Source organism: Drosophila pseudoobscura, chromosome X (genome assembly GCF_009870125.1).
Source record: "Drosophila pseudoobscura strain MV-25-SWS-2005 chromosome X, UCI_Dpse_MV25, whole genome shotgun sequence".
Classification (NCBI taxonomy): Eukaryota; Metazoa; Arthropoda; class Insecta; order Diptera; family Drosophilidae; genus Drosophila; species Drosophila pseudoobscura.
In genome coordinates this window covers 59651739-59922060 of record NC_046683.1, presented here as the reverse complement: position 1 = coordinate 59922060, position 270322 = coordinate 59651739, and the positions used below count along the sequence as shown (strand labels likewise).

At 46.0% G+C, this 270322-nt stretch overlaps 39 protein-coding genes and 3 non-coding genes across 74 annotated transcripts in view; 21 read left to right on the top strand and 21 right to left on the bottom strand.

Annotated features, from left to right (window-relative positions):
- S6k (Ribosomal protein S6 kinase) overlaps positions 1 to 2034 on the bottom strand; it is a 12854-nt gene extending 10820 nt beyond the window's left edge. Inside the window, exon 1 of the mRNA XM_001352675.4 lies at positions 1385 to 2034. Within this exon, the coding sequence (XP_001352711.1) occupies positions 1385 to 1483 (99 nt within the window). The 5' untranslated portion in view covers positions 1484 to 2034. The remainder of the gene's footprint in view (positions 1 to 1384) is intronic.
- Positions 2035 to 2168: 134 nt separating this feature from the next.
- LOC6900087 (regulator of chromosome condensation-like) lies at positions 2169 to 3715 on the bottom strand. Its single transcript, XM_033385585.1, has 2 exons — positions 2999 to 3715; positions 2169 to 2938 (listed from the first exon to the last, which is right to left on the bottom strand). The coding sequence occupies exons 1-2, from the start codon at positions 3636 to 3638 to the stop codon at positions 2328 to 2330; spliced, it is 1251 nt and encodes a 416-aa protein (XP_033241476.1). The 5' UTR covers positions 3639 to 3715; the 3' UTR covers positions 2169 to 2327.
- A 20-nt stretch (positions 3716 to 3735) lies between these two features.
- On the top strand, positions 3736 to 5057 carry kri (uracil phosphoribosyltransferase krishah). 3 transcript variants are annotated; one of them, XR_004470795.1, is made up of 3 exons: positions 3736 to 4078; positions 4134 to 4764; positions 4905 to 5057. XR_004470795.1 is itself a non-coding variant. In XM_033385586.1 (3 exons), the coding sequence occupies exons 1-3, from the start codon at positions 3846 to 3848 to the stop codon at positions 4913 to 4915; spliced, it is 777 nt and encodes a 258-aa protein (XP_033241477.1). In that variant the 5' UTR covers positions 3736 to 3845; the 3' UTR covers positions 4916 to 5057. The 3 variants fall into 3 exon arrangements, 1 of the variants encoding a protein (XP_033241477.1); XR_001453307.2 differs by having other exon boundaries at positions 4134 to 4769; XM_033385586.1 differs by having other exon boundaries at positions 4134 to 4666.
- On the bottom strand, positions 4957 to 5946 carry mad2 (mitotic arrest deficient 2). The gene is made up of 3 exons (XM_001352673.4): positions 5761 to 5946; positions 5528 to 5674; positions 4957 to 5468 (listed from the first exon to the last, which is right to left on the bottom strand). The coding sequence occupies exons 1-3, from the start codon at positions 5831 to 5833 to the stop codon at positions 5065 to 5067; spliced, it is 624 nt and encodes a 207-aa protein (XP_001352709.1). The 5' UTR covers positions 5834 to 5946; the 3' UTR covers positions 4957 to 5064.
- A 389-nt stretch (positions 5947 to 6335) lies between these two features.
- On the bottom strand, positions 6336 to 40993 carry vn (membrane-bound neuregulin protein vein). 7 transcript variants are annotated; one of them, XM_033382352.1, is made up of 6 exons: positions 37193 to 38579; positions 11488 to 11662; positions 11280 to 11407; positions 10901 to 11015; positions 9824 to 9877; positions 6336 to 6478 (listed from the first exon to the last, which is right to left on the bottom strand). In XM_033382352.1, exons 1-6 carry the CDS (start codon positions 38577 to 38579, stop codon positions 6430 to 6432), a joined length of 1908 nt encoding a protein of 635 aa, XP_033238243.1. In that variant the 3' UTR covers positions 6336 to 6429. The 7 variants fall into 7 exon arrangements, with proteins under 7 accessions (XP_033238243.1, XP_033238245.1, XP_033238246.1 ...); XM_033382354.1 differs by having other exon boundaries at positions 9828 to 9877; XM_001352672.4 differs by lacking the exon at positions 6336 to 6478 and adding an exon at positions 7383 to 7985.
- A 37312-nt stretch (positions 40994 to 78305) lies between these two features.
- Positions 78306 to 80240, top strand: LOC4812183 (transcription factor btd). Its single transcript, XM_033382360.1, has one exon. The coding sequence runs from the start codon at positions 78441 to 78443 to the stop codon at positions 79938 to 79940; it is 1500 nt and encodes a 499-aa protein (XP_033238251.1). The 5' UTR covers positions 78306 to 78440; the 3' UTR covers positions 79941 to 80240.
- A 52-nt stretch (positions 80241 to 80292) lies between these two features.
- Positions 80293 to 97685, bottom strand: PolE2 (DNA polymerase epsilon subunit 2). 2 transcript variants are annotated; one of them, XM_033382359.1, is made up of 3 exons: positions 96928 to 97685; positions 96002 to 96875; positions 80293 to 80340 (listed from the first exon to the last, which is right to left on the bottom strand). In XM_033382359.1, exons 1-2 carry the CDS (start codon positions 97631 to 97633, stop codon positions 96004 to 96006), a joined length of 1578 nt encoding a protein of 525 aa, XP_033238250.1. In that variant the 5' UTR covers positions 97634 to 97685; the 3' UTR covers positions 80293 to 80340; positions 96002 to 96003. The 2 variants fall into 2 exon arrangements, with proteins under 2 accessions (XP_033238250.1, XP_033238249.1); XM_033382358.1 differs by lacking the exon at positions 80293 to 80340 and having other exon boundaries at positions 95960 to 96875.
- A 437-nt stretch (positions 97686 to 98122) lies between these two features.
- Positions 98123 to 99963, top strand: LOC4812574 (carcinine transporter). Its single transcript, XM_033382357.1, has 3 exons — positions 98123 to 98843; positions 98897 to 99089; positions 99141 to 99963. The coding sequence occupies exons 1-3, from the start codon at positions 98165 to 98167 to the stop codon at positions 99919 to 99921; spliced, it is 1653 nt and encodes a 550-aa protein (XP_033238248.1). The 5' UTR covers positions 98123 to 98164; the 3' UTR covers positions 99922 to 99963.
- Positions 99964 to 100647: 684 nt separating this feature from the next.
- On the top strand, positions 100648 to 102037 carry LOC4811951 (ribosome biogenesis regulatory protein homolog). The gene is made up of 4 exons (XM_001352667.4): positions 100648 to 100879; positions 100945 to 101197; positions 101254 to 101744; positions 101803 to 102037. The coding sequence occupies exons 1-4, from the start codon at positions 100731 to 100733 to the stop codon at positions 101942 to 101944; spliced, it is 1035 nt and encodes a 344-aa protein (XP_001352703.2). The 5' UTR covers positions 100648 to 100730; the 3' UTR covers positions 101945 to 102037.
- LOC4812200 (glutaminyl-peptide cyclotransferase-like) lies at positions 101942 to 103419 on the bottom strand. Its single transcript, XM_001352666.3, has 4 exons — positions 103166 to 103419; positions 102697 to 103098; positions 102277 to 102640; positions 101942 to 102220 (listed from the first exon to the last, which is right to left on the bottom strand). Exons 1-4 carry the CDS (start codon positions 103301 to 103303, stop codon positions 102039 to 102041), a joined length of 1086 nt encoding a protein of 361 aa, XP_001352702.3. The 5' UTR covers positions 103304 to 103419; the 3' UTR covers positions 101942 to 102038.
- Positions 103420 to 103616: 197 nt separating this feature from the next.
- On the bottom strand, positions 103617 to 104867 carry LOC4812199 (glutaminyl-peptide cyclotransferase-like protein). Its single transcript, XM_001352665.4, has 4 exons — positions 104362 to 104867; positions 104191 to 104301; positions 103919 to 104129; positions 103617 to 103861 (listed from the first exon to the last, which is right to left on the bottom strand). Exons 1-4 carry the CDS (start codon positions 104824 to 104826, stop codon positions 103683 to 103685), a joined length of 966 nt encoding a protein of 321 aa, XP_001352701.3. The 5' UTR covers positions 104827 to 104867; the 3' UTR covers positions 103617 to 103682.
- A 198-nt stretch (positions 104868 to 105065) lies between these two features.
- On the bottom strand, positions 105066 to 107377 carry LOC4811971 (organic cation transporter protein). The gene is made up of 3 exons (XM_001352664.4): positions 107247 to 107377; positions 106380 to 107188; positions 105066 to 106323 (listed from the first exon to the last, which is right to left on the bottom strand). The coding sequence occupies exons 1-3, from the start codon at positions 107336 to 107338 to the stop codon at positions 105143 to 105145; spliced, it is 2082 nt and encodes a 693-aa protein (XP_001352700.3). The 5' UTR covers positions 107339 to 107377; the 3' UTR covers positions 105066 to 105142.
- Positions 107378 to 107898: 521 nt separating this feature from the next.
- LOC4811938 (uncharacterized) lies at positions 107899 to 110528 on the top strand. The gene is made up of 7 exons (XM_001352663.4): positions 107899 to 108473; positions 109136 to 109259; positions 109345 to 109430; positions 109498 to 109656; positions 109722 to 109805; positions 109902 to 110121; positions 110227 to 110528. Exons 1-7 carry the CDS (start codon positions 108399 to 108401, stop codon positions 110370 to 110372), a joined length of 894 nt encoding a protein of 297 aa, XP_001352699.2. The 5' UTR covers positions 107899 to 108398; the 3' UTR covers positions 110373 to 110528.
- Positions 110529 to 120330: 9802 nt separating this feature from the next.
- On the bottom strand, positions 120331 to 123987 carry PXo (P[[i]]-sensitive XPR1 orthologue). Its single transcript, XM_001352662.4, has 6 exons — positions 123779 to 123987; positions 121670 to 122858; positions 121400 to 121594; positions 121002 to 121171; positions 120636 to 120878; positions 120331 to 120581 (listed from the first exon to the last, which is right to left on the bottom strand). The coding sequence occupies exons 1-6, from the start codon at positions 123845 to 123847 to the stop codon at positions 120432 to 120434; spliced, it is 2016 nt and encodes a 671-aa protein (XP_001352698.1). The 5' UTR covers positions 123848 to 123987; the 3' UTR covers positions 120331 to 120431.
- An 833-nt stretch (positions 123988 to 124820) lies between these two features.
- On the top strand, positions 124821 to 126384 carry LOC4812270 (motile sperm domain-containing protein 2). 2 transcript variants are annotated; one of them, XM_015188288.2, is made up of 4 exons: positions 124821 to 124985; positions 125067 to 125529; positions 125589 to 126074; positions 126142 to 126384. In XM_015188288.2, the coding sequence occupies exons 2-4, from the start codon at positions 125442 to 125444 to the stop codon at positions 126291 to 126293; spliced, it is 726 nt and encodes a 241-aa protein (XP_015043774.2). In that variant the 5' UTR covers positions 124821 to 124985; positions 125067 to 125441; the 3' UTR covers positions 126294 to 126384. The 2 variants fall into 2 exon arrangements, with proteins under 2 accessions (XP_015043774.2, XP_001352696.3); XM_001352660.4 differs by having other exon boundaries at positions 124821 to 124995.
- Positions 126385 to 126743: 359 nt separating this feature from the next.
- LOC6900084 (motile sperm domain-containing protein 2) lies at positions 126744 to 132145 on the top strand. The gene is given in 7 exon segments (XM_002135406.3): positions 126744 to 127122; positions 127771 to 128256; positions 128321 to 128550; positions 130575 to 130647; positions 130847 to 130950; positions 131011 to 131334; positions 131394 to 132145. Coding segments are annotated over 7 exon segments (1956 nt in total). The 5' UTR covers positions 126744 to 127031; the 3' UTR covers positions 132042 to 132145.
- Positions 132146 to 132279: 134 nt separating this feature from the next.
- Rcc1 (Regulator of chromosome condensation 1) lies at positions 132280 to 134561 on the bottom strand. The gene is made up of 3 exons (XM_001352658.3): positions 134359 to 134561; positions 133565 to 134295; positions 132280 to 133497 (listed from the first exon to the last, which is right to left on the bottom strand). Exons 2-3 carry the CDS (start codon positions 134226 to 134228, stop codon positions 132569 to 132571), a joined length of 1593 nt encoding a protein of 530 aa, XP_001352694.1. The 5' UTR covers positions 134229 to 134295; positions 134359 to 134561; the 3' UTR covers positions 132280 to 132568.
- Positions 134562 to 134827: 266 nt separating this feature from the next.
- CTCF lies at positions 134828 to 137845 on the top strand. The gene is made up of 4 exons (XM_001352657.4): positions 134828 to 134998; positions 135183 to 135559; positions 135618 to 137539; positions 137616 to 137845. The coding sequence occupies exons 2-4, from the start codon at positions 135184 to 135186 to the stop codon at positions 137718 to 137720; spliced, it is 2403 nt and encodes an 800-aa protein (XP_001352693.2). The 5' UTR covers positions 134828 to 134998; position 135183; the 3' UTR covers positions 137721 to 137845.
- Positions 137846 to 138699: 854 nt separating this feature from the next.
- On the bottom strand, positions 138700 to 143715 carry qm (geranylgeranyl pyrophosphate synthase quemao). 2 transcript variants are annotated; one of them, XM_001352656.4, is made up of 7 exons: positions 143374 to 143713; positions 143001 to 143155; positions 140845 to 140989; positions 140522 to 140782; positions 140359 to 140461; positions 140170 to 140297; positions 138700 to 140079 (listed from the first exon to the last, which is right to left on the bottom strand). In XM_001352656.4, exons 1-7 carry the CDS (start codon positions 143437 to 143439, stop codon positions 139918 to 139920), a joined length of 1020 nt encoding a protein of 339 aa, XP_001352692.1. In that variant the 5' UTR covers positions 143440 to 143713; the 3' UTR covers positions 138700 to 139917. The 2 variants fall into 2 exon arrangements, with proteins under 2 accessions (XP_001352692.1, XP_015043773.1); XM_015188287.2 differs by having other exon boundaries at positions 139918 to 140079; positions 140845 to 140953; positions 143374 to 143715.
- Positions 143716 to 143773: 58 nt separating this feature from the next.
- Positions 143774 to 144540, top strand: Srp19 (signal recognition particle 19). Its single transcript, XM_001352655.4, has 2 exons — positions 143774 to 143953; positions 144019 to 144540. The coding sequence occupies exons 1-2, from the start codon at positions 143889 to 143891 to the stop codon at positions 144461 to 144463; spliced, it is 510 nt and encodes a 169-aa protein (XP_001352691.2). The 5' UTR covers positions 143774 to 143888; the 3' UTR covers positions 144464 to 144540.
- A 285-nt stretch (positions 144541 to 144825) lies between these two features.
- LOC4811950 (uncharacterized) lies at positions 144826 to 146197 on the top strand. The gene has a single exon (XM_001352654.4). It carries the CDS (start codon positions 144857 to 144859, stop codon positions 146111 to 146113), a length of 1257 nt encoding a protein of 418 aa, XP_001352690.2. The 5' UTR covers positions 144826 to 144856; the 3' UTR covers positions 146114 to 146197.
- A 104-nt stretch (positions 146198 to 146301) lies between these two features.
- Cln7 (CLN7/MFS domain-containing 8) lies at positions 146302 to 149886 on the top strand. 8 transcript variants are annotated; one of them, XM_015188286.2, is made up of 6 exons: positions 146302 to 146916; positions 147829 to 148082; positions 148144 to 148650; positions 148717 to 148868; positions 148923 to 149519; positions 149593 to 149886. In XM_015188286.2, the coding sequence occupies exons 2-6, from the start codon at positions 147891 to 147893 to the stop codon at positions 149729 to 149731; spliced, it is 1587 nt and encodes a 528-aa protein (XP_015043772.2). In that variant the 5' UTR covers positions 146302 to 146916; positions 147829 to 147890; the 3' UTR covers positions 149732 to 149886. The 8 variants fall into 8 exon arrangements, with proteins under 8 accessions (XP_015043772.2, XP_015043768.2, XP_015043767.2 ...); XM_015188282.2 differs by having other exon boundaries at positions 146302 to 146497; positions 149593 to 149884; XM_015188281.2 differs by having other exon boundaries at positions 146614 to 146802; positions 149593 to 149884.
- lark (RNA-binding protein lark) lies at positions 149875 to 152154 on the bottom strand. Its single transcript, XM_001352653.4, has 4 exons — positions 152013 to 152154; positions 150852 to 151709; positions 150524 to 150762; positions 149875 to 150448 (listed from the first exon to the last, which is right to left on the bottom strand). The coding sequence occupies exons 2-4, from the start codon at positions 151551 to 151553 to the stop codon at positions 150331 to 150333; spliced, it is 1059 nt and encodes a 352-aa protein (XP_001352689.1). The 5' UTR covers positions 151554 to 151709; positions 152013 to 152154; the 3' UTR covers positions 149875 to 150330.
- Positions 152155 to 152577: 423 nt separating this feature from the next.
- On the top strand, positions 152578 to 155545 carry eco (Establishment of cohesion). Its single transcript, XM_001352652.4, has 2 exons — positions 152578 to 155129; positions 155187 to 155545. The coding sequence occupies exons 1-2, from the start codon at positions 152722 to 152724 to the stop codon at positions 155389 to 155391; spliced, it is 2613 nt and encodes an 870-aa protein (XP_001352688.3). The 5' UTR covers positions 152578 to 152721; the 3' UTR covers positions 155392 to 155545.
- Positions 155546 to 155639: 94 nt separating this feature from the next.
- On the top strand, positions 155640 to 156689 carry wrm1 (wurmchen 1). The gene is made up of 3 exons (XM_001352651.4): positions 155640 to 155794; positions 155993 to 156428; positions 156488 to 156689. The coding sequence occupies exons 2-3, from the start codon at positions 156135 to 156137 to the stop codon at positions 156659 to 156661; spliced, it is 468 nt and encodes a 155-aa protein (XP_001352687.1). The 5' UTR covers positions 155640 to 155794; positions 155993 to 156134; the 3' UTR covers positions 156662 to 156689.
- wrm2 (wurmchen 2) lies at positions 156645 to 157296 on the top strand. Its single transcript, XM_015188279.2, has one exon. The coding sequence runs from the start codon at positions 156679 to 156681 to the stop codon at positions 156850 to 156852; it is 174 nt and encodes a 57-aa protein (XP_015043765.1). The 5' UTR covers positions 156645 to 156678; the 3' UTR covers positions 156853 to 157296.
- mus312 (mutagen-sensitive 312) lies at positions 157282 to 162186 on the bottom strand. Of its 3 annotated transcripts, none has more exons than XM_001352650.4 (5): positions 162048 to 162186; positions 161412 to 161959; positions 160440 to 161351; positions 159577 to 159621; positions 157282 to 159509 (listed from the first exon to the last, which is right to left on the bottom strand). In XM_001352650.4, the coding sequence occupies exons 1-5, from the start codon at positions 162107 to 162109 to the stop codon at positions 157585 to 157587; spliced, it is 3492 nt and encodes a 1163-aa protein (XP_001352686.4). In that variant the 5' UTR covers positions 162110 to 162186; the 3' UTR covers positions 157282 to 157584. The 3 variants fall into 3 exon arrangements, with proteins under 3 accessions (XP_001352686.4, XP_033240561.1, XP_015043764.2); XM_015188278.2 differs by having other exon boundaries at positions 159377 to 159509; positions 159577 to 159616; XM_033384670.1 differs by lacking the exons at positions 161412 to 161959; positions 162048 to 162186 and having other exon boundaries at positions 159577 to 159616; positions 160440 to 160577.
- On the bottom strand, positions 162099 to 162648 carry LOC6900082 (uncharacterized). Its single transcript, XM_002135404.3, has 2 exons — positions 162340 to 162648; positions 162099 to 162280 (listed from the first exon to the last, which is right to left on the bottom strand). The coding sequence occupies exons 1-2, from the start codon at positions 162462 to 162464 to the stop codon at positions 162112 to 162114; spliced, it is 294 nt and encodes a 97-aa protein (XP_002135440.1). The 5' UTR covers positions 162465 to 162648; the 3' UTR covers positions 162099 to 162111.
- Positions 162649 to 162756: 108 nt separating this feature from the next.
- Positions 162757 to 165239, top strand: mrva (minerva). The gene has a single exon (XM_001352649.4). The coding sequence runs from the start codon at positions 163306 to 163308 to the stop codon at positions 164746 to 164748; it is 1443 nt and encodes a 480-aa protein (XP_001352685.1). The 5' UTR covers positions 162757 to 163305; the 3' UTR covers positions 164749 to 165239.
- Rint1 (RAD50 interactor 1) lies at positions 165113 to 167872 on the bottom strand. Its single transcript, XM_001352648.4, has 5 exons — positions 167630 to 167872; positions 166746 to 167573; positions 166459 to 166684; positions 165604 to 166396; positions 165113 to 165543 (listed from the first exon to the last, which is right to left on the bottom strand). Exons 1-5 carry the CDS (start codon positions 167768 to 167770, stop codon positions 165330 to 165332), a joined length of 2202 nt encoding a protein of 733 aa, XP_001352684.3. The 5' UTR covers positions 167771 to 167872; the 3' UTR covers positions 165113 to 165329.
- A 58-nt stretch (positions 167873 to 167930) lies between these two features.
- Positions 167931 to 170264, top strand: RhoGEF4 (Rho guanine nucleotide exchange factor 4). Its single transcript, XM_001352647.4, has 4 exons — positions 167931 to 168198; positions 168264 to 168821; positions 168878 to 169434; positions 169497 to 170264. The coding sequence occupies exons 1-4, from the start codon at positions 168066 to 168068 to the stop codon at positions 170202 to 170204; spliced, it is 1956 nt and encodes a 651-aa protein (XP_001352683.1). The 5' UTR covers positions 167931 to 168065; the 3' UTR covers positions 170205 to 170264.
- Positions 170202 to 171357, bottom strand: LOC4812287 (uncharacterized protein F13E9.13, mitochondrial). Its single transcript, XM_001352646.4, has 3 exons — positions 171123 to 171357; positions 170983 to 171065; positions 170202 to 170929 (listed from the first exon to the last, which is right to left on the bottom strand). Exons 1-3 carry the CDS (start codon positions 171196 to 171198, stop codon positions 170261 to 170263), a joined length of 828 nt encoding a protein of 275 aa, XP_001352682.2. The 5' UTR covers positions 171199 to 171357; the 3' UTR covers positions 170202 to 170260.
- Positions 171358 to 171446: 89 nt separating this feature from the next.
- unc-13-4A (BAI1 associated protein 3) lies at positions 171447 to 225563 on the top strand. 6 transcript variants are annotated; one of them, XM_033384668.1, is made up of 13 exons: positions 171447 to 171718; positions 180129 to 180283; positions 196833 to 197065; positions 206755 to 207574; positions 209195 to 209426; positions 212501 to 212741; positions 214968 to 215136; positions 216859 to 217165; positions 218147 to 218659; positions 218724 to 219197; positions 220345 to 221734; positions 221797 to 222043; positions 222105 to 225563. In XM_033384668.1, exons 4-13 carry the CDS (start codon positions 207109 to 207111, stop codon positions 222194 to 222196), a joined length of 4131 nt encoding a protein of 1376 aa, XP_033240559.1. In that variant the 5' UTR covers positions 171447 to 171718; positions 180129 to 180283; positions 196833 to 197065; positions 206755 to 207108; the 3' UTR covers positions 222197 to 225563. The 6 variants fall into 6 exon arrangements, with proteins under 6 accessions (XP_033240559.1, XP_033240557.1, XP_033240560.1 ...); XM_033384666.1 differs by having other exon boundaries at positions 179908 to 180283; XM_015188277.2 differs by lacking the exon at positions 171447 to 171718 and adding an exon at positions 178963 to 179138.
- A 1824-nt stretch (positions 225564 to 227387) lies between these two features.
- LOC4811940 (uncharacterized) lies at positions 227388 to 240639 on the top strand. 4 transcript variants are annotated; one of them, XM_033382376.1, is made up of 5 exons: positions 227388 to 227581; positions 228339 to 228502; positions 238985 to 239124; positions 239207 to 239629; positions 239689 to 240639. In XM_033382376.1, exons 3-5 carry the CDS (start codon positions 239102 to 239104, stop codon positions 240206 to 240208), a joined length of 966 nt encoding a protein of 321 aa, XP_033238267.1. In that variant the 5' UTR covers positions 227388 to 227581; positions 228339 to 228502; positions 238985 to 239101; the 3' UTR covers positions 240209 to 240639. The 4 variants fall into 4 exon arrangements, with proteins under 4 accessions (XP_033238267.1, XP_015043762.1, XP_033238268.1 ...); XM_015188276.2 differs by having other exon boundaries at positions 228334 to 228502; XM_001352644.4 differs by having other exon boundaries at positions 227409 to 227502; positions 228334 to 228502.
- A 729-nt stretch (positions 240640 to 241368) lies between these two features.
- Positions 241369 to 243175, top strand: nSMase (neutral sphingomyelinase). Its single transcript, XM_001352643.4, has 2 exons — positions 241369 to 241571; positions 241649 to 243175. Exons 1-2 carry the CDS (start codon positions 241531 to 241533, stop codon positions 242967 to 242969), a joined length of 1362 nt encoding a protein of 453 aa, XP_001352679.2. The 5' UTR covers positions 241369 to 241530; the 3' UTR covers positions 242970 to 243175.
- A 761-nt stretch (positions 243176 to 243936) lies between these two features.
- On the bottom strand, positions 243937 to 245889 carry RpL28 (ribosomal protein L28). Its single transcript, XM_001352642.4, has 4 exons — positions 245806 to 245889; positions 244715 to 244814; positions 244293 to 244535; positions 243937 to 244104 (listed from the first exon to the last, which is right to left on the bottom strand). The coding sequence occupies exons 2-4, from the start codon at positions 244805 to 244807 to the stop codon at positions 244006 to 244008; spliced, it is 435 nt and encodes a 144-aa protein (XP_001352678.1). The 5' UTR covers positions 244808 to 244814; positions 245806 to 245889; the 3' UTR covers positions 243937 to 244005.
- Positions 244881 to 244958, bottom strand: LOC6900079 (small nucleolar RNA CD11). Its single transcript, XR_053252.2, has one exon. It is a non-coding gene; the product is annotated as a small nucleolar RNA CD11 (small nucleolar RNA).
- Positions 245096 to 245170, bottom strand: LOC6900078 (small nucleolar RNA CD11). The gene has a single exon (XR_053251.2). It is a non-coding gene; the product is annotated as a small nucleolar RNA CD11 (small nucleolar RNA).
- LOC6900077 (small nucleolar RNA CD11) lies at positions 245313 to 245387 on the bottom strand. The gene has a single exon (XR_053250.2). It is a non-coding gene; the product is annotated as a small nucleolar RNA CD11 (small nucleolar RNA).
- A 778-nt stretch (positions 245890 to 246667) lies between the features above and the next one.
- Positions 246668 to 247657, top strand: eIF1 (eukaryotic translation initiation factor eIF1). The gene is made up of 3 exons (XM_002135403.3): positions 246668 to 246830; positions 247078 to 247235; positions 247309 to 247657. The coding sequence occupies exons 1-3, from the start codon at positions 246803 to 246805 to the stop codon at positions 247453 to 247455; spliced, it is 333 nt and encodes a 110-aa protein (XP_002135439.1). The 5' UTR covers positions 246668 to 246802; the 3' UTR covers positions 247456 to 247657.
- Positions 247658 to 247979: 322 nt separating this feature from the next.
- Larp4B (La-related protein 4B) lies at positions 247980 to 260960 on the top strand. Of its 5 annotated transcripts, none has more exons than XM_015188275.2 (10): positions 249750 to 249861; positions 250222 to 251083; positions 251158 to 251407; positions 251488 to 251865; positions 251985 to 252585; positions 252646 to 253199; positions 253273 to 253926; positions 254032 to 255283; positions 255349 to 255700; positions 255762 to 260960. In XM_015188275.2, exons 1-9 carry the CDS (start codon positions 249786 to 249788, stop codon positions 255522 to 255524), a joined length of 4803 nt encoding a protein of 1600 aa, XP_015043761.2. In that variant the 5' UTR covers positions 249750 to 249785; the 3' UTR covers positions 255525 to 255700; positions 255762 to 260960. The 5 variants fall into 5 exon arrangements, with proteins under 5 accessions (XP_015043758.2, XP_001352677.4, XP_015043761.2 ...); XM_015188273.2 differs by having other exon boundaries at positions 254029 to 255283; XM_015188272.2 differs by lacking the exon at positions 249750 to 249861 and adding an exon at positions 247980 to 248338 and having other exon boundaries at positions 253273 to 255283.
- A 389-nt stretch (positions 260961 to 261349) lies between these two features.
- LOC4812517 (probable protein phosphatase 2C T23F11.1) lies at positions 261350 to 264108 on the bottom strand. The gene is made up of 4 exons (XM_001352640.4): positions 263816 to 264108; positions 262845 to 263217; positions 262437 to 262767; positions 261350 to 262349 (listed from the first exon to the last, which is right to left on the bottom strand). Exons 2-4 carry the CDS (start codon positions 263127 to 263129, stop codon positions 261838 to 261840), a joined length of 1128 nt encoding a protein of 375 aa, XP_001352676.2. The 5' UTR covers positions 263130 to 263217; positions 263816 to 264108; the 3' UTR covers positions 261350 to 261837.
- Between the last annotated feature and the right edge of the window lie 6214 nt (positions 264109 to 270322).

The window sequence follows — 270322 nt, the reverse complement described above, 5'->3', positions numbered from 1 at the left end:
AATCTGCCGGCAATGCTGCTGCTGCTTCTGCTGCTGTGACGGCGGCTGCTGTTGCTGCTCCAACTGGGGAAGGCCACAGTTAGGGGCGGACTGGCGCTGGGGAGGGCAGCACGAGGAAAGCCAATAGCAGAAGGAGAAGCAGGAGCAGGGAAAGAGGCGTTGCCTGGCTCTCGTCATGCTTAAAATGTGTGTAGAATATGTATAATATTTTTGACTAAAGTTCAATTGAATGGTGGGTAGGGGAGGCGTCGCCAGCCAGTCAGCCAGCCAGCATGCAGCAACACATTAAAAACTGGTTCACCTCGTCAGCGCTGACGGTGAATTCCAATTAACGAATCCGTCATAATTTATAGTGTTCACACAAATTCGATAGATGGACGATATCTGTGGCAGGGGCCGAGAAGCCTGCCCCTTTTGGAGTAGAGTGTGGTGTGTGTGCGCTTGCGTAAATTACTTTTGACAGCACATCGTACAGGAAGGAGGGAGTATGATAAGAATCAGCAGTGATATGGTGGGGCGGGGGATCTACAAAGCTACAAACGTACAAAGGTAAGGCATTGCTCTGAATGCACTTCTGTACCTCCCTCATAGTTTACTGCACGCGCCAGCCCCATCATCGTTCGGCGTTTCTTGCTCACTTTTCGATTACACCTTATCGGCAAGCTAAGGTTTTTCTCATTTTCTAATTTTATATTACCCGCTGATAAGGAATTTCGTTGTCTAAGTGGAAGTTAGCCCCTCTCTGTGTCTGCCTCGCTCTCTGTGGCTCTATTTTTCTCACTCACAGTATTCCTGTGCTGTTTAAAGATTGAAAAAGAGAGGGAACTTCTCAAGTTGCGGCGGGGTAATTAGAACTGATTATTTTGAAGGACATTGGCTTTAGTATGGGCGGGGGCTTGCTTCGATTGCTCAATACCACGATCATAATGCTGTTTCATAAGGAGGGAATGGGTTTGGATTGGATTGGATTGGATGGCGGCATGGCATGGCGGCAAGGCGTGACACGGGTGTCTGGCCTGGGGGAATGTTCGTATATAATGAATGTGCATTATAATACATGCTGAATAATCTTGCTACTGCTACTTCTTCTGGCGCTGGAAGCAATGATGACGCCACATGCAAAGTGATGTGGACTTTTGCGCAGCAGATAAGCCAAATTCCTCAAAATGATGATGGTACTGGCAACTGGCACCGCTTTGTGGTGGAAATTGGAAGTGGAGACAGAGATGAGGCACAGACAGAGGCGTTTTCAGAGACAAAGCGAAAAGGTAAACAAAGAGGAAAATTCCTCCCCCATACAATGGTGTAAGGAAATTGCCTGAATGGCGGCTGCTGGTGAAATTTTTTCTGCGTAGTTTGATTATTTTCTGCGATTCGCCCTTACATCGTCCAGCTCGATCCTGTCGTCGTCGGAGTCGTGCGCCTTGTCGTCCTCGTGGAGCTCCAGGTCGAACAGCTCACTGGGATCGCTCACGTCCGCCATTTGTGTGCTGTTGGTGGCCGCTGCCGTGGTGTCGCTTAACTTAATGCTTCGTCACACAATAATTTGGCTCTGCCTTTGTGGCTTTTGCTTGGATAATTTGTTGCTGTTGCTGCTGCTGCTGCTACGGTTTCGGGTTCTTTGGGTGTACGGAATACGGAAAGAGCCCTAACTGGCAGACAGTGCTGCACGATTTTATTTTAGTTTCGGTTTGTTGGAACAAGCGGAGGGGCAGTTTTCGTGGCCCCGAAGGTTATTGTTTATTAGTTAATAGCAATACAAATACAAATATATACACACAGACGCACACGCTCACTAACACCGACGCACGCACCACGCACTTGTGCCACAAACGCACACACTGCGAGAACTTCCAACGCGCGCCTTTGCAATCTGCCTTGCAATTTATCAAATACGTAATTATTTGCAACTGCCTCTGGTCGCAATGTTTAATAATCAGCAATTAAAATGCACTTTTTCTTTGTTTGCGAGCGAACACGAGGTATAGGGTATATCGATAGCACTATCGATGCGTAGAAGCTTATCGCTTGTGGCTCACTATCGATGAATATATTTTCCCTATATCGATGGATGCCACTCTGCTTATTGTGGGGACTCATGAAATTGATTATGATTCAATCAAATCTGGAAATCAGGCCAACTTTTAGTCAAACAAACAACATATTGGTGTGCTGTCAAATTGTATCTATTTCTATGGTTTAGTCAGGTTTTTAAGTAGATATGTTTAGGTTTGGGTTCCTGCTTAGCAGACTTCAGTCTTTGCTTAGAGTATCTTCGGTTGAAATATGAGTCCTAGTTCCAGCCTTTGCTGGTGGTAAATATTAGTTTAGTCCCTCGGATCGGCCTCGACCAAAAACAGACTGTGCTTTTCTCCGCCGGATGCGAGCAGTATCTTCTTGTTTTGCATATGCTTGCTGCTGACTAGAACTGGCTCCAGTTCATCATCGCCATCGTTGACGCCCAGCTGGTTATTGGAGCCCATGCCCCAGGAATATAGCTTGCCGTAATCATCAATGGCATAGGAACAGAACTTTCCACAGCCCACATAGACAATGTTGTCGGACAGCTTCTTAACGCGCGTCAATATGGGCACCACGTCCTTGACATCGCCCAGACCCAAGCATCCATGCTCTGGCGAACCAACGGCAAAGCATTTCCGATTATTCAGTAGCAGCAGTGTGTGCTCACATCCACCAGCAATCTGCTTTATATTTTTTAGTTTAGTCGGCACCGGATAATTATAGTGGTCCGGCTCCGACACTGTTTCGTGGGCTAGCTGATTGCTATCGTTCAAACCCACGGCCCAGATAGTTCCCGTCTGCGATGTGCGTTCGCGTATGAACGTACCATGATCAGTTGCCCATATAGCCTCGAACGGCTTGGCGTGTTTGATAAATATCTGGTCCGGCCGAAGAAAATCCTGCTTGCCTCGGCGACCTGGTAAATGAACAAAATAGGTTATATATTTGAAAAGATTTTATTTGGGCAAAAACTAACCATCTCCGGGCAATGAACGCTCTGAAATGCGTCCGAGCTGGCCGTACTCGGCGCACCCCAGTGTATAGACCTTTCCGCTGGTGGTCAATATAACCAAGTGATCGGAGCCCGAGGCAATGCTACAGCAGACAGTTCCCGGCAAGAGATTAGTTGGTGTGCTCGTGTTGTCATCATTGTTTAGGCCCATGCTACCATGCGAGTGGAAGAACGATCCCCACGCATAGACGCTGCCGTCTTCCAGTAGGCAAGCCGAGTGCGAATCTCCCGCTGAAATGCACAGTGCTTTGCCCGGCAAATCAACCAAAGCGGGCAACGACTCGCTGCCGTCCGCACTGGTATCTCGCCCCAAGGCGCCCTCGTCGTTGCAGCCAAAGGAGTAGATATCGCCACTCTGCGTCAGCACCAGGCTATGCATGCCACCAGCGCAAATATCCACAGGATTCGGTATTCTATTCACTAGTGATAAGCGGTTCAGCTGCAAGACTAGCGAGCCCAGGCCCAGCTGCCCGGTGTAGCCCATGCCACATACCAGCACTCTGCCCACAGTCGCTCGCCTTTTGGGTAGCTCCAGGTTGCGCCTTTTAGCCCTAGTCGACATGGTGTCTGTCTCGCTGGCATATTTTTTAGTTATTTTCAACATATTAAATAAACATTAAAATTAGACGCGGGATTTCGATAATGGTTTAAATATATATCGATGTCACCGTACCGACACGACTCAAATATCGCATCAATCGCGGCCACTGAATACTTGCTTTTTGGTCACGGGCACGCGCTTGAACAACAAAGAAGACTATACAAGTTTTAATTAGTTGTAACCAACTTATTTTAATTAGCAAAGCAAATTATGTGCACTGGGTCGCCCAGCAGCAATGACTCCCAGTCGGAGGAGGCCAATGCCACTACCGAGCAGCAGCAACAGCCGGAGCAAGAGGCAACGGAACAGCCTATTAGAACGCCCACGCATGCAATTGTGGCGGCTGCCAAGGCAGAGGAGATCCTGGCCGAGTACGGCAGCAATCTAAAGCTACTGGAGTGCAACTCCCAAGTGTCCGAGCTGCTCACCATCATCCGAGACAAGTAGGTGGCGGTGGAAGTTGGCGCGAAACATTGTTATCTCATGCTTTTCTTGAAGGAACACCACCCGCAGCGATTTCAAGTTCTATGCCGACCGGCTGATTCGGTTGGTGATTGAAGAGTCCCTCAACCAGCTTCCCTACACGGACTGCGACGTGGAGACTCCCACAGGTGCCATTTACGAGGGACTCAAATATCGATCCGGCAACTGCGGCGTCTCCATAATTCGGTCTGGCGAGGCCATGGAGCAGGGCCTTAGGGATTGCTGTCGGTCGATAAGGATAGGCAAGATCCTGGTCGAATCGGATGCGAATACACACGAGGCCAGGGTGGTCTATGCCCGGTTTCCCGATGACATTGGCAGTAGGCAGGTCCTACTGATGTATCCGATTATGTCCACCGGCAACACTGTGCTCCAGGCTGTGAACGTTCTGCGCGAGCATGGAGTACCCGAAAAGTGCATCATACTGTCGAATCTGTTCTGCACACCTGTGGCCGCCCGCACTGTGGTCAATGCGTTCCCCCAGCTGAAGATCCTCACCTCAGAGCTGCATCCCGTGGCGCCCAATCACTTCGGACAGAAATACTTTGGTACAGACTAGATGATAGGTCAGAGGAGAAGTCACATCAGAGCGACGCGCAAGCGAGCAACCACAACAGACTTGACAACTAAGCGCTGCTTAGGATAGGTAGTGTGAGTTCGCAACTCCCTGTACCACACCCACTCACCTAGATACAGCACAGATCCGATCCTGCCTAGACTAACTCTTCCTCTCATACACCAATCTGTCTCCGTAGTAACACCTCCCCCTTTCTGTCTGTGTTTTAGATGGCATTTGAATCGACAGCTGCGTCGGCGACAGCGAGCACATTACCCAAACTTCTTTCACAACTGGCTTTTAATGCAACTCTCAAAATCGTAAATCAGTTAACTTAACTGTGTAAATATATAGCGGGAGCATAAATAAATATATAAAACAGTGACGGAGCTAGGTGCTCATCTTGTAGTTCACTACGGTCTCCACCTTATGGAGGCCCGTCGAGAAGGAGCGCAGCTGAACTGCCTGGGCATTCTGGATGACAATGGCTCCCGTCTCGTCCCATTTGGCGGGAAGCTCGGTGTTGTCCAGCGTGTGGATCATGACATCGAAGGTGCAGATGCAGTCCAGCAGCGGCAAGTAGCTGACTGTGGCCGAAATCTGGCGCATCACGTCGCGAATCTCGTTCTGAATGCGGGTCTGATCCTTGCTGGACGTTCTTTGTGAGGGATCGGCGGCCTGGTTATCCCCGTTCTCGGCCTGCATTTTGAAATCCCAACACTCCAGAACCTCCTTACTATGAGCATTCGTGATAACCATTGATATTTTGTTGATCATGTTCTTGGAGAGCCACTCTGAAATGTCAGCACACCGAAATTAGCATGCACTTCCAAGGCTTTAGGTCTCCGCTCACCTTCGGTCTGGCTGAGGACGTTCTGGAGGAACGTTGTAATCTTTGGGTCCTTGGACATTAGAATGGTCAAGCCATATTGTTGGGTGCTGTCGAAGTTTTCCGCCGGGTAAATGCCGCGTTGGAACAGAATTGAATGGATTCCATACTCTATTCGGTAATAAATAAAGGAGACGCCATAAAGCGCGGGCTGTTGCTGCTTCTCTTTTTGTTGGTGTTGTGTTCTCTATACTTACTTAAATACTCCACGATTATCTGTGCGGATCCCTTCAACGTAATGCAGTTTTTGGTTGCTTGGGCAGACGACATCTTCAAAACAATCAAAATAAATCTTTTTAAGAAAAATGAAATTAAAAAATGCCGCGAGACTTCATTTATCCTCAGAAAGATACCAAAATATGTGGTCTGCCTTTATATACCATCTTTGCTTTTCCAGTATGTATCGTTGCCATTCCAGTATTAATCGACTATCTATTTAGCTGATCTGAGTTCTCATCGGCAAAACGACTGCTGAAATATGTTCCATCGATTGAAATGCAGGCATAGTTGCCATAAGAATATCATTCCGGATTCGGTCGATGGAAAATTTGGCTAATCTGAGGACTAGGCCTAGGACTAGGATTAGAACAGGGTATCGATACTTTTGGGCGATAGATTACATATCAATAAATATTTTGGTGTGATTAGTTCGCACGTGTTATCGGAACGAAGTATATGAAACCGGAGCACTTGTGGAACTAGTTCGCCATTTAATTTTGAAATTAACAGCGAACGTATCTAATTCATGTAATAATTAAGAACACCAAAAACATGTGTTGCAACCAATTCAAAATTTTATTAGCCGTTTTCTTGTAAACTAAAACTAAGCATGAGATCCATTTATTTACGCAAATTGTGCAAATTGCTTATTTTCCGGCTAGACTCCTCATGTCCATCGAGTGTTGAAGTTGTCGCCTGTCGAGAGACCAAACGAAAACAATGTTTTAGACAAGGAAAAATTAGCCCAATAAAAATTTGTAATCCAAAACCGGGCTCGGTTCGACAGAGCTTTGGTTGCTGCCCATTTTCAGTTGTTGGGGTACATGAACCGGAAAAGCGGATGGGAGGAAATAAAATAACCAAGATCAAAATAATATTGTATTTTCCTATAAATCAAGTGGATAAAAAACAAAGAGAATAAGCCGCAGGCAGATGAAGAAGAAAGGGAAATCAAAACCAAATCAAAAAGCAATCCATTTTGTAAATGTGAATTATTTGCAAATTTTTAATGAAATTTTTTTCTTACGCATTGTTTTGTTGTTTTTGTTTTGTTTGTTTTTTTTTTGTTGGTTTTTCTGTTTGTTGTTTGTTTAATATTTTCTTTTAAATTAAAATTAAACTTTACATGGTATTTTTGGTATAAATCTTTCAATAATTAAATATAAAAAAATTTTCCACTTACAAATAAAATTAAAAATAATCTCGTTTACGCCTAGCCAAAAAAACTGATGTCAACATACACATTGAGAAAAAAAAATCTTAACTAAATTTGCAATTATACATCGTACGTGTTTTTCCATTTCAGTGTTCAAATTTTATGCAAAATCAGAAACGAGGACAAATAAAATAGTATTTCGAAATTAAGTAGCTTTAAAGTGTGTGTGTGTGTTTGTGTGTGGGTGTGTGTAAGGGTGTAATGTGTGTGAGCTTACAGATACAAATTTTATAATTTAAGTGTAATTAAATACAATAATAAATTATGGTTAAAGAAGGGCTGGTGGCATTAACTTAGTTGAAATGTACACAAAACTTAACGTTAGTTAAAAACGAGAGATATTTACAGGATTTATTACAAAGTTCTCGGCTACGTCAACCTTTGATCTCTTTCTATAATGTCTATGATACAACAACAAAAGCGCAACAGTGTCAGTGACAGTCGGTTCAAGGTCAAAGTCGGTTAAGCTTTACGCTTTCCGCTTCTCCAATTTCAAATATCAATTCTTGATCGTTTCTTCGCAATTAAATATTTTATAATAAATTCAGATTCCGATTTAATATTAGTTTCAGCTTTTCATATTCAAAATATATTCAAACAGAATCAATAGAAAAAGTCAGTCTGGATCTGTATCTCTTGACTGTGGAAATGAAGGGACACTCAGGGTTCTAAAAGGTGCCTAAGTACGAGTACGAGTATTTTGATGTGTTTACAATTTTTTGTAGTTGCAAATTGTGTGAATGGTATTGGGATTCGGATCTCGGGCTTAATCTGACGGTGCAACAAATTATCAAATTTTTCTATATAATAAAAAAAATTACAATTGTCGACGTTCTTGGATTGCGGGATTGTTTTTCGGTTTTTCGTTTTTTCGTTTATCTTTTTTTCGTTTATAAAAATCATAAAAATAATAAAACAAAACTCTATGCATTAATAGTCGTTATTTAAGGTATGTATTGTATTTGGCCGTAGATTGCAACAAAATATCTGTGAAGAGATTAAATTATAAATAAAAATTAAAAATTAATCTTCCATCTTTGCTTTACGTTTCGTTTTACGATTTACGTTTAACTATTAGCTGGCTAAAACCATATCCACAAAAAGGAAAAAAAAGAAATACAAAAGGGGGCAACTACAAGCATCAAATGCGCTCTCGAAAGAAAGAATTCCATGCAGAGGGAGAGATTTCGAAGAGAAAGCATCCGATTCGGAATATACATACATATGTATTTGGAAAGAGGCTCAAGTTCTCTCTGGTGTGGTGGAACTATTTGAAGGAGACGAGCACATACTAAGGAATAATAGTAAACAAAGTTACCCAATCGGAAATGCAAGAGATTAGTCAAAAGAAAAATTACAAATGAATAAAAAAAACAATCACCAAATAAAAGTTAACAAGGAGCATAATGAAGTTGTTTGGTTTTTTGGTTTTTGTTTGATTCGGTGTTTCGGTTTGTCAAAATCTACAGCCAAAGTGTTAATATGATTTCTAATAACGAGTACATAAGAACTAAAATTAATCGCAAATCATTAAATATTGTTGTATTGTTTGTTATTCATGAGGGTTACATCGCTGAAGAGAGAGTTTTCATTCATTTGTGGATCTTTTGCCAACTACAAAAAAATTTGATCGAAAACAAAACAAAATTCTGTTCCCGTTTTCCGTAGCGATTCATTTTGTTTGTTTCAGTACATTGCTTTTTGTGGGTGAGTGTGTTGCCATTTGTTGCAAATGTTCTATGTGGTATATGTTTTGTTGTGGTGTGTTGTGTTGTGTTTTGTGTTTGTGTATCTAACTTAAGAGAGCCTCTGTTTATTCATCGTTATTCATTGTTATTCATCCTTGATATTCATATTGTTTGTATGAGTGTGTTTGTGTGAGTATTGAATAAGATTCGACAAGTTTCTGTATTTCGCGTTGCGGACATCCTCCTACTGTCCGTTCATCTGTCCGTCCGTCTGTTCGCTTGTCCGTCCGTCTGTCAGAGTGTTGCTTCATAATTTTGTTTTGTTTTTGCTGTTTTTAACATTTAATCGATTGTGTGTTTGTTGGTGTGTGTGTGATGAGTGAGTTTGAAATTATATTAAATTTCTATTTAAAAAACTATTTAAAATAAACCTTCTATAGCACCCTTTGTTTTTATTCGTATTTATTTGATTTTCATCTCGTTTTTTGTTTTGTTGTTTCGTTTTGTTTTGTTTTTTATGTTAAAAAAAAAGATTATATGAACAACTTTGTTAGTTATTTATTGTTTCGTTTTTAAGACTTTACTTTGTTGCTTTTTGGAATGTGTTCTCTAATAAAACTTTTAGTTTGACTGATAGCAGGGCGGGCAGCAGGGGGAGGTGTGGAGTGTGGTTTCGGGTATAATGGTTCTATGATTCGGATCCGATTTCGCATACTATATTTGTACTTTCTGTGTGAGTGTTTAGGTGTTTGAGTGTCGCTCTATCAACTATATTTGGTTTATTTCACATTCTATTTTTCTTAAATGGTTTTCTTTTGAAAGGATAATGGATGAGGAATAATGGTGAAAAGTGCTGTGGGGGAATTTCGTTGGTTTCGCTTCTATACAACTGCAGATTATGTTTAGTTAATAATTATTTTGGTATGGGCACTGAGTTCGGTTCGGTTTGATTTGATTTTTCATTTGATTTGAGTTGTGTTTTTGTTTTTTTGTGTTTAGTTTCAGTTTCAGTTTCTGTTTCAGTTTCGATTGGTCGCTTGACTCGATCTAAAACAATCGATGCTATAGAAGTGCCTATTTTAGCAGTAATAACCTCCATGATAATTGTCGCAAAATTCGGGATTACTATTGCTGTACCTACTGTCGGGCCTACTGTTCTCGCAACGTTCGCCGAAGTATCCGTTCGGGCAACTGAAAGACACGCAAAAAAGAAAGTTGAGAGATGAATATTAGTATAAATTGTATTTCACATTCGCTTTTCGCACTTTCAGTGTGCATATATGTACATATACGTATTTGGTGGGGGGAGAGGGAAATGGTAAATGGTAAATGGGAAAAAAACCAAGGGAAAATGGCCATGAACTGCGTTGCAACATTCGGCAGACCACTTAAATATAAACAAAAGAACAAACAAATTAAGTGTATAAAACGATTTTTAGCAAAAAGAAAATTAAAAAAGGGTAAAGAGCACTCTGGCAGTTTATGGCTCGGAAATGAAAATTAATTTTCCCCACTCGTACTCCACAAAAAAAAAATATATACATACATATATATTTTATTCCAAGTGAAATGCGCTTTTTTGGAATGCCACTGGAATGGATGGGATTCAATTGAATCGAATCGAACCGAGTAGGTTTTCTTGTACACACACACACACAGACGGATAAAACGAGGCGCTGAAAGATATTATTCACATTGCACACACTCACGCAGACACTCATCCGCACTCACACTCACACTCATACACCCATGTTTGCATTTTGGGTTTTGTCTGGAGATCTCTTTCCCAGCACCAGCGCCTGATCCTCAACAAATTTGTTGCCTTTTAATTGCTCTCCCGTCTTGTCTGTTGTAATGCGATGCCAAAATATTACAAGATACAATATATATATATATATAGACAACAGGGAGTAAGGGGAGTTTAGGAGGAGGAAGGGGAAAGGGATAGGGATAGGGATAGGGATGAGGATGGGGATGGGAGAGCTGCCTTTATCAGCTGACACATGAGCGAGTGTTTATCGGGTCCCAAACAAAAAACCACTTGAGTTAGGGATCACACACAGACAAGTCTCAGGATAGTACATACATACATACATACATACATAGATAGTGCAGCAGATAGGATGATGGGAGACCCAAACCGAAAAGAACCAGCCCCAAGCGGAGTTGCAGCCGAAGATACTACAAGACTCGAATAGATCTACTTGTACTCACTTGCAATAGAACTCGTTCAGATCCGGGATCAGCATGCAGGTGCCGCCGTGGAAGCAGAAGTCAGGAAAGTGACAGGGGGTGCCCGAGCTGCGTGTCTGGTCCGGCCGAGAGGCAACTGAAACGATTCGAAACAGAATTAGTATTATTAATAAAATGATTTACACGGAATGTATGCTGTGCATGCTGATGTCTTGCTGATGTCTTGCTGGGGGTGTGTGAAGTGTCTTGGTCGCCTTCAAATGTGCCCATAAATTAGAAATGAATTGGAGCATTCCGAATTTGTAGAACAACCAACCAAAGTGTCGCAACATCCACTTGGAAGTCCACCCACACGGGACAACAGCTACAGCAACAGCCACAGCCACACTCAAACACTCACCTGGATAGGCATTGATCATGATGCGGCGCTTGATGATCGCCTTGCTGACTTTGTTCTTGGCACGGCACTCGTACTTGCCAGCATCGGAGGAACTATTGAAGGAGCGCACAATCAGCTCGGAACGTCTTCTGCAAGATTGTTAAATATTCAACGTTTCGTATAAATGAAAGTGAATCAGAATCAGAAGACGTAGTATTTGGATGCTTACTTGTGATGCTTGAATTGGTAAACGTTGCGCTTGCGATTGATGGACTTGTCATCCTTGAACCAGGTGACCTTCGGCGGTGGCTGGCCGGACACCTTGCAAACGATCCGCAGCTCCCGGCCATTGTCGATGGTCGTGCTCGGCACCGAGGTGATCGACGTGATCGATGCGTTCTGTGCTGTAAGGAACACCAACAAAAACATTAGGCTATGCATTTCCATTGCGATTTTATTTGAGCTTAGAGTTCATTTCATTCGTTAGTTAAATACGGGTAATTCGGGTCCGTCTTGGGTGTGGAATTTTCCTTTTCACCTTTGTTTATGGGCTGTACGAGTATATATGTACGAGTATGCATGTATTGTATATTCTCAGACTGCCCATAAACAAAATAGCAAACTAGAAATTATTGAGATTCTTAAAGAATTTCCTCTTTATTTTTTTATGATCGTCGCGTATGTTGATTCTTAGGTTGCTTGGAGATCGTTAAAAAAAATTCTAATTTGTCTGGGACTTTTAGACAGGAAAGATTCATGGACTGGAAAATTGGTCAAGCTGTGATGATGGTGCGAAAAGAGGAAGCTATAATATGATTCAAAGAAATGCGATTGGAATGTTGGATATACAATATACAATGTATGTATATACAGTCGAACTTCTCTATTACGAACTCCCATGCAACGAATTTATTTCCAGAACATTGCAATGCTATATTCTGCACAAATGAATTCTATACTACGAACTGTAGGAGCGCCTATTATGACTGATTTATTGTTAGAAAATGTATTGCTATTGAATATTCTGGAATACAGTCCTCTATCTCTCTCAGGCCTTAGTCAACTGATTCAGCTCTGACCATTACCACTTTCCATCACGTGCCCCATAATCTTGCAGTTTATCAATAGAACTAGTCCCACATTCCGCTGATATATGAGTTAGCCAATTGCACACTGACTCATTCCTTCGAATTGGCAATGAAACTTGCCTCTGCCTCTGCCTCTGTCTCGAGTGGCTATGTGCCACTCCCCCGCACTGTCAAGTGCCTAAATTAGCCGCCATATCACGTGTCCCATGAGCCGGGGAGGGTGCCGTGCCGGACAGTTGAGGGGCGTAGTGAGTGTCCAAGTACTCGTCACATGCTAATCGAGATCTGCGTGCGCTGTCCCAGTGATTCAGTGATTCATCCCCTGATGATCATGATCATTCATCGATTGGTCGATCTATTTCGGGGGTTCTGTTATGTTCTGCTCTGAGGTGGGTGGCACTGGCACTGCGCTCTGTGGTCTGGGGTCTGGGGTGGGTGTGTGCCAGGGAAATGCATTTCTACTGTATGTCATTATGCAATGCACACAAGTGTATGCCGGTGTATCTATCAGATACAGATACCGATACACAGCGTTCCAAGCAGTCTGCTAAAATTTGCGCTGATTTAAGGCCGAACGAATGGTAATTTATGCGACGAGGATCGCGTGGCCAGACAGAGGTCTGGGACTTTTAGATATATATGTATGTATACTCGTATACTCGTATATGATGGATATATAGATAGATGTTTATATAGATAGGTGTATTTATTCTATCAAAACGCTCGAGTATATGTACATTCAAAGATAAATTATTGTTTATAATTTATGTTGGGGCTCAGCGTCGGGCCATAAAGCAGCATTTTAATTGTGCGCGCCACTTTCTCACGCTCCCAAATTGTCTGTTGTCCCTCTGTCCCTCTGTCTCTCTGTCCCTCTGTCACTGTGTGTGTGGCAGAGACCCGAAACGTCGACTCACAAGGCGATTAAGAATTGAAGGCAGCACCACACACACACAGATACCACACATACCCAGCTACACAGATACAGAAACAGAGCACACGCAAAACAAGTTGACAATTGTCATGACCAACAACCCTACTCCCTGTCCTCTCCCTGCGGCTCGCGCTTTGATTTGCCCCCAAATCCCCGCCAGAATAATAAGATGAACATTTTATTTGCCTTCTCCGTGTGTTCGGACAAAAATTGGCATATCATATTGGCCCTCTCCAGCCAATACCCCCCATACCAGACTCCCCAACCTACTCTCCACCTCCATTACTCTTATTATGACTTAATTATGCGCTTAAAAAATATTGTATTGTATATACGAGCGTCTCCTCGGGCCATTGGTCTTTTGGGAATTGGAATTGGCATTGCCATTGGAATTTGTTCAAGCATGGGCTTCATCGATTCCGATGGACAGATTTGGAAGCTTAGCTTTGATTCCTTATTCAAAAAGGATGTACGATAAATTGAGGTCCAATATAATGACGGAATATGGCGGATAATGATAGAATGTGATTCGTAGTGTAGTCTGAAACGTTTTTCCTTGGTTCTTTTGATTCATAATTCACAAAGAACAGCCATTAAAACGCTAGGATGGGAATATTATAGGTGCTATCGATGGATTAATTTTCTTGCTGCTTTGAACTCTTTAAATTCCAGTCAAAAAAGGATGAACATTTCATAGTTTTGAGCTGAAATTCGATACACTCCAGTCCAGGGCTCATTGGCCTCTCCGCCAATGGTATTTTCTTGCGCCACGAGTGCGTCAACAACAACTTTGGCCAGTGCCTACGTCAAAGCCGGCTGCTGCTGTCGCGCCGCGCTTCCGGAAAAGTCTGGCACAACAGCAGCAACAACGAGAGGAAGCACTGCCAAAAGCAAAGCAAACGTAGGAAAACTGTCGTCAGTTGCCGTTGCCTGCTCCCCAAATTTAGCACACACCCAGAGAAGGAGAGGAGACACTAGGCGGCAGACAGAGACGGAGACGGCGACGGAGACAAGAAGCGACAAGGCGCATTAAAATAACTTTTCATATTTCAAATAATATTTCTTCTTGTATTTTTTTTTTTGCATTTCATTTCAGTTGTGCCCCGCGACGCGCTTTTCTTCTCGAGCGTGACGCGGCCGCCAATGATTCATGCAAATCCATCAACGAGTCCCCGAAGAAAATGGTGAAAAGCGGGGTTGTGGAAGGAAAGAAGGAGGGGGGCTCGGAGACACCACGGAGACAGGCAGCATCAGTAGCATGTGGTTATCGCATTGCCGTTGAGGAGGCAACGTTGCACTGCGGGATCGGGGATCGGAATCGGGTGAATCGGGGGGATCGGGTTATTAAATCCGTTTGCATTGAATTAATCAGCAAAATTGCGTGCGACACGCCGACTGGCGCCATCTGTCAGGCCAAATTGCCTGCGAACTCATCGCCGCCATTCATTTTCATATTCATACTCATACCACTCACTCCACCCATTCCATTCCATTCCATGCCATTCATTTACATAGTCATTATGGCGCTTCGATCATTGTTCGCTCGTTGGGCTTTTGGGTTTATCCCCAAATGCACTTTTGCTTATTATCTTTTCTCGGAAAATATATAATTTTCCCAATACTCGGATGCGCGAGTGGTGGAATAAGAGACAATTTATTTTGGCAGCTTCGCTGGTGACCCACATTCGGCTCAGAAGATGCCGCTGCTGTTGCTGCTGCTTCTGCTGCTTCTGCTGCCTCTGCTGCTGTCAGCGGAAGTTTTTCCAAAAAAATAAAATTCATATAAATTTTCCCTCACTCAGTTTTCCCCGCTCCCTTCCACTCTTTGGTTATTTATGATTTCGAATTCGTTTGAATGTTATTTATTTGATTATTTTTGATTCATTTTCATTGGCCCGCGACATTGTGTCATTGCTGGATTCTCTCGAATAAAGTCCAGTGCCGTGATTTATCGGTTCAAAACAAATACGAGTACCACTCGTACATTCAAGTACGAATATATATCATACACACTATCTTGACTGTCTGTATATAATCGTACTCGTAATTGCAGCACGCGCCCCCCTCTGCAGAGCAAATGGGGAGTTGGGGCGTAGAAGCACTTCAATTCACTTCACTTAATGGTCTGATAGTATAATATTTGCATGATTACACCTCCGAAGAGATAAGGGCCCCGTATACGTACGTATACCCACCCGTAAGTAGGTGGAGCGTCAATACTGTGGATGGAAGCATTGCGCATACGTCGTGTTGGCCTAGGCAATGGCAAACAATTGCTCACCGCTGACGATTGTCGCCATAAAAACTGCAATGCAATGGCCTTTTCAGACGGATAACCGAACCAATTCGACAACAGGTTGTTCACGGGTATTCGTATCCGTATATTTATTCTTTTTGTTGAGATATAAAATGGATTTTTTACAGCAGTGCTGAAGTGAGTAACCTGCAGATCTGCTATGGAATCCTTTCAATTGTTCTATCTACGAATGCCACTAACAATTATCTGAGCTATGAATTGCTATATATGCCCACAAAAATTTTAAGTGACAATATTTCCTGTTGAAGATTGTTCTATATTCCGCATACCTTGAGCAACGATAGCGAGATACTTTTTAAAAGCCTTTTGATGGCATTCCAAAAGGAAATACGATACACCAGAAGCTAAAGAAATTATGAAAAGAAAAGAAGCTATCTAAAAGCCAGACAGAACACCAATCTCCGAGTAAGATATCACCTCTTTCCCTTTACCCGCCGTATCTTTCGATTCGTTTCCAATCAAGCTGGCAGCAAACAGTCAAATGATGTTGTTCAAATCCATAAACACACATCCATAGACACGGCCGGAAAGTCAGGGAGGAAAACACACATTTTCGCGAGCTCTCAGTTCTGGGGACCAGGCAGATGGATAGATGGTTGGATGGATGGCTGGCACGTGTGGCCAAAATGCTGGCAGAACTAATAAAACTAGAAAATAGCAAAACGACAAACGACAAAAAACAACGACAACACTGGCAACGTTGTCGCCATTTGGCTTCCGTCGATTTTGTCCATGTTTGTTTGCGATTCTCTTCGTTTTTTGTGCCTCTTGTCGTCTTGTTTATTTGCACATTGCGTATACGCAATGTGATTTCCTTTGAAGCGGTGCCTTTCCACGCTCCACGTTTTTTGTCGCTGGCGCTGACAACTCAAGCAAATAGAGAGACAGCAACAATAATCGTTTTCGTGGGCCATGTAAAAGGGGGGAAAGTCCCAAGAAAAACAGCACAACATCACAGAATGTAGGCAGTATCTGAATCTGCCGAGATCCAGTATCCACTGTTCAGTATCCAGTATTCAGTATTCACTCTGAGGCGGGTGTTCATGAAGAACCGCAAGTTTACGAGTAATCTGTTCCGAGATAAGCGATAAGCGAAGCATTCTGCCACAGACAGACCCCTAGAGCACCCTAGAGCACAGTCAGCCGCAGCCCCAGCCCCAGCCGCAGCCCCAGCCCCCCATTACCTGATCTGAACTTCCCCTTTGATATGTATTTTTACCCACTGTGGCTTCTGTCTGTCTTTCGGTCTGTCGGTCGGTCTGTCTGTCTGTCCGTCTGTCTGTAGCGTTTAATTAAGTCAAGTGAGCGAAGATCGCTGGCCTGGCCCCCAATGCAACATCAGTAGCAGCAGCAGCAGCGGCATCAATTGGATCTCGCCTCTGCCTCTAAATGCCAACAAATTTTGCCTCAGGCCTCAGCCTTAGCATCGGATCGGTTCTGGTTCTGTTTCTGTTCTGTTCTGTTCTGTCTACCTCTTTTATAGCGCTCGCATTTGTTTTGTTTATTTGGCTTTTGCTTTCTTTGTTTGCCGCTGCTCTATTTTTCTTTGCTTTCGGATAGTCGCGGTGGTTCATCCCCGAGCTGGCGAATCTGTGCGACCAGCTGTTCCGCCAAACAAGATCTCCAACCTCCCATCCCATCCCATACCATCCCATACCATCCCATTCTATCCCAAAACCAACATAATGAGCATAACAGCACGCTCTGTATGTGCAGATATCCGTACTCCATGCATGAGTATCATCTTCACCCTGTTATCAGTCGGACATACTTTCTCACGTTCCTCTGACTAATGCCGCTGTTGCAGGTGGCTTATCAATCTGCTAGCTGATAGAGCTATAGTAGGGGTTGTTACTGCTAATGCTTTTAGTGCTACTGCCCATGCTTCTACTGATGCTACTGCTGCTGCGGTTTTTGATAACACAAAGCCAAATGATAGATGGCCAGGGGCCAAGGAGAGCTTAAACTTTACTGCAGGGGGTGTGATAAAAGTCTGCGGGATATAATTTATGGGGGAAACCACTTTCTTTACTTCCCATACTACGCGTACATGATGATGATTTTCTATGGAAAAATGACTTCCAAAAATGATGCTAAAATTAGAATAATTTTTGCACATTTCTTGTATGTACAGACGTTTCATTTCTTAAGGAATTGCCACGATTTAAACCTTTTTCTGTAAAATGATTATATGATCAATAACGAATTGCATTATATCAGTTTTCTGTTCTTATCTAACATTTTTGCAGCTACTGCTACTACTACTCGTATAGAAGATAGTCATAATCTATCAATCGGAACAGCCTTAACCTCTTCCGAAACGTAACCTCCACACAAAAATGTCTCTTTAATCTCAATCTTATCTCTGCAGCCACTTCCAGCGCAGTGCATCACCCCCTGCTGTGACATCATCGTCCAATTGATTTACAATCTGTTGTCGTTTCTGATAAATTCTTCGTCGTCTTCAAAAACAACGTCACAAACTTTCCATAGGATGCACGTGACGATGACGATGATGGGAGGATGGGGCTGAAGATGAGGCTGAGGCTGACGTTGAGGGTGGGTATGCGACAACAGAGTGGGTGACAGATGACGTAGCCATGGAGCTGATAGTTGCTGATATTACAGTTGCTCTCAGTGCCACAGAGCTACTGATGCTACTGTTTCTACTGCTTTTCCTGCCACACAGGCTAATACGCTACTGCTTGTTATTGTTCTACGTGTGACTGTTTGGGACCACCTCTTGGCATGTTTTTCACGAAACTGTCAAAATGTTATGCAAATATTTGTCGGGGGGATTTTTATGTAAATTTGTACATATTTCAAAGCGCTCTCACCAAATACCTCTCTCTCTCTCTCTTTCTTTCTCTTTCTCTCTCTCTTCATCTCTCTGCACCTTTCATCTCGGTTTTGTGTTATTTTGTTGTTCTCCTTTTGTTGGGGGCGTGTGAATCCAAACAATGCGGCAGTGATAAAGCTGATAAGCCATGAAGTATGGGAGCGGAGAGCAGTATCGGTAGAGCGGTATTTGGAAGAAAAAACTGCTGGTGTTTGTCCGGAGGTTTCATAGGAATAGATCTCAGGGTTGGTGGATGATGCAAATACTCTCGATACGAGTGAATCACAACCAATTGTGATCATAAATTAGAAGGAGTAACAGATTAACAGCGTTTATTAGATTAGAGAGATTAGAGACTAAGGAGTATAGAGGCCTAAAGAATGTGCAATCCTGAATTGAAGAATTCTAACAAAGTCCCCACAAATATCTACTCAATTGCAATCATACAAATACAGGGTGTCCGTCCCTGGACTCAGATAAAACGTCACAAGTATGCACTCTCTCAGAAAGGGAAAGATAGGAAAAGAAAAAGGGGAAGAGAGCAAGAGCGAGAGAGAGAGAAGCATGTAAAGGCCGCCTTGGGTTTTCTTTCTGTTGCCCCTTGGCGACAGCGTGTGAAATGCATTCAAGTGGGTGGCAACGTCTAGATTTCCCTCAAGGCCAAGATAGGCCCTCTTTCTCCCTCTCTCTGCTTCGCATCTTCGCTGTTATCTGTTATCTCTGTCTGGCTGTTATTCTTTCTGTTCTTATTATTTTTACGACTTTTGTTTGATTAATGCAAATCGAAAATTGCAACCGGCTAAAAGTTCGCTTCGAAATTGTTTTTCCCTGGCTGCTGCTCATCAGGAGGCTCCCTTGGAGATGGCTCTGGGGATGGGGATGGCGCACAAAGCGCCTGATTGCTGATAGCCATCAGAGCAGGCCAGACCCCAGAGCCAGAGACAGAGACAGAGCCAGACCCGGCCAAGACAGAACCAAGCGGAGAGACATGGCCGACAACAACGAAGACATCGACGACGACGACTGCTGCTGCTGCAATTGTTTGGCAATGACAAAGCGCACCTCCCAGCCAGGCCCAGACAACAGACATCCCAGACAGACATGCAGGGAGTCAGGGATCAGAGAAGCAGCGGCGGTGGCAGCGGTGGCGGCGCGAAAGGCAAACAAACCATAATTAAGTTGCACTCGGAGCTGGGGCACAGATGGAGCTTTAGATGGGGCTGGAGATGGAGATGGAGTTCGGGGGCGGCTTAGTCGTTCACTAAGTCAGTGAGTCAGGATGAGGTCCGCAAAACGTGGCCGATGATCTTAATTCTTTTTAAATCGATCAATTTCCACTGACGACATTATTCTCTCGAGCCCCATGCTGCAGATCGTGGCCTCTGCCTCAGCCTCAGTCTGGGATTGGGATTTTGAGTCAGTTGGCACTCTGTGGCTTACTATGTGGGTGAGGTGAGCCTTGGCCAACAAGTGGAATGACTAAGCGGTCTCTGTCTCTCTCTGGGTCTGTCTCTCCATCTTGGCCAGGCTATCGCGATGGAGACGCGCCCAGGAGGCTCTAAAAATAGCACAGCAAATGCAGTGGGATAGAGCCCACGTTTTGTAATGGCTAACTTTATTATAGGCCATCATCATCAGCATCATTATCACTATCATTCGGAGTAATAACGGACCTGGCCTAATCTAGAGCAAAATCTTGACCAAAGACCAAAACCAAAACCAAACTTAACCCAATTTCGTAGCAAAATGCCGCAAAAGGAAAATGAGCACATTACAACAAACAGCAATTGAGAGGCAGTGGGAGAGCAAAAGAGACAGAGATAGAGACAGAGACAGAGACAGAGACAGAAAAGACATAGTTAGAGGGAGGGAGAGAGACAGCAAGAGAGATGGAGATGGAGCTGGAGAAAAGTTGTTAGCGTTAGCGTCTGTTTGTGCGAGACGAGGCCCATCCTCATGATGGAGCTTATCTTGGACACGTACTGGGATTTGAGCCTGACTGACATTTGTCAGCGTTGTGAATCCTTTTGCTGCTACTGCTGTTGTTGCTGCTGCTGCTGCCACACGAAAGCCGACAACTTCAAAGTTTTTTCCCTCCATCTGCAAGCACTGCCACTGCTTCTTGGAGTCTCGGAGTCCAACTTCTTTTGGGCTTTTATCAGCGTGAGAAAATCTGCACAACAAAAGAACCATTTCTGTGTGTGTGTGTGTGGAAAGAGAGAGTGGTGCTGTGGTGGCTGGTGGTGCAGCTGCAGCTGCTGGTGCTGCTGCTGCTGTGACCTTCAGCGATCAGGCTTAACGGCTCACACCCACTATTGGCCGGTATGCTGACTTGCCGCTAGATGGGGGCAGCTGTCTGTGTGTCCCGGGAGCACCTGGCAGTTAAATTTGGTGCATGTTCGCTGATTGAACACAAATGATACGGAAGTCGGTCGCCAAGTCTCTGTGTGTGTGAAATTCTCACGCTTTTGGCCACTTGGATTACCCGCCAGATTACATGAAAAGCGCCTACACACAGATACACGAAACGAGCGCATAAATCAGCTGGAGCAGGAAAAAAAAGCGGCAGCCAGCACCAGAGCTGGCCCGAGTTGGTGGCAGCTTTTGAAGTTGTACGCACGCCAAAAGCGGCTTAAATGTCCAAAAGTGGCCAACAACAACAGCAACAACAGCAACAAAAACAACAACAACAACAGCAACCACAACTTCACAGAGTGGAAAATGTGAAAATGTCCAGAGAAAAGGCAAAAGCAACCAAAACTGAACTTCTGCTACTTATGTGGTTGTTGGTGGGAACTTCTCTTTCTGCCAAAGTCGCCACTGGTTGCAGTACTGCAGTGTTGCAGTTATACTCGTAGTGGCACTATTCCACACGAAAAAAAAGTGGAAAGAAAATATAGTAAAGCAAAACCGAAATTAATCATACGCACCATTGAACCCCAACGAGTGCGACGAGTGCGATGACGTAACTGTATGTGTGTGTGTGTGTGTGTTGGCCATGATTCGCTGCCTCTTCCAACTAAATATCCAACACAACACTCATCATTATCCGCCACATCAGCCACCGTCACCGCCATCGCCATCGCCACCGCCAGCGCCACTGCCACGCCCACACTTCTTGGAAACGGCAGGCAACAACATTCGCAGGCAATCTGTGCAAAAATGTATACATATACATATACATATACATATATAACAGAAGATTCAGATGGCCATGGCTATATATCTGCATCTGTATGCGTCTGTGTGTCCTAAAAAATTGCACTGCCGGAAAATACATTTCACATTCTGTCTGCTGCTGCATTTTCCATTTTCTTGTATTTACTTATTGGGCTCTTAATAAATCCATCTCTCTGCTACGCTTTCTGTTTACAGATCTGTACCAATCCAATCCGATCCTATCTGGTCTGTTTTTGGCCATCGAAATATTTATGGCCTGTTCTGTTTTCCGAAACACTCCCCACACAATTTCACCAAATATTAAAAATGAAATAACAAAAGTACCAATAAATACCATTCGATTGCTGATTTGTGAGCCTTTTGATTCGAAGAACTCGTATACAAATTAGGGGGATTCCCAAACTATTAAACTTAGACATAGATTTCCTTTGATTTCTTCTCTACATTTTGATGGCTTTTTCCATCAACAGTTCTGATGAGATCTTAGCAATCGCTGTCGTTCTTCAATAGCCTAACGATGTGCTGAAAATGTATTCCCTTAACAGAATAAAACCATTCCAAATTGATTCAAATTTACAGCCATGTAGAGTAGATAGCATCAGATACGATCCGATCTGATCAGCGGCAAAACGGTTGGTTACGCCTCAACAGACGCAAGACCAAAAGGTTTCCACACCCACCCCAAAAACAACCGAAAACATCCAATTTGGAATCCACATTGTTGCACAACAACTATCCATCCACTAACTAAGAGTGGAAGCACAACGATACAACGATTGTTTAAACAATTGCTGGCTGGCTGAAGCCCCGAGTCCGTCAATCATTTGAGTGTGTAAATTTTGTTGTTGCGAAAAGAAATCGCCTGCCATCGATGGGAAGATATCAGAAATCAGAGATCAGAGATCCAGAATGTTTGCCGCCATTGGAGCGCCCCTCGGGTCATAAAAAGCTAAATAAATAAATAAAGTGCCAAACTATTACAACATTTGTGATGTTTATTAATACGAAATTAAGTAGCTGCCGTTAACAGGCGGCGGCAGCCAACAGCCAACAGCCAGTAGGCAGCATGGCAGCATGGCAGGGTGGGAAGACAGGCGGGAGGGCATACAAGAACAAGAGAACAAGAGGTGTTCCCGCCAAGGTGTTGGATGGGTGGGCCCGATCCCACATGGACGGACGTTGGCCCACAAAACAACGCTTTCATCTTTTTGTAATTAGGCGGGCGCTGAGACTGATAGATAGATGGTGAGATAGATAGACGGATAGATTGAATAGATACTGATGCAGATACCGATACAGATACAGATTGGGTCGAGCGCTAGACAGATGAAAAGTAAAACAGCAACCGGGAAAAATGTTTACACAGAGATACAACTACATATCTGAGTGCATTCATAGATGTGCGGGAATGGTTATAAATCCGATATTTTGGTGAATATATTTCTATATACATACATGTTTTGAAAGCATATTCAGGCTTCGTATTAATGCGATATCTGAACCAAATTCAAACGCCAGACGTTGCGGCCACCAGCTGGCGATACACACGCACAGCGCAGATATTGTACCTTCAATACAATTCCTATATTTTGTTGTTGTTGTTTTAGTTTTTTATTTTGGATCTTTTGTGATCTGGACGATCTGGCCCCTGAGGCAGCCGGCGGGGGCGTTTATAATTAATTGTAATTGTCGTTGAAAGATTAATTTGGTTGCGCTTCAATGGCGCTTCATTGTCGGCCCAACCATTGTGCGGGTGGGGAAATCAATTTTATATAGTTTTCGATTCTCATTCTCTGTAGTTTTTGTTGTTGTTCGACAGCACACCCTCACATATATTTCTATATATACTTTTAGATACAGATACAGCTACAGACAGACATAAATGTATATTTTATGCTGCGAAAAGTGCAATCAAGTGGTTAGAGTTTTTGGTGGTGCCCCCGACGAGGGGGTAGCCACCACAACAATCTTCAAAGGGGCGACGACGGCATGCTGCTGCCGCTTCTGCTGCCTGCCTGCTGCCGTCTCCGTCGGCCCATTGAAATGGAGCATAAAAATGGTGGCTATAAATAAGAAAAGACCCTGCTGCTGCCGATGCCGCTGCCGCTGCTGTGCCGTGGGTGAGGAGCAAGCAGCAGGGGAAAGAGGAGTGAAGTGGAGTGGTGTGGAGAGGAGAGGAGAGCAGAAGAGATGGGAGGAGCGGCTGCATTTTCAAATCAAAAATTGTTGCTGCCCGAAACATTTCCGCAGATCAAAGTCACAGCTTGACAAAATTCTGTGGAAAAAAAGCCAGCTGGTTGCCAAGTCGCTGCTGCTAATTGCTTTCATATCAGTTTGCGACCCCACCGCCCAGCCTACACTTCCCACCATCCCCTAGAAAAAGAAAGATCTTTGATAACGACACCCCAAGGTGCTCTTTCGGATCGTTGTTTGTTTTCAACACCTGTAATGGCAGCAGGCCCCCGGGTCCAGGCATCATCTTCTGATGCTCTGTGATAATGATCATTGGCCAAAAGCTAAATCACTGATTGATATGACCAACAGAACTGGCCCAAGAGTAGGGAAAGCCCAGTGGAGATTGCCCTTTGATTTCATTTGATTTTTCCTTCCATAGTTTTCATTGTTTGGGTTGTTTTGGTTTTTTCGCAATCGAGGCCGACAGGGCGCCAGCCCCAATAGCCCTTTGATCTCTACTCTCTTCTCTCGCTCTCTCTCTCTCTCTATGCTTTCCAATAGTTATCCCTCTCTTTTGTGTTACTGTCTCCCTCTCCTGCTCTGTTTTTCTTGGCGAACAAACATGGCGCCACGCAGGGCTCTGCTCTTGTGGCTGTTGCAGCTCTAATTAGGCACACTTTTGTGTCTGCCCCATCAGGGTAGGGCAGGGAAGGTTGTCTTTTTCTCCCCTCCGACTTGTCACAGACGTTGTCGTCGCGCCGTCGACGGTTGTTGTTTAAAAATAAATTGCACATAAATTTATGAAACATGAAAGATTTCAAATAAATATTTCGTCATCTCTCTTTCTCCTCCATGGCATGCCTTCTGGCATTTCATTATTTTTTTCTGTAGTGATTTTCAATGAAAGATCGCTGGAAAACCCCTATAAAAACTTCATTAAAATGCCAGAAAAGCCGAAAATTTAACAAAATATTTAGATGAATCGGTGCTCTGATCGGGAAGAAAAACAGAAACAGATACAAAAACAGATGCAGCAGCAGGAGGCAATTGCAATAAACAATAAAAACTATAACTAATTGCCAATGACATATAAACAAACGTTGGCCACATTTTACGCTGTGTGGCGGCAGCTGCAGCCAGAAGCCAGCAGCCAGCAGCTTCTGCGGCAGAGGCAGCAACAAGTTGCCGCTACCAAGTGCAGCAAAAGTTGCCCACGACTCTCGGCCAGGCCGACCAATCATCATCATTAGCCACGGCCATTTTTGGGTAAATAGTGCAACCCTCTTTGCATAATAATGTGGATCGGTGAGCGCATTTGGTGAAAAGCGCGAAACATGCAACATTTTTTTGTCTAAATAAAGATGCGATGCGTCTGGCAACATCGCTTGCTAGCGGTTGCCACCGCCACAACAACAGCAACACCAACAGCAATAACAGAAGCTGCAGCCAGCTGCAACAAGAGCAACCCGGTAGTTGGTCGATGGTCGATGGACGATCTTCTTCCATAGCTCCCTCCTCTCCTCATTTGCCATCTGGGTAATCGCTGCTCGAAAGTGCTTCAGCCACTTCACATCGAGTTATCATCCGGGCAGCAGCGAGTGGCGCTCTCCACAAGTTGTGATACTAAAAAATAGTTCTAGACTTCAGGCTAGAGTCTTTTACTGCATGGTTGTAGTTTTAGCGACAAAAGCTTATCGCTACTCGCTAAGGAGAAGTGAGAGTGAGTTCCACCTTGAGTTCTAATACTCGTACTCTTTACTCGCTGAATTTTTACTCGCTGTATTGGATCTATCGACATCCATCGATCTGTTACCTTATTTTCTATTTCTATGACTCATGGCGTGATTCGGCCCAATTTCAAGATTCATCGATACCAACGGGGAACAACTATTTTCTCCAATCTGTCTGATACGAGACCAGTCACCATTATTCGTTGAATTTTTATCAAAAATTTGGTACTGTGTCGCAACATCCGATATACATACGTCATGGGCGTAAAGTTCGCACATTTCTCGGAAATTTATCTTTAAGTAATACTCGAAGATAAGCATGGCGTATCTTTCGATCTACCCAGTGAACCCAGCCGCAGAACCCAGAACCCAGAACCCAGTACACAGCACCGAGCAGCAGCACCCACACATCGAACTGCTCTCACTTTTGGTGCTATCTGATATATATTTCTCTTGCTTTTTGGCCCTGATGCTCATTTGCAGTCACGTCAGGCGTCAGTCGTCAGTCGTCAGACGGTAGCAACCCGACCAATGGCCCCCAGAAACCACATTTTGGTGTGATTTTGTTTCTTTAACCAACACAAAAAATGAGCAACAGAAACAGAGACAAGTAAAATAAAAAGAGAAGCTAAAAAAACTGTCATAGGCTGGCTAGCAGATTTACGAGTATAATGGGGCGCTCGACAACAAGTAAATGACTCGACTGCCGACGCGGCCGCTTCAAAGTTTTCGCCCAGTGCGCGGTGGCATCATTAAAATGTAAAGAGTTGTGCGCACAATTTTTGGTTTGAAAATTTATTTCATACGCAGCGTGGGAATTGCCCGTCAATTGTTAAGCAGGCGCCAACAGGCGAGCAGGCAGGCAGGCAGGCAGGCAGGCAGGCACACAACAATGTTGCTCCCATTGCTGGTGCGCGCGGGGCTGTGGTGCTGTTTCCTTTGCGCATTATAAACGCATTAACTAATGTGGAAATAAATAAACAAAAAAAGACTCAAATTGTTAGGAAAATAATGGCCAGGGCAGGCCATCGATCGAAGGGGGAAGAAGCTTGAGAGAACAGGAACGGAGAGTACGGATGGAAATACTACACGCTACTCGCTGAAACACCTTTGAGCGAGTGCTAAGTCGTTGTAATCGTTTGAGGAGAAGCTTCAATGAAGGAAAAAGCGAAATCGTCTATCGTTTTCCAACTATTTCATTCTTGACTTCACCCCCTTCGAGGTTCACCTTAAGTAGCCCCTTATAGTTTTCATTTTTCATCGATGAAATGAGTTTGTATGCCCCTCAGGCTCGTCACCATCCGAGTGCATTGCTCATACGCACCATTTCCCTATCTGCTGTCGCTGGAGCTGTAGCTGTCGTTGCCGGGTGAGAGCGTGTCGAGATTACTTTATGGTCTATGGAACCATCAAAATTTCTATGCCATTCGGCTTAATTGCGAAACCCAAAAGCGTGAAACAGTTATCAACTTCCGTTAACTGTTTGTTGCCGCAATATTTTACCAACCGACTTGATACGGGGTGCACTCAGATGCGGATGTGGGCACGTGTCCACTTGACTGTAACTAAATTGGCTGGCAGTTAGGGCCAATAAATTCCTAATCAGCAAAGACTGTTTATCAGGATTCCAAGCTACAAGCTGCATACATAGATGATCATCAACAGCAACATCCACAGAGCACTAAGGCAAGAGGCTTGAGGGCAAATGCATGCAAATTGAATTGATGTTGCTGCTGTGGCTGCTGCATGCCAGAAATTATAGCACAAATAGCTGAGAGACCAGGCCCCGAGAGTCCCACACAGTCCCAGAGTCCTCGAGTCCGAGACTGAGGCTGAGGCTGAAACAGGTGCCCAAGTGCTGCCAGTTTGCCAGTCAGTTGGCAACACGTGCCCCAGGGCGATGCTTCGGCTAAATAATTACGTAATAAGTGGTTGGCAGGAGGCAACCACGGACAGCAGAGCCAAAGAGGAGCCCGAGCCCGAGCCCGTAAGCCGACAATTGCCTGGTCTGTCAGATCCAACTATGCCAAGAATTTCATACGAAAGAAAGAGAGAGAGAGCGAGAGACCGAGAGACCGAGCTAGTGCCCGAGTAGAACAGCATATAGCCAGGTGAAAATGCAGCAAGATGAAGTCCGACAGATGAGCTGGCAACATGCTGCAGCCTGAATGCTGCAGTATTCTCTGTCTTGGCCGTATAATCTAATGATTGAAAGCGAGTTGTTAGATTGAAGAGACTGAATAAACTAACATAGTAATCGGTTAATGGCGGAGATGGCTCTTTTATGGCTTCTGGATGACCAACACCTCTTGCTCTGTAGATTGAAAGATAGTCTTGTGGTGGATAATTGGTGGCAAAGAGGCATAGACTCTTCTGTTGCTTCTACTTTTGGCAACATGCTGCTGATGCTGCTGCTGCTGCTTCTGATATTGCAACTGTAACTGCAACAAAACCATGAACACACAATCAATAATCGAATCGATAAAGATCGTTAAACGAAATGTTTTTATTTGTGGCCCCCAATGGCAGCGACAGCGACTGCCACGACAATTGCAAGTTGCAACCGATGCAGCAGCAGAGCAGCCGTGCCACATATGAGTTATGGCAATGTCGTACTCGTCCACCAGCTGCGCGGCTGCTGCACTGCTGCTCTGCTCTGCGACGTTCGCACGCCACACATGCGCAACATGGCCAATGGCTCACCTGACTGCCACCCTCCTCTTGCCACTGCTATGCCGCTGCCCCTACCACTGCCCCTTGTGGTGCGTCTGTGTGGCGCGTTGTGCGGTAAATACGCTTTATGGGCTCCCGACAACGACTGCGCTCTGGCTCTATGCTAATTACGTCATGGGGACGACGCTTCGTACCTAATTTTGCATTGTGGGAACCGAAAACTGGAAATCCAAGACACCCAACCACCTTTCGTCCACCTCTCCTGTGCTGCCCCTCTGCCCGCCCCTCTCTAGCCGTTTGTCTTGCATTTTCCAACTGCGGCAATAAAAAAAAAATGGGCTCTGCTGTTGCTGTTGCTGCTGCTGCTGTTGCTGCTGCTGCTGTTGCTATTTAAGCAAATGTGTCGCAGCCAAAGCCAAAGTCGCCGTAGTTGTTGTCATACACTTGAAGAGGGTATTATTACTGTGAGAAGATGTTTGGCATGGATAATCGAATTGATAAGGCCATGTCTTTGGCCCAGAGCCTTCGTGCACACAGTATTTAGGCCGTAATTCTAAACGGAATCAATTTAGTGTACAGCTTCTGTTCCCAGAGATATAGTTACAGCCAGAGGACCTAGTAGTGGAGAGAGTGTTTTGTCGAATCATCTAACAGCATTCTGGCAGCTAAAGGAATCTATTATCAAGCATAGAACTTGTTAGGGTATGTACAACTTCGTAGCTGGTCGTTTTCTTCACGTTGTTGCTGCTGCTGCTGCATGGCGTCGCTGCCAATATCGACGACTTGGTTGTCGCATATAATGACTTTTTCGACTTGAAACTTCTTGTGGCTTTTGCGTTTTTTATGCTTTATGCGCTCGCTTTGGTCTCGTCGGTCTCTGGTCAAGCATGTGGCGATGCTGCTGCTGCTGCTGTTGCTGTTGCTGTTGCTGCTGGTGGCCAATGGCTAGTTTCTAGTTGCCTTCTTTGTTGCAGGAGGAGGCACAAACAAACAGCAGCGGCAGTGGCTGCTGTGTGTGGCATGCCATGGACTACCTGCAACTTGTTGCTGGTGGCAAGTTGAAATCATTTGGTGGGGATGGTGTGTGAAACTATTTCCAAAGCAGTGTGGGCACAGGAGGAACCCCAGATAATGGAGGAAGCCAAATGTTTAATTTGCTTATCAAATGCTATCCAACCCACCGCCCGCCCCCTCCTCCTCCCCCTCTCCGCAGGCGTAAGCTGCTGCCACACTCAATCTGCCACTTCAATAAACAACAACAACAACAACAAAACGTTTCAATTATGACGCATTATGTCAGGCATTCGCTGCCGTTTCGTTTCCATTTTCCATAAAATATACTCATAAATGTCGTTAAGTGCTTTGCCAAATACTGGACGAACAAAAAAATGCGAATTAAATGCGCAAAAAAATTACTTTTAGACACATTTAAATACCATTTAAATAGCTTTTGGGGCACAAGGTGAAGCTGAGGCTGAAGTTGGTGGCCAACCAGTGGCAGTGGCCACTACTACGTGGTGGCTGTCGCTGCCACTGCCGCTGCCACTGCCGCTGTTCGGAGCTTGCCACAGCACAAATTTGTTGCCAGCGGCGACGAATAAAATGCCGCACAAAAATGCTGCTAAAAATGCAACTCCAACTTGTCTGAGCGGGGCCGTATCTGTATCTGTGACTCTGTGTGTGTGCGTACGTGTGTGTGTGTGTGTGTGTGTGTGTGTATCTTTATCTGTGCTTGTGGCAAACAAAGCTTGGGAACCAAAAAGGCCAACACGCGCTTAACGTGGCCATTGGGCAGGCGCGCGCGTTGACCAGCGGCAATTTCGATATAAAAATTTTGTTATAGCACACGGTCACCTTGCCGGCCGGCAGCAGCCTGAGAGAAAGAAGAGGATGGGGCACAGTGGCCGAAGCTGGGGGCAGTGGCACTGGCAGTAGTAGTGGCAGTGGCAGGGGCAGATATTGGCCATGATTGGATGCAATTTGGTGGCCCGCTTCTTCCGCTAATAATACATATTTTTTTCATATATCATTTTGCAAGGCAAGCGCAAATGCTGGAAATGCCCTGAGAGCAGTAGGGAACGAATTATGACGAATTCGTCATAAGGACAATGTCAGGACGAGGTCAGAGGCAGCACAGGAGGCGCATGGGAATTTCCGGCCAAACATGTGGCCAGTTACCTGTCCGCTTGGGCCTTTGGAACCTGACTCTTTAGGGCGGTCGCAGATTAGTCCAGGAAACGAGAGATTTTCCCACGCAGGTATCCGACGACAGGCGACAGGCGACAGATTTGCTTCCCAGATTTCTCCAAGCACTTTGGTGGGGAATTATTGAATCAACACTCGCCAGATTAAGCCATTCACTGGACCAGACAAATGCCAAAGAGCCAAAGAGCCAAACAGCTTCTTCATTGCAGCCTCTGGCAGCCGGATCGAGGGCGATTATGATCGGGAAATTGGCTAAATCGTCAGCTAAAAAGAAAATATTGCCCCACAGCAGCGGGAGCTCAGAGCCAGAGGCCAGAGGAGAAGCCAGAACGTATACGAGTAGTGCGAGCAGTACGAGTATGTGGCATGCCACCAGTCGATATCAAAGGCAAATTTTTCAACTTGGCAGGGCGCAGGCAGGGGCAGCCACAGTGCAGTGGCAAGAGGCAAAACACCCAGACAGACGCAAGACAGACCAACGATCCAAAGATCCGACGAAGACGATGGCTTGCAATTTGATGCAGGGTGCTGGATTGCAGGAAGGGGGTGACAGACAGTTTAATATACTGAGGAGGAGCCTCCGCCTTGATACCCGAGACTGAGACTAAGACTGAGACGTAGACCAAGAACCAAGAACCAAGACCAAGAGGCAGGCAACACCAAGCAAAAGGCGAAGATCGAGGAGGTGTTGCTGCCACTGAAGTAGATAGATGAGCAGACGCTCCGCTGGCATGTGGAATTATTAATGTTTGATGTAATTAATGCGTAATTAAGATAGCCAGCAAGAGGCTCCTCCAAGCTGCAAGTTCTGGGCAGGACCAGGTGACCAGGGGGGAGGAGAGCGCTCTGCTCTCTGTGCAGAGACTGCCGCAAATATTGAAGACTCGAAGCCTAGCCTAGCCTAGTTTCATTCCTGAAATACCCCGAAACTAGAGAAACGATTTTTGGCCAACCAAACCATCTCCCGCCCACCGATCGAGTTCAAAGCCGTGGAGCCGCCAACGCAAATTGAATTGACTTTTGGGAACTGCGCCGAAAATTGGAATACGAGTAAGTATATAGTATGAGTGCTGGCTGGCTTTCTTGGTTGCTGGGAAGCTCGTGCTTCCATCCATCCATCCATCCATCCATCTATCCATCTATCCGTCCAATCATTAGCTGTGAAAATGTTCCATGGGAAACTAATAATGAGTCCAAGCAGACTACGAGCCGAAATCACTTTTCAAATATCAATCAATATCTATCTCTGTTTCGGTTGGTCGGTCGGCTGGTTGGTCCGTTGGGGGTTATCCATTAATCTTGGCCGCGTGCGCAACTGTTGAAGCCTTCTTTTTGTTTTTGTGGAGCAGAAGGTGGCCCCGAGGGCAGTGCGATTATGCAGGCAGAAATTAACAGCCAGGCGAAACAATTAGTCCGTCCAAAGAGATCTCTTATCATTTATCTTTCTCAGGCCATGTATTTATACACATATTCCACTTCTTCTTTTGGTGTTTTAGTATTTTGGAATGTGCCGCAAGTGCCGCGAAAATTAACGCAAATGCTGAATGGCTAATTGAGGTGGTGTTTGAAGTGTTTGAAGTGGCGGCTTTTCCAAATGGGGTATGTTAGCTTGGTCAATAGATAAGTCGTAAATGAAGAGCCATTTGTGGCCATCTTTTCATCCACCTCCCAAGTAGTTTATCCTTGCCCTATAAATAACCATTCAATCAGAGCCCATTGATTGATTTCGCAAAAGGGTATACAATGTTCGACTTGCTCCAAATACCCTTCAAATAATGACCAGCTTGAGGAAGCGCCACCTGTGGGGCCTACGTCTTCCCTTTGATATCGCGCCGACACAGATCTAGTAGATCCACATAGACCCATAGATCCACAGATCTCGATTGATGCCCCATGAATGCCAGGCGTTTTATCCATTTCGGCTATATAGTCGCCTCGTATTTATGGCAATCAGATTATGTCACATCCGCTTTGCAACAGAGGGGCTCCATTGATCGGCTGGGCTGCTGCTCCATCCGGCCAAGATTGCTCCATTAGCGCCACGATGGATGCAACCAATGGATGCAAATTGCAGCTACAGGCCCAGGGCTAACAAGCATAAGATTTTCTTTATATTTTCAATTGACTTTTTTCAGAGGATGGTTCTGTTCTGTTCTGCTCTGGTTTTTTTTTGTTTTTTGTTTTTTTTTTTGGCAAGTCTATGGCGGCCAAGATGTCTTCCTACTCTCGAATGGCTTTCAGCTGCGTGATGTTGCTGCTGTCGGCGCGGCCAGAAATAGCATAAAACTCATAAACGAGGCAGCCGACGAGTCGCGAGGCGACTCTGGTCGCGGCAAGACATGGCAGGGCAAGGCAAGGAAACATGGCATGCCATTTGAAAATTTCATTTCGTTATAATTTTCTATTTCCCGCATGCCAAACGGCCCGCCAGGCAGCCCCCAGTCCGCAGACCACAGTCCCAGCAAAATCCCAGAGGGGCCCCTACCCGAAGACTGCGACTGGGACTGGGACTGGGGACTGGGACTGGGACTGGGGCTACCCTTTACACTTACGAGTACTATACCTAAATGAACCAAGGTTCGTCGTCTAGCGCCGCCATTCATACTTAATTACCAAAAAACCAAAAACCAACAAACAAAAGCTAACGAAAAGCTGTCTCTGTCGTCGTTGGATCTTCTCTGGCGTGACGCTAAATGAGCCCCATACCCCCTACCCATGATTTCCTCAAAAAGCGAGAGGAAAATGTATTAAAATCTTATGACCAGGTAGACCAGACACCCCCAAAATGACAAAAAAAAACACCAACGAAAGAAAAGATGAGGAGAAATGATGAATTGTGGGTGCCGTTGAGTAAGTTTGTCGCTTCTACTCGTAGGCGTTGACCTAAATATACGAACAGTGCAGAGCATTTTCCGCTCTGGCAAAGCATTTTCTTTATTTTCATTTTGTAATCGCTTGCTAAACATAAGAGCAGTATTCAGAAGCAACAAGTGCAACCAGAGAGCCAGAGCCAGAGCTGAGAGCATGAGAGGCAACTGACAATTGAAACAAGAGTCGCCAGTTATCCATCCAAGTTCTGCTGCGGGAAATGGAGACCCGCTGTCAAGGTTCTCTGGGGGTTTTCTCTCAGGTGTTGCTTTTCTCAATGAAATCTTTTAAAGATTATTATTTTGCTTTGGCAATGTGACAAGACGCAAACCGCAAAACAAAATTAATATTCAATGCTTAGTGCAGCATAAGAGGGGAAAGCATTATATAATAAATATACTCGCATACTCGTTGTGTAGAGCAGCTATCCCTGACAAATACTTTTATAAATATGTATCATATAACATGAAAGAAAGATTGCTCTAAAACTGTATAGCTATTTGGCATAGAAACACAATCAAAAATATCTGAGCTTCATTGGATCATTGGATCGGAAATGCTCTGCCATGGGAAACATCTGGAAAGGGTATAAGAATCTATATCTGTGAATAATGCTCGTACACCTTCCGCGTGTGGGTACGAGTATGAGTATATTTGATTTGTGCCAGTTTGTCTCCGCTTTTGGTCAAACAAACAAACAAACAAACAAATAAATATCCGAGAAGATGGGCTGCCGATTCTGCTTTGACGCGGACTTCTGCCAGATCAAATCATGTTTTATGAGCAGCTAATTTACTTAACACCTCGACAACAACAACACCGGCGGCAGCGGCAGCAGCCGCAATCAGCAGTCCGAAAAAAGGGGAAAAAAACTATAATAGCCCGAAAACCAAAAACAAAAATACCTGCGATTTTTATTTATTTTTCACATGGCCTTTTCATTGTTTTTGGGTTTTTTTTTTGTTATATTTCCAAGTCAGTTTTATTGAAGCGGAGTGGTGTGGAGTTATATTTGGTAAGAACTGACGTTCATGGCGTGGGTGTAAATTAGGCATAAAATGCGACCAGTTAATTCATGATACTACCGATTCAGTCAGGTTCGAAGGCATTTTAATTGGTTTTAAGCAGAGCTCCCGAGAGCAGAAAGCAGAGCTGCGCGTCGTCACACGGGGCGTATGGATAATACTCGTAAATCGCCCCCGAATAGCCCCCGAATCTTCCCCTCACCTATGGATAACACCTATGGATTTCAGGTTGCAAAAACCCAAAAACTGAGTCAGTTTTTGATTGATCTATTCGATGCTTTTGATCTCTTTTGGTGGCTCTGATTGGGGGCTAAGAATTTAACGACCTGGCTGACGATCTTCAGGCTTTATGGCCCCATATGTAAAACACTTTGGTACACCAAAGAAATTGGCATATTTGCCGGATCCAAAGTGAAAGGAGTAGATCTCTACAGAAGCGTTTTGAGTGGGTGTGGATTGATTAGTATGCATTTCGATGAGTAATCGCTTTTTATAGAGACCCGACCCCTACGTTTTCGAAACCCGCTTAACCCGCAGTTCAAGATGCAAATCCCCGAAACATTCGCTGCGTTTGCAACAAAAGCAACGCCAAATCAAAGTCAAAGCAAAATAAATCAATCGATACAAAAAGTAAATATCCTGTTATTCCTCTGCTGCTCTTATTCTTTCCCACTCATTCGCACTCCTCATCCCATTCCCATTCCCATTCATTGATGAAGCAGCAGCCAGGCAGCAGGCAGTCGATGCCAAATGATGGGCAGATAGGAGGAATCCAAGGGAGTGGCGCAGGAGGGGCAGGCAGAAGGAAGCAGAAACAGAAGCAATGCAAAGAGTAAATAAACACAAGATAATAAACCCCAAAAGACAAAGAGTGTGAGAGGGAGACAGGGATCCAGGGAGCGCGAGGGAACAGCTGATTGCAGCTGATTTCAGATCTCCTCTGATCACCAAAGGGTTGCTTCTGGAATATATGTACGAACAGAAGAAGAGAAGGCAATGTGCATTGAGATAAGGTGAGGCATTGCTAGGCGGTGCTCCTGCGATAGTAGCATTCTTCGAACAGACGCAGGGCGGTGGACAGTGGACACTTCTCACCTTATTTAAATGCACCTTTCCGAATTCCAGCTCTCATCTACGCACGCAGTGCGGAGTATGGTGGAGAGGGCAAACAAAGCCCAGGCTTGGCCACACACCCGCTCTCTTACTCACATCCTCTCTCTCGGTGTGCGGTGTGCGGGAACCATGACGGAAGAAGCATAAGCTGAAACAGCCGCAGCAAGAGGAAAAAGGAAAAAGAAGCAGCAGTGTGGGCGAGAGACGGGAGAGGGAGAGGAAAAATGAATTAAAAATCTAATTGCGCCCGCAATGAAACAAGGACAGAGACAGACTGATCAGAGAGAGAGAGAGAGAGAGAGAGAGTGAGTGAGTGAGTGAGTGAAAAAGAGAGAGAGAGACAAATGTAAATAAATAAAAAGAAAAGCAAAGCAAAGGCGAAGGCGAAGCATAACGGGGGAGGAGGCAGGCGGTCGGTTGATCGCACTTAGCCGCCTTTCCAGACGCAAACTTCATGAACCGCAACGTAAGAATAATTACAACAACAACTGGATGATAAAGACGAAGAAGAAGAAGGGGTAGGCGATGGCGAAGGGGAAGTGGAAGGGGAAGGGGAAAAGGAAGGGGAAGAAGCAGAAACAGAACTTAGGGTTGGGTCTCTTAGGACGGTCTCGTCTCCCAACCGCAAAGGTCGACTGCAGAGACTACAACAAAAAGACTTAGCAGAAGAACAGCAATGACGATGACGATGTGAAGTTGGATCTCTGTAAAGAGAAGAGATAGAGATGGAGAGACTGCGGAGACCAGAAATGAGTTTTCAATATCAGCAGAGAAAGGACAGCCAAGCCGAAGATTTGGATACCCTTTAAAGAACCTTCAGAAAAGTCTTCATGGCAGCGACATATGCATACATATATACATTCACACATATGAATGATCTAGTAAATCTCCTTGGAGATAATATGTACGTATCTCTATATGATATTGAAGTTATATTTTCATCTAAGTCTATTTAGCGCTCCAGTGCAGCAGGAGCAGGACTTACTACGAGTACATAACATTGTAGGATTTAAGGTCTTAAGGCCGCAATCGTAACACTCACTTTAAGGGTATTATAAATTCTAAATGTGAACATTTTTGTTGCCGCTGCCCAGCAACCAAATTGAGGGAAGGCACAAAAGAATCCCAGAAGAAGACCAAGACGAGGCCTAGACTTGCACTTGGAGCACAACGGCTGCAACGGCAGCAGAAGCTTCAACAAAAAGTTGCATCGGGCAGGCGCATGCGCAACGCTATCCATGTTCATGTAGGTGTGTGTGTGTGTGTATGTGTGTTGCATAAAATTATTTCGGTCTGGTGAATATTAGCAGAGCGTGAAGTTGGCAAATAAGAAATTCAGCAAAAAAAGCAGCTAAATTTCATTAAACAACAACAACAGAAGCGCGGAGAAAGAGGCAGCTGCATCAGCGGGTGTAAAAGCGACAGAGTGAAAGAAAGGAAATGAGAGGAAACCAAAAGAAAGGTGTCCAGCGATAAGAGAATGAGGAGGAATGAGGACAAGGAGGGACAGAGTCCAAGAAGAGCAGATCATTCGGAGGGTTTTTTTTTTGAAAATGTTGGAAATTGTAACGAGTTCAACTTAGTAATCTAATGTGTGTGGGGGTTCAACGATCCAAAAAAAATCTCCAATGATGATTATGTGGGAGATATGAACAAATATATTTACTTCCTAATATCCCACTTCTCTGGGGAAAATATCTCTATTCTATGAAACCTTTCAAGAGTACCCTACAATATGCACGTATGGGTGTATATCTTAGACCAGTTTAAAATCGAAATCAACTCACCATAATTTTCACTCACAGCCATTTTGACCGATTCCATCACCGAGTGGGTGACCCGCACGGGCTGGCCTAGGATGGTAAAGTTTCCCGGATTCGTTTGCTGGACAAACATCATGTAGGATATATCGGAGGACTGCTGCAGATCGTTCCCGGAACGGAGTACACCCCGCGGCAGCAGTCGCTCCCTGTAGATGTCGCACTCGCCGCTGGCGTTGCGCAGGGCGAACTGCAGCCGGACCAGCTGGGGCAGCTGCAGATCCCGCTGCTGCTTGTACACCTTGAGCACCTTCATGGTGGCCGAGAAGTTAACCCGCCGGTCGGCCGACATGGAAATGAAGACGCCCTGGAAGACGGTGGGCGCCGAGTAGGCCAGTTGGGCGGGATCCCGGGCCGAGCAGTAGCGTCCGGCCCGCTGTCGTCCCCTGTGCTTCCGGGGATGCTTCCTCCGCTGCTGCTGGGGCGGCTGGTGTTGGCGCAGTCTCTGCTCCTGCCGTTGATGCTGACGCTGGCGGCGATGATCCCGCTTGTCCTGCTGCAGCTGCTGACGATGGCCAGAGCGATGTGGCCGCTGGTTGCCGTCGCGTCGATTGCGCGCCGCCTGCTCCGGGCTGTCCTCATCCGGAATCTGGCTGTCTGGCACTTCGTAGGACTCGATGAGATAGCTTTGCGTGGCTCGCCTACTGTAATTGCTTACAGGTCGCGGTAAGCTAGGTTGTTGCAACTTTGGCTGCTGTTGTTGCTGTTGCAACTGAGTGGTTGGTATATGGCGACGCATTTTACTGTTCGCCGCCTCGCTGGGCCTGCCATTGTTTAATAAATTATATATTTGACTATTTATTAAAGTATTTGGAACTTTTTGCATTGACTGCTGCATTGACACGGCGGCAGCAGCATGTGGCACTTGCTGCTGTTGCATCTGTGGCTTCTGTTGCTCTTGCTGTTGCAGTTGCTGTACAGCTGCATTGCTGCCGGCGTCGAATACTGTTGCTGGCTTTAACTTAAGATTGATACGGCTACTAAGACTATTGCTGGTGCGGCTGAGCAGCCTACTTAAGATATTGTTGTCGATGTTGCTGCTACTGAGGCTGCCACTGCCACTGGTACTGCCAGTACTCTTGGCGCTTTCACTGCTGCTCCCGCTGCCATTATCCAAAGTCAGTGGTATATAGTAGCTGCTTTCTTCTGCACTGCCTTCCCATAATCTTTGTGGTTGTTGCTGCTGTTGCTGCTGTTGCTGTGGTTGTTGTTGCAACTGTTGGTGTGTGGCTGCCACTGCGGCTGCTGCTGTCGTCGGCAGCAGCATGTTGCTGACGTAGATAATTAGCAATATCAATGGCATTAGTGGCTTTTTTGTTTTTAGACTCCATTTGCGCAAATGTTGCGCATACATGGCGTCCTCCAAAATTGTTGTTGCTATTGCCCTGATTTTATGTACAAAATCTGAAAGGATCTTCCTCTTCTGGCTACAAGCTCAGCTCTAACCGTTGCAGTTGCTTCTGGAGTGGCTCCTTCTAGGGGGTTCCTGCTGGTCTGATAATATCCTTCTCAATTCGTGTTTAAACGTGACAAATGTTGCTGCTGCTGCTACTGCTGCTGCTGCGTCCTCGTTGTGCCTTGTCGTATTTCCGTTTATCCTGCAAATACTTTCGATAGTTTCGTAGCATTTTGAGCGACAGCAGGGGCAAAAGAGACACAGATTGCTCGGGAGAGAGATGCAATTGGGGGTAAGAATGTTTTTTTCGACTGCTTCTGATTTTCACTATTTGTAGCATTAATTTGTTAACACTTTTCTGTATGCCACAGATATTGTTGTTGTTGCTGTTGCTGTCGCTGGTGACTCATTTTGTTTGCCCGTCGCGTTTTTCTTTTTATCTTTGCCAAAACTATCTGTGTTGGATAAATTTGTTTGAATGTGTTTGAATAAAAAAATTTTGTTTAGAATTCTTGTTGTTGTTCAGCTACACGTTTCACTTGAGCGCTTTGGAGTCGACGCACGGCCACGCCCCGCTGCTCGCCCCCCAATTGAACGAGAGACAGGGAGAGAGAGAAAGAGCGAGAGAGGTAAGGTCGCGTGGCGTTGGATTTTTCCTTCACTCTTCTACAAGCGGTTTTCCTTCACGAGAATTTTCACGCGCGCGAGATTGAGAGATCGGCTCGTCTCGGCCTCGTCTTCGTCTTCGTCGCCGAGTTGTAAGTGTAATCCTCGCCGCCGCACGATATACGATAGATAATGTTTGTCTAGCCGTATACGCGATCTTCGCCCGATGTCTATATAGCCCGTAGCCGTAGTCGTAGTCGTAGTCTTAGTCTTAGTCTGATTCACTGGCGACGAGTGTTTTCTGGCACACACACGGCCGCAGAAGACATCGTCTCTGACGACGTCTATGATGATGATGATGTACCAGAGATATAGCCAGACACAGATACTAGTGCTAGTGAGGCAGACACACACTCACACTCACTGGCGCAACACACACGTTTTCTAATTTTAGCCAAAAGTAATTATAAAAGAAAAAACAGAGCAGAGTGCGCCGCGTTCAGCTTATACGCATATATATCTTCTTCTTTGGCTAGATATATATACATATATATTTATGTATCTGCAGCTGTATCTGTAGATGCGATGGGTGTATCTGTGTGCGTACTACCCGATTATATAGAAAAGTCGTCGCAACAGTCGGCTCTATATATGCAACACGCACTCACACACTCGCGCACGCGCACACCAGAATCGATCGTTTTTGTTTTATATATATTTTGTATATACTATATATATATCTGTATATATCAAGTGTAGACTGATGTTGTTGGTTGTATGCAGCCCGGTCGGGTGGCACAAACGAAGACCGTGAGACGGGGCGGGAGGGGAAACCGACAACTGACAACCGTTGTCTATGATGATGCTTCTCCGGCTGTTGTTGCTTGTATTGTTGTTGTCGTTGCTGTTTTTTGTGCAAAGTTCTTTACGGTTTACGGACACTTCGAATCGCACTCACTGTTGATATGATATTCCGTTCACGGAATCGAAAGTCAGGGGATCGATAGGTCCTTTTATGGAACAATTACCCCAACTGATGAAATTCGAGATTCGGACAATTTTTCACCACACAAAAAAATCAAATCACTTCTTTAAAAAAAAATTCAAATCAAAAACGAAAACTCAACCTGCAGTTTTTAATTTTGTTGATCAATATATAATCAATATAATGTTCAATATTTCCCTCTCGGGGGCTCTGCAATATCTTTTCGTATAGCCGATACGCGCGCGACCGAGTGCTAGCGGTTTTGAATTATATCGTTCTTAGGTGATTTTCTTTTCGTCGAAATTATCAAAAATTTTATCAACGGACTTTGAATTCAGAGAAAAATTCGACATAGCTCTGTTGTTTCCTTGTCCGCGACCGAGTTCAATTTGTGAGATACATTGCCATTCAGTCTGCTGCTATTTTTTCTCCACTACTTTTTTCAGGTTTGATGGTTTGATGGTGATTGCGTTTCTTGAGTTCGAGTTCGACGCTGATTGCGTTTTGTATGGGAATTCAAAACGCCGGTCGAACCGAACGCTCAAACCATACGCGTTCGTGAGCAAGAGCGAACAGAATGTGTCCGAAACATGTTTCACGTTCACGAGTTTCAGGGCGGCACGGCCCGGTTCAAATACGCCCGCTCTCAAATGTTGCTTGACTAGAAATTATGCTGCCCGCAAAGTAATAAATGGCCAGCAAAGTAGAACGCTTGCACCCCGAGAGAAGTTGCTGAAGTTGGCGCAAATGTTGCTGGTGCTTAGAAATGTTGGCGGCATGAGCCTCAGACTCATTTCGGCGTTGAGTTTGAGCATTTCTCGAAAAAATGTCTGTTATGGAAGTTTCTATACCCTAGTGCATATTCTTTAAACTTAAATTGAAATATTTTTAAGACAGCGTCACCGAGTGGAAGCAAATGTCATCTAAAATCGATGTGTTTGTGGGATAAATATTAAAATAAAAGTTGCTACTGTAATTTCATTTTTTCCTTTTGGCTATAATAAATTATGATCTGATCCAGATCTAGATACGGCCATTCTCTCTACGGAAACAAACCTAATCCAGTGTGATATCGCAGGAGCCTGCACGCAAAATTTGGTTGTTCCAGCTCTTATAGTCTCTGAGAACTAGGCGTTAAACGAGACACACAGACAGACGGACAGACAGAGCTTTATTTATCAGCATTAATAGAATCAAGAACATGTATACTTTATTGGATCGAATCTATAAAAAAATATATCTTTCAGATAAAGAAAATTTGTATTATAATCATATAATTTGAGCGCATTTTGTTGTTTATATTTCTTTAATTGATAAGTAATCAGAAATACAAGCAATTAACTGCTGTTGAAATAACATGTCCCCATATCATTTTCCTTCTGTTGGCCAACACTCTATCCCTAACTTTGATCTCGGGCGGTGCTTTATAGGTAACATCCGGCGGTAAATAACATATCGAACAAAACATAGTGAAATGGATAGATAAGAAAACAGCAATATTATTGGGGAAGAATGATTTGTTACTGCTTTCGTGATATAACTATGGTTGTCGTAGTCTGGTCACTTCTGATAGGCCAGTTTCTGTAATAACGGTGTATATACAGAAGTACAAGGGCTGTAAGTCTATGAATCATTTCGACTACTTGGAACCATGCAGAATAGAGCATATCAGCAATATCGCGAGATATTGGGTATCAAGAATGATGAATCATTTTGATTAAGCTATGAATCGCACGGAACACAATGGACCCAATTGAACATTGCTTTTATCAGTAAGATTATGATCTAAATGATTGCTGCGTATCCATCAGAAATATATATAGATTTTGTATAAATATATGTACATGAATGTATATATGGATATATGGTAAACTACAAATGATGTACATATGTAGATCGCTTGACTGTTTCTGCTACGTATCACATAAATCAGCATAAACTTAATTGAATTTGCCTTTCATGTGTTGCATTTCCATTCTTTGAATGCATTTATCTAGCTTCTGTTGATCTTCCTCCCTCCGATTATAATACTTTGGGGTGGTATTCTTCTCGGGCACTTTGCTTTTTTCCCATGATTATTTGCTTTATTGTCAAATGTCAACCCCACAACTGAAGAAACAACAACGACCAGAGGAGACCCTGCCCGACCCCGAGAACGGTGGCAGCTCCTCCCGCTCCCCTCAGCGGTTTCGAGTTAGGAGTCGTGTAAACTTAACGTTTTTACCAGCTGCTATTGATGTTGTTGTTGTCAAACAAAGCTTCCACTTGTTCTACGCAGAAGCAGGCATAACAATAAAAGAAGCTGACGATAAAATGGGCAAATGGGAAGAGGGTTCCAGAGGGGACCAGGGAAGTGGATGTGACAAGTGCGACAATTGTAAGAAAACCCAGAAGCAATGAGCCCTATTTTTATACCCGATACTCAAAATGAGTATAGAGGTATATTAGATTTGTGGTGAACTTGGATGTGTGTAACGTCGAGAAGGAAGCGTTTCCGACCCCATAAAATATATACATATGTATATTCATGATCAGCATCAATAGCCGAGTCGATTGAGCAATGCCTGTCTGTCCGTCCCTATGAGAGCCTAGTGCTCAGAGGGTATACGCCTTATATCCAGACTTCTGTGATAAGTCACTGTTACATGTGTTTTTAAAAACATCAGCCCACACAAAGGAAGAAAATAATATTGACGATACCAGAAAATGAAAAGCGCACAATCAAAGAAAATGACCTGATCTACCAGATTGCCGAATCTGGATCAGATCGGATCACTTTTATAGCCAAAAGGAACAAATACATTTTCAGTGGCTACGCAGCGCCCGACGACACGTTCAGGCGTTTTCTTTGTCGCTCAATGTAGCCATACTGACTATGTATCGGGTATAAATGTAGAGTTGCGGTCGCAGCAGCAACTCACAGCGTTCCCCCTCGCTTTACTCTGCTTTTGTTCGGAGTCTGGGTACACAGTCCGCACCATACGATATATGACTGCGAAGGGTACTCGAGCCACGACGAATACTGTTTGCAACTTTCAAAGAGATACAAATAGCAGAACCTCAGCGAATTGGTCGACAGCAGTGGGCCAAGTTTTATCAGCCATTAGTTCGTTCACGTCGCCACTCGAGCTCGAACTCAACTTGAAACAGGTAGATCTCATCTGCACATAATCGTACAATATTTGAAAAGCTGCAAAAAGATCTCCAAAACAATCGGTGGGCATTGTGCAGAGGTCGTGGCAAACGGAAGTGTAGGAACTAAAACGTTAGACATCCAGGCGTGGATGTGGATATACTGTGGCAAAGTTTTCCCAGTAGTACTCCCGTTCAGAACCGACGACAGACAACAGCTGCCAGACGCAGCGTCATTGTATCATCAACAAACACGAAGAAACCCACAAGAATAACAAACATGAAAACATGAAATGTACGAGAATGTTGTATTTTCCAAATGTAATTTTCAAAATGTGCGCAGGCACAACCAATTTCTATTTGTTGTTGTTTGGGGGGGAGGAGGAGGCATAGGTTTTTCGCAGGGGTTGCCGGCAGAGGCAAAGAAAACAAAAGCTGATGAAAAATAATGAAAATGAAATTCCCACTCCACCAAAAATAAACATAGCCCTTGGATAATTATCTATTATAATTTGTCTCCAATTACTTCTAATTACTTCTAAACAAAGACTTATAAAAACAAATTGCAATCATCAAAAATCTGATTGATAAGGATCTACTATTTGAAGTGCAAAGTCAAAGTGACATCTTAGAACCCAGATTGTGGTAAAATCATTGATAAGAATTGCCCCTGCCGAAAACTATTCTTGTCAGGGGCATGGTATGAGCTTACAAGGTGAGAAACGAACATATCAGACAGATCAAAACAACGTAGTAGAAAGAGTTTTACGAATGGGGTATTATGAATAACGAAAAAAATACCCTGATTTGTTTTTCCCAATAATGTCTAGTTTTATTTAGATTTCGGTTTCTTCTATAGGATTGTACGACTGTACGACGATTGTACGGCCTAAGTGAAATTAAACATACTTAAACCATAACGCAGATAAGGCAGATAAGGCCGAAGTGACCGGGTCTGCAGTCTTAGCCAATCCTTGTGGTATGGTTGTTATAATTAAAGTAAATGAATAAAGAATTAAATTTGTTTGCTGCGGCACTTGTTGTGGCTGTTTGCAGTAGCAGGCAGGCTATGGGTAACCAAAGACAAAGCCCGTTATGGGGCTCTGGCACCCTCTGACACTCTACTGAAGCCCTTCCCATCCCCGATCCAGTTCCCTTCCTCACTTTCTTAGCTGAAACGCCGCTAAATTGTGTTAAAAACTTGCCAGCCAAAGTACAGAACGCAGAAACCTCAAGATCTGAGATCTCAGAGAGTAGATAAACCACGGAGACGGCAGAGACGGCAGAGACGGAGACAGACACAGAGCCGAACGGAACGGAAAGGAAAGAAACCAAGTGAACTTGGTGCAATCTTCCGCATTATGAGTAGCACACAGGTACAGATACAGATACAGATACAAACACAGCAACACGCAGATAGATGGAGAGAAGGCAAGGAAATGGAAATGAAAATGCACTTGGCTTACATCAGATCTCTTCGGAGGGACAGAGGCGGCAGGTTGTTAGTGGCAGAGTCAGCGGCGACATGTGGTGGCCAGCTCTGGACGCTGAAACTGTGGCTCTGTGACTGGGCTCTAATTTCAATTGGGTTTCGTGGTTGTGTGGAAATTATTCAACAGCGTTAAGTACGCTATCTCTCGGGTCTGGGCCCTGGCCACGGCCTGCCCTGTCTAGGGGTTTAGGGCTCAGCTTGCCAAGACTTGCAACTGGAACTGGAACTGGCACTGGCACTGGGCACTGGGCACTGGGGGGGCACCCACGCGTGACGTGACTCTTTGGTTTGGCTCTTCTATACCTGAGCCGCTTCCGTAAAAAAAGTTACCGCCAGTTCCCATTCCCGTTCCCCTTTCCCTGTTTCCCTGTTTCCCATACCTTTACGTTACCTTTTAGCCGTGAGCCCCGGCACCGCCCCCCTCCCCCTCCCCCCCCATCCATCTTCTCTGCGGTTGATTCTCTTCAAGTGCATTGAAGCAAGTTGAAGGCTATTTTTCAACTTCAAATGTTTGCTAAATGACTTTTGATGATTTGTGGTTGAACCCTGACTCTGACTCGCATTCGGACTGAAGTTGAGGCATGAGCATGAGCGAAATAAATTAATGATTATATTTATTTAATTTCACTTCTCTGTTTTGAGTGTTGACTTGGTGTCTAATTAGACCATCGATTAATGCCATGACACAGATGATAGGCTAATCTATAAGCCAGCATATACGAGTACGTCTGGCATTTCCGCTGCGGCGGCCTTTTCAAGTGCGGATCCAAGTAGCTCACACACTACATATGACGATGTCAAGCACCTTAAACTAAGCAAATATTGAATGTTTGACTTATACATGATACATCTAAGACGTGTGCCAATCGCCCAGCACCAGCCCCAGCCCCCAATCCGAGGAAACTTTCTGCCAGTGAGTCATGAGTTTGTGGCATAAACGGGACTGCTTTGATCAGTGTCGCTTTTCTGGGTGTTAGGGGGAGAGGACAATGAACGGTTGTGATGCAAAATTTACTTTGGTCTCCCCATTAGCTGGGGAAAGGGACAGCTCGGTGACAGCTCATCGGACCTGACCTGATGATAATCTGATAATAAAACGTCTGACGTTTGACATTTTTGGCAAACACTCTTTTTGTTTGGCAAACGCAAGCAGAGACCAAATACAACGACCGGAGGTAGAGACAGCCATAGAGACAAAGATACCGAACCGACACGTGCATTGCAGATAATCAACGTCGTGTCTGGTCCTAAAAATATTCTCCATGTAATTAGCCCCGCCAAGCTACAATATAAGTTCTGGTTCGGCATTTGGATGCCCTTCCCAGAGGTTCTAAAACAGTAGAAGAATTCCTGAAAGGAGAATAACATTAAGTCTTCTTTAAGCTAAAGTTCGATGGGAATTATGGCATAGAAATTATGCAAACTATCCATACAAAATTATCGAAAATTATGCCTCATTAGTTCTATATTTTCCTGTTTAAGAAATGTTTTATAAAGATACTATAGCATACTACTTTTTGTGGTATTTTATTTAGTATTGAGTATTTTGAATTGATTTCTTAAAAAGTTTCTGCTATTTTTAGATAAAGTCAAAGTGGGTTGTATCTGTTTAAATAGAGCATTCGCCATTCGTTGCAGCATTCCACATGCAAGCATCTCCCTTCCTTGTCTCATTTCCAGTTGCCACTCCAGACACAAGCAGCAATGTGGCAAAAATAACCAAAAACGTCTCGAGCCACACGAGTCACAATGAGGCGATGGATGGGCTATAAATAAAAGAGTCGCAGACTCCTGAACTCCCAGGCATTCATAGAACTCCATGTCCTCCTCCCTAGTCCCAGACTCATATCCATCTTCGACTCTAACTCTATGTCGAGCACAGAGGCCCATGACTCACCCAGTGAGATCCTCGACTAATATTTCAATTAGGCGAACGCTTAACGACAAAAAAGAAGCCTGGCAGAGAAGACTTCGGACTGAGTCCAAGCTGATGACATGCCCAAAGTTAATAAAAAGCGGCAGAAATGTGTGCCGGGGTTCGGGCTAAATAAATTCCATGGGACCCTAGGTGGTCGAATATTTTAACACTACCGGGCACAGGCTGCCACCGCCACCGCCACAGCCGCCGCCGCCGCCGCCGCCGCCGCTTCTGCTGGCACTTCTGCTGCCACTGCTGCCTGCCACCGCTGCCTGAGCAGTGGGATTGGGATCGGTGGCAAATCTGTGGCTGGCGCTGGCGTCTGCCTTTTAATGTAGAAAACTAGTCGAGGCGCATAATTTACGACAGCGCCTGGCCAGGACTACACGACCGATGGGGGCCAAGGGGCAGCCAGAGAGCAAGGGTAAGAGATCCAGAGTTCCAGGGCGGACAACGGCGTTGACTTGACTTATCAATTTCACGGGAATCCAATCGATTTTTATATGAGAGCGAGCAGATAAACCGCAAAAATCAAGCAATAAAATCGCTCTGCAACAACAAGACAACAAAAAAAAAGAGCAGCAACAAGCAGCAACAGTGCCACGGAGTGGGGCCGGAAGGGGGAGACCTGTGGCTGTGGCTGTGGCTAAAGCTGAGACTCTGAGGCTCAGACCTGAGGCTGAGAGAGGCAAAAGGAAAATACCAAAACGGCAATAAATGGTGTTGATATCCCGCGAAGCGTGTGAAGACGCTAACGATGCCGCCAAAACTTGTTAACCACAAAAATTATTGCATGAGATGAAATAAATTAAGGTGGCGGCATCGGCTGCACCATCACCATCAGCATCAGCAGCGGTGGCAGAGGCAGAGGCAGAGGCAGAGTCAGCAGCATCGCCAAACTATCCACGTTGCTTCCTATTCCTCGCATCCTTGCGGCGACGACGGCGACGACGACGACGACGACGACGACGACTCTTCGGCGACGGCCTCTCCAGCCAGGCGTTCAGGCCGCCAGTGGCGACGTCTCCCCTGCCTTCTGCGACTGCCACTGCCACCAGCTCCATTTCCATCGTCTGCTGCCTTTTGTTGTTGCCTCTGCTGCTGCCCCGGCGGCTGCCCCGGCTGTTGCTGTTGCAAGAGTGTGTGTATGTGTACTTTTGGTGAAATGAAATGACAGACGCGGCGCAAGATGCAAATTTACCTATGGAATGTCGATCAGACAACACAGGACGTCGGAGTACGCTACAGGGAATTACTCTTCTTCCATGCAACACATAAAAAATATCTTCAGTTTACGGAGATCCGATGTGTTCCTCTTCTTTACTTTCACTTCTTCAACTTCCGGACGTTGGTTACCCTTCTGGGATTGTGAAACCACAATGAAGATCTTGAAAGATGAAAGATGAATGGAATACTCTGCCATTCACAAATGGTCTGCCAGATAGATTACGAGAAACTTTTCTACTTTATCTAGTCCAAGTCATATTCAAACTATTTCTTAAGGAAAAGTGAAGGAAATCAACATATTATTCAAATAGAATTACGAGTATCAACGTATCTAAGAAGCAAATCTCTCCGATAAATGTATTTCTCGATCCGTCCTTAGACCTACTATAAGGAATGTACCGCACTCTTTTGGTTCATGCAACCCATAACTTTTAGTTATTGTTGCACACCCCATGGCCAATGAGTTCAGTTCTGGCCAGCAGCACTCTCTCTCTCTCTCTCTGTCACTCTGTCCCCGTGGCACCACCCCACTCCCCCACTCCCCCACAAGAGCAACAACCATCACAAGTCCCAGTCGGATCCTCTCACAGTCGGCCCCATCTCCATCTCCCGCCTTAGTCCGAGCCGCGAGTCTCCTGGTTGGAGCCTGCGCCCCGCACCGCACGGTTTGGGCTCTGGTGGAGAGCTCTACGGCGCTGCCGTTTTAGCAACATTGCAATCATCTGAAAATTCCATTCCAATCAAATTAAAAACTGGCGTCTACCTTTTTATCATTTTCTTATCAGATCTCAAGATCTGCCGCAGCGATGCCTTCTGCTGTGCGCCTTTTATGCGAATACCTTGTGGATGTGGCATGGGGCAGTGGCAGCGGCAGCGGCAGGGGCAGAGTCTGTGGATGGGGCTATGGCTGTGGCAGAGTCAATGTGTGGTTGTAGCACTGGACTGGTGGTTGGGGATGTGTGGATGGGTCTGTTGTGGTCTCTGGTCTTCTGGTCTCTGGGCCCGGGGCCTGGACTCGGGGACTCTCTGACTCTGACTCTGTTTCTGGCTGATTTGTTGTATTTTTTCGTTTATTTTTTTCGCTTCTTTTTTTTTTATATAATAAGCAGATCTTTGTCCCAAAGAAACCGTGGCCATAATATATCAATATAAACGCGCACTCACACACAACCATAGCATGGTGGAGTGAGGAGGACGGGGAGGCAAGGAGCTGGGGGGCAGAGGCATCCATGAGCGCCTGGGAAGCAAAGCACATTCATGCCCTGGCGACTGGACGTTGACTTCGTTACTGGCCCAAAGAGTTCGTGGAGTGCGGTGTTGTGGCAGGGGGCACGGGGCAGGGGGCAGGGGGCAGGGGCCAGAGGCAAGAGGCAGGCAAATGCGACCGAAAGACGACGACGAAATCCATTAGTTTTGCACCTTCGCAACATGTTGCAGCGACGCTGTCGCGTCGCCAAAGTGTTCGTCTGTTTTTTTTCATCTTATTTTTGTTTTTTTTTTGGTAATTTTTGTCTTCTTTTTTGGCCATTGCTGGCACCGCAAATTGGTAAAAATTAACACGCTGCTTTGCTCTTGACCAAAACAGGCACACAAAACCCCCCGTTCCATTCCATTTTGCTTTTAGGCGTCTGTCGCCAAAATTCCTCTCATGAAGCTGCCCCCAAAGCACTGCCTCTGCCTTCTGTTGCATTCCCCTGCCTGGCAGCCACGGCATCATACTTCAATTTAATAAATTAATTGGCTTTGTGTCGGCTTCAACTTCAGCATTTGATCGGGGGGACTCCACTTGGGAGCGGGATGGGAGCAGTAGTCTGGGAACAGATCCGATCCGATCCGATCCTCCGGTTCTCGTCTGTAAGTCTTCTCCTGATTTCGTTAATTCGCAGTGCCCCGAAAGCCGCCCATGAAAAGATAGAAATCAACCGCAGTTTACAGAGAGAGAGATCCTCTTACCAGTCCACTCCTTTCGTTCCACTCGTTTTGGCCCTCTTTAGAGCCCATCCGTAGCCCCTTCCACACACGCAGCATTCCAGGCGTTCAGTGGCACTCGAAATGCGTTTATCTGGTGCTGGGGACTGCGTTTTTATTATCTTAGGTGTTAATGATTTCATTTTTGGCCACCCAATTGAGGCTGTCCGAGATGCCAGTGAGTGCCTCTGCACCTTTGCCTTTGCCTTCGCCTTGGGCTTGGTATTGGGCTTGGGATTGGGATTGGGCCTGGGACCCGTCTGGGTCTGGCTCGGCTGAGGCTGCTTCTGCTGCTGCTGCTGCTGCCTGGGTATCCTCTGTCTCGGCTTATCGCTTTAATCTCTTCTGACAGTGATTATTGCTGTTTGCGGATTGTGCAATTGATGTGCGAACTTCGACACCAAGTCGGGGATCTGTGGGCTCTTGGCTGGGAAACAGTGGAAACTCAGAGAGGAGTGCTGGTGCTGTGCGCTCTAAAAAAATCTCTCGACTGTCAGCGCACCCAATCGGGGCAAACCTTTGCCGTCTCTATTTACAGCGGCGGCGGCGGCGGCCATGCAGCAGATGCAAGGACTCAAGGGCGGCTCGCTTTTAGCACCCAAATATGATGTCATGGCCTCAGTTGCAGCCTCATCTTCATTCTCCCACCCTATGGTCGTCCTATGGTGGAGAGCTCCTCCTGCAGCTGTAAGTCGAAACCCCAAAAAGGGCAATTTTTGAAATCATACGCCAAACATGGCGCGACATAACTGGTGAGCCTTGGGGAGCAGGGCAGCCTGGAAGCAGCTTGTGGAGCAGCCTGGGAGCCACAGTTGGAACAGGAGCTGAGCATTGTTCTTTGCACTGTCGCTTTCGCACTTCACAAAGGGATAGAGTTCAATTTTTGTGTCTGTGTCCGTCTGAATTCGAAACAAAAGACTTAAGCAACGAACTTGGCCATTTTTTTTTGTTGTGTTCTCCATGCTGCTACTGCTGCTACTGCTGCTCCTGCTGCCGCTGCTCCTCGCCTTGGCCAAAAGCTCTCGAAAAGCAGCGAGAGTATTTTGGACCAAAAAGGTGTCGCTGATTGTCTTTTAAAAGAGTTTCTGGTCTGCGGCGCCGCCGTCGCCTGGGCGTTGACAGTTGTTGTGATTGTTTTGTTGTTTGTGCCGCTGCCGCTGCTGACTGCTGACTGCTGATGCCACAGCATTGTTGCTTTGCTGGCCTGTGGAATGTGGCCGAATCGGCTGCTGGCCGGCCTCCCTTTTGCCGGTGCATTCAATCGAAATCAATTGTTTTTGGCAGTCACACCGCAAAAAGCCAAAGCAAAAATTGCAAAGTAGCCAACAGCCGCATTCCCACACTGCCAGCACTCCAGCTCCAAGCAGCAACAAAAAAAAAGCATCAAAAAACACAAAACAAAAAAAAACGAAGGTGAAAATCTGATGCAACAGAGAGGCAGGAGCCTGGGCATCCCACAGAAGCAGTGGGCATGATCTGGAGGCTGTGTAAGGTTGCGCCTGCCATAATCAGCTCCATCGTCATCTTCATCCACAATCTTAAGCACATCCCTTTGACCATGCCCCCCATTCACATTCTCAAAGCTGGCGCTAAGACCTCAAGCGATAATCGCACATCAATTCGTTTTATAATGATGACGAGCCCCAAAGAAGAAGCGACTCGGAGAGGAGCAGAGAACCATCCCATCCCATCCCAGACCAGGCCAGACCAGGCCAGGCCAGACCATCGCTGTTTCGATGCTGGTGGCAAGTTTATCTAATGCTTGCGATCTCCATGCCCCATGCTCCATGCCCAGCGCCAAAGTGTGAGCCAATTGGTTGGCTGCCTCTGCCTCAGTTTGCTGCCAGAAGATCCCCTTTGTGGTCAGACCTTGAACGTCTAAGAATCTCTCTCACCTCCGCTCATACCCTGCCAATGGCCTTTGTATCTTTGTTAGGATACAAGGTGCATGGCAGCATTGTTAAGTTGGTCTATAAACGTTCCTGCTAATTGCTGGCTTTGGGGGTTCTAATTTCACTGTATGAGAACTCTGAAAGACAACACAGGACTTTTCTAAGTTTTCTGGAAAAAACTGTTGTTAATCCTTGAAATTACTGTGTAAGCATAGCAAGACTTACAGAGATCCCCAACCATTTTTCTACTTTCTGTATAAGAGGTTAAACTTTTTCTAGATTAAAACTTCTTTTATATCGCTCCAAGTCACCAAAAGTATTTTCTTTAATCCTCCCTTGATCTATCCACAGATTATAAATATAATAATCTTATAAAGAGCATATCTACTTCGTTCTTTTCACTGTTTGCTGTTGTTGCTTCATTATAAGTTAGCCGGGCGGCAGGCGGGCAGACAGACCGGCAACCGGCAACCGGCCAGCAGCATCAGCAGCAGAAGCATCATCCTCTGCCTCGGATGAAACTCTCGGCTTCCACAGTGGCAGCCTTCTTCTGAGGCAATAGAAATCATTAGCAGCAAACGGCGGCGCTATCTAATCTGCGGTTTCGGGGCGACTCTCCTCCATTCCGTGGGCTGAGTGCCTGCCTGACTGCCTTGGCTACCTCTTGATTTCTGTTGATTTAAAGCGCTGATTACTAATTTTATTAATTTTTCAACGATCGCCAGAGAACATTTGCTGTGGGCTATCGATGTGGTCGTCTCAGTCTCAGTCTCAGTCTCAGTCGCTGTTGTGGCTCTGGCTGTGGCTGTGGATGCTGTTGTGTGGCTGCGGCTGTGGCCCTGGCCAAGGGAAGGAGGCCTTAGGTGCTGTTGTCGCTTTTGATTTAGTTGATGTCTTTATGAAACATTTGAAATACGACACTTTTTATATTGGTTTTGTATTGGAGAGGACAGAGAGAGAGAGCGAGAGAGAGAGAGAAGGAAGGCAGTGCAGTGGAGTCTCAAAGAGATTCTGAAATTAAAAGTGATTTCATTTAACGGTAAGCTGAGGCGCAGTAGAGGCAGAGGCGCCTTTTGAAGTGGCATCGAATGAACGTGTCCCAGAATATGGCATTCCAAAGGAGTAAGAGTACAAGGAGGGGCAGCAGGAGGGGCATCTGTCTTAACCCCTTGATGGCCAGCAGCAGCAGCAGCAGAAGCGGCGCAGAACGGCGTTAATCAGATCGCTTACAGAAATGACACGCACCCATTTAGCGGACAGCTGAACCGAATCCTGTTTCCTATTTCCTATTTCCTACAAGTGGTAGAGTATCGTACTAATAGATCAAGCCTTGTTCCTGCTCCTGCTCCTGCTCCTTCTCCCTCCACATCCACACTAAATATATGAATCAATGTCATTTCGAAGCGTGTGCTGGACAATGGAGCAGCTTGCTTACTGACTGGACGCCCTGCCAGGATATCTGGCTAGGTCTTAGGCTACCGAAAGACAAATTGAATTCCTGGAATAAGAGCGAGCGAGATGAGAGCACACACGGAGAAAGGGAAGCTGAAACGCCGAATGAATGAATGAAAAACGACATGAAAATGGTATTGGTATTGGTTCTCTGTTTCAGGAGTGAGAATGCAATGAAAGGAAGCCAAACCTGAGATGAGATCGTGTACGCAATATCAGCGGATAATTGAGCCTAATAGGATTTTAAGTGCACACACACACACACACGCACACACAACGACACACACACACAGATGACTGCCTGCCAGACGATCTATGGGCGCATTGTGTGGCTCTGGCTCCCACTGTGCCTGGGCCTCAGGGGAAGCTGTGCGCAGAGCAGGATAACATAACGGCTGCCGGCTGAAGCGTACAGTGGAAATCCGTTCCGCTCATTAAACGCACCGCCTAGAGTCCAGGCTTCGGGCGAGGTCCGGTTTCCAGGTCTCCAGGTTTCCACAGGTTCGTCGGAGTTCCTCCAGGGTTTCGACATGAGTCAGCTGACTCTCTGTTTTTGTTTGTGTTTGCTCTCGGAGGTAAATTGTGCGTGTTGCGGCATAAAACTACTCATATCAGAGAGAAGAGAGGTAGAGGCTTACAGATAAACAGGAAGAATGACCTGCTGCTTAGACACAAAGAGGATCGAGGCCTGAACCCTGAAAGAAGTTGCGCCAGCGGCAAAGGTAGAGGCAGAGGCAGAGGCAGAGGCATCGGCGGCGGCTTATGACGCTTCCACACAGGCCAGAGGCCAGACAATTAGCGACACAATGAGATTGAGATGCAGGAGGAGACAGAGTCGGGAGTCGGAGTCGCCTTCCGGCAACGGAAGCAGACAGACGGAGGCACCACACACAGCCACTGGGGTCCATCCAGCAGTCCATCAGCTAGATAAAGTTGTCAGCTGATCGGGGACTTGAAGCGGCAGATGAAATGTCTATGTATGTACGAAGGGGCGTGGCGTGGAGTGGACTCCCCAATGATGCGGCACTTATGCTATATTTAATATTAATTGAGCAAAAGTCTAGGGTCCCAGGAATCCATGAGTCAGTCGTGTGCAATCAGAGAGAGAGAGAGAAAGGGAGAGAAAGAGAGAGAGAGAGGGACCGAGGTTGGGGGCTAAAGAAAGACAAACCCCGAAAGCTTCACCAAAAGCTTAAACAATGGAGGATCCCAACAAGATTTATATAGGGAGCTCGAGGATATATGGGTAGAGAGCGTTGAAGAAATTTCAGAAATGCTCAGACATTCAATCAACGCTGGGACATGATGAACTGCCTCCAGAACCAAAACGAAACCATAACGAAACCGAAAGAAACCGCAAACCCGAACAAAGGAAATTCCAAGGCGAATTTATGCAGATGATTTATGTACGAGTATTTGGTCCGAATTAGACACAAAGGGAACGAAAGATCAGCCAGGGATTAGGGATTAAGGGGATTTATATTGATTAGATCAAGGGTTGCCCGTACACTGACTCAGAGCTGTACGCTTATGCTATGGAGAATCATTAAATTGGAAGTGTTTTGGGGCACAAGTCCCTGTAGAAGTAGTTGCATATATGTACGAGTCGGTGGGATCAACAGCTCAATTAGGTGTTGTATAGGGCCGCAATCTCTGTGGCAGGCTCATAAAATTTAATGACAACGCTTAATTATAAAATCAATAAGAGAATGCCGCACACGCCGGATGGGCAACCGAGACAGAGAGAAGGATCCTCATAAGTTTGTCAATTTATACGGGGGATGCTGTGCGAACACACAGATACAGATGCAGATACAGATACAGATACAGAAACAGAAACAGGGTCCAGAACAGAAATCACGTTAAGCGCAATAAAAAGCGCGAAACATTTTAACGCATCTCAGCGATAAAGTATCTGAAAACATTGCCCAGACAATGTCCAGAACAGCCCATTCCCAGGCGCTAAGCCTCAACGCGAATTATCTTATGTTCTTCTCACATCTCTTCATCTGTATCTGTGCGTCTGTGTATCTTCTGTATGTGTTTCTGTATATGTATCTGTTGAGGGCCCACCCTGAAAAGATGATTTGATGAAATGTCTCAATTAACCCATCATCAGGCTCATCTGTGAAGGGGCGAAGGTAGGTCTGGGCTCGGGGGTCTGGGGTCTGGTCTGTCTGTAAGTTTCCCCTACTCCGAAATGCAATTGCGTGTGAAATATTCGAGTGGCAATTGGGTTTCGGGTTCCGGGTTCCGAGTTACGGGGTTTCTTCGGTGCATTGCAACCCCTCTATTGGAAAAATATTGTGCCAATTCATTATGCGTGTGCTGTCCAAATATTATTGAATTGAATCGAAGAGAGCGAGCCGAGCCGGGCCGTACCAAACCTAACCCTTGGGGTTCTAAAGAGGTTTTTGGGCTGGGTAATTTTCCCAAAAAATTTCCATACATAAATCGTAATTAAATTAAATTAAGACGCACAAAGAGCAGGAATCAAACAAAGGATCAAACCATAATAAATAATGACAACTCGCTAAGCAAATAGAAGCAAAAAACCCAGGCAAGGAGAGCAGAAGGAGAAGCAGGAGCAGGAGCACACACAAAGCCAGGCAGCAGCAGGAACAAGGAATACACAGGACAAGGAATACAAGGAGCAGCTGCCACTACGATTCCCCTGTACAATGGACGGGAAGATGCGAAGACTCACAGAGTCCAAGGCACACTTCCCGAGTGACCTTTTTTTTTTCTTCTCTTTGGTTATTTGGTTTTTGGCAGGAGCCAAACAGCCAAGCAGCCAAACAGCCACACAGCCGCTGCTTCTCCATGCTCCAAAAAAAAAACCCACACACACAAGCACAGGGAGAGCGGACGCCACATGCGCCACGTGCTAAGTCGTTGATCCTGGCCGAAGGAACGAGAACAGCTGCCATCCTGCAAGCAAACACAAAAGCAGCCAAACGTCTGGGGATGTAGCTGGGCTAGGACCTGCAATGCGAAGCCAAGCGACGCGACGCGACGGATCGAAGTCTCGGGGTCGTGCTCAATGGTAGCACCTGCTCCTGCTTCTGCTCCTGCTTCTGCTGCTGCTCCTGCTGCTGCTTCTGTATCCCTAAAAGTACGAGTATCTGTGTGTGTGTATCCCTCCCTGCTTGCACGTGTGTGTGTGTGTGTGGGGCGTGCTAAGTGAGGTGCTGGAATGGTAGTTGCTTGAGCGAAGGTTCTCAATCAGAATGTCACCGTTCGTTCGGTTGGCAACAAATGAGCAACAAGGTGCCGAGCGCCCTCTCCCTCTCTTTCTCGGCCAAGTCCTCTAATTAATGAAGGTAGCCGCTTTATCAGTCCAAGACCACACACGTACACACGGATACAGAGACAGACAGACAGACAGAGAGACAGATAGACAGGTTGGTAAATATATACTCGTACTCTTAGTTTCGGCAAACGATTGTCGGGGGGACCATGAGTCATGTGGCTAACCCCTGGTTAAATGCTTTGACCACGTGGCTTGGACTCTGGACTCCGGGTCGCTAAGCTCTTCGGGGCATTTGCAGCTGCCCGCTGCTTAAACAAATGTGAGGCATACCCTGCATACACCTGCCCATTAGCCAACGGATGGGTCTTCCACAGTCTTCACAGTCTTCGCAGTCCTCACAGTCGCCCCAGCGATCTTCTGCGCGAAAACTTGTTGTTTATTCGCATTCAAAAAGCCGCTTTATAATTTGAAAGAGCTTCCACTCCTCCCTTGGATCCCGCTACGAGTAACTGCATTTAACAGTTGCATTTAACAGCTGGCCTTCGGTCGAAGGATTGACATGCAATGGGCTTGAAGACTAATTTGGAAATACCAGTGCCTCGATTAAGTTTCCTCCTAAGATAAATGTACGAGTACGATTAAAGCTGTTCTTCTATCCGGTTTTATACATCCAAAATTCTCCTTGTTTCCCCCCCATATACTCGTTTTCTTTAGATGACTTCCCCCCCGCGTCCTCGCCAAAGTTTAGGCAATTCCCTGCATCTTTCACTTTCTCACCTCTCGAATTTCTTAACGAAATTGTTCCTAATAGAAATGTCAAAATGAAATCTGTCCTAGAAACGTCTGGGGGCAGGTTGTCGTCGTCTTTCTATTTGCCTAGCCAAGTAAGTGGGGTTAAGACGACGTCTGAGACTGTGGGGAACCGTGGCCAATGCCAATAAACAATAATTCCCATGACTGCCACTAAAGCGAGACGTACTCCGCGACTTCCCAGACACTGCGTCGACTCCAACAAAGAACCGACGACGACGACGACGACGTCGACGACGGCGAGGATGATGATGACGAGGACGGTGGCGGTCGACTAGACACACAGCAGCAACATCATTGGAGGCACCACCACCAACAGGCATCACTAGCCACCAACAGTCCCACCAACAGCCACAAGCTAGTCAAGCAACAACAGGTGAGAGATGTTTGCTGTTTGCTGCTGCCCCACCAAAGCTGGTTTTGTTGTTGTTGTTGTTGTAACTTTACTTTACTTCACTTTACGATCATCATCATGATCAGCGTGCAACTGCAACAACATTTGCTCCACACTTTCGCAGGCTTTGGATCCTACTACTCTCTAGCCTTGGGAGTGTGGTGTGGTGTGGTGTGGGTCTCTGAGCTTGATCTTGTCATTAAACGTGGCTCGCCATCATGTGGCCTGGCCTGGCCGGTGGCTGATTGGTCTCTCTCTCTCTCTCGCTCCCTCTCTCTCTCTATGCCACAGGTTGCATGCACCGCCTGCAATTGCCACCTGTATAGCGCAAAGCAGTTGCTTTATTGAAATTGCAGCTGTCGGCTACTAGTTTTTGTTGTTTTGTTTTGTTTCCCAAATCAAATAGTTCACAATTTGCTATCGCCACTCAAGCCCTGGAGAATTCCTGCCATTCCCATCTCCTGCAGACCATCTGATCATAGTAAATAACTTGTTATGGTCAAATATTTATACGTGTCTCTCGCTCCAGCTTCCCTGACTAACTGACTGACTATCAGACTGCAGGACTGCCAGGCTGCCAGACTGACTGACTGACTGCTGGTGCTGTGTGTCGGTGCTTAGTCAAGTTGACAGGCCTGTAAGCTGCCGGGCACTCGCTAAATATCTGTCTGCGGTATTTGTTGATAAGCATGCCAGCAGCAGCAGAGACTGGGACCTGGAACTAGGGAAGACCAGACGCAGACGCAGACGCAGACACAGACAGAGCCCGCGAGAGCAATATGGAACTGGTCTGCGGTATCTGGCAGATGCAGTTCGTCGACTGGTGGCTGGTTATTATGCTCTAGACTGCACGGCGTCCCCGTCCCCCATTAAAACTCTGCTTTCTGTTCGTTCTCTCTGGCATGCTTCAGCTGTTCAGCTGTTCAACTGCTCGACTGTTCAACTGTTCAGCGGAGCTGAAATATGTCGCCTGAAAGATCATTGTCCATTCTCACTTAATCTGACAGATTGTTTGGGCACTAGTTTTTTGCCTTGTGAAAATTATTTGAATTAGTCGAATGCCAATCAAATTACCAAACAATTCGGTGGCTTTTGGTATGTGGAAAGTGTCGCCAGCAGCCATTTATTGAAAATAATCAAGAACTACTATTCTCTTAAGTGTTCCACCATGTATAACCATTTTATATGTATCGTATGTATCTTCAATTTGAAGATTCCCCAACGAAAAACCCGAACCCGAACCAGAGCCCAAGCCCGAGCCCGAGCCCGAACCTCAACCTGAAGCTGAATCTGAACCCAATTGCCCACACACGCCGCTTACTATTCAACCTCCTGTCTCAATGTCCATTCCAATATCCCCCTGCATCAAAGATCCCCCCACTTCGAGCAGGCAACGTTTCGAGCTGGGCTCCTTGTCCTGTCCCCCAGCTACTACCAAGATCACATAACAATCTCCAACGTCACGTTAAAGATTTCACTTGAAGCTCGCGAAAAATCACCTGATGACTAAATTAAAGTGGCGCTGGTATGCTCTCCGGTTGGGCCTCCAACTTAGCCTTGCCTCAGTGCCTCCTTGCCTCCACAGCCGCCTTGCCACTGCCGCCTTGCCACTGCCGCCTTGCCACACCGCTTTCCTTCAGCTTCCCATCCTTCCCTTCCTGCTGCCGTTGTCAGCTTGTGAACTAATTTCGTAAATTTTTCGAGCTGCTCTCATTCCATGCACAATGTTTTTTTCGTGTTCTTGCCGCTCGCTGTGGCTGAGGCTGCGGCCGTGGCTGTGGCTGTGGCTCTGGCTGATGCTGGGCTTTCAACCGGCTTTTTGGGCAGACGACTCACAGATACACTCTCACACAAACACACACACACTCAGACACACACTGGTGAATTTTTAATGAATTCCAATGAGAGCGGCGGCGGCTTCAGCATCAGCATCAGCATCCAGCGGCTGTTGGCCAAAATCGCGGTGTGCGGTCGCCTTCTCATGGGTTTTGCGCGCGTTGCAGACCCAATTGCAGCTCCCCAGGCTCCCCAAGCACCCAGCCTCCAGCCTCCAGCCTCCAACAGCTCCCTCCACCCCCTTGCACCCCAAAAAAGGGGCAGGCGGGCGGTCACTTCACTTAACTTGCTACGACTGCGATTTGGTTAGTTAGTTGGACAACGAAACGTTGCGCCGTTGCGACGATGCGACGTTGCAGACGACGCTGACTAAGAAAGTTCGCTTGCATTTTGTGCGCCTTGTTAAGAATTTCATTAAAAATGAAGACCTGAGACCCAGAAGAATGTATCTTCTGCGGCTGTTGCGGGGTTTGGCTTTTGGCTTGGAGTGGGGAGTGGGGAGGGGGGAGGGGGGTTTCGGGTGCATGTGTGCATGTGTGTGTGCCACAGCAGGCTGAGACCAAAAAATGTAGTTGTTGTCGCTTTTTGTTTGGTTTGCCACCGTGTAGTAGGTAGTGCGCGCCGGCGTTGCGCCTCCTCCTGATGATGCCACGGCCACTGCGCACTGAGCTTGCATATCTGCAAGACAATCAACAGCCAGAACAACTCACCCAGTGGCCAGTGGCCAGTGGCCAGTGTCCAGTGGCCAGTGGCAGTGGCGCTCCGTGGCCAAAGAAAAGAGAGACGACTCTGGCAGTGCCACCAGCGCAGGCGCAGCCTCCACTCTTCACTCCAGGCCAGTGCCAGTGCCAGTGCCCCAAACGAATCTTTGCTTTTTGGGTGCAACGAAACATTTTTAATTGGTTTTGTTTCATTTTGCGCCGCCACCGCCGCCGCCACCGCCGCTGCCACCGCCAATGGACGGATCCCCGCCACAGTGGCTAGCATTTAGCTTGGGGTCCATTGTCTCCACAGACAACAGACAACGGACAACAGACGAGCAGCAGCAGAAATTGACGAACTGCCTTAAATAAGCAACTCAAGGTTGGCTGCCAGTTTTCCCTAAAGACTCCACACAAAGACGTAGACGTACGAGTAGAAGACGGAGACGAGACGGAGACGTAGACGGAGACGGAGACGAGTCCCCGTCAGTCGATCGGTGGCCACATCAAGTCAACAAAAGATTGAAAACTCAATATAGCACCGACGAATGGGGCCGCCGCCAGTCCAGGCCGGGCCAGGATGGTATGGGAATGGCAATGAAGGAGGAGACCACTGGCAGACCAGACACGCAAAACATTCGCCAGTTCAAATCCCAAAATTGGCAATTTATCCTTTATGAACTTACAAAATAGCCGCCGTTTATACCAAAACAAGTTAATTCGTCCGAGAGTCAGTCGTCGTAGCTTCAGCTTCGACTTGCAACTTGGAGCTGCTGCCGGTGGTGGTGGGATCTGGTAGATGGTAGCTGGGATCTCTCTCTCTCTGCCAGTTGCAGGAACAGACCATGTCTGTGGCGACGACTGAAGCTACTGCTACTACTATTGCTGCTGCTGCTGCTGCTGACGATGACGATGACGAAGGGCCGCCAACAAAACAATGAAGACAACACAGACGGACGAATGGCAAAAACAGGAGGGGCAAGGGGGATAGGGTATAGGTATAGGAATATATATAGAGAAACCCACAAGCAGCAGTTCGCAGGCGGCGATGGCGGCGGCGCATTAAAGGCCCCAAACCGAAAATGCAACGCTCTATGGATTCGATCGGCTGCTGGAGGAGCCCTCAGATGCTCATGGCTTTAAATAGATGTGTGCCCAAGTTTAGACAATAAAGCCATAATTGTGCATAAGTGCGGTACACGGTACGACGTGAGCAAAAAGGATAAGCACCATTCGGGGGAGTACAACCCAAGGGACCAGGGAAGGTGCTCTCCAGCTCCAGCTCCAGCTCCAGGCCATCGCCAAATTTGTGTAGGTTCCCACAGTCCACAAAAAAGGCAAAGGAAATTTGTTGCAGTTTTCTTGGTGAAAACTAATGGGAAATCAAATGGATTGGATTGGGATTTTGGGTGGATATTTATGACTTTTTTTCGACGGGATAGGGCCTAGACACATCCTTTATTCCAAAAAGATTACAAATAAAGACAGTAAATTTTGGCAAAAACTGAGCTCTTTCCTTCTCCCAAAAGTAGGCTATGGCATATTTGACGCTTTCTGGGCGAAAACACTAATTGGAATCGCCCCTGCCGGGAGGCCTTCCCTTCCCTTCCTTAATTAAAGACATTTTTCGAGAGCTTGAATGCTCTCAGTCGCTGCCTGCTTTATATTACTCTCCATTTCATGTTAAGCCTCTGCTTATCAGATCCATCATATTTTAGGGCGTCAAAAATCTGCTCCAACTTTATAGACGTACGGCCTGGCTGAACTATCGGGCCAGTCCGATCTTTATTTGCCATTATGCTCGACTGCACTCGGCACCGCCTGTCATTTGCCCCCGAATGTGTCTCTCCTGGTGCCACATACATGACTGTGTGCTGTCTATAGTGGGCCTGGGGCTGGGGCTGGGGCTGTGGCGGTGGCGGTGGTGCTGTGTGCTCCCATGGAGACTCCCTGGCTAATTGCACACAAATCTGTTAAGGCAATTGGCCGGGCCGGGCTGGGCCACTGATGATCAGTGCGGGGCCGGGGCCGGGGCCAATCAGCAGACAGACGGGGCAGCCGCAGCCGCAGCAGCAGCAGCAGCCCATGCCTCGACAGGTGCCACACGAAAGCGCCAAAAAGGCAGGCCAGACACAAGACGAGAAGAGATCCGATCCAAACCAAACCAATCCGACCAGACACAGACACAACATGAAACAATCCGAGAGCTTCAGTCGCGGTTCCAACTATGATAATGTATATTTTATGAGTTAATTTCAAGTGCTGGTGCTGCTGCTGCTGCTGCTGCTGCTGCATCGCGTGTTGCACTTACAGTAAGGCCTTGCAGTAAGCTGCAACAACTGGTGGCACTGCTGCAGCCGTGGCCCTTCTAGTAGCTGGGCTCCCAAAACATCGCCATGCGCTCATCACGCTTCACAAATTCGCAGCTTGAGCAGACGCTCATAATTCTCCCAGTTCCCAGTCACAGTCCCTCAGTAGTCCCTCAGTCCCTGTTGCAGAGTCCCAGTCCTAACAAGCGTTAGCCTTAGTTTCCCCAGTCCCCAGTCTCCAGTCCCCCATCCTCTGCCTCGCACTCATCCTCTTCGGCAGCTTTGTTGCGGTCTGTTTTTGGTGTGTCTGGCCATTTCGCTTCGCTTTCGGCCTGGCTCGCTGTGACTCCAACTGAGAATTTGAATGTGAATGCGAATGCGAATGGAGCTGGGCTCCAGCTCCAGCTACAGCTACAGCTACAACTCTGAACTGAAACTCCAGCGATTCCGATTGCGACTCCTCCAATTCGCACTTTGGTTAAATTAGTTGCGGTCTGGGAAGTTTGGCCACCATAATTTCCCGTGGCGTTTGCGAACCCGACAACAACTCCACTCCACTCCACTCCACTTAACAAGCCGACAGACGCCGCCGCCGCCGCCGCCGCTGCTGCTGCTGCTGCTGCTGCCAAGCAGCACTGCCGCCAAGTGTGTGACCAAGAGCGCTGATTGAAGCCGCCTGCATCAACGCCATCTCCATCGCCATCTCAGATCTTCATCGCTGCTGCCTCTGCCTCTTGCTCTGCCTCTGCCTCTGCTGCTGCTGCTGCTTTTGTTGTTGCTGTAGCCATGGTGTTGCCGCCTTTTGCTCACGTTTCCAGCCAGGCCAACAGGCGGTGCACGGGGCACGGAGCACGGGGCAGGGAGCACGGGGTAAGAGCCAGAAACAGAGTCAGAGGATGGCCCCGAAAATTGCAGCAGCAGCTAAAGGATTAACCTCAAATTTCTGCTGGCGGTGTTTGGCTTTCAACGCTTAATTGGTTGTGAAATCATCATTATCACATGGCCGACGACGACGACGACGTTGCGTTGCGCTGAGCTGGTGATGGCGTTGGCGTTGAGAGCTGCTCTTGTTGTTGCCACACCACACCACACCACACCACTCCAACATCTCATCTTCATTTTCATCTTCATCTTGAGCCCCATCTCGAGCCCGCTCTCGATCTGATGATTGTTTATTAAGCAGCGCCAACTGCGTGTCCTGCCATCTGTCCGAGTGATCAGATCAGATCTCTCGTACTCCACATCCACATCGACGGCCAGATCGAGATCCAGGCCTCGTCTGGCCATATAATTTGCGCATGATTCATTTATGATTGAGAGCTGACTTCGACTTGTTTATACAAAACCCGTCAGCGATCAGCAGCGATCAGCAGATGGGATGGGGATAGGATGGGGATACTATGGGGATAGTATGGGGATGGGTTGGGATGGGATGCCTGTCTATCCGAACACGAAACGAAACGAAACGAAACGATTGCAGCGAACGATCGTCTGTCTGGCAAATTATAGGCCAAGACCACCAAAGCGTTAACTGAAATATTTAGCGAGTTTGTTTCTTTGATTTCCAGGAAGCCTCTTGCGGCCCAGTCAAATGAGTGCCGGCTGCTCTTTAATTAAGCTCTTTGGTACCGCCAGAGCGCCGTCAGCAGGAAGTGCACTTCATCGTATTGTATGCCCCATGCCCCAAGCCCCATGCCACATGCTCCAAGCCGCATGCCCATCCGAAAACACAACTGGAATACCGAGCAAAATCAGCCAAGCGTTGACATGTGTTCACCTCTGGCCCCCATCCCTATCCCCCAACCCCATCACCACCCCCATCCCCATCCCTATCCCTATCCCCATTCTCAGACACATTCCCCAGTACCATTCCGATTCCGATTCCCATTCTCATTCCCAGTACCATCCTGCCTCCCCCACACACTCATACACACACTGCCCACTACGTCTGTGGCTGTGGCTGTAGCTGTGGCTGTGGCATGCCACATTGCAAATGTAATAAAAGACACAACAGGAGGGTTGCCAAAAATGGTACGCTCCGAATTTTTACCCAAACAGCTACAGCAACAGCAACATCTTCGACGACAGCGGCTGCCCAACATTAATCATAAATTACCAGGTCGTTGAGAGAGCGTTGGCTGGCTCGGTAAGAGCCAGACACGGTCCCAGAGGGAGGAGGGAGGAGGGAGTAGGGAGGAGCAGGGACGGGGACACCGAGTCAGAGACGCCCCAACGTGTGGCGAGGTGTTCGCTGTGCGCGTTTATAAATTTTGCCAAGCGCCAGGCCAGGCCAGGGCAGGCCAGAGACCAAAAACCACAGCCAAAGCAGGGCCAGTGCGAGAGCAGGGCAAAAGAAATGATCATCTTCATCATTGCCGACCCGACCGCCACGTACTAAAAAATGTGAGATATGGCGGCAGCAGGCCAAGGTTATAATTGGCCCAAAGCGGGCGCTGCAAACAAACGAGAGGAGCCGGCTCGTAAACCAAGACCCAAGAGCGAGAGGAGGCGGCAACCGACAAGCCATCCAGAAGAGTAGCCAGCCCAAAGGAGCTGCTAGACGATGCCGATCCGCCGATCCGGCGATCCGACGATCCGGCTTGTGGGCAGCAGCCACCAGCCAGCAGCCCCACAGAGATGCGCACGTGCTTAACCTCTGACTTTGTTTCGGCTTCTCTTCTCTGACCATCATCAGCAGATCAGAACCATCAAGGGGCAGAGCCACAGTCAGGGCAGCGGCAAAAGCAGCGGCAGCTTCTTTCTTCAAGTAGCCCCGACGATTAGCCGCGGATCGTTGTTTACTGGGAACTGTGAGAGAGGTTGTGAGAGGTTGTTTACGGCCCGCCCAGGCACGCCCATTTGATGGGAGTGTAAAGAGGATGTCTGCCATCAGATGGGAACTACATACATACATAAGATGTTTTCAGTGTCCATTATATCCTTAGAGGTTATGGACAAAGACAAAGTGCAAATAGACAAGATGCTGGGAAATTGTGGCTTGTAAAGCCCATAGGAAAATTGAGAAGCTTATGCCCCAACCAAAGTAGTTCCTTAATCCCGATGTATAAAATGATCTCTTTTATCCACTTGACTAGGCAGGGACCCCTCCATCCACATGCCAAGCCACAAATCAATTTCATTGTAGCCATGCATTTCTGATGAACCAACTTGCATATGAAACCATATTTAAACTACTTTGAGGCCGACGTGTCGCTGCAGATTTTCCATGTCAGTGAACTCCCAAGCAATTTTCAGAGAGTACGAGCAAGGCAACCACCACCCACACAATGCTGAGAGGACAATTCTGTGGCATCCATCCTTGGCCGGGAGACAATGACATCTATTTGGCCAGCCGTTGACAGGCATTTGTAATGTCCAGCAGCAGCAGAAGCAGCAGCAGTCTCATGACGCAGTGACCAGCAATGGCCAAAAGCCAACCAGCAACCGGCAAAGGATATAGTGGACATTCGGAGGACATTCGGTGCCGCCTCGCTGGCTGAGAGCCAACCATATTTACTGCATTTTGAGGACAGCTCGTAAAAAGAAGTGCGCTCTGCACGCTGGACGGGACAATGCGTAATGTTACCGCTTTAATTGCGCCACAAAACTGCACTGGAAATTCAATTTCAAAGCAAATTGCTGCCACTCCACTCCGGTTCGATCTGATGCGAGTGGAAGAGTGAGACAATTTCAATCTGTTCGTTTCATAAATACGCAAATTTGTCCATTGAAGCGGATGCAAATATTTTGCCAAGACATTTCCATTTACCCCATCCATTCGACAGTGCACTGGGAGCACTGGGAGCACTGGGCGCCGCCCTCCTCCACCGCCCTCCTCCACCGCCCTCCAGCAACATAAAAATGCCAAAGCGCAGAGAAAAATCACTGAAATGGCATCTGCAGGCAGGATACAACGGCAGCATCATCATTATCCTCGTCAGGAGGATAACTATCCAGCGTCTGTGCTTTTGCCGTCGACTTACAGGAATTGTGGCGCCAAAAACCACTAAAAATAAAGTTTGCATTTTGTCTATTTGTTTCCTGTCGCCTTCTCCCATTCTCCGACCCCAGCCCCAATCACAATACGAAGCGGAGACACTGGCCCTTTCCCCCAAGCAGCATAAACACAGAAATTTCCCATAAAGACAGGTTGACAACCAGTCGAGGAGTACAAATTGGAACAATTTTATAAAGAAAATGATGTTTAGCTGCTGAGCTTTTTCAGTAGTGTAACCTGCGATATATTTAGGAAAAGTCGATGATTGTTCAGTTTAGTATATGCGAAATTTATTGTGGCTTATAGCGAAAGGTTTAGACGAGAGCGAGAGCGATAGGTCACGACAAGTCAGTTGGGTCGGATCGATTGAAGACGGCATAATGCCGTGCGTGACAATATATAGGGATTTACTTTACTGCTCCACCACTGGCCTTTATCTATCGATTAATGGCTAATATTGGGCTGCCTAACCCAACAAACGTTCGTTTTTGTTTCAAAAGATATTCGTAAAGAATGTAAAAAGCTGAAAGCGGAGCTGAACTGAAGAAACTTTTAAAATTTAGAGCAGAGCTGTTTTAAGCCAGCATCAGTTTTGCTGGATACGCACACTGTCGGCTGACCTGAAAGATGACCTGATAGCTATTTCTATCTGTTTCTATTAAACTATATATGTATATGTTATATTTTATGACTTTACCAATCATTTGTGGGCGGATCTGACATCTCTATCTATCCAAACAAGTTGTGCCAAGAACAACTTCTTTGTATTTTAAGATAATAAGCCCAAAAATTCGGACCCCTATTTCGTATAGCTATTTCAATGAATGAATTTCATCTCTTCCTTCTCTCTCATTCTCATTTTTTTTAAATTTTTTCTCTCAGAAATACTTTCTAGGTCGTGCTTTTCGTGCTTTCACTTTTCAGCCAATGAAAACATTGCTGAAAATTTGGTTAAGCTTTTCAACAAACTTTCAAACAAAACAACTTTTAGAGTTTCACAGCAATCAGAGCTTTACATGCTGCTGGAGTGTACCCAAAAGTATGCCATGAGAATTTGTAAAGTTAAATGTGGCAAGGATAGAGAATTTGTTGCAAATTTCGTAAATGCAAGGATGTCGCGAGGACAGAAGATGTTGCGCAACCATTTAGCAAGCGCAAACATCATCTAGACAAGTTAGAAACCAGTTTTCAACGTAGCACCACATGCACAAACCTCATCTAGTCAAGTTATACACCATTTTTTGATAATGTAACCTAACTTAACGTAACTTAGCGAAGTAGCAATTGATACAATTTTCCTAGCCACATCGGACAGCTTAAGCCGGACCGATCCTCTGAGGACCGCTTCCACATCCAGCACAAACAACCGCAACTGGAGGAGGATCAAAAGGAACAGTGTCTGCCGAGTATTACCCAGGAAGAACATATTTATTTCGGAAATTTCGTAAATGAGAGGATGCTGCAAGGACACAAGATGTTGCGCAACTATTTAGCAGGCACACACATCATCTAGACAAGTTAGAAACCAGTTTTTAACGTAACACCACATACACAAACCTCATCTAGTCAAGTCATAAACCAATTTTTGATAATGTAACGTAACTTAACGCACCGGAAATCAATTTAAAAGACGTACAAATTATGTAGCATTTGATTCATTTTTTCTAGCCACATAATCTGTCCCTGCGCGCGACTTTTTGTGGTACAACACCGCATCCTGGCCACCGACTGCTTAATCCGACTGCTTAATCCTGAGGACCGCTTCCACATCCAGCACAAACGACCGCAACTGGAGGAGGATCAATCAGAGCAGTGTCTGCCGAACATTACCCAGGAGAACATATTTATCCTTCATTGAAACGATAATATATGTATGTACTTATATTTATCCCCTCTCCAGACATTGGTCTGCCTTTTTTCGTGGTTCTCGGAGAACAGATTTTCTCGAAATCCCTTAAGACACACATAGTCGGGGCAAGTTTTTGGCCACCTTGGAAACTTGGAAATGAAATCCTTCACGGATGCAATTTAGAATTAATTATGCCAGTCGCTTGCCACTTGGCCGGGGATTTGTGAAGGAGAGCAGAGTGTGGCGAGTGGAGAGAACTGCCAACGCAGCCGCAACTTCGAGCAGCTTGTGCTGAGGTTACAAATTCTCATATGTCGCCACACAGGACACAGGACACACAGAGGCGGGCGGACAAGCAGGCAGTCAGGCGGGCTGACAGTAAGACAGAGAGACAGAAAACTCAGGCTGGGGATTGGCAACAGTTGACACAAGAGCATTTAACGCTTCAGCACGTTTTCAATTCAATTTTCACAGCCAACAACTGGGCACTGAACGGGGGAAGGGGCCAGGGGGAAGGGGAAGGGGCAGGCGCTGGGGCTAAAAGGGGCGCCGTGGTCGAGCGCCAAGGATGCCGAGGCGTTGAGGCGTGCAAAAACTTAAGCAAACGCACAGAGCATGACAAACGAGGCTAAGGACAATGCCAAAAGGATAATGATAATGAACACAAACGGTAAGCGAATTATGCGGCAAGTCGGGGCGGGGCGGGGCGGTGGCAGCGGGAGTGGCACTTGGGCGGAAAGGAAAGCTCTGCTTAATGAAGATGTCCGTGGTGTCAGTCGTCGTCCTGCAATAAATCAACAAATTACGCGTGCCAAAACTAGGAAAGGGCTGCATCTGAATGGCTATTGTATCTCTTAGATACGCAAAGATACTGCCACTACGACTCGGCCATATTTATGGGCAAAAACAATAAGCGAACCGCTTAAAAATGCATAAATCAAATCGGAAACGCAGCGAAGGGAACTGAAACAAAAGCAAAGCGAAAGCGAAAGCGAGAGGCAACTGTCACAATGATAATCGCCAACAACTGTTGAAACTGTCTTCGAGGTCCTGTGACAAATGTTGTCGACTCGACTCGACTCGAGCAAGGGAGGGCTGTAACTCCCCCCCAACAAAATCACAGTCCGAAAAGCACATTTTACTTATTAGTAAGAAAACACCCATAGAACGCAATGGAAAAGAACTGAACAGAACAGAACAGAACGAAGCGATCCATTGCTGCGTGTCAACTTGACAATAATCATAAAAGCAAATGCAAAACCCAAAAGCCAAAGGCCCTCACAGGACATTCCCCCGATTGTCAACCCCTTAATCCACTTGTTTCCTTGGCTCATAATCCTCTGCCTCTCTCCCTTTGAGTGATGCCTATTATCATAATCCTATTGGTGGTTGGTTTACGTTTACTGCTCCCCTAACTAACCCAACAACATACGACACAATGGCCTGACCATTTGTACGAATACGAATATCTTTCGATATGTTTTTGAATATTTGGTTATGGGCTCAAGGCACTCGGAATCGCAATCGCATTGGGCACTATTGTCTTGGCAATTAATCGTCACGAAAGCAAATATGAATGGAGAAAGTCATAATATTAATAGCTAAGAAGCTTTAATCTAGAAGGGATAGTAATACAAGTAGCTAGCCTTGGAACTTTGTCTTTGAATGGTCTGGATGTGGAAAATGGCCTACAAGAATCTAAAAGTTATGACTATGGAAACCTTAGTTAGTTGGTCAGAGATCTATAGCTCCATGGCGTATTCTAGGCGGTCTTCGATGCTTCCACACGTGACCAGATCGAGTGGAATGCTGAACAATCCTCCTGGCATTATATGTGTCATATGCGCTCATAGTTATTCATTAAATCAAGACCCAAGACAGCCCCCTCCTTTCCTTCATTTGGCACCCCTAAAGAAGTGGCCCTTAGTTCATTAAAATATGCGCATATGCAATAAGTAAACCACTAAGCAGACACCACAGACACAGAAAAACCAGAACCAACCAGAACCAAATCAACCACTTAACACCCAATTGAAAAGTGTGACCCAGTTTTAAAATTCATTTCGAAAAGATTTGCACAGCGTTTAATGTAATTGGCAAAGTCCATTTGGCCATATGAGAGGAGTTCCTTTCAATGCCAGATTCAATACAGATCCTTGGCACATATGGGAGAATCCTTGGGTAATGGATGCCATAATTCCGCGCTAATGTTGCAAAAATCTGCAAAGCTGGAACAACAACGGAATGAACAGTGACAACAATGGGAACTAAGCTCATAAATTACCATGACAATGGTATTATGCCTCTAATCCACCCCCGAAAAAGTTATTGAACTCCAAAGCCACGAGCGTAAATCTTTGCCTGGCTGTCATAAATTTGGCTGTTTTTCGTTTTTCGCATTCGGTTTTGGTTTTTGGATACGGAATTAAATAGAATAGAATATTATTTATATGCCATGAAGCAATCGGTTTAAATGAAATTGCAATTTTAATTCAATTAGCAAGAGGAGCCATGCAGAATGGTGTGCGAGTATTTTCCCTTATTCTTTATCGAAATCATTTCTCGTTTAAGTGAAGCTCCCTCCCAGAGCAAATGTAGAGTAAATTTATTCCGCATGATTAATTCAAGATTCGATTGGCAGTAGGGCGGCAGGAGCAGGAGGTAGGAGGGTGGCAGGAGCCCCAAATGGTGAACAAAGTAAAATATTTGTTCAAGGTGTTTGAACTTGAATCGGAGGCAAACGAAATCAACGAAGGAAGTCATTACATATGATAATGCAGACGAATTGGCAGCCGCAGAACTAATGTTATGAAAATTCGATGAGCACTCAAAGCCCCAGAAAAATTATCGACTGTTTGAAGGATAAAGCGGAGGAGGGCAAACACTTCTGTGTGACTTCAAGGGGGGCTCGAATTTAGAGGATTCACATGAAAGAGGCTGGAAAAAGTTCCATAGAATAAAAAATATTCAAAGAGAAATAACTAAATTACTATCTAAGTACACAATTTAAGCTTATCCCAAATTATAGCTCATACAAGAGATATCCCCAAGGGTAGATCGATCGCAGACCCATCTGCACCCTCCCTTGATTTCTATCAAATGAATGGCCTTCCAACTCCTATTAAAAAATAAATGCAAATCGCAGATCACAGATCGCAGATGCATCTAAAATGAAGTCAATTTGGAGAGTTGCAACAACCGCAACTGATCGATGCATGGATGGTTGGTTTGAGATGGTATGTGCCCAAAGGGCAGCATATGCTGATGCCACATTAGATCGACGACTCACTTGTCAGTCTGTCAGGGGATGGCACCAGACAGCCGACAGCCAGGCGATGCTTATCAAACAGCCCGTGGACCAGTTCCAATCAGAGAGTCAAAGAGCGGAAGGCACCCACGGGAACATTGAAACTAGAAACTGAGAACTGGAGAGTCGCAGTCCCAGTGTGTCTCATCGGCAACTGGGGAAACCCGCGGCGTCGCGCATTTTCCAACGCATATGTCAGCATTTTTTCCAAATTGGAATCGAAAAATGCTGCACTAACAGCATTTTGTGGTTTTCAGCATAATTAAAGGCAGACTGCCAGAGCACCAGCACCAGCTACAGCACCAGCAGCATCAGCATCACAAGAGAACCCTATGTGTACCGCCCCGGACAGATCGTAAATGTCGAAAAACGTAAGGTGCAGAGAGTGTGTGGAATTGTGAGTGCTGATTCCGGAATACGGAGAGTATCCGGCGGGGTTGCAATCGACAGAGAATTGAGGATTCATGAGTGTGGAGTGGAGTGGAGTGCAGCGGCGCGAGCCGTTCGGCGAGTTAACAAAGCCATCAATGGACCATAAACTAAACACTTTTTAAACGCTGACGAGGGCTGGGACTGCCAAGGACCTTCGCGGGTCCTTGTTACAGCGAGTATTGTCGAAATTGCACAGATGTTTGCGCTGTGTGTGTGTGTTTTGGGTTTCTCAAAGAGCGAGCATAGCATACTTTATTAAAGGGTAGTTTTCATCATTTCCTGACGCCGCACAGTTGGACTCCTGGCAATTGGAACTGTGCTAGTGCATTCCACTCTGATTAGATCTGATTTCGCAAGCCGATTCCGATTCAGATTCAGATTCCGCCCCTGACATATAGACAGACATACAGAAAGGCAAACAGACGAGACAATGGAACAGGTTCCAGGACCGAGGGCAGGGTCACAATTTATGGCACCAGAAAACGTATTGAGCAACTTTAAATGCGGGTCAGTTGGGAGTGCCAATGGATGGGGCAGGCAGGGTGGTGGCAACTGGTGGTAATGACGGTGTCGTCTGGTGGTGACTTGGCGGTCGCTTCATTTGTGCAGCTTCGCTGAGCATACGCTGCACATCCGCCAGCCTGGACGGAGTAGAATCCGCCAAATGTTGCATGTTTTTCCTATAAATATGTTTAACAAGAAGGGTATTGGCTGACGGCTGTATGCGAAGGAGGTATACCCTTTTTGGAAAGAGTTGCACAATTAGGGAAACGATATTGGTCGATCTTGTGGCGTGACCTTATGGGGTAGGGAATTTTGATTAGATTCCTTTGTGATCGGAATATAACTCTCTACCAAATCTCTTCTAACCTACTTTATCCTCAAAGTTTAAGCACCCAAAGTGGATGTTCCTGTTCCTGTTCCCGTTTCCTGGTTCCTGCCACCGCTTCAGGCTCAAGCTGAAGGGCTCTTGACATTATGCTTATCCAGAAACAGGAGACCAACACTTGGCAACTGTTGCGAGTTGTGTTATTGTTTTCCGATGGTTCTACGAATGTGTGTGTTCTTGGGGAAAATATTGCCATGACAGCAGCAGCAACAGCAGCAGCAGCCACATAAATATTTATGCCGCATTCGATTGAAAGCTTCTCAAGCGTGAGCATTTTAGATAAAGTCTGCCCCAAAGACACCCACCCCTACCCCCACCGCCACCCACACCCACACAGCAGCACACCACCCACTGGGACAGGTGCAATTGCGGTTCTTCGGCTCGTTGGCATTTTGCATATGACAGCAGAAAAAGTTTACTGATTGCGAGCGAGTGCGTCTCGTGCCGTGCTGATTGGATGGACGCACAGAACGCAGCAATTGAATCGAGACATCGTCATCGTGCGATTTTCTAACCAAAACAAGAGCTCTAATCCGACTATGTCTAACCCGGGGCAACCACAAGAGGCACGCCAACAACATCGGTGGCAGGGCCAGAGTACTGTATTTTAAGGCCCGCGGGCCTTGTTAGAGCAGGCGGCGACCCTCGTTCGCGCATTTTTAATCCGTTTAAATGAATGACAGTCTAATTGGAGGATTTGCAGCGAGGCTGAAGGACAGGCCGGGGCCAGACGGCTCCTTAATAGTGACAAAGTCCTTGCCATATGCTTTGAAAAAACCACATGTTATTCACGGTATTTAAACAAACAGCAACAGCAACAGGGGCGGGCGAACCAGGCCACCAGGCCACCAAGCCACCCCCTGGCTCTGACTCTCCCAATGCTACAGTTTTCCAATCCTCCCAGTCGTCCTCCAACCCTCATACAATTAGGTTCTCTACCCTGTACCGTCTCCGTCTCTGGCTCACATGAAATCCAATTCCAATTTTTATTTAATGCGCGAAAAGCACTTGATTGGATCCAGAGCAAGAACTCAGACCCAAGTTTTAGTTCGTTACATACTCCAGGGACAATCCACTCCTCCACCCCTCCCCTCCCTCTCCACACCGATGGGGTGGCAAGTGCAGGATGCAGTCCGTGTATCGGCTGTGTAAACTTCCACTGCCACAGGAGAAGTAGAGGTAGACTCCCAGAGAGTGCCAGGCAGCAAGAATCTGTTTCGTCCTGGTATCCCACAAACCACCAAGATTACGGGAGACAGGCAGCGCATTAACATCAAGGAGCGGAAAAGGTGTCTGCTGTCTCCGGAATGAACGGTCCTGCGACAACGCAAAAGTTGGGCCAATTACCATTTACATTTCGCTATCTTCTTCGGGTAATTAAAACCCACCGAAGATGCCAGGAGTCGGCATAAGGAGCACGTAGCTACTTCTAAGCTTTAGTCGCTAGATGGTAATCTTAGTTTTTAATTTGCTTTCCCCGCTTCGCTCAGACACTCATTCCCCCTTCTATTATCCCTTCTATTGTCTATTCTGTGTCTCTCTGTCGGCTTGACTTAATCACACTAAGGCAATTTCACGCCTTTTTGCGCTTTGTCTCTGACGAGGGGAATCACTTTGTCACTTGGCAGTTTGATGTATCGACAGGGGCCAAGCCAAACAGCCAACCCACCAACCCACCAATCCACCAACCCCCCAACCAATCCATCCATCCCCTTCCCTTACATGCCCTCACTCGAGTGACATGCCAAAATGGTATAGTACTAGCCTCAGAGATCTTCAGGGGTAGATTAGCAATTGGGTTTTTGTAAAGATTTTGTGCATCGATTTGTATATCGGAGATTTTCGTTAATTTTCACAGAAAATATTTACTCCTGGTGTGCGGCCGAATGTGTTTGGGATTTTTACTTGACTTCAAATTGCAGTCACGTGTCGCATATGTGGATATTCCTTGGTGGATAATCAATAAAGAGAAGTGGAAATCTAATGGATTGAGGAAATTGCTCTCGAAACAGTTTGATAATTCGATGATAATCTTAAATAGCAGAAGGAAATTATGTTTGTTAAAGAATAGATAGATTGTATCTGTAACTAAACATCTTTTGATCTAATTTTTAGGTCTATTGCAGAGATACATATGTATTTCAAAAAAGGACTGCAATTTTGTTTAGATTTATACAATTTTCGACTGTAGAAAGTATGTTTCGAAATGATGTTGATTCTGGAACTGCTCTCCTTCTGAAATACCCCCATGATTATTTATCGTTCATTAATCACATCAGCTTATGGCTTCAGCTTGAACTGTTCGCTGCTGCAATTAATTAAATATAAACTAAACAATATTTTTAATGAAATGGCAATGGCCGAAGGCAATCATGTGTTTAATATTCATTTCGTCGACAGCCAACATGGCGGCCAGGCAGATTTTCTGGCTCCAAATTGCATCCCATGGAGAGAGAGAGAGAGGCAGAGAGGAATACATGGCAATAAATTTTAATTAAAAATGCAACTCATATGGAAAGTGGAACAATTAGCACCTGAAAATATGCAAACATTAAATTGCTGCTACTGTGGCAGACACAACAGCAACAGCTACAGCCACAGCCACGCTGTGGCACAGCACAAAGTGCAACAAAAGAAGCGACATTTAAATAAATTGTACGTATGTGTCTGGGGCGGTCTGTGTAAACCTGCTCCACGACTGACCATAACAGACACATATTTTGTCCCGGCACTGGCCACATCCTCATATCCTGTCTGCCCGGACACTAGGGTACTGCCATGCAACAAAGCCAAAAGAAATCGGAAGGAGTCTGTCCACATCTCGACTATAAGATACCCAATAATTGGTAGAAATCCGTTCTATAAACATACCACTAAAAAAGTAAAAATTCAATGACCAAGAGAATTGCGTTTTAACTCTAATTTTCATTAATTTCCATAATTTTTCAGGGGTTTTCCAAGTATTGGTGTGGCAAAGTGTTCCATTCATACAGATAAATAGTCGAACGGAGGCGAAGAAATCGGATGCTGATCAATAATATATGCCCAAAACATTCTTCTTCTCATTACAAGAGGTACGAAAAGTTCGAGGGAACAGAACGATATGAAAAACGAGCGGAAAACATTCAAAAATTTGTTACTTTTGCTGTCCAGCCATCGTTTCGTATACATACTCGTATTTACTGGACAGTTGGGGGTTTTTCTATATAACTGACAAATAAATATTTTAGCTGCTGCCCCCGAAATCTTGCCGCGCTCAACAGTCGGCCCAGTACTATGGGAATGGAAGAGTAGGGGAACGTAGCGGACGGATCCTATCCACTGTCTGTCTGTATGTGTGGGGCAGCAATATGTAGAAGCTACGCGCAGCATATACTCAAAATCCAAACCGGGAGCAACAAATACTCGTGCAACAACAGAAAACATGGCCACATATTCACACAATCTCAATCTCGCTGGCGCTGCTAAAAAATCGACAAAAACAACCTGTTCGGAAACACTTGCAACAAGGAAATCACAACGGCTATCATGCCGCACAGAGGACGACAGACAGAGACGGCAGCAGGCAGAGTGAGAGGGCATGTCGAGCCAGAGCTATCACGGGGGTGGACAAGCGAGACAGAGAGAGAGAACACCAAGCGCCGCCTCCTTTTTCGAACTTTGCACAGCACACAGCAGCGGCACAGTGGGACGAAAGCCGGCCGAAAGGAGAGTGCAAATTGGGAGATGATTGTGCTATAAGTTATCTGTAGAGATACAAATATCGAAATAGCTATTCTCATAGGTATACTCTTTGCTTTACAGTCCGCTATTCATTTGGTTCAAGGTAGAGTTTTGTTCCTAAGGTGTGCTCCTTCCTCTGGCGTTCTTCTATGTAAGTATGTTTATGGGAACCATTTTCCGTTTAATTGCCTCTTCTTGGGTGTATTTTTGCGTGTTTTTCTGCTTCTAGTATGCTGCTCGTTTTTCTTCTTTTTGTGTTTTAGGTTATGTCGACGGCTTGCCCTCATCTTCTTTTTGCTTCTTTTATCTGTGTTCCTCCGTCTTCATGTTGTGTGCTTCTTCCTTCTTTGCACAAATGCAATAGAGTTTTATTGGTTGTTTTTAAAACCATGTAGATTAGGTATTGTATCATAGGCACAGCGCTTGCACTGGGGACAAATAGATAAAGGCTGTGTCGGATTGAAACCGACTTTTCAAACTCGACCACAAATAATACTTTTTATAGACGCTGAATTACTCTGTTGGTCTGGCGTTTCTAATAGCTGCAATCGTAGAAGATAGGGTGAATTTGTAAATGTGTCCCATTATTGTATCAATGACTCCAGCGGCGTTTGGCTCCAGAAAGATTTGTAAAAGCTTTGTGGCAGCCGGAAGAGAGGCTGGCCAGGCCAGGGCTGCAAAAATTTGACATAATAATGATATCGATATTCGCATAGAGAGTAGACACCACGGCAGGTTTACTATCGATATCGGAATAGACGAAGAATTGGCGTTTTCAGAATATATAAAGCAATGTCTTTAAGGTCTCATGGGCTCAAACAAATTTCGGTGATAGCTGATAGGCAGGAAAGTGCAACAATAGTCGAATATTCCAAATAGACGCACCTGCGTTCAAAAGGACTCAACTTTTTGCCACCGGATTGCTGGCAATATATTTTATTTGATTTTTTAAGGTGGCATTGTGTGGGTCTTTTTTGTTGTTTATATTTCTCATAAATAAAATCAAATGGATAGAAAAATAGGTAATTATTCAGTGAATCAAGTACTTTACTACAATTCCTTCCTACCTTTGCACCACTGTGCCATGCACCATATACAATTTAGGTAAAATGAGAAACTTTTTCGAACAAGCCTGCCCTGCCGCGGACGGCAGCCAACCAGGAGGCGCCGCGCCTTGTGCCTCACACAATAAAACCACAGAATATGTTTGCCTACTGCCAGAGCAGATGGAACCGGAGACAGAGAGAAGTAGAGAGAGCGACAGAAAGGGATGGATGGCCACGAGAGAGAGGTAGGATGAGAGTGAGAGTGGGAGTGAGAGAGAGAAAGAGAGGCCGTGACATAAGGGTGTCCGTGCTCTCCGGCAGAGGCAGAATCTGAACAGACTCCGTGCAGAATCTGGACAGATGGGCCGAGTGCCGCGAGAGTGCGGAGAACTCTCCCAATCTGAATGGGACAATATGAGAATACGAGAATTCCAACTGGACTGACTCGGGTGGTGGCAAGTTGCAAGTGGCAAGTGGCGGGTACTTAAGGAGGAACAGATTGCGAGCAGGCAGCAGTCGAAGCTGGAATTTCGAATCGAACGGAACAGAACAAAGTCCAGACCCAGTGAGAAGCGAGAATCGAGTTGAAAGCCAAGTGAAGATGAATTTGCTCATGGATAGCCTGCCGTCGCATGCGAATCCTGGCTCGCGTCGCTCCACGCCGCCCCAGCACACGGAGCTGAGGATCTCCACATCCTCGCCACACCACAACCAGCAGCAGAACCATGCACAGCATCAGCAGCAGCAACAGCAGCACCAACACCAGCACCCACACCAACACCAGCTCCAACAGACACCCAATCTCAACAACAACAACAACAATGAGACACCCACATCGCCACCCGGTGGAAAGACCACGCTGAAGCGCGCCTTTGATGTGGCATTTCTGATGATGCCCGACGAGCGCATCAAGCAAAAGCAGGCCGAGAAACAGGCACGTCTCCAGGAGGCACTGCAGCAACACCACCATCACCACCAACAGCTGCAGCTGCAGCAGCATCAGCAGCAGATGAACCACTATCCCACGGATCTGTCACCGCGTGGCGCCTCCTCGCAGCCACCATCGCCGGCGGCCATGGAGTACATCAGCCTGCTGGAGGCGCGTCAACGCTATCCCCAGCTGAGCATCCGCTCGCCGCGAGTGTACGATGATCCCACTCTGGTCATACCGCTAGTGGATTCCCCGGAGGCCACGGCCACGGCCTCGCCACCACCGCCAATGCGTAGCGCCTTTACGAAGGTGGCCTCCTCGTCGCTGTCCACTTCCTCGTCGCCTTCGACCACATCGCGTCTGGAGTCGCCCGTGGATGTGGGAGCCCCTCCATTGAGCCCGGATCAACTGAGCTGCCATTCGATGAGTCCGCCGTTGGTCACGCCACCGCCGCGCACCAACAGCGGTGGCAGTGTGGGAAGTGTGGGTCCACCACATGTGGCCAATCCCTTGCCACCCAATCCGATTGTGTACCACAACTTTCGGCCAGAGTACCAGTTCAACGGAGCCTTCCAGGCGGTGAATCCCATGCAGGCGCTGCAGGCACAGCATCGGCTGAAGCAGCACCTGCTCTACACGCGTCCCCCGGGACCAGGTGGCCATCCCAATGGTGGAGGAGGACCGGGGACACCCTCATCGCCACCGTCGGGCCCGCCAGCGGAGTTTCTGCATGGCGCATATCCGGGATTCGGGCCGCCTCCGCATCCGTTTGCCGTGTCCCAGCCCCTGCAGAATCCTGCAGCAGCTGCGATTCTCTCCACGCTAATCCCACCCACACTGGCCTCCACCTTCACCCTGACCGCACAGAACGTGTGCGCCAAGTGCAACATTAGCTTCCGGATGACCAGCGACCTGGTCTACCACATGCGCTCCCACCACAAGAGCGAGGTGGCCTGCGATCCCAATCGCCGCAAGCGTGAGGAGAAGCTGCGGTGCCCCGTCTGCCAGGAGACGTTCCGCGAGCGGCACCATCTCACCAGGCACATGACGGCCCATCAGGACAAGGCCAGTGACCATCAGCCGCAGCTGGAGGAGTCCAGCGACAATGAGATCATCAATGTGGTTGGCGGCACACCGCCCGGACGGAGAATGGGAGGTGTACCCAAATGATCGAAGCATTTCTTCGGATACTTTTAAGACTCAACCCCCAGCCGTCATCGTTTTTGTGCCCGTAATGCCCCTTCTCTATTGTGATATTAATTTTACTTTTTTTTTTTAGCCCTAAATGTAGTGCAATTTTTTTTAAATAGCCTCTCTCTATGTCTATGAATAATCAGTCTTTGCGGAACCGAAACGTTCTCTGGTTCAATCATTGTAAAATATTTGAAATAAGTTGCCGATCTGCTAATCTTAGCATACAATGTGTGGCTGAATGTTTCAATAAAAATCTAAATGTTATGCAAATCTTAATTCAATTGTTTTGTGCTTAATGAAATTTACTTACAGTTTCCGAATACAAAAATCGAATGCCAATTACATCCTTCCGAATAATTCGTTGAAGGTTTCACGTCTGAAATTATAAATTCAGTCAGTTTTTTGCCAACGATTCCAGTCTTTCTTTTATCAAATACTCGTATGGAGAATAATTGCATTTGTAATACTCATAATTTTATTTTCTCCATTCGATTTTGGACACATATAAAAAGAGTACCATTTGGATTGGATCCTCCAGTTGTTTATTGTTTATTTTTAATTATTATTATTGTATTATTTATATAGTTTTGATATCTCAATACTGATTTTAAGAGTTATATAGGAGTATAATAAAAGGATTTTATTTTCTTATTATTCAGCAAATTTTTCTGTTTTTAATATTTGAGGGATCTAGGTGGTGAGGGCTTTGAGGGTGCAGTACTTCTCTAGTTGCTCAATTTAAAGGATTATTTAAACCTATCCTTGATGCCCAATTTTAGGGATGTGGAGATCTCTTTCGAGTTTTGAGGTCCACACAAACCAAGGAGCAGCTGTCATCGCTTTTAAAGTTTTTGCTTGCATAATTCGTATTTTGTTAAGACAAGTTTTTGCTATACATCCCCAGGCCTGAATGGCGCATGTTTATATGGGAATTATCATAGCCTTTTGGAAACTTACTTTTTGAGCCTATATTTATATTTATCGACAGTGGCTCTGATGTGTGGTCCGCAAGTCAGGCTTCTATCGAAATGGACTCCTATGGACTCCTAGCAGTGACTACTCTTGCGCGGTATAAGGATAATAATTCCATTGAAGGTTTGTTTTGGTGGATGTTTATTTCTTAAAGTAAATTGTACTTTGATTGTCGTTTGTGATATTCCATTTGTTGGCCCAGTATTCTGCCGTTTCGAGACCACCGTTTCTCAGCAACGGCTTTGTAGCAAGTGGCTGATGAGAGGATGCAAGCCATGTCGCATGTGAATAGAGTATACAGAATTCTACCAAGAGCGCTGTCTCGTCTTTGTTTGTAACGATAAATGTTCTTTGACTCAGAAACGATTGTACGATTATATACTGTGGGTGGGTAAGAGGATCTTCGGTTTATATAAAAGGCCGGCATGCCAGACTTTATGAAACGCTTGTTTTGATATCGTGAAACACAACATTCTATTTTTTCGAATATCTAAGCAAATACTGTAAGTTAGCTTATGGGTATGTATGACTCTGGCCTGGCCTTAAAATTTTCAAAATCAAGGCACACATCCATTCTGATGAGCAGTGACATAGACGATTCTTTGTTGAAGTTCTTTGCAACATTTCCTTTCGAATTCATGTTGTTTCGAATGCTGGACTCCTCGGACTCTTAGTGCTCCGAATTTGTAGAGATTTTAAGCCCAAAAATCAGATAATGCTGAATTTTTAGAAGGCAAAGCTTTTCCTATTTGTGATTATCCTTTTCACTTTCACCACTCAATATAGTTAATTGATTGATTAGTTCTGTATACCTTTTGAAAAATCACATGACTGTTGATTCTGTATACCCTAAGAGTATCTTTCTAACCCGCCACATTATTCTGTAGAGTAGAGCAAAAAACATAGGTTCCCAGGCTTAGAAAAACCACTAAAGTCGGCGGCGGGCACATGCAGGGCCGAGGGCATACGCCATATGTGAGTAGAGGAGAGAATATGTTCGACTTGTTAGCGCAGTGAAGCTGAAGTCGCGGGCTCGCTGGGATTGGGATGCGTCGGCCGCATGCAGCAATTAGATGCGGCCACAAAAACTACGACTCTACTACGACGCCGACGCTAATGAGCTGACTGAGACGAGATTGTTCTGGGAACTGAAATGGGAACAAGATGGAGGCCTTGTAAAACAGAATCCGGGGTTGTCCTGGCCAGGCGCCGTACAGTGGGGACTTCGTGCATTTCCGACGAGCAGTGTAGCGATGGTGGTAAGGAAGCGCTGGATGCTGCCTCTGGTAACCCATCATCAAGTGCTCGTGCAGTTTTTGGCAAAAATGAATTTCGAATTTCAATATTTCCACACTCATGCGGCAGAGGCAGGGGGGAGACAACCCTTGTTGGGTTCTTGCCACAGTTCCCATGAGCCACGAATATGTGTAGCATGGCAAATTCCTACAAAGCGCAACGAATTCCTTGGGTGGTGGCGGTGGCGGCGGCAGCGTCTCTGGCTCTGTCTGTGCCCCGCCGCTGCACTCAAATGAGCCACAGCGAATCGCGTTGATTTAGCGTGGCCAAATCCTGTTAGCCCCGTGCCACAGAGCCACAGAGCCACACAGCCACGCAGCCACACAGCCAGACGATTCTCTCAGGACGTCTTCCTGCCTTATCAACTGATGTATCAATTGATGGCATCGCTAAACGGCAAACGTTCTGCTCCGATCCGCTCTGCTCATTGTTCCCATGATGGGATTAGCATTTTATGGCTTTGTGTTCGCTGCTTGCCACTTGATAAAGACATTTTTTTGTTTCCTTGTTTCCCAGGCGGCAGAGAACCATATCTGGGGAATATAATCTGTGGAAATTGGGGGGGAGCCACTGAGGTGGGAAGGTCTAGAGGTGACAAGAAAACTGCTTGGGGGAGTCCTTAAGTCAGATTTAAGAGATTTTGAATATTGTATGAACTTATTTATTGGGAAGTTCTGCCCAAGGAGTTCTTGTTTATGGTTAACTATTTTCTACCCTTGAATGCAAATTGGAGTAAATTCGAATGTAAAAGTTTATTAAAAAAATTATGGAGGGGATCAGAAAGCATAGCTTTTAATCGAGCAAGAGATCCCCAAGATCTTTCTTGAACTCCACTCTTTTGAAAAGTATTACACGAAGTAAAACTTTAGGCAATTCCCTTGTAGGATATGAGTGCTTGGTACAGGAATCAGTAGATGAAAAAGGAATGGAGGGATGGGTTTAAGAAGGAACAGAGTAGTTAAGTTGAAAATCAATATCCCAGTAGTACTAGCAAAAGTGCCGTTGAGGAATAAGGTTGAAGGAAATTGGGATGAATTACGTTTAGAGTTAACAAGCCTAAAAAATTGCTTAGGACCACGTTTGAAGTTTAGCTTACATGTAGAACAGTAGTTGTTAATAAACAAAATTTAGTTCCGGTAATTGAATACGGACCTTTTGAACTGCTTTTACAATTTTACAATTAATTTTCCGTAATTTATTGAGCGTGGAGTCACCCAAAACGGGCCACTTAAATTTATCAAAGGGGAAGCTAAATGGACGTAAGTCCATCCATACTAAAGACTGGATTTTGGCAATGAGAAAATGCAAGATTTAAGGCGATAAAATCAGCGTTCTTGAATGAAAAGCTGGCCGAGGGCTTTATGATAGTTTTGATGGCTTTTGACCATAGTACTCGATGTATCGCTACCCCAGCCTACACATACTATTGCAAATTGGATTCACCTAACCCAAAAAGCCAGTCAAATAATCGACGAAATAATGTTGCAAAGACGGAAACATCAGGTTAGAGTCAGCAGACGAAGACAAAGAAATATGCGGTAGATCGCCTAAGACAATAATTCCATCCGAATCATTTAATTGAGATGAAACAGCCTTAAGATGTGCAACGTGAAGTATTTAAGTGGAAAAGCAATATTTAAGCCGGTTTATTGAGCACAGGCGAAGTCCAAAAACTATTATTTCAATGATGTCTTGCGCTTCAAAGTATATCTCACTTCCATATTTCCACTTTACTCAGCTGCCGTTGATTTATTTTATGCATTTCCCCAATGAGCAATTCCAACTTCCTTTTAAAACAATTACAACTTCCGCCGTACACCCACAGGCCCCAGCGGAGACCCCGGCGCTCACATGAAACTCAGTTTGCCGTAAAGCAAACACATCGTCAAAATCACATTTCCTCATTTACAAGAGGCGGCTCGGAAAAGTACTAGGACTGAGGCACGACCTCGGAAAGGAGAGGCAGGCGGCAGACAGACCGAAAGACCGACAGACAGACAGCCACTCACTCAAAACGACGCCCAAGGCAACCGCAACTCTGGCGAAGGCAACTCCACATAATAAGCCTCATCATCATGGTGGGTGCTACATAATAGCAGCCATAATCACATTTCATATTTATCACATTTCTACGCCCACCGAATGGAGCCGGAGCAGAAGCAGGGCTCCCACCGCGCAGCGACCTGCGCCGCTTTGTTTGCCTTTCCTCCTTTTGCCTAACCTCGCAATTTGACCGTAAATAAATTGCCTGCTCATTTGGTAAGCGGTGGGCCTCCCCCTCAAACCTCATCAGCATCCAATGCAAAGAGAGAGAGAGCGAATACCCGGATGGGTAACCAGCTCGACATCGTGTTCAAATACGTTTAAAACACAATGCAAATACCGTTATAATAGCGCAGGCAACAACAAGACGGCAGGAAATGAGAGCCATGGAAGTGGAAGCATTAAATACCCTTGCATATCTATTCTTTCTAAAGAAGTTGGAACTAGAATGAGTAAAGTTTTAAGGGTTTATCCGACGGAACAAAGAATTCTTCGTAAGAGATCTACAGAAACTATGATTACGATGATAATATGGCTTATGAAATATGATAATTATATGTTATGGAAATAGAACACTCTATTAATGCTGATCAAGAATATATGTACATCTAAAGATCGAACCACTTCCAACTTCCGAATCGCTAATAGTCCATGCCAAATCCAGTTACCCTTTTAGAGGGTATAAAAATCAGACAGCTGGAGTAAGCCCGGGCCCGGGCCCAGGGCCTTGGCTCCGCCTCCCAGCTTCCATCTCCACCCTCATCTCCACGCTCAACCCCGTAATGGATCCCCCGTGCGTATGAGTGATTTCTGCTCATCTGCGCTTAAAAGTATGCAAATATTTCGGTGGGGAGCAGCCATTGGGAGGCGTGTCAGGAGCTGACTTTTATGACATTGTTGGTTGTTTGCGGGTGCCCGGCCAAAGTGTTTTTTAACTGCAGGCAATTTAATTTCCACTTGCTCCCAGGCGTTTTTAATTTCAACTGCCACTGCAATCGACGCCTCGTTGGGTTGTACGATTAGCTTTGAGCTGTGTGGGGGAGACGGTATTAAGTCCCTGGCCACAGACTCCCTGAATGTGAGAGAGAGAATCACTATAAGAGCCCCAGAAAAACTGACAGCCAAGCCGCTTAAACTTTGAACTTTGTCATTTCAATTTTCGCCAAACGGATGCGCTTTGTTTCAGGCCACAGTCATTGTAGAAGGAGGAGACACCAGCTGAGGTTGAGGATGAGAATGAGGCCGAAGCAGAGACTGAAGCTGGAACTGAAGCTGGAACTGGAACTGGAGCCGAGGACATCCATGAGCCGACCGGAAACATTGAGCCTGACAATGCGACTTTCATTTGCCGAAAACTGCGGAGGAGCTCCACTCCTGGCACGGCCTGCCATTGTTTTGCGGTTGCGTTTGCCGTTGGCTCTCTGTCAGATCCAAGTCCAGGATGAGGACGAGGACGAGAACGAGGCTGGGAGGCCCGGCCACCAGTCCAGGAAGTTTTTCATGCGCCATGACACTTTTTGTGCGATGCGGTAGCCATTTTGTACCGTGCCAGGATACCTTTGTGCCGTACACTAGAGCCAGAGATGGAGGATGCGGAGGAGAAGCAGGCCAGGCAGCCCCATTGAATTTTTCCGAATATTTTTGGATGCATGGAAGCTGTTTGCCATGCCCAGAAGACAGGCGGCGGCTTACCAAAGCCACGCAGAGAGACAGACACATCTACAGGGACCAGGAACAGAACCAAAACCAGAAGCAGAAGCAGAAGCAGAGCAACATCCTTGCACATCCATGGCCACGTCCTGGCCGTAATTTATGATATGCGCTTCCCTTTTCCAGCAGTCGCTCGCTCGCTCGCTCGCTGGCAGTTGGCAGTTTTTAGTTTCGCAGTTCTCGGGCCCAAAACTCTGCGGCTGTTTTCTGCTGTCATAACTTTGGGTAGCATAATTAATATCGTAGTTGTAAGCCAGCGACGGGTCTGACTTTTTAGTTGGACCGATGCACAACTTTTATGGCGGCTCCCCGTCCTGCTGCCGCGTTGTTTGCTCAATTAACTTAGCAGGTAGTTAATTTTCCGAAAGCCGCAAGGCAACAGCAGGAGATCCCAGAAGTGGCGTGTTGTGGGTGCTAATTGATTTATGTGGAAATGTGGCTGCGGTCTCCCGTTTAAGCTGACTTTAAGTGATGGACTCTCGCCCTCTCACCCTCTCACCCACTCAGCCTCTCGCCCTCTCAATCTCGGGGTTTGCGCCTTCTTTTTCTTGGTGTTTATTGAAGCATGAAGTACATTTGAAACGCCGCCAGGATCAAGTGAGTGGAAGTAAGCAATAAGTTTGAAATGCACTTGTCTGTTTCAGTAAAGAATTGTATACGTTGCTTGTCAGGGACTCTAGGGTGGATATGGAACCCTTGGGTTAGTAATAAGGAATGATCTGCGTTATTTCCATATATTATAAAGATCTGATCGTTTACCAACTTTTCCTTGTTGTCTGTACCATCAAACAGTCTTTAATTTCATTGAAAATCCGAATTAGCTAGTGATTTCCACCCTCTATGAATATATGTTCCTTCACTCTCTTTTTTTTAGATTCCCAATAACTTTATGGTATGATCTTTCTCTAGTCTGCATCTAAGTTTCCATTCATTCAATAGATTCTTTTCCATTTGAAAAACCTAGCTCCATAAATATTCAGCGAAAGCCAAAAACCATTTAATTAAGTTAACTTTTATGGCTCGTAAATCAGAGCGAAACAACGTGGAAAAAACACGAATCGCGAATGTTCCATATTCATGTGTGGATGTGTGGAGCTCCATTCATATTCCGTGAAAGGTGCCGCTGGACGGGCAAAAACAAAAATTCTCGCCAAATAAAATAAATGGCATGCCCAAACGCACGACGCTGACCATGTTGTTCTCTCGTCCCCGCCCCCCCGTGGCTGCTTTCTCCTAATGTACGATTTTAATTTGGAATATTCCATTCCATGGGGCAGTCGTCGCAGAATGGTTCGTGGGCAGGGTCTGCATATGGGTGTACACATTATGAAATTATGAGCATTAATATGAAGAATGGCCACTTATCTAAATTACACCATGTGTGAGGATAGCAGGGGACAGGAGCTGGAGTTGGAGATGGAGATGGTACTGGAAGTGGAACTGGAACTGGGGCCTGGGTGGTGGCTTGTCATCGAACAAGTGACACACTACCCCAGGGATAAACGTTCACGTCTGAACTCTGGCCGGGTTAAGCACTCCACCAGGCAGCAGGCACCAGGCAGCAGGCAGCAGGCCATATATCATGGCGAATATGCTGAGTATATGGAAATCCCTGCCGCCAAGTGATAAATGAAGCACAAAACGGCAAAAATGGCAGCAATACAGCGACAACCACACATATGCCAGGTGGTAGAGAGACCAGGAGAGTAAGCAGGAGGAGAAACCTCATAAGACAGTTACATCCTTGGCACAGTCTCTACCAAAAAAAAAACACAAAAAAAAAACCGCTGGAACCCCACAAATATGTCATTTGACATGCTAAATATTTTACCAGCGACTTTGATCTAAAAAAGGTGTGCGGTAAAAAACTGTTGACTCGCGCAAAAAAACAACATCATAAACCATGTGGGGATATCATCTTTGGTTTGGTTTTGGGGTTTAGTGTGGAGAGGGAGAGCATCTATCCATTGATACATAAATAAATGTACAGGCCGCGCGTTGTACCACAACTTCGCTTTGGGAACTATGAAAAGGACCTTAAGGATCATTCACAAGATTTAAATTACGCTCAAAAGACATAGAGTGAGAAAATTCCACACCCAAAAGAGGGATAGAGATGCAAAATAGCTTTTCTTTTTTCTTTCATTGATAGCTGGGTTTTTTTAGGAATCCATCAAGAAAAATTCTTTGTAGAAGATATCTTTAAAAATGTTCGCATTATTTTAATCGATTTCAACGAATCTCAAAACTTTTCAAAACAAATTAAAGATGGCAAACTGATTCATTCATCAGCTGCACTCTCTTGCCATATCTGAAGACCTCCCACAATTGGCCAACTATTAATGTGCTCCCAAGGAGAATTTACGATGAAAACATTTTCAGATACAGCCAAAAGGAGAAGCGAAAAAGAAAAAGTTTCCTTTTTAATAGTTAAAAGTTGCAAATTTGAATGTTTTGAAGCGGGCGGCGATAAGAAACAGGTTCGCCAATAAATATTGACACCATTTTGTGTTTATGGAACTGGAATTGCAGAAAGACATAGAGATAGACAGCGGGAGAGAGAGAGGGAGAGAAGGTCGGGCCAGATAACGTTGGCTATAATGTATAATGTCGCGGCACAGACAAAACACAAATTGAAACTGAAAAGTTTTCTGCTTCTTTCGCTTCGACAGAGAAAGAGAGACAGAGAGAGAGAGAAAGAGTGTGGAATGCGTATCGTAAAAAATAAAATTATGCAAATTTTTATTATTTGATTATGCAAATGTTCGCGCTTGACGACCCTTGGCATAAGGACGACAATATCCCCCCCTTCGTGCTCTCTAACTCTCCCCTCCGCTGCCCTCGTTCGCGGTTTGCGGGACTTCCTTCCGCTAGGAGCGGAAAAAATCCCGACTGTTAGTTGGGTTCCCTCTTTTCAAGTAAATTTGAATTTTTTGTTGGCCACTTCCCTCCACGCGGAGGGAGCCCCTCCATGCGGGTAGCCGGGGCCAGTATGCTGGGGCGCCTCTGTGGAGCATTGTCATATGTGGTTGGAAATTTTGAATCTGTTTGCAACCCCTTCGAGCGTATCCGTTTCCTTCTGTCGCGTGCGTTCCCCCTTCCCCTCCCCCACCCTATCCCGGTCTCCATCTCCAGCCCCCCCTCCCCACCCCTCACTTGTCGTATGCGTATTTATATTTTCCCTTTCCCTTGTTATGCTTTACACTCATTGTTGTCTCGCTCTTTGCCGCCTCACTCTCCTCTCTTTCGCGCGCGATTTGAATCTTTTAAGTGAAATATTGTTGAAATCATTTATGCTCCAGTGGGCGAGGACTTCTGGGTGCCAGTGTGCGTACACGTACACCTCGTATTCCCTAATTGATAAACGCCACTAATTCCACGGAGAAGTCACGCAAAATGTGTTTAAATCTTAGCGGAAGAAACCCCGCCAAAAAACAGATAAAACTTGAACATAAAGTTTTATGAGTCCTGGTCTGGTAATCAGGTTGAATAATTACCGAAACGTGCCAGAGAAAGAGTGCAAGAAGAAGTCTAAAGAGAAGGTTTTTGGTTGAAGAAAAGTCTTGCGAGCTTGAACAAGTTTTTTGTGGTTAAATAAATATTGAGCAAAATCAAAGATGGTACTCTGGCACTCAAATATGCTCAATTTAAACCATAAAATTGACAGAGCTTGTACAATTTTGATTAAATATTAAATATACAGAAGTTTTATAAAGGTTTAAACCTAAGTAAAACAATTTTCAACACTATGAAAGGTGCTAATGAAACTGGTAATGAAACAGGAACCATACAATTTTCTAGATTTTGTTGGCGTAGGAAGCTCTTGAAGGTAGATTGGGCTTTAACCATCGGATCTTTCGGCAGAGAACAGAGGGATATTTCCAGAGAGAGAGTGGAATGTTTCAAAATGTTAGCATAATTTCCATTTATTACATTTTCCAACATAGAACAGTTTTCCAATCCACAAACAATGTAGAAAATTTGTAATCTGGCAGCCAAACAACTGCCAGGCGTGGACCTCACTTATGGCCAAACAAATGAGAGTCAACTTGAGGAGGAAATCCATCAATCATCTGGACAACCAAACATAAATCATGCTAAGAGTCAAAATCAAAGTCCAAGTCGGGCTAAAAGGCAGAGGAAAGTGGTTCGGAGGAAAGTGTCGCCCGCAGGCAACTATTGATGGGCAGGCGAAGGCCCATCAGGATGATGAGCCATTGCCGGGATTGAGCAACAATCGTTCAGCTTAAGCGTTACTTCCGCCATGCCCCAACGCCAAGCGGCCGGTCCCCCCACCCAGATCTATTATAATAAACCAGCAAATACTTACAACCCGATAGGGGACCAAGGAGAACTCCAGCTCTTTGTGTGCGGCAGTCAGCGGCAGTCTGCTTATTTACGCCGCATTGTATGTAGAAACTTACATATGGGTGAGCCTCCAGGCCAGCTCCGGCTCCAGTGGAGAGGGAGAGGCAGGTAGGAGAAAGGGGCGTCCATACGGCGGGGCACACATCACACATGTTGTTGCGAGTACACACGTATGTTGCCTGCAAGCGATAGCGTCGGGACGTCGCCATTTTTTTGGCAGCCATCTCTCCCTCTCTGCGTCCGTTCTCGTTGTCTTTCCCTCTCTTTGGCGTCCTTTCGCTCTCTCTCTCTCTCTGTCTCTCTGTCTGTCTGTCTCTTTTGTGGCACACAATCTTGGCCAGCAATCGCAGGCGGCACATATGTGCAATCATGTGCAGACCACCCATGCTCCAAGCTCTCCACGCTCTCGATACTGTTGCCCCCAATCAATTTCCTGTCTCGCTTCAACTACATTGTGGCGACTCCATTTTGGCGTTTGCCATTGGCGCTCGGCGTGGAAACGCCTCCTGGACAGGACGGCGCATGCCCAATGTTTTCGAGAGTCGAGAGTCGAGGTCGAAGTCGAATTTCGAAAGAGCACACATCCTGGCAGAATCGCAGCCGTACATGGCGTACATGCCGCACGACACATGCCGCATCTGCTTAGTGTCAAATGGGAGCGGTGCGAGCGGATGGCGGATGCTGGATGCTTTTCCAATCAAAACTCTAGATAAGATAGGACTGCAGCCTGTCCGGGGGCACGGCTGCACTTGTCCAGGAAGCTGTCCTGTCCATAAATCCCAACAAGAAATCATGAGAGCGTTAAATTGAAACTTTGGATTTTACGCAGCTTAAGTTTTTTAGCAATTATTATAGACAGAGGAACGGTGAGAGATATGCCAAGAGTGGAAAATAATATAGTATGGAGCAAAAAACAGGCGTTAACACTTGTCATTCGGCCGACAGGAATATGTCACCTGTGCCCGGCCGCACATCCTACCCCCGATTCCTATAAGCAAATTCAATCAACACTCTGGTTTCACCCTCATCTATAAATCTCAGTCCAACAAACAAAAAAAAAACAATCTCACATAAATTCCTATTTATGGCCCGACCATTTGAACCTTTTTGTGTGCCCCTGCCCCGTGCCCCCTGCCCCGTGCTCCGGCTGAACGCACACACAATCAAAAGTCGATTAGCATTCGGAACAGACCAGAGATCCGTGCAGAGGCCAGCGGACAGGCCAGTAGGCAGTCCCAGTCCCAATCCCAGACCCCGTTTTGCAGGACAAGCTACAAATAGGCAAACGCAGGTAATCGCATTTCATATTGCAGCTTCTGCCGCCGAAACGAAACCAATTTCCCAAACCCACCACCCTTCTCGTTCTGGAAAATCTGCTGAAAACACAATGAAAATATTTTTGCCATGTCTAAAGATGGCACTGGGATGGGGGCAGGATGTGGCAGGCGACTCTATCTCTTTCTCTGTGACAAGTACAAGCCACTTGTGCGTTGATGATAATTTTCGAACCATTTTTTGGGTGGGTGGGTGGCGACTGGGTTCTGGGGTCTGGGGCCTGGGGCCTGGCAGAGATATCCCCGAAATCGGCTTATGTCGCCTGTGGTGTGTGCCATTGTGCTGACAAGGCTGGAGGAGCTTTTGTCTTTCGGCCCAATGGACAGACCAGGAGAAGTGGAGTGTGGAGTAGTGTCCTGCCCATTCAGGTGATTTATGCAGAGTTTTAATTTCAAAAGCAATCAATTTCAAAGATCTAACCAAAAATAGTTATTAGAACATTTTCTTAGTATTATTTCAACAATTTAAGATGGGGAAAATGTTCCAAAATGATTAAATATTGGTGCTAAACATATCTTAGGTCTGAACCACAGCTTCTCCATCGCGTTCCTCCCCAGCAATAATTAAATATTTAGTAATAGTCCAAGCATCATTAGGATCATTAGAGGGAAAGCTTAAAAAACACAAAATTCAATTATGTCAAACATCCAGGACTTATCTAGATGCATTATCCTGGGCTAATGAGCGGCTCTTAGTCGGGCGGGGTATTCTTATCTGGAGAGCCGCGAACAAAAGAAGCCACAGACGTAAATGAAATCAATTAAAATTTATCACATGCCAGTTGGTTCCATTAAGACGATACACAAAAGACGCACCGCGATGGTCCCCAAGGTGCAATTCGTTAGCCATTTCGAGGACAATGGCGGTCAGGATGCGGCTGGAGCTGTAATTTGTCCTGGCGTGTTGTCGCGCAGTGTTGCGGCTCAGTTGTTATCGGCTCAAGGAAGACAATAAAACGGCGCCGCGTTTGTCGCTTTAAATAATAAAAACATTTGATTTGCCAACTTTGGCACGTGGCAGGACCTCACCAGGAGTCAGGACTCAGACTGGAACTGGTACAGAGACTGGCACAGGGACAGGGACTGGGACTGGCTGAGAATGCGCAAGCAAATCGCAGATAAAGCCAACGCGTAAATTAATGGGCGGCACGTGTCGAGGCTGCTCGTGTGGAGAGGATTGGATTGGTTTGGCTTGGCTTGGAATTCAATCGGATGACTCTGCCTCTGCCTCTGTCCACTGGCTGACTGGCTGACTGGGTGGTCGGGTGACGGCATGTGTGGGAGCAGCTTATGGCCAGCAAATTATCGACTCTATACTGGTGTGATGATGGCAAGTGATGAGATGACCCCCAGAGTGTTTGCTCTGCGGCTGATAATTGAGGCGTAAATGTTGGCACACGTCCGGGGCAGCGTCCGCAGCACGTCCGGGGCTTAAGTTGATACATTGTTGCCACACTGCCACCGCCAAGTGGAGTATATGAAGCGGTTTTACAATGCCCCAACTCCCTTTGACATTCACTGTTTTAGTACGACAACAATGTGGGATGATAACCCTATCAAATTTTGATAGGGAAATACGACCATCAGCTAGCTATGCGGGTTGCAGCTCATTGTGCAGTTCATAAAAAGTTAATAAACCCTTGGAAATATCCGTGGTTGCACAACAAAAGAGTTGGCCCCTTAAACAAAAGCGAGCTTTTGATTTTCCAGTTGATGTTGTGGTTTCAAAGTGCCCGGCAAAACCTTTGACCATATGCGCTGAAAATGATCCAGAGGGAGGGTACTTCCGATGATATAGCAAGAATACCCTTAAGATTGGACTTAATCCTTATGCATGTAAACGAAATCTGCATAAATATAATAAATTTGAAATCGGTCACACGAGAGCTAACTTTTTATATTCGTAGCCCAATAGTGAAGAACCAAGAAAATAAAATGAAAAATGCTTTTATTCTTCTAAAAAATATTCTCCGGGACCATAAAAAACCCATTCTGAAACGTTTTAAACTATTTTCGCAGTATTTTTTGCACTCAGAAGGAAGTATCTCTAAAACAAGGTTTCATCAGCCTTTTTTGGAGTCGAAAATCTGCTGTTTTCTTATAGTTGGAAACATTAAAGGGGGACCCCCGGATTTAATATTTTGGGTGGTCAAACAATCAACGTTTGAGAGCTCGGCTTGTCATAGAAAAGTACAATCCGTATTTGGGGGCTGGTTGTCCTCAATTCTCCAAATGGTTTTGTACCACTTAGAATTTTTTTTTCCACTTTTCTTCATCAAAAAGTTGCGACAGGACCGATTGTTGTTGACTATATTTACAAAAAAAAAAGATGACCATTTGGTTTGAACAATTTTTGCGGCATTTGATTCTCTTTTAAACTCTCATAGCAAAAGTTTCTGTTTTGTTTCGGACTTAAATTCATATCAGCATGATTTATAATTTCTTCCATTTATTCGTTCATGTAATGTTGAATTTATATTGGTCCCTCTAATGATGCCTCTATCTCATGATCATATGATGATATTCCAATAGCAAATCCCACACAGCATCCATTTTTTCCGGTACATCAAACCTTTTTGACGTATAATACTGACTTCGTTTTACCGGTATGTTTTAAAATATAGTTTTAAAATATAGAAGAAATAGCAATATATTTATATTCTTTCGTTGAAAACCTCAAGAAATATCATCATAATCTGTATAGAAAGGGTATAAACAGGCAACGATTAAAACCACCCCAGTGAAAATCGTATACCTCAAAGAAAGTCACACCACCAAAGGCAAAGGGATTACTGGACGTATTTCCAGGGGGACGCCTGGCATATGGCCACTTGGCAGCGTTGAAAAATCAACGAAGGATATGCTAACAACACCATATAGGATGGGTTAACAATTGTCAAATAACCACAGGACATGCACATGAATGCTCCTCCTGTGTGATTTGTGATTGCATGTGTGGAAGAAAGGACACCCAAAGGTGGGATGGATAAGTTGGCCAGTTGCTTTGATCCTTGATTGGACCTAGGCCCACTCGAGAGCCCATCTGGACCAGCGTCTAACTGACTGACAGACGGAGTGATTGATGAGCTTCGAAGCACACAGCCCAGCCGTGGAGACAGATTTGAGAGTTCTGCATCAGCGAATGCTTTAATCGAGTTACGGGGAGGACCGACTTGAGCTTCAAATTAAATGGTGTCAATGTCAATGGTGTCCTACCATAAAAAATGATGACCAGAACAGATAAAATGGCTTTTATGTTATTGCTCCACTCCACAGGCCACGGGCCAAACTGCAGACAGAGACCGCAAAACAATATTTAAATTTCAAAAGTTGCGAAGTGTACGAGTTAAATGAAGCAGAAGCAAGATTGTTGTCACAGGGCAAAAAAACATTTTTGGAAGTCGGTTCGATGGAGGGGTGGATCGAAAACAAAGACAGAAAAATAAATGGTTAAGGCTGGAGTGTGATTCTTTGTCGGCACAATATACAATATATTCTTACATGTATGTATTTTTAGCACTCCTAACAGACCACGCCCATTAAATTAGATTGACACTCATGGCGGACACATTTTTGGAAATTGATCCCAAGAACCTGCCGGCCAGCATACAACTATCCCAGTTATCGTCATAAATCATACATCAATAGGATGGGACCAGGGAAAAAAAACCCTCACAGGCGCACGCCTCCCCATCTGTGACAGCAGCGCCAGCTAATGATGTCTTAAAAAACGATTCGGGAACTGGTCATGTGACACCAAATGAGGGGGCCAATCGATGTCCTCAGGTCAAACGCATTATCAAAATTGCCGTTTCAGCTGCCGAGGACGAGGACCAGTAGCAGCCGTAGAGAAGGATGTGAATGTCTGGGAAATTGAATTTCTACGACCCTAAGTGGTTCGCACCAGAAAACCTCCGCAACAGAGTAACAATATTTTTCCAAATCGGCTTTAAGTCATGAAAAATAATAGACAACCCAACCCCGAGCCCTGCTCGACGAGGCCGAGTAGTAAAAAGCAGATTGCGAGGCGCGTCAGCCAGGCCAGGAGACGATTGTGGAACACATGCTGTGCGCATATGATGACTGACTGACGACGACGACGATGGTGATGATGATGACGGCTTTGCCGCTTATCAACAAGGGAACACGCATGGGTGGTAGCAAAAAACGCGAGGAGCAGGCTGGCCAAGCAACATGTGAGGATTATAATATATGCTATAGAAGTAATTGGTCCAAAAATGGGCACCACCACCAAAAATGAGGTTTTAAGAGTAGTACAGGTATTTGTATATATTTAACAGAAACTAAACTTACGTCTACTCTACATCGTCCGGTATCTCCGAGTCCTCAATCGTTCGCGTTGCGGGTATATACACTTTGAAGGCAAACTTGGACTTGACGAAGGAGCCGGTATTGAGCACAGTGCAACCATGCTGGGTGCTACTAAAGCTCTGACAAGAATCACCCATGACTATCAGATCAGGCAGCGGATAGAGCCATAGGGCCGGATCATAATCCCAATGCACGGGCATGGCAATGGGATGTATGGGCACCAGGTGTCCCTGACACACAATCGTTCTTGAAAAGTGCTGCTCAATTTGGGATGTGTCTTCGGGAAAGTGCAGCGTATTGCGGCAGAACTTTGCCATAAGATCCAGCCGGCAGACTACGATCTGTTGCGTACAATACTGAAGCCGGCAGGGATTTGTTGCCAACTGAGTGCGTGGCCAGGCCTTGAGCAGGCCTGCTGCCAGGCATTCTGGTATCGGAGCTCGCGGCAGAATGTTTGGGGCCGTCGGATCCTCGGTGGAGGGAACGAGAATCAAATCTGTTTGCTTTTTCAGTTGCTCACAGCCGGCTGCCAGACCGCCCAATGCATCCAAATGCTGACGCAGCTCGTGATGGTTGCGGGTGCTGGCAGTGAACGGTCCCATGAGGACAATGGCCTGGGGCGGACAGGAATCGTAGCCGACAAAGAGCTGTCGCAGCTTTTCTACGACCACAGGAAGATCCAGACGCACATCAGACAGAAATACGATTGTGGTTTCTGTATTGGTGCGTTCCAGCTCTTGCAGACGCGGAGAGTACTTCAGGAGCTTGGTGGACTCGCCGCCCCATGTGTTAGCTGTACCGAAGAAGGCACGGCTGCTAGTAGCTGGCTCAGCAGGAGGAAAACCCAGGCCATCAACTGAAAAAAGGATGCGGTTACTCATTTGATTGAAAGCAGCATATTGGCATACCTTTCAAGACGCCATTGGAATAGTTGCCCTCAGCCAGCACAAAGCAGCCTTCGCAGAAGAAGCCGGCGTGGAAGCGAGCTCCACTCAAATCCAGCTGGATAGAGCCAGTGGGATCTTCTACGTAGAACTTGCCCTCCTTCAGCTGGGTCAGCAGTCCCAATACCACAGCCTCCCTTATTGTGGAGGTGGCCAGCAAATTTTCTGCGAACTGCAATTTAAACTTTTTAGCCTGGGCGTTCGCGCCAACGCCGTCCTGGATGACCGCCGGAGCAAACAAATCGTGACGCAGTGTCTTTTGCAGCAGCATGGCATAGCGCTGCTGCATATAGTCGGACTTCATACGGGGAGCGCTCAACAACTGCCGCGGCGTCAGATCCGGCTCGAATTTCTTGATGCGCGTGTTGTAGCGGTACCGGGGCACTGTGAAAGCATCAATCAGAGCAAATACCGTCTCGCCCTCGTCCAGTCCTACACGGTTCAACTCATTGATGGCCTTTTCCAGAGCCGCCCGTTCCACATGCGGCGTCGCTAACTTCTGTCCCTGCAGGTTCTCTGTGATGACAGTCAGCCATTTGTCCCGCTCATCCGCATCGAAGGGCAGAAGTTGCTCGGCCAGATAAGTGCTATTCTCCGACCGAATCAGAAAACCACATAGCTTGAAGTTATTTGTAATTCTTTTTCGAAGAGGAATTAATTCCGCGTCCATTTCGATGATGGAAATTGCGCGCAAATTAGTGATGGTACAGCAGTACTGCTACTTTAGCGTGTTTTAGGTTAGATCTAGCATTTTAAAGTGACTGCTTACAATATTGACAAAGAAGCTGTGTAGCACATTTTTTTATATGCAATCAGCTTGTTTATGCTGGTAATGTTCTCCTCTGGATTTTATCGGTGCATAAAAAGTGACGGAACTATGCTAAGTTGTAGAAACATACAAAAAAAAACATTTTTCGGTATATTGCAAATTTACATATCACTTCAAAACCAAACAATACTGTTGTATATCATAAGGGGAGGATGGGATAGGAAGTCGACGATGTTCTTAATTTATCGGTAATTTAAATATAAACTCTAAGCTACAGAATTTTGTTAATGCTTTTGTGGGTATTCTAATTTTTAGCCTCTCTAATTTCGGTCTTAGCCATTTTTGTTTTGTTCGCTTGTTTAGCTTTCAGCACTGGTCTGTCTGTAGGCTCGAAATATCAGTGTTGCTTTTTCAATACAATCAAAATTATCGATGCCAAGTCAGCGCCTTAAGCAAATCGTCTTCAAAATGTCTGACAAATGCATGGACTTCAATGAGTTCTTACCATACATCGGGGAATTTGGAGCTTATCAGAAACGCCTTCTTCTGTACATGATGCCATTTGCCTTTATGTTCGCTCTCATTTACTTGGCGCAAATTTTCATATTACTTGTGCCCCATGACCATTGGTGCCGCATAGAAGAGCTAGAGTCTTTTCCAAAAGCAAAGCAAATCGAACTTGGAATCCCAAAAGACAAGCACGGTGTTTTTGACAGGTGTTCAATGTACGATGTCGATTATAAGCTTGCGTCCACTGAAACAACTCCAAATGAAAGTTGGCCTCAGATAAATTGCCGAGACGGTTGGATGTATGACAAGGGTCAGGTTCCATACGAGACCATTTCCACGCAGTACCATTGGGTTTGCCAAAAGGATAACCTAGCTACATTTTCGATCGCTGCCAGCTTTGTGGGGTCAATGTTGGGCTGTCTGACCCTCGGATACGTTGCAGATCATTGGGGCCGCATTCCCGCTTTGTTTATTGCCAATGTATGTGCCTTAGTAGGCGGTCTTCTGAGTGCTGTCTGCACGAACTTTTACACCTTTGCCGCGGCCAGTGTCCTGCAGGGTTGGTCATACGATACTTGCTTCACTGCCTTTTATATACTATGTGGGTTCACTTTTAAGTTTTGGCAGTATAGTTCTACTGATATTTCACCCTAGTGATGGAGACTGTGGGCCCACAATATCGTTCGCTGACCGCCAACCTTTCGCTGGCCACTTTCTATACTATAGGGGCATGTGGACTCCCCTGGATAGCCTATGCCTGCAACAATTGGAGGACATTCGCTGTGGTCACCTCAGTGCCCATAATTATATTGATCGTGATATGTCTGATAATTCCCGAATCACCTAGGTATGTTTTTCCTCTGAATTTTCATGCATTTCTGAATCATCCTTTACTCAGGTGGCTCCTATCCGTGGGGAAAGTTAAGAGGGGGTTTAAAATTATAAGAAAAGTGGCCAAGATCAATGGGAAAACAGTTCCCGACGATGTAATGGTCGCCTTTCAGCAGTGCAGCGAAAAAGCCTACCTCGAGGAACAATCCGCTAAAAAGTACACTCTTCTGGATATTTTTAAAAGCTGCCGAATGTGTCGAATTTTACTGATACTGATCGTAAATTGGATGATTATAGCACTGGTGTACGATGCTCATGTGAGGGTTATCACCAATGTGGGAACGGATATATTCATCACTTTCTCGCTAGCAAACCTGACCGAGCTACCGGGAGGATTAGTTCCACTGGTCCTAATGGATCGCACGGGGCGGAAGATCATGCTATTTACGGTCTTAATGCTCTGCGCACTCGGAAGCTTGTTGGCTGGTCTGTTCAGCAGGAAATGGGATATTGCTATAGCGGCTATTTTTGGTCGACTAATGGTTACGATTGCATATAATGTGGGGGAGCAGTGGGCGGCGGAGATACTTCCGACTGTCGTGCGGGGTCAAGGACTGTCCCTCGTGCATGTTATGGGAGCCGCTGGAGCAGTATGTTCTCCATTCGTGGTTTACTCGGATGACTATTCCGCATCGCTGCCCATGAAAATACTAGCAGGGCTGGCGGTGGTTGCAGCTGTTTTGGTCTTATTTTTGCCAGAAACTACCAACGTTGCCCTGCCGCAGACTATAGAAGAAGCGGAGACTCGTTGGGCACAGAAATTTTGGTTTCAGAAAAGGAAATTATAGTTCCCATGCAAATACACTTTTTAAATAAAAATATTTGGCGCGCAATAACTCCCTTTTTGTAACCAACCAGCCATTTACGATATTTTAAATACTTTCGGTATTTTTTGACATCGAATATTTTTCTAAGAACGAATTGTGTGTGGTTTTGATGTGGTTTTGGGATGTAATACAGAAACTTCGTTTGCGACATATTCGGTGTATGAACTGACACATTTACATATATACTGTATGGTTTGCGCTCGTATCCAGAATATACCATCTTTTCTTTTCCAGTATGTATCGTGGCCTTTCCAGTATTAATCGGCTAGAGGTTTCTATCGTTTTCAAATGAATATCATCCCGGTTTCAGTCGATGCATAGAAACCTCCATAAACTGTTTTTGTTTTTTTAATTAGCAAATCTTGATTCATTAATCAGATAAGATTATGTGTTCAGGGCTGAGGGTTCTAGCAAGCTGCTAATATTCAACCGAATATCAATATCTAAGATTATGATGTCCTCTCAGGGAAACCGAAAAATTAACCCATTGTTGACCAGTGGGCAAAAATGAAACCTGAAGAATTTTAGCGCAATTCCGGTGAGAGATAACATGTTAATTAAATTTTAAAGTAAGTAGTAATGATGGATCTACAAGGAGAACTTACGAACAGTATTATTTTCCGCGGTTTAGCTCAAAGTGTTCACCTATTTAAATAAAGGGGGGCTCAATGGGCTAAGTTCGTTTTTTTCATCGGAATACTTCGATAAAGTTGTATCGACAAATAAATGAACGCACGTGTATAAAAAGAATTGCTGTTGTTCTCTTCAAAATGGATGTTGTCAAGGAAGTTTTAGCCAAACACCAAAAGGAATTGGAAAAATACAAGCCAATTACTGTAGATAAGCACCTGGAATGCCGCCTGGATGTGGGAACACTACTGATTACAGATCCCAATGACTTTGATGACCGGGAACTCAGGTAAGAATGTGCTTCTTTGTTTTTCATAAATCAATTGTAGTACATGTAATATTCACTGCTCACAGGGACAACAGAGAGGAGTACTTGACTGCCCTCACCCGAGACAACACCCAGCTGCTGCTCAATGCCATTTGGGAGTTGCCCACAGAGCGTGTGGATGAAAGCATTGTAGCCAAGCTGCCGGAACCAACAACAGTCCTGCCGCGTCTCCGTAAAGTACCTGGCCCGCGTCCGCTTACCAAATGGGAGCAGTTTGCCAAGGAGAAGGGCATCACCAAGAAGAAGAGGGACAAGAAAACCTACGATGATACACTGGATGTAAGTTACTTCAACAACCCCATCGGGGACACATGCTAATTTTTGCTCATTCACAGAAATGGGTGCCCACATACGGCTTCAAGCATGCCGAAGCTGAGAAGAGCAAGGACTGGGTACTGGAGGTGCCGCAAAATGCTGATCCCAACACAGACATGTTCCAGAAGAAGATCGATTTGCGCAACGAAAAGGTGGCCAAGAACGAAATCCAGCGAATGAAGAATATTGTGAGGGCCAGGAAGGTCGATATGCCGCGCAGTGGTTATCTGGGACCAGAGGCAGCCTCATCCAGTCAGCTGCTTACAGCGGTTACCGTAGCCAAATCTTCTACGGCTTCCGTCGGCAAATTCCAAAACAAGCTTCCCAAGGAGAAGGAGGCACGTGGTCTGGGCGTAAAGGAACTGATACCGGGTGGCAAGCGCAAGGCATCTCATATCACAAACAACGAAAGGGAGGCCAATTTGGATCTCATCAAGAGTGTGCTGCACAAAAAGCCCAAGCTGAACGTGGACAAGGCGATATCGATGCAGAAGGAAGAAGATCGCTTGGCGTAAGTTGTTGCCTCGATTATGACAAACCTTAAGTAACCTTAACCACTCTTTCAACAGGCGCGAAGCTGAGGGCGCACCTGCCAGAAAGGCCAAGCCAAAGGGCAAAGGCAGTCGCAAGGCAGTGGGCAAGAAGCCGAAGGGCAACCACGGCCAGCGTGCACCCGGCAAAAAGGCCCAGGCTGGGCGCAAACGTCGCTGAAGGATAATCAAAGGCCTCAGGACATTTTTAATAACAGAAAACAGCATAATACACTTATGAATAATAAATGATAGACAATAAGACATACCATAATCTATGTTCGATAAAAACGCAAGTTGATGGGGGCTGTGTGTCTAACCAAATATTCGTACACAAAGTTGCGGAAAACGCGATTGAAATTCCGTATGGATGGCCAATGGAGATTGGCAGCGTTATCTCGAGGTGTATGCCAAGTGTCTGGGAAAGGAGTGGCCACCAAATGCAGTATGGGCACATCTGCAGGAAAATACATATCAGAATTATATGATTATCTACAAAAAAAGCCAACTTACTCTCCTCCAAAAACGGACGATGATCATCATCAACAAAGCCCCCGGAAAGACGATTTAAAAACATGTTATTATTGCCCTCCAGGCGACCAGCAGCGCGCAGGGACTTCTCAATCTGCACTAGACTGGAGTGCAGACCATGGGTGTTCTCATAGAAGCTTGAGAACTTGGGATTACGTGCACCAATTAGGTCTAGCAGCACAAGCACTTCAATACGATCGATATTACGCGACGCCAGCTGTGCTTGGCCACCAGCTTGTACTCCGCTGGGTGTACGGGCCAATTTAGAAGCCAGATGCTTGGATCCATAGACTGAGTCAGCGTTTGTCCATTCCTTGAAAGCCTCCTCACCATCAAAGAAGATGAGCTGCAGAGAAAAACCTCCCATTAGTAAATGTGTGCGGCTTTCACTTCCAAACTTACCATAAGCCCAACATCGCTACGATTGCGAAACTCTTTTGTTAGATAACTGCTCAGGGTCTTGGCTGTGTTCAGCAAAATAGCACAGGGCACAGCCGAGTCTGTGGCGCCCACAAATCCGGGATCATTGGGGAAGTACTTGCTGTCGTAGTGGCAAGCCAGGGCCAAGAAGTTCTGAGCCCGTGGATTGATGGTGCCCACGACATTGCCGAACGTTAGCTCGCCTAACACTGGCACACGCTGCTTGAACTCATCGACTTCCGTTTGGAAGCCAAGGCCATTGAGTGACTGCACCAGGTAGTCACGCACCTGTTGATGCCCACGGCTACCAACGACGCGTGGCACCAAAATCGAGTCGAGAGTTCGGTTGGAGTGCGCCTCATCGTCGCTCCACGGCGATGCAATCTGGAATTCAAAATTGGTAATTACCAACCAACTGTGATTTCCCAAATGAGTCACAATGCTCTCTTACATTTCCGCCCGCTTGGGCCTGGGCTCGAGCTTGCTGCTGCTGCTGCTGTGCGTGTGCGGAGTCCGTGGAGAGCAGGCAGAGGCAGAACAAGCCCCAGATCAAAGGCAGCGACTTGGGAACGAGCTCCATCTTCCACATCTGTAAGCTTTGGAGGTCGGAAATCTACAGCTTTGGAGGTTGGCGCTTGTTGGCGCTTTGGAGGTTGGCGTCGCAGTGACTTGGACCGACGCCAGAAAAACAATCTTTACCGCTTTATGATTTTGCTGTGGCTTTTCGATTATGTTTTTGTCTCTTTGGCGGGCAAACTATAACGAAAGCTTGGGGCCTTGGTTGATGAGAGAGAATGAATGGTGGGAGAGAAGAGGAGCTTTTGAGCTGGGCAGCTTTTAGCTAGTACGCGAACCCACTCCGCCATATGACCTTGATTAACGTTAAATAGAGATCAATAAAATTGTTTGAATTAATCAGATCAATTTAGATGCGGTTTATTACTATACAGAAGCCAAACACTCAACACTTAACTATCCAGACGGTACGTGGTATCATCATCATGATTCTCCAAGTATTCGTGCACAAATTGGCGAATTATTGAGTTCATATTGAGAACAGTTGGCCAGTGCAAATGCGCCGCATTGTCCGCGGCAGTATGCCATACTTGGGGGTATCTGTAGGGAGCCAGATGAATCACTGGGACACCTGGCCAGACACAGGAAGATTCTATGCATTCGATAATCAATTAATAGACCAAGTTACCTTCATCGAGAAATGGATAGTGATCGTCGGGCAGATCAGTGTCGTGGTCCTTTAATTTTTGGAATAACAAATGGCACGGGGCCAGCTGTCTCGATCCCCGCAAATCCAGTTCAATCTCCGCCAGGCGATTGTGAAGCATATAAGTGTTATCGTAGTGACTCATGTATGCCTGGGCAGGAGCACCAATGAAGTTCAAGGCAATAGCCAATTCCTAAGGGGAATAGGAAGATCTTCTCGTTTACCTCCTGTCGATTCCGGTTTAAACAACTTACAATGCTCTCCAAAGGCAGAGTCTCCATTCGGACAAATCGCTTTGATCCTCGCAGGGCACTAGAATCTTTGCGATCTGTCGGCATTGGCTCATGGCCATCAAAAAATACCAGCTTTAAGGAACATTAATCTTCAAAATACCAAATAAGATATCATGGAGTCACTAAACATACCGCCAAACCAATATCTAATCGCTTGCGCAGCTCCTCCCTCAAATAGGGGCCCAGAGTCTTGGCCATGTTTAGGAGAATCGCACAAGATACGGCCCCATCGGTGGCTCCCAAGTAACCCTCTACATCGGTCAAGTTCACCGTATCGTAGTGACAGCAGAGCAGCAGGAAATTCGGTGCCTCCGGGTTGATAGTGCCCATCACGTTGGTAAAGGCCACGCCATCGACAAACTCGTCTCGGTCCGTGTGGAATCCCAGATCCAGTAGCTCCTGCAACAGAAAATCGCGCACCTGCGAGTGTCCCAAGCTGCCGGGCCAGCGCGGCTTTAGTAGTCTTGCCAGCGTGGCATTCAAGTGATTCTCATCGTTAATGAACCGGGCCAAAGGCTTCACACCTGCCCAATGCAGCAGCAGGAAATTGACGAGTAAATAGAACAGGCACACACCCGTCACAATCCAAGCTAGCATCGAAGCGAGGGTCTGCTACGTATGAGCCACAATCGCAACTGACTGTGCCTCAACGAATGCCTGGGTAGGGGCGAACATTTCACAATACTTTAACTTGGAACCGATGCATTGGTCATGCCAGACGAGTTGCGTTTATTTAACTGAAGAAATGCAAAATACGAATTCGAATCAGAATCAGAATTTGAATTTCCAACCCAGAGCAACACAGATTCATTGAACAATAAACGGACAAGAAATAACCAATAGATGTTTTTATTCAATTGCGATTACCCCAAGAACCCTAAGTATTCTTCCAGGGCATCCCAACGTTCGGACTTCAGTTTTTAGCATGTTCAAATGTGTACGTTTGGATCGTTTTCTCTGTGTCTAGCGTGTCTTGGCTGGAAATATGTGTCTTTCGCGGGGCTATCCTCGCCACTCGATGCATTTTGGTGGAACGGAACTCATCACGCGAAATCGTCCGCAGGCTGGAGCCCTGATGCCATAGGCGTTGGGGTCTTTTGACCCGCTTCGAGCCTGGACCACAGCAGGGCCCATGCCAGATACGCTGCTCCCTTCCGAACTCGGCGCCGTCGCTGAGCGTCTGGGGGAGATCATGGTTGAGGGTCTCAGGTAGAAAGAGTGCGAGGATTCCGCCCAGCAGTCCAAGGACGCCCAGAATGATCAGCATGAGGGAGGAGGAAACTTGGGAGAGAAAGACGACCGGTGGCGACATTAGCATAGACACATAGCCCATCGTATGAATAAAGGACACGCCCTGTGCTCGCACCACCGTCGGCAGCACCTCGGCCGCCCACTGGAGTCCGATGTTGTAGCAGATGTTGGCGAAGAAGCGTCCAGCCAACGCTGCTCCCAGCATATGCTTCGGTTTGCTCATACAGGCAGCTACGAGGCTGAAGATTCCGCTCAAGAACGTAAAGACAAAGGCGCACCAACGACGTCCGAAGCGATCCAGAGTGAGGATCACCAGAATGTTACCCGGCAACTCGGTGGCGCAAGCAATGGTGAAGAAAACAAAGACATTGTGACTGTCCAGGACACTGGCAGCCCGCACATGTCCGTCGTAGACCAGCGATATGGCCATCCAAATCAAGATCATAAGGACCATATAGCGAGCCATGCGCCCCTTCTTGAAGATCGAGCAAATGGTGAAACTTCGGCCCTGCAACTCTTCCTTGTAGAACTGCTGGCAACTGAACTTGAAGTGCTCAAAGACGACGGGAGGCACCGACTTGTTATTCCTACGTGCCACCCGCTTCAACAGGTCCACGGCATTGTCGATCTGACCGACCGACACCAGCCACCGCGCTGATTCGGGCAATAGCCAGAAGGAGAGCAGCGACAGGCAAATAGGAATGGCACACATGGCCGAAAATACTCGCCAATATGAGAAGCCCAGGGCCAGCCAGGGCATCAGCATGGTGAAGGGTGCGTAGAAGATGGCCAGGGACATGTTGGCCACAAAGGTGCGATACTTCGGACCCACATACTCGAGGACTGGTAATTGAACGGAGGTTAGAATGCACCTAAGAATTGCTGTGAACTCTGCTTACCGAGTATGTAGATCATGGTGAAACAAGTATCGTAGGAGGCACCCACGAGTAATCGCGTAGCAGCAAAGCCCGCAAAGTTTGTGGTAATCGAGGTGAAGAGACTTCCGATCAGGGCGAGGAAACAGCTGCTAACCAAAGCCGATAGGCGGCCACACAGATCGGCAAAGCGTCCGTAGCCCAGACCACCCAGAATCGATCCCAAAAAGAAGATCATCTGGGCAATGGTGGCATAGTATTGGCTATCGCAGACCCACCCAAACTCCATGGTGGCTGTGCGGAAGGGCATTTCCACCGTATCGAAGACATAGCCATTTTTGCAGGGAATCGTTGGCCATGTCGAATTCAGAAATATGCTGCGGTTGAACGCGAAGTGGATGGCCGTGTAGTTGGCATCGTACATCAAACAGTGGCTGAAGGAGCCATCCTCCTCCCGGGGTATTGAGAGCTCCTTGCGTTCTGCCTCGTCCGTTACAACCGACAGCTCAGGCACAAGACAGTAAAAATTATGCGGTGCCAGCGTCATGAATATCTGACCCAAATACACAAAGGCAGCTATGAAGGTGAAGGGTATCATGAACAGGAAAAGAAGCTTCTGAAACAGTCCAAACTCCCCAATCATCGGCAGCAGATCGTCGAAGTCAAGGAATTGTCCGAGATCCACATATATTGAGCTTCGTGCCGATAAGATACCCGACCTTGAACCACTAGAATGAGAACTAAGATTCCCACTGATATTTTCGTTATATTTCACTCGAAGTTCTTCCAACGTTCCACCAGCCTGTAGGCCTTTATCCGCAGTGCTTCTTGATCTATTTGAATGCGATTTGTATGGATTGGGACTTATTTCTAAATGATGTTATGGCTTACGGCGAACTTTTAATGGATGCTTCGCTCCTATTTGATTTTTTGCCATCTTTATTGTCTTTGTCCTTATTCGGGTGATTATTATTATTTTTCATATTTGGGTGAGACTATTTCTCTAAAATGACAAATAGAGCTCGACTCTTTGATTATTAATGAGGAACCTTTGACCTTAAAGCAACGGATTAGTCTCTTAATAGTTTGATGTTACGCTACCCCCTACCCCCTGAATATCCTTTAATCGGGATGACTTTGAACCATTACAGGCCACTGCATCGACTCCCTATCCTTATCATTTCCACAAGTGGAGCACACAAACCCGCCGACTCACCGGCGCCAGCACAAGACCTGCGGCTGACTCATCGCAGATTCATCGGACCTCCTGCAGAGCACTCTTGATGATAATTAAACGCGTTCACAAATCCATTCGAGAGCTAATTCTTGGCAGTAATTAGTGGTATTGGCAATGCCAGCACAGTTTCGAAGCGACCTGAAGGCAACTTCGGTGGCCACTTCGGTGGGCCACAGCCAAAGCCACAGACGACCGTAATGTGCGACCGTAACCGCCTGTTGCTGTTCGTTTCGGTGGCAGCGCATGCGTCTGCCCCTGACACTACCTACTCACCTATCGTTTTGGAGCTTTCATTCATAAAAGCGATGGGATTTTTCGAAATCGGAGCCACAATTCTTGGCCCCACAAGGAGGCACGTCTCAGTCCTGACGCGACTTTCGATGGCAACGGTTCGCTGCGGAGCAATTCGTCCTGAGGTCCAACACTTCTGGCCGCATAAATATGCCCGGTCGTGCCACATAAATCAGTGTCATAAATCTGTTTGTCTTGTGAATGGAATTATGTGTCAGTGTCCAACGATAAGCGAGGCAGCGGCTATGCCAGGCCACAAAATATCTTAGACAGATTTATCTGCCGAGGGGGTGAACCAAAAAACAAACCAAGAAAAACCAAAAATAAATAAAGAAGCCGAAAAGAAAAACAACTCTACTAAGAAAAATTATCCGTTTGGCGGGAAACAGACAAAGTGCCCCCTCAAGCGAAAGTGTGGAAAGTCGCAGTGAAAGTGGCGGCTGCCGTTCTCCCCCTGGTCCTCTTGAAATGTTGTTATCCCGGAGAAAGTGAAGTGAGAGACACAGCACTCAAAGATGGCCATCTTGGAGTCTTGTTGCTTCTGGAAGAATGTGCGGATGGGCAGCTTTGCCTGTGCCATCTATACATTGGTAGGTGCACACATGTGTACATATTTCTGAATAATTTCCAATATTCAAATGAGAATGATTCAAATAAAAACATACCAGTGCTTCATAAATTCCAAAGAATTTAGAAGAATCTTTTTGGGAGTTCGAAAAACATTTAAGGATTTAAGCCCATAGCCCATAGCTTAAGGAAAATTTGTCTTAGATTATAATATTAATATATTCAAGAAGAACCCGTAAGCTATTCTTGTAAACAATTTAGCAAAGTCTAAAAATTCCAGTAGGGAAGCTTCATGTCTACTTAGGGAAAAACTCCAAGTTTGAAGAGTTCTTGTAGTACAATTTCATTATAACTGTACACGTACCATAATTATCAGAAAAAACTATATATTTTTCTGTAGTAAATCGTTTAGCAATCAATTCAAACAACTTTAAAAATGATTGAATGAATGGAATGGTATGTATCATAAGGGCTTAGCTTTAATCCAAAAATCCTTGACATTTTTTCTTACCTCTTAATCGAAAACCGCCAGTACGTGTGTTACGCAAATTCCTTAAGCAAATATATTATTATAACACCCATTCAAGTCAAGTTTCATGCAACGCGAGCAATTACAACAGTCAATTGTCACTTAAAGGGGATTCGTTACACCAAAGTTGATGCCTCCTTTTTATATACAATACAGATTTACTTTGGCTTCTCGACGTTAATGTTCCTGTTCTACCTGCGCGAGGAACAGGAGTTCCTGTTGGGCCAACGTTCAGAGCCCGCGGGCGAGAGTATGCTGGAGAAGGGGGATGTGACTGTAGGTGAGGTTACACTCCCGGAACCCCTCCCCCACGACCAGACAATCGAGAGCGGTTAAATTACGTGTGATTTATGCTCTTTTTTCAGTGACTGTGATATTCAACGTTTTCTTTCTGTTTTGCTCCGTGCTGATGGTGCTATCCTCGGGACTGATGATAGTAGGTCTCCGTCGGGTGAGTGGAAATGTGAACTTACATATGTATCGCCGCCCGAGGCATCACCTTTATTGGCCGATTGCAGAACAAGCGTCAATTGCTGATACCCTGGATCTGCTTCATGCTGGCCGACCTGCTCATCGAGTGCTCCCACCTGGTACACCTGACCCTCTCCCGGCGCGTCATATTCGATCCAATTGTGGGCTTTATCTTCACCATAGACTTCTTCATCCTGTGCCTCAATGTAAGCCGACCCATCGCGGACTCTAGCTCTTACTAACACTCGGTAGATATTTATCCCCCCTTCAGCTCTACTGTCTGCTGTGCGTCATCTCCCAGTATCAGGCCTATCGGGACCAACGATCGGAGCAGCAGGAGAACCCCACCACATCGGTAAGTGTTATGTGAATGTGTTGTACGGCCCCCAAGTATGCTAAGCTCGACTCCATCCATCCAATCGCAACGTTCCCTTCCGCATGCATACACAAGCCTGTTGTGGTATTCACAGCAGCAGAAAAACTGAGCAAAACCCAGCAACAGCACCAACAGCAACAGCTGCAGCATCAGGCCCAGCTCCTGGGGGACGGATCCGGAAATGGTAAGCGCCAGTCGCGCCGTATGCTGGGTGCCGCAAGTCCCCTGATAACATCCCAGCGATTGACGAACTTCTCCACCATCACCGAGGAGGAGGAGCAGCAGTCCCGAGCAGGTAACCGACTTATGGTCGATTTGTGGTCTACCCACGGGTATTTTCAATTATCTAAGCATGTAAAAATACTCTCTCTTGTGCACCTTTAAACACCCCAATCCACAGGCCACAGCAATGGTCACCTTTCGGACCAGCCAGGCTCCAGTGTGGCGGAACCGGAGCTGGATATGGACTCGGGGAATGGAGAGCTGCAGGTGACAAAGCAAATAATTACTTTGGATTCGGTGGAGATGGCAGAAATCCAATACTGAGTTTGGATTATGCAAGGAACCAGCATTTCCCATCCCCCCCCACCCAATCTAGATTTTAGCCAACAATTCCCGGAGGAATTTTATTCAGAAATGAGATATTTTTACAAATGTTTGAGAGAGATGTGATGCGAGAATAAAAAGGACAATTCCAAAGAAATAGAATACGCATTGCATTCATATTCATTCCTCTTTGACAGTTCTGACGCATGGATTTCATTTGGCACTTCCTGCCGAGGCGGCTCCTCCAGTCTCATTCTTGGAAAATGATTCCAAAAGAGAGCTGCTTCCCAAAGTAAATCCAATGAAGCAGAGATTCAGGAAGATAAAGGGAACAACAAACCCCTTTGTAATTATTTCTTTGCATAGAATTTCGCACTATAGTGGGATATTCTTTTAGCGAATGCCATGGAAATGTAGGCTGTGCTCAAAGTAGGGCCCTGCACTGTGCACCACTGCATCCAAAGGAAGCCCCTGGAGTTGGAGAAATTACAATAATTATTCAAATGCTCAAGCTTCACCCATCCAGACAGCCGTAGGTCAAAGGGATGCTGAAAAAACAAAACCTAAAAAAACACACACAGACTTTCAAGACTTAATTAACTCTCGGTAAATGCTGACTGAAGCAGAGACCCTAAAAGGAGTCAAATATGGACACTGTCCTAACTGGTTTTAGTTGGCCGCTGATTATACATGAATTATAATTTAAAGCCTTAATTAAAAACCTTTCCACTGGCAAATAAATGTCAGAAAAAATAACAGAAATGACAACTGTTGGCCGTAAGTTCATCAGGAGACGAGCAGAGGTAGCAGCAGCGAGATTAAAAGCCACTTAATCACTCCACCAAAGTGGCACTCTTAATTAAACCCCCAGGTGGTGTAGTGTGGCTGGGCAGGGCCGACTAACAAGGGATGAATGCTTTAGGATTGAGTGGGGCCCATGGCCACAGAACTGTCATTGACAACATCAGCAGAAGCAGCAACAGCAACGGCAACGGCACCGGCAACTGCAACAGCAGGTACTACAAAGTGTGGACCAGCTGCAGTGGCACAATCGCACAATCCACAAAACAGCTATCTAGCTTCTCTCGGCTGGCAAATGGCACTGGTCTGGCAGCCCCCCAGCCAGGATGGTATGATGCAATGATGCCAGGATGCGAACACTGAACACAGCAGGGTCAAAGGTGGACACTCACATGAACAAAGTGAAAGTGGAACGATGTCGAAGCCAGACTGAGAGCCGGAGCCAGAGCCAGAGCTGTTATTACTTTTGTCCAGAGTCGCATTTTGAGTTCAAATATTGACACAGTCTCCAGGCAGAATCCAGCGGCAACAACAGTTACTACAGTGACTTCAGCAGCTGAGGAATTTGCTACAAAGTCAGATATATATCTGGCTTAATGGATTCCTAAGTGGCGGCATGCACTGCAAAGTGTGCTAGACAAATATCAAATTTCCAGAGAAGCCAGCAAATTCCTGGACAAACACTGATGATTAACAGCCGAGAGCGGCAGTGTGCTTTGAGCTGTGAGCTGGCAAATCCTACGTTTGATGTTTTTCTCTTTTTCAATAAATTTCTGGCCAAAAGCTGTGCAACCTGCAGCAACAGCTGCAGGAATTTTCCAAATTGTCAGTTTTCCGCCTGGCCAACGCTCGTGGCCTTTGAATGGCGAATGAACATTTCTGGCCCAGCATGAGAGCGGTCGGAGGCCATTTAATTAGAACGATCCATCCGCCATATGCACACACGGGACATGACATGGCATGTTTTACCAGATTACAGAAAATCTGTTAATTAAATCGAACGATGGAAATATCTGTGTGCTAGTTATGGAGGAGTGCACTCTATGCCAAATAAAATTGTAATAGCTACACAATTCCAAGTAGATGTTGAGTGTTTTGCGCTCTCTTGGAAGTGCCCCTCTCGACTGTTGCATTCTGGGAAAATTCTAATGGGGCGACATAGTCGTACTTTCAGTTTTACCAGCAATCAACAGTTGGCTCCCAGCCACTTGGCTGTTTAAAGTTGTTGTTCTCTGGCAATTAGGAGGAGTCACACAACTCTCGCACCACCACAAGAATACACACAGATATACACACAATTGACAATAAGCAGCTCACTTGGGCGTACATACATATATGTACATCCACACATATAGCAAGGGACCACGTTCTCTCTATCTAATTGCTAAGATGGCGGCTACTACTCGTACTGCGCTTGGCTCCTGCGTCCTGTCTGTTGGCAGGATAATGAGTTTTCCATTAGCGCTTGAGTGCGGCAATGGCAATATTTGCCAAGCGTCTTGACTGCTTAAGTGAAAATTTAATTAAAGCATAAGTGAAATGGAATTCCCAAAACCTAAGCCCCCTCGGCGAACGTGATTGGCGTGCAATCGAAGTTATCCCTGGTTTCCAGCCAAATACATATTTGATGAGACGAGACCGAAGCATGCAAAGTTTGACAACTCCATGTCACAGCACCAGCAGCTACAATGGCAACAAAGGATGTCCAACTTTTCTTTATAGCCATTCATTCGGAAGAACTTTTCCTAAAGGAAATGGAAAACTTATGGGAAAACCACATGTGAGATGGCCCAAGTGATGGCCATATTTGCTTTGGTAGTTTCCTAGCCTTGAATTAAATGTTTAAATTTTTTTCCCCCACACACAGCCACAATATTGACAACTTTAAGACAAGTTAAGGCATAAAAGCTGACAGGACTTTCCTCGCCTCACTGCCTGAATGCCAGCCTGTCTGCCACAGATCCGATCCCCCTGCACTCTGTCTGATTTATAGCATATGACAAGCCCCGAGGAGGGTAATATATGCGTGTGTTTATTTTAAAGAGGCAGAACGACATTTCGGGAAACTTGATGTTTGACGAGAGCCAAAAGGCAGTTTGTCACTCGCTTTATTACGTATACGCCGTGTGGATTGTGGCCTTTACCCGATATAAACTTTTCATTAGAGTGGAAATTTTATGGAGATTTATGCGAGCGTGTCGTGCCTGTACGGAGATAAGCTTTCAATTAGAAAATTAGCATATCAAATGCAGCTAATTCACACATCAAGAGCAGGAGGCCATAAAAGATGTAGCCATTTCAATGAATATTTAATGCTTCAAGTAATCTGTTGGGCACATTAGTATTGTGGTCTGTTCATGAACTACTGACTTCATAGCTTCATAGAGACAATTCCTATGAGACAAATTACAGATACCAGCATTAAATGGTCATAACAGTATTTGGGGCTCACAAATTCCACAGAGCGTTAAATATAAACAGCTTCTGGGGACATCTGCGAGCACAAAGCGGCTTTAAAGGGACTCGGAGTACACACAGCCCTAGCTAGAAGCCCAAATAATTAGGACATAAGTCGGAGAGGCATCCACATTAACGTTTGGCAGTTTGTCAGCAATAAATCCTGCACGTAAATTATGCGGAACAAGGCCCTGGCATCAATCTTGCTACCATCCAGAACACTGGTAGCAGCTTTGATGACACCTCCACCTCCCTGCCGTAATGTACAGAAATTAGACACATGTTTCACATGCGAACGAGGCCTATATACAGTGGATGCTGGAGGCTGGATGCTTCCTGGAAATCGTAAGCCAATTTTAATTGAGCCTCTTTGTTTTGTCACTTTGCTTCAAAGGAATGGAAAACCGCGTGCACTCAAAAACAAGAGGGAAAACCCCTGACCTTTTTCCGGCATCAGGAAAAGGGTTGCAGGCTGTTCCGACACAAGGCGCAATTCGCTCGCTGTTGAGGAGCAGTAAACAAGTTCTGTTCTCCATATAGAACCTCATGAAACACCAACATTTGTCATGTTTTGTGTGCCGCCCTCCCTTCCGACAGGCAGGTTCCATTTTCCTTCGCCGTTTTTTGGTTTAAGTAAAAAAGAACTCTTTACCTTTGGTATTATTCTTGAAGGAGAACCCGAAAGTAATTTATTTGCTTTCCCTTTAACCTGCTCCTGGATCCTTTGTCGGCCGTGTTATTTTCCTTTCTTTTCTTCTTTTATGAGATTTTTAATTTGAAACTCGTCTGCACTGCCAACGGAATATGGAAAGGCAAATAAAAATTATGGGATTGCTTGCAGATGGACTGTGTGTGTACTGTGTAAGACATACTTGTTAGCGAAAGAATAACATATAAAAGTGGGGAGTACCAAGGGGAACAGAGTAATAAGCACTCGAAGGGTTATGTTTCGTACCATCTGTGTGCGTATATTTGACTTTGAGAAATGAAAACGTTCCAATTGCCAATCTCCCAATATACCCCCAATTTTGGAGGCCATGCGACAGACCGCGACTGAAATAGTTGTCAGGACAACGATTCGTGTGTAAATAAATCCCCAAAGAACTGCCCAGTGTGCAAAGCGATTAATATTTCAGCGATGAATCCAGAAAACTGGAATCGAAGGGCGAGCAAATGCGAAATGGAACAGTCAAAAGGTGGACCATAAAATTCAATTCAATTAGCGAAGCATTTAAAGCCTCTCATTTAACCAGGGCTAATCAACTTAATTAGCGGTAGGTAAAGGATTAAATGGCTGGGAACTCTGTTCCGCCCAAACTTTCAATTGTTGTTTCCAACAAAGTAAAATTACGGGAAAGTCTAAATGTATTTAGCTGGAAAATTCGCTCAGGCTAAAGTTTTCCTCCCTCATTAACGGCTCAATGGGTGCAGTGGGAAAAAAATAAAAAAAAAAGTAAGAAGCCCCTCCCTACCCGCTATTTTCGTGCAAATTTAATTGCGGCCATAACATCGTGCTCTATCCGATACCACAAACTGAAACTGGTAAGTGGCAGTCCGTCCTTCACATGGGTTCGTACTCGTTGTTGATCTTTCATTGGAAAGGCCCCAATGTCACTTTAGTTATGTGTTTATTTTCTTTTATTTGCATTTGAATTTCGCTGTCAAAACTTTGGCATGACAGCGAGCGAGTGTCACTTGACATTCAGTAAGGAGGGCAGGGAAAGGGACATTACAAGGCAGCGCTTTTCCCTTCTTGAATGTCTTACGGGAAAGTGGATCTGTCCCTTGGGGTGGGCGGAAGGGAATCTTGTTTTAAAGGAAACTTAAAATTAATGATAAATCGACTAAAATGTCTGGAGAGTTAACAGGCTTGACATTTGGTGTACATAAAAATAAGCTCTAGAAAGAGACTCGCTGTTATTTATGTGTATGTGGGTCTCTCTTGTTCTGTGAGTCCCCCCAAGCGAATAATCGCTATTGGAACTAATAAATAATAAATAGTAATTATTATTAATGAGTCAATCAAATCAAATAAATGTAAAATTTTGATGATGGGTGTACCCGGGAAGTAGAGTTTCATGAGCGTAATAGATACATTGAAAAAGAGGAATTCCCGCATGCTGTTCTCACAGAAGCACGGGCCAAGAAAAGGATATCAGCCAACAGGATGGCACGCAAAGGATGAAATAGCAAATAAACTTCCATGCGGAAATCATTAGACAGTTTCTAGCGAGCCAACATCGATGCAGAATCTTGTCGCTAAGGGAACGCAATTCGGTCTAGGGTTAGTTGATCTTCGACAAGTTACCGGACAAACTGTGTACAAATGAATATCTGAAAATGCAATGCACAAAACGAGAGTGCCTTGTTTAAGGCAGCTGTGGACCCTGGGATGCCAAAGGTCCTCATGATGCTAAAGGTTCTGAACAGACGTGTCTGTGATGTAAAATCCCAAATGGAATAGTAATCACATCCCGGGTATCCACAAGTTCTTTGCGATGTTCTCAGTGTTACTTTTGAATAAATATAAAATTACCAAATAATTGTATTGTATTAGCTTGGATTAATATACTTCGAATTGGATTATAGGAAACGCATAAGTTTAACTGTTATTTATGTAACCTCTTTAAACAATTTTAATAATTAGTAGCCTATTTTGTTGGGAATTAATGCCTCAAAAGGTTCAAAAAGAGACTCTAAAGTTGTCTAGCTTTTCTCTCTCTCAGAACATCTGTGTATGCAATTCGGGACTTGGTAACTGAAGAACACATTTTATATTTGAATGGGTTTTACGTGTCCGTTGGGTGACATTTGCGGATGCCATTCACTGGCTTCCGCTTCCATTAGTTTCAATCAACTTTCATAAGCAAACAAGAGAGACCAATAAACTGATGTAGGAGTATTTATATGTATGAACCCTATGCGTATGCGTTTGCGTGTGGATATATATTGGCATTAGCATGCATGATAAATAATAAACATATTATAAATAGCTTTTTCCTTCTGCAAACGCTCCGGCCATCAATCAATGGCCAAACCACGTAAGGCCCTCCTCCTCTGGGTTGACTTCCGCCTCATATTACTCAGCACATCCCACACGGATCAGCCAGAATGGCATCGTCGAAATAAGATTTATGCTCTCCGTTTATTTGGGTTATCCATATATTTGCTCACCACATTAAAGCTGATTCTTTAAAGACGGGAAACTTTCGCCCAGTTTCTGGGGACTTCCTTTTGTTTTTGTCTGGCCAGCCTGTCAGAATGGTTATCATGGTTAATTAAAAGTCGTGGGACATTCGATTAGCATATTGAATGGCAATCCAAGGCATCAGCCTTCCCTCCAGCCTGTCACGATATTCATTGTCAGAGGCTTTAAATTAATTAATTAACTTTCGATGTAAACATTTTTCAATCAATGTCGTAGCCTTTGGGCACATGATGAGTGCGGTGGTCGTATGGTATACGATGATGGTATGTTTTCTGTGCTTAATTTAATATTTATGATATGGACAGATAAGGTATACTCCACCTGGCCACCTTTCATGCAATCTGAATCTGAATTGGCGCCGTAGCTGTCGTCTTAATGAGGCTTCCCTCTGAGATGTGAATGTAAAGGTCTCAGCACGCTCAAAGAATCAATGGCAAGCCATTATTACCCGGAAGATAAATAAAAGCATCAGCAGCCTTTGATTAGCCCAACAACGAGTCATTCTATGAGAAATTCAAATTGGTAGAGCAGTCACTCCAACTAAGTGTCGATAATTGCGTGGTCGGGTCTGCTCCCTATGGTAATCACAGACTTGCATTCAGTCTATAAACATGTGTTAATCCCAGGACCACTTTGCTGTGCAGTGCACACCCCACTCCACCCACTCGAACGTGAGCGCCAATGCAATTCCAATCTACTGCGGAATGTTTGTCCATTCATCAGCCGGGTGGTAGGCGGAGCGGAGATGTGTCTGCAGGATGTAGTGGAAATAAACATGGGAATTTAAACAAAATAAACACGCTGAACATGTCGTATACGTAATGAGTTTTGTTCAGTTCTGTTCAGTTCAGTTCAGTTTTCTTTCCTTTTCAACGACATTCAACACGAAGCAAAGCAAATCAATTGCAATCAGCACCAGAAGCCGGAGCAGAAGCAATACCAACAATGGATTAGGATGCAGCAACAGCAGCAAAAGCAGCACCAGCAAAAGTTGAAAAAAGGATGAGGATGCAAAAGTGTCAACACGAAATTGCGTATACACAATGTGGGAAAGCAGTTTAAGACATTTTTGTGGGTGTGAAAAACCTCCGCTCAGACATGTCAAATCAAACAAAACCCCCTTTGACAGCAGCGAAGGCGGAACGGAACCCAACAAAAAATCTGAGAGGATGAAAGGTGGTGTCAGAGCCACGCTGACATGAGGGTGTAAATGCCGTTCACGTATACAGCTTTAAGCACATACGAAAACATGAACAACTTCTGTTTTTTCCAGGAATATCGGCACACGCGACCAACCTTTCAAATGCGAGGAAACTCCTACGGAAAATACTCGTACATGGCCAGGCAGATGCCAAGGCTTTTATCAAATGGGTCCATCTAGAGGTCTTTAAGAATTAAATGCCGCTAAGTAATGGCACATCCCTTGGGCAAAAAAAAAACTCTCCCGCCCGAAAAAGGGTTTCCTTATCTATGGACAGAGTTCGGGGAAAACAAGCACTCGTCCATGAGAGATTGCCATCAAGAGAGTGGCTAAGAGGAAAGTCCCCGTTCACATTCCCATTCCAAATGGCGCCTAATGGCCCACGCTTTGCAGCTTTTGGAATTGCCAGGCAACAAAATTACAACAAATTTTTTGAAAAAGGAACTGTATGATAAAGTGTTTCATAAATGTTCAAATTTATCCGTGATACATATAATCCGCTTTCAAAATGAAACCGGCAGCAGGAGGCCAATCGGAAAGGATGCCGAAAACGGAAATAAAATGTTAATCTGATGAATTTCTGCCTTTGCAAATTGATAAACCAAAAAAAAATATGTATTTAACCTTAATCTGTGTGCCCAAAGGATTCTGGAGGAATTCCGGTGGATGGCAATCAATAAAAGTGCTAACCCAAACAGAAGTTTCATTCGCAAATCCTCCCCACACACGTCCGTCTATTCCATTCCATTGCCATTCATGAGCTGACATTTGCCAGGAAATTTAGACACTTGTCAACTGTCGTGTATCTGAATAACCCATCAGGATGAGTAAAAGTGCTAAACTTAAAACAATCAAACGCAATGCAAGCCAAATAACTGTCGAAAGCAAAAAATACTCGTATATACCATGAAAATTGACAATCCAATCCACAAACAGTGAAAGTCTCCTGAAAAACTTTCTGACTGGCGGGAGGGGAATATGAAAAAGTTTCTGGCAACAAGTTATATATAACGAAGTTTTCCATTTTTCGTATTTTTTATTATTAAATTGTAGTCGTATTAAATGAAACAATCATTTATAACAGCCATTTGGCCATGACAAACCGCAAAAAAGTGGTGTACAGATTGAGAATCGGTTGCGGTTAACTCGAATACTATATACTGTACGGAATACAGTGTTAACGGGCTTAAGGATTGTTAATTGGATGCAATTTAATTGGATGCAGAAATACTTACAGTGGAAATACTTACAGTTCACTGTCTCGCTGCATTCGAGACCATCCGAGAGAGCTGTAGGAAATGTGATGAACCCGGGGCTATCGAAACTCTGGAACATCTCATCTGAACTGCCCGGCTCTCTCACGGGTGAGGTTAAGATACCTGGGCGCCCCAGTGCTGACATCATTAAGAGGACGCCAAGGAAGAGTAGTTTCCTTGTTAAAAACACATCGATTTTCGAGGACTTTCAAACCTCATAAGCACTCCCGCGACGATTCATACCGGATAACTAAGGACCATACTGGCCTATGGTCCCCCTGAGAGCCCCCCTAATCTGACACTGTCACACAAAAGAGATATGTGTAGAGAGAATGCGGTAACGTAATCGGTAGGGAACCAAATGCCCATCCAAGTTCTATTAAATAATTATTACGAATTGAAGCACAAACGCATCAATCAATCACCCTATTTCGTATTCCACAGCTGCGAAAGGAACGAACCTTTTTGTTATTCCCCTTGGGTCCCTGCTGGCGAAATACATCAAATATGTTGAGAGCCGTAAATTTACTTTAAAGAGAACGAACTCTGTGAAATATAGTCTCTCAGCGAAAACAGCTGTGGATGTAACTAAAAAGAGACCAAAAGACACTTACATATCCATCCATGGTTATTCGTATCAATGATTTAGAACGGTACCCATCAAAAACATATCGTAACAGCATTAGACACATTGTCATGTGGGCAATAATCACATACATTGTACATATGCCAGCTAGCAGTTTCATGAACTTGCCATGGTAACCAGAACAACCAAGTGGAATAAATTGCCAAGCAAATGTATTTTTGGGGCACACACGCAACAAGGCGACAGCAAACTAAATCTAATTGTTACCCAAACATTGTCACGTAAATGTAGAGCCTTGTCCAGACAAGGCCCCACAATCAGCATCGGCCACACATCCCTCCATCTAGCAAATGCAATGACTACGAGATACTTGTATTAAGTTTTAGTGGCTACGCAGGCACTAGCACCGGCACCCCCAATCAATAGCCATTCAAGTAGAAATTTAGGAATTGTCCGGGAATTTCCATGTGGAAAATGCAACTGCAGAGCTTTATTAGCTGTAACCGAATATTTGTGCACATAGAGATGTTATTGTAATTGGGACACGGCACTAGGAGCAGAGGTCTTCGATTGATTCGCCTTGGAGTAGTAGGCGTTGTTCTTGCTTGTTCTTTTTGGTGCCGCTCTTGCCGCCTGTGGCTTTGCCACGCCTCCGGTTGAGCACACCGTCTGTTTCGTCCATCATTCGAAGGATTGTTGTCTGAAAACCAGGTTATTAGTGTATTTATATCCACAAATCCCTCCCTCTCTTCACCTGATCTGAACAATCCAGCGGGGCAACAGATATATCTCGCACGGCCCTGAACTTGCCCACATTGTTGAGGTGTTCGTTCTCCAGCCGAAAATAGTTCCAAATGAAGCGACGGAAAACCTCCAGGGGACTGAGAATGGTCATCATTACATCACCCTCAATGTAGCCAGCCTCGATGAGGCTCATGGACAGGGTCCAGCTGAAGCGCAATATTAAATCCTCAATTATGCCAAAGTAGTAGAACCACTGTGGGGGGGAGTGAGGGATAATAAATGCATTGAATTATTTTCTTACATGCCATTTGGCCAAATATTTATCGTGGCCATTATTTGTTCCCCATCCACTGGGGATACCAGACACTAGACTCACCGTCGATGAATAAACGATTTCCTCACGCAAGAATCGATTGTCGCCCGCCTTGGAGTCGAATAGACCCCAGTCCATTTTGATGTCCCATGTGTAGGCATAGCAGGATGAGAAAATTGCTGCCGTAATCCAGCAATAGAACCATGGATTCTCCTTCGATAGGGGATAGGTATCTGCAAGTCGGTGACAGACGGAGGGTGAGAGAGAGAGATGCTACGTGCTCGAAGGCCAAATAAAATCTTCATGAATTTGAGGTTGACCACGAAGATAGCATTAATTGGCACCTCCTAAACAACACGCATAAAGTGTGCCTGTGCGTGTGGTCCTGGATGAGTTCCTAATGAACTCGGGGCTCGTATGTATATACATATGTACCGTCCTCGTATAATGAATCCACTTACCCGTTGTCGTATGATATTTGTGGGCGAAAATTACCACAAAGAATGATGTGGCGTACTTCGCTGCGTTGACCAGATGCGGAAACGACTCTTTCGTGTCGCGATACCGACGTATGCACTGGGCGAAGCGGAAATAGGCGGGCAGGATGGCCACAATGGGATGGAGCAGGGAGACGTATTGCACGCAGTGGCTGCCATCTTATGGGAGGAATGAGAAAAAAATCAAAGTTAATTGATAATAAGGACATCGTGCAGCTCCATTTATCCACTCACCCTTCCCCGCTTTTTGCCATGTGGGACTGCGACCGAAGAAGCATATCAAGAAGGGTATATCCAGAAAGGCCGGAACCATGCTGTTCAACTGATCGGCTAGCCAAAAGTCGGCGAAATTCACAAAGCAAAAGGGGGCCATGATCACGCGTATGAGTACCCGTAACGCCCAGTACCGAGCCTCGTGATGGAACGTCCTCGTCGGATTCAGTAGAAAGGCAACCATCAGAATGTAGAGTATCAAGGGAGCCGCATACTGTGGAATGCCCAGGGGATCGCAGAAGATGTAGCTGAGCACACAACAGGCCCATATCACGCCGAATACCGAAGCCACCTCCATGATGTTTTGTTCGGACAGGTGATTGCGCGGATCCAGCTCAAATATCAGCACATGATTCACTCCCGAAGACCGCCACCCATAGACATTTACGCCCCAGAGGAAGAGGCACTCGATGATTAGGAATGGAGCTCGGAACATTCGAAGACCAACACGCCAGTTCTCGCCAAAGCCGTAGAACATGGCTGCAATCACAACCGTTATGAAGAGCACCACAAAGGCGCCGGAGAAGAGGCCCACCTTGAAGGTGGTCCATGGGCTCTGCTGTTCTCCCAGGGGTGGAACTCGCAGTCGCTTCATCGCCCGCTGTCGGTCTCCGCCTTCGATGTCCTGGGTGACGGCCTGCTCCGTCTCCTGGATGAGCCGATCGATGTCTTTGTTCGTATAGAAATGCGCTGCCTCCACATGATCGGTGCGCCACCGTGCCCCATAATCCACGCTAAGCAATTTGTCGTGCTTCTTGAGAATCTTGCGGAAACCCGTGAAATTGAGATTCTGATAGTTCTGGAGCAGTATCAAGCCCAGATAGAACTCGCTAAATGCCAACTTGAGATCCTGTAACTTGCGTGCCGGCACATTCTTCTTGCCCAGCGGCGTGCGTCGCTTCCAGGCCGGCAGCTTCTTCGGATGGCCCATTTCAAGGGCCTCGGTCAGTTCGCTACGCAGATTGCCATATTTGCGTGTAGCCTCGGCCATCTTCTCCGAGTAGAATGTGTTGATCTTGGCCAGCTCCCGGTCGCAGTAGTGGAAGAACTCCTCATCGAATTTGGCAAAGTACCTCGTGACCATCTCACGCTCCACCAGCTCTGCGGATGGCGATTGCTCGATGGCGGCATACAGCATGGCCTTCATTTCCTAGTAACACGAAGGGGAGTATACTAATGATAGAGATCGCGATTGCTCGAACTTGTCATCAGTGATGGGAAAAGCAGGGAGATAAAGAGAGGAACCACGAGCGCTAGCTGTGGTTAGTTTGTCTTCTTTCGACCTAATATTTAATCTGTTTCCATTTTTCATGCTTTTACATTTTTTTACATCTGTTTACAGACGTTCTCTCTCGCTCCACTTAGCCAGAGCGCTCACATTGCACGAGAAAGAGCGAGAGAGAGAATGTGTTTCTTCATTCTGGATATAATAAAGATCCGATCGGATTTAGATTCGGCGATCTGGTAGATATGGTGGAAACAAACTGGATTCAGTGTGATATCTCTAGCTCTCATAGAGCTCTCTTAAGACCAGTCGTCAAACAAGACGAGCATACAGAAAAACCTATATCGACTTGGCTATTGATGCTGATCTAGGATATATATACTCTATGGGGTCGGAATTGTTTCCGTTTGGTTGTTACACACATCCAACCACGAAACCAATATAGCTCTATACTCTTTGATTACCACGTATAAAAAGCAACACATCCAGTGGAACATCCGTCTATCGTATAACTTTTCTCACTCACTGTCCCTATTCAACAACTTTTGCTCTCTTTCATCTACTCTTTTGCCACATTTTCTTTCGCCGTGTTCTCCGCCCTGTTCCCCCTGCTTTTCCCGAGGAAACAATTTTGTTTACGTCCAAGGCAAGCACAACAGAAGACATCTGTCAAAAAGCTCTACGATTTGAAAGTTGTACGCCTGCGCCAAGTTTGCCGCGCGCCAAAAGCTGTCACTGACAGCTGCAGTGACAGCCAGGAAAGCACACCACTCACTCGCCCCACAGATACAGATTTTTCCGCACTTGGCCACTTTTGGACCTGATGAGAAATTTGCGCCTTTTACCTCATAGCTAATATATTGCTTACGCCACTCGGGCGTTATGTGGGCCGTCAAGTGCTCGGCAAACTTCATCTTGGGATGATGGTCTCAGTAAATGCTGCACTGCATCCGCATCGGTCAGAACGGGGAACGCGAACGAGAGCGAGGACGTTGGCTCTCCAAACGCACGTTTTCACGTAAACATCACAACTGGGGCAAAAGTTCTTGGATGTTGGTCCAAAGGCATCGCTAGGGGGACCAAGGCGGGAAAGCTCTTTTTCGATATGTAAATGACTTTTCTCTTTGTTATTGCCTGCTCATTCCGTTTTCAATGTCAACAATCACAAAAGCTTATTCAAAATATTGACTTCAAAAATGGCTTAAATTATCTAAACCGATGTGCAGAATGCAATGCGGTTTTGGTTTCAATATAAGTGACATATTTTTTATTTAATTTTAATTCAAATTCGTTCGATTCCTTCGATTTTCAGTTGAATACTATAATTTCCCAAGTAATTAGCAACGGCTATTAAAATGTACATAAATAAGTAGATGCGATAATTGCGAATATAATATTGTACTAGGAAAACCTTCGGACTGGCCAAGCGTTCAGTAATACTCAGATTAATGTGAAATTTTTCTATAGCTGATAGTTATAATTAGACCCCTACTTTTTATGGTCTTACTCTTTTGTAATCGGGTTCCCATGCAGCTATTGCAATCAGCAATGCGATTGCTGAAATTATTCTGAACAGAAACTTGTTTATGATCATATAATACTCGTATAAATGGTGTGTTTATCTGCTTACCTTTAATCTCTTTTAATCATCTAATGATTTTAAATACTGTTAATAAATCTTATATGATTAAAGTACTCCTCTGATAGAGGTATTAAATAAAATAAAAATAAAATAATAACATTTTAGAACAATAGAACAATACTGATCTTAGGGGTTCCAACATTAGCAGTGGGTTCAGTAAATAGCTTCAAAACTGAGGGACTCAATGTAGCTCTGAAAGGGTACAACAAAATGATCGTAGTAGACTAAGCTTGTCATATCGACTCGAAGCAAACCACAAAGATTTGCCACAAACTAGATCAATAGCTCTACAAAATTATTTTAAGTTAGAAGTCGTACAATATACGTCTAAACGACTCACCACAGCAGTAGCGGTAATAAAAACCGATTCCCGATTCATAAGGAATGCCAGAGGCCCCAAGAGAGAGGCGGTAGGGTGGGGTATGTGTTTTTTCAGCTTGCTCTGCTTATCGCAATTGACGGGGGTTTCTTTGCTCTGCCCCCCCGCACAGACCAGTATCGTACGCTCTCACTATCTCTCTTTCGCTGCGGGTTGTGTGCTGTATTTTATATTGATTGAAGAACAGGCCCGCGCTCGTTGCCCCCCACCCGCATCGAGTCATTTACATGATCACATTGGAACAAGCGGACCAGAGTGCACAGTCGTGAACGCTCTGTGGCCGTCAGTCGCTGATTAGCCCGCACACTGGAAAGATCACTCTGCACTGAAGTACTACGAGTCCGAAAAGTCGAAGTCACACCGGTGCAACACTTCTAGCACTAGCGGAAGCGATAAGGAAGCAAATCAGTTGGGTAAACTGTATGATATAAATCGAAGGAAAGTGTCGACGATCATTCATTCAGCTGGTAGAACCCCAGGAAGCACAATGACCAAAGGAGTACTTCCAACAGCCGAGCAGGTTAATGAGGTTAAGACACGGTTTCTCCAGAAACTAGAGTCGGAGCCGCCAGCAGGTGAGCGAAAATCCAGCAACGAATTTCCAGTCACCCAATCCTAAACGTTTCCCCTTCAGATGCCTTTCTTCCTGAGGATCTGAAGCGCATCACCGACAACGACTTGTGGATAACAAAGCTGCTGGAGGCCTTTGACCTCGATGTGGAGAAGACCCTTGCCCGACTTTGGGAAAACTTGGCTTGGCGCCAGAGCTACGGGGTATATAACATTAACGAGAGCAATGTAAACCAGGAATATTTGCACGACGGCTCGATCTATGCACACAACAAGGACAAGGAGGGCAAGCCACTGCTCATTCTCAGCCTGAAGAAGCACTCGAAGAGCAAGAGCCTGGACGATCTCCTGCGCCTTGTCGTATTTTGGATTGAGCGCATTCACCGCGAGAACGACCTCGAAAAGATAACCATCTTCATGGACATGACTGGCTCTGGGCTGGGCAACATGGACTTGGACTTTATCAAGAGCATCATTAATATGTTTGAGGCCAACTATCCTTACGTGCCCAACTATATCCTCGTGCACGAACTGCCCTTCCTGCTAAATGGTAAGTTGTAGGATTCTTTTTGTCAGATATGACTTGAAATAATGCCAATATTTGGCTTCCTTCTCAGCTGCCTTCAAACTTGTCAAGACCTTTCTGCCTGCCAAAGCCCTGGAGATCCTGCGCGTCACCACCAAGAAGGATATCACCGAGTATGTGGACAAGGACAACTGCCTGAAGCTGTGGGGCGGCAATGACGATTACGAGTACAAATTCGAGTAGAAACAACCTCACATTTAATCCCAAACTCACATAAACCTCAAACTGTATAAGAGAGTGTAAATAATACGATATTTATTGCCTGAGATACTAATTACTGATTACCGATGGTTTCCCTATTCCAACACCCATCAAAGTACAGAGCTTTCGAAATGATAAAAAAAAAGCTGAGCGAAGCTTTGACTCGAAGCTAATTGAAATGCAGCTGAGCATTCGCTCGCCCACGATCACGTTCTATTGCAGAGGCACGGGCTGGAGCTGGGACAGAGGCAGAGGCAGAGGCTTGCTACTACTGCCCTTTTGGGAAGCCTCCCATCCCATCGGGTGTATTGTGGTGGTGCTCCACATTCGCCTCGCACGCCAGTTGACTCCCAACGACTCCCAACGACTGGCGATCGTTGATAGCCCTGTCGACACCGTTAGCCAGTAACCTGCACGCGCTCGGGGAACTCACTTGCACATAGCTCTCGCACAGGCCTGGTCGGTGATTTGTCGCTTACAATATAAGCACCAAAGTTGTTGGTGCCTGTTAACAACTTATTGGTTGGCAGGCTGAAATCTAATCACACATTTCAGTGGGCAGTGAAAGTGGATTACGATTACTGATTAGACAGAAACGCGATTATAGTAGAGCACAAAATAGAATCAGTGTTTGCTGGAAGTAGAGTTCAATGTTCAGTCTGTCGCCAGTCGTGGTTGGTTTCGAGTGCGGATTTTAACCGATTTTTACTCGTTTGCATCATGGGCGTTAAAGTCAAGGAAGTGACCCCGGCGCAGATTGAGGAACTGCGCGAAAAGTTCAACAGCAAATATGCCACAACACCGCCAGCAGGTGAGATAATACTAAAGTACCAGCCAGATACAAAGTGCAACGTACATACATAAGTATCTGGGACTAATGGATTTGATGTGCTTGTGCCTATATTGTAAACTCTGTTTCATATACAAATGTATAAATACATACATATATGTACATATGTGACAGGTTTTTCGACATACATATATGAACGTATAATAACTAGAATTATTGCAGTTTCGGTGAATCTTTTGTTTATAATCGTATCCCGCAGCGCAAACGAGTCGGTTGGATCATATTTTACCGGAAATTTTTGCCTAACTGAATAAATATACATAGAGATCTGACTGCAATCCACTGAAAGCTGCGTTTGTTTGAACTTGAACTTGAAAATCTAGCTATGGCTACCTAAATAGTTAAATATATAGTGGAATGGGGCTTATGTACATATATAAGCTATTTTCCTCGGGTCAACTAGCCCTGTAATTTGAGGTTCTCAGGCGATACCAAAGAAACCTGAGATCACAACGAGATCAGAACATTAACTAAGCTTATCACTCCCTATAAACAGAGATATTTTGTCAATATTTGCTTACATTATCTCTCTGTATTCGGAGATAAGAATTGTAGAATCGTAAAAATTATTTAATATAAACAGAAATATGCTTGTAATACGCTTCCCAGCTCCTTTCCATCCGGTTGACATTGATCGCATACGCAATGATCATGTCTGGCTGCAGCGATTCCTGGAAATGTATGATTTGGATATGGAGGCGTCCATGAACAAGCTATGGGAAACCTGCACATGGCGAGAGTCGTACGGGGCAAATGATCTGGACGAAAGTAAATTGAACCAAGAATATCTGAAGGAGGGCTCCGTGTTTATCCACAGCAGCGATGTGGATGGAAAGCCGTTGTTGGTTTTCCGCGTCAGGTTGCACAGTAAATCCAAGAGTCTGGACGAACTAATTCGCATTGTGATCTACTGGGTGGAGAGGACCCAGCGGGAGAACCACATGACACAGTTGACCATATTCTTCGACATGGCGGGCACGGGCCTGGCCACCCTGGATCTAGACTTTGTGAAGCGCATTGTGGAGACCTTTAAGATGTACTACCCCAATGCCCTTAACTATATATTGGTGTTTGAGCTGGCCTGGGTGCTGAACGGTAAGTAATCAACTTTGAACTTTCACCTAGACACTAAACAATACTTTCTGCTTCACCACCTTAGCTGCCTTTAAGGTTATCAAGGCCTTGCTGCCGCCCAAAGCGGTTGAGATTCTGAAAATGATATCGAAAAAGGACATCGGCCAGTACATTTCCAAGGACAACTGCCTGGCCAGCTGGGGTGGCAGTGACAACTATGAGTTCAGCTTTGTGGCCGAAACGAAGCAGGTGGTGGCATCAAAGCCGGTCGCCCGCTCCGACGACGACCAGCTCGGCCTGGGTGGGGACAAGAAGGTGAGTGAACCACGTGACACACAGAGACATCAAGCACAACAAAATCTCGAACAGTGTCCGGCTATTGGGAGTGTTCCATTTGGATTTAGCCGGAAAATGTTGGGGTCTTCTAATTGCTTTTCTGACCTGCCGGGTCCGGCACGCTAGCGACCTTTAGCTTTCTCCATAATTGATTTACATTCTCGGTGTGTACTATTGTATTGATTTAGGGTGCGCTGCTTGCGTGTCCTGCGTGTGTTGACGCTGCCTGTCCGAAAGGAACGCTCTTCCCCAGTAACCGGACACTGGGATAAAAATATCGATAGAAGCCTATTGTTGAGACTTTTGCTTTAGGAATAGCTCGCAAATATTCCCCCAGTGTATTGTTTGGTTGGAGGCACACATTAATGGCGCTATTAATAGTCATTTATTATACATATGTATGTATTGTTTAACTTTCGCTTTCTGGATAGGGTCGGCGGTCAGCGGAGCGCCAAACGTAAACCATTGACCCTTAAAAAGTAGAACACTCATATATGGAAATATGTTAAATAGGTTATTCCCATAGGGAGAATTACACCATTCCCATACGCAATACACCAAACGTTCTACATCCACAAACACACGCACTTTTGCTATCCCCATTTATTGCTTGCACCCCACTCATTTGTAATTGCACTTTCATTCGCTTTCAGTTTCAATTCATTTTCCGAGAGACCGAAGCAACAGCTGGAAGAAGCTGATCGCACAACGGAGAGGAGAAGGAGGAACAACCACCAGCTGTGCTTTGTCCAAAAGCTCCCGTGTCAGCTTTCTTTCGTGCTTTTTCATTTGTGTTTCGCGGCGACAGCGTCGTCACCATCTAGTCTTTTTTTTATTCCAACGCAACCTCATTTTAACGTTACGCTCTTCAATTGTTTCAAATCTGTGTCTTCTTGTGCATCTGCGGTGTTTAATGTTTAATTTTAATTAACAAATAAGAAAAGAGGAAGAGCAGAAATCAAGAGGCGGAAGCTGCATTGCTATACACTATACACCCAATTGATATTCATTCTTAAGCCAACATGCCCAGGGTAGGTACAGAGCGTCTGCATTGGTATGTGTTTGGTACGGTGAACTCGCGCTAAATTATTTGGGCATCATTGTTTGGTGCGGTGTTTAAAATAAAACCTGTATTATCATATGCATCTCAACGGATTTAGTACCATGAGTGAAAGAATTTCAATAAAAGGCTTCAATTTCTCATTCTATGGCGTGTTTACTGTCTGGTCTGTGAGTGATCATGTGTTGTTTACGTGTAATGCAAAGCCATAGTGAATCGAATTGTAATTCAACACCCATTTCGCCTTCGATATTGTGATATGGAGATCTCCTGTTTATACAGTTTAAACAAAAGAACGTATTGTTTAAAAATCCATCCCGTTGATTTTTTCAATCGGAGGCTCCAGAACTGGTTTGAATTGAACTACAAACTAGCTCCGAAATAGGCACAAATGTGCTAACGCTTTGCATAAATTCCCTAACGCGCTGCAACCGCTAGAGCTGGCCAAGTTGTCGATGGATCTGTAGAAACAAATCGGTTACTAAATACATACCATAAATGCATATTTAATCAAATATCTCAATCTGTCTGGATATAAATTAAGCGTAAGTGATGACAAAGAACAACATACGTGAGTGGAAGTGTCCAGAGCAGGGGAAATTCCTCTGCGTACATTGATAGACCATATAAAGATGTCATTATTGTCGCACCCTGGCTGTCAGTATCCGTATCCTCCGGCATTGCTAGTTTTAGAATGCCAAATAAACCGATTTACGAGATGGCCTCCACAATACAAGTGGAACCTTCGTTGATGCGAACTCAAGGGTTCTTTTAAGGGGGGAAAGACGAGTGAGGGCTCTTGGAAAAAGTGCCATTGCCAAGCACGTTCGACACGAAAAGCCTACCGACCAGTGGGTGGAATAAGTAGGCAAAAAGAATGAGAGGGGGCGACAACGACCATTTCCATCAGCATCCATTCTAACTTGTTCTCTGTAATCGACAGGTACACTTTGCCAAAATCGCTCCCATGGTGCTGAAGGAGTCCAACATCGGGGACATGCACACCCCAACAGAGGGTAAGGATATGAATCAATCTTTTGGGAAAATTATCAAATCGAAAATCAACCTGAACTGCTTATTGTGTCATTGTAGCATTTGAGTTCTCCTCATTTCAGTTGAATCTTTCGAGCTGTTTCAAAATTTGTTTTATTACTAGAAACATTTTAGATTACAAAGTTTTAAATTACACACATTTATATATTATTCCATAAGCAGGCATGTTGCAGCTAGAGCAGAAGGAATTTGTCAACTTCAGTCAGAAAAATGCGGAGGCCACGGTGAACTTCAAGTGCATCTCCCAGAAGCCAGTGACCTATAAGGTGAGTTGTTCGCGTCCCAAGCCCCGAAGCGTCGATTTAATCTATTTCGCCCATATTCAGATACAAACCACATCGCCAGAAAAGTTCCGAGTGCGTCCACGATGCGGCATCATATCGCCCAACGAGAAGGCCGAAATAAGCATCTGGCTAAAGTCGGAATACAAACTGAGCGAAGATAGCAAAGACAAATTCCTGGTGATGGCCATGATAGTCCCTGGAACGTGCGGTGGAGCAGATGTGGCAGAGCTGTGGCGGAACAAATGCACAGGTGGCCCGGAAATAGAACAGCATCGTCTGGTCTGTCGCTTTGAGAATTCATCATCCAAATGCGCAGGCAAGGCGAGCACAGCAACTTTGGACTGTGCAAAGGGTGGAAAACCGGACGTAAGAAACACAGCTAATGGCCAGTTAAGATTGTGTGGTAACCCGTTTACTTATTGCAGTTACAGGACCAGGTCAAGGCACTGTCTCGGCGCGTTAAGGTTGGAAATTTCGTCCAGTATTTAACGTTGCTTCTGGTACTGTTGCTGTACGCTGCTGTCGGGTTTTTGTTTTTTGAACATTACTATCCAGTTGGTCCCGGCAGCTGCGGCAAGCAATCTGGCGCTTTTTGCCCCAATAAGCGCAAATAATATTTACTGCTCCCTTGTAATCTGACCAAGCAGGATGGGAAGAAGGTGGCTGATGCCACTACCAAGCACAAAAGCAATAATAACCACGACTGCTATCAACTAGAAAACTACGCATGTGCTTTTGATTTGATGGACCTGGGACTGGACTACAGCGAAGCCGATTACGTCGACTGTTTAGAGGCCCTTATCCACGCACAGCTGCAATTGAAGCGCAGCTGCAATGGAGGACATCAACTGAGTGGCGGTGTAGCTGGCGGCGGCCATCTGCTTGGTCTTATTGCATTCGCACGCAAATTTATGCGCTTCATCCTCTCGTTATCCCTGCTATGCGGCATACTGTTCGTCAGCTTCTACCTGGGCAGCACCTACGACGAAAATCAGGCCGAAACCACATCCCTAGCTACGTTTGACTCAGGAGCCGCCGCCGAGGGCAATCACCGACAGCCGTGTTATTTTTAGTCAAGCCAAAATCACCATTAATATATCGACAATGTACTATATGCTTACGCGTACAAAATTCCAGTTATATGATATTCAAACATGAGTAAAAATGGTTAAGCCTAGTTTGCCTCTTAAATTTCATAGCTCCCAAATTACCATCAGCAATCTCGATCCCCGCTTGAGCCAAGAATTTATAGTTTTTAGGATGTCTTGTGTAAATTATAAACCTGAAAACCTTAAGGAGTAAAACAGTTAATTAGTAAGTAAATCAAATTTAAACTTGTTTCATTTTCTAACATGTTTCCATTTAAATACAAAATTTACTAAAGTTTTGTCTTACGATTATCCAACTTAACTCCTGGTTCGACCCGTAAGATGCTTACAATACCATCTCGGAGAAGTTATCATAAAGTTGAACATCAAATTCTCCAGGATGGTATCGTATGTATCTTACGAATCGAACCATTTCTTAAGTAGGATAAGCGTAAGACAACTTAATGCGGTCAAAAAACAATTGGGGGTAGTCAACTTTTATACAACTATTCTTAAGATTTAATCTTTTTGGATCCTCCTCGCTTGGCAGCGGCCTTCTTCGGCGGAGTTTTGGAGTTTCCCTTTCCTCCTTTGGCGGTTTCCTTAGTTGAAGTTGGAGGAGGAGAAGCAGACTTTTCCTTCTTGCTGCTCATGGCTGCTGCAGGCACAATTTCCTTTTCATTCTTCGCATCAGGAGCTCCGCGCTTGGAAGTGGCTTTCTTCGGTGGAGTTTTGGAGTGTCCCTTTTGACCTTTAATAGTTTCCACCGTTGTAATTGGAGAAGGAAGGGGAATATTGTCCGTCTTGCTGCTTGTGGCTGCTGCTGGTATATTTTTTTCCTTTAGTTCCTTCGCATCAGCCTCACCCAAAAACAGACCATGCTGGCCACCGCCCGATGCAAGCAGCATCTTTCGGTTTTGGGTATTCTTGCCACTGACAAGTACTGGCTCTAGTTCATCATCGCCATCGCCTACACCCAGCTGGTAGTTGGTGCCCATGCCCCACGAATATAGCTTGCCATCTGCAGTAATGGCATATGAAGAGATTTCGCCACATCCAACATGCACAATATTGTCAGACAGATTATTAGCGGGCGTTAATTGGTCCACCACATCCTGCTTGCTGCCCAGGCCCAGGCGTCCATACTCTGGACGACCAACGACATAGCATCGTTGATCATTCTTCAGAAACAGTGTATGGTGTATACCACCAGAAATCTGCTTGATGTCTTTAAGAGCAGTTTTAATCGGATGTAAAATCAGATCCTCATCTTGTTCGTAAGCCAGCTGCTTGAAGTTGTTCAAGCCGACGGCCCAAATAACTTCTGTTTGGGATTCCCGAAGGAACGTACAGTAGTTTGTAGCCCATATGGCCTCGAATGGCTTGGTTCGATTCACGATTAGCTGGTCCGGTCGCAGCAAATCGCGCTTGCCGCGGCGACCTGGTGGAATGTAAACGAAATAGTTTTTTTATTTCAGAAGACACATGTGTTGAAAAAATAAACTCACCCTCTCCGCCCACTGAACGCCCTGAAATGCGTCCCAGCTGGCCCTGCTCAGCGCATCCGACCGTGTACACTTTTCCCCTGGTGGTTAATATAACCAAGTGATCGGAGCCCGAGGCAATGCTGCTGCAAACAGTTCCCGCCAAAAGATTGGCGGGTACGCGCTTGTTCCCATCAATGGTCAAGCCCATGTTTCCGTGCGAATCGCGGAACGATCCCCAAGCATAGACGCTGCCGTCTTCTAATATGCAAGCAGAGTGCGAATCTCCCACCGAGATGCGCACTGCTTTGCCGGGCAAATGGACCAAAGCGGGCACCGACTCGCTGCCGTCCTCGCTGGTATCTCGCCCCAAGGCGCCCTCGTCGTTGCAGCCAAAGGAGTAGATATCGCCATTCTCCGTCAGCACGAGGCTATGCATGCCACCAGCGCAAACATCCACAGGATTTGGGATGTTCTCAACCACTGCAAGGCGCTTCCGCTCCTGGATATCCTCACCCAAGCCAAGCTGTCCGAAGTCGCCCGTGCCGCAAACCAGCACGGTGCCCACAGTCTGGCGTCGCTTGGGTATATCCAGGCTGAAAGCAATGCGCGCCCTTTTGGCCAAGGTGGGCTGTGCTTCTGCCTCGCCGGCATTGTTGTTGTTCGTTACGGCCTTGCGTCGCGACATTTTTGTTTGTATGATGTTTCAAAAATCGAGCTTCAAAATTTCACAAATTTAGTCACAAAAACTAACACTGAAAGTGTACAAACAAATATAAGGTTATGGACGCTACCTCCTACCAAGGCGATGAACTCACAATGTAAATTACGCCTGCTCTGTTAGGGACACGTTTTCTTGCAGATTCCTGTGGTCGGTACAACGTTGTCGCTACGATGGTTTTAATGCGAGTGAAAACCAAATAGCGAAAAAACGTAGATCAAGATTTATTTTGCCGAAAAATGCGCGGGAACCGGCAGCTGCTTGCGATCAGTGTGACCGCAGACTTATCGATAAAATATACCGTCCGACCCTCAGAAACATACCAAAATATACCGCCTCAATTTTAAAATATACTGTAAATACTGATAAAGTAGTACCGTATTTTCCTGAAGTCACCATATAAATGAGGGCAACACGTTCGGCGCTAGTTTTAATCGGTAAAAATGGCCGATGCGGCCGAAAAAAATAAATAAAACTGTAAGGTTACACTGAAGACGACATTTTTTTTTAATGCCTTAAAATTTAAATTTTTCACGCCCACCATTAACATAAGTGACGGAGCCCTGGTTAAACTGTCGTATCAACCCTGATGTATGATGCGACATGTCCGCCATCTTTTATTGAAAATGCGCAGCTGCTTACTCTGACGGAAATTGCTAGCACCACAAAGAAACGCATAAATTGAAAAAAAAAAAACCGTGTTTAGTATCTTTGCAAAGTGATATTTACTAAATACAGTAAGTGCCAATATACAATCAGTAAAGAGCGAATCGTAGTGTCGATGCTGTAGAAAGTTTGGGGGAAATCAATAGGCGCCGCCGCTTGGGGGCGGCCGCTCAAAGGCCGCTGTGGGTCGCCACCATGCATCCCTCCAAAAATGTTTACAAATAGAAATTTTTTGGTTTTATCGTTTTTTATTAGGATGTCGAAATCGTCGAATAAAAAGTCTGAGGATCTGCAGTCGTTCCTGAACAATTTCCACAAGGAAATAGAAGACGGCAACGACGACAAAGTTGTGCATAAGATTTTAAAATCAATCAGAGCAGAGGACGGAGTTGCCGAGGACGATGATGATTATATTGTTGAAGTCTCTGAGGAAGAACAGGCAGAAAACGATGACGACTACAATCCAAGTGAAGAGGAGGACGATGAGGATAAATACTTCATTGACGATGACGGAAACTGCTATGTCAAAACAACGCCCAAAAAGCAGAAAGAGCTGCAGGAGAAACTCAAGAACTCAGCTACAAAGCCTGACAAGACCACCCGCTCAGGAGCTAGTAAGCCGTCCAACAAAGGTGAATACCAGACCAGCCAAACATAATGCACACATAACTAATGAAATTTTTCGTCCAGTCATCAATTTACGTCCTGCCCAATCTTCCCCGAAAATGGTCACAAGATCCGCAGCAGAGCCAAGACCAATCAGTGTTCGAGCAACGAGTGCAGTAGCAGCAGCTGCTATTCCAAAGCTACCAGCAAAGACATTTGCTAACACTGCCAGGGGCAGGCCCAAAAAGTCACAAAAGGTTCCCTCACCGAAGCTCGAGCCGAAGTCCGAGCTTAAGTCCGAGCCCCTCGACATCGAGCGGGAGATCGAGGAACTGGTGGCTGACGAAGATGTTGAAGCTGCCGTAGCCGATATTACCGGAAATTCAGAGTACACCATTGATAATGCTGCCGTCGAAGCCCTGGACAATGTGGCTGACGGCGAGGTCTATGAGTTCGATGACAACCCACCAGAAGAGTCCAAGCAGGAGCTGAAGATCACATCCAGGCAGTTCTTACTGAAGCCTGTGCCAACTGTGGAGAAAAAAACAGCCAAGGTGAATCAATTCAACTGCTCCCAGTGCGCCTACACGACCAACAAGAAGTTTCTCATCACGCGCCACAACAAAACACACGAGACTGACTTTTCCTACAAGTGCTCCATATGCGATAGAGGATTCAAGTCGAATGTGGGATTGGTGAACCATGTGAACACCCATTTGGGGAATAAGCCGCACAAATGCAAGCACTGCGAGAGCGCCTTTGTCACCAGTGGCGAGCTGATAAGACACACCAGATACAAGCACACCAAGGAAAAGCCGCACAAATGCACGGAGTGCAGCTACGCCTCTGTGGAGCTGACCAAGCTAAGACGCCACATGACCTGTCATACAGGTGAGCGGCCGTACCAGTGTCCCCACTGCACTTATGCCTCGCAGGACATGTTCAAGCTGAAGCGTCATCTCGTTGTCCACACGGGGGAGAAGAGGTATCAGTGCGATATTTGCAAGTCCCGGTTCACGCAGTCCAATTCCCTGAAGGCGCACAAACTCATCCACAGCGTCGTGGATAAGCCCGTGTTCCAGTGCAGCCACTGCCCTACCACCTGTGGCCGCAAGGCGGACTTGCGCCTTCACGTCATGCATATGCATACGGCAGATAAACCGATACCCTGCAAGCGCTGTGGCCAAAATCTACCAGATCGCTACCAGTATAAGTTGCACATAAAGACCCACGAGGGCGAGAGATGCTATCGTTGCAAGCTATGCGAGTACGCCTCTGTTTCCCAGCGGCATTTGGACTCTCACATGCTCGTCCACTTGGATGCGAAGCCCTTCAAGTGTGAAGTATGCCCGCAGGCCTTCCGTCAGCGCCAGCTGCTGCGTCGCCACATGAATCTGGTGCACAACGAGGAATACACGCGGCCCGAGCCGCGCGAGAAGATGCACAGCTGCCCGGAGTGTCCGCGGATTTTTACCCACAAGGGAAATTTGATACGGCACATGGAGATCCATGACGAGACGAAGAATGCTCGCGAGGAGCGGCTCAAATTGAAAATGGGTCGCAATATTCGTCTGCAGCCTGATGGCAGCATCGTGACCCTGGTAAACGAAAGTGACTTTGACAGAGGACTCATTGACATGGATGACGACGACGAGGAGAACTTTGAACTGGCCGACGTGGAGCCGGACAACTACGAGGATGAAATTCTAGAGGCCATGGGCACCCCTACAGCGAAATCAAAAAAAAGTCCGGTCATTATCAACACACAACCCAGAAAGAGCTCCATCAATCAGCCCGTTATCATTAACCGCCGCCTCAGGGCCAAAGGCGGTACCAAGACATTCCACATTAAGGAAGAGCCAAACACCTCAGAGTTCACGGTTGAACTGCAGGGTGATGATGGCCAGGTCATGGTCGTAGAACTGGTTAATGGCGACGAGGAGGTGGTAGTCAAACGCGAGCCCAAAGGCTCTAAGATCAATGCTGCCAACTGCTTTGGCTTTGAGGTGTGTATCTAATAACTCTAAGCACAATCCAAAGCCCAATGGACTAAGTGTTTCCCAAAATTTTTTTTTATTTTAGGACGATGACGCCGAATACGCGGATTACGGAGAGCAAGACTCCGAAATGGATGGAACTTCACAGGAGTTTCTACAGCTAATGGATATGATCGAGCAAGATGCTTAGTCTTTTACAGGATACATGTAAATGATTATGAATTTAGCATAGTATGTAATACAAGGTTTACCGAAATACGTACACACGTAGAGCACTTTGTATGTACATTATGGAATAAATTACTTGTTTTCTTTAAAAATATGTATATGTAATGAAATCAGTTATCACCAAAAGTTTTCGTCTCTAGCATTTTGGGTGCAGGCAATTCGGGCAGACCCCTTGCAGACGTTTTGAATGGACCTAACACTTAAACTGACTCGTCGAGAACTCCGTCTTGCACGTCTGCATATGTACATATGTACATACATATCTCGAACCTTTGCCGTTTACACAGAGTGTTGTTTAAGATTACAACTATTTTTATATCCGGTACTCGAAGAGTTTAGAAATATATTAGTGTTGTGGTGGTTGTGTGTAACAGCTAGAAGGAAGAGTTTCCGACCCCATAAAGTCCTTGATCAGTATCAATAGCCGAGTTCCACGCCTAGTTCTCAGAGACTATAAGAGCTGTAGCCACCAAATTTTGTGTGCCGACTCACCTGATATCACACTGAATCAAGTTTGCTTTCACACGCCCGCCTCCGCCCCCACAAAGAGCGGATATCAGTGCCACATATTTTAAAAAACACGAGAAATCCAAAAACGCAGAATAGAGAATGACTTTATCTACTAGATCGCCGAATCTGAATCAGATCGGATCATTATTAGAATGAAGAAAGCCGTTTAGAGTGGTGACGCTACTCATTTTCTCTCTCACTCTTACTCGTGCAGTGTGCGCGCTCTGACGAATTGGAGCGTCTGGTGTTGGTGTATTATTAGAATATATGTAGCTCTTAAGACAACAGTAAACTGAAAAGTAATTGCTGTGCCAACACCTCAGTCCGGCACTGTACATACTGACTGAGTATTGGGTAAAAAAGAAGAGCCGCAGCCCATGCCGCGGCTCACAACGTTGCCGCTTGTTTTAGATGACAACTTGGCATAAATATTTATTTAAATACATACAATATATATATTTCAATGTTCTCAATAGTGGTATATGGGCAAAATGTTAGGTGCGCCTGCATTTGTATCGAGCTGCAGCATCTCTGGGCGTGCACTGTGTAACGCTGTAAATTCTCGGCTATTTAATTATCGTTTCCTACCATAAAATGTTTGCATTGCATATTTTTTTCCTTCTTTCTTTTTATCTTTCTCTCTTCAGCAATTCGGTTTCTTCACTGGCTTTCTTTTTTTCTCTTGCCGTTTCAAGTGTATAACTACAATAAAAATATATATATATAGATATATATATATGTAGTATATAATATGTGTATGTATATACTTTAGGTGGTGCAATGTGCAAAAATCTGCTGTGCAGTGCATCATTATCATTTATCATTATTTCAATACATAGTTTTGTTTTGTTTGCTTTTTTTTAGGTTGCTTTGTTGCTGTTTGTTGCATAAAACGTTAACAATTTGTTTGTTGTTAATAATACATATGTATACGATTGTATAACAATTAAAATGGAACAACGTCGATAAAGGAAGTGCGTGCACATTGAGTGAGTAGATTCGAAAAATGACATTAAGAAATCGAAAGTTGCTTTCAGTATCGGAAACACGAATACGAATACACTTAGAAATACAACAGCTTAAATATTGCATATCCTATAATTAAGTTAATGCTTTTTGAGATTTACTTGGCCCTGGCATTGGCCTGGCAAAAAGGAAAGAAAATGGAAACTAATTGAGGCACAGACTAAGCCCCCTCCCGTAACTAATATTAAATCGAGAACGTAAGCGTATAAAAAAGGAACTAAACTAAGCGAAAACGTAAACATAAACAAATTCATGGAAAGCTGTTCTATGGCTCATATGCTAGCTCTTTCATAAGCTTGGCTTATATCATTTAACTTTTGGCTTAACAATTTTCTTTTTGTAAGGCTGCTCTTGGTTTTCCCTTCCCTTCCTTTCCTTTCCTTCAATTTCTCTTCTCTGCCTTACATTTAGTTTAAGTTAGTAAACGTTGGCTTTTTGTGAGCGTTCTAGGAGGCAAAAGTAGAACATAAATCTCAGAATATTTTCAGTTTTTGCAGAAAACGCATTAGGGGCGCACTGAGGCAGGCGCTGGCCCTGGCCCTCGGCTCGGTTCTTGGGTTAGCAGCAAAAGAGGCTCCGCCATTCGCAATTCACGATTGCTCCCTCTTTTGCCTCTTTGGCTGTTAATTGCAGTTAAGTGTGTTCTGGTTGGGGCTGTTGCGGGCTGTCACGTTGTTGTGATTGATCTGATTCGATTGCGTGATGCTGACACTGTCGCTGGTCTTCCACGAGAGCAGCTTATTGAGCAGCCGGTCCATGTACGGATTGCTACCCAGACGCATCACCTGTCAGAGAACAGAAAGAGAGAAGAAAGCACAGAAAGCACATCCATTAGCTATTAATAATGCAATCAATTTAGTTCAAGGACAAACTACCTCTGCCCGCGCCTCCGCATCAAGCGTCTCGAGAACCTTGCGTGTGTACTGAAAACTTCCCAGCTTTTCCAGCAAACTGATGCAGTACTTCTTGACCTCAATGTCGTGCGTGCGCTGGCGTAATATGTCTGCGGATACGAAACGTAACTTGATGAGTGGCAAGCCTTGGGTCAAGTCTGTGGGACTTACGTAGAACCTGTTTGTCCTGCTTTTGCGAACGCACCGCATGGATCACTGGGAAACCGAACTTGCCCTCCGTCAGATCCTCAGCGAAGCTCTTGTTCTCCGTGTACTGTAGGGCAGAGAATGGTCAGTGCTTGAGTGTCAGTGATTAGGTACTAGCAGCACTAACCTCTTTCAAACTCAAATTACAGTAGTCATCACGAATTTGAAAGTACAGTCCCAGAATTGCAGTCAGCTTCGAGTAATCCTCCTTGTTGGCACTAAACAGCTGCATGAGGCGAATTGCCAGCATGAACAGGCCGCCAGTCTTGCGTACAGTCATCAGTTTGTAATCCGATTCGGAGGGGCATGTGAAGCTATCCCGCCAGTAGATCTCCATTCCCTGGCCTCGATGCAGCTCCAGCAGTTGTTCCGTATACACTTTGGTTGCCTTCAAAGATGTGGGATTGATTAATTGAATTCCATTCGAATCGTGGATATCAGAGGACATACCTCTGGATGTCCCAGCAGCTGCACCTTCTCCAGCGCCAGAAACAGGGCATAGTTAGCCGCATTTATGGTGCTAGCCACGCCATAGATTGAATGGGCCACGGGCACACCTCTGCGAAGGATCGAATTGTCTTCAATATCATCAATGCTGTAAGTTAGTAGCAAGAACACATATTGAAGAGCAGGTCAGTGAATCAATCGATCATCTATGGTAGTGTATTATATTCATACCAGCAATCATACTACAACTAAACTGAGAGAATGAGAATATTTACTTAAAGCGTGAGTCACGCTTCCATCTCCAGGCATCCACAACATGCTAAAACATATTTATGCACACGTGTGTACGTACTACGTACATATGTACGTGTTGTATGCCTCTCATAATAATAGATGTGTAAATTTAAGCCCCGCTTTAAGGCCAACATCATCGCTTCAATAACTACGTTGCCCGCCAGGCAAAACCGAAGGCAAAGGCAAAGGCAAACTGGGCAGCCCAACATTTGCGTAATTAAAAAATGTTTGCGCTCCGCCAAAGCTGGCAGAACCATTGAAAGGGAATTGGATGGCATGGAGGCGTGGGCGTTGGAGCGACAACGCACAAAGGGCGGCAGCGCAGGAGGCGTCGAGAGTGGAGGAGAGTGGGGCCGGGCCTCGAGGAGCCTCTGGATAGTGATGAGAAAAATGATGGTGAATGGTGGGCGTGCTGCGTTGCAAGAGTTGTCACAATGCCTGTCGGCTGTCGGCTGGCTGGCTGGCTTGCTGGCTTGCTGGCTGACTAAATGACAATGGGCATAAGTGCATGAATGAGGCGCCTGACTGACGGACAGGACGGGACGGGTTGAGGTGCCATCGTAGGAGGTGGGAAAGTGGCTGGCTGCCTCGTGGCTGTTACTTGCAACTGACATAGTTGTAAAACTAAGTTTTTGCCGATATGAAAATGCATTAGGAACAGAATAGAACATGGCGAAGACAAGGCACTTGGGACGACAGGACACGAGAGGAGACAAAATGGGAATGGAAAGAATGTCAAGGAACAATGAGGAGATTTTAAGCAGAATTAAGGCCATTTCAAAGAATTTGAATTTGAATAACAGGCGACAGGTGGCCCAGGGACGAGTGGCATGACAGTCTTAGTTTGCCTGATTGAACAGAGACCGAGAGGGAGAGATAGAGAGGGAGATGAAAAGCCATGAAGGAAACTTAGAGCTGATTAGCTGCTGCTTGATGATAGTGACAATTCGCAAGGGACGCACTAAGCTCCACTGCTGCTGGCATCTTACAGACAAAGGCCTTAATTGAAAAGCGGCAGACACACTTCAATTGGGACAGTTCAGAGTTTAATTGTTGCCGGGAGCTGCAAGGCAGGCAGCATCCTCTTCCCTCTTCCCATTCCCCATTCCACCCACCGGGGGGAATGGAATGGATAGAAATCGAAATAATTTATGCAATTCCAGTTCGGGCAATGAAATGCCAAGAAATTCAATTGAAAAAGTATTGTAAACAGCCGATTCTGCGGGCTCATGATGAAATTTTGGAATTGATTTGAGGCTAACACGTACGCACACACAGCCGAGCAGAGCAGAACATTATCCAATATAGTACCCAACAAACAAGGCCGCCAGTTGGATTCGTCGAAAGGGTGTGAGTCATCGGCAAATAGAACCAGAACTGCCCTCCCAATGGTCATACGCTAAACGGATAAAGTCTGCTGATAGACTGTGTGCTCGAACGATGATAAGAAGACTCCAATGAGCTCCATATGGGAGATACGTTTTGGGGCAGTGCAGCACTTCTCATTTTCCCCAAAATAATAAAAAAAACTTCACACCCCAAATGGCCGTTCAGCTGAAATCTATATAAACGAAACCAAATAAACAAAAAAAAGTCTATACAAAATGCTGTGCAAGTGTGAAGTGAGATTAAACAGAGATACCATGGGTATGGGTATGGGTATAGGTATGGGGTTGGGGTCAAAAGTGTGGCATGGGGGAAGGTAAACAAAAGCTACGGGCAGAGAGAGCCACAAATGCAAAAGCAAAGGTCAAATTTAAAATTAAAACATGCTACACATGATTAGTTTTGAATGCAATATCGACAGGTTTTCCATACCATACAGGCACATACTACATAGATGCATATACAATATATATACTCACAGCAAACTGGAATTATGCAGCATTTGTACAATGTCGCCAATCTGCGCCAACTTTTCGGCCGGTATGAGCAACCAGTGATTGAAGGCCAAGGCCAGCTCGGAGCGAAATTGTTTGCCAGGAATCTGTTGTATGTATGTGAAGGGCTGCAGCAGAATCTGGGATAAGCGATGGGATACACGTGGGTGCGTGGGCGACATGTAAATAAACCGTAAAGAAGTGGGAAGAAAAGAAGTGAACCGAGAAGTAGATTAGTTTGGGGTTTTTGGGGTGTCGGGGCGCAGGCCCAGACCCAGACACAGGCCCAGGCGCTGGCGTCAATCTTTAAAATGCCAAAGTTCAGGCTCTTGAATGATTAAACGGAAGGGATAAGTACCTCATCCTGCTCTTTTTGCGTTGATTTATCTTTGGTTTTCTGCAATATACTGTTCAGTTCTTCCATTGTTGGGCCGCGAGTCTTGCCTTTGCTTTGTGTTGTGTTGTGTTGTTTTGTTGCTGTGGCGTGTGGGGCGGCGATGTTTACAACGAAGCACCGCGATACGCGTGACTAGAATGGTTTCGTACGCCGCTCTTTTACCTAAGCGAGAAAAACGTTTCGAAGAGGCAACAAGGGCAACGCCGCGCACTGCTTTAGGACCAGAAAAAGACTGTTATTGAAGTTATTCTGCGACCAGCCATTTGTATTGTTGTGAAACGGCGACTAGTAGAGCCAGAAAATCATCGATGGAACTATCGATTCATCGGATTCTGCTTCGCAACAATATCGATGGTATCGTCTCACTTCTCCCATCTCTATTTCGGGCAAGGTGCCTGCGTGGAAAAACTTTCTAGGCTGATTTTGAGTAACAATCTTTTAAAATTACTGATATTTACAAAGAAATCAACGTGACAATGGCAGAACCACTTCCCATGCGCATCAATTGGAATCCTGATTTGAAACACAATCAAATGGAGCGGTAAGTTAAATGGAACAACAAGCCAAAGTCCCAATCACATGCTCTCTTTATTATTGTTTCCACAGCTGGATATGCATTTACCCCGCCTATATCAATAGCAAGAAGACTCGCCAGGAAGGTCGTCGGCTGCCCAAGGAGAACTGCGTCGAGAATCCACACTACCACGAGATGCGAGATGTTCTGTCGGTGACCAACATGCACTTTCTGGTGGAGACACTTAAATATCCCCGCGAAATCAGCAAGGAGGCGCAATTCCGCGGTCGGATTCGCGTCCAACTCCGCAATGCCGATGGCACGTTGTGCAGCAAAGACTTTCCCTCGCGAGAATCTATCATGCAGTACATTGCCGGTAAAATACCCCAGCTGAAGACGCGCCAGAACAAGTCGGCGGATTCTTTCCATCAGCCCCAACTGCAGTCAAGCGGCTCTGGAGCTAGCGGCGGCGGGAGTGGTGGTGGTGGTGGCGGTGGCGGTGGCGGCGGCAAGAAGGGCAAAGGCAAGCGCCGCTGATGATTTCAATCATGTTTTAAATGACATTTGTTTAGTTGGTTTCTTTTGTAATAAATTCTGTAAACAGAAATTTCGTACCCGTATGTTGTGTTAAGTTCAAGTGCAGGTATTTGCCCTTGGCATGCTGATCTGTCCCAAAAAGAGAAATCAGCTCACAGAACATACGATTCAAGCATAGAACAGAACCCCATTTAGAAATGTTTCAAGATCACACGATGTCAGCGAAATTCCGGCGAACTGAATAAAAAAACAAAATCGAAAATCAAGCGACAGTCACGAAGCGGAGAAACATCTAAAATTTCACCTGGTCAGCGTATAAAAACCGTCGCGCGTTGCAATCGTACATCCACAACCCAATTCGAGAGCCGCCAAGGCGGAGCCACAAACCCGACCATGACACCGGAAACGATGAAACATCGCAGCCTCTACGCCTACACCATAGCCCTAGTCTTGGTTTGGCTGGCAGTCCTTCAACTGCATCTGGCTGCTGCAGTGGCTGCAACCACGGAATCCGCGCTCTCCACTTTATCGCCGTCAGCGGCAGCATCTCGCAATGCTAATCCCCTGACGGAGGCCAAGCACGAGCTGAACTGCAAAGCCCTCTGCGAGCACTGCGGCTGTTTGGGGTTCTACTGTGGGGAAGAGTGTCTCTGTGAGTGCAACAACGAGAACTCGGACACGGAATGCATTCGCACCATGCAGGCAAACGCGAAAACATTGAACAGTCCCTTTCAGATTCTCATACAGGGCCCGAGCAGCAACCGATTCGTACGCAATGCCCAGCAGTTTGAGCAGAGACGGGATCTGGTGACCAGGAGTGCCACTGGCCTGAAGACCGCTCGTAATCGTCGAAACACCATTACCATCTATAAGCCCTCAAGGTCGGCTAGCAAGAAGACAGCCAGTCAACTGACGGTCAATGCTCTGGAAACATCCTCGAAAGTGACCAAGGAATCGGAGCTAGCAAGGCATAAGCGATCTGTAGATCACCTGGAGTGGTTCAACGATTTTGCCAGTACATTGGTGCGCCCTTCTCCTTTGGGGACACGTGGCCAGAAGCAGCGGGAGCCCAAGCCCGCGGCATTCAAACGCCAAGCCGCTCCAGTGGAGCCTGTCGCAGTTACGCGTCGGGAACCTTGGTTCTTTGAGCAGAATGGCACACCTCTCCTACGTCCTGCACCCCTGCAGAAACGACAGCAGGCGAATCGTGACAGCAAAAGGTCCTGGAAAACCAAGAAGACCACGTCCCGCCAGGCCGCATCCATGGAACAGTCGCAGAGAGAAGCAAAAAAGTTTGGGCGGGACATTAGACCGCTGCAAGATGCAATGCAAGCGGTGGAGCGTATTCCGCGCGTCCTCCAGGACACTGTGAGCCATTTGTCGTCCGACAACAACAGCGGGGATGTCTTCAGCCTGAACATCATGAACGATGATGACGTTGAGCGCAAGGAGGAGGCACCTATTCCTCGTCGCCCCAGTGGCCGCTCCATGAGCTTTTACCGCAACGACATTAGTCCAGAAGCTGTGACCCTAGCTCCTGCTAAAGGTCTCGCACCTCCCGCTCCGCTATTACCCCAACGTGGCCTCCTCTTCCCTTGGCTTCGGCAACAGCGCTTGATGCGTCTTCAGCAAGTTCGCGGAAATCAGTAGAACACATAAACAGCACGTTTTTTTATTTTCTTTGTTGTATATTTTTAAGTAAAACAATAAATTTTCAAATTGCAACCTTTTAAAGCGTTAAATCTAGTTATGTGCATTTTAAAATCGATTATATTCATCGACGTAACCTTGTTATCGTAACGCACCATGCAGGCGGAAGACACCTAAAGGTTTATAAGATTTGAAACGGGCGCATTTGAAAGCACGGATAGCCGCGATGTCGAATTGTCTTCTAAATTTAAAAAAGTAGTTGATATCACCAAAAATTATATTACCAAATATATATTAATATTCTATATCAAAATATATATTCAACTTCTCTACCTTTGATCGTTTCTTTTGCGTTGCGTTGCCGCAGCTCCGCCGTTGCAACAGGTAGCACTAACAAAATTGGTAAAAAAAAGGTGCATCGCAAGTGAACTGAACCCTTCCCCCATCCCCACAAAGAGTGCAAGAACAAAGGGGGCTATTTATTACATTCACTGAGAGAAGATATATGTATAGCTTCGGTTGTGAGAGCGTGAAGTGCACGAGACGAGTGTGTTTTAACGTAAAAGAGAGTAAAAACCAAAAAAGAGACAATGAAAACAATTCATTTATAAACGAGAATGTGAACGTACAATATGAGCATATTAATTTGTGTCGCTTGTACATAAGGAAATATACATAACAACAAAGAAGTAAATAGCTGTGCCCTTGCCAAATACTTATTTCTTTTGAATGTGAAATCAATTCAAAATCAAATACACAAGTGAAAGAGAGTGAGAGCGTAAGCAAATACGAATATGTAAAAGGTGATTTCAAAGACCATAGAGCCCCCGTTCAACGGTCGGTCAACTGGTTGCTTCGCTACATTTGTTTCTCCTATCCCCCAATCGGTGTCTGAGTGTGTTTGTGTTTGTGTGTGTAAAGATCCACCAAACCAGAACGCGGGTACTGTTCGCCGTTAACTGGATCCAAGTGTAGGGAGTGTAAGAAAACTCAAGAGCTTACCTATTTTTAGCTGCTTTTGAGAATACATGCATGCATCGAACAGTGTGCATTCAGCTTCATGGGAGAGCCAATCACAAAATCTGGAATTTGAATGCCGAACGAATTTTTCCGAGTGGAAGGGAATGGAATCATTAACCTCGAGCAGTTCGAGGCTACACTATCAACAAACAGAAACGCTACGAAAACCCCCATTTCTCTGGTGTGTTTCCCTATGGTGTGATCCGCTGGTGACGAGGCGAAATTGATGAAAAGTTTGAATGCCCAATTCGATAAATAAAATCATGTAATAAAACGACCGGGTTCCCTTCTAGCGTTATCTGCGGAATGATATAGCTCATACCGATAGTGGCTTTAACTAATTCACACACACACGCACGCAATAACAGTTCCATGGAACGGGGAAGAAAACAGCTGCACTGAATCAGTCTGCGATTGTCTTTATCTCTTATAATTGCTAAGATAAGTTGGGCAAACTGTTTCTGGGCAATGGGGAGGGAGGATAATCAACCAACAGAGCATGCAGATAATCCATTGAAGTGGCATGTTTTAAATTCTTTATATATTGGAAGCCCTTACAAAGAAGGTGATATTATCAGCTAGAAATAACTAGAGCTCCTACGAGTATGTACGATCAAAGGTCATTTTAGTTTACATTATAAAAAAATGAATTTTACAAAGAAAACAATAATGTTTGTAATTTTGTTTACTTACAGAATGAGACAGCCTGAGATTAGGAATTGATAGATCCACTCAAAGACCTATACCCAGGATCACCATGGATTTTTTCCGCAAAATGCGCTCCCGCATGGAAACCAAAAGACTGCCCGAGGATGTCGACGATGGACTGGAGACCCTGGAGGAGTACACGCAGCGCTGGCGCTCCGTGCGCATCATCTACTTTACAATGTTCCTGATGGCGCTGGGCTTTAGCATCATCATCACGGGGATATGGCCCTTCCTCAACAAGGTAGGTGTCTCTTCCTGAACAGCTTCCTGACCTCCGAAATCTTATGCAAATCTCTCTCCAGCTAGATCCCGATGCGGGCAAGGAGTTCATGGGTCTGATAGTCGCCGCCAATCCATTGGGACAAATGATCTTCAGTCCTATATTCGGCTGGTGGGGCAATAAGCTAGGCACCATTCGCCTCCCGCTGCTCCTTTCACTAGCCTTGTTCACTGTAGCCAGCGGCATGTACTCCTCATTGGAGCTGCGTCCCCCCGATGTCAAGTACTGGATGCTGGCCTCAAGATTTCTGATTGGAGTCAGTTCGGCAAACATAGCCCTGTGCCGATCCTACTTGTCGGCCGCCACGCGAATCAGCGAGCGCACCCATGCCGTCTCTATGGTGTCTTTGGCCCAGGTTTTGGGTTTCATCATCGGCCCGACACTCCAAGCGGCAGTCACACCGCTGGGTGCTGAGGGTCATGTCTGGCTTTGGGGCAAGATGCACTTTAACATGTACACGGGCTCCGGCTGGATCAATGTGATCATGAGTATGTGCAACTTCGTGATGTTCCTACCCGGCGTATTTGAGGTAAGTCACAAATTAATGATGGTAGCGTAGCTTTCTAATCCACAGATTTCTCTGTTCTGATTTTAGGAACACAAAATAGCCGCTCGCGAGGTAATGGTCATGCAGGGTGGCACTTCAGAGCGAGATACGTGGAAGGGCATCAAGCCGAGTTACCTGTCCGCCTGGACCCTGATTGTGGCCTTCTTTGTGCTCGTCTTCAACTTTGTGCTCCTCGAGACGTAAGTTCTTCCAAAGACTCAGAGCTAAAGTGTTTCATGTTTCATATTTACCAGTTTGGGCACGTCGTTGACGATGGATATGTTCGCCTGGTCGAACGAGCAGGCGCTCTGGAATATGGGCATCATGATGACAACTGCAGCCATAGTTTCGCTGGTGACATTCGTGATGATCGAACCGATGTGCAAGCTGTTCGCCGAACGTTACGTGCTCATCTGGGGCGGCTTCTCGCTGATGGTAATGGGCCGGGTGCTCTTCCTACCATGGGGACCCGATCCACCTAAGGTGGCTCTGGCCTTTAATGCAAGCCTCAATCTAAGCTACGAAGATCCCTTCTATCTGGGCTGCCCAGCCACACAGGAATGGTGTGCTGTGATTCCAGCCGTGACCTTGACACAGTTCATCATTGGCTTTGCCCTCACCTCCGTGGGCTATCCAATTGGCGTGACCCTCATCCAGACCATCTTCTCGAAGGTGCTTGGGCCGCGGCCCCAGGGCGTCTGGATGGGCTGGATGACTGGCTCGGGTTGCCTGTCGCGCGTCTTGGGTCCTGTCTTTGTTGGCTCCATTTACACCAGATTAGGAACTTACTGGACCTTTGGGGTTACATCGTTTATGATGCTCGTCGCAATGATTGCGCTGCAGTGTGGCAAGTGAGTTTTGCACAGATTTCCGTCTGATATTCAGTTTAAATTAATCCGTCCTCCTTCCAATCGTTATTTTCAGTCGCCTTCTCATACCGCCCACATTCGACAAGCCAGCGCCTGTGGAGCTGCAAGAATTGAGTAAACTCAATGGCACACAAATAGAAGACAACTCACCGGATGAATCGCTCATTTCCGAAAAGCACACTGAGCCCACCTAACCACAGTTCCAGCTGCCTTGCGTAGCGCGGAGTTGCCTTGAGCTGTAGAATAATGTTGCAATACTGCCTTTAGAATATCGTCCTTAAATATCCTAGGTTTACAAACGTCCCCCATTTGGTATATAGAAACCAATATATTCATATATTTTTGCATATTTTCGACTGCTATCGATTCTTTATTGGAACACACAAAACTTCACAATATTCAATAACGTTCGATCGTTTAATTGCGGCAGAGGGCAAGAGCAGTCGTTGTCTAGTTAGTGTGTGCGTGTTTGTGTGTGTGGGGCGGGGTCTCGACCAACATGCACAGGATTGAGGCGGTCCAAGCGTGTGTGGAGGAGCAAATGGGCGAAAATGCTGCGACAAATATGGTATTCTCTTGTTTAAGTTTACGATTAGTGTTAGTATAGTAAAATACGAGTACGCGGCAGCCACAAGTGTGTAAATGTGGTCGGCACCAGCACATTTAGCCGAGGATGACAACATGCTGCTGCTGGCGACCAGCTGAGCAGCCACAAGTCTGTTTCTGTTCTGAACGTGTTTGGGGATGCCAAAGCGACTGCCACTCAGCTGCTGCCGTGATAGTAAAACTCATCTCAGTAGGGCGCATAGCGGCGACCCGGTGGAGAGGGACCGCGCATACCTCGTGACGAGATCATGCGATCGTCAAAGGAATCACGACTAAAGTCCTCATAGCCATGGGGTGTGGGCGAGCTGGGGGAAAGGAAATGGCAAACGGCAGAAATTAGGAAAGGTTTATAAAAAGGCTTCAACTGTTCTGTCACCTACCCATAACGACTCATTCCATTGCTGCTGCGTGGTGGCGGTGGCGAGCGACGACTGAACATGGTGTCATATCCACGTGTGACGCTGCAAGAGCGCAGGCTGCCGCTCAACGGAGGCGGCAATGGCATGGGCTCGCGTCGTGAAATCGGTGGTGGTGGGAAGTCGCGCATACGCGATGACTGATAGCGGCGCTCGTACAGGTCGCGTGAATCCTCGAAGCGGCGGTCATAGTAATCATAATCCTGTGGGGGGAAAGATAATCAATTAGTTGCTGTGAGACGCGGGGAGAGGTGAGCATTGGATGATGTTTTGAAATGTATGCTGCATTTACCCTAAAGCCATCCATAATGCGATCACGCAGGAATGGCGGCGGAGGTGGTGGTGGCGGATAAGGATCACGACCGTACATACGATCTCTGTAGCCACCGGCACTGAGCGGCGATGGCGGTTCGCGTCCGCCTCCGGTGCTGCCATAGAGGCGCGGACACTCTTTCGACCAATGACCGGAACGGCCGCAACGATAACACTGCTCCGGATCGCCCATGCCCGGTTTGGGGCGCACACGACTAGTCGATACTTGAACCTTGAGCGGTTGGCCATCGACCACGCGACCGTTCAACTCCTTGATGGCATCCTGCACATCACCCACACAGTCCAGATGCACGAACCCATAGTTGCGCACAATGTCGCACTCGACGACGGTGCCGTATTTCTGAAACAGCTCACGCACCTCTGGTGCCCGCGTTTTATCGGTTAGATTTCCCACGAAGATTTTCGTAGTGGGCGTGTTGGGGGCGCGACGACTTTTGGCAGCCTCCACTTTGATGGCATTATCATTCAAAACGTAACCGTTCAAGTTCTGTATGGCATCGCGACCCTGCTGTTCGGTTTCCATGTGCACAAACCCATAGTTCTTGACCACATCGCACTCGACGACTGTACCGTATTTCTCGAAGAGCGCACGCAGCTCGGTAGCCTGAGTTTTTTCATCGAGATTCCCGATGAACAACTTGAACGTGCCGGCTCCGGGCATAGCGGCAACGGGTTCGGCTGCGTTGTCGTCCACGGTTCTTGCGTTTCTTGAAATTGGGGGAAAATCCGGACTTACGCGGCGGCGTTTGTTGGCGGAGCGGTTTCTTTATCGCGATTGCGACGACAGCGACGGCAGGTACGAGGAGATAACCGCGACCTCAAAGTGAAAGAAGAAAACAATGCAATTTTCATCTTGTTCGAACCAATATACTATAAGTCATTAAACAGGAACGCGTATGCCGCGAACGTCTGGCATGGATGCTACCACTTTGAATATCTCTTTCTTGAGGTAGCGAGGCGAGGCACGTCATGCACAGTGTCTCGCATTAATTGGCGTCGGCACAAGTACATACACAAAAAAAAGATGGCGACAACAGGCTCACACATTCATTTTTCACGGTTGCAGTGGGGCGCTGGGGCTGCCGCTTCAACAAATTTTCAAATGCTTTCAACGACTTACCTGTGTGTACTGTAAATTTTGCTATCAATGCACAAAAATTTATTTTAATTTTATTGAACAGAATTTCCCCAATTTTTTCCTCTTGTCAGACAGAATTAGAGACAGTGTGACTGCTGATTTATCGTTAAAATATACCGTCCTACCCTCAGAAATATACCAAAATATGCCGTTTAATTTTAAAAATATTCCATAAATATACTGACGAGTTCAAGTTCTATTATACATATCCTCGTTTTTTATATTCCGTGCAATATAACTAACTTAATAGAACCCTCAGCCCTGCCCACATAGTTTTATCCGATTAATGAATCAATTTTGTACCTGACTGACTTAAAATTCCAATGCCAAATAACATATAGCGTCATAACATATAATCAGTACTTCTGACCAAAGCTTTATAGTTTCCACTTTTTAGTGAAATTAAAAAACTCTAGATTTAAGGCTATAAGCATTTTCAAAAATTTTCAAGCATATTCGTTTTAAAATATGTTAGATTTAGTTTTGAATAGTGTTGTTGTGTTACAACAAATTTCAGTATTTTGTGCGATAATCTATTATCGATACTATTATCGGTTTCTCCACGCTATCGGTTTTTTGGAACAGTGCTTGCTAACTTCGAATGTTTGGCTTTGCGCAGCACTAGTCGGCTAAAAAAAGCGGGATTCTGAATTTTGATAAAGTTAATGCGAATTAAATTGTGTGCAAAATTATGGAGACGCCAACGGGTAGTGGATATTCCACTCGCCCCGAGCGCATGCCCACTCCCCGATTGTCTGAGCGTAAGAGGCAATTATTTCGCAGCCGCAGCACCAATCTGGACCAAATTGACGATGACGATGGCGTTGGAATCCTTGGAATATCACCACTGAAACCACATGCCAGCTCAAAGAAGCCCAGCCATCTCAAATTTGATCGGGAACCTGAGGGAAGACTATTGCGCAGCAGCACGAGCAGTTCGCCGGAGACCAACAAGGAGAACAAAAAGATACGTGGAGGAGGAGTCGTGGCTGCCACCGATCAGCTGCCGCTCTTATTTACCAAAACAATGTGCATCAATAGCAATAATAGCAGCATTAACAGCAGTCCACGCACGCCCAGAGCGAAGAAGGGTCATGTGATTATTCCAGAGTCGGATGACGATGAAAGTGATGCAGCTGGAGGAAACTCAATTCATCGAGTGGCCACAAAGCGAGTGCACACTACGGCTACGGCTACGTCAGTAGAAGCTGCTTCGTCGCAAGATTCGGATTCAGGGTCGCCGCAGTCTAAACAGAAGAAGACTAGCCTGGAGGGCAGCATTCCAACCATGGCATTCTATTCCCACAGTGGAACCCCCAGTTTACGAAAGAAGGCGAATTCCAAAAAGGGAAACTCAATGAAGCACATAGATCAGCAGCAGCGCGGTGGCAAGGCGAAAACGTCACCAACGTCTCGGCCTCGGTTGGGCATCAATAAAGGAGTGCACCACAAGATACGGAAGCCAAATCGGTACGTTCCGCACAGCCATTTGCCTCCCACTGATATAGATCACATCCTGGGCGCGCTGCGCAATGAGAAGCTCAAAAGTCTGATCACCGATAAGCGGGAAGAGCGCGCAAAGGTAGAGCTCGTGCACCAAGTCCTGCACAGTGCTCGCGATCCGATTAAAATGGCCAAGCCGTTGAGTGTTTTAGCAGCAGATGACGCCAACAACAACATGCCCGAAGGTACGTGGCAACATACCTCAGACTTCTCCGATCTGAGTGAAGACGAAGAACAACAGTCCGATCCAGCTATGGAGTTGGAACCCATTATACCGCTGATTCGCCATGAAGCGGTCACCATCCCCCCACCTGAGCCGACGGATCTGAGCAAGCGCAAGTTCTTCAAGTCGGGAAGGAGGAGCAGCACGTGCATGGAAGTCAGGATCACTGACAACATAAAAGCCAGTGTAAGTCAGGGGAGGATTTCTCTGATCCAGCACCCCGCAAAGAAGGCACGAAGAGTGCGCGTCAAATCAGCTACCTTATTCTCTGCGGAGCAGGCCACCGTAGATGCCATTCTTCGGAATTTAGACGACACAGTCGTAGACGAGATAATCGAATCGAATAAATCAAAGGCCACGACGACATCTCCCATTGAGGCGAAGGACGCTCCGTCCGCTGAGGTGGAGGACGCTTCCATGGAGGTGGAGGAGGTACCCGAAATGGTTGATTATCGCCATAAATTAATAAATACCGAAAGTGTTCACGATAATGATCCCGACTCCGATCCCTTTGCTAAATTCCGCCAGCGACTGCCTTATAACACCGATGATCCAGAGACCATGGAACAGCAGAAAATTCTTCTGGAGTTCCTGATTAGCAATAACATCTGTACGGACGAGTATTTCGAGTACTTCATTGGCGATCCCGAAAGTCACAAGGAGGAAGCCACACGGATTGTCGATCAGTTGTATATGGTGGTCCACGCTGAACAGTCGGCGCAGGAAGCTCCTATGAGGTCGGAGGCAGAAGCGGTGGTAGAGAAAGCGCCGACACCAGAGCCACAACCTCAGGAACAACCGTCTGATCCAGCAGTTATAAAGCCAAAACTCTTTCCCATATTCACACAACGTCTCCAGCCTGTTCCTCAGAAATGCACGCGACGCAAGCCAGATACCTCAATGCGATTGCAATCGGCGGCCACTGGTTCCGGTCAGTACCAAATCGACGCTGGACAGAAGGCATTCGGAGCGAGGCAATGCCAACAGTGCGGCTTGGTCTACACCGTCCACGAGCCAGAGGAGGAGAAGTTGCATCGGGAGTACCACAATTCCATACATGTTTTACGTTTTAAGGGTTGGCTCGACGAGGACATTGTGGCAGTGTATCCAGAATGGGCAAGCGATGGACGGATTATACGCATTAATCAAAATGCTCCTGCATTGCGACTCGAGAGGCTTAAGGATCTAATTGGAGTGGTAGATAAGGAACTGGGATATTCTTCGTACATTGTGCCAAAGGTGTTTTACGCATTTTTTGCCATACGGAAACAACAAATTGTGGGTTTTTGCCTGGTGCAGCCCCTTACCCAGGCACATCGGTTCATTCAGGTTGATGGAACGGACTACTTTAGCGAGGATACTTACGAGGCCAGGTGAGAATATTCTCCTTTCTCGTTTTTTATTTTCAAATGAACATCTCGCCCTTGCAGTTGTGGCGTCTCTCGCATTTGGGTTTCTCCTCTGAACCGGCGTCAAGGAATAGCCAGCAAGCTCATGAGGACTGTACAGAGTCATACAATATTGGGCCAGGAAATCTCTATGGATCGCATTGCGTTCAGCACACCAACCGATGACGGGCGGGCGTTGGCGCGACATATCACGAGAACCGATAATTTTTTGACCTACGACCAGTGATGTGATCAGGAAGGGAGAAGGGAAAATTGTACGGGCTATTGAATAGCTGGAGTTATGTTTGATTAAGGATTGCTTCGAAACCTGTTTTAGTTGTTAAGCCAGTTCGATTATTTTATATGCAGATATTGTGTGGAATTAAAGCTATTTTCGATTATGCCCATGTGTTTATATTTAATATTTTTAGCTGTCGATCGATACATCAATCGATATCACCGGAAAAACGCAGCCCTGCCAGCGATGCTATTAGTACCACCACTGTTCGATATCGATAGTACTTTTGAGCCAGGCTTTGGGCGTTGTTTTCGCTGCACATTAAAATTTATAACAAATACGTTCGAACGGATTTGAAAAACTCTGAATGAGACTAGTTCGAATCGCAGCGGCAACAAATCGTGCGCAGATGGTAAGTACAGGCGGAGGGTTCAACAAATTAGACGGTTCGGGCTGAGGCTTCCGCTATGTTTGTTCTGCTGACGCCACGCCCAATGTGACAATTGGGTAGTAGGAGAGCTGTGCTCATGTTTTGGGGTGCAAACAGCGTGTGAGCTGGTGGTTGTGTGTGCTTCGTCAGCATTTCTTATTGTCTGCTTGTTTGTTACAGACAATTAAGTGTTGTGCTGGTTGGGACCAAGAAGAAGAACATCGAGTGGCTAATCCTGCAGGCCATTGACCGCTCTTAGACGGCGGCATCACGACACAAACCACACCCATAAAACCCAAACAAGCCGAGCTCCTGTGGGACTATGTCCACAATCGAAGAGGAACGTAAGGCATACGAAAAGAACCCCTACTTCACCGGTCACATCTACGGCAATTTCTCGCCATTTTATGTGACTATTGCCATCTGCACCGTTGTACTTGGCACGATAATCATACTGAATATTATCTTGGGCTGCTGCTCCAAGCATCGCAAGTACTGGCAGGACAGACATACAGGCAACCGCTGGTTGGTGTCCATCTGGTCTGCAACACCGCACAATCAACCGCCATTGGACTTCACTGAACTGAAAGACGCTTCCTATTTCCAGCGTTTCCATGTAAGTGAATCCAATAAAACGACAACAAAGAACCCAGCTAATAATAATTCTCTGCCCAGCCCACCACCCATCAGCAAGTGTTCCCCGACGAGGTGGTTATTGGCGTTGACGAGTTAGAGCCCGTGCATTCATCGCATCATCAGCGTCCGCCACGCCCAGAAGGTCGTACTCTGCATCATCAGCGGCAGCGCGAGGAATACGTAGAGCTTCAGAAGCGTGAGAGTGACATCTAAAGTAAAAACAATCAGCCATGGCCCTATATTTCCTATACCCTGCTGTTGCCGCTCTGGCCTTGTTCATCGTCGGCGTCATTATAATTATGCTGCGCTATGGGCCACGTCTCTGTGGCCTGCGCCATCATGCGCTCCCTGACAACCATGACCTCAGGGAGAAGACATACGAGCATGAGATAAGCTATGCATAATTCGATGCGCTTTTTTTCAATATTATTACTTTTTACACATTCTGGCAATGTAATATATATATTGCTCTATATATCTCCCCCCGAAACTAACCTTAGTTACTGTAAGTCCCCTCACTAATCGTCTTTTTGCACCCCAAGGATAATTATTTTGCATGCAGTACAAATAGCTTCATTTAGTGTCCATCTGCTTGTCCATTTCTATTTATCATATCAAGACAATGTGCCTTCAATGTAGAGACTCGTGAGTAAATTATGCCGTCCAAGTGTCTTCTAGTATTGTAAGATCCCATATGTAATTAAAATTAATTCTATTTACACTTTTTGAGAAGTTTACAGATTCTGCATTTCAATTCGTTTATTTTCCTAACGCAAACTCTATACATTTGTAAACCCAATATGGTCCAGTACAGAAATCAAATAAAGCTTCAATTTACATTTCCGTAAGATATGATTTTTATTCAGATTCATTCCATAGGAATTAGTAAGCAAAATAACAGAAGTAGTAGAATGATTCATGACTCGATCGGCGTATTGCAACAAACTAAAGCCGACCGATGGGTGCAATAACAGTTGGAATATATAAATTTTACAGAACATAATTTAAACGGCATAGCGCCCAATAACAAAGTGTCAATAAATGTTATTATGGTATTTTGAGGTGGTGTAAGGAATAAGTACAATGGAATCAAATAAATTGTGTTGGAATAATGATGTAAAGGGCGGAGCTAGAATCTAAGACCTTTTGGTCGGCTTTCTTGGTTTCTTTCTTACATGTCGCTCCGCTTGTTTGGCGGGAGCAGCCAACTCATATCGAAATATGATGCAGCGACGATCAAAGAAGCACTTCAAGTCCTTGGGCTCATACCGATGACCCATTTGCTTCAAATGCAAGTAGATTTCCTGTAGATCAATGGGTTCGTACATAAGTACACTTTCATGAAGTTTGGGATTGGCACACAGAAGATTGTGCCAGGCTATGTGGAGCGGCACAATTGGCTGTGGTGTCTTCTTTGTTACATTCGTTTGCAGGACATAGAACTCAAAATCGTCGCTTAGGCTTGGCGGCACAGATTGAGAGAAGCGTAGCAGATCCTTTCCAGGAGCATTAGTGTTGAATTTGAAACCCTGTATAGGCTCAGTGGGTGTCAGACAGACGTCATTGTTGTCTGAAACTATGGGTCGAGAGCGAGGTTTCTCGGACATCACGGGAGTGGATTTGGACCGAGGCATAGGGTCCTCCTGTCTTTGAGATAACTCCCTTGGCTCCACGGGCTGCATAATGGGATGAGTTTGGTTGTAAATGAACTCAAGCATCTTCACGGCCTGCTTTCGCTTCAGCGGCTTGATTCCATAGTTATACAACTGTTGGAGGATCTCTGACTCTGCCAGTTGTGTGAAATCGGGCTTCGGAGTATTGCAAACACGAACGGTATACACATTTCCATTGACTTCCAACTGATCAGGCACTGTTGATAATACTGTTTTCGACGTAGTAAGTTCCGGCAACGTTGGCATTCCTGTTTCACCCATTAACAGACAATCAGGCACAGTTGATGATACTTTTTTGGGCGTAGTATGTTCCGGCAACGTCGTCATTCTAATTTCACCCATTAACAATCGATCCAGACCGCTTGGCATCGCATCTGTGGTCGCCTCAATAGTTGATTCCTTGCAGTTTGGAAAAACCAACTGGTCAAACTCATCGAATTCATCATCCAGCAAATCTTTGGGCTCCGTGACTTTGGCAAGCAAATCATTAAATTTATGGCTGCTCTTGCGCGACAAAGTCCTCATGGGAGCTTCTAAGAAAGATGCATCTGACCAGTTAATATCGCACTGCGATTCTCCTTTGGCGGGGCTCAACATCTGGGAGAGTGTAAAGGGCTCAGAGAGAGCGGCATCAAGGATCCCAAACTCAGCTCGTTCCCTGCTGAGAGCGCTCTTATTGGGCGAGCGAGAGTTTTGCGACTTGTTTGAGTTTGTAGGCGAAGTCATTAGGAAGGCATCCAAGTCTTCTTCAGTCTTAAAGTAAGGAACAGCTCTTTTTTTCGCAACGGGTGAAAACCCACTACTGTCTGAGCTCTCATTTTCCCAGTCTTTCCCTTTTGCCGTTTTGTTGGCCTTCCAAATCGAGTAATTGATTTCCTCATCGGAAAGCATGATCACATCATTGTCGTCGTCGCTGTTTTGGGTCAGATCGATGCTTGCATCCGACTGCATTCTGAAGGGAGAAGGAGCAGACAATGCAGGCTTCTCAGAAGACGAGTCCATCTTCCAGTTTAGTGGACTTTTGAAGCTGTGATCTGTTGACAAGCTGACACTCCTTCGAAATGAGTTTCTCGAAATATTCAGATCACTAAAGCTGCCACTGGGATTGCTATCATTTGGAGTTGTAAATGCATCCATATGGAAAGATGAATTCTCCGAATCCTTGTCTGTGGCACTTAATGCCAGTTTATCCTCTTTTGAAATGGCACGACTTTCACTCTGGGAACTTGAATCCATAGCCAGACTGCAGTTGAACTTGTCTACATGGAGACTAGATTCAAATGCTTGACTGATGCTGAAGATATCCGTGCATGGATATGCTTTTGGGTCATCGAATTCTGGCTTGGAATGTTCTTGTGTCAGATCAATAAAGATTTCATTGGCTTGATCTGAAAAATGATACGTAATTGAATTAATGATAAGATATATGATATACCATTTAAGCCAATCCCTTACCTTTACTACCCATCTGCTCCTGCGTAGAGTCGGTTCCAGTCTTTACTGAAATCAGACGAAAATTAGTTAAAAATGAGAGGGAACTTTGTTTATACCCGGTACTCAGACAGACGGTACTTTATGATTTATGTAATTTATGCAATAAATTTTATATGTCGTTTGGAATCGTTGTTCGAAAAAGGGACAAATTAATTTATTGCAAACAAAATATTTGATAAAAATCAATCGAACCGTTTAGGAGGATTTTATACATTAGATTTGATCTGTTTCCATTTTTCTTTACTTTTTTTTACATCTGTCTCTTTTTTCTCTATTCCAACACCAACATCTCGCTCCTTTCCGCCTTCACATGAACCCTGAATGAGGTAGAGTGTGTGATAGAAAGAGAGAGAGAGAATAAGTAAGCACGTGGAAGGAGTTGCAATTTAATATTTTCTTCTGGTTATAATAATGATCCTATCTGATCCAGATTTGGCGATTTGGTTTCTAAGGTAATTTTCAATGATTTTGCGTTTTCAATTTTTCTCGTATCTTCAAAATTGTAGATGCCACAGATTTTCGTCTATTGTGGAGGCGGAAGGATGGGTGGTGAAATTTAAAAAAAAAAATAACTGTTAGCAGTGTCATATCATAGGAGTTTGGATACAAAATTTGGTTGCTTTAGCTCTAATAGTATCTGAGATCTATGCGCTCATCGGCACGGACGGACAGACAGACAGACAGACACGGCTATATCAATTCGGCTATTGATGTTGATCAATAATGTATATAATTTATGGGGTCGGTACTTTCACCACAAATCTAGTATACCCCTATGCTCTTTGAGTACCAGGTATAATTACTCATTTGTCTATAAGTTTTACCTTCATCACTAGATATAGAGTAGACTTCTGAAGAAGCCGTTGGTTGATTGATGGGTGTACTCTCTAGTTCTGTTACTGGACTCTCACTTTCACTTATGGTTATATTCTTATAAACCTTCAAGCTAAAATTCTGAACTTCCTTCAGTTCGGGAGACGTCGCTGGCTCGTCATCAGAGTCGGCAAACAGATCGGGTGACGTACAGCGCGTTAATTGTGTAGGAACATTTATGTTAGACGAGGTAGTGGGCTTGAGGTCTTCTGTGCCATTTTTGGTCATCCTGGGACGCTTATCTGGGGGCTCCTTCAAGGGGCTGCTACTAGTGGAGGAGACTTCCGCTTGAATGTCACACTGTTTGGTGTCTTCTTCTTCGATCATGTTCTCCACCACCAGCTTCTCCAGTTCATCTAGTTCTTCATCCACTTGTTTCTTTAGTGCCTGCTGGTTTTCGAAATGATTTTCCAGCTCGTTGAAGACGATTTCCATTTGCTTTATCTGTTGACGGGTTTTCATGCTCGTCCGCTCTGGGGACAAGTCCCGGCCCTGTATGGCACCCCAATCCTTAAGTAAATAATGGGCAGGCGTATGACATACTTCAATCAAGCCGGACACAAAGTAGATTTCTATGTCGGTAACAGGACCTTCACTGGGCTCATGGACGATTGCAGATTTGCTGTCGGGTTTCAGTTCTCGGAGGATAGAACTAATCAGCTTATAAGACGGCATTGAGCTCTCCTCAGCACTTAGCTTTTTGGTTCGCACTTGCTGAGCCAAAAGAGTGGACACCTTGCTCTCCAGCTTCTTTTGCTGAACCTCGGGGTTACGCAGAGTGAGGGGAGTGAACTTGTTGGTCCATTTGCAGCGACGACTGCCCCTGCCGGATACGCCGGGCAGTACTGCCAAGCTCTTGTAGTCTGATGGAAGATGAATTTGGGCTTTACATTGAATACTACAACTATTCAGAGAGTACCTACCTTCTTTAGCGGCTGTCCGAAAGCCATATTTTTGTAGCTTACGTCGAATATTCTCCGTCGCTGATCCAGCATTGTCTTCAACCACATCGACAGGGACGTCATCATCGTCATTCAAGCGAAGGTGTCCATGTTTCTCAGCCTCCGATTTGGATAGCGCCAGCGCCATTTCAATATCATCTGGACTAAAGTTATCCGCCATGCAGTGCTGGGCAGCTACCTCGGCGAAGATTTGCTCATTCCGCAGGAAATTACTTATGCTGGGCTGCTGCTTGCTGCGACCGCGTCCCCGACGTGGGGCACTTGAGCTGCTGCCCTTTAGCTTAGGCGCCTTCTTGGGCTTTGGACCGGGTGGTTCAAAGACATTGCTATTACGTATTGGCCTGATTCTGCGTTCCGGAGAAGCCGCCACAGCAGCGGATGGTACTGGTAGTATAGCATCTTGAAACCGATCTTCTGTGTCATCCGCAGTATCGACTCTCTCGGGGGGCGTAGCAAAGTAGGAGGATAGTGTAGATGTATTAGAGGCTGCCTTGCTGCTACGCGTCGAGCTTGGGAAGGAAAGAAAACAATGCTTTTGGTTAGATAATTACATTTTATTGTTCAACAACTACGAAAACATGCTTAAATTACAATTACCGAAGCTTATTAGATTCTTGCTGCAAGTTCTTAAAGTTCGCTCTTCGCGTCTTTCGATCCATGATTAGCGTTCTGTCCTTAGATTCTCAGCCTCCTCGATGGCTTCTCTAATAAACTTTCCGGGACGCGGTGCACCAAACTCAAACAGTCCTTTCCTGTCAAGTTCCTGCTCCGATGGAGTCAGTAGTTTTTTACACAGCTTTTCGTTTGACAAGCGCTGCATGGGCGTTAAGCTATAGAAGAGCGGCATTAATTCCTGATTTATGAAACACCATTTCCGGGTTATATTTACCTCCAAATTCCAAAGCATACAGCTCCAGCTGCTAACAGAGCGTAGGCAAAGCGATTCCGGTAGGTATACGATGGTGTGCCGTGAGTGCGTCTGGGCTTTCGCTTGGTTGTATCGATTCGATCCATTACTACAGTAGCACAGCACAGCACAGCACAGTATTATATAATTTAAAACATTTTAATTTCGCAAGGAGGCAGGAACAAACACGGTGTTGATCGATAAGGGTTGTCAACCTATTATACAGAAAATCAAAACAGATGTTTATACTAAGAAATATATCAGCTAACCGCCAATTCTGGTTAAAAATAAGCTAAAAACTATTCAAGATCAACTATTAGCAAAATAACTCTTGTTTATAGAATTTTATTGTAGTTTAAAACTTGTCGACTTATCGTTATCGGTGAAACAGCTGTGCACTTGTGAGTGTTCTGGTCACACTGGAAAACACAAACGTAAATATATATAAATATAATTAATTAGCGGACAGTCCGCAGAGAGAAATCGAAAACAATATAGTGATTTGAGCGTCAATAAAGTGCGGGTGCACACGTCACACTCGCAAACACATTCACATTTGCATATTAAACACAATTTCAGTTGCAAGTGGACTGTGAAAAGTTGATAACCACTGAACTCACAATTACAACAACACATACGCAGTGGCATTAGACAAAGGGTAACGTACCACTACCACTACCACTAGTCCGAGTCCGAGTACAGTAAACAGCGAGAGATAACCAGTGCGAAGCAGACAAAGCAAAAGAGTTCGACCGCACTGGACAGACACAGCTCACAGCCAGCTCAGAACGTGATACAATTATTGTGCAGGAGAAGCGAAAACAACTGAAACAACGAAACAACAACTTCAACGAAATTCGATAAAAATATATATTGTATTACGCCCTATCTGCGGCCGTCGGTACTATCCATTGGCCAGTACGGGAAAAGAAAGCTAGCTGCTTAGTCATGGCGCGAGAGGATGAAGAACGCATCGTGGACAACGAGGAGGTGTCTCGGCCAGAGGAGGAGGCAGATCAACAGATCATATCATCCGATCGCCGTCAGGATAATGAACTGGCTCTGCCCTCCGACGGCTGTTGCATTCCCTCCAGCAGCAGCCATCGTTTCATGGCCCTGGTCTTCATGTGCCTTCTCGGTTTTGGCTCATACTTCTGTTACGACAATCCCGGAGCATTGCAGGACGTCTTCAAGAAGGATCTGCACTTGACCTCGACGCAGTTTACGCTCATCTATTCAATCTACTCCTGGCCCAACGTGGTCCTATGCTTCCTCGGAGGATTTCTGATCGATCGTGTGTTTGGAATACGACTCGGAACGATTATTTATATGCTGATCCTGCTTGTGGGACAAGTGATCTTTGCCAGCGGCGCCCTATTGAATGCCTTCTGGTTGATGATTTTGGGTCGCTTCATCTTCGGCATAGGAGCGGAGTCGTTGGCTGTGGCCCAGAACAGCTATGCCGTCCTCTGGTTCAAGGGCAAGGAGCTAAACATGGTCTTTGGGCTGCAGCTTTCTGTCGCCCGTTTCGGCAGCACCGTCAACTTCTGGGTGATGCAACCCATATACAACTACGTCAGCAAGTTCTACCACGATAATAGTGCTCTAGGCGTAGTCCTACTCCTGGCCACACTCACCTGTGTGATGTCGCTGATCTGCGCCCTCATCTTGGGCTTTATGGACAAGCGGGCGGAGCGGATTCTGCAACGGAACAACAACCCATCTGGGCAGGTACCCAAGCTAACCGACATCTTTACATTCAAGCCCCCATTCTGGATGGTCTCGATCATTTGCGTTGCCTACTACGTGGCAATCTTTCCATTCATTGCCCTGGGACAGAAGTTCTTCATGGACCGCTTCGGCCTGACGCCGTCCGAGGCCAACACGGTGGACTCGCTGGTGTACCTCATTGCTGCCGTATCGTCGCCGATCTTTGGCTACATCATCGACAAGGTTGGACGCAACGTATCCTGGGTATTTACGGCGACTCTGACCACCATTGGAGCCCATGCTCTGTTGACATTCACGGGAGTCTCACCATACGTGGGCATGATCATAATGGGGCTATCCTATTCCATGCTGGCTGCCAGCTTGTGGCCCCTAGTGGCCCTCATCATTCCGGAGTATCAACTTGGCACCGCCTACGGCTTTTGCCAGTCCATTCAGAATCTCGGCCTGGCCGTTATCACCATCCTGGCTGGCATCATTGTGGATCACAGCCATAACGATCATACGTGGGTGCAGCTGTTCTTCATGGGATGGCTGACCATTGCGCTAATCGCCACTGGAGTCATCTGGGCTTACAACAAGAAGCAGCAGGGAAATCTGAACATGACGCCACTGCAGCGGGCACAGTTTGTGAGCGCCCAAACGTACCAGCATTTTGAATAGGCGGTGTCAGCCAAGCGGAACCCGCAGATTGGATTATTATCGGTTACTTAGTATAGGCATAAAATTGTTCCCTGCGGGCAACGCTCTAGAGTCGAACAGAGTCGTATGAGTCGTATGAGTCGAATCGATGATCTTGTTCCACGATGTGATGAAGTGTGATGTGCGCCGCCACGAGTCGCGAATTGGTATTTACTAACTGCAATTGTTTTGTCAAACGATATGATATACAATACGCCCTGATCAGCCTTGATTTCCCTTTGCCCACATACGAGTACGATTGCATGAATCCCAATCCCAATTACGAGTATATCTCCGGGTATTTCAGGGATGATCACAGCGATTTATATGTTAATTTTATGCTATGTATTTTTAGAACAATTTATTATTACAGTTACCGCATGTTTATTGTGTCAGCGTTTTACAAATTAAACATAAAATCCATGAAAGAAAGTGCATTGCATTGCTAATAAATCGAAACCTAATACATTGTACCTAATTTTTTTGGAATTCAAAAGTTATTTGGATTTATTTTACGATTCGTTGCACATTCGTACCCTTACGATAAAAATAAACTTCATCAATTAAATTGTTTGCCTGACGCTCCATTTTTCAAAACATTTAATGTCTACCCTCCGTTCCAAGACCTCAATGCACTGCCTACTGTCCAGACGGAGCACCTGCAGTTCCCTCAGGGGCTTCATATTTTCCTCCACCGATTGATTACTGCGCAGCGTCTCCAGTAACAGCAATGCCGTACCCCGCGCTGCCGTCAACAGTTTGCAGGCATCGTGAATTCTATGGAAACGAAAGTCGGGTGTCAGGTTTGTGTTTACAGTAGCTTCGCGCATGACTCACCTCTTAAAGAGTAGCTCTGGTCGTCGCGTGTACTGGCCGAAAAGAGCGAACAGATTGCGCGTCATATCGTAATTGAATTGTGCTGCACCAGCCGGAGAGAACTTTGTGTTCATGACCATGCTTTCGAGCATGTATTCATCGAGTGTGCGGGCTATCAATCGGAGCGTCTGATTGAACAGATTGGCGGACAGTTCGCGCTCCAGATTGTGAAGCATGGTGACTAGCACCTGAAACATCTCTCCGCCACTGGACGAGAGTATAAAAGGCTCCTTGGAATTGTGTTCCGGCATAGTTGCCCAGCAGTCATGGCGATAGTTCATTGACCTGGCCTTCATTTCATGTGTTTCGCGGGTGGCTAGATTCTGCGTTAGCTGCCGCGACCAGTGCTCCAGTTCGGAAACGGCATGGTCAAATACAGAATGTATCTCCGGGGCATTGGGACCCTCCAGTGCCGAATGCAAATGCAGATAATGCACATTCTCTCCCCACTCGCGGAGCACCATGATCAGATAGTTCATGGCATTCAGCACGGGAATGCTTCCCACCTCACCGCTACTGTGCAACTGAACCAGACGCCGTCGGAAACTGTCGATCAGCTCGAGCTGCAGCTGCAGGAACTGCAATTGGTGTCCCGGTTGAATCAAGCCATAATAGCGATCTTTGATGGCTTCCAGCAGTCGCATAAACTGGTCGGCACACTTCGGTATCTTCAAATCATCCTCAAAGGTGTTCGGATCAATCAACTGGAAGGGCGACTCCGCCATCAGAATATCATCCATTCTCTCTGCACAGACTGAGAATTACAAGGGGATTGTGAGCATAAACCTAAGCGTAAACTGAGAATATCCAGCATACATCTCTCCTCCAAGGATATCCAGCGGAGCAAATACACGGGCTGAGTGATCACGGCAATGGCACTGGGAAAACTGGCCGGATAACCAAACGTCTCTCGCAGCTCCGCCTCAAAGCCCAAGGTCTCATCCAGCAGGTGGGCAAACAGTATCTCGTCCTGAGATATCTGTTCAATATCCACGGCCAGTTTTTCAATGGTCAACTGAACCAGACCCCGTATGAATTCAAGCTGAAATGGATTCATATCATAGCTAGAGTGGTATACACATAGGATTATAATGAACTTTTACCCTCAGATTGTAGTCTAGTTTTCCGGCCCTTATCGCTGCTGGCTGGAATGTCTTGCCCACAAAGAAATGAGTGTCCTTCCCCCAGTTGAGAATCTGTGTGTAGTACCATTCGGGCTTGTCTAATCGATTTGTTTGGCGTGTGCCCGTGAAGTGATACGTGAAACGCTGGCGATATGGGGCCAGCAGAAGCTGCACCACGTTGCTGATGGGTTGGCAGAGAATGCTCGGCGTGATGCTCTGCAGGGGGGCGTGCTCTTCAGCGGGAGATTTGATGAGAAACATATACTCGGCGAGCAGTTGTGCCTTCTCGGTGTCCCGCGTGGGTGAATAGTTCAATGCCTGTTGTTCCATGTAAGCCCATCGCATGCTCTTGAGCACGGTTTTAAACTCACTGGACAGACGCTTGAGAAGCAGCTTGTGCCAGTATATGGCAGTGCGTTCGGCGAAGGACTGCAGGGAGCGTGCCTGGACGGCATTCAGACGCCCCACCACGCTGTGCTCGCAGTCGTTGCTTTCGTAGAGTGTGAGGTACAGGTTTACTAGCTTGTCCTCGTCCTTGCCGTTGATGCTGCTGCTCAGATCGCCACTGATCTCCTGTATGTCCTGTACTAGGCGAAGATACTGCGAAAGGCGCTGGAGCTGACGTACTTGGTGGAGATCTACGGCCACGGCATCAAGGGAGGGTTGGCACTCCAGGAGTTTCTGCTGCAGCTTCTCCCTAAACTGGGCCAGTTTCTGCAGCTCAAAGTCAATGCTCTCGCAGACTTGTTGCTGGCACTGGAAGGCAGATTTGTAGCTGGACACATTCTGGGGGTCCTCATAGTCAAGCTGTGGGGACGGGATTCGCATTAGACCCATGTAAATGTGTAAACTATATCACTTACAGTCTTGGACAAGGCATGCAGCCGCTCCTTGTAGTGACTAACCAGCAGATTGGCCCGATGTAGACGGCTGGCATCCTTGCCGATCTCTTCATTTAGACGCGTCGCTATGCGCAACTCCATCCCACTCAGCTCTGCATGCATTTCGATGCAGCAAAAGCTCGAGCAACATTCAACTTACAACCCAAACCGAGCCACGAACCACGTATAAAAATAAATAATTGTTGTTGTTTTAGCGATGAGCAAATAGAGGTAATTTTCTTAGTTTAAAGAAATGGTCACACTTTTTCTGACACATTGAGGTCGATAACACCGTAAACCCAGGGCAGCCAGCACATTTATCGGACGCCTTGTGGACAGACGCGGGCGTTGTTTGAAAAGACAGGTGTTGTTGGCGTCGTTTTTGCTTGCATTTTCTTTGTGTAAAGTTAAGCTAAAAATGTACACACCCAAGAAGAAAATGTTTGGCCATGGCCTTGCACCCTCGCCACACACGCCGCTCAGCTTCAGCCGAGAGTTGCGGCAAGTTCTGCAAGAAAGAAACTTGCTCACAGCTAAGTCGCGCAGGAAAGGTAATTGACGAAGGCTGCAACAATTGCCAAGCGTTTTTATAGTTGTATGTGTGCATTAATTGCAGTGTGCTCAATGCTGGACAGCGCCTCCAGCAGTCCCATTGGCTCCCCCAATCCAGATGCGGGAAAGCGCATGGGCTTCCGTCTGCAGGCCATACAGGAGATCATAACATCGGAAAAGTCCTACTTGGAACAACTGGAACTGCTGATGAACTATTTCGTGCTTCCTCTAAAGGAGCAAGCTATCATCGACTGCTCCAACCATACGCTGCTCTTTGGTCAGATTGAGATGATACACAATTTGAATGGAGAATTTCTGCGAGAGCTGGAGGCGAATATGGAGAATGTGGCACATGCCTTCCTCAAGATGGCACCGTTCTTCAAGCTGTATTCGGTTTACGCCTTCGATTATCGTGGGGCTCTGTTCGTTATTCAGGATTTGATCAGCAAAAATCCCGTGTTTAGAAAGTTTTTGGAACAAACCGAGAGTCGTCCAGAGGTGCAGCGAAAGCTGAATTCTTTGATGATCGTGCCCATACAGCGTGTGCCCCGCTACAAGCTGTTGCTGGAGCAGGTCCTACTGTACACGAGCCCAGCGGATGCCGACTACAAGTTGTTGAAAGGTAAGAGATACAGAAAAACTTATGTGGACCGGTTGATAATGTAATATGCATTTCAGAGTCTGTTAAGGAGATCGATGCCACTGCCGCACACATCAATGCGTGTGTGGAGGAGCAGGAGGTTACCCAGTATCTGATCCATTTGCAGAATTCTCTGGTGAATCGCACACCAAACATTGTAAAGCCCTCACGCCGCGTGATCAAAGAGGGAATCCTTCAAAAGATCACTCATAAGGGCACGGAAATCAAACGCTACTGTGTACTTATGTCGGATATATTTATGTACTGCAAGCTCGTGAAGGATCGGGCCCCAAACACCGTGGTGGAGAACTCGCTCGAATGCTGTTGCATATTTCCGCTCAAGAAGTGCAAGGTTTTCGAAATGCTGCCGGGCAACTTCAAATTGACTTGCCAGAACGATGGCATCATCTTTGGCAGTGGCGACTTACAGCTGTGCCGTACTTGGGTGGGATTCATACGCGATGCCATTGATTTGCATGTCCAGTGCCGCAAAACGCTGCGCAAGGACTCCAGCAAGAGAACACCCATACGCAAAAAGGACATGAAGAAGTTTGGAGCTGATTATGTACTGAGTCCGAACAACAAGCGCAAATGCGTGAGTAATCTGTATTTGAATGCGTTCAGGAAGAAGCTAATTCTGCTTTATATATTTATTAGGAGTTCGAGACCGTTTTCCGCAACAATAACCGCAGCACGGACTCTGAGGATGAGACAGAGGATACTGCTTGCTTTCCACGCAAACGCAAGACGCCAAGCGCCATCCCAAGAACTACAAACTCTAGCAAAAATATCGGAAATTCTTCTTTATACAACAAAACGAAGGTCTTGGCACCGCCACCACCGCCAATGCCACCTGTTCAGTTGCGCCATCAGCCAGGGACAGTGAGAGATTCCGCCTGCAAGGAGAATCGCATTTCCAAACTGTACAAAAAGATTGCCACAGGCGATAAGGTGGCCAATGTACGTGGCATACTCAAGCGCAGCAATGTGACCGCTACCAGCACTGATCACGATCCCACCTACGGCTTTGCCAGCCGCTACTCCGACTCTAAATCGTACTTTAGAGCTCATAATGTGGACAACACCATACCCACAGTGGTCAAGCGCGAGGATCTGTTTAACGCGGAAAATTTGTTTGCCATAAATTCAGGCGATGGCGGCCCGGCTTCAGCGCAGAGGAAGCAGAGCCAAGAGGAGATGCTTTCACCGCCACAAAGAAAGCGGGTTAAGTTCGACGACACCTTGGATAAACTCTCTCCCGGTAATGAGCATAAACCTTTTGCTTTCCCAAGCAGTACTGAAACCGCCCCCAAGGCCACATCTTTGCGCGAACGCATCTATGATTTTTTTGCCAATCTGTTCTAGAATTAAATCAGGCATATTTTTTTCATCAACATCAATAAAAGCATTTACAATTCAAATCAACTCGGCTGCCGCAGTTCGCAGACTTTACGCATGAAATTTTCCACAGCCTCTTCGCTAATCTCTTCAAGCCAGCTTCCATGACGCTTAAAATGTGAGCCAACTATGACTGCATTTGCGTCCTTGTAGTACAGACCAATGTTATCCTTTGTCACACCCGAACCAATCAACAGAGGCACCTTTACGCGACCTGACAACTCCTGAAGATCTTGGGGACTGGCGGCATGTCCTGTTGCTGTGCCTGTGATGACAATGCCATCGGTGAGAAAGAACTCGGCTGCATGCGCCGTCTCTAACAGGCTGACATCCGAGGTTATGGCATGTGAGCTATGCTTCTTCTTCAGATCCGTGAAAATTAGTACATCTTCCGCATCGATAAGTTTGCGGTATCGTAGCAGATCTCCAGCACAAGCATCCGTGTATCCCTCGTCGGCCACATGGCCAAATACAAAGCCTTCGCTGCGAATAAACTGAAGCTGACTAGCTTTGGCTATAGCCAGAGCCTGCTTGTTGCCACAGGCTAGGACCTGGACACCGCAGGGAATCTCCTTGGGGATCACGTCACGCACCGCCTGTCCCAGGCGGGTCATGCAAGCGGTTATTTCCGCACCCAAGAGGCGCTCCGGCACATAGGGAATATCATGCATATTCTCGATGAGCACAGCATCCTGCAAATCATGCTCAAATTAGAATACGACTATAAGCAGACTGTTTGGCTTACCAGCTGGTGGCGCTTGTAGAGATTCGCCTCATATATGGCCTTTTCAATCGTCTCTTTCCAGTGGCCGGCATATCGAGGCGTTCCTGACATTGTAGCTCCATATTAGAGGCATTCAGTGGGCATTTGTGGCCTTTGCTCACCTGGTAGCGCGTCTACATGTATCATGCCAATAACTTTGCATTTTTGCTGGCCAAATATCTTAAGAAAACGTCGCATTATTATAAGTTAATCAGAAAATAAACAGCAACAGCGGATCGTCGGCTACCAGGGCTGGAGATGTTCTTTTTACTGGTTGAATTCATGCGATCATTAAACGTATCATCATTATTAATTAAAGAAACTCTTAATAAATATTTACGTTCTTGACGATAATCACTAATAGTTTTGAATTTCTGTTAACAACTAAATCTACTGAATCATAAACAGGCCTAAACTAGAACAACGGGTGGAACCAGTGGCTCTTTTATCGAGCACATCGAGTATCGATAGATCAAACCGATGAATCGAGCGATCGCAAACGTGTGTGTTTTCCGTGTGTTTTAAATTAAAAATAATAATCAATTTTGCGATGGGTTGGATTCTGGATTCATTTCCCTGATCACCAGTCTTGCACACGCCTAGTGGGCATTTAAAGACAAAATGGGAGACATAATATGTGCTGGCAGGACCAAATTGTTGGAGGAGGGGATGAATGCTGGTGATGGATGCCATTTTGCCAGCCTGTTGGCGATATCAGGTGAGCTGTGTTTTCCTTGAACTTTTACAAAACCAATGGCAACCAATTGGCCTGTATTTATTTGCGAATGTAGTAAAATGTAGAAAAAGTTATTGGCCCTTCAAATTAGAGAGGCATGCCTATACACTGCCTTTAAAAGCAATGACCTCACGAAATACCACTTTAAATAAATGGAAAGCAGAAACAAAAACAATTATGACACTTTGCCGAAACAATGGAGAACGTTATCACCGCACAAAGAACATAGCCATAGACACCCCCCGCCCCTGCCCATGCCCCCGCCCCCGCACACGCACCCGCACCCGCAGTCGCCCGGCAATAGCGCAAATGGGAACTGGGAATGGAAGTCCGTTTACAAAGTTGCCAAATGAAAGGCTTCCCCGCATTTAGGCCCTTCACAGCCTCAGTTGTTGCGTCCGCCACTCTATTACATTGTTTCAGGAGTGGGTACTCGCGATGTCCTTGAGTTTGATTTGGTGAGTGGGTGGTGGTCCCCGTGCCCATGTCTGATTGCCTGTGCTTAGCGGAAACGACTGTGCGCGACAGAATTTCAATTATCCCAGCGAGCGGTTCTCTACATTTCTGTTATGCTCTCTTCTGTTCTCCCTGTGCCCCACATCATTCCCTATTCCCTATTCCCTCTTCTCCGTATCCCCATTGCCCGTTCCCCATTCGCTATTTGTTTGTTTGTTTGTTTCGTTTCGTTTCGCTCCGTTTCGACATGTCTGTGCATGTAACAATTGCGCTTTGTACGGTTTACAACTTGTACACAGTACATATTGTATTGTATGTTAAAGTGATTGTTGTTCTCGATTGTCCTTGTAATGGACACTCCTGCGGGTCCATTTAATCGGGTTGGGTGCTTTGTTTGTGTGCAACACAAAAATGTCTGTATCGTGTGTGGGTGTGTGTGTGTGTGTGTGCAATCATGTTGAATTTTGCTCACCAACTGATTGGCTAACAAGATCCTGAGGCTGATGAGGATGGCCGGGCTGCAGGGCTGATAAAATCTAATTTCATTCTCAAATTCCAACTCTTTTCCCCAACAACAGCCTCAGCTTTGGCAAACATCCCAGAGCCAGGGACTGAGCCTCACCTGTTGGGCAAACAATATAAATTATTTATAATATGAGCCAAAGGTCCTTTCGCACTTGCCAGCCACAGCCCTCTTCCGGCTGCTCTTACAGGACCTTTCCTTTGGTGTCGACACATGTACACACTTTGTGCTTCTCCTTGTTGTTGCTTCTGCTCGTAGTTGCAACAAGTTGTTTCCGTGTTTGCCTTTGTGCCACGTGCCCCCTACACCCTATTCCTGATTATGCGAGAGGAACAGCCCTCATGTGTGTGTGTTGTGTTCTTTAGAAAAAGGCAAACAAAAAACATAATGTACAGGATATCCTTCACCTTCGCAGAGATCCCCAGTCAGGGCCATATTTTTCCAATTAGCCGAGACCACAGAAAAGTGCTGGCAGGGCAAAACAACTGTTGGCCAAAAGCAGAAAGTTGCACTAATTAAGCCAGCTGCAAGTTAAGAAAAATAGATAGATATACGCGAAAAGCTCTAGAAACGAAGTGAAAAACATCCTTTTGATGGGCCATCGTTTGGGTAAACAATTGAATTATTTAACAGCCAGCAAGGGGAAACTTTTTATAGCCCTCTAATTGGAAAGTTGCCGCCACTCAAGAGCGTGGCTGCATTCTTCCTTCACCTGTCACCTGCAGATTGGGCGACAGCCGCCCCAACAACAAAGCCCTGACCGCAAGAACCTGCCAGGATATTCATTTGACAGAAGACACTCGAGGTCGCTGCAAAGGAAACAACAGCATAGTCCCACTCGTACGAGACCCCCCCGCCCCCACCCCCAACAACAAAAATCAGGCTAACGAGTTTTCCATTTATCTCAGAGTAAATTACATTTTCACACCTAATTCCGCAGACCATCCCAGTATCTGGGCCTGGGATTGGGCTTGGGCTTGGGCCTGTGCCTGTGCCTGAGCCTGCGGCGGCCAACTCTTTATCACTGTCGAATCAGCGAACGAGCGTTTTATAAATTAGCATTTCAGACATTCTGGCAACAGTGGGACGTTGATTCGACATTACTCATTTCACCTCGAGACGCGTGAGAGAATTTGATAAATTTGCCATTTTATTTGGCATTTGAGCGTTTTCATTAGTTACTGTAAATGCAATTAGCCAATAAATTGAATGAATATTACCAATTTCCATGCAAGCGGCATACACAAGCCCCAGACACACACACACACACTCACACACAGCTCTTGGTGTAAGGACAAGGACATCGACATCGCCATCCGCCAACGCGCCTATGCGTGCGTGTTGCTATCTATGGTCATAATTTCTGGATGTCCGCGTCCACGCATCGATCATCATTGGCCCATGGAGTGGGTAATAGACGGGACACGCAAACCGGGTACAACAGCTCCCGCTGGCTGGCGGCAGACAACGTTACTGCAAATTGGCAAATGCGCGAAAACTACGCCAAAATATGCCAAAGCCAGACAGGCTCGAACAGGGGAAAGGGATGGAAGGGTCTTGCCTGCTGGAAACACTGAGGTTCACCCGACCTTGATGCAGCCTACTTTAAGATAACCCATGGGTCGATCGGTCTGCTTTAAAGAACGGTAGGTGGGGGGCGGTGGTTGTCTGGCTTAATTTTCGCTAGAACCTTCCAGGTGGCAAAACGTCAAGAAATTAATATTTTACAGCCCCGCAGCTGCAACCAGAGCTTTATGGCTGCTTCTCTTTTTATTTCTGTTGTTTAATGAACAGCGTGGAAGCTCATCAAGTTCGCGGCTTGTGCCGCTGCTTACCTTGCACTTTATTTAATGTTGTCTGGCAGCCTGTTTAAGAGGCACACAACACCCCAGCAATGTACTCGCACTCGTTCTAAATGATTTAGGTGACAAAACTTTGCAGACAGAGAAAAAGAAACCGCACACACACACAGCGGAGAAGAAGCGAGAAATTTAACTTTTTGGTAATGAGAAATAAATATGGAAATGCAAATGAAACTGAAACTGATACGAAAAGTTAAATTGCAAGCGCTGCTGCATGAGCAATTAGTTGGATCTGTGTGCCACGTGTGCACAATTTGGTTGCAACTGGTTTGGTGGCAAGAAATAAGTTACTCAATTCGCCAGCAGAAGACAGGACGAACGCTAGAGATAGGGATAGAGAGAGAGAGAGAGAGAGAAGGGTGTCCCACAAATAAAGCAATAATGAAAACGACGAATTTTCAAGAAAACTTTAATTAAACTAAGCCACACACCGAGACAGCAACGTTTTCGTGACCTCAGGTGTGGCACACCCTTCAAGAACGAAACAACAAAAGCAACAGCAATGGAAGTTCGATCGGGGAGCGCCAGGTGGGGTGCCCCAGACATGGCTGCGGCTGGGGTTGGCTGGCTATCGGGTCGCTTTATCTCGGCCCAGGCCAAAATTGTCGCCCCCAAATATATGCTACACTTGTGTTACTCTATTTTTTCACGTTCTCTTTTGGCCAAAAACCAAATAGAGATGGCCACGTGAGAGTGGTAGAACAACACGATGGATCAGCGGTCAAAGGAATGTCCATGGATAGTCCTTTAATTATTGCTGGAGCTTCGGCTCTGTCCCTGGCAGCCCCCATTCCGTGGAAAAGCAAGTCCAGTCCCCGAACTTTGTTTACTCTACGGTCGTGACCACAGCTGGGGCTGCCACACCACACCACACCACACCGCAGCGCTTGCCATCTCCACTTTGACTTTCGCCTCAGTGGCTTTTTTTTTGTTTTTGCTTTTTTCCTTTCGTACTGCGTGTGCCTGGGCCATCGTCATTTGGCTTTTAAGCTCCTCTACACTTTGGACAAGTTTTGCTGGGCCGGACATCGGTGGGCGATTAGATTTTGCGGCGCAACTGAAGGCATAATTAGTGAAAGTGATTTGTATCTGTGGACTTGGCCCCGACTTGGGCGGCAGCTATAAATAACTGACATTTTGAGGCGCTGCTGCTGCTGCTACTGCTGTTGCTGCCACTGCTGCGCTTTGGCATTTTGTTGTGCCATTTCATTTGCATGCAACATCATTCTGCTTCTTTCAGTCCGAGGCTTAATTCAGAGTGGAGGGGCTTAGAGTGCAGCTCCCGGACCAAGGGTCGTCTGCCTGCAGCAAAATGAAGCTGGGAAAGGCATTCGGATGAGGCTCTCAGCCGGGATCTGCTCGGGTATTTATGGCATTTGCTTGGCTATTCCGATTTTTAATTCTACGCGCATTCTATAGTTCTGTGCAAGAGGATTTCCATGAATTTAAGCTTGCATCTAAGTTTGTAAAACGAATTACACCACTTTTGTTGCTGAAAGTCCCTGTAAGAGCGGACCCTGTTCTCCTTGATTACTAATTAAATTAGCACAAGGAATTCCTTTTTGGTCTAAAATGGAATTGAAAGTTTTCTTTTGCTCTAAAATATGTAGTGCGAGTACCTTTCGAAAATCTATTTATGCTGGAAATCTATAATCCAATTGTAAGTTTATCTGCCTGAAAATTCAGCATAAATCGGAAATTTAGGTCTCACACAGACACACCTCTTCGAATGTGTGTGTGTGTGTGTGTGTGGGGCAACCAATCAAAGTTCAGAAGTTCACATCATTGACAGCGGCACAACTTTCTGGCCTCAAACTCGAATTAAGAAAAGATAGCAGGCAGCAGAGAGACGAGACGCACAAAACTTTTATCATTTTCACAGTCCAAAAAGAGGGAGAGAGCAACGAGAAATAGTTAGTTACGGAAGTACTCTCGGTACTTGGCACACACCCTCTGTACCACATGCCAGGACCCTCTCCGGTTCTGCTTGTTCACCTGCTTGAGATTGTCGCTTATTTAAGCAGCTTAATTTTCGGATGCTGTTGCCAATGGCAGCATCGGGTGGCAGGCAGAGAAAGAGCCCCATCTCCGGCCCCAGCACCTGCCCCTGCCCCAGCCCCTGCCCTTTTGTTTGTACTTTTGCCAGATGAGAGTGCAGTGGCAGTGGCAGTGGCAATGGCAATAGCAGTGCAGTCAACAATCAATCTCCGCCCGTGGTGACAGCCAACAATGCATGATGCAAAAATGTTCCCCTGTTAGCACCTACGGCTCCATGCGAGTACGGATATTTGATACGGGCGGAGACGCACACACAGTATGATCAACCCAGTCGCAGCCAATCAAGCGCAAGGTATGACTGTAAATCTGTGGGCACACAAAATGCCTTCAATCCCTGGCATGCTGTGCTCTGCCATGTCGTGCCGTGCCGTGCCGTGGCTCCTCCAGCTGCCTGCCATTGCTGAGCGCCGTGTACGTGGAGGCATGGAATTGGGTCACCAGGCGGGAGGCGGGGTTCCGTTCTGTTCCCCACACAGATTCGGCCAGAACAGGGCTGGAGGGGATGGGAGGGGAGGGGAGGGAGTAATCGCTTAGCAGCAGGATGGTGGATGGGTTGGAGCAGATGGATGCGTGGATGCGTGGGTGGAAAAGTACAGCAGGAAGGAAGCCCGCGCGCGCTAAGCACCATCGCTTGATGGAGCTCATCATAATTTTTCGGGGCGCCACGGTGGAAAACTGAAAAACAAAACAAATCGAAGCAAGCAGCAACATGTTAACTACGCACTAGAGAGAGAGAGAGAGAGAGAGAGCGAGAGCGAGAGAGAGCGAGACGAAGGAAGTCAAAGAGGCACGAAGAGCGTATGCTTGGGAGAGCAAAAGCTTTGGCCGAAAGCTTTTCGAGTTTCTGCCGCTCACTGCCTGCCGTCTAACCTTCATCTTGAACTTCAGGGCCAGACGAAGAGAGAGCATCGCAACGCAACGCATCGCATCGCATTTGGTTCTATGTTTCATGTTTCTAGGCCACAGATGGCCCCCTCCCCCCCCCGCCAGCCCTTTGTCCTGGCAACATATGCAACAGGAGGGAGTTCATTCAAGACCAACCCCCACCGCAGCTGATGCAAAGCCGTCGTAATGGAGCGGTAGAGGGAGCGGCAGCGGAGAGAGCTCGAGGGAGGGGGATAATATTTCGATGTTGTCCAAAAAAGTAATTTATGCAGAAAGGAAATTATTCATTATTATTTATGAAATTTTTGGCTTAAATTTGCTTAAAATTTCGGCTCGAAATTATTCGATGTGGAATAATATAAACTTTTCCCTAATTAGTATATAATCAATTCAAATAGATTATATGTAATATTCACTTAAAAGCAAATTACTATCATTTTCAATCTAAAGGAAACATTATTTAAAATCTTTGATTGATATTTTCAAACAAATTCCTTCTTGGAGATAACCCCAATACAATTTCAGTTTGAAATAACGGTTTAGCTCCGCCAGAGCTTTGTTCAAGAGAACATCGCTGCTGCACAGTGGGTGACACGGTCAATCTATGTACATATATCCATAAAACAATACCTTCGAAAGTAAAAAAATAACTTCTTCCTGTTTTTCCTATGTGTATTATGTAAATGGTAGAATTTTGATGGTAATTAAAAAATTAAATAAGTTTTGTATTTTTTAAATAATGCAATATATAACATATTATTTAGAATCATATTCTGGTCGGATCCAAACTTTAAAGCATACCTAAAATTTCTGAATTCTAGGAAAATGGGAAAAGTAAATGCTTTGAGGTGCACATTAAAACTAAATAAAATATATAGAACAAAACTGCAAGAAAAGTCAATGGCATTCTAGTCTTTCATGATCAGATCGAACCCAATTACCAACCGATACTAGTTTTAGCCTAGACAAGTCTTAAAGAAATACACGAAATATTTGTGGATATGTTCTACGATGTTATTTCGGGAAAAACACATGATAAACATGCAAACAACTATTTTTATTTTACCTTTAAATGTAGCCAAAACAATTTATGAACTTGTGATTACTCTGAGAGCGTACAGCTCTATAAATATATTAAAAAGATAAAATGTGTTTAATCGAATAGATTACAAGAAAATAAAGTTTTCGAAGTTTCGAAGATTGGCCGTTTCACCCACTGTGCGCTGGCCTCTCTCGAAGCTTTCCTCTCTCTCTCTCTGTGTGTGCGCTCTCACACACGCACACCATGGCAGGCTCTTATCAGAGACAAACGCCTAGCTGGAAGCGCGGCAGCCAGTGAGGACTCGCTTTTAAGGATAGCACTGGAGCACGAGCACCAGCAGGAGCAGCAGAAGCAGCAACAGTGCGATGCACAGGCACAGGCACAGCCACAGACCCGTTTATAAGGTGAAGCCCGAAATTGGAGCAGCTCAGTTCGCTGTTGGCAGGCGTCGCCGAAGGTAGTAGCCCTTATCCATCCAAGAGCAGGACGGAGCCAAAGCCAAAGCAAAAGCCAAAGCCAAAGCCAAAGAGCCAGGAGAACACAGTTCCACAGAGCCACAGCCCAGAGGAGAAGAAGGTAACGCTCAAAGAAGTTGTAAAGTGACAATTTGTCGGACAGTCAGTCGTCAGGACCTCCCATCGAGGGAGGTGTCGAAGTGAGTGCGCGACGCGAAGGGCCAACCAAGAGCCAAAATGAAATGAAATGAAATGAAACGTATAACCCAACTAAAGTCAACTAAAATACGACAAAACTAAACCAAATTGAATTGAATTAAGAATTGAAAGAGGTAGAGGTAGAGGTAGAGGTAGAGCACGGACAGTAGAAGTATCAGTGGCAGTGGCAGAACAATTAAAAGCAAATTGCATGCAGAGTCAAGAGAGAGAGATAGAGAGAGGGGGAGAGAGAGAGGGAGAGATAGAAGAGGGGACCCAGGAAACCAGCAGGATCTGGTCGTTCATGTCACGCTGCATTTGCACATAATTGCAAACTGTTGCGCGGTCTGCAGTTTCGCTTTTTATTGCCAGGCGATAAAATAAAAATCCATTTGCCAGACGATCCCCCCACATCCACATCCACATCCACTTCTACCATTCTACTATTCTCCTATTCCCATTCCCCATTCCCCCAACTGTTGCACATAGAGGACCATTCATTACACATAGAATACTGCCACAGGACACGGAACAGAGAGCACGAAGCACACTGTACACTGTACACAGGACAGTACAGCACAGTGCACTCTGCACAGCACACACAGAGAACATAACCATTTCTTTTACGATCTCAGCCTTGGTCATGCCCCATTAAATATGCTCTGAATGTTTTTTGTTTTTTTTTTTTCAAGTTGAAAAACCACCGCCGTTTCAGAGAACGGAAAACGGAAAAGTGCACAACCCAAAATTATGCTAAAATAAATATAACGAGTACGGAAAATAAAAAAACAAAAACCAAAAAAAAAAAAAACGAATCCACACATAAAGGCAGCAGAAGCAACAACAAAAGAAAATCACAAAAGCGAAGAGAAAACTTCACGAGGAATTCACGAATTTGCATTCGAATTTTTAGTTTTTGGACCTGAAGACCCGAGGACCTGAGGAGAACTTTGGAACCGGACCAGCACAGGACCAAGCCGTGTGCCAATTTATGCGGCCATAAAAGTTAAAGGGGAAATCATCCAAAGCAGGGGCGGAGGAGAATCACTTAACCAGCTGCAGAGACAGGTGAGTGGTGAGTCCTTGAACAGATCCGGTTCGGTACCATGCTTCTTCTCGTCCTCGGATGTAATCTCGATAAATTATCGACAATCTGCCAACGGCATTCAACTGTATCATCCCTGTTATCCGCCACACTCGCACACGTACACGGACACGTACAGGGACACGTACCCGTACTCTTACAATTAACGCGAATCAAAGTATTTATTGCTCTTTAATTATGGAATGCCAGTCATTGTTATTTATTTAAAGTGAGTGCTCTAGAGGCGTGTGGCTCGCCTGCAATGAATAATTTATTGTGATTATTATTAACACTCGGGTGCCCTTCAGCTGCGATGGATACTAGAACACGTTTCCATTGAAAAGAATATAACAATATTCTGTACCCGTACTCGAACTCGTATTCGTATTCGTACTCGTATTCATACTCGTATTCATACTCGTACTCGCATTTGTACTCGTACTCGTATGTTTTATTAAGATTATAGAGTCATGAAATATTCGTGAATCAATATTTTTTTAGCATTTGCGAGGATAAATCCCCAACAGAAGTCGAAATCTCTGAGGCGTATTTTCTTTAATCACGGCAAACAAATATTGAGGGGGAAGAGCGACAGGGAGGTGGAGCTGGCCGCCTGATGTGGCCCTGGGCGACTTTAATGACCGCAGTCTTATCAAGGCAAACTATTATATTATCCCCATATAATATGTATTAAATGGTACACATATCGGTACATACAAACATATGTACATGCAATTCGTTGTATCTGTATCTGTGAAACACGCAGCTGCTGTTTTTGCGGATTTTATGGTTGTAGGGGGCTCTCGGGGAAATATAATAACAAATATGTATAGCCATGTACAATCAGTCGTACATAAAGTTATATATCATACTGGTATGGCGTAAACAACAATAGCTTCGGTGGCAGCAACAGGCAGGGCCGCCAGCGACGCTGCCACTGGCAGAGGCACGGTGATGGGGGGATGGGGCCATCCAGAGTTAATTAAAGCTCAACTTCAATTTGGTTCTGTTCCACTGTTGTTCTCTAATTAAATTTATGCAAAATCTGTATCCTCCGCCCCCCAAAAACCGCAGATGATACCCACACCCCATACCCCATACGTATGTACCATACATACATACATTCGCATTGCACTTCTATCGGGGGAATGCAAATTTTGAAATCAAATTAACCAAAGTAATTCCTGGCACACCTGGCGGGACGACGAGTGCCCCACTTTGTCCCACGCCATCTGCTGTGCCATGGCTCCTCCATTACATAGACAAAACAAACAATTTGGATTCCAAAAGAAAAGCGGAATAACTGAAGGAGAACCCCATACCGTAGCGATACTCTTAGAAAAATATAGCACAAAATGGTATACAAGCAAATTGTCTGGCAAATAGAGCAGGAAGAGCCCCTGCTTATTGGTTAGGGTATACGAAGGGTATACCTTAACAAAGCCCCGAATCGGTGAATGTGCGGGACACACAATGGGGCTCGGGGCTCGGGGCCACGGGCTTTCATGTCAACTTTGTTAATTAAATGAAGCACTTAACATCGAGACATATTTTGGTGCCAGAAGAACCTAACAACCAACAACCCAGCCACCCAGCCACCCAGCCACCTGCCCCACATTCTCCCCCCCCCCCCCCCCTTTCCGCCCTGCACGGTAGAAAGGGGGTTACGCTCTTCGGTGCCTGAATGCCTTTCCGTTTTCTTTGTTAAAGCTGTATATTTGTTGACTACATAATTTGCTGTGTGCCAGTTCCATTTTAATGACTGTCCAGTTCTCAAATGCTCCGGCAACTTCTTATCATAATTTCCATTTTGCTTCCGTTTCTCCGTTTGCCACTTGTGTTGCTTTATTGCTCGTCCTGGCAACGCCCCCCGCCCCCTGGACGGGAAGCACTCTCCCAAAACAGTGTCCATCGCCGCCCCATTGAATTCGGGGACAACATCAAAGACATTCGTGGACATTTCATTAGGAACTGCTTCGCTTGCCCTTTGCCTTCTGCCTTTTGCCTTCTGCCTTTTGCCTCTTGCTGCCTCTTGCTGCTGCTATTTTGCATAAAGGTTGCAGGACAAACCAGTTCGTCCTGCCCCGGCCCATCTCTCCCGACTGTCAGCTCAAATTTGAAACAGTAATAGAAAAATAATTGGAAGAAAAATGTTTATTGCTGTTGACAGGGCCAGAAGCATAACTTTTTCCGGCTTATAATTATTGTTTTCATTATTTTTAGTTTATAGTTTGGTCGAGGAACTAATGCTTTCCCCCTACCCCCACCCACCACCCACCACCCCCGGTTGTTTTTGACATATGCCATGATGTCTTTTTTTTGTTTGTTTCAAGAATTTTATTGTGGTTTCTGTGGTCTGTCTGTCGTGGGTCGGAGATGGAAAGGGAAAAAAACATGGCTTTTACATCACGAACAATAACAAATTTGGTTTTGCGGTGGTCAGAACTTTGTTGCATAAATATTTTTGTATAAATGGAAAGACTAATTTGTATTTGCGGGAAACAATTTAACAAAAGTTATGGTATTTTAGATTATTAAAGATTTTTAAAGATTTTTGTTTTACGAGCGAGCAGGGCAAAATCCAATCGTGTTCAATTGTCGATTGTCTTTTCGATTTGCTATACCTCTCAGCGAGTAGCTCATAAATGATGCCAAATGGAATCAATTTCCATGGATTATGCATTCATGTTGTATGAATAGCATGCATAATGCCCACGCTCATCTGGCTTTGTTGTAATGAAGCGCACACGCCTTGGGAGAATCCGACACGATACGTATACGTATAACGTATACGTATTGTTGTACTAGCAGACTCCTTGTCAAGGTTGCCATGCCAATGGGCTTACGTATTCGATTCATATTGCTCTAATATGCGACAATAAGTATCTTTCATTCATGTACAATATACCACCCCCCAAAACACCATCCCCCGAACCACCACCCCCCACCCCCCACCATTTGTGCCACGCTGCGCTGACCTATGTCGCCGCCTGCTGTGTGCCCAAATATTTGTGTTGTGTCGCCGTCAAATCAGAATTCGATATGTGCGACAGCCAAAAGGCGGAATAAAGAGAATTCCTGAATCGGAACTCGAAGCATCGAACTAGAAATACCCTTGAGGAGGGCCACATCCTTTGAGGAATTATGAAGGGTGCGACTGTACTACATCAGAAATGGGCAATTAGCCTTATCAAGGCGCTGAAGTTTCCCGCATTCCAGCAAAACAAAACACAGCAAGAAATGTCGGCCAAAGATGTGTCCACAATGTCGTTAAGAGTCGAGAGAGAGAGTCGTAAGACAGGGGGAGAATAAATAAAACCAGACGAAAACGAAACCTAAAGTGTATGCCATTAGGCAGACGGAATGCCAAAAGCAAAACGGAAAAATGTCGGATCGGATTGGGGCATGGGAATGGGAATGGGAATGGGCATGGTTTCGGGGGCCACAGGGCTAGGCATAGGGGGAAGCAAAAAGCAATTTCAAATATTTTCGTTACCTGCTTGTAGGAAATTTTTACGTTTTTCTGATTACGGCAAAGCTTTCGTTACCTTTTTTTTATTGTATTGCGTATTGTTGTTGTTGCGTAATTGTGCGCAAGAAAACAAAAAAAAGAAAGAAAAACGAAAAGGGAGGCGGCAAAAGGGGTAGCAGCAGGGGGAGGAGCACTTTAAGGACTCTCCCAGACATTTGAAATGCAAAGAAGCAGTGCATATTTTCATCCGCTAAGCAGTACGTAGAAGTTAAGCCAAAACATGGCATACTTTACCAGGGAGTAGGGTACAGGGAGCAGGGACCAGGGACCAGGGACACGCTGCTCGGTGCCAGCGAAACCTTCTCTACGGCGGAATCGGATTTCGCCCGGCAACGCAAGACGTTTGTTCATGAACTATGGAAAAGGAATTCCACGGAAAACTAAATTGCAAGAGTCAAGAGCAGGAGCTGCCTGCCAAGGAGCATCTCAGGTTAATTCAATTCAATTGGAATGAATCTTTGTGCGACTGTACCTTGGGGCAATATTTTCATAGAGTTGTATCCCCCAAAGCCATAAAGCACCTAAAACTTTAGATGCAAGTTGTGGAATCCCTATGCATAGATGCCTCGGCTCGCACTCTTTCCACTCATGCGTAACGGCAAAGCTATATATTACCATAGATGTACATAGTCATAGATGTATGTATGTAGTCGTCCCGCTCTGGCCAAGAGCTTTTCAGTCTATAAATAGCTGCAGCCCTCAGCCACAGCTTCAGCCACAGCTTCAGCTCTAGGCTCAGCTGCGAGCTCCACCCCCGGCTTCGCCTCCGCCTCCAGCAGCTCCAACTGTTGCGCAGAGTTCGGGGATAACTAAAAATAGCCACCAGCTGGTGTGCTCTGGTCTGGTCTGGTCTGGTCGGTGTCATAAAATCCTCCGAGTGGCATAAAATCCAATAAATGCTGCTGCAGACAAAACCAAATTACCGAACACGGACTCGGACACGGACACGGACACGGACGCGTTCTGTGTCTTGCAGCAATGTTTTTGTTTGCTCGCACTCTCCGATGGATACACATTTGTGTGAGAGCTGCTTGGATGTTTATCAGCTTGTCGCATGATTGATTTATATGCCCCGTGGATTATTAATGGTCGGGCCAAGTCAATTGAAACGCGAGACCCGACAACTCCAAGCATTTGTGAGCTCTGCTCCTCATTCATTATTGATACCGCGAGGCAGCGTCCTGTGCTGCATGAAAGTGACACAAGGCAACACCGAGTGGAAGGCAAGTGGCAAAACAATGAGGAAAACTGTTGGTAGACCCGTCTCTCAGTTTTAATTGTGACTCTTCTGGGAGCAACAGCAGGACCAACGCCTGGTTAACTTTTGTTTGCTCAAGCGAGAGCTGGGAAATGCGAAGCGGGAAAACGGGAAAGCGGGAAAGCGTGGAAACGGCAGCGGCAGAGGCAGCGGCGGAGGCATCGGCATCGGCTGCAAGCAACGGAAGCCAGAACAAAGTGAAAATTTCCTTTTGTTTTCCCTTTGAAAGCATCGCCTCCCAAAAAGCAGGCAAAAAAACTTTCTCCTTCGAGGCGGCAGAGGGGGCACACACATGTGACAATTCCTTGGAGACAGGACCTAAGTAAACCTGGTGCTTGGTGCCTGGTGCTTGGTGCCTGGGTCCTCGTGGGCGCAGCTGACTGTTTTATGGCTCAATCATAATTTTTCACACTGTTAATGTGCAAATGAGAGCCCAGACATGGCAGGGTGGCGTGGCGCGGCGTGGTGTGGGGCAGAGCAACCTACTTAAAAGACAGCAAACACACTCTGTTCTCTCTCTCTCTCTCTGGAGAAGTGTGTGTGTGTGTGTGGAAAAGTTTTTCAAGTGTTAAATGAGATAACGTAAACATTGTGATGCCACAGCCACTGCCAGAGCCACTGCCAAAGCCAGGACAATGCCACACGGAGTCAACCATCTCTTAGCAACACGTTGGCAGGACTGACAGTTCCACTGCGTGAAACGTTATGCACAGATCCTGGGCCGCCCCTCGCCGCCCCCTGACGCCCACTCGCGCCCAGTCATAATAATTATTAAAAAATGTCCCACGGCCTCTCGTGAAAGTCCTTTTGGGGAAAGAGTGTACATTCTTATGCAGACAAGTTGACTTTTCGGTGGCTGTACTCGTAATTTATTGCTGAACTGACATTTTGATTGCGCTTTTGTCTCTCGAGTGCGCTGGCAAGGATCTGCAAATATTTGTGCGCTTCCTTTGACATTTGCAGGCGCAACACTTTACCGTGCCGAGAGACGCCTCCTCCAACTTAATTGAGTTTCAACAAGTGGCAAATGGGCATCCGTTCAGGGGCAGGGGCAGGGGCAGGACGAAAAGTGTGCACAGTACAGGAATGTACAGAGATTGGGGCTACCGATGGCAACATGCCATCTAGTGGTCTGTGGGCTAATGAATTGCCAGCCCTCGAGTCGCTTAATGAAGTGTCCTTAAGATGCAAAAATCCCATGGATACTCTTGGTCCTGGGTCCCCCCCCCCCCATGCCTGTGCATTCAAAGATGTGCTCTAGTCCAGGACATATATCAGATCCTCCTGTGAAATGGCAAATGTCAATTTAAATTTATCGAATATGCAAGGAAACCAGACAGCGACAGATGCAGATAAAGAGTGAGATGGTGATAGAGAGAGAGGGAGAGGGAGAGAGAGGCAGACACATAATGAAATGGGCGTCGAAACGAAAATTGAAAACGATGCCAGCCTGATGAGCAAGATGATGATGAGAACGATGACGTTGTTGGCCCAGAACAAGGCACGATGGCTGGCTGGCTGGCTGGCTGGCTGGCTGGCTGCCTGGCTGGCTTATTAGTTTAAATTGTAAAAAGGAAGTGTTGCGGCACCGGATATAAGGCAAAAGACGAAAGCCAAGAAAGCCAACAAGGCGCCAAAAGGAAGGGGCATGGTACTCAAGATGCGACATGGAAAGATTCAACTTGCTCGCTGCGCCATGCCTGTCAGTGGCAGTGGCAACGGCAGCGGCAACGGCAGAGGGCGAGGACGAGGCATAAACTTTTAAGCGAATGACAAGAGCGGAAGCAGCACGACAAGAGCCCTGGTCTTGGCTCGGCAACGTTCCTCCCGCCCTCTGTTTGCCGTCTGTTGCAACTGTCGAGCATTTAGTTTACTCTTGGCGGTGTCCTTGTCATTGTCAGCCAGTCAGTCCATCAGTCAGTCAGTCAGCCAGGTCTGTCTCTCCTTCTCTGTGTGTCCGTCCGAGCCAAGTCAAGTCGCCCGAGGGGGGGGACTTGAAGCTCAATGAGGTCTTTAATTTGCTACACGAAACCCCCGGCTCATCTCTTGATTTATTCAGCATTTTCTTGCATTTTCCATGAGGCCACAATGCCGATGGTCGGGGCGCTGCTTGCTGCTTGATGCTCGATGCTTGTGTGGCCTTAAAGCCAGGCCCACACGTCGTATGGGTAATGGGTGTGGCGAGAGGAAAAACCAACAAGACAACAAAAATTAATTAAAAAATCCTTAAGCGGGTGGTATGGCAAATTGAAGGCTCTCCAAATCGCTTAATTATATTAGCAAACATTACGTTTAAAGCTTAAACGGGTGGCCAGAAGGCACTGCCAGCAGGCGGAGGCCCCGATGGAGGCACAAGGCCTGTTTTATTCGCTTTCATACCAAATACACAAAAGAAATTGTTGCTGTAACAATGACTGAAAGAGAGAGAGAGAGAGAGAGAGGGAGGGAGAGCGCCTGCCTTGCTTCCTGCGCCCAGGGCCCATTGTCTCCGCTTTTCTTCGACACAATTCGAGCGCAACAATGCGACGTTTTAGGCATTTATGGTGTTCCAAACTTGTCCCGATGATTTAGATGTTGTGTGTGTGGGTGCTCCCACACCCCCTCTCTCTGGGCCCAGCCTCCTGGCAATGGTAATTGAAGTTGTCATTGCCTGGGAATCGTACAAGCCTCTGCCATTGGGCCAAAGCATCAATCATATTTATGCAGTTACACGCAACCACGCACCAAAACAGGACCACACCAAACTAAACCAGAAGGAGGACGTGGACGAGGCCGAGGACAGGCACCTGTCTCACCCGAGAGAGATGCGTGATTTATGCGTTGTACTCCATGGACAGTGTCTTGGTCCTTCTCCACCAATGAAGCGCCACACGAGCAAGAGAGTGGGGGGGTGGGGAGCTGGGGAGTGGGGAAGTCTATTGCCAACTTTTTTACAAAGTAGATAACCAAATTTTGAACAACATAAAAGTTGCTTTTGTCAGTTTGGCAAACAATGCGCATAATGCATGAGTAGGGGCAAGGGGCCCCACCCACCAATTCCCATCCCTTTGCCACCTTCCTGGCCCAGAAATTTGAATGCCTCTGCCCCGTGTGCCCCTTGTGCCGTGCCCTCCTGTAGCGTGGCCAAGTAGCGTGTACATGTTGTGGCATAATGGACAGCTTACTGCCGCATTAAGCTGCTTTCAATAACGTTGGTCCGAAATACAAGTTTGATTGGAAAACTCTCAATGGCGCAGACCAGCCAGGCGATGGCTGATGGCCGACGGCCGATGGCCGATGGCTGCCGGGAGCTTGGGTTCGGCCCGGCTCGGTCCAGGGGTCAGGCGGCAGCAGCTATTGTCTGTCAACTTGTATTATCATATTTTGTATGTACAATTTTGTGTTGCTCTTTGCCGTTGCCTTTGCCTTTGCCTTTGCCCCCACCATCAGGTCGGAGTCCTGTGCAAATCAATTGCCAAAACTCTGCGACAAAGGAATGCCATTAAAAATAAGCAATCAGAAAATCTTTGGCACAAACCCGCACCGAATACGATGTACCCTATGCCACGTTTGGGGCTGCCGTTCTTTGTGGTTCCGGCCATGAACTGGTTCCCGTTCAGCCGCAGGACTGCCAACTAAACTTTGCCTCCATCAGCTTCACTTCTTTCGGGCCTGTTCTCGTTTAACATTTTTATTATATTTCCACTTAATCTGACATTGTCTCTCTTTTACAGAGCCAACAGCTCATACATATGTATGGATGTGTGGGTGTGGGTGGGTGTGTGTTTTTTTTGTTCTTTTTCGAAACTCTCCCCATATTTATATACGATGTGCCAACTTCTGGTCACGTTCGGGCAAAAGGAAAAGCGCCCGAGCAGAAACAACAACAATGCCCGCACTCTATAAAGGTTAAAAACTTTATAACTGACAAAAGCGGCGCGCCAGCGGGGCGGAGCCACACAAATGGCCAACTTTTTCATTTTTTATATACATACATATATATTTTTTTATTTTTGAGGGGCCTGTCTATCCGCCCCTCCCCCCACCCAAAAGCGGAGACAGTTTAATGGGCTTTGACAGCAGAAAAATACAAAAAAAATGTAACAGACGGAGACGGGATGGGGTCCAGAAATTCGGGTTAAATGAATTATGTATACATATGTATGTGTATTTGTTTAAATGTGTTGCATAAGGGTGGGGGGATGGTGGGGTGGCAGGGGGTTGGAAGCGGACATTTACCTCCATTTAGCATAGACTCTGGCAGATGTTCATTTAACTCATCTTCCTATCAACATCATGAATACACTTCCGCATAAGCGAGGCGCCGTGGAGATGCCTTTTAGTTATCTCCTTGCCGCACTGCCACACTGCCGCACTGCCACACTGCCACAGCTCGTGTCCTTGGCTGCCAGTCTGTTGCTTAGCGTTTTTGATAGAGCCAGCCAGCCTGTCTGTCATTCACTCTGTTTGCTCTCCTCTCTCCTCTCTGTCTCCGCTGTCTCTCCTTTTCTCTTTGTCTATCTGTCAGTGTGTCAGTCTGTCCTTCTGTTTGTCTAGGCAGCCATTTTGACTGTGTGCTGCCCATTGTTTTTGCTGTTCTGTTCGCGCGCCCTCCACTCTCTGTGTTTTGTTGCCTGCCGCCTGCTGCCTGCCGCCTGCTGCCTGCCGCCTGCTACCACATTTCTAATTGAATTGCTGGCTATGTAAACGCGTCTGACACGAACGGGCGGGCTGCCTGGAAGCCCCGGGAGCCTCCACACACCACATACACAGCCACCAGGACACCAGGACTGGCACCAGTACCGGTACCGGTACCCATAATCGAATTAGATAAGTTAATAACTTGATAAAAAGTTACAGCATGCTCCGCTCTGTTGTTGCCGCTGGAGCCATGTTTCGATGTTGATGGCTGCTGCCTTTTGTCGTCCAAACGTTTGTCATTCACTGTTTGTCAGTTGTGTCGCCGTCAATAAACGCGCGCTGTGCCCCCCCCCCCCAAAAAACTGAACTTGCCCAAACAAAATTTGAATGGAGTAAAATCAGAAATTTAAAATTTTTATCACTATTTTATCTCGGCTCGGCTGTCGATGAAGGACCAAACATAAACATAAAATGTTTGAAAAGAGAGAAACAAACTTGAGGCTCTTTTGGGAGGGCCACAGCAATAAGGCCGAAAAAGGGAGCAAAATGTAGCGAGAATTATTTCCTGAATTATTGGCCTCGTTATGGCAGGGGCGTGGCATAATTTACGAGCCACCACCAGCGCCACCAGCACCACAGCCGTTCCATGGAACACATGGTTTTGGCCTTATCGATTTTGCTGCTCAATTTATGCATGATATCTGCGACTGTGGCTAGGGCTAGGGCTATGGCTATGGCTATGCGGACATATGGCCTTAAGGAACGTGATGAGCAGACCAAAACTTGAGGCATCTTCTGGGGGCCACTTAAAGCCGTTCCTTCGGTTCGATCAGGTTGCGGATAAGGAAGCGGGCCACAAGCACCAGACTGACACAAATCAGTTCACAGCACATTGACCCACTTGGTCGAAAGGTGGCAGGGAATGGGACCGCACCCACAGGGTGTGGGGGTAAGGTGGGCGTATGCAAACCACAATAGCCGTCAAAACAAGCCACTCGGAGCCATATGGCGGCGGAGCGGAGCGGAGCCCCACGTTGACAGCTCTCCCCCCCCCCCCCCCACGAGTTGTCCAGCGGCGAGCTGCATTTTAATGAGTTTATTATGCCGAAGGAGCAAGGGCAAAGCAAACATATTTAGCCCGTTTGTGCGATAAATTAAACAGCAAGGAACCGCGCCAGTCCGTACCCCAAACTAGGTCGGCCACATAATAATAATGATGTGTGCAGAAGTGGACACTGCCTGGAGGGACTTGCGGGTGCAGTCCCCATGGTCCCCACAGTCCACACAGTCCACATAGTCGCTGTGCTCCCCAGCCAACCATCTATCCATTCGTCCATCCGTCTATCCGTCCATTCGAATCGAGACAAAGCAATAAGCTTACCTGCACAGTGCTCGGCTCTGCCCTCCAGGGCATTTTCCTGAGCTCCTTAAAGGCACGAAATCGCTTTAAGTGTGGCAGCTGTTGCTGCCTCAACTGTTTTCCCTGAAAATATTCAGCAAATCCTCCAATAAATTCATTGCAAATTCCAGGGAAAAGCAAATCGGGTAAGCACTTCATTTGGCGAATGAATGACCGTGAATTTCACTTTGCGCTTCGCGCCCACCAGACAATAGTAATATTTACGAGAACGCATTGCGTATACGACGTGTTGTTCAGAGAGGAAAACCCAAAGCGAACAAAAAGGAAAAAAAACTGGGCCAAGTTTTTAATAAACACGCAAAAGTTTTTGGCACGCACACAGTCGCTCAGTCGCCCAGTCGCAGGCCGAAGAATACTCGTATATTTATATGATTACACTGGCAAACAAGTTTTGGGGAACGACAAAGGAAGCCCGAAAGAATTCCCGCCCCAGAAGAGAATAGAGTGGCAATTTGGTGTGTGTGCTGTTAGATCGTATGTGTCTAGCACTAAAAAGTGGCCAAGACTCTCCGCCTTTGGCTTATTAAATTAGTGAGCGCACTCAACTCGAACGGGAACCGGCGGGACCAACAGCTGAAACGGATGTCTGGCATATACAAACTTTTTCAATTTCCTGCATCACGCGAAAGACAGACAGAGACAGAGAGAGAGATTCATGTGTGTGTGTGTGTGTGTGTTGTGAGTGAGCGACGTGTCATACCGCACGGTTTTTAGTGGCTGCCATTCACCTGAGCAGCATTTTGCAATGGCTTAGCTTAACGCTGCCATTGCCAATCCAAAGCAAGCCGCCATGTCCCCTCCCCTCCCCCACACCCACACCGCTTGCTGTTTCCAGGTCAACTAGTGGCTTATCCTGTCCCGCGTTTAACTGTGGCTAAGTCAGCGCGAAAGAAGGAAAGGAAAATCAACGGAAATTGTGGGGCAGCCAGGCCCTGACCATCCATATACATGGCACAGGTAGCGGGGGCGACCACGCTTACACATATTTTATCTCATTTATTTCTGGTAATTTACTTTGATTCATCGATTTTGTAATATATACGTGGTGTGGGATTGGATGGCCAAAGAGCCAGGGAAACACGAATTTATTACACTGACATCGAGGGTATTACAGCCTTTTTATGATATTCGGCTGGGGAGTGCCCCAAAGGTGAAAGAGAGAGAGACATTTTGCCCGAGTGGCAGGTGGCATCTCCACTATATACCTCAGTGGCAGCACAAAGTGGTGCCTGATCAGGTGGCACACCCAAGTGGTACAGTTGAGACGCCTTCCGACTAAAACCCAAGTTGGCAGCACCGAAATTAGATCACTTTAATCCCTGAATTCCTTCTAAATATTCTCCTTCGGGTGGCATCTCTGGTGAAAACCCAAGTGGCAACGCCAAGTGGTACAGTTGAGGCGCCTTCCGACTGAAACCCAAGTTGGCAGCGCCGAAATTCGATCGCTTTGCTGATGGATGAGTGGGCAGGGTGGCAGTCCCTTCCTTCTAAAGGGTATTTCCGTTTCGTTTTTGCGGGCTTTCCCACATCCCATTCCCTGTATCGCAAGAGTACGAGACTCCATATATATATTATATTTTTTTGGTGTATTTTATTTTGCCCTGGCCATGCATCAAAATGTTCCCTGCGCCCCCCCTTCCCGCCGTTCGGGTGTGTTTGTGTCGAAATCTGATTGAGTTATTGAGCCAAAATTTCATCGGGCTTCCATTTACGAGTAAATGCTTCTGTTGTTGTTGCTGGCTGCTCTTTTTCCAACAATTGTGCACATAACAATAATAATAATAATCGTATACTTTTATGTGGCAGATAGAAGCCTCGGACTCCGTAAAGATGTAGCACTGGATTAGGGTTTAATGCCTGCTCGGAGACCGGTCGGTTCGGGTCGGGTCGGGTCGGGTCGGGTTTGGGCCGTGAAAGGCTTTAACGCGATTTGTACATATTAATCATACGCCATGCTGCACTGAGTCGAATCAGCGCACAAATGCAGGGCACATCTGATGACGGCAGCCAGAGGTTGCAGGATAAAAACTTATGACTCTCATTTGACAGAAAATAGGTGGCAGGCAATGAAATTGAAGTGCGGCTTAATAAATTAGGCTGGCCTAAAGGGGCTGTACAGGAGATACAGGCACAGATAGACAGACAGAAGGTGCAATGGAAATGTCTGCTGCTCAAGGACATTTCACTTATTGGATGCTCGAATCAATGACCAAATAACAACGGACGCCATTAACAAAAGCAAACACACACCCCTGCACAAGTGTATCCCTACATGTGTACATCCTGGCCGTCTGTGAAGGTAGAAACAATCGATGGACGGCAAACAGAGCAGGGTGGGCGGAGGATGGAGCACAGACACTGACAGACAGGACTCACTTGGCTGGCTTGGCTGGGTGGCTCCCAAAGGGCAATTCATTGACAATTTGCTCAGGCGGACGATGGAAGTTTTTGGCACCTGATTGGGGCGATGGTTGTGGAGGGGCGTGTGCGCCCCGGACAGTGTCCTGTCCCCCAGGACTCCAGTCCACGCCTCCAAGACATGTCATCTCTCCCCCGTGATGGCATACTACATGTGTAGGAGTCGTCGCTCTTCAGCGACTGTTGGGTTTATTGTTTGCAATTTGTTTTTAGCTGCCCGAACAGAACTTTTGTTTTTATGGCTCAACCTGAGGCCACCTACAAGCCGAGGGGGCCCGGCACGCCCTTTGGCTAAAAATAAACCCAGAAGCCAGAAACCAGAAACCATCCAAGACGTGCTCTATTTATAGCCGCGAGCCGAGGCCTGGGTGCTTACCATATAGAGGCACCAACTAACGGCCACGTCGCCAGCAAACTAATGCCGATTGTGGCAGAAATCGTGGCTGTTTCGCATTGACATTTAAGCTGCCACAAATTGCTTTTCTGTTGCGCCTATACTCCTTTGTTCCTGCCCCACACACCTCACACATGTTTTCCCTTCCCCTGCCCTTCGCTTCCCTACTCTTTGCTTGCTTCAGCCGTGTTTCTATTTCTGTTTCTCTTTCGGTTTTGGGCACTCGTCTGTGTGCGGCTTATCGAACGCATTTACATAACGAAAAATGAAATTTTCAAATTATAACAAATTGAATTTCCCCTAAAAGAGGAAAAGGGAAAAAAGGGACACGGCAGGGCTGTTGTTCGTTCTAAATATTGACATATGCCAGGGTTGCCAAACGGAATGTCTTAAGGGATTTACATGAGAGATATATTGGGATTCGAAAGAATTATAGTTTGATGGGAACATCTTTAAATTGGATTCCAGTCAATATTCCATTTGTTTGATTGCAATTTTGCCGCTTTAAGAGCTTAAGATCTTTCACGCCTCCCTCCGATCGCCAGTTCATTTCCGAAGGAATCGACGTGAACCAGTGACCAGGCAGGCTGACAAATACAATTATACATCTATAGCCGAACATTATGTATCCTCTCTCCTGTGGAATAGTTGACAACGGAATTCTCTTCGAATCAGATTTTTGGTTGAATGGCTCGACAATCGCTGGCTGCTGGCTGCTGTCTGCTGGCTGCTGTGCGAACCAGTTCCAATCGGATGCACTCTGCAGTCCTTGTACTCCAATCAGTCACCCACGCTACGTGTTCCAGCGCCTCGACATGTTTCGATGTTCCGTTCTGTTGTGCCACCATGTCCTGATGCTGCTCCTGCTTCTGCATTCTGTTGTGTTGTGTCTTCTGATCGGCAAACGGCATTTCTTTGCCATACCGTTCGACAGGCTCAACTTCCAGCTCCGTGGAGCTCCTTCCGCCACTGCGGCTGCGAGTCCTGGCTGCGTGCTTTTTTCTGTATTTATGCGTTGATGTTTTACGTGCCCCAAATACCAATAGCCCCGAATACACGCCGTATGTGCGATGATTGTACGAGTAAAGTTTATATTGTGTAAATGCCGGGCAGAGGCAGACAGCATGGCACAAGGCAAAGGGGAGTGCGGGGAAGGGGGCACCCAGCCTGGCTCTTGCCAAAAAAAAAGAAAAAAATAGAACGAGAAATGCTGTATGTATGACCCTGGAAAAGGGGTAGCAGCAGCCTCCCCTCCCCGCCCACAGCAAATGAATTTATGTGGTTATTCTGTTTCTCTTCCTTTCTAAAAGGTATTCGATTTCATTCGTCAAATGCAGAGAATGAATTTAGTGTTCTGTGGCTTTGCTTTTCTCATTTCCCTTCTCCCATTTCCCTTTTCCCTTCTCCCTTCTGCCTTTTCCCTTCTCCCTTTTCCGTTTTCTGTTTTTTTGTTGTATCCTTTTTCATTGTTATTAAAGCATGGCACAATATTGACGCTACCTATTATCAAAAGCTTTTAGTGCAAAAATACAGCTGGAAATGGCATTTAGCTGGCTCCCAGGCCCGCATCCACATCCACATCCACATCCATGTCTACGTCCCTGCAGGGCGACTATGCCAACCGAAAGGAACAGTCAGCCCTTTGACAGTTGTGTCATTTGGAGCGTCGCTGCGTTGCACATTTCCATCTGTGTATTGTTGTGCCCCTCACAGCAACACTTGCTCTCCCCCGGCTTCTGGAGACCCCATTTGATGGTGGCTGGTGGCTGGTGGGTGGTGGCTGGTGGATGGTGGGTGGTGGCTGGTGGGTGGTGGCTGGTGGATGGTCAACCCAGTACTATCTGCCTTCCAGCAGTGAGCTTTTCCATTCGTTCTCCCTTTGGCGTATGCAATTGCCTAGACGGGACAGGCAGGACGACCAACAGCATCCACGACAACAACGAACGGCATTGTGCGACGTGCGTTTTGTAGTTTGTGGCATCCTGGCCATGGCTCTTACTGTGGCTTTGATTTGACTTTCAGTTTGCCAATTCGAGAATGTTTTTTGCACATGGAAGTGCACAAGCCTTAAATCCCACATTCGGACAGCAGCTCCAAAAGGATCGGCTTTATTTTTTGTTAGTTTTGAAAGGACATGAACAGATTTAAGTTGAGAATTAATTCATAAGGAAACAATCTAAGTTGGCTCAATCCAAAGCGGCCAGCTTTTGGCATTAAACCATCTCTTCGCCCGTCTCTTTTTAGAGATTTTCGAGAGGCAAGGCAATTAATGGCCTAAAAAATGTACGCCAACTGGTTCTGGCTCTGATTCTGGTTCTGGTTCGGGTTCGGGGAGTCGTGCACTTCTAATTTACTTTATTTTTTGTCGGACTTGAGTGCGTGAAATCAACTAACGGAAACGGATACTCATGCAGCCAGAGCGGAAATGTAACGGTGCCTCGAGACGGTGCCCAACCAACAAAAAAGGGACCCAAATCAACACCCACGAATCCAGGCGCAGACAGGGTCGTGTCGTGTCGGGGGGAGCGAAGGGGCGGGAGCAAACATTTCTAGCATTAAATTTATGTACATGTCATTTGGGGGGGGGGGGCGTCGTATACGTAACGTTGGCTAGAGGGCATTTCCTTCTCCTTTTTCCACCTTTTCCTCCTTTTCCTCCTTTTTTTTTTTGGTGTGCTTTTCGTGGCTATAAGGTGCTGGGCCATGCCCTGCTTGCTCTACCTGTGTTCCGGCCCGAAATTGAATGGCATTGCTTAAAAATATATATTTGTTGGCTCTGGCTGCCGCTGCCTTAAATCCACACAAATTAAGCCCTAAATTAGAAAGCCATCACTCGAAGTAATTGCCGGGCCGATTCTTATGGTTTATATCCTTGGTTTTTATCTTTGCAGTCGCAGCATTAGAGGACGTGCCGGGCATGCCGAACGGGCCCTTAGTCCTTAGCCCCGAGTCCCCAGTTTCAGGCCACAGTCTTAGCCACATCCACATCCCCATCCCCATCCGTAGTCGAAGTGGCAGCATCGGCAACATCGGCAGCAGGAGCCGGAACATGATGTAGGAGACCGAGGAGGGACAACGTTCTTGTTGATGATGCGCCATTGCCATCGACTTGTCTGCCCCTTTGGTATGTGCTTTAAAATTTCATTTTTATTCCCTTTTATTCGTTTTTTTCATTTCACCAGCCAGTGCATTGTCCCCACATGAAACTTTAATTTATGTTTGCATAATTCCGAAGGTGTCTGTGCGGCAAAATGTTCGTTAAACAGGAGGCCGTCGAGGCTGCCACACATGCCCCCAGGAATGTGTCCGTTTTGTCAAATGCTTTTTCTGTTTGAAATTCGTGTCGCCTGGGATGTGATCCAATGAGAGTAGAGTGAACCAGATCGCAGGGGAGGCCATGTGTGGGGGGAGGGGTCTGACGGTGACACCAATTATGCATAATTTTCGTGGCAGCCCCTGGCCGGAAGGAGCGAAAGCGAACAACAACTACCATAACAATATAAAACTTTATTAATCCTGCATAACGCTTTCAGTCTACGCAGATAATAAACAGGAAGGATATTTTTATTATTATTGCTGTACGCGAACGGTCAGGGAAAATGGGGGCCCGGCAATGTGCTAGAATTATTTCATCAGTGAAATTGGGGGATGCGGAAGGATAACATGTGGTAATTCGATCGATGTCATCGATGGTTTTCCCAGAGACCTCCAGCCCCTTGGTTTCCCCATCGAAACTTCGCAAAATCAATGCGAAAATTCGGCTGGGTTTTATTCCATTCCTTCCATTCCATTTCGTTGCTTCTTTGTGGCCCCTTGTATGTTGTTATTATTTGCCACGCCCACAAACAAGCCAAAACATGCACCACAGCAACGCCCAGCCCAGGCGAGAGTCGTTGCTCATCCTCGTCCTCCTGCTCGTCGCTCAGAGTCTTGTATGATAATTCTTTTCGTTTCTGTGGTGCCCCCGGACTGACCGCAGTTTTAATGCCTTTTTCATTGTCTTTTCATCGTCAACGCCGTCGCAAATGTCGGGCCTCATGTCTGGTCACGCCCTTGGTGGTCCCTCTCGGTCTGTCCACATCCTTGCCCGTGCCCAGAGCCTGTTCCCTTTGCATACCCACTCGCTGGGTCTGTGGGAGGAGGCTCTGTGGGGCCACTAGAGTGGCTCCGGCAAATTGACGTCATGTCATCAATCAATCCCGCTGCAGAGCTTGGGGCCGCCACACGCCAACGCATCATCACGGTTTTTCCTTTCTGTGAAATTTCCCTTTCACTTAAGCTTTAATCTTAGTTTTTAAATTTCACTTTTGGACACTTTTTTCCCATTTAGAATATCCCCATTTTCATTACGCAAAGGCGCAAATGAATGGCGGCCTTTAGCTGCAGTTTGATTTATGATTTTTTAATGAGCGAACCGCTGGTCCAGGCTGCTGTTTTTTTTGGAGGTCCTTTGTCTGTTCGAGAGGGCCAGCAGCAGCTCAGGCGTGAAACCAGGCGACGAAGGGTTCAAGGCCATTGCATTGACCTTTTTCGCTATAAATATTCAAAGAGCGTAGAGACGACAGCGAGAGAGAGACGACAGCCCGTGTACTTGTACATTGTACAATAAATAGAAAATAGCAAACGAATGGCGTTCGGGTGCTGTTAAATTTTAATTGTGTCGCAGGACATAGCCCATAGCACTCCGTCCTTCGTTCTTCGTCCTGCGTATGCGTTAAACATGTGACCAGGAGAAATTGTCGCAGCTAATTTCCCTTTTAGCCCCGGCTCCGTTGCCTTCTGCCCTCCCGTTGCCTGTTTTCTTGTGCTGCGGTGTTTTATTGCTCGGTTATTTTAATTAAAAACTTTGTTCAGCCGACAGTACCAATTGCTACCCTTCCTCCCTTCCTCTACATGGCATCCCTTTCCTCTTCTTGGCCACGGCTTTGGGCTTGGGCTTTGGCTCAAAGTTTTGCGCGCATTTTGGCCGCCTCGAGGCAGCGTGTGGCATGCAGACAACAAGCCTGTCGAGACAAGAGCTACTTTGTGCGCAAGTATCTTTGTCCTTTGTCCCGGGCCCCCCCCTTCCCAGAGATTTTTGCTATTTTTATGCCGCTAAGCTGCCATTAAAGCCATATGCAAAATATGGCCATGTCTGCCATCTTTTGTCTTCTGCCGTTCCCCTCTTTTCTCTTCTGTTGTTCTCTGTTTTGTGTGTGTTTTTTATTTGCTTACTGCTTGCTCTCTTATGTCACCTTGTTGATGATGTTGACGGTATTCGGAAACAAAGCGGCGCAAAGCGAAAGTCCTAATCCCGCTTAACGTTCTGTCGACAACATCTCTGGGGGCAGCCATCAGACGCCCCCGCCATCACATCACTCAGCCACTCGTCACACGAAAAAAACACGGCTAATATTATCTATAAAAAAGAAGCGGCTTACAGCGGAAGAGGTCCTGGGGGTGGGGGTGGTGCCGGGGTCGGGGTCTCCTTTTGTCAACAAAAGTCTGTCTGAAAGTTCAGGTAAAATATAATCGAAAAATCAAGAGATAAATTGATTGGAAAACGGATATAGAGAGAAAGAAACAAAAGTTGGACAACAATTTCGGAAATATTTAACCAAACCAATTAAATATTAAACTTTCAAACTATGCCCATAATTGGCCAACAGAATGTTTGGAAATTGCCAGGCATCCTGGAAATTTCCGGTGCCCCTCTGCCACTGCCACTGCCACTGCCCCATGTTGCATGGCCCGTCGGCACTTTTTTAATTACCGAGCGTTTAAGCAAACAAAAGCGCGGAAAATGCAGTACACAAAAAAATGCATGTTCCCTGCAAAACGCGCAGCGGGGGGAGGGGCAGGGGGAGGGGGAGGCTGTATGCGAAAATGTATGCATGAGCGGGCAACACGGCGTATGCGTGTTTTGTGTGCACACCGCCCGCCCCGCACCTGCCATAAATAAGCTGTGTGAAGCGCCTATAATTGTGGACCTTTGCGAATAAGCGCAGGAGAGCGCAAGGGAAAGGGAAAGTGAAAGGGGGGGACACCTGGCATTGGCTGCCAAAAACAAAAACGAATAAAAGGCCAATGGCAATGACGTCCCAGTGTGGCCACCAACAAGAAAAGAACAGAGAGGGAGGGCGACAGAAAGAGAAAGAGAACAGAAGCTGAAAAGCAATTTTTATGATGGCCTTTTGCTAACCCAGTAAAAATGAACTTAAAGCCAAGTCAACGAGCTGGAAACGTTGAACGTCTGGCAAGACCATAACCCATCCTCACCTTTCACCCACTCTCTATCTCTCGCTCTCTGTCCCTCCTATTTGTCGCTGTCTGGCCGTGTCCCTATCTGCCGCTCTTAATGCCCCATTGCGAGTACATTTTGTGCATTGAGCCGTTCTGGATTTGCTTGTAATTTGCAACAATGTGGCGCTGTTAAAGCTGCTGCTACTGCTGCTGCTGCGTCTGCTGCAAGGAGATGTCTTCGTTCGTCTTGGCTCCAGCTTTTGTTGTTTGACATGTCAGAGGCAAACAAAGCGTCCCTAGACGCACAGACACACAGCACACACATGAGGGAGTCCATGCTCCAGAATCCACAATCGAATGGGGTACGGGGTGTAGGAGGGATATGCCATCCTTTGGCTTTGATTGGCGTCAAAAAACGCATCAAAGCGAAGAAGAACCTGTGGGTGAGCGCAAGGTGACTTTCAAGTTCAGTGGGCACCCAGCTCCTGGAAGGGAGGAGAAGCTCTCAAGGAAAAACTTGTATACCCCTTTCATGCATTAATTAACAGCATAAAGAGTTTATCGAAAGTTTACAAGCCCAAACCCACACTTTAGACGAAATTTGGGCCATCCGAGCCCGTCCTAACCATCGATTTTGAATGGGCGAAGCGTGCTCGGAATTTGTAATTAATGCTGCAACCGGATCCTGCTTCAGGGACCAGTGGCTGGTGTGCCACTTTGGAATTGTTGCAATGTCAAAGGCAACAATTAAGTATTGGCTCTCGATGCTGTACTGCGGCTCCTCTTCCACTCGCCCGCCCACCCACTCTCCCGCTCTGCGGTCTAGCCACACTTGACAATTAGGCGACATAGAACACTCCAACAGTCGCATTAATTATGCACGCTTCTCGCTTGTGTGCTGGGGTAGTGCGTAGTGCTGACACGCCTCCAATTTCCGGGGCGAGACACACGCGTATTCCTCCTCATTTGCCAAAACACACATTTTTGTCCTCGCCGCAAATACATTAAACAGCCGGATCCCATGTCCTTTGAGTGGATGATTTGAGAGTAGATATTCGAGCCATGGGATGCCTTCAAGAGTCTCCACCGAACACTGCCTGCTCTCGTAATTAGGCATCCCGGCTACGCCTCACATGGCGTATACGTAATTTGATAGTTTTAATTGGACATTCCACAGAGACATAGTCGAAAAATGGAGGCACGGAGCGGGGGGCGACTGCCTTTCATATGGAAATTTTGATTGAAATGCCAGGCAATATTTAATTAGATCTTAAGCCGAGCCACAGAAAACACACCTTGTCGCTCAAAGTTTTGCCTTAAACTTTTCGCAAAAGTTGTAAGAGCTCCGCTCAGCCTTTTCTCAACTCTCTGCTGCGTTGCTAATTAAAAGAAAAATTCCCTAAAGGGGGACCCCGGACCCTGGACCCTCCTCGGCCCTGGGAAACGTTGCTTTTACTGGCAATTAATCAATACGGGATTTGTTGGAGCCTTGAGTGCATTGAGTGCACAGTTTTTGGAGCTCCTCCCCGCTCTCTTTGCTGCTCGCTGCTCGCTGCCTGCCTTTGTAATTAATAGCCGATGAGACGGCTGCAGACGGGCCGGATAATTGAATTTGTGTTGCATTTGCCCGAAAATTGCGTGTGTGTGGCCCTGTTTGGTCCTTAACAAATTAAGCAATTTACCCGACAGGCGGGCTGGCAGGTTAGCAGGCTGGCAGGCAGGTGACCCTTTCCTGTGAAGCATTTATCAAAGGCAAGACAGTCCGGTCCTTGGGCTTCCGGTTCGGCACTTTTGCATGCTCGGGCCACATTACTCATGGCCTCCTTGGCCACCTCATTGTGTATGGGCCTCCCAGGGTACATGGTACAAGTCGTATCTGCTGTTGCTGCTGCTGCTAGTGCTGTTTGTCCAGCTCCAGCATCTTGTAGTGGCCCACACAAAAGGCTCTGGTTTATTGCATTTGACAGTGGACAGTGGACAGTGTACAGCATAGTATGTGGGAGTCCTTGTCCTTGTCCTTCTGATTCTGCTTCTGCTTCTTCTCGGGCTACATGCTGACTACAAATTGCCAAGGCAAACAAAGAGCTTGCTGAATGAAAGTGTGGAAAGTGATGCATATGCTGCAGTCTGGTGATTTATGATGATGATGATGCCAATGCTGATGATGCGGAAAAACGAGAAGCTCAACGAGTGGGTGGCTCCCATTGCTGCAATGTACATGGGTTTCTCTCTTTCTCTGTCTCTTTCTCTTTGAGAAGTGCAAGGGTTTTTTTTTCTGCATCGTGTTTCAGGCAATTCACGCTCATTTCATCAACTATCCGTTGCCATGGATGCCACTCCCCCGCCCCCCGCCCACCCACAGCCCGTACTTTACTGGATGTTTGACTGATAATCTATCAGCGTTTCCTGTTCCATTGCGAGGATTATGACCGCCACAGGATAGTGGACCACGCGGTAGTGCCATTATCCTATGGCTGGTGGCAATTAAATTCCATTTTCCTCATAATTGTTGCACAGCTTAGAATCAGGCTCCGGTTCTGTTCACCGTGTCTCTTTTTCTCCCCCTCTCCCCCGCTTCCCGGCCGCTCGTGCATGAAGTAATTTATGCTTTTGCCACGCCCACACACGACTAAGCAAGACATTTGAATGGCGCACATTTGTTTGGCTCACGGTTTTTCCTGCTCTGCCCTGCCCAGCCCCCCCATTTGCCTTTTGAGATGTCGAATCCGGCGTATCTGCCACAATGTAAATGAGGTTTTTTTTCCCCCCCCGCTCCCCTGCTCCCCTGCACACCCCCCTGATCTTTAAAGCCACATATCATGTGGGGGACAGGACAGGTCCGGGCAGGACCGGGCAGGACAGGAGTGAAAATAAATTTTATGCCACAGCATGCGTTGCCGTTTGTTGTTGAGCAGCTGCTTTGTCATTTTCACGTACTACCCTTAACCCCAGTCGCAGGTCTTTTTCCCCCAACACCCACCCGTGCTCCCGCTTTTGACTGGCGGGGGGGGAGCGCCAACCGCATTCATCTGCTGGTTGCCTTGGAGAAGCTTGGCTTGGCGGAAAAAAATGACATAAAGCGACATAATAATTTCGCCTTTGAAATTGCCTTACAATTGCTTCTTTTTTTTTCTCCCCCAGCTCGCGCGTGTGCATGTGTGTGCGTGTGTGTGAGAGTTTGGGGGGGGGATTTCTTTCCTTTGTGGGATTTATGCCCCAGACCTGTTCATATTTAGCGGTGGCTTTGTGATTCCCTCAAGAGCAAAGGGTATATAGTACTGATGTGGGCAGGATATGCATATGAATACACATTAAAGCATCGTCCAAGGGTTTATTAGAACAGAACACTCGGAGTATACGTTATTCGTATTATGGCTGGTAGTAGTACCCTTCCGGTAAGCGTATCTCAACTTCCACTGACTGAATCCGCGAAATTCTGTTTTCAATTTTCAATTTTCCCTCTTCTATTTGGTTTTCGCAACTTTTTCCACCGCAAGATTGTTGGCACAGGTGGGTGGGCCTCATGAAATGAAATGCTTTTCAATTATGTGTATGTGTGTGTGTGTGCTAACCAAATCAAGTCACAGAATGTGTCTAGAATTGACTGGAATGCGGCAAAACCAACAGCAGGCAGGCAGGAAGAAACCCTCATCTCCCTGTTTGGACAGAAAAAGATAATTATGGACGGAGAAAGGCAAAGAGAGAGCGCAACATTGTGACAGTTCCCCCCAGCAGTATATTCCGGAAGTCACATTAGTGCAATCCACATTTAATTTAGTCCTTTCCGCCCCAACACCCACTCGAGCGCAAACTTTTGTCTATAAGGGTTGCTGTCAGCACACTCATCCTCGTGCACAAAACTCCGGCGCACACATGTCGTATACGCAATCATTAATAAAAACTAAATAGATTGAAGGAACAACGACTCGGTTTGGCCCCTTCTTTATGGCATACATTAGTACTACCCCCAATGGGGGCTTGGCTTGGCTTGGCGTGGCTTGGCTTGGCTTGGCTAGTGACTAATTAATCTTAATTAAAGTCTAAGTTGGCTTCGCTTTCTCTTCTATCCACTCCCCCTTCCCATATGGTGCGGGCTAGGGCTGGGGCTGGGGCTGGGGGTGGGGGGACAGCTGTTGCTATTGCTATTGCCATCGTTTCCATTTCATTTAATTGCGATACATTTGTCTGTCGCCTAATGGCAATTTTACGTGCACCATATAAATCAACTTTTGTGCCCCGGTTGATTTATTTTTAGCATTTTGGAAAGCACAAAAACGGCAGCAAATCAGAGCTCGAAAGAAGAGAAGCAAGCCGCGAGGGTCAAGGCTATTGGATACCCTCCTTATATACTCTATGAAGTAGAAAAAAGGATCTAGGTCTAGTTTTTATAGAACTTACAGGAGCGCATTCCTCCGATAATAATCTGCCTTCCCTTTTCAGCATTTCCATCATTACCGGTCAAAATCATTATACCCCTTGTGGGGAGGGGTAGGGGAAATCAAAACCAAACAACGCGCCACCACACGGACAAAGAGATAACAAAAATGGTTTGCAAATTATTTTCAGAGTCCGCTAATTATGGCACCAGCACAAGCGGAATAACATTCGGAAGCTAGAAAGGGAGGGGCTCCGGGGGTCATGCATGAACGAGCTGATTACACACAAACACACTGGCTTACAAATGGCAATCATTGCTGTTCTTCGTTGTGTTTTTTTTTGCTGCTGCTGCTGCTGGCTTCCAACTGTTTGCCAAACTGTAGTTCCCACTGGGCATTACTGGGCTCTGGTCCAGCAGTAAAATCCACTGCGAATGCTGCTGGTGCGTCACTCCCACGCATGCTTTTATTGCATTTAAAGCCACTCCACGCACACACACACAGAGAAAGGAAAAGCACAACAGAATGCATTGCATTGTCCACGAGTGCGCTTAATTACACTCTTCTACATGGCATTTTGGGCTGAAAGTCTCCCCCGAATCAACTCGTGTTCGCAGGCTGAAATTGGTTGAAATTGTTCTGTGGTCTTCTGGGGTATTTACATCACTAAATCGACAACAATTCAATTTAATTAATATTTTATCAATGATCTTTGCCATGCGGTCTGTAGGGACCCGTTATTTGAGGCTCTCTTGCGTTGACGCTCTCTTCTTCAAACTCCTGCCATCTCGCTCTTTTCCTTTTGATCAAGGCCTCTGCTGTTTGCACGCTCTCACGCCACTCTCTCACATTTACTCTCTGTTCTGAACTCTTTGCCGTCTCTCTCTAACGCCCACGCTCTCTTTCTGTAAATAATCTAGTGCCATTTCATTCCTTTGCTTTGATCGAAGCTGCTGCCATCTGCTTGCACTCCCCTTCTGTTCCCCACCCATACGAGTACTCCCCTCTCCCACCAATCTCTCACATTTACTCTCTGGGTTCTCGATTCTTTTACTTCTGTGGAGTGGAGTGTGGAGTGTGTCCGCTTCCAGCCACGTTTTCATGGTGAAATCGTGAATGAACTGTTTAGCCCAGTAAGCCAGTCACGTTCTGGCCAAAATGGCCAAAAAAGCAGTACCAAGCGGCGTTCAATTTGCAATTTCATTTTGGCCCAAACCATTTGCTCATCCATAAATGAGGGCCCAAACCGACAAACTAATTAATTAACTATTTTTGTGCTTGCTGCTGCGTTTATTTTTGGTCGTATAATTATTGTTATTAGTATTTTCTGGTGGCCAAAACCAGAGCTGAAATGGCAGCTAATTTACGACCCGTTCAAGGCAGGCAGGTGCTGCTGTGTGTTGGTCCAATTATTCATGCAGATCGATTAGCCGTGAACCCCCAAAATGGCTCATTAGGCCACCGGCTGATTAGACGGTAATTGGGTGAGAGAGAGAGATAGCTAGATAGAGAGAGTGTCTGGTGCGGAGGCGCAACTTCAAAAGAAATTCAATTAAGAGCCACCGCCGACAAGTGAGCAAAACGATTCACCAATCAATCGAAGGCTCCGACAATGATTCACTTCATTCACTCCACTCCACACTCCACTCCACACTCCACTCAATCGATAGATCCTATGAATCGATACACTCGACAAAAGCCTAAATGCAATCGCCTTTCCCTTTCCCCCGTATTTGCACAGGCTTTGGCTGTGAAAAAAAGCTCCTATAAGCCAACGAAAATGCTGACGTTTCGAATCGAAGACAAATAGACAGGCAGGCGACTGACAGAAGCTGGCCAGGGAGGTGGTCTGCAGGTCTGCAGTGGCTAAAAAAGTTGGCTTAATTAAGTTTTTTTTTGTTTTTTCTGTTTTGGTGTTCATTCAGTAAAAGTGCTTCCCCTGAAAAGTATGCTACGTGGAGGGGCCAAGGGAATGCTGTCTGGGGCAACCCACGGAGAAAATCGTTCCCAACTCTTAGCCCGTCCGCCGTTGGTCTATTCTAATTGCTTTTAATCGGAACACGAAAATATTTATGAGCGCCGTATATCCGTATTTAGAGCGGTCTTAAGCCCCGGCAGGAATTCACTTATTGCCAAAAATAACACAGCACACAAATCTCAGACGAAGGATAGCAGAAGTTCCACCTTAAGTAAACATTTAATTTCTTCCTTCCAGAGCCTACGAGAGCTGCCACCAGAGAGGGAGGAGAGCCAGAGCTCGAGCCTGCTGCCTAGGCCCCGAATCGGACCAATTTATAATTGTGAATCATAACGACGCCAGATACAGATACAGATACACAAGCAGTGCCATTGCCATAGCCAGTGCTAGAGCCAGAGCCAGGGAAAGAGCCAAGGCTTTGCATACGCAGAAAGTTTCCAAGTGATTAATTTCACAAAGGGATTCGACAGAAACAGGAGCAGGAGAAGGAGCAGCAGCAGCAGGAGAAGGAGCAGCAACTTAAGCCAATTACGCAAGTGATAAGAACGAAATAAAGCAAGGGCCGGGGCAGGGGCAGCGCCAGATGCCGCCATGAGTTTCCTCAGCTCTATGCAGCAGTATGTAACAAGTGGCATCTCGAGCCTGGGACTCGGCAATCGACGCTTCTCCCTCTCCCGCCAGGAGTCCAGCGAGCAGCAGTCGGGCGGCGTTGGCGGCGTCCCACCTGGTGGCATCGCTGCCGCTACACCTCAGCCACCGTTTGCCACGCAGCAGCAGCTGCAACAACAGCCGCTGCCACTGCCGTTGCCACTTCAACAGCAGCAGCAGCAGCAACAATTGCTGCTGCAACAGCAGCAGCAGCAGCCGCCACACGGCCACCCACCGCTTCAGCAACAGACGAGCATTGGCAGTGGCCTGGGCATAGGACTGGGTGCAGCTGCCGTTTATGGGGCACCGGCCACACCCATCGCAGGAGTGGGAGCCACAGCGAGCGGCAGCAATTATCCATCCGGCGGCGTGGTAATCGGCAACCCGAATGCCACAAATCCATTGCTGGGTGAGTTTTTCCTGGAACATGCTACACATCGAGGGTCCGAGGGCAAAGCGCTGGCAGCAGTGACAGCTTATTGAGGTTCTAATGGCGATTCCTAGAATCCTCAATTGCAGAACTGCGATTCATTCCGGTGGTCCATAGAAACAGGAGGTTGAATTTCAATTCCCCAAGTGGAAACTGGGATATAAATCGCTCTAAAGAAACTACAATTCATCGGAAAGCAAAGCTTACGTTTACTTTTACTTTTACTTTTACCTTTGCTTCCCACATTCACTTTTTCCATCAGATGCCAAAACTTTGCGGTCTATAAACCCCCAGAACACACATAAGAACAATCTCTCTGTGCGTTGGAGGCTGTGTGTGTGGACCCCCGAAATGGCAGAACATGGAAAAGTTTATTGAATCCGCCAGGCGTTATCGAGTCGCAATATGAAAATTACATTACATACTCGTATCTTGGGCGGGGACAGGCACCAAATGCGACCAAAGTTTCGCTTTCGCAAATGTTTGGCCACGCCATCGCGTATATATGGGCATCCACAAATGTACAGACAAATCCGCAGCTCCAGGCTGGAGCAGTGGGATGCCAGGGACCGGGATGCTGCCCCTGGTGCTGGTGCTGATGCTGATGCTGGTGGAGCGAAAGCAATCAACATGCATATGTGACTTCTTGTGCGGCTTCTTGTTGGCTATGCAAAACTTGTTTGCTAACCTAAACGATGTTCGGTTTGTTGTTTCTGTCGCAGTTGGCAAATGCAAACACATTTCAATGCCAAGACAAAGAGCCAGGGAGGCGGAGAGCCGGAGTGCCGGAGTGCCGGAGTGCCGAGCGAGTACTGGCGTGTCCTGGCCACAAAAACCGCCAACTGCGAAACTATCCAAGCGTCGACACCCACATGGACTTGGCGGCACTGGCATTTGCTTGAGTTTTGATTCAGTGGCGTCTCTATAGCATTTGAATCAAAATTGAAATTGGCTTATCTTGTTGCACGAGCCACGAACGGGCGGTTTGTCTTGGCCAGAAAACAACTGGCGACGGGGGCGAGGCGGTAAATCTCCATCGAAAGCCATCAGCGTGTAAGCGCATTTGCTGGCTGTCTATACGGGTGGGTATCCTTGTGGGTTTTTAGCAGCTCTTTGGATTCCAGTCCAGTCCAACTTTCAGTTTTGAACAGTTTTTTGCGAATACAGCAGGCGGAATCCCTAGCCTTGCCCAAAAAATCTTTCTTGCCGAAGCCGCAGAAATGGTTTGTACCCATCCTAGTTCTAAGTAGGGCTTCCACTGCCATTGTCCTTGTGGGGGAACTGTGGGAACTAGAGGACTGTGTACAGGACCCTGAGTATGAGTGGGAGTCGCCGCAGCAGCCGCACAGATGCATGTCAAGGTTGCGGTTGCAGTGCCGTTTGCCGTTTGCCTTGAGCATCGCCTTCATGCCGCACGGACCGCACCACACCGCACTGCACTGCACTGCACATTGACTTTGACTGGGACTCGTTTCCCATTTGACTTTCGTGCCACACGGCCACAAAATTTGCATGTGTCGGGAGTTGTGGGGCCGGGCTTCCAAATGCTTTCCAAACTAATCTTTTGCCCAACTCAAAGCCTCTCGTTCTCCTTTGCAGGCTATCCCAAAACTGGAGCTGGTTGCACCTCCACATCCGCTTCCGGCAGCGGCGGCACACCCCAGTCCCGTCGCCAATCGCGCGCCCTGGAATGCCTCGCCCCGCCGCGCACCGGCTCGTTCCGGCAACGCAACTCGCCGCTGCACCAAGTGGATCCGCCGCCACGCCCACCGTTGGCCTTCTGCAAGCGTCGCCTGAGCTGGCCCGAGGTGGACCCACGCTCCAATTCCGGGTAAGTCCGAACTCATCCAAAGGGAGCCAGCCGATGGCCACCTAATGCATAGTTGATGTGCGAGAAGCGCTGCGATCCAGCGCCCTAGAATGGATTTTCGAAATTAAATGTCTGTCTGAACGGGGGCCGGAACGGGAACGGGCCTAAGTCCCGTCCGGGTCGTGTTTACCGGCGGTAATTAACCTTTGGATAGAAATGTTAATATTTCGCCCAACTTGCCGCCAGATATTTACCCAGGCATGCACACACAGACAGAGGTATTCGAATGTGAAATGCATAAATTAAACAGCAAGAGAGGGCAAGTGGGTGAATATATACATATATATAGAGAGAGAGAGAGAGAGGGGAGGGTAGTGAGAGGGAGACAGAGGAGCGAAGGATAATGAGCGTCTTTAGGGATTTGAGGTCTGCTTTTGGGCCCATAAATAAGCAGTATGGCAGGCAGAAAGGGCACACGGCACAGGTTAGAGGGTAGAGGGTAGAGGGTACGGGGTACGGGGTGCAGGTACAGTGCGACTCAATGGAAATCTAAAATGAATTATTTACCAATTAATTAATGTACTTCAATTTCAGTTGTGTTCTCGATTTGTTTTTTCGAATGCCCAAAAGAAAACTTTACCGCTCTCGACCTTCATAATTATGTAATTAGAAAAGTTCTCTGAGTTTTCCCGACGAAACTTTCGCACCCACCTACGAGGGGGAGGGATGCTGCTGCCTCTGCTGCTGCTGCTGCTGCTGCTGGCCTGGCAACTTCCTTCGAATGCGGGCCAAACCTTTGAGTGTAGAAAAGTTTTCGCCCATAACCTACATGTAGACCCCGACCCCCCGCCGAAAAACCACCCCTTCCCACATAGAGAGGGTAGGGTGTCTTGTTCTTGAGCTTGTTTAAGACTGGTGTGCTGGGGTTGGGCACTCTGATTGCTCTTAACGAGCCAGAGAGTCCTCCCAGCCCAGGTGCAACATCCTCGAGAGCCAGCTATCGCAGCAGCTGCAGCATCTTTGTGGCACACAAAGCGAACGGAGCGCCATCCACTTTGCATAATACCGCATCTGCTTAACCCGAGAATGTGCGCATAATGTGAGTTCGGATCACAGGTTACATTTAATTAAGCCCGAAATGAGATTTTCGGCGGAGGAAAAGCGACCCGCCTGATGATGGCTTCAAGAAATATGTGTTTTCTGATGATCGGGCTGAGGGGGGCGGCATTCATTAGTCAAGTTAGCAGCCCCAAGGAGCTTCGAGCACTCCTCAAGCTCCTCCTGATAAAGGGTTTTTACAAACAGATTTGTTTTCCTTCATTAACGACGCCATCGATTGCCTTGCGGGCTGCCAACTTGCCTTGTTTGGTGTCCGCCGGCCAGAGTTGCCATACACAGGCAAAGTTGGTATCTAACCGCACATTTTTCTGGTTAATTTGTCAGTGAAAGCCAAACAATTACTCGGCTTATTAATATCCAATTGATTCGCAAATTCTCATATTTCATGCATCAAGTGTTAATTGGAGCGAAATTAGTTTGTCACCGCATCCATTAGAATGCAGCGAAAAGAAGCCATTTACCCAACGAAAATTCAATTCAATTAAATATTATGCACACGCAAAAAAATAATTCATCATAGCACAATTTATTCATCAGCAATTTAAGTGCATTTTCTGCAAAAGTTAACGGCAAAATAATAAATAATTAGTGTCAAAGTTTGGGTTCGCACAAAACTTTTTCACCTCGACAAATGATTTTTTTTTTTTTTTACCTGCAAGTTAAATATAAAATAAATATTTGCGACAAAATAAATAACAAAGAAAATACACACAAAAAAACTTTCACTACGAAACGTTTTTAGGGTCCCGGTCCCGGTGCCACAAAAAATACAATCCACAAAAAATTGTGGAGAAAAATCCTAAACCCAAAAAAATTGAAACCGAAAATTGAGTGTCTCTGGAAGCGACGAAATCACAAAGCAAACCAAAGGCAGTGACGAAGGAAAATAAAACAGCAAAATAAACAACTGCGCGGCAAAAGTTTGAAATGAAATTTTTTCACAAAAACTTTTCCTAGAGACGGGGCCCCGCGGGGGGGAGGGGGAGCGACAGCGTACCGGGTGCGGTACAACTTAAAACAATGCAGTTAGTGTCCTGGACAGTGTCTGCCCAGTGTACCCTATCATTAACGGCAATTACGTTGACCATTTTCACACGCCCCACCCACACGTAGCCAGGGCCAGGGCCAGGGCCAGTGCCAGAGTCAGAGTCGGGCGTCAGAGAAGTGCCCACAAAAAGTGTTGCCTATATTTCAGGGCGTCGACAGAAAGTGTTGCCTACTGCGAGGAGTCATCGCCTGGGATTATTTTTGTTTTTTGTTGTATTTTTTTTTGCCCCATAAAAGTAACGTAAACGTAAAAAATCATCAACGCCGGCGACAAAGTTAAGCCGCTTAGCTGTTTCCCGTGCTGAGTGCGCAAAGTTTTGCTCAACTTTTCCCTGCCACATCTGCTCGGATAGGGGATTTGCCCCACAGATGCTACGGCCTGGCAGTATGTCTGCTGTGTGTGTGGGTGAGGCATGCAAATCAAATGATTAGGTTGAGCATCCCAGCTATCGTGTCTAGGCCTAGTTGGGACCCTCCCGCCTGCCTGGGCCCCACACACTCGCACTCGCCCTCGCCCTCACCCTCGCACTGAAACTTTCAATCAAATATGCAAACTTCTGAATATTTGTATACAATTAGCGGCTCAGGGCGAGATTGGGGCGGGCATACACCGAGTGGTGGTGGTACGAGGTCCAAGGGTAGCGTAGTCCGGGCAACAGGCGACCCTTATCAATGTTGAAATAGGTACGGTACGGACAATGTCACATTTATACGCCGAGAAGAGCATATTGACAGCGCCAATTAAAGTCAGACACCGAACTGACAGGGACAGGCAGTCAATTTGAATATTCTTTGATACTACTCGTCCCGAATGGAGTTCAGAGTGGAGTCCGCCCCCTTCTCTTGCATTCTCTCGTGCCCCATCCACGTATGGCTAACCCTACTTTATCTGTTTTTTTCCATTTTTTTTCGTCGTTTTTTGGATACAGAGTACAGGAAACGGATGGCTCGTATTTTGAGAACTTTACATCGCTCGGCTGGAAACGTGAAAATCGTCGCATGTCAGCCACGCGTGCCGCCGAGGCACGTGCCGAGGCTAATCCCGAAAATGAACGTGATCCGCCGGCGCCTGAGGAGTCCATTGACCGCCAGGACGAGAAGGAGAAACTGTATGCGGAGGTCCTGCATACCATTGCAAATACGGTGGGCGCCCCAGCACCGGGCGGACAGGTAAGTGGATCACAGATAAATCAATATTGGTGGGCGGGGAGGGGGCTAGTTTCTCGGTGCTCGGAGGAGGGGGGGAGGGGACCAGCGTTGAATGAAATTATGATTTGGGTGCCGGAGAATTGGAGAAGTTATGCAAATAGTTACAAATTATACAAATTAAGGCAATTTCGGGGAGATAACCCGCCGCACACCCACACACGCACACACACACGCACATACACAGATACAGATAGACATACGTCTGAGCCTGAAGCAAGGATGCGTTGCAAAATGATTGAAAGGCTTAATCGGGCACATTAGGGGTCTGCAAGACGTTTTGCAATTTGAATGATTAATGTCTGGGTTTGCCGATGCCCCGAGGCCCAAGCGGACAACCCCAGAACCCCACACCCCCACCCCACATCTGGCTGGGAACCCAATTTCTTTTTACCGGCTCTCGAGCTTATGTTTCTGGGGGGAGGTGGGGTGGAGAATTCAATTAAAAATGTGCTACTTTTTCCTCCTCATTGATGATTGCCATTTGAAAAAGAATTTTCCAATATTTTCGCCATATTTCTCTCGCTATGGGCATCTGCCTTCCTCAACACGAGTTCATTTTTCAATTATCGTTTTTAATTTAAGAGTAAGAAAATTGTTAGACTCACCGCCCAGCCCCCCGCCCGCCCAGTTCACAACTAATGAAACTTGAGCTTGAGTCCCAGAGGGCGGGCCAGGGCGAAGACAGTCCAGGAGGAGGAGCAGGAGCAGGAGCAGAAGCTGGACTGCCGGGGAGTGGAGTGGCACGATGAGAAGCAAGGTTACGCCAGCATAATAAAAGTTTCCTCTAGTCGCAGTAGCGGAAAATACGCGTTCGTCCTGCTGTGATTGAGTTGAAACTGGTCAAATCTCGCGGGTCCCGCAAAGCGGATAGAGAGACGAGAGAAACATGGCCAGAGAGAAAGTCGGTGAAGAAAGTTATTGCCTTGCCGGGTCTCAATGGGGGACTGCACTCTCACTCTCTCTCACTCCTTTCTGCCCCTTTCTCTGCTTTAGTTTGTTGGCCATTTTTGCATTTAATGGTAAATAATTACAAGTAAATGCGATTTGCTCGGCCATCTGAGGGTTAAGCCTTTACTAATGGAAATTAATGAAAAGAAAAAAACATAAAATAAAAGTAATAACGACTGAGAGAGAGAAAGAGTTTCCAGCAGAGGCACAATCTCGAAAGTTGCCAGGCCATAATCAGGCCAAAAGGATGCGAATGAAGAGAAGAATTAGTTACAATTATAATGAGCTCTGAAGAACTTACCCGTGGGGGAGGAGAGAGCAGTATTCAGATTTCTTTCGTTCCGTATTAACTGGAAGAAATACCAATTAGCAGAGAGTTCTTAAAACTTTCCTTCATCCATTGCCTTTATTTTTTCCTGAAGGGATATTTCCACTGAAAAGCAATTTATGAATTGCCTTATTTAAATACGAATCAATTCCCCAAGTTACAGAAATCTACATCTAATCCAATTATTCGCTGTGACATATCAAATGCTGTCTGCTCATTATTCAAACTAAGGCCTCGGTGATATATTTCGAAAAGTGTGCCGAAAATACACAAAAATTTAATTGGATTTCGAAAATATTCACAACATAAGTCTGAAACTTGAACCACTCTCGATATCCAAGTCGAATTAATGGCCTCATAATGAAGTTTGCCCATAATTTCGACTGCAGGTCCAGGCAATCAAATTATAATAACACCCCCCATAGAGCACTAGTGGGGGAATGGGGGGTGGGGGAGATGTGATGAAAGCGTTACGCGAACCGTGATCGAAATCAAAAGTCGAGAGGCTAATAAATTCAACGAAAGATAAATCAATAGAGATGAGAGGGAAGAAACAGAAAGGACAAGAAAATCAAAAGAGAACAAAGAGAAAAGCAAAAGCAAAAGCAAAAGCAAAAGAAAAAATGTTTTGCCAGCCAATAAATGAAATTTCTTTTACGTTGGCACTTCGCAACGGAGAAAATATGCAAATTTTTTCAATTTTAATGATATTATAATTTTGTTTACTCCCAAATATTTACAAATAAATGACAATATAATTAAATTAAATGAGAATAAATTTACTCTCGTTCTTCTCCCTATGGCAACACGCGGCGTATACGTAATTTGGCGCACATGGAAAATCTGCTTCGTCTTTGGCTTGGCTTCCACTCTGTCTGCTCAATGGATGCTCGATGCTGGATGGTACACAGTTTGCACATTACAAGGATGAGATGTATCTGCATGCACAGCGCGCCTTTGGTGTCAATCCGGATCGTCATTATCGCCTGCTGCATGCCTCCGCCGAGGATAAACCAAAGATAATCGTACTCTCTGCGGTGGTAATCGAGGCTGATGGCCTGGAGGCGAAGGACGCCAATGGTAAGAGCCACTCCACTCGACACCTCGCACTCCTCGCACTCCTCGCACTCCTCTCCGATGTATCAATCTGTCTGTCTGCACATATATGTATGCTATATAAATCTCCCAGTCCTCACTCTCTACCTCCTCTTGTGTTGTCGTGTGTAAATATTTTTAGTTTGTAAATTGATTTTGCGGCTGTTGCGGTAATTGCATTATGAAATTGTGCATGTGTGTGTGCCGTGGTGACCCGTGTGCCCCGTGTGCTCCTGTGCCCCTGTGCCTGTGCCTGGGCAAATCAAAAAGCCAAACGAGGCGTCCATAAACTGTGGCACCATGTGCGTTGACTATTTCCTTCAATTATAGTATATTTTTTCTTTGGTTTTCTTTCACATTTTTTTGGGTTTTTCTTGGCTCAAAGTAACAGTTTTGCTTATGCCCATTGCCATTGCCTGGTCTCGCATCTGTCTCTGGGTCCACAGCTCCCAGCGTCAGCTCCAATGTTCCTTCAATAAATTTGCAATTTAATGCTTCCCATTTTGTTCATTATGCTGGAGAGCAGAGCCCCAGAACCAGGAGCACGGGCTGGAGCTGGAGCTGGAGCGAGAGCCCCTCCTCCTTTTACCACAGCCACATCGAAGGCAACGCAATTTCGCATTTTAATGTGCTCAAGGATGTGTAAGGAATACGTTGAGTGCTCCCTCGTCTACTTCTACTTCTGTTTGAGCGTTTTTTTTCCTCCTGCCCAGCCCTAGTAGTGCACTGTTAGTGCCGTCTGCCATCTGCTAAATGTACTGATGACGGCTGCCGTCTTGCCAGAGAAGGAACACCAGCAGGCAGGCAGGCAGGCAGGAGCCAGCGGGTGGCAGGATACTCCAGGCAGGAGTGTGCTGTGCTGTGCTGTGGAGTGGAGTGGAGTGGAGGGCACGCTTGTGGCCCTGGGCAGATGGCAAACAACTCGTTGCCAATGAAACGTGGCCGATGAGAGTGGGCAGGGTCGCCTTTGTTTGGGCCATTCTCGATTGGCAAATAAGCTGGCCAAAGCGAAGAATCGGGTGCTCGGTTCGGGCTCAGTTTTCATTAGCAGCCATTGATTCCGTTTGGCCTGGTCAGGCTTGAAAGCCAGCAATACAATTGCTCATTACAATGAGTGCTGCTCGATGTACAAATCACAAATCCGAATTCCAAATGAGCCATTTCTGTGGGATAATCGCTTTACGAGCGCCCTCCTCCCCCTCCACCTTTCCCCCGAAACTTTCACTCAGTTTAAATGCCACGCCACGAAATAGTGTCCCACTGCGGCCATTCAGCGACATGTTTTCCATTATCCCGCTCTTCATAAATAATCTTAATCTTGGCACTCGGCATCTGTTCTGCATTGATGGCCGATGGCCAATGCCCGGTGGCCGGTGGCCCCCGTGCGTTAATCACGGCCACTCAATAATTGAGCGGCACTTTATGCAAATGAAATTTTAATCATACGCAATGTGTGAATGCCACCAGCTGACACCGTGCCCAGTCCTGGCTCCCCGGGGGGCAGCCCCATTAATTGGCCTTTAATGTCATTCGGGCGAGCACTTCATTAATGCTGCACCATTTCTCACTTTCCTTTCCTTTCTTTTGCTCTTCTATGCTCTCTCGCTTTTCCTGGCCATCACTTATTCCATTGAAACACTCTCTCTCTCTCACTCTCTCGCTGCTTCTGTATCTCTCAGTATATCCAATTATTTATCGGCCCCGCAGGTTTCTCGGATCCGTACTGCATGCTGGGCATCCAGCCGGACGGTGACGGTTGTCCGCCCGTGTCGCCGCTGCCGCTGCCGCCGACACCGCGAGCCCTATCGGCGGACATGAGCGGTGGCTTTGACAACAGCGCCACGGATTCGCCGCCGCACCGAAAGCATAGCTTCCGGCTTAGCTTCAAGCGGCGGGAGGCGGGTCGACGGGAGCAGCGCGACTCACTGGGCGGCCCGGTGCCCGCCAAGCTCATCAAGGCGACCAGCATCAAGCCGCACACGCTGACCCCCAAGTGGAATGAGAAGTTCAAATTGTAAGTGAATCAAATGGACAGGATTGGAGTCGAGTCGGGTCGAGTCGAGTCGGGTCGAGTGGAGTGGAGCGGAGTGGGGAGCATTCGAAATTGTTTGCCAAATCAAATGGAGGGGCACGGCACATTTAATGGTGGGGATTTGTAACGAATTATTCAATTACTGCCGCGCTCTTCCTGGACTTGGAAATACTTGAAATTTCATCTGAAAAAGCAAAGTGGGTTTTCAGACTTCATTTACGCTCGACTGGTTGATAAATGTGTCCCACACTGGGTCGGAAAAGGCGGGAAAACAACCAGAAAAGATCTCTGTCGTATGCTAAACGATTCGAATCCCCCCAAGTACCGAACGTAATTTACGAGTTGTAAGCAATAACGAAAAGAAATCCATTTAAATTTGCCATCAAATTGAAACACAAATGCATGAGAAGGTTGCCCCATAAGAAATGCAATCAAATTTATGTTGCAATTGCAATAAAAACAGAGCAGAAACAGAGCAGGACAAGTCGAAGCTTAGATACACTCTAAAGTAGTCTTCGAAGTCCTTCAGGGACTTTCTAGCGCCTTCATGAATGCCAAGCATTCCCGAGAATTCCCTGAAATGTCCAATTACGAATAATTGACCTTTTCATGGCCCTTTAGATATGAAATACAATACAATGCAAATACAAAATACTTTACAGTACATTAGAGCAAATTACAGGGGTCCCCCTATTGAAATAGGAGTACTTTCCGAGAAATTTTTCTGCAGCAGAGCGTTTTCAATTTAAAAGCAAAATATAAATCTTGTAATAAATTAAATGGAGCAGCAAAGCTCAGGGCCATATTCCAAGAACGCCCATAAACACATGCTAACATTTGTAAAAGCCTTGAGAACACATACATAGACGAATGGAAGGCGGAAAGAATTTCCACCCACAAGCAGAGCTTAGAGTTCACGGTTCACACTTGAGACAATCGCCATCTTTTGTTTGTCGCCTGCAGTGACATAGATGACATCAACACGGACACCTTTCACCTGGACATCTGGGACCACGATGACGAAAGCTGCGTCCTGGACGCCGTCTCGCGACTGAACGAAGTTCGTGGCGTGCGCGGACTGGGGCGGTTCTTCAAGCAGGTCTGCCAGTCGGCGCGTCAGGGCTCCCAGGACGATTTCCTCGGCTCGGTGAACATAGCCATATCGGATATACCCTCCACCGGGCTGGACGCCTGGTTCAAGCTGGAGGCCCGCAGCCACCGCAGCACCGTGCAGGGACGCATCCGTCTCAAGCTGTGGCTCTCGACACGCGACGATCGGGGCAATATCGCCGAGGAGAATCACGAGCACCAGATGCACAAGGTCGAACAGCTGCAGATGGTGTTCATGCAGCACGAGGTGACCACCCACGAGCCCTCGTGGACCTGGTGCGGGGATCTGCCGGGTCCGGCCCTAACCATACTCCATCAGTTGGCCGTGCAGGGAGATCTATCGGACCTGCACTGCGCCATGGCCAGGTGGGTTATCGAACGAAAAAAGGGTGGAGAGGCACCCCTTTCTAGCTATTTCTGTTCCTTTCAGATATGTGGCAGCGGCCAAGTTGAATCGATCGACACCATTGGACCCGAAGTTCCTGCACCGTCTGCTTGGCGATGTGGAGAAGCAGTGGAATCAGCCCAATCAGGAGGCCTTGAGTCGGGATCTGGAACAGTGGCTGGCCGAGGCGATGAATGGATTTGTGGAGCGTTCGCTGAACCAGATCCGGCGGCACAGGGACATCTTTCCGGCCCTGAATCCGCCATCGCTGATACGCCTGGAGTTCCTGCTGCGCTGCCTGGGACTGCTCGGCTCGATGCGGGCCTTTCGGGCCGTCTGCCCCTTCAACAAGGGCGTGCGCGGCGAGGTGGTGAATGCCCTGCGCAAGGGCTCCGTCATGTGGGGCCAGAATGTGCTCCGCGAGTCGCAATGCTTGCCCAATCCATTATCGAATTTCGTAACAACATTAACGGCCGACATCCAGCTGGGACAGACGTATTACCATGCCCTCTTCGACAAGTGAGTACTCGCAGATTCCAGAATCAGTTGCTTTAGTTCTCGGTTCCAGTTAGTTACAGCTCCCCCCCCGTCCCCCGGCCCCCCAGCATTGTATTAAGTATCCCAGACACGTGTCGGCCGTAAAAACAAGCTCAAAGGTATATCTGTCCGTCCCCCTTGCTGACAGCCAGGCAGTCTACAAATAAAATTTCGAAAAAAAACAGTTTAGGAAAACAAGCAGAGCAGCGAGGGTCCACGCACTGCACTCTCCGTTCCGACCAGGGCTGGCCAGTGTTGACCCAATTGAATTGACGTCATTTCGATTTGAACTTATCCGCAATCGGCGCCCGGGGGCGAACCACTTTACAGTCGCTGCTCTCTAATCAGCTTGAGCATTTGTCAAATGCCCGACGACTCAAAGCTCATAAAGCTAACGAGCCTTAATGAGGGCCACAAAATGTTGTCATGACAGATGGCCCGTAGCGTAGCTGAGAGGGCTCTTGGCTCTCACCGAGGAATCGAATCCTCATGGCCAGGTTACAGATAGTTCCCTCAGGGAGCTCCTTTATCGCGAAAAGTTGTTAGAACCCCATAAATGAGGTAATATATTGATCAGCCCGACGATACGGATCACGTTGCACCATTAGGCGCTAGAGGAACAGCCCCTCATAACCGCTCCGCATTTCGAGATGCATAGTGGCGCATCTTTGGCCTTCCGGGGCGGACTAATCAGTCACATATTTGCCAGTTAGCGGGGCCATAAAAGAACCTTAATGAGGACATCAAGTGGCTTACACACATAAGCCTCAAATTAATTGCGCTGTCATAAAAATGCTCTCACGTTGCTGCCCCGAGCGGCAGACAGGAAAGGATAGAACAGGACAAGACAGGGCAGACGGACAGCAGGCAGGCCGCACGGACAGCAGCAGCCTGACGAGGCATTTAACAAACGTCCGGGGGCTGTCACAGAAAGTGTTGAGTGTTGAGTGTCGGGCGTTGAGTGTTCAGTGTTGAGTGGAGAGGCATTAGCAAAAATTTAGTTAGAGCCAGAGCCCGTGCTAATTGCGGCTTCTGCTCGCTTTAAAACGAAAGCCCTGTAAGCCATCATTTGTCTGGGTCAGGAACTCCATCTCAACTCCATCGTCTTCCTCTCCCTGTTGTTCCACAGCACGAACGGGATACAGTACTTCAGCATTATCTACAAACAATACGATGCGATGGTGGGCGAGGAGCTGTACAGCCGCATGGCCGCCGGCCAGGTGCCAGGTGTGCGGATGAACCTGTCGCAGTATGCCGTGCTCGAGGGCGACGCGGAGCCGGTGGACACGAAGCCGTTTGAATTGTTTCTCGCTCTGCAGGAGTTCTGTCATTTGAAACGACACCTGTCCGCCCAGCCGCAGCCGCCGGAGAAGCCGCTGGCCCTGAGCAACAGCCACGAATGGTTCATCCCCACATTTGAGCGCTGGATGATGGTGAGCAAGGCGAAGGCCCTGCAGCGGATCCGCGCAGCCATCCGCATGGACGCCATCTGTGAGGGCGAGCGCATAGTCAGGTACAGCAGCTCCTCGGTGGACACGGCCAGCACTCTGCTGAACATCAAGGAGTTCTGGAAGGTCATCAACTGGCCGGACGAGGACACGGCCATCATGCTGGAGTCGCAGCTCATCGACGTGGTCTGCTCGGCGGCCATGCACTACTGCGACCTCATCCACACCGCGCTGGCGGACAGCGGCTACTACGAGCAGCAGGGCCCGTTCCGCTGCTCGGACGACATGTGCGTGACCGTCAACAATGTGGAGTATGTGCGTCGCACCCTGGCCGAGTTCCGCTCGGATGAACAGCCCCTGGAGGAGTCGGCCGACAACCTCCTGGAGTCCAGCCTGACCCACATGGAAAACCGCACCGAGCGCATCCTCTCGAAGCTGGCTCCGCTCATGCAGATGTCGCTGCAGAAGGCGGTGTTCCATCTGGCCTGGTCGCCGGACTCCTTGCCGGCAAATCAGGCGATTGTGCCGCTGCTGGAGTACTTGGACTGTCACCTGGCGGCGCTCAACAGCGCCCTGCTCACCAAGAACTTCAACCGATCGCTGCGCTTCATCTGGAAGACGGTTCTGGGCGAGATGTCCCGCCAAATGGAGACGGGCGACGAGACGGACAAGCCCACGCACTTCCACAAACGTCTCTACGAGGCCCTGCAGCTGCTGGTGGACTTTTTTCACGCCGAGGGCCAGGGCCTGCTGCTGGAGTGCCTGCACACGGACGACTTCTGGCGCATCGAGCAGCGGCTGCAGTTCCACAAGACGGACACGGATCGGCTCATAGACATGTTCTACATGAACCGCCTGCGAGAGCAGCTAATGACCGTGAGTCCAAGTCCGTACGGTTCGCTGGCCGTGCGGGCCTACTTCAATCACGATTCTCTGTGCGTGGAGGTCCTGCATGCCAGGGATGTGGTGCCACTGGATCCGAATGGGTTCAGCGATCCGTTTGTGGTCATTGAACTGCTGCCACGAAGGGTCTTCCTGCACTGCATGGAGCAGCAGACAAACGTCCACAAGGTGCGATCCCCCCCTCTTCCATCTTAGGGATGATATTTTACTTGGATTTATATTTTCCTTAGCGCACGTTAAACCCCATCTTCGACGAGTGTTTTGAGTTCTCTGTTACCTTGGAGCAATGCCTCACCGATGGCGCCATGATCTGCTTCACGGTCATGGATCACGATGTCCTGACGGCCAATGATTTCGGCGGGGAGGCCTACCTGGCCCTGGGCAATATACCCGGCGTGGAGGCCTACAGCACCAGTGTGGACAACTTTCATGGCCTAAAGCAGATCGAGCTGCCCCTCATGCAGCAGAAGGATAAATGTAAGTTGAATCTGTCCTCTCGATAACGAACTTCTTTCGATTCTATCATCCTCTCCAAAAGGCAATCCCATTTTGCAAATCCTTGAGCTGCGCGTCAATGACAAACAGGCCCAGGACTTTGTGCGCAAGCAAAAGGCGCGATTTATCACTTGATTTTAAAGGACAGGACAGGACAGGAAAGGACAGAGCGAACCGTTTGTAAAACGTATATTTGAGATCAAAGAGATCAAAAGTGTGGACAGTATGGTGGATCGTGCAATGTAATTGCATTGATGGCGATAAATTAACCAAAAAGCTACTCGTTAACTGTATCCAAACCAGCACTGTATGTATTGTACTTAATCTAGTTGTTTGACAAAGACTCCTCCTATCCCTACCCCTACCCCTCTCCCAATGGGGGAGTCCCCCGTTCTTCTCTTGTGTTTGTAAATGTTAGCGAAATATCGAAATCGAAATGAAATTCCAATGGTGCAAAAGTAACAAGTAAATGGGACATGAAATGCATTTCCTGCTCTACACAAAACGTTGCTTGAACAAAATTATAAGTAAACTAGGGACTACATATGTATGTGTGTGTGTGTGTATATGTAGGTGCTTAGTATGTATTGCTGAAGTTGTCACAATTAGGCAATCAATGAAAATTTATGAAAAGAAATCAAACAGAAACAGAAACAGACACAACCACAACACTAGAGATACCTACTCCAGCACCCAGATGCGTTTTGAAGACTTTTAACATGGACACAATGAAGGGGTTTCGGACTACCGGAACTTGGGATAGACGCCACACAACATTTTTGGGTCAATTTAAACTATACGAAAAATATATCAATATACACACAATTTTAAAATAGGGGAAAACTCAACCTCCTTTCTACCATAAGCCAAGAAACAATCAAAAAAAAACTCCGAGCTTCTTTGAAACCCCGCCCCTCCCCCGTTAAAACACACGAACACTTACCAATACAAAGGAAACCTATTTATAATATAAATATATATATGTATATGTATGAAGATGTATGTGTATGATGTATACAATTTATATCACGCCCAAAGGACAGTGTAACTAAGTCTAAAGTATATTTGTAAACTATTTTCTGAGCACAGATTTTGTATAAATTTATTAGATACACACACGCTTGTCCCCTCCCCACCCCAACACTCTCCTCCCCAGAGAGGCAGCCTTCAGCTCTTTTGCTTATACACAACTTAGGGCATTTCCCCACCCCCCCAAAAACAGACTCCCCTCTACTGTAGAGCCCCATCCCGAATTGTTTTTTTACCCAGAAGAAGGAGCAGAAAAGGCCTCGCTTCTATTGTAAATTTTGTACTATATACAATGGTCTCTCTATAAAGAAGAAACTCAAACATATACCTCCTACACACAGCTATATGTACGAGTAGTATATTATGAATAATGGGGGGATTGTTGGAACTGTAACTCTTAACTTTAAACTGTAGCAAAAACTTTTTATACCTTGGCAAAGGCATCAGCGGTCGGGGCTGAGGACAATTTTAAGAGAAGAACTACAAAAAAAAAACTAAGGCGAACCAGAAGATACGATGCACGACAAAAGAACAAAAGATAGGCAAAGGAAAGAAAAGAAAAGAGAAGAAAATCCAAGTCAAATTACAAGATATTTTTAATATTTACACTTAACTCCAGCGGGACGACGACGGGACACTTCATGAACGTTAATTACCAAACGAACAAAACGAGTATTATTGCATACAAATATAAATATTAATATACATATATCGATAAATAATTAATCAGTGAATATGCAACAAGTATTTAGTTAGTAAGATCAACTATTTTTTTTTGTTCTGTATCTTTGCACAGCCCTTATCCGAGCTCTGAAACTTTCTTCAGTTCGATTCTGTTCCGTACCGTTTTCAGTTGAGGTTTTTCTTTCAACTTCGGTTAGGTCTGCCATCGCCAAGACATCGACAAAGATCAGGAGACAAACATCGAAGTAGAGTCAACGCCGTACTGTGCGACTATAATTTCTAAATGCTAAATGTGTCTTTATCGAACTGCAACTACGATTTCCCTTTCCACTCGAGTATCTTCCGAAAGCACTTGTTATTTTGAACAGCTCTTCTCCGAACAGAACTACTCTGAACTCCCCCTGCTCTGAACTGCTGTCTGCTATCTTCCATGCTTTTTGTGCGGCTAAAAGAAATAGTTGAGTAAATAAATGAATAAATACGATTATATAGGCAAATATTTGCCGTACTAACCAACCCACAACCACTGTGTTGATATGTGTACCTATGATAATTTCCTATATCGAATCACACACAGAGCATATGCAAAATGCCGGCGCGCAAACAATAAGAATCTATCAAATGAAATCAATTAAATTATTCATGTTACTAGCACTAGCTAAAGAGTAAATACTACCAAAAAAAAGGGTAATCGGACACCGAAAAGAAGAGCACAAGTGTAAGCTGATATACGAAATGCGAACATTTGGCCCAACTGAAGAGACCAAACGCATTTCCCACAAACCAAACTAAACCAAACTAAACCAAACCAAACCAAACCAAACGAAACGAAACCAAAGCAAAAACTGAACATACAATACGAATATGCAAGAAAAATCAAGGCCAAAACATACATGAGTGTATACCTACTACTATACCATACCTACATATTACTATAGTATATAATATACATATTTGAGTGTACAATTGTTGTGCTAGTTACAGAATACAAACGAAAAAAAAAAAAACAACAAAAAAAAAACAAAAACAAATACCAAACAAAGGAACCTACAACAGAGCCCTCCTACATGCATATACATACAATGCAAATACATTCTGATTGCTATATATACAAGCAACCAGCAGAAAAAAAAAAAACCAATAACGGCTAACTACAAGGTATATTTTCGATTATATACGCTACAAATATTTATTTATTTCAAACTTTTACACAGAAACGAAACGAAACCAAAACCCATGCCATACACATCTAAACAGAAAACAGAAAACAGAATACTAGGTACATACAATATTTATAAACTGTTGTATTTTTTGTAAGCCAAGGCAGAACTACTAGACAACAAAAAAAATAAAACACTCTACCGCCGAAACTTGATAAAGATATTTTGATGAGAAACAAGATAACAAGAACAGCAAGGATACGAGGATACGTATATTATATAGTTTTTTTAAATGTGAATACATTAATATTTATGTGTGTATTGCAAATACCAACAACGGGCCACAATTCAGGTTCCTAAGCTCCCCTCCGTTAAGAAATATCTGAATAGCAAAAGCGACAAAAGCGACAAAAGCGACACCTAACTAAACCTAAGTACATATGTTTGTTTGTATGTATGTAAATGCGTATGTGTGTGTGTGTGTCAACAGCAACAGCATCTAACAGCTAACAGCTAATATCAAATCAAAAACCAATTGCGAGCAAATCCCTACTTAATGTGAATCCAAAAAAATGCTGCAGAAAGAAACATTATCAAATTCAATCAATAAATGTCAATGAATAATTAAACTGAAATTGTCTTTTACCAATTGGGGGTGGTAAAGGGGTGTACCCTATAGAGGGTCAACTGGCCAGAGAAACCCTTTAAGTAGAATTCAATCAGCCTCTCCTTGAATAACTGCTGGCGTTGTTTCCCCACCGATAAGCCGGAATCAATCCATACATATGTCCAACTTGGCATTAAGACAAATTGTCGTCCCGTACCCGGCAGGTTGCGGCAGGTTGCGGCAGGCAAAATGTTTATGGAATTGATTTGAGGCACCGCTACGATCTGTTATCTGGTGCACGTCAAAGGTCTGCCGCCTGGTCGGTTCCTGCCATCGTCACGGCTCCGTAAGTGGCACCGTGAAAGTGTGGAAAAAGCTTTTATCTAAATTAAATCCTGACACATGCCAAGTTCCGCCCACAGTTCCGCAGTTCCACAGCTCCGGCTTTTGTTGCCAGCCCGTTTACTGCATATGACGTACAAATGACTCGCGTTTTAAGGTTAAGGTCTTAAGGCGAGCGTCATGTTAAAGCGATCCTTTGAGACATGTCTGTGCGTGTTATATTTAAGAGATATCCTAAACTTTTTCACGACACACAACACTGGCAAAATCTGTGCAGTTTTATGCAACTTTTATGGCAGCGACGAGGACGCATAGCTGAAGCAAAACTTTTTACGACTTGCATTTCGAAAGAACAAACATCCAGACGTCAGGACATCAGGACATCAGGACATCGTCTCCATGCTGCAACTGATGTGTACCCGTAAGCAGTGAGCAAGAAGTAACGGGACTTCCAAGAAAAATACCAAAACGAGAAGAGTGACAAACTGAAGACAATAAAAAATACCAAGAGCGAACACGTCTGCGAGGGCTGGAAAGACAAGAGACCAGCTGCAAGCCCTGGCCGCCTTTCACTGCCGTCTGCCGCTGTCGCTTCTCTATGCATTTTTCGACCCACACAAAATTGTTTGCCTCTTTTTTGCGCCCGTCCCGCAGTTGACATTGAAGTAACATCCCCCACACCCCCCCACACACCCCCCCACACACACGAAAAGAGCAATTCAGATTCCGGTTATGCATATTTTTATGGCAGCATTTTTGCTGCATTTAAATACTGCACGAAAAGCAAACTGGACTGGCCAACAGGAAATGCAAAGTTCGCCATGTTATTTAAGCCTTTTTCTTTGAAAGGGGGCGAGCCGCGAACTGATTTGCATCCCAACTTTTATTTACATGAGTGCATTTTTTGAATGTACCCATAAACGCTGAGAGTGCCTCTCAGACCTCAAACCTCGGAAGCTGCCCCCCTTCCGAGGGCATTAGTTGGACCATGGACTCTGTCTGGCCCCATTATCGATGCCACTCTTCCTAATGACATGATGCAAAATTGGGCCCCCCACTCCAGGACTCTTGACCCCCAGTTAGAGAGCTAACCGGCAGCAGTCGTTGCAGCAGTCACGTGCGGCAGCTGGGGCACAAAGTGGTAGAGGCTGACAGGCCATGAAGCCTAATGTAGTAAGCCTGCCCCCCGCCCGCCCCGTTGCGGCCCGCCCCCCGATGCTTTTGGACGGAGTGGCGTTGCACGTGTTGCAGAACTTTCGGTTAACGGTTATTAAATGCAGTTTTTGCAGTTTGACAACAAAATGCAGATCCCGAAAGTGCAAAGTGCAGATGGTGGAGACCGGCACCGGTCGGGGCCCCCACACAGAAAGAAAGAAAGACAAGGAGAGAACAGAGTCCCCCACGGAACAGAGCGAGAGCGATGGGCCACTGAGAGAGTAAGCAGAAGAGAGAGGAACCGGTTCTACTCAAAGCTCCGCTCCACTCGGGCTCCAGACCAGTCGCCACAGGTGCGCGAGGTGCTCCGAAGATCAGTTCAAGCTGAGATCGCGTCGCGTTTGCTTCGACCACGGCCTACGACTTGTACGGAGTGTGCATTGGAGAACCGATCTGTCCGATCGGTAAGCTGCCCGACCATACAGCCGCTGAGTTGTACACACGAAAATCGCGCAATAAATTCCACTATTTTTAGCATATTACGTGAGTGTCATTTGAATTTGTTGCGTGAAGTGTAGCCCCGGTCCGGGGGCAAAAGAACAAACAGAGTTATACCCAAATTTGTTCACCATTTGGCTAACTCTGTGCCTGCTTGTCTCTGTGTGTGTGTGTCTCTGTGTGCGAGTGTGCGAGTGTCTGTTGGCCAGCTCCAAAACCTGCTGCTATTATTAGCCTTAGCCAAGATTATGGGCGATTTCATTATGGCGCTGCAATTTGCTGTGCTGCCGCCAGCCCCAGTCCCAGTCCCAGCCCCAGCCCCAGCTCCAGCTCCAGTCCCAGAAAGAGTTTGGGCCGAGAAGATTTTAGAGTTTGAGTTTGGTTAGACGAGTTCCGAAGTCCATGGCGGGTCTGGGTCTGGCCAAGTCTTGGCCATTGTGTTGGGCCCCCGGTCCGAAATGCCTGTGCGAGAAGCTGCAACGCCTTTCAATCATTCATTCATGGCAGCGATTATATCATACACCTCCTCTGTGTGTGCGAGTATGTATGTAGGTACCACCAACGTGTTGGCTGGCATTTTGGCCAGAACCAGTAAAGGTTTTTGGCCCACACACTCGCACAGCCGCACTGCCGCACACACCAACGCATTTGCATAGATAGAGACGACGTCATCGCCCATATTTATATCTATATTTATTTTAATATATGTCTCGACATTTTTCTGTGCTCTCTGCTTTTTGGCCTCTGTGCTCGGTGCAACACGGTTTTTTGTTTTTGTTTCTGTTTTTGTTTTCAAGTGAAGTGTAATGAAATGTGTTCAGCGGCAGCAGGGGCACACTAACAACCTGTCGCTGTGGCTGGCAAAAAGCGTTAACAATAAATAAGCGAAACAATAGCAACAGCAGCGACAGCAGCACCAGCAGCAACAACAACTCCAGCCGAACTGTATAACAATGAGGAGAGAAGGTAAGCCAGTTTTTGTTTTTTTTTTTTTATAGAGAAATATATACGTACACATATATATATATATATTGGGGGGTGTACATGTGTGTGCGACTGAGAGAGAGTACGTTCGTATACCTTAACTTGTTTATTTGCCATCAATTTGTTTTTGGCCTAAACTGAATTGCATTTTAAGCGTCTTTGGGCTTCCTCCACTCCACTCTAGTCCACTCCAGTAGAGTCCGCTCCGTTGCTTCTTCTTGGCCGATTTCCGCAATACATTGAACTACCTGAACTGTCATCGCGTGGGCGACTCCATTGATTACGCACCCGTTGACCCTGAAAGAGTCAGCCACCGTTGGCCAGTCAGAGATTCGCCTTATACGAGCATGGGCACGATTCACTCTTTGTTTATGGCCCAGTTTGTTAGCCCCTGGCCATCCCTGGCTCTCCCTGGGCCTGCGATTATGTCATTCGTCGCATTAAGGGATCAACCTGAGATGGATCCGACCCTGGCAAGTCCAACATTTTGATGGCAGATAACCAGCTCTGATGCAGCCGATAGTAAGATGGGTTCACAGAGGCGGAAGCATCTCTGCCTCAGATGCAAGTTATGATACCCCCCGTAAGGGTATACCATTCATATTTTTTGGTCATTTGCTGGCAGCTGCAATCTCACGGATCGCCTTATAAACCGCTGTAGCTGGACCTGTCAAAATGCCAATACCAAATAGATCAATAAGTGAAATTTAATAGCTTCAGACATGGAAAGAGCCATATAATCTACTGCTTTCTCTTTTGCTTTGAATGACAAAAGGAAAATCCAAGAAAAAACATAGTTTGACGCAAGCCCTTACCTAACAAATCGAGCAGAAGATATTATCATATGCTAGACGCCTGCACAATGAAAAGCATTTTCCAAATAGTTTATCTCCGGCTGCAGCGCAGCTCCCATGGTTAGTGGGCCCCATAGTTAGGGCCGGTACCCACTGTGCATAACAGAACTTGCTGTTGCTGTTGGTTGTTGCTGGTTTGGTTATTTTCCTCCGCTCTGCCGTTGTGACGACTAGTATTATTTTGTTCGTGTCTTAGCCGCTGGCCATGTTTATGGTTAAGAGCCAGCCATGCTTAGCACGCTTACCATCCAATAAAAGTTGCACAGAGACGGGCAACGGCAACAGAAACAGCAACGGCAACAGAAACAGCAACAGCAACATCTAGAAATTCAAAACCAACGCCAGGGGCCAAGTGTCCCTCTCTGTTTTTCTTTATTTAATTTTATTTTTACTTCTGCCTGATGACAATCTTTTGATAATAATGATAATTTTGTGTGTCTTTTCGGGTCAACTCTAATGTTTTACTCGTTGTTGTTGTGCTTGTTGTTGTATTCGTGATTGTTCCGAGTGCGGTAACAATTAGAGATATATGTATATATGTAGGTATACTCGCAGATGTGCCGATGTACAACTTTTTGCAATAGCTTACCCGTAGTATGGGGCATGACCATGATTCACGAGATGCAGCGAAAGTTATGCAATACTCCTGTTGCCATTGCGGTTAATCGAAGACAGGTTTTCTTCATTTTTTCCGTTTTTCCGTTTTTAAACAGCCAATTTGCCGCTGTACAAGATGCGTATGCGTGTTGGCCCCATCGAAAGGAGGCAATCGTTTGGCTGGCAGCCAGCCCACAGCAACTAAAATGATACCTGCCCGAGTGTGTATGCAAATGCTCAACGACCATCAAAAAACACAAATCAATCAGTGCTAATCACCACTGGCCAGAGTCGGTTATATAAAGTTATATTGAGTTAAATAATTCCCTCTGCAGTCTTCGGCCCGGGGGCTTGTGCAATCTTCCTGAGTTTTGTTTGCGTGTGAATCTGAAGCCGACAGACAGACAGCAGAAATCAAACAAGAAAGAAGCCAACCGAGATTACATGCTGTACATACTTGTATGTATGATTATCATCACCATACCATACCATACCATGCCATACCATGCCATATGTTGGATGTTAGATATTAGATTTGCTGCAACTTTCATTTGACATTTGAGAGGGTGCTCTGACTGTCTGACTGTCTGGCTGTCAGTGCCAGAGTCTGCCTCCAATTGAAATCTTCAACGACGATGATGATGGTGATGACATCATCATATGTAATTAATGCCTCGTGTCGGTTGCATTGCACACTCATTGCGTGCAAATTATATGTACAAAAAAATCTCTGACATTCCATGGCATGCAGTCCGGGCTATATAAATCATTGGATCGAACCGCAGATCGATGCTAAGCTGAATGCTTATTGAATCAGTGATCAGTGATCAGTGAAACAGGTTTTGCAAATGATTGCAAAAAACCTGGGCAAAGAGTCGAAATTCGTTGAAGATATTCAGGCCTCTAAAGACTCGATTCAATAGAACAATATCCAAGGGAAATGTAAATAATTAAACAATTATACATGTATGTTTGTAGCGTTGAGTTGTTACCCAAAAGGATTGGGCTCCTTGAGTGGTCCACAAAAGTGGCTTTTTCTGGTATTTTTGCCAGACTTAAGTTGAGCTCTATTCGCAGATGCATGTTTACTCAGACATGTAGCCCATGCCCCCCCCATAGAGAAAAACAAAGACCGTAACGAAATCTTATAAATAACCCAAACACATTTCTGTATTTCGATTTCTGCTGCTCCAGCAGAGGAAACAATTAGCAATAAGCAAACAATAAGCAAGACTCTTCATACTATATATGCACACAAGCTCTTTATTGCTCAAATCATAATTCAATGGAGCCACCCCCCCAGTCCCCAAGAGCAGAACGGGAGAGGGCAGAGGACAGGGAAGAGAGGAACAGAGGAACAGAGGAACGGTAGCCAGGTCTTATGCCAGAGTTATGGCAACGTCCTCTGTTTCAACATCTAATTGAATGAACAGCATTTGATGGAATGTGCCCGAAAACAGAAAAGCAATCAGGAAAAAAACAAAACTTGTTGAAAACACACAGTTTTTGGCTTCTCGAGTGCCTTAAGCCGTAACAATGCCACACAGCCACTGATATTCTGTGAGCCACACTTGACATTAAAGTATTTCCCCCCGCCCCCGGAGCCGGGGCCGGAGCCAGAGTCTACGCCCACAGAGATCTTCCACGTTACCAGCCACGAAATTATATATGTATGCCGGGCAAAAGGCAAATATTATACAATCATCAGGGGGCTATAACAACAATAATAACTTTGGCAAATTATAAAAGGCAACACCCCTCTCATAAATCGCTGTCTGCCGCCGCAAGACCTTGAAGGCAGAAAACAACAAAAACTACGAAAAACTACAGCCGACAAACAAAAGCCAAAAAACTCTCAAGATTGTGTTTGATTTTTAGCGGACATTCGTTAGGTTCAACATAAATAGTTTATACGTTTGTAGCTTTTATGGATGGCGAGATCTTCTTCAGCGACGAGTCATCAACAATTCACATGAATCCAATTTTACTTGGAGATGTCATCGAGCTCCAGGCAGGGGGGGGGAAGTCGAATACGAGTGTATTATAGAAGATTGGAATTTCCTTCCTTGAAACAATGAATTGCCAAAGTAGGCAAGAACCCCCCCCTCTGCCGCCTAACGAGCTGCAATATTAATTAATCTCTATCCGTGTCCCCGGCGCATTAGAATACTGGTATCAGGCACCGCGACTGGGCATTCTCGGCATCGTCGTCAGATCGGATCGGATCGGATCAGATCCGATCGGAGCAGCTGCAGCCGCCTAGCGTGGGAAACAAATCGAAACGCAACGCAGCCGCCGGTCTCTGTCTATCGGTGGAAGCTGGCCCAGGCTCCATCGAATGGACCCCGGGATGTTAATGGGGGATGTGGATGTGGATGTGGAGAGCCATGATCTGGTCTGCATGCATATACTCGTACATATGCGACTCATGTGTCGATTGCTGGGGACTGGGAATGGGAATTGGCTTATTATTTGATATTTAAGGTTTGCATTTTTCTTTTGCTGTTTGCTATTTGCTATTGGCTTTTTGCTAGTTTTTTTGCTGCCAAGTGGGCAAGTGTACTTACGGATATTGTCAACACGTTTTGTTGGCCAGTTGTGCAATCGAAATGAATGCAAAGAAATACTCGAACGTGTGGTTGTTCGTTGCTTTGTTTGTTGGTTATTTGATCTCCAGATCAATAGATTACAACCGCAGACTTTAACTTTATGGGGTCGTTTAGATAGTCGCTCTCTAAGTGGGGCTGGCTGCATTTGATGGCTCCACGAGCCACTTGTGCAGTTATTTGAACTATTAATGAAACCGAAATAAACATAAACCCAAGGCACCGCTAGTGCGGCTCAGGCCATGGCCGAAAAAAAAGAAAAGAAACCCAGAAACGGAGGCAGAGGCAGAAAAACAAAAGTTGTAACGGTATTTATGTTGCAAAGTATCCCTTCCCGTGGCAGCCACAGCCGCAGTCTGTCTGCCCCATAAATATGCCGCCGCCACCGCCGCTGACTGCGAACAGGTTTAACCCCAGAGCTCCAGCCCCAGCTCCAGCCCCAGCTCCAGCTCCAGCACTAACCCACTCCACGGCTCACAGAATATTTATTATGCGCATTGTTTCGGGTGCCATTTAGACCGTGCGCCACAGATACGAATCCACGCGGACTCGAGAACGCGGCACTAAGAACCAGCAGCGCCTTGCCTCGCCTCGCCTCGCCTTGCCTTGCCACGAGTTCGAGTACTTACAGTTACAATTGAAGTTACTGAATAAGTGGAAACACCTGACGATCTGTATCGGTTCTGCTTAGAGAGCAACTTAATGCGCCACAAACAGCAGCAGCAACAGAGGCAGCGGATGGGGCTGGGGCTGGGGCAGGGACAGCATGCATACATAGATGGCTTGTGTCTGTCTAAACAGATCCATTATACGAGCATTGTGCCTCTAATGTATAGCACCCCGTTGGTAAAGACTTCGCTCGAAACCCATTTGGCGTGCGGCACCGGAAGGGCGACAGACCCAATGGAGGCAGGCGACACCGCCACACAATTAACCCATAAGGGGCAGCAGCGGGCGCCCACATATCCGCAATGGAAAAATGTGTTAATGAAGTGCCAATTCAGCGGAAGAATAGCCTTCACATATCCATAAAACTAGACTTTCAAATGGCAATCAACTTCCACATAAATTCTATTTCAATAGAACAGCTTTTGTGCAGATTCTAGAGCACTAAAAGAGCTTTGCTTTTCGGTAATTCTTCAAAGATTCAGCTCTGCCTGTCTCGGCTCTGCTCTGCTCTGCTCTAAGTGGTTCGGCTCAGCTCCAAAGCCTGGGATCCAAGAAAAGACAGCGCCAGTCATAGAGATTACGCAGAGAGACAACTGTTGCGTTTGATGTGAAATCCGGCCTACACTTGGCACTTGGCAGTTGGCATTCATTCGCATTCGAAACAAAAAAAAAACAGCTGTAAGACTGCTAGATGTGGGTATGGAGGGGTCTTAGACAGGGTCAGGTTGATTGAAATTGATGTTGCAAACGTGACGTAGTCAAAAAAGGGACCTTCCCAACACACCTCACTCATGTAGCTCATCGCTTTGATGGCTTTGGCTTTGGCTTTGGCTTCGGCTTCGGCTTTGGCGATTGCGCTGCCGTCCCGTGGATCTCTGGATAACAGCAGTTGGCGGAGCAGACTTCATTTGCAAGTTGCCACAATTGTACGGGTAGACAGAACCGGAGGGGGGCCAGGGGACACGACACGGTCAACAAAAAAACACCAAATTGTTGTGCACAATTTGTTGTTGTTGTTTAAAGTGAGTTTGCGAAAAATAAAATGAAAAAGGGGGAGGGAAAAAAAAAATTGAAAGCATTACGTACGGGCGCCCCAGCTTAGGCCGTTAAGTGAACTTTCTCCGAAAGAGTGGTGAGATTTAATATACGTATGTATATTGTTTATTGTTTGGCCACACAAATGTGACCTTCTTTGTGTCCGATTCTTTTCGACTGGGCCATTGATTTTAACGGCTTACTTGTCCGGGGCGAACATCAAACGGTCTAGCAATAAATGGCTGAAAATTTAATAAAAGAAATATGGCATCTTTATCGCACTTTCATCGACCGATGTGAGCCCCGCACTTGGCCATAATTAATTTCATTCCCTTGCTGCTGCTTCCGCTGCCGCTGCTCCTTCGACCACTGCGACGTGAGCGGGCATTTATGGCTAGAAAGTTTTGGGTCTTAGGTTTTCGGATGGGTTTCTGCATGGCCATTGACGTTGTCAAAATGTTTTACCAACTGACCGCCCATTTGAATTTTTCGGCCAACTTCTTGGTGGTGTTGGTGTTGGTGGAGCTGGGAGTGGGAGTGGGATTTGGCCTGGAAAGCCATAGATTAACATGAGGAAAGGCAGCTTGAGAGCTTGTAAGTGCCACAAGCGGCACAGTGGCCAAACCTTTATTTTAGGCAATCCTTTCCTTTCTCTTTTATGACTCCTTAAACTAGTACAAGTACAGACCTTATACTCGTATGCCCATAGATTTATGGGCCTGTATTGTTCTGGATTTGCCCCACAGTTGCGATGCGAGAACAGAATAATTTTAAACGCTGCTCATTTTTCAAGTCTGCGCGCCCTTTTCGGAATGCCTCCATTCGGAGGCCCCATACCCAGACCCAGAGCCAGACCCCGACCCAGACGTCGACGTGGACTCCTCTTTGCGGCCTCTTTACGTCTGCGGTGTGTCTCTCTCTCTCTCTCTGTGTGTGTGTGTGTGTGCGTGGAAGAGTTAGTGTTTTTAATAGCCTGCAGGGTTAAAAATTTAATGGAAAAACGTTTTAATAAATCAGTTAAGTGGTCTTGCCGCTTTTTTTGCGGCTAATTACACGCATTAGTGTTTCCCAGTCGCAGTCCACAGTCTGCGGCGTGTTAACAGTCGCATCCAATCCATGACTCCATCTGCAGGCCTCAGACCCGGCACTGGTTCTGTCCACTCTGGACAATGTTGCCCATGCAGCGCGTAATTTAGCAATTAAAAGCGATTAACGCGCGGCAGCTACGGCTACTTAACGTCTAAGATCGGGGACCCGGCCAAACCACGCAGCCTCGCACATAGCAGTGCAGAGCAAAGCAGCGCAAAGCAGAGCAAAGCAGCGCAAAGCAGCGCGACGCAGCGCAGAATTAGCGGTTGTTGAGGCTGAGACTGGGGCTGAGACTGAAACTGAGGCTGCGGCTGCCACTGGGCCCCCAGTTTAATGGTCGCCTCGCCGCTTGAGAGCAGCAACCAGAGCCGAATCGACATTAAGCGCTTTGGGTTTTAACAATGCAATCAAATTTTATGCTGATTTTCGAAAACATGCAGCAGAAGTCATTAAATCAAGCCAGAGATGAGATAACAGCCGATAGCAATTAATGCAGGGCCACGGAATTCCGTGTGCCTTAGATTTTCCTGTACCCATAACAGTTTAAAGTAAATGCTCGTATAAATTTCTTTGGCCATAACATCTGCTAATTAGAAACGAAAATCATAATGGAAATTCCCTGGAAGCCCTGAAAGCAATAAAAAGCGAAAAGATCAATAGGCTGGGCGGGCTACGGGTACGATAATCCTAGTGGAAGGTTTTCTACAGCCCAAACAATGGCTGATTTATGAATATTAGGGGAGCACAAAGGAATCCATTTGAATGGTAATTGTACAATGCATATCTCAAGACTCCCGGCATACGGTTCGGAGAATGCAAATGACAATACATAGTCTGTTATTATTTATTCTAGCGACTTCTGGGGGCCACTGCCGGCCACTGTGGCGATATTTATTGGGATTGCACGGATCGAGAGCCTGCAACTTGCAATTTCGGTCCGTCTGAGAGCCCCCACCCATCGGTCCGTCGGTTCGCTTGTGAAAGGCGCTGCTTTTGCGGTTGAGTGCTACAGATTGTGTCCCAGGCACAGGCTGCAGTGGTGGTGGCCTGCAGTTCTTGCCCCAGTTTGGTGGGACGCATGCATACTGGTACTCGTACTCGTACTCGTATATTTTGTAGATGTGCATCTGGGGAAAACTTTCTAAACCGCGCCCCGAAAAATTTCATGGTGGTGCCTGGTGCCTGGTGCCCGTTGCCCGGTGCCTGGTGCATGGCAATGAAATTTACATGCCATGCCGCTGACCAAGACCACAACAACGGCCTCAATGGCAAGTTCAAGTCGTCCAACTTTTATGACACTTGACCACAATGATGGAGTGCATTGCTGCGGCCGATCGCGGTGTCTTGTTTTCTCACTTTGTGTAACACGAATTGCCACAAATTAACTTCTCGTTTCGTTGGCAACGACTTCCGCTCTTGGCCCATTGTTGGGGCTGCATCAGCGGAAGCAGCGAAAGTTGTGAAATCCTCCATCAAAGACAATGAACGGGGGGGCGCCACACTTTTTAACGGTCCAGCGACAAAATGCAAATTTCATGTAACCTGGACGAGAAAAACTGCTTTACGAGGCACGGCCCCCCCCCACCATATTGATGAGCCCATATACAAGATTTATACGACTATGTATGATGTGGCATATATGTACGTATGGGCATTTTAGTATATGAAGTAGCCCTAAAATGATCCACTTTACCCTTCGTTTGGTTCTGGATGCTTTCTTGGTTTATAATGCTGTTTATGTGGCGTTAAATGTTAAGGTCTTGCTGGTTCTGGTGGTGATGGTGGTGCTGCTGGGGCTGGTGGTGCTGCTGCGCCAAGGTAAATACGAGAGCAAACACATTTTAATGGCATTCGCATTCCATTTGCCGCAAAAGGAAAAGGCTTTAAGGCAAGCCTAACAAAACAAACCCCAAAAACCGCATAAACAAATCAATGTGCGGAGCAGTGGTGTGGCATGGAGCCGCTGTCCGACCGTAGCGAAGTGGAGCGGAGTAGAGCGGAGCGGAGTAGAGCGAAGCATGTAAAAATCCGACGCATGGGAGTTGCAAACGGAAAGGCTTTGATGGCCGCCAAGTGATAGAAACCCCAAACGATGGTGGGATGGAGATGGAGGCGAAGACGAAGGCGAAGGCAACCACTGGGACCACACAGACACAGGCAGGAAAGGGTCGCCTGTCTCTCATTCTTGGCCTCCATCTCGGCCTCCAGTTCGATTTTTCATTTGATGACGTTACCGCCCACACCATAAATGTGTGTGTGTGTGTTTGTGTGTTTCTGTACTCCCCAGGCACTAAAATCACCGCATTGAACTTGAAAGTTTTACTGTAGACCTCCCCAGATCCACAGATCCAGATCCCAACTGACAATTGTATCGCGATTGACCGCCGGCTAGCCACAAATGTAAATGCACTCAGAAATTGGCCTCAGTTGGAATACATAATAAGAAGGCTAGTCGGGGAGACTATGGAGAGGGCCGTGGAGAGGGCGATGGGAAGGGCAGTGCCAGGCCCACAACGATGCGATAGATAACGACACCCTTTAATTGGCCTAATCGAGGCAATAACTCAATTTTATCATCAGCCAGAAACAGCCAGAGTGGCAAGGAAGACTCCAGATGGCATTCCGCCAAGAGTTTTGTGGAAGTTCGTCGAGATAGGAACTATTTTTTAGCAGAATTATAATTACACGTTGATTGATATATTGTATGTAGTGGCTATGAGTAGAGCCAAAATACACACGTATGTACATATGTATGTAAATACTTTCTGTGAGTGTGCATGCAATCAGGAATTCAAGGGAGCAAAAGAACCAGTTTTCCCCCCCAACCCAACCCAACCCACAGAACACAGTGCCTCTGCCTCTGCCGCTGCCGCTGCGCGCGTCTCCCGCATATCACCTGTCACCTTGCAACAGAATGTCGCACCCAAAACCAAGAGCTACGTGACCAAGTGACAAATTGCAGGCGAAGGACGAACAACGAGCAACGAGCAGCGAGCAGCGAGGCGACACTGAGGAGCAGGGGCAACTTCAATTTCCATGCCCTGAACTTGAAAGAACGAACATATTTCTGCCACTTTTTGAGTGGCTTTTGAAAGCTTAACGGGACTGAGAAAAGTGCAACGAACTGCAGCGCCAATCATTGGGATGGGTGCGCCGCAACAGTAACATCATAAATTGATATAAATTATGCAAGGCAGGGATGGGACCACATTCCTGAAGGGGGAAGGGGGGCAGGACGAGACTTCAGGCTTATCGAAATGCTAATTTGTTTGCCGTCCTTTGTCTCTGGGATAACTGAGGACCCACCCCACCCGCTTTCGGGACAGAACATATCATAAACACATTCCGTACTGGAGAGCAATAGTTTATATTAAATGGAAGAACTTTGATGCACTAAAAACTCACTGGAAACGCACAAACTTTCCCCAGGTTACACCAAATGGTCTGTTGCTCACACAGTACGTACTGCTGGTTCACTGTACATTGCAGCCATATGAAAACGAAAAATTAAACTTTTAATTAAAAGTTGAAAACTGTTAAACAATTTCATTGGTAGCCTGACAAATGCTAATTGCCACGTGTCTGTTCTCTGTTTTCTGTTTGCTTCTTTCCAGGCAGCTCCGAGAATTGCTAGTCAAGACCATTAGCAGTCGATAAAACGCAGCGCCCCAGGAGAGGAGAGCACCCCAGCATCCAGAACAGAAAGAAGGTAGTGGAACCATCAGAGAAAAATGCACGAGAGACAAGTGAAGAAGTAAGTTGCGAGGATGGGTCCCAGTGTGGATCCCCGTCCACTTAGCCACCAATTTGAGATAACATTTGCAATCCAATTACAGATTGAAGGGCAGCCATTATGTGGCCACTCACGGCCGACTCACACCTGACCCTCCGTACGTCCACTCGAATCGCGGCTACTCCACAGACGGCGAGGAGTCGCACTCTCATCGCGCTCCCTCCGAGCGCACCTACTCCGAGTACACACTCACTCACGAGCGCATCTCGCCACAGTCCCAGTACAACTCGTCGCGAAAGAAGCGCTCCGCGAACGGACATCACCAGCACCTGCAGCACAGCTACAGCCACAGTCAGATGGGCCTCTCCAGCTCCCCGGATAATGGAGGACCACGCTCTCTCAGCGGACCACCGCCCACGCGCCAGCCGCCACGAGCACCTTCAGCCCTTAGCTATGATCATGGCGGGGATGGGGGCAGCGATATCTATGTGACCAGTGCTGCTTACAAGGCGCCATCGGAGATCAGGTAAGATCTTAAATGCCCTGCAACACTCTTCAAACGTTTCTAACTTATATCACTTACAGCCGATATAGCCAGCGTCCAGTTTCGCGAGGACCCCCGCGTAGTGTCTATTCGGTGGCCAGCACTGCCAAGACGGGACGGAGCGCTCGGTCTACCACCAAAAGGGGCGCCAAGATCGAGACCATGTCCGCTCCGAACCCATTCTGCCCGAATGTTAAGGGCGTCTGCTGTCTGATGCTGCTGCTGAACTTGGGCCTGATCCTGGTCACTCTGGGCTTCGTCATCGTGGTGCAGTTCTACGAGCCGCTGTATGTGTGGATACTGGGCATTGTGTTCCTGATATTCGGCTTCCTCACGCTGATAGGCTGCATGATCTACTGTGTGTATGTGTGCCGCGATGCCAGGACCCCGTCGCAGGTGCGTAACGAGGATCTGTACTGGACCCGTCACTGGCAGAAGAACATCGGCTACACACCCCAGGAGATCAACTACAAGGCGGACAAATACGATGCCTATTCGGATCGGTACTCGGTTAGCAAGCTGAGCGGCAAGTACTCAGATCGTGAGAGCCAGCGCTACTGAGGGAAGGAGCAAACTAATGTCAAATATCGAATCAGAACTTCTTTTTTTTCTGGCAGTTACATTATTTAATTAGGAAGTGCTTGCGCCATGACGAATTCGGAAATAACAAACCGAATCTGCCTTGAAAACTTCCTCGTGTAGGCACATATTAATAGAAACATATAAACAACTTATATCTTAACTAATTTTAAGACTATGTACTAGTTCTAAACGGTTATTAACAAGGCCCCTCAACGTACCTGCTGCAAGTTGCTTGCTAGTTTGTATGTTATAAGAGAGATATTGAAAGAAAACGAGAGGATACACGAGAGTATTGTAATCTGCCATATTTGAGAAGGTTTACCGCTCGTTCGGCTAATCAACTGTAACTGCAAATGCTTATAACACATGACAAATAAATAATACGAATAATAAAATACATAATACAATAAGTTGTATGGGATATCTTTTTTTCGGGTGCTAATGACTGACTCTTCTAAACACGAAAAGACTTGACACGTCCAGATCGGCCCATAAATAGTCGAGAAAATAGCCAAAGAAAAAATGCAAATCGTTAAATCGCCCACGGAGAAATTCAAATTTAAATTTAAATTCATACACATTTTCTTCGCAGGTGTCTCTGTTGATAATTACATCAATATGTAGTTGATATGTAGCAAAATGTGTACTTACCGTGTAGTTACAGTGTAACAAAATTAATTTAGTGTCCATTTTTGTTGACCTTTTTTAATTACACCTTATTTTATACACAATCCCAATACAAGGGAGTACTTAAAAGTTGCAAATCTTTTAGGAAATTGTACTTTTTATCAGATTAAATTATACGTTCAGGGCTGAGAGTCCTAGCCAGCTAAGCCGCACATCAAAATCGTAGACTGTCATTTTCGAACATGTATAAACATGAACAATTAACCCATTGCGGGGTCCGACAAAAATTATAAAGCTTGAAGTATTACAACGCAGTCCAGGCACAAACCATACGCATCTATATACAGATGCTTAGTGGTTCAGATGAAAGATATCGTCATGGTCGATATCAATTGGTATTTTTTTTCGACAGGAAATAGGAATCTACAAGTGGATCTTCAAAGAGTATTATTTTTCGCGGCCTAACTCAAGTTGTTACCCTGCATAGGTATTTTTTAAAGGTGGCTTAAGTGGGTTAAGGATAACTTATTCGTTCACAAACACAACAACATCCATCGTCAACAATACAAAAAAAACATTTAATCTTATCGTCAATATCGTCACAGGTCTACACCTGTGAATGAGTTATTCGTAAGCATGCCAACGGAGAGCGCGGCCAAATAAGAATAAACAAGATGCTGCTGCTGGAGCTGAACATTTTAACCCTGAACATTTGGTGAGTGCTACTCTTTATGGACGTGACAGGTGAAGCACTGGCTCAAATCTAATTAAATCTCTAAATAACAATTGCAGGGGCATACCATATGTGTCAAGTAATAGAGGGCCGCGTCTCGAGGCCATTTGCAAAGAACTGAGTAGCGGAAAGTATGATATCGTGTCTCTTCAGGAAGTGTGGGCTCAGCAGGACAGCGAGCAATTGCAGGAGAAGACGTCCAGTGTTCTGCCCTATTCCCATTACTTCCACAGTGGCGTAATGGGCGCAGGGCTCTTGGTGCTTTCCAAATATCCCATCCTGGGCACTCTGTTTCACGCCTGGTCCGTGAATGGCTACTTCCATCGCATTCAGCATGCGGATTGGTTCGGCGGCAAGGGTGTCGGTCTGTGCCGCATCTTAATTGGCGACCAGATGGTGCACCTCTATAACGCGCATCTGCATGCCGAGTATGACAATGACAATGATGAATACAAGACTCACCGGGTTATCCAAGCCTTTGATACCGCTCAGTTTATCGAGGCGACCCGAGGAAACTCGGTGCTTCAGATTTTGGCCGGAGATTTGAATGCCCAACCACAAGACATATCGTATAAAGTGCTGTTGTACACCTCTAAAATGTTGGACAGCTGCGCCTCGGACACCTTTCGCACAAATGAATGCGACCACAATTCGTACACTTCGGCGAGGGCACTGTCCAGGAATCCACGCGGCATTCGCATAGACCACATATTTGTCCGTGGAGGGGACAATATAAATGCGGAGATTGTCGACTATACTCTACCCTTTCCAGACCGTGTGCCTGGTCAAAAGTTTAGCTTCTCGGATCACGAAGCTGTATTGGCAAAGTTGAAACTATCTCGAACACCGACAGATCCTGGAGCAGCCGGCGACGGAGCAGGAGTGGCCACGATTGACGTAAACTGCGAAGTGGTAGAAGAAACATGTCCATCCCGTGAGCAAGGAGGAGGAGATGGACCTGCGGAAGCAGCTCTCCCAACGGCTGACGATTCTCGTGCCAATTGTAATGGCAGTTCCGTAAGGGGTCCAGATATAAGCTGCTCTTCCATCCAGCCTCTGCCTGCGGCCAGAACCGCTGCTCTCCAAGAAGCCCTGGCCCTTTGTGATGCTTCCCTGCTGCAATTGAACACCGATCGGATACTCTACTACAGCGCAGCCACCTTCCTCTTTGTCCTACTCGTTCTGCTGGTCGAGTTCACGGCCCCGGGGGGAATGCGTACCATTTTCTTGCTGCTCAAGTTTATAGTCTTCGGAGTCATCATGTTCTGCGTTTTCATGGCTTCCATATGGAACTATATGGAGCGGAATGGCGTGCTGCAGGGAAAAAAGTCCATGGAGGTTATGTTGCATCATGCCCAGAAATATGAATATTTCTATTAAAGTCCGCATATGTGGCGGTAATTAAGTATAACGGCTCAATAAGCATTTAAAAACATTTTATATTGTCGTATATAAATATTGGTATTGTCTTTGATTTAATCTTAATTTATTGACGAATCTGCCTCAATCTGATCTGTAAACATTCTGTACTATTTCAATGCAATAAAATGGTCTCTTTCATTTTAACAGCCATATTCGCGCTGTTACAAATAATAATTCGAAAAATTACTTCGAATACTTGGGGCTTTTCAATTCGAAAGGCTAAATAGAGCGGAATCATTATGAGCCGCGGCTCTACTTTATACCCGGTACTCAGTCAGTATATGTACATATATGTGAGCTTATGATTTGCTGTTCACAAAAAACGACAAATTGATTTTTTACCAACAAAGTTCACCAAACTCGGTCGAACCCTTCGCGAAATTTATATGTATTAGGTTTGCCCTACTTCCATTTTTCTTTATTTTTTTTTACGTCTGTCTCTTTCTTTTCTATTCTCACATCAACACCAGCTTGCTCTCTCGCTCTTTTTCGCCAGATCACGCACACTGACCGAGTAGTGTGTGAGAGAGAGGGAGAAACAGCGAGGGTGAGAGAGACAGAGAATAAGCGCGTGGCTACGCTACATACATACATTGGTTCTGGTCCTTCTGGCTATAATGATCCGATCTGATCTAGATTTGGCAGATTCATTCTATACAGAATACACTAGTAGCTGTGTGATTTCACTGGAGCCTGTATACAAAATTTGGTTGCTCCAGTTCTTATTGCCTCTGAGAACTAAGCCTCAAACAAGACGAACAGACAGACATGTCTATGCTAATCAAGGAGGTCGTAACACTTCCTTCTGGGTGTTACACACATCCACTTCCACCACAAATTGATCTTAAAATCTGCTCAATGGGAACACTAGAGGCGTACGACGAAGCCGCCTTGCAAAACGACAATATTAATAAGCAAATTACAATTAAGTTTTAAACATCTTTTCTTTATTCTCGAGTAGAAAACAGCTCCGCATGATCCCATATGGTACACTTTATTCGGGCTTCTTTCCCTTGGTAAGTTCGGCCTTCTTTCCCTTGGTGGGAAGGGGCTTCTGGGAACGCAGAACGGCGGAGGCGCGGCGAAGAGCAGCCTGAAATTGGGAAGTATAGAAAACCGAATTTAAAATCGAACCATAAAATTATCTACAAATAAGGTGCTAAAAGAGCTTCAGACAATTTTTTCAACACGATCATTCTGCGATCTTGGTATGTAGCATTAAAATAAGGATCATCATATCAGGGATAATTCAGTGGGATTGCTAATTATTTCAGAAATTACCTGCGTCAGATCCTTGCGGTACTTGGAGCCGATCAACAGGTTCTTCAGCTTTTTCAGGGAGCGTCGGGGACCAGCCTTGAAGTCGACACGCACCGTGTTCTTCGCGGGACGCTGAGCATATTTGCCCTTCTTCAGCACGGCGGTGAAGCCCTTCTTATCGGCAGTAGGAACGACGCCAAGGGTCTTCTTGTGCACGATGCCGCTGTAGCGGTACGAGCTCACAGAGGCCAAGTTGTTTGGCTCCTGGAAAAATACAATAAACCATTAATACATGTCATATACACGGAAGCATTCAATGGTGAAGCCAACTTTATCAGATTAAGTTTACTATCAAGTTGTATTCAAATATCATTGTGAAAGTTTGTAAGTTGGAAACATCATAGAACAAATCGGATACTATTGAGTGGGGGGATACCACTTACTGTGCTGAAGGGTTTGTTAACATCGCGCTTCTTCAACAAGAAGGCGTTGTTGTTGCGAATGATCAACCAATTGAGGTGCGAAGAGGTTGCCATCTCAAGTCTGCAAGTAGAATGAGAGATATTTCGATTAGAAGAGTTTTCAAAAGTTTCTATAGCTTTCATGTTTATTGAGTGATCAGGATTGGGTGATGAATATAGTCTTCAAGAACTCTTCTGCTAAATCATTCATCATGGCATGATTACTACAGCACTCAAATCAAGGAAGTATGCTTACCTTTATTGAGAATGAGACCAGACAAAAATCCAAACGGAAAAATTATGAAAGAGAAGAAAAATACATTATTAAATCTATGCCATGGGTAAAACATAGGTACAATGAACGAATCATTTCAGAATTGGGTGATGAATATAGTCTTCAAGAACTCTTCTGTTAAATCATTCATCACGAAAGGGATACGCAAGGCACCCAACTGGAGGAAATTGCTTACCTTTATTAGGAATGCGACCAGACATCAAACCAGAACACGCGATCATGAAAGAAAAGAGAAAAGAAGTTTAAAATCTGTGCAATTGATAAAAAGTAGGGGGAACTTTAAATGAATAATTTCAGGATTGGGTGATGAATATAGTCTTCAAGAACTCTTCTGCTAAATCATTCATCATGGAATTGAGACTCCCTTGCGACTATAACATGTGCTCTCACCTTGTGTATGTATCAACATCATAGCGTCCGGACCCACCCAGCGTGAAAGAGAAAGAAATGCGATGTTAGACTTGAATAAAGACAGAAAACACTTTATAAACGTATAGTTATTTGAATGGGAAACAAAAAAGTAGTCCCGGCATGGGTTCCCCGACAGCCATGATGAAGTCAGCAACTCTGTACACATTTCGGGTAAAAAAAAATCTGCGCGCTACACACGTGTGGGTAATACCAAATTTACCTCCGAAATATTTCGAGATAGCTGCCATTTGGAGTAAAACACGTGGTACACCCATGTCACAAAAAAAATATTTCACAGCTACATGCTATTCACAATGCTATAGAAGCTATAACTTAACCAAATCAAGACAAAACGCAAAATGCCCACCTTTTCTCGTTGAAAGACAAGCAGGAAAGAAATATGGCAGCCGCGACACAGAGCAAAGTTGGCTGCGATTAAGCCAGCAGGGTTGCATTTTGGGCACCTATTCTGCACAACGATAGTTGGACAAGTTGGCAGCCGCAAAACAAAAACATTCGATAAGTGTCGAATATTTTTGAAAATGTTTTAAAACGTTTTCACGTTCGTTAATAAAGTGAAAAGTGGCCCTATAATTTAAATTTATGTAAATATACTGTGGATATGTAGTACGAGACCAACTCACCGGCGCAACTCTGTGTAGAAAATATATATTGTCACAAAAACAAGTATCGATGTATTTATATATCGATAAAATCCCTTGAATTCGTCAGTATATTTAAGGTATATTTTTAAAATGAGAGGTATATTTCGGTATATTTCTTAGAGTCGGATGGTATATTTTAACGATAAATCCGCGGTCACACTGTATATCAATATCACCCCTACAAACCAGGGTGCCCGTTTCTGATATTTTTAATACTTTTCGGTATTTTTTTAGGTCAAAATTGAACCGACGGTATATCGGTATATAATGGTATATTTTGTCAATTTCATCAATCTGTTAAATTTCATTTTCAACGGATTATCGAAATAAAGCCAATTATTTAAATTAGGCCAATCAAGTAGAAAATTGATTCATCAATCGTATAAAATTATGTGGGCATGGCTAAATGCTCTATATAGCTGGGAATATTCGATGGAATGTCATAATCGAGGAATATGTATAATAGAACTTGAATTCGTCAGTATAGTTACGGTATATTTATAAAATGAGACGATATATTTTGGTATATTTCTGAGGGTCGGACGGTATATTTTAACGATAAATACGCGGTCACACTCTATATCAATAACATCCCTACAAACACATTTCCGAAAAATCACTCAGTAAAATCTTAAATTTTACATTAAGAGAACACTTCAAAAAGTTTTTGTTTAGGCTGTGGTTTATTTTTATTGTCGTATGTCCATCCAGAATTTAAACACTCGAGGTAAGCAGACGGAACTCCCAGCACACAGCCAGCCCACACAGTTTCCAGTCGCAGCGCTCATTTACACATGTACATAAAAATGGCTGCTCGTGGTCTAGTCATCGGCCTCACACGCAAACACGCATACATACGTAGATGCACGCAGGCGATTTTAAGGGCACAACAGCACGTTGCGAGAGGGTGTGATTACAATTACAGAAATTCCAATGAGATGCTAAGGGCATATGGTGTTTTTTGTTTTTTGCAGACCCCTTTGCTGATGCAATCAAGGGCAATGATGATGATATTCAAGACGGGCTTGTGCATATAAGAATCCAGCAGAGGAACGGTCGCAAGACGCTAACCACTGTCCAGGGCCTGTCCGCGGAGTATGACTTGAAGAAAATAGTCCGCTCCTGTAAAAAGGTAAGTGCCCCGTTTGTAAATAAACATTCCTGAGAGGGCCATGTAAGTAATTGATTTAATTTCGCATTCGCAGGAATTTGCCTGCAATGGAACTGTGATCGAGCATCCGGAGTATGGTGAAGTTCTGCAGCTGCAGGGCGATCAACGTGAAAACATCTGTCAATGGTTGACTAAGGTTGGATTAGCCAAACCAGATCAGCTGAAGGTGCACGGCTTTTAAGCGGATGCCAAGGAACAACAAATATTTCATTCTTAAGCTACATTCAACTTGCAGAAGTTCTTCTTCGTTCAAATTATCTAAAAACAATCTCGATAGAACATTAACACAAACAGAAGCAATAGACCATTAATTGAGAAAGATGTTATAAATAAATTAAATGTTCAATTTAAATAAACAACGGAGGTTGCATAGTAAAATGGGACATTATCTGAAATTGCTTTATATTTCAGGGGCAGGTCTTTTAGTTTAATAACAATGGTGCTTTCATGCCAGAAAGCAAGACGGATAGATTTGTATTCTTTCCGAATACAAGCGGCGCTTATCGCAGAGCAATAGCGATATTTTTTGCAACCATTCCTATACATCGATAAGTGTAATTAAAAGTCGCGGGTATATGATTTGAAGACGTAAAACAACAGAAAAATAGTGTCATCTTGCTACAAAATAAGAAAAGTAGTTCCGTTGATTATACGTGCCACAAAAATAAAAACCTATTAATATGTTTTTGCCAGTCTACAAAAATATCACCTTCAAAAATATATCGATAAATTTATATATCAATATTTTATATACACATCTAACACAACTGGGCTGCTTTGTGAGCGCGAATAATTTGCGTGTATTATTGCTTTTGCTAGTGAAAAAACGTTTGCTGACGATCTCCCAAGGCAGCAATTTGATCTGCACTATCAGATGCACAAGTTTTCGTGTCGAATTTAATAAATATTGCGAAAAACGTGGATTTCAGTGTACGTGTACTCCGCGGAACGCCACTGTGACTCTAGCTAGAACATATAACAAGTGGTTTTACAATTTTGACATTGTAGCCGCAGCAAATAATTAACTGGAGGGAAGGAACAAGATCTATTCTACTTTGAGCGGTGTAAGTACACAAGATTATAATTTATGTATCTTCTTATTTAGGGGAAGGGGGGAATGGGCTACAATTTGCCATTAACCATACACTGGCCTCACATACATGATGAATTTCAAATTTGATGCGCGAGTGTCACACACAAATCTGTATAGACAAATTTCATACCTATTATATGTCATACATTGCACACATTTCGTGTCCGTCAGTCGACGTTAAAACATCTTAAAACATAAAATTGATTATCTGGTCATTGCAAGATAGTTTCCTTGCGACCATTCAATTCGGTCCAGCAGCGATGAAATACAACAAAAGAAAATATTTATATATATTGTTTATTGTTTACCATGCTAACCGATGCTGACCATTCCCAGAGCCAAGACTTCTGGGAGCTGTCGCAGCCAATTCTGTTGGGACATTTCGCTTTCATGAATATACATATCTATATACTAACTATATGGTTAGTTTTTTTACTTAGCGAAATTAAGTTCTTAGGTTTCGATTCCATCATTCCCCGATCCCTATTTACATATAAATATTTATCGCATGCAACCATGCAGATTTTTGGAGCCTATCGAAACGGTGACCGTGGAACGGCGAAAGTTTTCTATGACGATGAGAAGTCGAATTTTTGGATTTTTCGCGTGACAAGTTCGTTGTGAAAAAAAACAAAAAAGAACAATTACCTTATTATTTAGAACATTTGCAAGCAATATAAAATTTGTTGTGCTACTCTGTCGGCTCGGTGTCGGTGCATGTTGGGTGTGAAATAAAAAAAATCAATTGCCTCAAAGCCTCTCGACCAATTTCAATTTTATTCTCTGCGTGTGCAAAAAAAAAACTACGAAAAAACGAAGACGAAAAAAGTCAGCAGCGAGGAAGAAAAAGAATAGAAAGGAAAGCGAAAATAGCCACAGAAAAAGAAACAAAATTAAGTCATTCAAGCCACCAGGCCACGGAAAATTAAACGACGACGACGACAACGGTCGCGTAGAAGTTGAAGAAAATGTACAGGAACAGGGGAGGAGGAGCAGCCGCAGCAGCAGTAGTATAAATAAATAGCGAAGCAGCGAAAAGAAGTGTTGCAGCTATTTTGCGTTTGATTGTTCGCATCGCATTGTAATCAAGTTTCATGCAATAAGAATATATCAAAGTGAAAATCAAATTTTCCAAATCGAAAAGCCTCCTCGACTGGGTGGCAACACGACTGCCACTGTGTGCGTGTGTATATGTCTGTGTGTGTGTGAGTGTGCCGCGTGTGACTGTGTGTGTGTGTGAGTGCTCCGAGTAAGTGTTGAGGCGTTCCGTTCGCTCGAAAAAAGAAAAAATAAATATATTTTAAAGCAAACCGACTGTGTCTTTGTGTCGAATTTCCGGATAAATTCAACATACGTTACCATGGAATATTACTTAGGTTAGTAGTAATATTATTTTCAAATGTCAAAAACAAACACATATGCCTGCCATATATACTATCACCCCCACCCTGCGGCCACAACTGCTGCTGCACTTGTATGCGAAGCGAATAGAGAGTAAGTACAGTGGGTTGAAGAAGAACACGCATAAGTTGCTGCTCTCGCAACGCCTTAAGGTGAGGCAGAAGTTTTGCTTTTTGCGACGGTGGCAGGCACAGGCATAGCCACAGCCACAGGCACAGGCACCATTTGGAGGGGAAGCACAGCTCCGCTATCTGTGGTTATGCTGGCATCAAATTTATTTGTTTATAATATAAAATCTGGTTTGGGTGGGAGAGTTTTCTTAGCATTTTCGTCGCGTCACTCGCGTCGTCCGATTACGAAAGTTTCCCATTACGTCGTAACTACAAAGAATTGTCTTTTTTATAGAACTTCTTTTCCACGCACACAAAAATTACTAAATTTGTTCAATTTCAGGAGGATATGTCTTAATGAACGGAGATGCAGTCAAGATCCAACCGCCGGTCTACGCCAATGTTCCTGTCGAAACGGCAATGTTAGCTACCAACTTGTTCGGCACCACAGCACAGATCGCAGCCCCAAACGCAGCAGCCCACATACCATTGATCACAGCCGCCCCAACAGCTGCTGCCCCCGCTCCAGTCGCAGCCGTGGCAGCGCCACAGACCGCTCCGCTTTCACATCAGCATCCACAGCAGGTTCAGGTTCAGGTGCAGCAACAGCAGCAGCAACCGCATCCACACCAGCAGCAGATTATTGCTCATACACACGCCCACCAACAACACCAGCAGCAGCAGCAGCAGCAACAGTCTCCTCAGACCATTCAGGCTCATCCCGCACAGCATTTGCAATACGGACATCCGCCTCCGCCGCCACAGGCACAGGGCGTGGCTAACTCCGCAGTGATTGTAGGAGGAGGAGGAGGAAGCGCTGCCGGTGCCGGTGCCGCTGCTGAGAGCATCGATAATCCAGAATTCGCCATCATGAATGGGGCAATTGGCCAGACCCAAGATGGCACCGTCGTCTGCTACACAACCGATGCTCTGGTACCTGGTGTTAATAATACGAATTTAGTTGCAATCGAGCCGCAACCCCAACACATTGTAGTGCCGGTTCAGGTTCCTGTTCCAGTTTCCGTTCAGCTACCGGTCACAGTGCCTGCCAATGGACCGCTGCCCACCCAGAACCCAGAGCTGCAGCAGCAGCAACAGCCGCAGCAGGGTAACAACCCCAATGCCGCAGCCGGAGACGATCCGAATCTACCGATAGACAAGCTCAAGCAGATGTTGGCTACTCAGCTTGAGTACTACTTTTCCAGGTTCGCCCTTGCCTATTTATTGTTACTCCAAAGATCCCTCTCTGACTTCTTCTTTTACCCTGTCGCTTTCACAGAGAGAATCTGGCCAACGATTCTTACCTGCTGTCGCAGATGGACAGCGACCAATATGTGCCCATATGGACTGTGGCCAGATTTAATCTTGTTAGGAAACTAAGCAAGGACATCAAACTTATTACGGAGGTGCTGCGTGAGTCGCCCAACGTTCAGGTGGATGACGAGGGTCTGCGCGTGCGTCCCAATCGCAAGCGTTGCATCATCATATTGCGCGAGATATCCAACAACACTCCCCTCGATGACGTCAAGGTCTGCCATCAGCTCAGCTCCTCCTCATTTTCTGTAATCAATGCTAATTTGTTTTCCTTCTGGGTCTCCTTCTGCTGCAGGCTCTTTTCAGCAACGAGAACTGCCCGAGGCCGATCTCCTGCGAGTTTGCTGCCAACAATTCCTGGTACATCACATTCGAGTCGGACGAGGATGCGCAAAAGGCCTTTAAGTATCTGCGCGAGGAGATCAAGGAGTTTCAGGGCAAGCCCATTATGGCGCGCATTAAGCCCAAATCGTTTATCAATAGAATACAAGCTGTACCAAATATTAAGAACGGCTACCGTCTCACATCGCCACCGACTGCCGCAGTTTATGATCCTTCCGGTGCTGGGGCTGCCGCTGTCAGCTATACGACCGCCCCACAGCGATACTTGTATACCACCAATGGGACAGTCCTTGGCCCCGCCTCAGTTCCCTACAATAATCAGGTAGTGATTGTAAGTGCTCAACATTATACGATATGTATCTGAGACTGGTATCACCCTCATGTTCCACCCTCTCTCTCTCTCTCTCTCTCCCGCTCTCTCTTTCTCTCTCTATCTCTCTCTCTCTGCAGCCGATTCAACAGAATCAATTCTATCCCGGCTTGATGGCTGGTCCATGGCCACCCGGCACTGTGACCGCTGCCGGCCACGGCCAGAACTTCTATGAGATTGGTGGCAACATCTATGCCACCAATCCGTTGGCTCCGCAGGCTGTAGCCAGCTTCGCAGCCGCACCTCCACCCACCGCACAAACGATTGTCACATCCAAACCGCAGGGTGGTGGCGGTGGCCGCTACAACAACAATAATCACCGTGGCAATCCCAACAATATGGGCGGTGGTGGCAACTCGGGACCACGCGGTGAGCCCCGAAACAAACCCCCGCGCAACACACAGACTCCATCCCATATCCAGAGCGGCAGCATTGTGCCCATCCAGCTAGCGGGAGGCATTCCCGGCGGCATGGTGAGCGTGGTGCCCGCCAATATTGTGGATCCCCTACAACAAGCTTCGCTGCAGCAGGCCCAGCAACAGCCGGTTCACCAGCAGCTACAGCAGCAGCCGACAAGTTCCGCCCATGTCCAAGTCCAACAGCAGCAGCAGCAGCAGGCAACGGGGCAGGTGAACAACTCCAATCGCCACTATAATACAATAAAGAGTAATAATTGGAAGGGTAAGTTATTCGCAGCCCCTTAACATTGAGCCTCTTCTTATCCCTCCAATCTAATGGCAGGTGGAATGCAGAAGAACCTGGACAAAAGCTATGGCGGTGCGGTGGCCACTCACCACCACTACAGCACCCAGGCCCAGGGTCTGTCCACACATGGCCACCATCTCCAGGCCCAGCAGCAACAGCAGCAACAACAACAGGGACAGGGACAATCACAACAGCAGCACTATCATTTGGCTTCCTCTAGCGGCGCGAGCACACCTCAGGTATCTTATGCCAGTGCTCAGGCTACGGCTACCTTGACGCTGGCCCCGCAGCCCAGCCAACACCAACATCATCTGGTGGCCCATCATGCCGCCCAGCAACAGACGCAGCAGCAGCAGCAGCCGCCGCAGCATCAGCAGCAAGTTGAGCTGCAAGAGGCGGGAGAGAACGTGGAGCATGGTTCGCATGGGATGCAACAGGTAAATCGCAGCAGCAACATGTCGGCCAGCTCCTCCTCGTCGATGGCCACATCAATCAGCAAGGAGCCGCTGCAATGGCAGACGCGTCCACGTCGTCGTCGTCGCGATGAGGAGGGCGGTACTATCAATTATTCTCCAAGCGGTCGAGTGGGGGTAAGTAATCGAAAAATGTTATGTTATTTGGAAATTTCTAAGCCTAACTAACGCTTCTTTCAAACGATCATAGCTCTTTGGCACCTCACCCTCCGCGCCGCATCAGCAGCAACAGCAGATGATTTCATCGTCTTCGTCTTCCGCCAGCAATGTGCAGTCGGGCAACGGCGGTCCCTCCCATCGCGGCGGTGATCGGGAGAGCCATTACAATATTCACGATGTACCACCACCACAGCCCCAGCACCGGGGCAACTACAAGGGCAACAACTATAATCCTAACTATCACGCCCAGCACTCGTCCATGTCGAACAGCTCCCATCACCATCACCACAACGCCCTGTCCTCGCAGCACCACCTGCCAGCGGGACAGCAGCAGGGCTCGAGTCACCATTATCACCACCATCATCACCACAATTCCATTGGCAGCAATGTGGGGAACAGCGGAGGAGTGGGCGTCAGCAGTGGAGCTGCAGCCGCAGTCGCTGGATCTGGGAACAACAGCGTGTCGGGTGGAAACGGCAATGCCACCAATGAGCGTGGCATGCATCACGTTTCCCTGGGCTATCAGGGACACCAGCATCAGCAACAACAACAACAGCAGCAGCAGCAGCAACAACAGCAGCAGCAACAGCAACAACAACAACAGCAGCCGGCAGCGCCAGTGCAACCGCCGCAGTTTGATCTAGAGGCAACCGCCTTCCCACCACTGCCAGCCTCGTCGGCATCGGTAAGCACGCCACACACTCCTCAGGCCAATAGTGCGTCCGTGCACATCTCCAACTCGTCCTCCTCTGCGCCTGCCCTAACACAGAAACAAACTCTTCATCAGCAGCAGCAGCTGAGCGGCAGCGTGGAGAGCACGGAGGATCAGCGTTCAAGCAATCATCAGCAGGGCGAGAGTAGTCCTCATCTGGCCAACAGTTCCGCTGTCTCTGCCGCTGCCAACAACTGGTCCGAGAACCGCCTCTCGGACGTGGTCCGCACTGGTGGGGGAGGGGCCGGTGCCGGTGGCGGTGGCGGAGGTAAGGGCAAGGCTCGCAAGGAGATTGTCCAAAGCAAGCACCATCCGAATCAGACCCAGCCGCAGCAGCCGCAGCAGTCGCAGCAGCAGCAGCAACAGCAGCAACAGCAGCAACAACAACAACAACAACCACAGCCGCAGCCACAGCCGCATTTGCCTCCCAACTTCCAACAGCATCAGCGAAATGTGCCGGTCAGTCCCACGCCAGCCGTGGAGTACGCGCCCATCGAGGGCAACAATACTAAAAACGTTACTAAGCAGAGCTCTAGTAGCAGTTCGACCCATGTGATAAAGTGTCTAACACCAAATATCAATGCCAGCAGCAAGGACGAGGCAGCCGCCGCCGGAGTCGGGGTAGGAGCCGGACCTGGTGCTGCCCAGCAGCTGGATAAATCAAACAAGACTGAGGATGAAATGCATCCAAAGCAGCCGCTGCTGCAGCAGAATCCGCAGCAACGTCTGGCCGAAGCCTACGTCCAGACTATGCAGCAGCAGCAGCAGCCGCCACCGCTGGCTGCCCACAACGATTATGCAAGGGGCGCGGAGGCAATCACTGCCGTGCCCGCGGGCGCTGGCGCCTGCAGTGTGGCGACAGTTGCGACCGGTTTGACCGCCAGCCTGGCCGAGTGCAGCCTCAGCCAGCACAAGAAACCGCCCTCCGTTGCCGCCCTGCACGCCAAGAAGGAGGCAAGCCTGACCAAGGATTCAGCCAGCAAGAAGAGCGTTGCCACCTCAACATCGAACGAGAACATTGCCGCCGCCACGGCAAGTAAGCTCAGTTACGCTCAGGTGGCCCAGCATCACAAGGCCTCCACTGACAGCAAGGATGGAAGTGCCTCCACAGGCACCCTCTCGCCCACTGGCAGCCAGAAAATGGATCTAGTCTTCGGCGATCCCTCCACAATCGCTGCCGCAGTGGAGAAGAGTGTGATCGCCACCGAGAAGCGTGTAGCAGGAGGAGCCTCCCCGGTCGTAAATGCTGTGCCGTCTGGCAAAGGGGCCAGCGGAATACAGACATTGAATTCAGCTCAAGTCAGCAATGCAGTCGGTGCCAAGGAGAAAGGTATGAATATGAGTAGGAGTATGGCACTAATGTACGAGTATTTAATGTTGTTTTTCCCACTGCAGATGCCCGCTCCCATGCCTCTCCCATGGGCGGTGGTGGTCGCCACCAGAGCAAGGAGAAACAACAACAACAACAACATCAGCAACATTACGGCTCTGGCACAGAGCACAATACCAATGCCAATGTAGGCTCGGGGACCGGCGGCAACCGCAAGTCCAGAGCCCACAACAACTCTTAGGGGAAGGGAAAGTCGTTGCCAAAAGCGAGGCAACTATGAGCGACCTTTGCAGGATGCCTCTGATAATGCATCTGCCTGTATATATATGAAATTCCATTTGTAAATACCAGAACAATTTTTGTTACATCTATAAGTGCTATAGATATTTACCAGTTAACTAAGGAGGCATACAAAAGGTGAGTGCTCATCCATTTCAGTAGCATTTTTGTCACCTAATCCCTCACTTTGTAACCATAGCTTTTGCCGCTGCTCAACAGAGAAGAGGAAGAGGAGGAGACGAGGTGGTGGAGTAGCAGGCGGAGCTTGGACCAGTTATCATATTAGTAGGCAAAGGAATAAAGGAATAATGAATGGTGCATACCCCTTTCTCCAGCTATTTACCTGCATATATTTATATACGCATATATATATGTATATGTATAATCAGTTATCGTTTACTGTTGATCTACGTCTTTACCTAAGATTGAGGGGTACACCGTGGACTAGAGCAGAGATGATATTTGCAGAATAACGAACCGAGAGTAGATGAATAGAGAATGGAGAGAGGATAGTGGATAGTGGATAGAGAGGATAAGTGTAGAGGAAGATTTGAATATGCCTAAGCTATGATTACGATTACCATTAATGATTACCGAGTGAATAAGTCTAAGTTTTGATTTTAGTTAGCCAACTTGCATCGAACGATAAAACAGAGCAAAAGAAAGATACACATTGTAAACGATTTTACTGATAAATTACTGATGGAACTCATGCATCATGAATCATACGTTACGTTGGTTTCGTTATTATCTACGTTTAGTAATTCATCAATTTCATTTAGCTTACACTCACAAACGACACACACCACACCACACCACACACCACACGACAGCACACACACACGATACACTCACAACATCTAACTTAATGTTTATAGCCAAAACAGAAGTACACAGATACGAGTATATGGCGTATATGTTATCTATATACATAGCTATGTCTCCGCTAGTCCCACAAGTTAGGGTTACTTCTATTAATTAGATATATACGAGTATACATACATATATATATATATTGATATATTGTTTTGAACCATTGTAACATTTTATCAGTTGGTCTTGTTTGAGCGAATGGATTATATTTTTTTGTACACAAATATTTTTTTTTGAAGTGGATTCTCGTACTTAGTTCACGGCATAACAACATACACGCAGACCAACTGCCCTTATACCCATGGCCACAACCACAACCCCACCCACCCTTACACCTGAGTATATCCTTCATTTTGATACTTACGTATATCGTATAATGAGAATAACTTATATTTTAAAATTGCATTTGTTTCCACACAATGAATGGCAATTTTCTCAGTTTGATGGTTTCACGTCTATTTCAAGAAGCAAAAGAAAAGAACACGATGAACGAAGAACGAAGATCGAGAATGATTAACAAGTTAGTGCATTGCTAAAGCAAATAAACTCTATCCTTATAAAGCGTAGGTGGACACAGCTACAGCTCAGCTCAGCTCATAAGACAGACACTATCCAATGTTATATTTACAATTCTGTATATAAGCATACAAAGAATGTATTCTACACTCACCAAACACACACTCTATATACAACAAAAAGGTGCCATAACACTAAAACGAAAACACACTCACACACGAAATTCTGCGAGGTTTAGGACAACACAAATAGGCATTTAAAAACGGATTATATTCTTATGTTAAACTGTCTCTCAATTTATAATGCTACCACCCCTCTAAATAATGATGCTCATTATCGATTTTGGTTTCCTTTTTTACGCACAAACACAAATGATTTACGATTAACGATTAACGATTTATGAAGAGTCGTCCTGATTTATTCGAGAAGCATGTTATTTGATCCCTTAATGCATAACATCATCCATTGGCAACAGGAGATGAGGAGGAGGATGATGAGGAGGAATAATCAGTAGTCTTAAGAGCGTACACGCGATATCTAAATGTGTGAAAATAAATAGAGAGAGATATACATAAATATATATATATATAAAACTACTCTAGGCCTAAGAATTAAGTTTAGAAATGCGTATGGATATTCACACTTAACTGCAAGAATATTCAAACATTTTTTCTATATATATATATATTTTTTTTTTTCAACTTTTATTTGAGAACAAAATTGCGCCCCGCCTTTCACAAACACACACCCCAAAAACGAACGATAGATTTCAATTTATTTTCCATGAAAAACACGGCATACAATACGTTTTGTTCTCTTTAAGTTAACGCTGATGAACACACTGTGAATGAAATGAACCGAACAATGTTTTCCCGAAAAACGAAACTCATCCAAAATCAAAAAAAACGAAAGAGAAATTAAGAGAAGAGAAGAGAAGGAGTAGAAGAATCAACTCTTTAACTGAAGACTTTCTACCGAAATGTAATTGAAAATTTAACAAAAATACGAGAAAGAAAACTACAACTGAAAACCAATATATATATACACACATATATGTAAACATATACTTTGTTTCTATGAAAACAATCGAATAAGCTAAGTGCCTATACTAACTATTATATTGTGGCGTGACACGCAAGTACAGTCAGACCACTGAGCCAAGAACCAAACGTGTCCTCCCTCCCTCAATCGCACACTCCACTCGCGCAGTCATCATGCTCACTCACTCAATCACTCAACTGCCTCTAGGAGCTAACTTAACCTTACAATGAAATGAAAACAAAGCAACAAACACTCATTGAATCGAACCAATCGAATGATTCATTCATTCGCCCACTGATCTTCGGCCAGTCGGGGGGTTTTCCTGCCACTGGCTCAGGGGTCGCTACGATAGACAGGGAGACACAGACACCCCCACACATAGTATACCTTGCTCAGTGGTTTGTCGTGTACTCGGAACACTACAAATTTAACTTTAAATAATTCATAGTTTATAGTTTGTATCTTCCCCATTTGATGAAAGACCCGACACTCTCCCTAACTATCATTCAACCGCCGCCACACACCCCACCCCACCCCACCCCACCCCACCCACCCCACTCAGCACACAAATATTAGTTTCGAACGTTCTCAAATGATTTTGTTGTGCTCATCACTCACTGTCGGCTGCCACAATAGCAAACACAGAACATACAGTGGGACCTCAGTAGGGCGGACACCGACTTGACTTGGACTGCGGACTGCTTTAGGGCAAATGTTAGAGCGAGGGTTTGGTTGAGCGAGCGTGCGGCTGTGCGGCTGCTGTTGGTTGGGGAGCTGGATGCGAGGCAACCCCGTTCTTCCGGCAATGAGATGTGATATTATGCAACTGACGGATCGTCAATTGTGTGCGACAAAAAAACAAAATGAAATATACGGAAAACGGCTGCCCAATTGGGCTTTCCTCCAGCAGCAGACACGTCCAGACATGTTCACACTTAGACACACCACACACACACAAAGAGAGAGACACGCAGAGAAAGAGAACAGTAGCGAGAAGTAGAGGAGAAGCGAAGCGAAGAGAGAGAACAGAAGAGAGTAGTAGGGTATAGAGAAAGTAAAGAAACATTGTTGATGTTGAATAATTTTAAGGCAATACAATAAATTAAATTAAATTGTTACATTGTAAACCTGAGTTCTTAAGTTATTTATTTTTGTATGATTAAGCAGCGCATATGACACCTTGTTATATTTACAAAATAATACTATTAGAAATTCAGCAGACATGCCACGCCAATAGCTAGCATCCCATCCCCTATACTCAGACCCAAAAACACACACGAAAAAGTTTGGAGGCATCATTAATATTCTATTATTTCAAATGGAATAACCCTCGCCAATCAACTGTACATACTATATACCAGAGGGTTCTATTCTATCCTCTTCTCTTGTTTTCACCGCCTTACCATTGACCATTCTTTATGGCACTGCCAGCAGCTAGGTTTCTGTTCCCTTTTCCTCCTCTAATTTCTGGGTCTCCCCAACGCCGCTTGTGAAGAGCGTGGGGGCCCCACCCCACCAGCCATGCTCCGGTTATCGCAAATCTCAAAACGTAGCGAATTGACTTAAATCGCAAACGTGCGTGCTCCGTCTTTCGCAAATCGTAGGATTCTTACATTTTAAAATACATTTTTATGAGAGCAAAAAAAATATTAACATATTTGCTGATGTTTTAAGTTTATATTTATACAATTGGACATTTTTTTCCAAATATTATCTTAATATATTCAATTTATTTTTTTTCTAATGACACCCCAAATTTTACTTCACCCAAATAAACCAAAACAACAACAAGTGGTGAATTCCCTCCCGATTTGCAGCTTTTCTTTATCAATTGGAAATGAAACACTATCGACAGCAAAAATTTTCGAAAACCGGAGCATATAGATTTCAATTCGTACGAATTTTGCCCGAAATCGTAATCGCAAAAATTTGCGAAAACCGGAGCATAGCTGTACTTTCTTTGAATGGCTAGAGACCAGGCGTTGTGTCCTTTTTTTTCAATGGGTTAGTTCTTTGCTTTTATGTACTACCAATAAGCTGCAGAGAAAGAAAGTTAAACAGAAGAATGCTTACGCACATTGTTATCACTAGAAAAGCTACAACAACAAGAACAACAAAATCAACAACAACCTGTCTGTTAAACAAAAGAAAACAAAAATGCAAATATGTAATATGAGTAATACATATATATAAAGATATATATATATACTTACGAAAAGAATATGCGTAATCAACTGTAATTGTACCGAAATTGATAACTGTAAAGCGAAAAGAAAACAAAATGGTTTATAAAATTGCATATGATTAAAACTATAAACTAACTATAAAATCATACAATATCCCCCCCTTTATGCAGCAGCGAAAGCCACACAACCAATCAACAGAGTTAATGCATAATTGAGTGTGTAATATGGCATACATATGAATAAAATAAAATAAAATATTATAATAAAACAAAGCAACAAAAAAAAAAACGAAAAAAAATACAAACACTGAGAAACAACCAAAACACGAAAAGGCGTAATTCATTTCCCCCTATATATACATACAATATATAGATATATGGTTAAGAGTGAACAATTTGTACGTAAAAGCCACACACACACACACGATGATAATGGTGATGTTGAAGAAGAAACCAAACCTGTACTCGTAATGAAAATATAGCAAAGAGTTTAAATAAAATTTAAACTAACATAAATACAGAGAGGGAAAACATTTCATGACCACAAAACACACAGAACACAACAAAACACAACACATACCATACACACAACACACGATTATTTTATTTTATTGTATGTATCATATGAACGAAAAGAAAATCAAATAATAAAAGAAAAGAACAAGGAGAGAACAACAAGCGGGCGTAATGTAGATTAAATGTAGATAGCAGAAAGAAAAAACAACACAAGAAACATGTCAAACAATAAAGCGAGCGATAACCAGCAAGAAAAGCTGTACAAAACAGTCCAAGTTATTGCTTAACGGGGGAACACGGATCTTTGGCCGCAAGCGAGTCCATCTTGAAGGGATTTACATTTACCTTTCGCGGCAGGCTAGCCAGAGTATCGGAAAGCCCTCATCGTAATCAATGATGCCTGAAGCAGGATAAGATCTTCAAAACGCTTCAAGTTATTGCTTCAACCCAGTTGAAGCCCGATCCACAGAACTGGGGTGCACGGATGTCGACTAACTGAGCGCATCTGGAGCTGAGCGAACCAGAGACCCGCCAATCAAATACTCGATTCACACCGTTTGAGGTAAAGTCAAGTGTACTGCAGGATCTTGACAAAGGATTTCGATGAAGGTACAGTTTCCGACGAGGATCTGAAACTAAATATATAACACTTTGAATACTTTTGGGCACTACAAAACATTTTGCTTTATTTTCAATTTCAAAAACTCATTGTCTTCCTATTCCTTCTCCTTTGGGTAAAAAAACTTTCTCCTTATAAAGATCAATCCCGAAACTCTGACAAGTATAGTTTTAGGTACATAAATACTAAACGAGTAATACAATTTTTTTTCCATTCTGTTTGGGCATCACAAAACATAGTAATTCAAATGTATATATAGTCGTACATATCATATACATGTTACACACATCGATAAGGAGGGACGCGGGGATAAACTAAAAAAACAAAAATTATTCGTGGGAGTTAAACATTTTGGTAAGGATTGTTTGCGTTTGTGGCGTGTGTTTGTTGGTTTGTTTGTTTGTTTGTTTGTTTGTGGTGTGTGTGTGTCTCTGAGTCTATAAAAACTTAACCAAGAACACTTGTAAGTATAAAGAGTTGACCTAAGCGGCATTTCGAGGATACCCTAATTAATTATAAGGCGCACTAGTAGATATAGTTTAACTGCATCTCGGATGCTGCCAGCAGCGGATCTTGTGCCTCTTTCTCCAGCTTCTTCTGCTCCTCGGAATTGTTGGTCGCCTCACTGGGCGTGATCAGGCTGGAATTGGGACTGGTTGTGGGGCTCGAGGTCTGTGTCTCGGCCATGTTATCGTTGGACTGTGTGGTCTTTGTTGCCGTGCCGGCTTCTTGTTCGAAGGCCGTTTTATTGCTATTTCGACAGCGGGCTATTAAATCGCTGTAGGGTTTATCGTGCAGCAGGCAGACTAGGACGACGGTCATGTTGTCCCCACCGAGTCCGCCCATTTGGCAGTCGGGGGCCAGGCAATGGTTCATAAGTTCCTCGCATATCTCCTCCGGGTACATGCCCATGCCGATGCGTGTGCGGCAAAACTCAAGCACTTCCGCATTGCTCATCACATCCCAAATGCCATCGCAGGCCAGTACGATAAATTCCCAATCTTCCATGATTTTCCGTGTCTCCACGTCCGGGTAGGCTGTAGCGCAGCAAGAACAACGAAAACGCAAGGTGATAATGGATTATGAGAACAATGAGAACAGCGATTTAAATATGCATTTCTCACCTGTGACGATCTGATCTTCCGGCTTTTTGTTCGCACGCTTGAAGACAAAGTCGCCGAGTGCCCGGGAAAGTGCAAGATTGCCGTTAACACGGTTGAACTCGACCCAACCGCCGCCCTCGATGATGCGCTTCGACTCCCCCTCGTTGTTGGGCTTGTGGTCCATGGAGAGTATCTCCAGCTGGCCGTTCACGCAGGCGATCGCCCGCGAATCCCCGGCATTGGCGCAATACAATTTGCTGTCCTTCACAAGAACGACCACGGCCGTGGAGCCGGCCATCTGATCGCCCCATGACTCATTGTGCAGCATTTCGTAGTCAATGTCCAGAAAGCCCTAGAATTGCAACATCGTCATCATTGCATTAGTATTGTCACCTCTGAGTGGCAGTGAGTAATACCAGCGACGCTCACCTGCTGTAGCGCCCGCTCGATGTCGTTGTCATTGTACTCGGGTCGCTTCAACACGAACTTGTGCAGATGCTTGCCCGCATATTGGGCAACCGTGGCACCGCCGTGGCCATCGTATACGGCAAAGAAGGCCGCGCCCGGATCATCCGGCAGCGAGAGAATGTGTGTGTGCGAGTCCTCCATGTTGATGCGCCATCCCTGCATGCAGCTTGAGCCGACACGGAACACAGAGTTCTGGCAGTACGACGACTCCTTGGCAGTTACCGGCTCGGACAGTGTTTGGCCCATTCTGTGTCCGTCTGTGTGCCCGCGTGGGTGTTTCTTGGGGGCCGGCTGGCTTATCGATTTGCAATACGTCTATGTCGACGCTGAGTATCTGTGTGGCGTGGAAGAGCGGCCACGGCACACACAGGGAGTGAGAGAGAGAGAGAGGAAAGGGAGATTGTTAATTACGAATTACGAAACTGGCCGTCAACTTCAGTCAGATACGCGTGGGCATTGAGATTAGCATATCACAGTAATGATACAACCCGTATAAGCTCTGCACAAACAAACGTGTAGATTTCAGCAGCTACAATACTCTTGGGCTCCAAAGCACTACCTAGTGCTGGGTGCTGGCAGGCCAGGCGGTACGATCGGTCGGAACGGAACCTGTTGTCGATTTCGATTTCTAGACATTCATTCGCACAAATGTGCAGGCTTGCAAAAAACAAAAACAGAAAAAGAAGAAAAACGCGCAGGGCAAAGGGCAAACCACCAGATAAACGCTGATAAGGCAGCGGTGGACAGGCGGCTGTCAGCGCTGAATCGGCCCGCAGCGGACCTTAGATTATTATAAACGGCCCGCAATCATGCGCTCCATAATTAGTTGACACAGTTTGCAACAGACCTGAACTTACGCAAAAAACATGGGGAGAGACACGGGGAGAGAGAGAGAACTTGAAAGCCCAGAACAATGCTCTATTATAACTCACCTGGCACTGGGGCTGCGTTGCTGCTTCTACTTTTGCCAATACATTGACAACTTTGGCTGGCTAAACAAATCCAATTCGCATGAATAAATGAAAAAAACAGAGTTCCGATTGGGCCTCCTGGTTGTTGTGGTTGCTAGGCTCTGTTTCGGGGTTGGGCAGCTGCTTTCTGCTGTCGGCACGTGCTCTTGTTGCAGCTGCAATTCTCAGTTCTCACACTTAAATTTTACGCACGCTAAATTTTTATAAATAATAGTGCTGGGCAGTGTGACCGACCAGCAAAAATATACCGAAATACGTCACAATTTTTAAAATATACCGCACATATACTGATGATTTATTTGTATTCAAGTTTCATCATATTCCTCGTTTTTGATATTCGGTTTAATATTACTAGCTGGCAAAAAACCCTCAGCTCTCAACTCATAGTTTTATCCGATTATTAAATCGGTTTCCTACAATACTGGTTAAATTTAAATCTTCATCTTTATTGCATTGCTAATAAAATAAGGTTTAAGCAAAACCGGTCAACAGCAAATTTCACTAACTTAATTTCCTGACATGATAACTACACAGATGCTACATATGAACTACATTTTTATGTAATTAATAAAGGCGACACCTGAAGGGGAAATGTATGCATTTGGAGCGCCAGTGTGAAAGAACTCCGTTATCCACTTTTTGACATGCCTTTACTTCCGACACTCAGATTTTGATGACAAACGATCAGGAATTTTATGTTGATCACGATTGAGTATTCGATGTGGCCTGGGACATGGCTCTAAGTGGCAATTCCACATGGCTTCTACATTGGTGCATTGCACAACAGGGTGAGTCCATACCGCGTCTTAAAATATACTGGAAATTACTAGAAAATATTATGAATAGTATAAAATTAGCAAGGTGTGTCAGCTAGACATGGTGGCAAGAAAAGCAGTCACCAATATTTCAACGATTTCTTTGCCCCCTGAAAACATAATTTTATTCGATTGATGGATAAATTTTCTACAAGATTGAATTTTCAGGACCCACTTTTATTGGATTGTTTATAAAACAACGTTTAATAAAAAAAGGTCAATACAAATTTAAATTTTGGTACATGGTAACTACACGGTAACTACACATTTTTAAGTCGACTGGATAACAGTTACAGCTGCGCGCCAAAGTAAAATTGTTTGAAAGTGAATGAGTGACAAAGATATTAATGCAATCCAGTGGAATAAATGATGTGGGAAAGCACGATTGGAGAGAAAAATTCAAAAAACTTACTTTATGGCAGCTTGTATACCCTGGTGCTGAGCATTTTGTGTAATGGAACCAATAATAAGGAAACGAATGAACCAGAAGAACGAACTATAAAAATAATCGAAACGAATAACTTGCTCTGTAAGTTGAACGAGTTTACATTAATAAATAATGCTTAATAAATATATATCAATATAATATGTGATGTATCAATGGATATTTATATAATATACAAAATGTTTGCTCAACTAATGTTCATTTATGAACAAATGTTGGTTTTTGTTGCCCTGGTTTTCTCATTGACGCGTTTTTTTTTTTTGGCGTTAGCTGTTTTTTCGTTTTTGGCGGTACTAGCCGTTAGAGTTTGAATTTATTTTTAAAAGTATAAATTAAATAAGTTAATTTATATTCAATAATTGTACACGGTCATATTATAGCTTTTTTTGGGGCTTTTCGACTGTATTTATTTTTGATATATTACTGCACTTTCCATGCAAATTTCGTATTATGTGTGTTGCTTCTGTTTCCATTTCACGTTTCTCTCTCTCTATGTGTGTGGCTTTCGGTTTTGTCATCTTATCTACTGTTGTGTTGTTGTTCGCTGCTTTGACGTTTTTTGGGGCTGGCTGCGCTGCCGTAGTCGCTGCTTCAGCGGCGGGTGCATTGAATTTTGCGGATTTTTTTCGCTTTGAGTTTGCGGCAAATATACGAATTCAAGGACAAATGACGTCAGCTAAACATTTTTTGTGTGTGGAGCTCGTCGTTCAGTGGCGCACGCTGCTCTTCAAAGCAAGGGGCTCGAGTCAATTCTTGCTGGGGCTCCAACGCCTCTGCTTTCTATTTATTGTCTTCTTCGTTTCTCATGTCTTTTATTTGGTGATTCTTTTGTTTTGCGTCTTTTTGCTAAATAAAAAAGAATATCAAATATTTGCACAGCAGCAAACAGCAACAAAGCAATTTTTGATAAAGAACTGTACACTGCACGCGGTTCGATCTCTCTCTCTCTCTCCCACTCACGCTCTCTTTGTGCGGCGCTCTCTCTTTTCCTATCTTTCTTTGCCCTCGCTCTCTCTTTACTATCGTAACAAATATGGCAAACAAATACATATGGTTTGTTGCTGGACTAAAACTAGCGCTAAATAGCAAATAGATATGCTCAGGGTGTATTTATGGGAGGGGTACGGTACTGTCGCGCTAGTTTGGGCATGCAAAATTACACCTTGACATTGCTTTTCCCACAGTTTTGCTTCTTAAGCTCTTTCTCTCTCTCTCTGTCTCTCTCTCACTCTGTTTAGTTCTCTTATCGCTCTGCCTGGTCATTGAAAGTGCAAGGCAGCGCTGCCGACTGCCAACTGCAGCCGCTGCACGCATTTTATTTCCCAACCGCCAACCGCCAGAACGCACATTTATTATGCATTTAACGTTTCGCGCTAAAACTATTGCTTCCCCTTCTCTCTCTCTCTCCGCCCCCCTCGTTCTCAGCGGCCACTGCTTTAGCATTTAAGATTCGCTTTCGCTTCCCCCTTTTATTTCTGCGCACTCTGTAAAATTTCCATATTGTTTGTCAACGACGCCGCGCGATTCGATTCGATTGCATCCACAGACCCAGGCTCTTGGCTCTGGCTCTGGCTCTGGCTATGGCTATGGCTGTGGCTATGGCTCTGGCTCCGTATGCAGTCTGCATGCAAATGGTGAAACGGCGGGCAGGGCAGGGCAGGGCAGGGCAGGGCGGGGCGGGGCAGAACAGAGCCCACAGATATCGCATCAGGCAGGGGCCCAGTAGTTCAATCACACTGCACAAAAGTTCGAGGTCAGTTATAAAAATAAAATTATGTATATTCCATCGCTCTTTACCCCTCCCCCTCTACTCACACTCTTTCTCTCTCTCTCTCTTTGCATTGGATGGGATGGAATGGGATGGGATGGGATTGGAATTGGATTGGGCTTTTTGTTTTATATTAATTTCTGTTTGAATGCGACAAAATGAGTTGGTTGCTTTGTCTTTGGCTGACTCAGGATTCAGCAGGATTCAGCATTCAGGACTTCGGACTCAGAACTCGGGATCGTATCGGATCTCAGGCGGGGCGATGAGGATGGGGTTGCTTGCCCAAGGGGCACAAAGGCCATTGTTCCACCGTTACCAGAGCGGGATGGGATGGGACGGGACGGGATGGGACGGGGACGGGTCATTCAAGTGGAAGTAGGCCACTGGAGTTCTGTGTAACTTGAGCGCAGGACAGAGGCCGTAAGCTGCAATTGTGTAATGCGACCCCGCTGGAGGAGGGCAATGACTCCCTGCCTCAAGGATACTCGGGGGAAAGACCAGCAGGAGCTGCGCAAAAACAACATCCACAGGGCCCTCAGCTCTTCTAAGCCTGGCCCAAAGGAAGCAGCAGCGGCGGGAAGTCGCAGTCCGGCCCCAGACAGGCCCAGACCCATGGAATGCTGTTGAACTTAATTTTGGTTGGCTGCGCCTCGCATCGCATCGCATCGCCTCGCCTCGCAATGAAATGAAATTTTGATAATTTCCAGAGAATTCATGCCACAGATTTTGGTTTGCCGCGAAGCAGCGCGCCACGGACTCAGAGCCAGACCCAGGCCCAGACCAAAGCCGAAACTAGTTGGACAGGCTCTCAAGGATTGCGACCAGACGCGTCTCGGGGCAGGTTCATTAACTTGTTTGCCCCGTTGTTGCTGCTGTTGCTTCTTTTTTTGTGTGTTTTTTATGTTTTATTTTTGGGGCCGCCGTCGCGCTGCCAGCATCCGCGACGAGACAATAATGATCTTCACTGGAAACGCGCGCCTTGCCCCAATCCACTCCCGGCTCCGGCTGGAGCTCCTTCCTCCTCGTTGGTGGTGGTGACTTAATTGCCGCACCCAAACGGCTGAGCTGGACCTAGGGATTAGCCAGAAAAGTATTCCTTAATGTTCGATGGGTATACTCTATACTCCACACCCGGTACCGTAATGCACCCACAATTTTGAAGGGATGGCTATCTTATTTGGCTATATTCTTGTCTAAGGCCACTATCGGTCGTTCTACCAAAACTCCAGATAAGATTAGGATAACAGCCACAAGAACTTCTAATGACACCCGCAATCTTGAAGATACGGCTCTATAATTTGGTACAATTCTAGTATATAGCCATTATCTGTCAACCTGCTATATTTTATGATGATAAGATAAATCTTACAGCCAGAATTACGAAAAATGTATTCCCCATTTAAAAAATAGATGGGTTAAAAATCTTAAGTTTCAATGAATACCAACTCAAAAGAGTAAGTAAAGTATAGTCCATCTGTTTACTGGGTATTTTCTAGTCGGATAGCTGTTTTTTGTACTGCTTAGTGTTCTTTTTTTCCGAACCGGTTTCGGTTCGGTTTCTACTGCGACCGAAATGGATACGAAACTCCGGGGCTCTAGACTCTACTCGGATCTTCCCTATGATCCTTGTGACATTCGCTCATTTTTCAATGTCGCAGTTCGCCGCAGTTGCTGTGGCCTCTTGCCGATAAAGTGGAGCACATTGTACTAGCCTCTGATTAATATGAGCTGTGCCCTGATACCGCCGCAACCTTGGCCCGAGTCATTTGCCCAGTGATTCACAAGTTGGCTATGACTAAGCTAAGCGGTCGGTCCCTTGGCCAATACCCAGACATGACTAAGCCGCAGATGGTAAAAGAGTTCGTTGGGCTTTATGAGAGAAACTCGTATCTAGGGTCCACTACTTAAAAATGAAGAAGGTTATTATCGAATATATGTATTGCCAACCATATATTAAAAGATCTTTATAGAGTTGTAGACGGAGTCCACGTGTTCGTTTAAAGGCCTGAAACAAGGGCTTAAACGTGATCCCATTGATATTGGTGAAGTAGTGGCGACACAATCACTTCTTCGTCCCATATGGAGTGAGTACAGGACTTCATTGAAGTGGTGTGTATCGCTATGTTGTACCATTGTATCTAAGAAGTAGTCTAAATCGGTAATCGAATGGTACATTGTCTAGTCCAAGGCCTGCCTCTGGTATTGCCGTCCATGTCCAGGACCAAAGTCTTCTTTGTATGCAGGCGAAAACTTAATCCGAGCTCATCCGAAAGTGCTGAGTGTCCATCCGCATTGTCGTGCGCTCAAGTTCAAACCAGGGTCAGATGGTATGTGTTGCGCATCAGGAAAAGCGCAACTAGTGAACGGCTTACTCATCGGCACGGATCCAGATTCAAGTATATTTGCGCATTCAATTCAGGCTTCCATGAAATCGTTTGGGGCAGCAGAATTAGTTCGGAAAATGTTTTGCCGGGTCAGCTGGTGTTTTCTTGAAAGGCATAATATTTGACAATGATCGATTAATCCGTTGGACTCCGCTGAGGAACAAGCCCCGCCCGACGAATATGCCATCTCTTGCTTTGACAAATGAATCACATATCCAGATCGATAATGGATATGGCTTCCGACTCCTCTTACAGTGGGTGTGAACAGGAGTGTGTGTGTGTCTGTGTGTGAGAGTACTGGGAATGTAGGAGGGGAACAATGGATAAATAAACAGCCATGAAATGCAGTGCCAGCTAAATGCTGCCCGCGACTGTAGCGAACAGAGGCAGAGAGGGAGAGTGGGAGAGAGAGAGAGAGGTGCCAAGGAGAGTCCCGGAGAGGAGAGCGATGTCACTTGTGTAAAATATTGCACTGGCCTTGGAGCAGCACGCACAATGTGACTGCGCTGTCAAGACGATTAACAGCAGCAGCAGCAGCAGCAGAAACCGCAGCAGCACCAGCAGCAGCAGCAGCAGCAAAAGCCACATGAAAAAAGCAACAATAACAACTGCAGCGACTGCAACTGTGTCCCTGACGATGGCGTCGGCCAGGAAGGAGCACCATATTGCGCGCATCTGGAGATTGGCTGGCTGCACGCGATTGGGGTGGACATTTTGCAAAAAGCTAACATATAATTTTCCAACTAAATATTGAAAAATCCATAGAAACCCACGAAACAGTTCCTTACTGATGGAAATTATTTATAAAATATTTAAAGCCCCGCTCAGAAATGTCCACCCTAATGACTTTGCCTGCTCATTACGTGTTTCAGTGTTTTTTTGCAGGACCCGCTGCCGCGTTTTTTTGCGGTTGACTGTGGCGTCTGCTGGGTGTCAACATTTAACCGCATGTTGCAGCTCCCCGCGTCCCAAAAAAACAACAAAAACAACACACAAAAAAACCCCGCATAAAAATAAAACAGCAAAATTAACTTCTGAGTCAATTTGCAGCACCCG

What these genes read in the sequence shown, in the direction of transcription:
- LOC6900087 (XM_033385585.1), bottom strand. Translation starts at nt 3,638, where the DNA reads ATGTTGAAAATAACTAAAAAATATGCCAGCGAGACAGACACCATGTCG. An exon ending in GCGTTCATTGCCCGGAGATG is followed by an intron (nt 2,939 to 2,998) that starts GTTAGTTTTTGC and finishes TTCATTTACCAG; the next exon opens with GTCGCCGAGGCAAGCAGGAT.
- kri (XM_033385586.1), top strand. Translation starts at nt 3,846, where the DNA reads ATGTGCACTGGGTCGCCCAGCAGCAATGACTCCCAGTCGGAGGAGGCC. An exon ending in CTCACCATCATCCGAGACAA is followed by an intron (nt 4,079 to 4,133) that starts GTAGGTGGCGGT and finishes CTTTTCTTGAAG; the next exon opens with GAACACCACCCGCAGCGATT.
- mad2 (XM_001352673.4), bottom strand. Translation starts at nt 5,833, where the DNA reads ATGTCGTCTGCCCAAGCAACCAAAAACTGCATTACGTTGAAGGGATCC. An exon ending in GATAATCGTGGAGTATTTAA is followed by an intron (nt 5,675 to 5,760) that starts GTAAGTATAGAG and finishes ATTACCGAATAG; the next exon opens with AGTATGGAATCCATTCAATT. An exon ending in CGTCCTCAGCCAGACCGAAG is followed by an intron (nt 5,469 to 5,527) that starts GTGAGCGGAGAC and finishes CTGACATTTCAG; the next exon opens with AGTGGCTCTCCAAGAACATG.
- vn (XM_033382351.1), bottom strand. Translation starts at nt 38,579, where the DNA reads ATGTATGCGCAACATTTGCGCAAATGGAGTCTAAAAACAAAAAAGCCA. An exon ending in TACCAATTCAAGCATCACAA is followed by an intron (nt 11,408 to 11,487) that starts GTAAGCATCCAA and finishes ACAATCTTGCAG; the next exon opens with AAGACGTTCCGAGCTGATTG. An exon ending in CATGATCAATGCCTATCCAG is followed by an intron (nt 11,016 to 11,279) that starts GTGAGTGTTTGA and finishes GAATCGTTTCAG; the next exon opens with TTGCCTCTCGGCCGGACCAG.
- LOC4812183 (XM_033382360.1), top strand. Translation starts at nt 78,441, where the DNA reads ATGAATTTGCTCATGGATAGCCTGCCGTCGCATGCGAATCCTGGCTCG.
- PolE2 (XM_033382359.1), bottom strand. Translation starts at nt 97,633, where the DNA reads ATGGACGCGGAATTAATTCCTCTTCGAAAAAGAATTACAAATAACTTC. An exon ending in TTCCAATGGCGTCTTGAAAG is followed by an intron (nt 96,876 to 96,927) that starts GTATGCCAATAT and finishes TCCTTTTTTCAG; the next exon opens with TTGATGGCCTGGGTTTTCCT.
- LOC4812574 (XM_033382357.1), top strand. Translation starts at nt 98,165, where the DNA reads ATGCCAAGTCAGCGCCTTAAGCAAATCGTCTTCAAAATGTCTGACAAA. An exon ending in CACTGCCTTTTATATACTAT is followed by an intron (nt 98,844 to 98,896) that starts GTGGGTTCACTT and finishes ATTTCACCCTAG; the next exon opens with TGATGGAGACTGTGGGCCCA. An exon ending in ATAATTCCCGAATCACCTAG is followed by an intron (nt 99,090 to 99,140) that starts GTATGTTTTTCC and finishes TCCTTTACTCAG; the next exon opens with GTGGCTCCTATCCGTGGGGA.
- LOC4811951 (XM_001352667.4), top strand. Translation starts at nt 100,731, where the DNA reads ATGGATGTTGTCAAGGAAGTTTTAGCCAAACACCAAAAGGAATTGGAA. An exon ending in TTTGATGACCGGGAACTCAG is followed by an intron (nt 100,880 to 100,944) that starts GTAAGAATGTGC and finishes CACTGCTCACAG; the next exon opens with GGACAACAGAGAGGAGTACT. An exon ending in CCTACGATGATACACTGGAT is followed by an intron (nt 101,198 to 101,253) that starts GTAAGTTACTTC and finishes GCTCATTCACAG; the next exon opens with AAATGGGTGCCCACATACGG.
- LOC4812200 (XM_001352666.3), bottom strand. Translation starts at nt 103,303, where the DNA reads ATGTGGAAGATGGAGCTCGTTCCCAAGTCGCTGCCTTTGATCTGGGGC. An exon ending in AGGCCCAAGCGGGCGGAAAT is followed by an intron (nt 103,099 to 103,165) that starts GTAAGAGAGCAT and finishes TTTGAATTCCAG; the next exon opens with ATTGCATCGCCGTGGAGCGA. An exon ending in TCGTCCGTTTTTGGAGGAGA is followed by an intron (nt 102,221 to 102,276) that starts GTAAGTTGGCTT and finishes ATTTTCCTGCAG; the next exon opens with ATGTGCCCATACTGCATTTG.
- LOC4812199 (XM_001352665.4), bottom strand. Translation starts at nt 104,826, where the DNA reads ATGCTAGCTTGGATTGTGACGGGTGTGTGCCTGTTCTATTTACTCGTC. An exon ending in GATTAGATATTGGTTTGGCG is followed by an intron (nt 104,302 to 104,361) that starts GTATGTTTAGTG and finishes TGTTCCTTAAAG; the next exon opens with CTGGTATTTTTTGATGGCCA. An exon ending in CTATCCATTTCTCGATGAAG is followed by an intron (nt 103,862 to 103,918) that starts GTAACTTGGTCT and finishes GTGTCTGGCCAG; the next exon opens with GTGTCCCAGTGATTCATCTG.
- LOC4811971 (XM_001352664.4), bottom strand. Translation starts at nt 107,338, where the DNA reads ATGAAAAATAATAATAATCACCCGAATAAGGACAAAGACAATAAAGAT. An exon ending in GCATCCATTAAAAGTTCGCC is followed by an intron (nt 107,189 to 107,246) that starts GTAAGCCATAAC and finishes GCATTCAAATAG; the next exon opens with ATCAAGAAGCACTGCGGATA. An exon ending in CACCATGATCTACATACTCG is followed by an intron (nt 106,324 to 106,379) that starts GTAAGCAGAGTT and finishes TTCAATTACCAG; the next exon opens with TCCTCGAGTATGTGGGTCCG.
- LOC4811938 (XM_001352663.4), top strand. Translation starts at nt 108,399, where the DNA reads ATGGCCATCTTGGAGTCTTGTTGCTTCTGGAAGAATGTGCGGATGGGC. An exon ending in CCTGTGCCATCTATACATTG is followed by an intron (nt 108,474 to 109,135) that starts GTAGGTGCACAC and finishes TATACAATACAG; the next exon opens with ATTTACTTTGGCTTCTCGAC. An exon ending in AGGAGAACCCCACCACATCG is followed by an intron (nt 109,806 to 109,901) that starts GTAAGTGTTATG and finishes TGCATACACAAG; the next exon opens with CCTGTTGTGGTATTCACAGC.
- PXo (XM_001352662.4), bottom strand. Translation starts at nt 123,847, where the DNA reads ATGAAGTTTGCCGAGCACTTGACGGCCCACATAACGCCCGAGTGGCGT. An exon ending in ATGGCAAAAAGCGGGGAAGG is followed by an intron (nt 121,595 to 121,669) that starts GTGAGTGGATAA and finishes TCCTCCCATAAG; the next exon opens with ATGGCAGCCACTGCGTGCAA. An exon ending in AAATCGTTTATTCATCGACG is followed by an intron (nt 120,879 to 121,001) that starts GTGAGTCTAGTG and finishes TCCCCCCCACAG; the next exon opens with TGGTTCTACTACTTTGGCAT.
- LOC4812270 (XM_015188288.2), top strand. Translation starts at nt 125,442, where the DNA reads ATGACCAAAGGAGTACTTCCAACAGCCGAGCAGGTTAATGAGGTTAAG. An exon ending in AGAGTCGGAGCCGCCAGCAG is followed by an intron (nt 125,530 to 125,588) that starts GTGAGCGAAAAT and finishes TTTCCCCTTCAG; the next exon opens with ATGCCTTTCTTCCTGAGGAT. An exon ending in ACTGCCCTTCCTGCTAAATG is followed by an intron (nt 126,075 to 126,141) that starts GTAAGTTGTAGG and finishes CTTCCTTCTCAG; the next exon opens with CTGCCTTCAAACTTGTCAAG.
- Rcc1 (XM_001352658.3), bottom strand. Translation starts at nt 134,228, where the DNA reads ATGTCGCGACGCAAGGCCGTAACGAACAACAACAATGCCGGCGAGGCA. An exon ending in GCGTTCAGTGGGCGGAGAGG is followed by an intron (nt 133,498 to 133,564) that starts GTGAGTTTATTT and finishes ACATTCCACCAG; the next exon opens with GTCGCCGCGGCAAGCGCGAT.
- CTCF (XM_001352657.4), top strand. Translation starts at nt 135,184, where the DNA reads ATGTCGAAATCGTCGAATAAAAAGTCTGAGGATCTGCAGTCGTTCCTG. An exon ending in TAGTAAGCCGTCCAACAAAG is followed by an intron (nt 135,560 to 135,617) that starts GTGAATACCAGA and finishes TTTTTCGTCCAG; the next exon opens with TCATCAATTTACGTCCTGCC. An exon ending in CCAACTGCTTTGGCTTTGAG is followed by an intron (nt 137,540 to 137,615) that starts GTGTGTATCTAA and finishes TTTTTATTTTAG; the next exon opens with GACGATGACGCCGAATACGC.
- qm (XM_001352656.4), bottom strand. Translation starts at nt 143,439, where the DNA reads ATGGAAGAACTGAACAGTATATTGCAGAAAACCAAAGATAAATCAACG. An exon ending in CGCAAAAAGAGCAGGATGAG is followed by an intron (nt 143,156 to 143,373) that starts GTACTTATCCCT and finishes CGCTTATCCCAG; the next exon opens with ATTCTGCTGCAGCCCTTCAC. An exon ending in GCAGGACAAACAGGTTCTAC is followed by an intron (nt 140,298 to 140,358) that starts GTAAGTCCCACA and finishes TCGTATCCGCAG; the next exon opens with ACATATTACGCCAGCGCACG.
- Srp19 (XM_001352655.4), top strand. Translation starts at nt 143,889, where the DNA reads ATGGCAGAACCACTTCCCATGCGCATCAATTGGAATCCTGATTTGAAA. An exon ending in AAACACAATCAAATGGAGCG is followed by an intron (nt 143,954 to 144,018) that starts GTAAGTTAAATG and finishes TTGTTTCCACAG; the next exon opens with CTGGATATGCATTTACCCCG.
- LOC4811950 (XM_001352654.4), top strand. Translation starts at nt 144,857, where the DNA reads ATGACACCGGAAACGATGAAACATCGCAGCCTCTACGCCTACACCATA.
- Cln7 (XM_015188286.2), top strand. Translation starts at nt 147,891, where the DNA reads ATGGATTTTTTCCGCAAAATGCGCTCCCGCATGGAAACCAAAAGACTG. An exon ending in TCCTACCCGGCGTATTTGAG is followed by an intron (nt 148,651 to 148,716) that starts GTAAGTCACAAA and finishes TTCTGATTTTAG; the next exon opens with GAACACAAAATAGCCGCTCG. An exon ending in AACTTTGTGCTCCTCGAGAC is followed by an intron (nt 148,869 to 148,922) that starts GTAAGTTCTTCC and finishes CATATTTACCAG; the next exon opens with TTTGGGCACGTCGTTGACGA.
- lark (XM_001352653.4), bottom strand. Translation starts at nt 151,553, where the DNA reads ATGCCCGGAGCCGGCACGTTCAAGTTGTTCATCGGGAATCTCGATGAA. An exon ending in GCATTATGGATGGCTTTAGG is followed by an intron (nt 150,763 to 150,851) that starts GTAAATGCAGCA and finishes TTCCCCCCACAG; the next exon opens with GATTATGATTACTATGACCG. An exon ending in AATGGAATGAGTCGTTATGG is followed by an intron (nt 150,449 to 150,523) that starts GTAGGTGACAGA and finishes CCTTTCCCCCAG; the next exon opens with CTCGCCCACACCCCATGGCT.
- eco (XM_001352652.4), top strand. Translation starts at nt 152,722, where the DNA reads ATGGAGACGCCAACGGGTAGTGGATATTCCACTCGCCCCGAGCGCATG. An exon ending in GAGGATACTTACGAGGCCAG is followed by an intron (nt 155,130 to 155,186) that starts GTGAGAATATTC and finishes TCGCCCTTGCAG; the next exon opens with TTGTGGCGTCTCTCGCATTT.
- wrm1 (XM_001352651.4), top strand. Translation starts at nt 156,135, where the DNA reads ATGTCCACAATCGAAGAGGAACGTAAGGCATACGAAAAGAACCCCTAC. An exon ending in CCTATTTCCAGCGTTTCCAT is followed by an intron (nt 156,429 to 156,487) that starts GTAAGTGAATCC and finishes TTCTCTGCCCAG; the next exon opens with CCCACCACCCATCAGCAAGT.
- wrm2 (XM_015188279.2), top strand. Translation starts at nt 156,679, where the DNA reads ATGGCCCTATATTTCCTATACCCTGCTGTTGCCGCTCTGGCCTTGTTC.
- mus312 (XM_001352650.4), bottom strand. Translation starts at nt 162,109, where the DNA reads ATGGATCGAAAGACGCGAAGAGCGAACTTTAAGAACTTGCAGCAAGAA. An exon ending in CAAGAATCTAATAAGCTTCG is followed by an intron (nt 161,960 to 162,047) that starts GTAATTGTAATT and finishes TTCCTTCCCAAG; the next exon opens with CTCGACGCGTAGCAGCAAGG. An exon ending in TCGGACAGCCGCTAAAGAAG is followed by an intron (nt 161,352 to 161,411) that starts GTAGGTACTCTC and finishes ATCTTCCATCAG; the next exon opens with ACTACAAGAGCTTGGCAGTA.
- LOC6900082 (XM_002135404.3), bottom strand. Translation starts at nt 162,464, where the DNA reads ATGGATCGAATCGATACAACCAAGCGAAAGCCCAGACGCACTCACGGC. An exon ending in GTATGCTTTGGAATTTGGAG is followed by an intron (nt 162,281 to 162,339) that starts GTAAATATAACC and finishes GCTCTTCTATAG; the next exon opens with CTTAACGCCCATGCAGCGCT.
- mrva (XM_001352649.4), top strand. Translation starts at nt 163,306, where the DNA reads ATGGCGCGAGAGGATGAAGAACGCATCGTGGACAACGAGGAGGTGTCT.
- Rint1 (XM_001352648.4), bottom strand. Translation starts at nt 167,770, where the DNA reads ATGCATGCAGAGCTGAGTGGGATGGAGTTGCGCATAGCGACGCGTCTA. An exon ending in GATATCCTTGGAGGAGAGAT is followed by an intron (nt 166,397 to 166,458) that starts GTATGCTGGATA and finishes TGTAATTCTCAG; the next exon opens with TCTGTGCAGAGAGAATGGAT. An exon ending in CCAGAGCTACTCTTTAAGAG is followed by an intron (nt 165,544 to 165,603) that starts GTGAGTCATGCG and finishes TCGTTTCCATAG; the next exon opens with AATTCACGATGCCTGCAAAC.
- RhoGEF4 (XM_001352647.4), top strand. Translation starts at nt 168,066, where the DNA reads ATGTACACACCCAAGAAGAAAATGTTTGGCCATGGCCTTGCACCCTCG. An exon ending in CGACTACAAGTTGTTGAAAG is followed by an intron (nt 168,822 to 168,877) that starts GTAAGAGATACA and finishes TATGCATTTCAG; the next exon opens with AGTCTGTTAAGGAGATCGAT. An exon ending in CGAACAACAAGCGCAAATGC is followed by an intron (nt 169,435 to 169,496) that starts GTGAGTAATCTG and finishes TATATTTATTAG; the next exon opens with GAGTTCGAGACCGTTTTCCG.
- LOC4812287 (XM_001352646.4), bottom strand. Translation starts at nt 171,198, where the DNA reads ATGCGACGTTTTCTTAAGATATTTGGCCAGCAAAAATGCAAAGTTATT. An exon ending in ACATGTAGACGCGCTACCAG is followed by an intron (nt 171,066 to 171,122) that starts GTGAGCAAAGGC and finishes CTACAATGTCAG; the next exon opens with GAACGCCTCGATATGCCGGC. An exon ending in TCTACAAGCGCCACCAGCTG is followed by an intron (nt 170,930 to 170,982) that starts GTAAGCCAAACA and finishes CATGATTTGCAG; the next exon opens with GATGCTGTGCTCATCGAGAA.
- unc-13-4A (XM_033384669.1), top strand. Translation starts at nt 207,109, where the DNA reads ATGAGTTTCCTCAGCTCTATGCAGCAGTATGTAACAAGTGGCATCTCG. An exon ending in GACCCACGCTCCAATTCCGG is followed by an intron (nt 209,427 to 212,500) that starts GTAAGTCCGAAC and finishes TTTTGGATACAG; the next exon opens with AGTACAGGAAACGGATGGCT. An exon ending in GGAGGCGAAGGACGCCAATG is followed by an intron (nt 215,137 to 216,858) that starts GTAAGAGCCACT and finishes TCGGCCCCGCAG; the next exon opens with GTTTCTCGGATCCGTACTGC.
- LOC4811940 (XM_033382377.1), top strand. Translation starts at nt 239,102, where the DNA reads ATGCACGAGAGACAAGTGAAGAA. An exon ending in CACGAGAGACAAGTGAAGAA is followed by an intron (nt 239,125 to 239,206) that starts GTAAGTTGCGAG and finishes ATCCAATTACAG; the next exon opens with ATTGAAGGGCAGCCATTATG. An exon ending in AAGGCGCCATCGGAGATCAG is followed by an intron (nt 239,630 to 239,688) that starts GTAAGATCTTAA and finishes TATCACTTACAG; the next exon opens with CCGATATAGCCAGCGTCCAG.
- nSMase (XM_001352643.4), top strand. Translation starts at nt 241,531, where the DNA reads ATGCTGCTGCTGGAGCTGAACATTTTAACCCTGAACATTTG. An exon ending in ATTTTAACCCTGAACATTTG is followed by an intron (nt 241,572 to 241,648) that starts GTGAGTGCTACT and finishes TAACAATTGCAG; the next exon opens with GGGCATACCATATGTGTCAA.
- RpL28 (XM_001352642.4), bottom strand. Translation starts at nt 244,807, where the DNA reads ATGGCAACCTCTTCGCACCTCAATTGGTTGATCATTCGCAACAACAAC. An exon ending in TTAACAAACCCTTCAGCACA is followed by an intron (nt 244,536 to 244,714) that starts GTAAGTGGTATC and finishes GTATTTTTCCAG; the next exon opens with GAGCCAAACAACTTGGCCTC. An exon ending in ACCGCAAGGATCTGACGCAG is followed by an intron (nt 244,105 to 244,292) that starts GTAATTTCTGAA and finishes TCCCAATTTCAG; the next exon opens with GCTGCTCTTCGCCGCGCCTC.
- eIF1 (XM_002135403.3), top strand. Translation starts at nt 246,803, where the DNA reads ATGTCCATCCAGAATTTAAACACTCGAG. An exon ending in CCAGAATTTAAACACTCGAG is followed by an intron (nt 246,831 to 247,077) that starts GTAAGCAGACGG and finishes TGTTTTTTGCAG; the next exon opens with ACCCCTTTGCTGATGCAATC. An exon ending in TAGTCCGCTCCTGTAAAAAG is followed by an intron (nt 247,236 to 247,308) that starts GTAAGTGCCCCG and finishes TCGCATTCGCAG; the next exon opens with GAATTTGCCTGCAATGGAAC.
- Larp4B (XM_015188274.2), top strand. Translation starts at nt 249,786, where the DNA reads ATGCCTGCCATATATACTATCACCCCCACCCTGCGGCCACAACTGCTG. An exon ending in ACAATAATCAGGTAGTGATT is followed by an intron (nt 251,866 to 251,984) that starts GTAAGTGCTCAA and finishes CTCTCTCTGCAG; the next exon opens with CCGATTCAACAGAATCAATT. An exon ending in AAAGAGTAATAATTGGAAGG is followed by an intron (nt 252,586 to 252,645) that starts GTAAGTTATTCG and finishes ATCTAATGGCAG; the next exon opens with GTGGAATGCAGAAGAACCTG.
- LOC4812517 (XM_001352640.4), bottom strand. Translation starts at nt 263,129, where the DNA reads ATGGGCCAAACACTGTCCGAGCCGGTAACTGCCAAGGAGTCGTCGTAC. An exon ending in TCGAGCGGGCGCTACAGCAG is followed by an intron (nt 262,768 to 262,844) that starts GTGAGCGTCGCT and finishes TTGCAATTCTAG; the next exon opens with GGCTTTCTGGACATTGACTA. An exon ending in GGAAGATCAGATCGTCACAG is followed by an intron (nt 262,350 to 262,436) that starts GTGAGAAATGCA and finishes GCTGCGCTACAG; the next exon opens with CCTACCCGGACGTGGAGACA.